The following is a 288,358-nucleotide window of genomic DNA, read 5'->3' as shown; positions in this document are numbered from 1 at the left end:
TTAGCAGTGATAAATTCATGAACTTCTTTGAGGAAAAGATTATGATTATTAGAAAGCAAATTACGGACTCCTCTTTAAATCTGCATATTCCTCCAAACCTCAGTTGTCCTGAGTCTGCACAACTCTGCCAGGACCTAGGATCAAGAGAGACGCTTAAGTGTTTTAGTACTATATCTCTTGACACAATGATGAAAATAATCATGGCCTCTAAACCTTCAAGCTACATACTGGACCCTATTCCAACTAAACTACTGAAAGAGCTGCTTCCTGTGTATTGGCCCTCCTATGTTGAACATAATAAACGTCTCTCTATCCACCGGATGTGTACCAAACTCACTAAAAGTGGCAGTAATAAAGCCTCTCTTGAAAAAGCCAAACCTTGACCCAGAAAATATAAAAAACTATCGGCCTATATCGAATCTTCCATTCCTCTCAAAAATTTTAGAGAAGGCTGTTGCGCAGCAACTCACGGCCTTCCTGAAGACAAACAATGTATACGAAATGCTTCAGTCTGGTTTTAGACCCCATCATAGCACTGAGACGGCACTTGTGAAGGTGGTAAATGACATTTTAATGGCATCGGACCAAGGCTCTGCATCTGTCCTCGTGCTCCTAGACCTTAGTGCTGCTTTTGATACCATCGATCACCACATTCTTTTGGAGAGATTGGAAACCCAAATTGGTCTACACGGACAAGTTCTGGCCTGGTTTAGACCTTATCTGTCGGAAAGATATCAGTTTGTCTCTGTGAATGGTTTGTCCTCTGACAAATTAACTGTACATTTCGGTGTTCCTCAAGGTTCCGTTTTAGGACCACTATTGTTTTCACTGTATATTTTACCTCTTGGGGATGTTATTCGAAAACATAATGTTAACTTTCACTGCTATGCGGATGACACACAGCTGTACATTTCAATGAAACATGGTGAAGCCCCAAAATTGCCCTCGCTAGAAGCATGTGTTTCAGACATAAGGAAGTGGATGGCTGCAAACTTTCTACTATTAAACTCGGACAAAACAGAGATGCTTGTTCTAGGTCCCAAGAAACAAAGAGATCTTCTATTGAATCTGACAATTAATCTTAATGGTTGTACAGTCGTCTCAAATAAAACTGTGAAGGACCTTGGCGTTACTCTGGACCCTGATCTCTCTTTTAAAGAACATATCAAGACCATTTCAAGGACAGCTTTTTTCCATCTACGTAACATTGCAAAAATCAGAAACTTTCTGTCCAAAAATGATGCAGAAAAATTAATCCATGCTTTTGTCACTTCTAGGTTAGACTACTGCAATGCTCTACTTTCCGGCTACCCGGATAAAGCACTAAATAAACTTCAGTTAGTGCTAAATACGGCTGCTAGAATCCTGACTAGAACCAAAAAATTTGATCATATTACTCCAGTGCTAGCCTCTCTACACTGGCTTCCTGTCAAAGCAAGGGCTGATTTCAAGGTTTTAATGCTAACCTACAAAGCATTACATGGGCTTGCTCCTACCTATCTCTCTGATTTGGTCCTGCCGTACATACCTACACGTACGCTACGGTCACAAGACGCAGGCCTCCTAATTCTCCCTAGAATTTCTAAGCAAACAGCTGGAGGCAGGGCTTTCTCCTATAGAGCTCCATTTTTATGGAACGGTCTGCCTACCCATGTCAGAGACGCAAACTCGGTCTCAACCTTTAAGTCTTTACTGAAGACTCATCTCTTCAGTGGGTCATATGATTGAGTGTAGTCTGGCCCAGGAGTGGGAAGGTGAACGGAAAGGCTCTGGAGCAACAAACCGCCCTTGCTGTCTCTGCCTGGCCGGTTCCCCTCTTTCCACTGGGATTCTCTGCCTCTAACCCTATTACAGGGGCTGAGTCACTGGCTACTGGGGCTCTCTCATGCCGTCCCTGGAAGGGGTGCGTCACCTGAGTGGGTTGATTCACTGTTGTGGTCATCCTGTCTGGGTTGGCGCCCCCCCACCCCTTGGGTTGTGCCGTGGCCGAGATCTTTGTGGGCTATACTCAGCCTTGTCTCAGGATGGTAAGTTGGTGGTTGAAGATATCCCTCTAGTGGTGTGGGGGCTGTGCTTTGGCAAAGTGGGTGGGGTTATATCCTTCCTGTTTGGCCCTGTCCGGGGCTGTCCTCGGATGGGGCCACAGTGTCTCCTGACCCCTCCTGTCTCAGCCTCCAGTATTTATGCTGCAGTAGTTTATGTGTCAGGGGGCTAGGGTCAGTTAGTTATATCTGGAGTACTTCTCCTGTCCTATTCGGTGTCCTGTGTGAATCTAAGTGTGCATTCTCTAATTCTCTCCTTCTCTCTTTCTTTCTCTCTCTCGGAGGACCTGACCCCTAGGACCATGCCCCAGGACTACCTGACATGATGACTCCTTGCTGTCCCCAGTCCCCCTGGCCATGCTGCTGCTCCAGTTTCAACTGACCTGAGCCCTAGGACCATGCCCCAGGACTACCTGACATGATGACTCCTTGCTGTCCCCAGTCCACCTGGCCATGCTGCTGCTCCAGTTTCAACTGTTCTGCCTTATTATTATTCGACCATGCTTGTCATTTATGAACATTTGAACATCTTGGCCATGTTCTGTTATAATCTCCACCCGGCACAGCCAGAAGAGGACTGGCCACCCCACATAGCCTGGTTCCTCTCTAGGTTTCTTCCTAGGTTTTGGCCTTTCTAGGGAGTTTTTCCTAGCCACCGTGCTTCTACACCTGCATTGCTTGCTGTTTGGGGTTTTAGGCTGGGTTTCTGTACAGCACTTTGAGATATCAGCTGATGTACGAAGGGCTATATAAATAATTTTGATTTGATTTGAAAATGCAAGTGTCTTACACCCTTCAAAAGATTAGAATCTTGGTAATGAAACTACGTTTTCCAATTTAAAATAGCTATTACAGAGAACAAATACCATGCTTTTGTTTGAGAAGAGAAATCAACAACAGAAACAGTTTCCGCCATGACAGTTTTTACACATTCACATCTGAAGGTAAAATTATGACTTTACATATGTCAGGTAGCACATACTGCACTTTTACTTTCTTCTCCAACGCTTTGTTTTTGCATCATTTAAACCAAATTGAACATGTTTCATTATTTACTTGAGGCTAAATTGATTTTATTGATGTATGAAATTAAGTTAAAATAAGTGTTCATTCAGTATTGTTGTAATTGTCATTATTACAAATACAATTCTTTTTTTTAAAACCGGCCAATTAATCGGTATCGGCTTTTTTGGTCCTCCAATAATCGGTACCGGCGTTGAAAAATCATAATCGGTCAACCTCTAATCGCATATATAACCGCATATTACTCAAAAAAGCTGTCTCCAGCAGAAAGGAAACTATTATGTTGGAGATCGGAAGCTCCTGGAGGTGAAGTTGGCATTAGAGGAGGAGAGACACTGTCTGTAGGGCGCCCAGGCCCCATTTCTCATCCTCAACGACCATCGGAACCTGGAGTACATACTGAACCCACGCCAAGCCAGGTGTGCCCTTTTCTTCACCAGATTCGATTTCACGCTGACATGTAGCCCAGGTTAAAAAAACATCAAAGCCGATGCCCTGTCTACGATACAGGGAGAGGTTCCTGTCTTGAGTGCATCCATAATCCTACCCTCTTGAATCGTAGCCCCCATGCTCTGGGACCTAGATGTGGACACTTGCCAGGCCCTGGAGAGGGAACCCACAACTGCCACCTGTCGTCCTGAGCGCACCTACGTTCCCACGGGGATAAGGGATTGGCTATTGACCTGGGCACACACAGCTGCCGTTGCTAGACATCCAGGTATCACCCACACCATTCAGTCCAGTGCTGGAAAGTCCTGGTGGCCCACCTTGGCGCAGGACGTCATTCGTTATGTCAACTCCTGCTCCATATGTGCCCAATCCAAATCCCCCCGGAACACTCCAGCAGGGAAACTCCTTCCTGTGCCTCAGATTCCCGGGTCTTATCTGTCCATTGACTTTGTCACTGATCTCCCCTCTTCTAATGGTTTTACCTCCATATTGGTGATAGTAGACAGATTCTCTAAATCATGTAGTTTCATCATGCCTTTCTCGTCTCCTACCGCTCTCCAGGTCGCTGAGGCACTGTTCCAGCAGGTCTTCCGGCACTGTGGCCTGACCGTGGCCCCAAATTCACATCAAGTGTATGGAAGGCTTTCATGGAGAAGCTAAGGGTCACAGTCAGCCTCACTTCCGGGTACCGGCTTCAGTCTAACAGGCAGGTGGAGAGGATGAACAAGGAGCTGGGGAGGTTCCTGAGGTGCCACTGCCAGGACCAGCAGGGGGCTGGGGCCTGATTCCTTCCTTAGGCTGAATATGCCCAGAATTCATTGCCACACTCCTCCACCGGGCTGACTCCCTTCCAGTGTGTTCTTAGAAACGTTTTTATAAAACTTAAAAACGAAATAAAAACTAGTAAAGTGGATCTGAAAACTAACTGCAACTAAACTGATTTTAAATAAAAACCTTGTGTGTGCGCGTGGGCGCGAGTGCATGTGTGCGTCTATGTGCGTGTGCATGCATTTTGCAGTGTGTGTAATGCCAACTTACCCAATACCAGTGTAGGCCAGTTCGCTATCCGGGCTTTGAGACCTTGGTGGAATATCTCATGTAGAAACATGATGGTCTCACTGGATATAAAATGAATAAAAAACAGAATATCAAACATGTTTCTGTGTGTGCGTGTGTGTGGGAGTGTGTGTGTGTGTGCATGCATGTGTTGTACCTGTTGAGGAACACACTGCTGACATCATCGTGACTGATTGGAGGTTTCTTGGAGCTGGCGGCCATGCGGAGAGGTCTCAGGAAACAGTTAACCAGGATAGACAGCTGGTGGACATACCTAGGGTTAGATCAACAAGGATCAGACTAACAATCTTAGAATAAAAAGGTGCTATCTAGAACCAAAAAGGGTTATTCGGCTGTACCCATAGGAGAAGCCATTTGAACAACCCCTTTCGGGTGCAGGTAGAACCCTTTACACAGAGGAGTTCTACCTGGAACCAAATAGGGTTCTACTTTGAACCAAAAAGGGAACTCCTATGGGGACAGCCGTAGAACACTTTTGGAACCCTTTTTTTCTAAGAGTGTAGGATGCAGACCTTGCTCCAGCCCAGCAATAAAACACCTGAATACGCGACTTGTGGTCTAATCACACTATGCGTGAAATCAGGTGTGCTGGTGCTGGATTCGAATAAATAACAACAGTCAATCATTCAATTCATCAATCATTCATTCAATTAATCAATGAACACATCAGACACTCAATCAATCAATCAGTCTCTGTGTGAGTGGTTTTAGGTACATACTCTGTCTCGGCCTCCACCATGTTAAAGACGATCTGGTTCCTCTTCCTCATGCTCTCAGCATGGGGAGAACAGATGTAGTCCTGAACTATCAGCTTCCACTTCCTACGGCACAGCCAGCCACGCATAAAGCTTTGCACCTGTACAGGGAGACAGACACACACAGGTTAGAATATTTTTTGGGGGGGGTAAAATTTTAAAAATGTTTCTAACAATATAAACGTATACAGACAAAAGATGGTTTTGAATCACACAAACATTAACGAAGCACACAAACATCAATGACATCACACCTGCCCAGACCCACATGTTCCCACCGCATCCATCTCCAGTGCTTGTAAGACTATGCCATATAACCTCAAATTGCGGTATTCTGTTTTTCTCTGTTGCCCACACCTTTTCAATATTTAAATAATAATGCATTTGATTCTTCCACTGTCTCAACGATGGAGGATAATTTGATTTACAGTTTTTAGGTAAACATTTTTTTTTTAAATGATTGACGAGAAAAGTACGGTTTCTCACCACACCCTCATATTTCATGTCTTCAAATATGCAGATAGACGGATTAAAAAGTACATTTACATTGAAATAATTGACAGCCAACTTTCTAACTCTGCCCATAACTTTTGGACTTTATAGCACACCCAGAAGGCATGAATTATAGATTCATAGTTCATTTTATACTTAAGACATGTAGAATTTGTGAATGTTGTCTCTTGTATAATAAATTCTATATTTTTGTTTATACTGGATTAAGCATACATTTTTGTTAACTGTAATTTCATTAGTTATGTTGCAACACTCCCTTTATCTTGTGCCAATATCAGTTATTTTTAAGTCTTGGTTCCAATAGTTTTTTTCTAAGAAATTGTCAGTTGGATAGGTTGAAAGATTTTCTATATATTACCTATCATATGAATATCCTGATATTAAACTTTTAAAGTTGCATTTATTTGAAAATGTCTACATTGGTCAGCCCAAAATGGCTTTTTAATTAAGTCATGGAAATAATTATATTTCCTATTACCATGTCATGTATGCCTTTAGTTTTCCATATGGGCCTATTTATCGGTGAATTCTGAAAAGCTATCCAGGAATTGTTGCATAGGGGTGTGTTTTTAGGGAGTGATATTGGTTCTTGCAGTCCGTTTCATTTTCTTCCATATTGTTATACTGTCCTAAACTATGAAGTTGTTAATGTTCTTCGCTTTAGTGTTTGGAAATAGACACGTGAAAAGATTTTGGGGATCTGTATGCGCATCTTTCATATGTACCCATTGTTCCTCTTTAGTGCATTTAACAATATGTCGCAAGTAAAAGCCTTTGGTGGCGAGTTTTTACAATTCCACGTCTGGAAGGTTAAAACCACCAATTTAGGGAGATGTAAAACTTTACTTTTTATTCTATGAGTTGTATTTGCCCATATAAAGCCTGTTATGACCGAGAATTATATTTAAAAGAAAGAATGTCTTTGGTGGAGTATTACGGAAAATAAATATAGAAACTTTGAGAGATTTGAAAATGGTTTTGAATAGCGTTGTTAATCGTTTTGTAAGGGCTGCAAGGTGTTTATTTGGTAAAATAGTATGCTTTATTTGAGTTGAACCTGTAGTTGTTGACTCTCTTCAAAAGATCAGATTCCTGCTTAAATTCAGAAATGTATTTTTATGGGCTTTCTAAAATAGTAAATAATTAATATTTTAATTTCTAACGCAGATTGAACTTTTTCAAAGTATGAGATTATCATTCCCCTAATGTACAAGCACCCAAATTATGTTGGAGTTCTGCTTTTCTCTGTCCTATATCATGTTGAATTACACCAACATAAAATACACTTAGTGACAGAACATGGACAAAGAACAGAGCACATTTTCAAGAACCGAAATGTATTAAATAGATAATCTAAAAAATAAAGACCTTTACCTTAACAAATGTCTACATTTATTTATTTTATTTTATTTTTATTTCACCTTTATTTAACCAGGTAGAGAAGTTCTCGTTTGCAACTGCGACCTGGCCAAGATAAACCAAATCAGTTCGACACATACAACAACAGAGTTACACATGGAATAAACAAACATACAATCAATAATACAGTAGGACAATCTATATACAGCATGTGCAAATGAGGTAGGATAAGAGAGGTAAGGCAATAAATAGGCCATGGTGGCGAAGGAATTACAATATAGCAATTAAACACTGGAAGGGTAAAATGTGCAGAAGATGAATGTGCAAGTAGAGATACTGGGGTGCAAAGGAGCAAGCTAAAAAAATAAATACTGTATGGGATGAGGTAGATTGGATGGGCTATTTACAGATGAGCTATGTACAGGTGCAGTGATCTGTGAGCTGCTCTGACAGCAGGTGTTTAAAGCTAGTGAGGGTGGTAAGAGTCTCCAGCTTCAGAGATTTTTGCAGTTCGCTCCAGTCATTGGCAGCAGAGAACTGGAAGGAGAGGAGGCAAATGGAAGAATTGGTTTTGGGGGTGACCAGTGAGATATACCTGCTGGAGCACGTGCTACGGGTGGGTGCTGTTATGGTGACCAGTGAGCTGAGATAAGGCGGGGAATTACCTAGCAGAGACTTGTAGATGACCTGGAGCCAGTGGGTTTGGCGACAAATATGAAGCGAGGGCCAGCCAACGAGAGCATACAGGTCGCAGTGGTAGGTGGTATATGGGGCTTTGGTGATAAAACAGATGGCACTGTGATAGACTGCATCCAATTTGCTGAGTAGAGTGTTGGAGGCTATTTTGTAAATGACATCGCCGAAGTCGAGGATCGGTAGGATGGTCAGTTTTACGAGGGTATGTTTGGCAGCATGAGTGAAGGATGCTTTGTTTGCGAAATAGAAAGCAGATTCTAGATTTAACTTTGGATTGGACATGTTTAATGTGAGTCTGGAAGGAGAGTTTACAGTCTAACCTGACACCTAGGTATTTGTAGTTGTCCACATATTCTAAGTCAGAATCGTCCAGAGTAGTGATGCTGGACGGGCGGGCAGGTGCGGGTAGTGATCGGTTGAAGAGCATGCATTTAGTTTTACTTGCAATTAAGAGCAGTTGGAGATCACGGAAGGAAAGATGGCATTGAAGCTCATCTGGAGGTTAGTTAACACAGTGTCCAAAGAAGGGGGAGAGGTATACAGAATGATGCCGTCTGCGAAGAGGTGGATCAAAGAATCACCAGCAGCGAAAGCGACATCATTGATGTATACAGAGAAGAGAATCGGCCCGAGAATTTAACCCTGTGGCACCCTCATAGAGACTGCCAGAGGTACCTACAACAGGGCCTCCGATTTGACATACTGAACTCTATCAGAGAAGTACTTGGTGAACCAGGCGAGGCAATCATTTGAGAAACCAAGGCTGTTGAGTCTGCCAATAAGAATGTGGTGATTGACAGAGTTGAAAGCCTTAGCCAGGTCGATGAATACAGCTGCACAGTGATGTCTCTTATCGATGGTGGTTATGATATCGTTAAGGACCTTGAGCGTGGCTGAGGTGCACTCATGACCAGCTCAGAACCAGATTGCATAGAGGAGAAGGTGCGGTGAGATTCAAAATGGTTGGTAATATGTTTGTTAACTTGGCTTTCAAAGACCATAGAAAGGCAGGGTAGAATAGATATAGGTCTGTAGCAGTTTGGGTCTAGAGTGTCTCCTTTGCAGAGGGGGATGACCGCGTCAGCTTTCCAATCTATGGGAATCTCAGACGATACAAAAGAGAGGTTGAACAGGCTAGTAATAGGGGGTTGCAACAATTTTGGCAGGTACTTTTAGAAAGAGAGGGTCCAGATTGTCTAGCCCGGCTGATTTGTCGCGGTCCAATTTTGCAGCTCTTTCAGAACATCAGCTATCTGGATTTGGGTGAAGGAGAAGTGGGGGAGGTTTGGGCGAGTTGCTGTGGGGAGTGCAGTGCTGTTGACCGGGTTAGGGGTAGCCAGGTAGAAAGCATGGCCAGCCGTAGAAAAATGCTTATTGAAATGATCAATTATTGTGAATTATCGGTGGTTACAGTGTTTCCTAGCCTCAGTGCAGTGGGCAGTTGGGAGGAGGTGCTGTTATTCTCCATGGACTTTACAGTGTCCCAGAACTTTTTTTCTGCTTGAAAAAAAAAAGCTTAGCTTTCCTAACTGCCTGTGTATATTTGTTCCTAACTTCCCTGAAAAGTTGCATATCTCGGGGGCTGTTTGATGCTAATGCAGAACGCCACAGAATGCAGTCAGGTCTGGAGAGAACCAAGGACTATATATTTTCCTGGTTCTAAATTCTTTGAACAGGGCATGCTTATTTAAGATGGTGAGGAAGGAACTTTTAAAGAATAACCAGGCATCCTCTACTGACGGAATGAGGTCAATATCATTCCAAGATACCCGGGCCAGGTTGATTAGAAAGGCCTGCTTGCTGAAGTGTTTTAGGGAGCATTTGACAGTGATGAGGGCTGGTTGTTTGACCACAGATGCATTATGGCTGCAGGCAATGAGGCAGTGATCGCTGAGATCTTGGTTGAAAACAACAGAGGTGTATTTGGAGGGCAAGTTGGTTTGGATGATATCTATGAGGGTGCCCGTGTTTACGGATTTGGTGTTGTACCTGGTGGGGTTATTGATCATGTGAGTGAGATTGAGGGCATCAATCTTAGATTGTAGGATGGCCGGGGTGTTAAGCATGTCACACTTTAGGTCACATAGCAGCACGAGCTCTGAAGATAGAATGGGGGGCAATAAATTCACATATGGTGTCAAGGGCAGAGGGTGGTTTATAGCAAGCGGCAACAGTAAGAGACTTGTATCTGGAAAGATGGATTTTTTAAAGTTGAAGTTCGAATTGTTTTGGGTACAGACCAGGATAGTAAGATAGAACTCTGTAGGCTCTCTCTGCCGTAGATTGCAACACCACCCCCTTTGGCAGTTCCCAAGATAAGAGCAAGTCTAAAAAATTGTAAAAATGGCGCCGGAGCAGAAGGCAGACGTTTTACGTGCCCCGAACCGATTTAGTTTTTTTGTTTGTTTATCTGCGTTGTTTGTTACTTATTTTTTACTAATTTTGTACATAATGTTGCCGCTACCATCTCTTATGACCAAAAATAACTTCTAGACATCAGGACTGTGATTACTCACCACGGACGAGCATAATATTTTTCTTCTTTCACAACTCTGACGAGCCCGAGGCGGAGGATATGTGGCTCCCTCGGGAACAGGCCCCGACCCCCGTGATCTGCGCAAAGAGGAGGCGGCGAAAGAGAGGCCGGAGAGCGGGCTGCCTTCTGAGGAGTAGGAGGCGATAGAACAAACCCCCACTCCCCTCAATTCTGCTCGCAAACATGTCATCTTTGGACAATAAAATGAACAAATTATTGGGATGATTAAACTACCAACGAGACATTAAAAACTGTACCATTATACTTCATGGAGTCATACGATCTACCGACAGGATAGAACAGCGGCGTCTGGTAACACAAGGGGCTGCGGTCTATGCATTTTTGTAAACAACAGCTGGTGCATGATATCTAAGGAAGTCTCGAGCTACTGCTCACCTGAGGTTGAGTTCCTCATGATAAACTGCAGACCACATTACCTACCAAAAGAGTTTTCAAATATATTCTTTGTCACTGTTTACATACCACCACAGTCAGAGGCTGGCACTAAGATAGAATTGAATGAGCTGTATTCCACCAAAAGCAAACAAGAAAATGCTCACCCAGAGGCGCAGCTCCTAGTAGCGGGGGACTTTAATGCAGGGAAACTTAAATCAGTTTTACCTAACTTCTATCAACATGTTAAATGTGCAACCAGAGGGAAAAGAACTCCGGACCACCTATACTCCACACACAGCGATGCATACAAAGCTCTCCCTCGCCCTCCATTTTCCAAATCTGACCATAATTCTATCCTCCTGATTCCGGCTTACAAGCAATAATGAAAGCAGGAAGCACCCGTGACTAGATCAATAAAAAAGTGGTCAAATGAAGCAGATGCTAAGCTACAGGACTGTTTTGCTAGCACAGACTGGAATACGTTCCGGGATTCCTCCAATGGCAATGAGGAGTACACCACATCTGTCATTGGCTTCATCAATAAGTGCATCGAATGACGTCGTCCCCACAGTGACCGTACATACATACCCCAACCAGAAACCATGGATTACAGGCAGCATCCGCACTGAGCTAAAGGCTAGAGCTGCCGCTTTCAAGCAAGCGGGACTCTAACCCGGAAGCTCATAAGAAATCCCACTATGCCCTCAGACGAACCATCAAACAAGCAACGTGTCAATACAGGATTAAGACTGGATCCTACTACACCGGCTCTGACATTCGATGGATGCGGCAGGGCCTGCAAACAATTACAGACTACAAAGGCAAGCACAGCCGAGAGCCTACCGGACGAACTAAACTACTGTGCTCGCTTCGAGGTAAATAACACTGAAACATGCATGAGAGCACAAGCTGTACCGGGTGACTGTGTGATCACGCTCTCCACAGCCGATGTGATTAAGGCCTTTAGACGGGTCAAAATTCACAAGGCCGCAGGGCCAGATGGATTACCAGGAGGTGTACTGCGAGCATGCGCTGACCAACTAGCAAGTGTCTTCACTGACATTTTCAACCTCTCCCTGTCCAAGTCTGAAATACCAACATGTTTCAAGCGGACCACCCTAGTGCCTGTTCCCAAGAACACGAAGGTAATCTGCCTGAATGACGACCGACCTATAGCACTCACGTCTGTAGCCATGAAGTGCTTCGAAAGGCTGGTCATGGCTCACATCAACACCATCCTTCCAGAAACCCTAGACCCACTCCAATTTGCATACTGCCCCAACAGATTCACAGATGATGCAGTCTCTATTGCACTCCACACTGCCCTTTCCCACCTGGACAAAATGAACACCTATGTGAGAATGCTCTTCATAGACTACAGCTCAGCGTTCAACACCATAGTGCCCTCAAAGCTCATCACTAAGCTAAGGATCCTGGGACTAAACACCTACCTCTGCAACTGGATCCTGGACTTCCTGACGGGCCACCCCCAGCTGGTAAGGGTAGGTAACAACGAATCCGCCACGCTGATCCTCAATACGGGGTCCCCTCAGGGGTGCGTGCTCAGCCCCCTCCTGTACTCCCTGTTCACTCATGACTGCACGGACAGGCACGACTCCAACACCATCATTAAATTTGCTGATGACACAACAGTGGTAGGCCTGATCACCGACAATAACAAGATAGCCTACAGGGAGGAGGTCAGAGACCTGGCCATGTGGTGCTAGGACAACAACCTATCCCTCAACGTGATCAAGACTAAGGTTTTGATTGTGGACTACAGGAAAAAGAGGCCTGAGCACGCCCCCATTCTCATCGATGGGTTGAGAGCTTCAAGTTCCTTGGTGTCCACATCACCAACAAACTAACATGGTCCAAGCACACCATGACAGTCGCGAAGCGGGCGCGACAAAACCTATTCCCTCTCAGGAGACTGAAAAGATTTGGCATGGGTCCTCAGATCCTCAAAGGGTTCTATGGCAGCACCATAGAGAGCATCCTGACAGGTTGCATCACTGCCTGTTATGGCAACTGCTCGGCCTCCGACTTCAAGGCACTACAAAGGGTAGTGCGAACGGCCCAGTACATCACTGGGGTGAAACTTCCTGCCATCCAGGACTTCTACACCAGGCAGTGTCAGATGAAGGCCCTAAAAATTGTCTCCCGCCACCCTAGTCTCCCGCCACCCTAGTCATAGACTGTTCTATCTGCTACCACACGGCAAGTGGTACTGGAGCGCCAAGTCTAGGTCCAAGAGGCAGTTTACTAACCCAACTTTACACAGGCTACTGTTTGGCCGTAGCCCACATCAAATAAATGAAAGATAACCCACAAGCCAACTGTGACCTTCTCTTGTGAAGGCCAGACATAAGAGAGAGAACAAAGGCTAAACCTGGTCCAATTCTCCATCCCCCTTCCCAACCCCCCTCTATGCCACTCCGCCAACCGCCAGGATGCCCGGCATCAGAACATTCCAAGTATTCCCGTGATTGGCAGATAGCAGGTTGATTGGCATGTCGGACCCCGCAAACACTGGTAAGTACAACACAACCCACTAACAGCCTGACACATTACACACAGCTGTCTGTGCGGGTCGCTACACAGCCCACCCACCACAAAGTCCCCCGTCCCCTAGGGAACAAACAAAGTCTCTGAAGCAACCCGGAGGTCTCCCTTGCCTGCGTGGCCGTGATGGTCGCAGAGTGTCCAGATGTGAAACAGGGGGCTCCATCCGTGGCAGGGGGCTGCCCCTCTGGGACCCAGGGGATGAAGGAAGAGATATGGGGGACAAGGAAGCGGGAATGGGGAATAAGGTCCGTGGCTCCGGGGAACCACGCGGTGACACAGGGAGGGAGACAGGGGGAGTGGACTGTCTGGAGCCTTGTCTGCGGCACCTGGAGGTGGGTGCCTGGAGAATGTCATTGCCAGATAAGGGAATTGTGGGGGTCCCTTGGGTTTGGGGAGAAGAGGCCCCTCTGTATGGGGATAACCTGTCCCGGTGCAGTGCCACCTTTCTCCCCCTGGGAGGAAGCTGCACCCGGTAAACAACCTCCCCTACCCTCTCCAGGATGCTGCGCAGGGTCCCATCCAGTGACTGTCCAACTTGGGGCATCTGCCTTTTTTCCTTAAGGGGCTGTAGACCCAGGCCAGCTAGCCAGCCACAAAAAGTGCACTTCGTAGTTCCTTTTCTGCCTCACACCTGCATTCACCAGTTGCTCTCTGGCGAAGGTGTGGGCTGTCTCCAGGCGGTCCTGGAGTCTCCGGGCATACTCCCGCTCCGGAGGTAACATGAGGGCTATCCAGGGGCTGACCAAATGCCATCTCCGCAGGGGTGCGAATCTCTCTCCCCAGCATGAGGAGGGCAGGCGTGCAGGAGGTGGAGTCTTGGACAACGGAGTGGCATGCCATGAGGACCATAGGGCCATCACAAGGCCTCCACAAGGCCATCACTTTGAGGATGGAGAGGAGTAGTGCGGGTCTTGTGCATACCCATTCTCTCACACATGGTGGCGAACACACGGGACTCAAAGTTTCTGCCTTGGTCGATGTGGATGGACTCTGCAGCTCCAAACCTGCTGAACAACCCCGCTGTCAGGGCGTCAACAATGATCTCTGCCTCCTGGCCAGGCAGAGCATAGGCCTCAGGCCATTTTGTGAAATAGTCCATGGCCGTGAGCACCCAGTGGTTTCCACTGTCTGTGGTGGAGAACGGCCAAACTACATCCACTCCCACCCTCTCCATGGGAGCCCCCACTGGGAACTGTTGGAGCTGAGTATAAGAGCGGCCTGGGGGGGCCTTTCTCGCTGTTCAGTGGTCACAGTGGCGGCAAAAGTCCTCCACATCCCTCTTGTGCTGCCCCCAGTAAAAGTCCTGACGGTGGCGACAGAGTGTTTTTGTGATCCCAAAGTGTCCAGTCCCCACCCCCCCATGAGTACTCTGGAGCACAGCCTCCCGCAGTGCTTTTGGGACCACCACCTGCCACCTCTCCTCTCCCGTAGCTGCCTCCTTCCATGCCCGCTGTAGCACACCATCAGCCAGTCGCAGTCTCTCAAACTTTGACCACAACCCCACTGTAGCACTGGCTGTAGGTCTGTGTCCCATCCCTGCTGCTGCCCCATTCAGCCACGTCGACAGTCTGCAGCTCACAGCAGACAGGCCCGCACGCCCGACACACTGTGGCACAGACCCCCTCCTCTGCACACAGCTCTCTCTAGCTGGAGCGTTGCACAGGCCGAAGCACAGGACCTTGAACTGCCAGTGTCCTCTGTTAGTGGAGAACGCAGTTTTGGCTCTGGCCTCTGGGGAGAGGGGCACCTGCCAGTAGCCACTGCGGAGGTCTAGTGAGGAGAACCAGGCGGACCCCCTAGCGACTCATCGATACGTGGTATGGGGTATGAGTCCTTCCTGGTTACCTCAATCAGCCTCCAGTAGTCTGCACAGAACCTCAGCTTGCCCCCCTTCTTAGGAACCATGACGACTGGCGCCGCCCAGGGGCTGTCTGAGGGCTCAATGAAGTTTGCCCGCTGCATCTCTAACACAGCCTTGTCTGCCGCCTCCTGGCGTGCCAGCGGGATACGGCGGGGACGCATCTTGATGGGTCGAGCATCACCTGTGTCGATCTCATGCTGCACCAGATGAGTCTGACCCACCTCTTCCTCACTCAGCGCAAAGCTGTCTTTAAATTCAAACAGCAACTGCCACAACCGTTCCTGCTGCTCAGGGTCAAGACCAACACAGTTCCTCCCCCATATCTCCCTCACTGCAGACAGTGTCCTCTCTTCTCCCATCTGGGGTAGCTGGGCTGGGGGAACACGGCCCGGACTCACGGAGAGATGTGTCGTGGAGGTAGCTGGGGGAATGTAACACACAGATGTGGGGGGGGCATGGTGACTGCCGGCCCTCCCTGGAAGCTCAGTGTGCCCCCATTTAGGTCTAACTGGCAGCCTGTGCACCTAAGAAAGTCCAACCCCAGGAAACAAGGGTCCTGCACATCCGCCACCCACACAGGATGATGCACAGTCCTGCCCCCTACTGTCAGAGTCATTATTCCCTTCCCTTTCATGGGTGCCAGCTCACCTGTGACTGTGCGGAGCTGCACAGTTGTGGGCTCACACTGAGTCCAACCTTGCACAATATCCGGCCTCACCAGAGTTACTGTGGACCCAGTGTCCACCAGGGCAGAGCAGGGCATACGAGGACAAGGGGGGCACCTCCTCCACAGTGACAGGGACATGACAAAAGTCCCCAACACAGGTCCGGCCCACCACAACAACAGGCTTCAGCCGCTTGTCCTCGTATGCTTCTGGGGGAGGTGGAGCCTTGCTTCCCCGTCTGTGCCGGTGGGTTCCTCCTGAAGATGATGGTGGTTGGGAAATAAAGCCAGGGGTCTGCACTACCCGGTCTATGCGGACCCCGAGCTGTTTCCCTGAGCTCTGGGGGACATGGGGCAATCCCGGCGTAGATGGCCTGGCTGGCTACAACCCCAGCAGACCCTGGAACCAAGGTGCATGTTTTGTGTCGCCTGTAGCGACACAGCACAAATGAGTTCTGTCATTTCAGCCACCCACTCAGGCTTTTCCGGCTATGGGCTTCCTCAGTGCTCCCACTAAAGCACCATAATCATGTCTGTCCTCGGGGCTAATCAATATCAAACTGCAGTGTCCTTTCTTCATCCGACCACCACCTAAAATGAGCTAACAGTTCAAACTGAGCATGAAAAGCTTCCCAATCTGCCTTACCGGAATACTTCGGGGTCTTAACTGATACGAACGCAGCTGGGAACTGGGCGCCGCCATGTTTGTTTACATCCTGAGCCCCAGATTCCTCGTCCCGCCGCGTCAACGTCACCCCTTCGGTCCGCCCACCAGAATCCGCGCGAAGCCCAGTCGACGAGGCACTCATGCCCGCTTCAGCCGCCATCACTCTAACGTCCTCCCTCAAGCGGCCTCTGGGCTCCGAAGCCCTGGCGATCTCTGGCCCTGGCGAAGCCAGATCCCCCGACGTCAATGCACACGCACCTCCTTGGCCATAATCGTTCCTTACCTCCACCTTTCGGATTCCCTCAAAGCATTTTCAACCCCGTTCTCACCTATGGTAGCTAGCCACACAAGTCAGCCTGCTAGCTGGTTAACTTTTATCAACATTTTTACTACTGACACCAATGTAAAGAAACAGCAGAGAGCAGGTCTCGAACCCTCGGCCTTTGAGCCCGAGGTCCGGTGCGCATTTCGACTGTGCCGCAAAAGCATGCTCGAACGGCAGGGTCGATTTCCGCGATAATAATAACCCAGGGTCGTTACACTACCACCTCAACTAACCGGTGCCCCCACACATTGACTCTGTACTGGCACCCTCCTGTATAAATTGTTCTTTTTTAATTACTTATTCTTATCTTATTCTTATGTGCAATTTTTGGAAACTGCACTGTCGGTTAGGGGCTGTATGTAAGCATTTCACTGTAAGGTTGTATTCGGCGCATGTGACTAATAACATTTGATTTGAAGTTTGACACCCGGTTAGATAAGACGTTCAATGGCCGAAAGGGTGGTCGATTTTGCCAAAGTCTTGAAGAAGTCAGTGGTAATGAGGAGGGTTATGGTGGATGGGATGTCTGATTGCTTGTATAAACAGTCCAGGAATCTAACAATGCGTGGAATACATATACACACACACACACACACACACTTAGGCACATCCCCACGTACGCAGATTACACACACACACGGGCATGCATGCACATACCTTCTTAATCTTTTTTATGTCTGGGTCTTCATCCTCTTGGTTTACATGGTAAGGCCACATTCTCTCATTGGTTTTGTTCAGGGCAACGATCTGAGAGAGAATGAAAACACAGTAAACACAACTGAAGACTGCAATTCCTGATTAGGCTCCTTTTTTTCATCAATGCTTATTAAGAAATGCTAGCGGCCATGACTGAAGGCAAATAATAGTTGTCTTGGGTGTGGTTTGATGTGGGTGTTCATTGGTTATGTCTTTTCCATTCAAGTAGTGAGTACAGTGATGTAAGCTAAGAGAGTTTTGCTATGGAGAGAACAACGTTTTTGAAATTGAGGACTTCTCCCGGTCTGACTGGCTCGCAATCCCCAGATGGTCAGCTAATTCAGTGTTGTGTAGCATAGCAGACAGCAGCTAGCTAGCAGAGCTTGGTGATAGGATAGCCAGCTGCAGCTATCTAGCTGATTTAAATCAGTTATTACAAGATAGCAAGAGCCAGTGTTTGGAATGTGTTTCATAAGACACTTGTTCTACATCACCTTGCTACAAAAGTAGCTTGCAACTTAGTTTCAACGTTTCATCACATTCCGGTCTTTAGTCAGCTCAGCTGTCCTACAACACAATATTCTGTAATTGGCTGGTTTTGCCTCGTTAAATCCGCCGTTAGATCTTTCTCGGGAGACAAATACTAGAACTAATATCCTTACAGGTGTAGGCTACATATGAACATTGCACGAACATCGGCCAGCTTGAGTGTACATCCATCAATAATTAAACATTTTTAAAAGATTTTCTGCTGTAAACATATTGATTTGCTTATAAAGACAGTATGCCTATACGTTACCTAACAATCAAAAATCAATTATGTGTAGAGTACAACGTCAGCTGTCTAACCAGAACTAGAATGGCATTTCTATGGTCTATTTGCAGAAATTGAAGGATTTGGCTGTCTTACACACTGATATGCACAGTTCTATGGTTAAGAATCTGTCTTCAAGTCTCCAGTGAGTCTCCAGTGAGTCCCTTTCCTCTATGTAATGCATTACAGGTTATGGACATGTGCAGTCAGGTGGCAGAAGGGGTGGAGAGGATATGACAGAGTTTGCCTCATGGGTCCAGCAGGCAGAGTTCAATAACTACAGGCAAATGTGAGATGCAGGAGGATGGCACTCTTCTCATACTGACTATACAGTTCCATGTATATACTGTATAATAAACCTCCTACACAATCCTGTTGAAGCAGTGTTCTGCTAATATAACAATGTGCAAATATTATACTTGCCTTTCATCTTTTGTCATTCACAACTGATACAGATACTGTACCTATCAACATTGTGTCTGGTGGCCCTGGACCTACCTTGCCAAACATGTCAGTCATCATACCTTCCTGTATGGTGTCCCATATCTCCCCCCATCGATAGTACCATTCAAATCAATAATAACAAAAAGACAATAAAAAGTAATAGATGTGTCTTGTATAATTTTAATGCGGAGTACAAGGTATTTCCCAATTCAGACATCAGTATAAAACTGTCTTTCAGTCAGAGGACTCCATGACCAAAGCTTATCACTTGTCCTCCATCTGTAGAAAAACAAAGTAGTTTATCTGTCTGTAAATGATGTTTATTGTGGCAGCACTATTTCACAGAGTCAAATTCCTGTACATGCGAATGTATTTGGCAAATAAAGGTGATTTAAATATTACTAAACACTTGTGATGTACTATCTTATTAGTAATCACCTTTTGTCCCTTTTGAGGTGTTTGCCAGTGTCAGTAGATCAGCTCCAGGCCCCTCTTGTCACAGATACCGGTCATGAAGGAGCCTGACGTACGGATACGACCCAGCTCCTATCACAGAGACAGAGAGGGAGGGAGAGAGAGAGAGAAAGACTCACCATACAGTCATGGAAAACAACAGTAAATACACAGTTGAACATAGCCAATCAGAGATGAGGATTCACAGCTAATTCAATGCCAGTGGAACAGTTGTTAAAGTACTGTGTGAATTTCACCAGGTTCATATATTAACATGTCATGTTGATTTGTTATTGTGCATGCCTGCATCCTGGGAGTTGGGGAGTGTGTACTTACGTTTTGCCCTGCGTGCTCGTGCTCAAATCATTTTGATGCACTATGAAGAGGTAGGCACGCTTTTACTGTCGTCTTCAGAAAAGTTTGATTATTTTAAGCACAAAGTCATACACACAGTGTTTTGTTCATGAATAATGTTATATATTTAGAGGTTATTTAGAGGTTACTCATAAGTGGATGGTATTGTTAAGATGTAATTGTACTTTTTAGGATGATATCAACATTCTGAATTCAACATGTGGTTAATAGCTAGCTAAGGTATTAGTAGGCTATTGTATGTGTGAACGGTGGCTAGCTCCTCGAATGATCCCAGTCCCTTCTATTGTGCATCTGTTGTAGAAAGAGGCGATGATTCTCAGAACATATGTGCTCTACAAAAGTTGTATTTTTTTTGGGATGCAGATGCAGGATGCAGAGAGTGAATTCTGCTTGATTAAAACGATCTGATCTCCAATGTCGATATATAGTCTCAATCAACCACACACAACGCAGAGTTACAGCGGTGCAGTACAGCACCGGTTACACCAGCATGTCACTGACTGGTTGGCATTACTCACCCTGGCCCAGGAGTTGTCCATTGTGGCACCATGGATGGGGGGCACCTCCTTACAACATACAAGACACAGGACTGATTACATTATCAATGGTGGTTATGTCCTCCATTACTCTGCAACGTGACTGGTGTCTGGCCACTGCTTCCTTATTTGTCATCATTATTTATGCCCTAGAAAATATGAAATATTGTTGTTGCTTATTGGCATCTTTTTGGGGGGTTAGCTGAAGCCCTCAAATGCTAGCTAGCTAGTATTGGTTATTATTTAGCAGGGATCTTACAGTAGCTAGCCAGTTTGAGTTGAAACATTATTGAAAGCAATCTGGCAACATGCATCAAACATTGCAGTCAGGTTTGCAAGTAACGTTAGCTAGCAGGGATGAAACCTTCAGGTGCAACGTTAGCTATGCAAATCTTCCTTTCACATTACAGGTTAGGGAGAGGCTATGTATTTAGCTAGTGATATCACAGTATCATAGTGGAACAGCCTGTCAAATAATGGCATGTAGCTAGCTATAAACAAAACTTAGCAACTTACCAACAACACACCAGTCTCAGGTTTTGACGGTTGACAGCCTAAATATAAGCTAGTCGGAGGTAATCCAAATCTTGGCAATCTACCCAAGATTGTTGAACAACTTTATGAAAGCCCATTTTCACTAGGGTAGCTATTTCCCGAGCAAGGGCAAGCACAAACCACACGCCTTGTCTGGGGAAGACGTTCCAGTGGGCGAGTTCATTTTTGAGTTTTAATTTTCTTTCTTGCTTGCCTTTTCCCCACAATGCAGTATTCAAAATCAGTAGTACTATAAAAATAAAAAAACGACAAAAAAGTCAAGCAGAACAAAACACACGATAAATAGAAAATAAGATGTACACAAGAAAGTATGTAAACTATATAAAGGGCCAGTTCCAGGGTCAATGCCAATACCATATTTACAATGTTCAGGGATACTGGAGTGGTAGGGTTAGCTATGTATGGGCATAATGTGACTAGGCATCAGGATATATAATAAACAGAGTAGCAGCAGCAGCAGCGTATATGATGATTGTATGTTAGTGTGAGTCAGTATGAATGTGTGTGTGTGTAATGTCTGTGTGAGCAAATTACGTGTGTGTTGGAGTGTCAATGTGAGTGTGTGTGTGTGTGTGTGCATAAAGTCAGTGCGATAATTCAAATGAAATAGAAGGGTCAATGCACATAGTCCATGAAGCCATTTTGTTAGCTATTTAGCAGTCTTATGGCTTGGGGATAGAAGCTGTTCATGAGCCTGTTGGTGTCAAACTTGTTGCTCCGGTACCGCTTGCTGTGCAGAAGCAGAGAGAATAGTCTTGGGTGGCTGGAGTCTAACAATTTTCCGGGCCTTTGTTTCACACCGCCTGATATAGAGGTCCTGGATGACAAGGAGCCTAGCCCCATTGATGTACTGGGTCATCCACACCACCCTATGTAGAGTCATGCGATCAAGGGCTGTGCAGTTGCCATACCAATCAGTGATGTAGCCTGTCAAGATGCTCTCAATGGTGCAGGTGTAGAACCTTTTGAGGATTTGAGGGCCTGTGCTAAATATTTCAACCTCCTGAGGGGGAATAGGCTTTGTCGTGTCCTCTTCACAACTGTCTTGGTGTGTTTGGACCATTCTAGTTTGTTGTTGATATGGATACCAAGGAACTTGAAGCTCTCAACCTGCTCCACTACAGCCCATCGATGAGAATGGGGGCGTGCTCTGTGCTCCTTTTCTTGTAGTCCACAATTATCTCCTTTGTTTTGGTTACGTTGAGGGATAGGTTGTTATTCTGGCACCACCCGGCCAGGTCTCTGACCTCCTCCCTATAGGCTGTCTCATCATTGTCGGTGATCAGGCCTAGCACTGTTGTGTCATCGGCAAACTTAATGATGGCGTTGGAGTCGTGCCTGTCCATGCAGCCGTGGGTGAACAGAGAGTACAGGAGGGGACTGAGCACGCACCCCTGGGGAGCTCCAGTGTTGAGGATCAGCGTGGCAGATGTGTTGCTACCTACCCTCAACACCTGGGCGCGGCCCGTCAGGAAGTCCAGGATCCAGTTGCAGAGAGAGGTGTTTAGTCGCAGGTTCCTTAGCTTAGTGATGAGCTTTGAGGGTACTATAGTGTTGAACGCTGAGCCGGTGTCAATGAATAGCATTCTCACATACATGTTCCTTTTGTCCAGGTGGGAAAGGGCAGTGTGGAGTGCAATAGAGATTGCATCATCTGTGGATCTGTTTGTGCGGTATGCAAATTGGAGTGGGTCTAGGGTTTCTGGGATAATGGTGTTGATGTGATCCATTACCAGCCTTTCAAAGCACTTCATGGCTACGAATATGAGTGCTACTGGTCTGTAGTCATTTAGGCAGGTTGCCTTTGTGTTCTTGGGCACAGGGACTATGGTGGTTTGCTTGAAACATGTTGGTATTACAGACTCAATCAGGGACATGTTGAAAATGTCTGTGAAGACACCTGCCAGTTGGTCAGAAGATTCCCGGAGTACACGTCCTGGTAATCCGTCTGGCCCCGCAGCCTTGTGAATGTTGACCTGTTTAAAGGTCTTACTCATGTTGGCTACGGAGAACGTAATCACACAGTCGTCCGGAAGAGCTGATGCTCTCATGCATGCTTCAGTGTTGCTTGCCTCGAAGTGAGCATAGAAGTGATTTAGCTCATCTGGTAGGCTCGTGTCACTGGGCAGCTCTCGGCTGTGCTTCCCTTTGTAGTCTGTAATAGTTTGCAAGTCCTGCCACATCCGACGAGCGTCGGAGCCGGTGTAGTATGATTCAATCTTAGCCCTGTATTGACGCTTTGCCTGTTTGATGGTTCGTCGCAGGACATAGCAGGATTTCTTGTAAGCTTCCGGGTTAGAGTCCCGCACCTTGAAAGCGGCAGCTCTACCCTTTAGCTCAGTGCAAATGTTGCCTGTAATCCATGGCTTCTGGTTGGGGTATGTACGTACAGTCACTGTGGGGAAGACGTCCTCAATGCACTTATTGATAAAGCCAGTGACTGATGTGGTGTATTTCTCAATTTCATTGGAAGAATCCCGGAGCAGGTTCCAGTCTGTGATAGCTAAACAGTCCTGTAGTTTAGCATCTGCTACATCTGACCACTTTTTTATAGACAGTCACTGGTGCTTCCTGCTTTAATTTTTGCTTGTAAGCTGGAATCAGGAGGATAGAGTTGTGGTCAGATTACCAAATGGAGGGCGAGGGAGAGCTTTCTACACGTCTCTGTGTGTGGATTACAGGTGATCTAGATTTTTCCCCCTCTGGTTGCACATTTAACATGTTGATAGAGATTTGGTAGAACTGATTTAAGTTTCCCTGCATTAAAGTCTCCGGCCACTCTGAGCTGACTGAGTGGGGTCTTAGTGCCAGCATCTGTCTGTGGTGGTAAATAAACAGCCACGAAAAGTATAGCTGAGAACTCTCCAGGCAAGTAGTGTGGCCTGCAATTTATCACATTATACTAGCTAGCTATCACGCTAGCTGAATATCCATGTCATCATTCAGCCACTATTCCGTGAAACATAGGATATTACAGTTTTGGATGTCCTGTTGGTTGGATATTCGTGATCGTACCTCGTCTAATTTATTGTCCAATGATTGCATGTTGGCGAGTAGTATTGACGTTAACGGCAGCATCCCTACTCGCCTTCTGCGGGTCTTGAAGAGGCATCCGGCTCTTTGTCCTCTGTACCTGCGTTGCTTCTTCTTGCGAATAACTGGGATGTCGGCCCTGCCGGGTGTTTGGAGAATATTGTGTGAGTCCTGCTTGTTGTTGAAAAAATCTTTTGTCTAATCCGAGGTGAGTGATCGCTGTCCTGATATCCAGAAGCTCTTTTCTGCCATAAGATATGGTTGCATTTGTACAAAATAATGTACAAATATCGCGAAAAAAACACATAATAACACAATTGGTTGGGCGCTCGTAAAACTGCTGCCATTCCTTCCGGCACCATTTTGGAGATCAGTGATGTTGAGGGCCACACAGTCGTGGGGGAACAGGGAGTACAGGAGGGGATTAAGGAGGGGATACACCGCTGTAGGGCCCTCCGTGTTGAGGGTCAACGAGGTGATCCTTACCAACTGAGGTTGGCCTGTCTCAAAGTCCAGCATGCAGTTGCAGAAGGAGGTGTTCAGTTCCAGAGTCCCAAGCTTGGAGGTGACCATGTTGTTGAATACTGAGCTGTGAACAGCATTCTCACGGGTATTCCTCTTATCTAGGTGGGTGAGGGCAGTGTGGAGTGCAATTAAGATTGCGTCATCTATGGACCTGTTGGGGCGGTATGCAAATCGAAGTGGATCTAGGGTGTCTGGGATGATGGTGTTGATATGTGCCATAACCAGCCGTTCAAAGCACTTCATGATTACAGATATGAGTGCTACATGGCTGTAGTCAATGGGGCAGATAGCCTTAGAGTTCTTGGGAAAAGGAATGATGGTGGAAAAGGAAAGGTTGGAAATGACCGTGAATATAGACTGTAGCCCTTGCCACATGTGGTGTGGGGCGGAGCCTGTGTAATAGGATTCCACCTTATTCCTATAATTGTCCTTTTGCGTGTTTGATGGATCTGCAGAGGTCGTAATGGGACTACTCGTACTAGTTTGTGTCCTCAACCGTAGCCTCAGGGTTAGCTGCGATAGCCCTGTGTGTGGTAGCCCTGTCCTTTAGCTTAGCACCAAGACATCGTCAAAGTATTTCCTAATGAAGCCGGTGACTGAGGTTGTTAGCTTGTCGATGATATCGGAGGAGTCCCGGAACATATTCCAGTCAGCGCCTGCAAAGCAGTCTTGTAGCATAGCCTCTGATTCGGAGGACCATTTCTCAACGGAGCGCCTCACGGGTACTTCCTGTTTGAGCTTCTGCTTGTAATACAGGAAGCAGGAGTATAGAGTCATGATCTAATTTGCCGAAGGGGGTATGCATGTGGAGAACTGCTCATCGAATATCTCATTCTAAAATCATGGGCACTAATATGGAGTTTGTCTCCATTTGCCGCTATAACAGCCTCCACACATCTGGGAAGGCTTTCCACTTGATGTTGGAAAATTGCTAAAAAAATAAAAGCATTAGTGAGGTCGATTTGTGCACAGGAGCATTGTCATGCTGAAACAGGAAAGGGCCTTCCCCAAACGTTTGCCACAAAGTTGGAAGCACAGAATCGTAAAAAATATCATTGTATGCTTTAGCATTAAGATTTCCCTTCACTGGAACTAAGGGGCCTAGCCCGAACCATGAAAAACAGCCCTAGACCATTATTCTTCCTCTACAAAACTTTACAGTTGGCACTATGCATTTTTTAGCAGGTAGCGTTTTCCTGGCATCAGCCAAACCCAGATTTGTCCATCGGACTGCCAGATAGTGAAGCTTGATTCACTGTGAATGGTGATCTTAGGCTTGTGTGCAGCTGCTTGGCCATGTAAATCAATTTCATGAAGCTCCCGATGAACAGTTCTTGTGCTGACGTTGCTTCCAGAAGCAGTTTGGAACTTTGTAGTGAGTGTTGCAACCGAGGACCTACAATTGCTACACGCTACGCCCTTCAGCATTCAGCAGTCCCGTTCTGTGAGCTTGTATGGCCTACCACTTTGCGGCTGAACCGTTGTTGCTCCTAGATGTTTCCACTTCACAATAAGAGCACTTACAGTTGGCAGCTCTAGCAGGGCAGAAATGTAACTAATTGGCTTGTAGGAAATCATCCTATAACAGTGCCACGTTGAAAGTCACTGAGCTCTTAAGTAAGAGCCCTAATCTCACCAGGGCTCCCCCTCTCCTCCCTGTTTTTGATAGGGTTAAAACATTAAGTTTAGGCATTCATTACAAATGGTTAAGGTAATTGTGTCTACTGCTGGGACTGAACACACACCCTTCGGATCTGGCATCATGGGATTACACCAATCCACCACCATTTAGCAAAACCCAAGCCCCTAGGTTTTGAAGACATTTCCCGACGTCCTCAGGACATGGACAGGCGTCCAATTTCGAAGTCAGTCTTGAGCAATCTGGCTGGCCTATAGTGCACTATATAGAACCTAGGGTGCCATTTGGGATTCAGTTAAAATAGTAATAGTAGGATAGAACCGCTACAGGAGAAGGGCTCATACACCAGTGATCATTAGCAGAGTCTTATACTGAGACTATTAATTGGCATATTGAAACATATCTGAATGTTTTCCCAATGTTTAAACAGCAAAGAAAACAACTGGAATCTGATCTTTTGAGTTTTGATTTATACCATATATGTACATGGTTCTCAATTCTGATACAATTCCGATTCTCCATTATGCAATCTTTTTTGTTGTTGCATTGTAACCTGCCGTTACCACAACAACCACCACAAAATTTAAAGGAACAGTGATAGGATGTCTGCATGCTATTTCAGAGGCTACATCAGTGTGAATGCACAAATATGATATGGGTTGCATGTAAAACTGAGCGTGGACAGTCAGACAAAAAGATTGGATATGAGCAAAAAATCTGAATTAGGCTCATAGGATGACTGTGTAAACACAGCATATAGTGTTTTGATTTGAAATGCTGGGGCTTGTGGTTGAGGAGAAGTCCAAATTTAAAGGCAGGAGATGGCAGAGGTGCGCTAATAATAGGAGGCCTGTACTATTCTACTCTAATCTACTGATGAGTGGTGAGCTTTCAGGCACTAGCGGCTGCAGGGGGATTAGCTAGTGGTCATTCTACCTACAAATTCAAGTGGCTATGCTACGGGATGGATGTGGATGGCTGTGAGGACGTCGTCGACGGCAAGGTGCGCACCTGAATTGCTACGGAACTGTCTTCTGACCAACTATTCCCCAACATCCCTGTGACCGTGATTCTGCCTCCCACCACTCGATGCAACCAAAAGCTGCTTCAGCTCCCATGCCGACTTCCTGACATTGCTTCAGTATCCTTAACCATTCTGGCTTCCTGATTTTGTTTAATTGTATGTTCTTTACTTTTGTGTGTATTGTATTCATATTTTGTATGTTCATGGATTTCAGTTTGTATTGCTTGCTTTAGTATATAAAAACTTGAGTGTAATAAATCTTGAACTTGAAATAGTGTAAATAGCTCTGATTATGGCTATAATAGTCACATTAAATGGCAATCCATCGATATACAATTCTCTGGAATGTGGCGCTATTTCAGGTGTGTGCAAAGTGTGTGTCAGGCTGTGGGCGTTTCCACGTTAGATAAGCATCAGATTTCCTCTTCACGGACAATCTCCTGCCACACACACACACACACACACACACACACACACACACACACACACACACACACACACACACACACACACACACACACACACACACACACACACGTAACTGTGGGTTATCTGCCTGTGACTGCCTAAGCAAATCATGGTTTAGCTCAGCGATACAGCAGCAGTATCCCACAGGACTCTCACAAAGCCTCTACACTACACACTCTACCTCACTCTACCTCACTGTGACTGGGGGAAATCATTTCATTAAATGTTTCATTTATTACATTTATTTGACAGGGACAATGCACATCAATTAGCATTTCTGTAAATGTGGCAGATTTTCCAGCTAGCTATTTTTCAATTGTTGTCCCTGGGCAGGTATATAAAAGCACTTATAATGGCATTATAAAAACGGTACATTTGTTTAAACATTGTGCATACATGTCTGATTGCCATTGGTTGAAAGTGTGGCTGAAGGACAAAGGGTTGATAGGTTGCACAGCTCCATAATATCAGTGGTCGATGTGTTCCAGACGTGAGGCTCTGCTTTTTCTTTACATGCTAACCTAACATGGTGTCACGGTCGTCAGAATAATTATCGGACCAAGCTGCAGCGTGATATGGTTTCCACATATTATTTATTAGAAACTCACAAAACAACAAAAGAAAGAAACAAACAACGAACCGTAACAAAGAGGTGTAACATACACTCAAAACAATATCCCATAAAACACAGGTGGAAAAAATGCTACTTAAATATGATCCCCAATTAGAGACAACGATAGCCAGCTGCCTCTAATTGGGAATCATACCAAACACCCACATAGAAAAACTAAACTAGAACCTTACATAGAAAATAATAACTAGAAAACCCCCCAGTCATGCCCTGAGCTACTATACCATAGAAAAACAAAGGCTCTCTATGGTCAGGGCGTGACACATGGCTGATAGAAATCAGTCAATCAGCATTAATATGCAACATAAAAACCATGCAGTCAGCCAAAGAAAGTTGGACCAGTCTCAAAAAGCATGGATTCGGCTTTGTAACTGTCTTTTAGCTGTTCACAAGCATGACATGAAGCATGTAAACATAGACATGCAATACCATGCTTAACAGAGGTCATGATTGGGTGTTCCTCTCGTGGACCTGTCCTGTGAGCTTTGTAACCAGCCAATGCTGTTTGAATGTTGCCTTCTATCAAAGTCAGTACATGTATTGTACATAGAGGCCGTGTTATAAGGAAAGCTATAAGCATTTGTAACAGCTGTGAATATTAAAACTAGAGGTCGACAGATTAACCGGAATGGCCGATTAATTAGGGCCGATTTCAAGTTTTCATAATCGGTAGTCGGCATTTTCCGACACCGATTACGGCCGATTACAATGCACTCCATGAGGAGACTGCGTGGCAAGCTGACTACCTGTTACGTGAGTGCAACAAGGAGCCAAGTTAAGTTGCTAGCTAGCGTTAACCTTATCTTATAAAAAACAATCAATCTTAACATAATCCCTAGTTAACTACACATGGTTGATGATATTACTAGTTTATCTAGCTTGTCCTGCGTTGCATATAATCGGTGCGGTGACTGTTAATTTATCATCGAATCACAGCCTACTTCGTCAAACAGGTGATGATTTAACAAGCGCATTCGCGAAAAAAGCACTGTCGTTGCACCAATGTCTACCAAACCATCAACATCAATGCCTTTCTTAAAATCAATACACAAGTATATATTTTAATCCTGCATATTTAGTTAATATTCCTGCTAACATGAATTTATTTTACCTCTGGAAAATGTGTCACTTCTCTTGCGTTCTGTGCAAGCAGAGTCAGGGTATATGCAGCAGTTTGTACTGCCTGACTCATTGCAAACTGTGTAAAGACCATTTCTGCCTAACAAAGACCGTAATTAATTTTCCAGAATTGTACATAATTATGACATAACATTGAAGGTTGTGCTATGTAACAGCAATATTAAGACTTAGGGATGCCACCCGTTAGATAGGTTACGGTTCCGTATTTCACTGAAAGAATAAACGTTTTGTTTTCGAAATGGTGGTTTCCGGATTTGACCATATTAATGACCCAAGGTTCGTATTTCTGTGTGTTATTATAAGTCTATGATTTGATATTTGATAGAGCAGTCTGACTGAGCGGTGGTAAGCAGCAGCAGGCTCGTAAGCATTCATTCTAAGAGCACTTTCCTGCATTTGCCAGCAGCTCGTCGCTGTGCTTCAAGCATTGCGCTGTTTATGACTTCAAGCCTATCAATTCCCGAGATTAGGCTGGCAATACTATAGTGCCTATAAGAACATCCAATAGTCAAAGGAAATACAAATGGTATAGAGAGAAATAGTCCTATAATTCCTATAATAACTACAACCTAAAACTTCTTACCTGGGAATATTGAAGACTCGTGTTAAAAGGAACCACCAGCTTTCATATGTTCTCATGTTCTGAGCAAGGAACTTAAAAATTATCTTTTTTACATGGCACATATTGCACTTTTACTTTCTTCTTCAACACTTTGATATTCCATTATTTTAACCAAATTATTTATTTGAGACTAAATTGATTTTATTGATGTATTATATTAAGTTAAAATAAAAGTGTTAATTCAGTATTGTTGTAATTGTCATTATTACAAATATCTATACAAAAATCATCCGATTAATCGGCGTCGGCTTTTTTTGGTCCTCCAATAATAGGTATCGGTATCGGCGTTGAAAAATCATAATCGGTCGACCTAATTTAAAACTTGCGTTAGGTTGGACCCTGTAGATTCATGATTACCAAACACTAAACTCAGTAAAACGCTCAGTGGGTACTCAACATCCAGTTTCTCAAATCAAATCACTGCACAATGTTGGACTCAGACACGCGCGCACACACACACGCACACTGTAGTTTTAATTTCCTTCTACCAACTGTCTGACATCGATCTCATCCATCCAGGTCTCACTGACTGTTTACTCCAGGAACAATTAAGACTGTTCATTTAATTATCACTAGCCAACACATTGTCACAGTGTGTGTGTGTGTGTGTGTGTGTGTGTGCTGCATTATTAACGCTGCATTTATCACCCCCAAATGAACCGCTAAGGACCTTTCCCTCAGCTTAGCGAGAAGTTAACTCTACACAAACGTGTATGTTCCTCTTTGCATCACTCATTGACTGGCGCTGGCTGGAGACTGATCACAGTGTGTATGTGTTTGCAACTTGTCAGAGCAGAAATGTCAATAAAGCGAATTCATATGCCGTCACCAAGGAGATGAGAGGCGGTGGTCTAAAATCAAGGCTGAGAGAGACAGCTCGACAATGACAGAGGGGGAGGAGAGAAAGATGAATAATGAAAGATGGAGAGAAAGAGAGATGGAGTTGGAGAAGAAAGAGGACAGAGCTAAAGATGAAGAGAGGGCAGAGAAGGAAAGATACATATACAAAACAATACAGAAAGAGAGAAGAGATAGAGACAGAGAAAGAGGAACAGACAGAGGTAGTGTGTTTTGAGTGCCAGTGTGCTTGCAAGCACCTCTCCTTTGAGCCTCTCTATCTCTGTATCCTGATCCTCCAATTGAGTACGTAGTTGGTTGGCTGCCACCTTCTCTGTCTCCACAATCTGGACCAGGTGGATGTACTTTTGCATCAAGACCTCACGCTCGATGATGATGTCAGAGTAGCTGAGGAGACAGACACACAGGGATGATGTCACCGAGGGACCCCAGAGGACAGAAATACTCAATCCCGAATAGACCCTGCCCCCAAACCACTATCTGACAGGACTGGAAAGGTATAATAAACAATATTTTTGTGGCTCTATACACAGTGGCAATGAGGGAGAGAGAAGAGAGAAGAGAGGGAGAGAAATGAGACAAACAGTGGAAGGAGGCCTGATAGAGAGAGGATGAGAGGGAGGAGTAAGAAAAAGGTTGAGTGGGAGAGAAGGCACCTGGGTTCGGAGAGATAAGCAGGGGGGTTAAGAATAAGAGATATAGAACAGGCAATTCCCATGGCTATGTACAGGTATACCCACTGGGCTCTGGCTTGGTTGTTATGCAGACACAGCAACACATAACCATCCCTTCCCCTTCTCTCAGGAGGGTCTCTGTCTCTCTCTCGAACACACACAGTACCTGGCCTGTTGGATGGCCTCCACCCATTCATCACATTCATTCTCCTCCTCAGTCCGTAGCTCCAGAGGCTTCTGTCCATCATGGCCAAACACGATCAGGAAGTAGTGCTGCAAGAAGAGAGAGAGTGAGTGAGAAAGAGTGGGAAAGAGAGAGGGGTACTGTAGGTGCCAACACACCTCAACATTCCTGAATAGGCTAAACATATAGAAGGAGAGGAAACAAGTCAATGACATACATATGCACGGACGCGCTGGCACAAGCACCCACACACACACACACACACACACACACACACACACACACACACACCAGACAGGCTTGGGCTCAGCAACAGTAGAGCCAGGGGTCAAAAGAGTAACCATCAGCTTTGGCCTCACACGTCAAATACACACACACTTGCGCACGCTCACGCATATGGTTTGTCTGTACACGAACACCCAGAAAGATTGTGTGTGTATGCAAGTGTGTCCTCCTGACACAAACAGGCTGTAACAGGAACAGGCATGAACAGAGCCAAAGGACATGGTGACATGGAGCCTGCATCCCAAACAGCACCCTATTCCCTTTATAGTGCACTATTTTTGACCAGTGCCCTATCCATGAAAAGAGTCTGCTGGCTGAGAAAACGAGATATTACACTTACGTAGCCTATGATCATCAATATCAGCCAGCCTGCTCTTTTCTTTCACACTTTCTCTCACTCCCACTTCCCTCTCCCTCCCATTATCCTTGCTGAATTTCCCTGCCTTCTTAGCCTGGACGCGAACCCTAAAATCAGTAAGAATTCCGGCTCTCAGAGACCTGTTCGTTTTTCTTTAAGCCCTCCTGTTCTCCACTCATTACCTGTATTAACTGCACCTGTTTGAACTTGTTACCTGTATAAAAGACACCTGTCCACACACTCAATCAAACAGACTCCAACCTCTCCACAATGGCCAAGACCAGAGAGCAGTGTAAGGCCATCAGGGATAAAATTGTAGACCTGCACAAGGCTGAGATGGGCTACAGGACAACAGGCAAGCAGCTTGGTGAGAAGGCAACAACTTTTGGAGCAATTATTAGAATGGAAGAAGTTCAAGACGGTCAATCACCCTCGGTCTGGGGCTCCATGCAAGATCTCACCTCGTGGGGCATCAATTATCATGTGGAAGGTGAGGGATCCACCCAGAACTACACGGCAGGACCTGGTCAATGACCTGAAGAGAGCTGGGACCACAGTCTCAAAGAAAACCATTAGTAACACACTACGCTGTCATGGATTAAAATCCTGCAGCGCACGCAAGGTCCCCCTGCTCAAAGCCAGCGCATGTCCAGGCCTGTTTGAAGTTTGCCAATGACCATCTGGATGATCCAGAGGAGGAATGGGAGAAGGTCATGTGGTCTGTTGAGACAAAAATAGAGCCTTTTGGTCTAAACTCCACTCGCCGTGTTTGGAGGAAGAAGAAGGATGAGTACAACCCCAAGAACACCATCCCAACCGTGAAGCATGGAGGTGGAAACATCATTCTTTGGGGATGCTTTTCTGCAAAGGGGACAGGACGACTGCACTGTATTGAGGGGAGGATGGATGGGGCCATGTATCGCGAGATCTTGGCCAACAACCTCCTTCCCTCAGTAAGAAGCATTGAAGATGGGTCGTGGCTGGGTCTTCCAGCATGACAACAACTCGAAACACACAGCCAGGGCAACTAAGGAGTGGCTCCGTAAGAAGCATCTCAAGGTCCTGGAGTGGCCTAGCCAGTCTCCAGACCTGAACCCAATAGAAAATCTTTGGAGGGAACTGAGTCCTACAGTCCGTATTGCCCAGCGACAGCCCCAAAACCTGAAGGATCTGGATAAGGTCTGTATGGAGGAGTGGGCCAAAATCCCTGCTGCAGCGTGTGCAAACCTGGTCATGAACTACAGGAAACGTAGGATCACTGTAATTGCAAACAAAGGTTACTGTACAGAACATTAAGTTCTGCTTTTCTGATGTATCAAATACTTATGTCATGCAATAAAATGCAAATTAATTACTTAAAAATTATACAATGTGATTTTCTGGATTTTTGTTTTAGATTCCATCCCTCAGAGCTGAAGTGTACCGATGATAAAAATGACAGACCTCTACATGCTTTGTAAGTAGGAAAACCTGCAAAATCGGCAGTGTATCAAATACTTGTTCTCCCCACTGTGTACATTGTCTACTGGTATCATTTTAAATTGAGAACATATAGCTCAACATGTAAACAATGTGTGAGTATAGCTATTCTCTGCTTCAGATGACAGATGCCCATAAGGCCAGTAATGCCATCATACTGTAGGCCTATACCATATGATAAGAGCTGATATACTGAGAGAGAGTGACATTAAAATTAAACAGATTGGAGATCTTACAACTAGACAAAAAGGAAATGTTCATTTGAGAATACAACACAGAGACATTAAAGACAGAACCCATTCCCCTCTTTATTGCAGGATTGTGATATGTGCTTAATCAACATTGACACTAGTTAATTTTGAATAATAGTTCAAACAATTTTTAAAACTTTAAAAACTTCACTTCAAAGAATCAACTTCATCACTTCAAAATGTAAAAAAATAAGCTAACTTGTATGTAAAGATTAGATATCTTAGTCTAAACCACAATACATGATTTAGTAGTACAAGTAAGCTATTATTACCAAAGCATCATTTCAGATGAACTGTATTTTATTTTTGTGTGCAACATTGGCTAACATAGGTAAGCCTACACATATAACTGTCACGATTGTCGTTAGAAGCATACTCGGACCAACGTGCAGCGTGATCTGGGTTCTACATCTTTATTTAGTGAAACGCACAAAAACAATAAAGCAAGAACGAAATGTGACAAAGTGGTGCACATGCACAAAACACAAAACAATATCCCACAAAACACAGGTGGAAAAAAGGCTACCTAAATATGATCGCCAATTAGAGACAACGATAACCAGCTGCCTCTAATTGGGAATCATACAAAATCACCAACATAGAAAAATAAAACTAGAACCCCACATAGAAATAATAAACTAGACTAACCCCCAGTCATGCCCTGACCTACTCTACCATAGAAAATAAGGGCTCTCTATGATCAGAACGTGTTAATAACCCATGGCATGGCATATAGAATATACCCTTAGTCTTTTGGGACATTCATTGGGAGACGGCTTTCTTCATCTGCAAACAGGCTTTCACAGCTTTTTATATCTGAGGAGAGAAAACATCACAAAGAAACAGGCTTCATTTTACTCAAATTAGACTGCACTGAATAAATATTTTGTGGCATTATATCTCTGTCCTCAAAGTTCCCCCTCTAGGGACTGGAACTGGAGAATCCTTTCATAATGTCCTCCCACAAAGTTACCTGCCCTATCCAGTAGCCTACACTTTCTCTTTACAGACAGCTGGAGCTGCAATTTTACCCTCTTCCATGGCTGTTATCTGAAAATGCATTTGGAGACTGTTTTTAATTTAGAAGGGTTACATTCAGATAGCTAGCTAATAGGAAGTTAGCTAGGTGATGACATTTAAACTGAATAAAAAGAAGAAACTATACTATGAAACAAAGATAAATGATATAAAGAATGATAGCAAAATGGATCCATAATAAATACAAATAGCAGATGATATTGCCACTCCTATTGCTTCAATCTAAGCCTACTAGAAAGTGCGTGCCATCAGGCTACCCAAGAATAGTAAAGCCCCCTTTATTAGCTAAAATTAATAAAATCAAATGTTATGTCACATGCGCGTAATACAACAGGTGTAGGCCATACAGTGAAATGCTTAACCAAGAACATTAATGTCAGTTTGTCTTCATTGTGTAAAATGTTATTAAATGTTATTAACTGCATTATTCCAAGCCCTAACCAACAATGCAGTTAAAAAAAAAAAAAAAAAAAAAAAAAATAAGAATAAGAAAAAAAGTAACAAATAATTGAAGAGCAGCAGTAAGATAACAATAGCGAGGCTTTACACAGGGGGTACAGGTACAGAGTCAATGTGCGTGGGCACCAGATAGTCAAGGTAATTGAGGTAACATGTACATGTAGGTAGAGTTATTAAAGTGACTATGCAATGATAATAACAGAGAGTAACAGCAATGTAAAATATGCACATAGTCTGGGTAGCAATTTGATTAGATGTTCAGGAGTCTTATGGCTTGGGGGTAGACAATCTAGATTTGGAGCTCCGGTACCACTTGTCATTCGGTAGCAGAAAGAACAGTCTATGACTAGGGTGGCTGGAATGTTTGACAATTTTTAGGGCATTCCTCTGACACTGCCTGGTACAGAGGTCCTGGATGGCAGGAAGCTTCGCCCCAGTGATGTACTGGGCCGTATGCACTACCCTCTGTAGTGCCTTGCGGTCGGAGGGAAGTGCGTACGGTCGGTGGCCGAGCAGTTGCCATACTAGGCAGTGATGCTCTCAATGGTGCATCTGTAGAACGTTTTGAGGATCTGAGGAACCATGACAAATCTTTTCAGTCTCCTGAGGGGGGATAGGTTTTGTCGTGCCCTCTTCACAACTGTCTTGGTGTACTTGTACCATGTTAGTTTGTTGGTGATTTGGACACCAAGGAACTTGAAGCTCTCAACCTGCACCACTGTAGCCCTGTCGAAGAAAATGGGGGCGTGCTCGGTCCTCCTTTTCCTGTAGTCCACAAGTCCACAATCATCTCCTTTGTCTTGATCACGTTGAGGGAGAGGTTGTTGTGCTGGCACCACACGGCCAGGTCTCTGACCTCCTCCCTATAAGCTGTCTTGTCGTTGTCGGTGATCAAGCCTACCACTGTTGTGTCATCGGCAAACTTAATGATGGTTTTGGAGTCATGCCTGGCTGTGCAGTCATGAGTGAACAGGGAATACAGGAGGGGACTGAGCACACACCCCTGAGGGGACACCGTGTTGAGGATCAGCATGGCGGATGTGTTGTTACCGACCCTTACCACCTGGTGGCGGCCCGTCAGGAAGTACAGGATCCAGTTGCAGAGGGAGGTGTTCAGTCCAAGGGTCCTTAGCTTAATGATGAGCTTTGAGGGCAGGGTGGTGTTGAACACTGAGCTGTAGTCAATGAATAGCATTCTCACATAGGTGTTCCTTTAGTCCAGGTGTGAAAGGGCAGTGTGGAATGCAATAGAGATTGCATCATCTGTGGATCTGTTAGGGCAGTATGCAAATTGGAGTGGGTCTGGGGTTTCTGGGATAAGGGTGTTGATGTTAGCCGTGACCAGCCTTTCAAAGCACTTCATGGCTACAGACGTGAGTGCTACGGGTCGGTAGTCATTTAGGCAGAGTGCCTTAGTGTTCTTGAGCACAGGGACTATGGTGGTCTATTTGAAACATGTTGGTATTACAGACTCAGACAGGGAGAGGTTGAAAATGTCAGTGAAGACACTTGCCAGTTGGTCAGAGCATGCTCGGAGTACACGTCCTGGTAATCCATCTGGCCCTGCGGCCTTGTGAATATTCACCTGTTTAAAGGTCTTACTCACATTGGCTGTGTAGAGCATGATCACACAGCTGTCCGGAACAGCTGATGCTCTCATGCATGTTTCAGTGTTACTTGCCTAGAAGCGAGCATAGAAGTAATTTAGCTCGTCTGGTAGTCGATTCAGCCTGTTACCAACCCATAGTGAACTTTTTGAGATTTTTTTTGTTGTTGTTGACCAGATACAATTCTATTTTACAGTAAACAAATTGACAACAGACTTTCAGCATGTTTATAGGGAAGCATATTCAACAAGCACAGCACTTACACAAATGACTGATGATTGGCTGAGAGAAATTGATGATAAACAGATTGTGGGGGGCTGTTTTGTTAGACTTCATTTAACAGTATCAATCATAGTCTGCTGCTGGAAAAACATATTGTATATGTAATGGCTTTACACCACCTACTATATTGTGGATACAAAGTTACCTGTCTAACAGAACACAGAGGGTGTACTTTAATGCAAGCCTCTCCAGGCAGAATCACAAATTCCCCGGGGCAGCTGTATAGGCCCCTTCATTTTTTCCATTTCTAACACCAAAATGCCACTGGCTTTATGTATGACTCAACACTATACAGATGACTCAACACTATACACATTAACTACTACAGCAACTGAAATGACTGAAACAATTAACGAAGAGCTGCAGTTAGTTTCAGAATGGGTGGCAAGGAATAAGTTCAAAAACTAAAAGCATTGTATTTGGGACAAATCATTCACTAAACCATAAACCTCAACTAAATCTTGTAATGGATAATGTGAAAATTGAGCAAGTTGTGATCACTAAACTGTTTGGAGTAACCCTGGATTGTAAACTGTCATCGTCAAAATATGTTAATACAACAGTAGCTAAGGTAGGGAGAACTCGGTCCATAATAAAGCACTGCTCTGTCTTCTTAACAACACTATCAACAAGGCAGGCCTGTTTTGCCGCACCTGGACTGCTGTTCAGTCGTGTGGTCAGGTGCCACAAAGAGGGACTTAGGAAAATGTCAATTCAATGTACACAGAGAGCTAACATTATGCACGTCAATCTCTCGTGGCTCAAAGTGGAGGTTAAACTGATTTCATAACTACTTGTTTTTGTAAGAAGTGTTGACAAGCTGAATGCACCCATGCACCTCAGACACCCATGCACCTAGGATACCCATGCACACCCCATAAGACATGCCGCCAGAGGTCTCTTTACAATCCCCAAGTTCAGAACAGACTACGGTACTACATAGAGCCATGACTACATGGAACTCTATTCCACATCAAGTAACTGACGCCAGCAGTAAAATTAGATTTTAAAAAACAGATCATCTGTGAATGTATTGTAATGTTTTTAAAATGGTATAAACTGCCTTAATTTAGCTGGACCCCAGTTAGAGTAGCTGCTGCCTTGGCAGGAACTAATCAGGATCCATAATAAATCCAAATCCAAATACACAAACACTAGCTAGCACACGTAATCTACACACACGTACATTGTAATATTGTTGTATGGTGGAATTATACATTTTGTATTGTAGATATGTTGTGGTGTAATAATGTTATATGATGTACTGTTTATCTTTAGTTTTTTGGGATGCAACGTGCCTTAATGTATTTGGACCCCAAGAAGAGTAGCTGCTACCTAATAAATACAAATACACAGTCACTTAGCTAAACAGTGTCTAAAGTTTAGCAGTTCAGTTGAGTTAGCCTCCTAGCTGTATTTAAAACATTTATTTATTTACATGAATAGGTTCTCCCACTGCCTCTGTTTTTTGGGTTGTTACAAATCAAAATAATGTCCAATCTTCATGATATGTTTGGTGGCAGTAAAGTACAGCCATGTGGACGAATGGAGACAAGGAAAAAAGTGTGTTTGTCACCAGAGCGGTTAAGAACATGTTGTGATGTTTGATTTTCCCAGCTTAAATCTACTTTCAATTTCAATAAATATAAAATTGCAGACTGTCGGCCACACTTGATAACTAGCATAGGCAACACATACCAGGACGGAAAACAGTGACACATAAATTATAACACAAAGCACCCCTTCTACGGGCGTGTGGGGGAGGGTTCTTGAAGTGTAACATCCAATAAAAATCTTGTCCCAGTGAACCATTCAAACTGTTTTTGCAATACAAGATTCTTCAGACCTCCAAGAGAGGTGTCACTGTTTTCCGCCAGACCACTGCCTTCCTACTATCCCACACACAGTGGACTTACATGCGCTGACACACACACACACACACACACACACACACACACACACACACACACACACACACACACACACACACACACACACACACACACACACACACACACACACACACACACACAAGGTATTGGGTGAAGCGTTAGAGACTTTTATTCAAATTGTCATGTCCTGGGGCTGTGGTTTAGCAGAGGAGCTGCTTTTCAAAGTCGGCGAAGAGAACAGAAGAGAAGACACAACTGACTCTCTCTTCTTCTCATCCTCCTCTTCCCTCTCTCAGCATAGAGAAGATTGGCTCCCACATTCTCCTTCTCTACTCCCACTTCATCTCACACACCTCCACCTTTCCCTCACTCTCCTCCTCCTCTCTTTGCACTCCACCTTTCCACCCACTCCAGCTGTCCTCTTTCTTCTCTTGTGCCGCTCTCCTCTCTCTCATCTTCTCCAATTTTCTTCTCTTCAAAATTCTTAACGCTCACCCTTCTCTCTGTCTCTCTCTCTATATATTCCCCTCCGTTAGTGGAACAGGGGGGATGAAACCGAACAGAATCAAGAGAACATCTTTCCATGCTCTGTTTTCATGTCACCTTCATATAAGCCTTTACATAAAGCCTGTATAGTGTTCTCCATCAACGATGATCTGTGCTATCATACTGCCTCGCTTATAGGGAGAGGACAGATAAAGAGAAAGAGGAAGAAAAAGAGGAAGAGAAAGAAGATAAATAATGAGAGCAAGAAAGGAAGAGACACAAGAGAGAAAGAAAAAGAAAGAAATACAGAGAAAGAAATGGAAAGAGTTATAGAGAAAGTGCAAGTGAGAGAGATACAGAGAGACAGATGGGTATCGAGTAAGACAGAGCTATCCTATCAAGTGTGTGTGTGTGTGTGTGCTATCATACAGCATATCATATTTTAACGGAGTGCTGTGCACATTTCCTAACTGTGTCACATCGCCTAACAAAACAATTTCCATGGCAACAAGATATTCAGCGCCTGCACGTGCTGTTTCACAGTGTTATATATTTCTGTTCGTTTACCTCTTGACTATCCATCCCTCTATTTATCTTTTACTTTGAGTACTTTTATATCAGAGAAGTGATGAGGAGGGGAGAGGACACCCACACAAAGCACAGCCCATAAAAAATATATATATTAAAGTTGGTGTCTCACGTGATATAAGTTGCACCATGGATACACTTCAAAAACATACTTACAGAAGTCACAGAAACAACTCATACAGATTACAATGTAAATTGTGCATACAATGTGTTTCAATATGCCTTCTTCCAGCAGAGTAACGGTATGTAACAGAAAGTAAGAATGTAGTATTCCAATGTGTTATGCTATGTTGCATAACATAAAGGGAGTTTGGGCATAAACACACATTAGCCATCTCTTCTCTGTCCTCAGTACAGAAACGCCATGGGCAGTTTTCCATCTTTAGGCTAGTGGGCTGGTCTAAATCAGTGTTTTTGCACAGGATGATAATTATTTGACTTATAAAAGCCTTTAAGATCCCAAACAGTCATTCTGATTCCCATGTAAAATAGCTTTTGGAGTGATATTTTCATAATATTTTTTCCCAAAAGAAATGCTCACAATTTGATGTCAAACTACCATCTCCTGTCAAACTACCAGGAGGCCTGGAAAGACAGACTGAGTGGGTGCCCCCACACATTGACTCTGTACCGGTACCCCCTGTATATAGTCTCGCTATTGTTATTTTACTGCTGCTCTTTAACTACTTGTTACTTTTATTTCTTATTCTTATTCATATTTTTTAAACTGCATTGTTGGTTAGGGGCTTGTAAAGTAAGCATTTCACTGTATTCACTTGTATTCTGCGCATGTGACTAATACAATTTGATTTGATTTGACATCAAAACTATGAAATAACACATATGGAATCATGTAGTAACCAAAATAGTGTCAAACAAATCAAAACATATTTCAAATAGCCACCCTTTGCCTTGATGACAGCTTTGCACACTCTTGGCATTCTCTCAACCAACTTCATGAGGTAGTCACCAGGAATGCATTTCAATTAACTAATTAAGGTGTGTCTTCTTAAAAGTTAATTTGTGGAATTTCTTTCCTTCTTAATGCATTTGAGCCAATCAGTTGTGTTGTGACAAGGTAGGGATGGTATACATAAAATAGCCCTATTTGTCAAAAGACCAAGTCCATATTATGGAAAGAACAGCTCAAATAAGCAAAGAGAAACAGCAGTCCAGGAAAAGAAAAACAGCAGTAAGGAAAACAGAGTAAAAGGGGGGTTTAATCGTTAATTGAGAGGTCTGTGTTGAGCCTCTCTACTCCCTTTCTTTATTACAGTCTAGAAGGGTCTGTTCATATTGTGTTCTGTGTCTCTCTAAAGACCATGTTCCTCAGCACTTGAAACAATTACACAGATCTGGGGAACAGAGATGCCACACAATGAGAGGTGGAGACAGACAAACAATGGAGAGCGTTACACCTTCACAGAATGAGACACACACAAATAAAGAAAATAGACAAGCGCACACAGATTTAGGCAGACACACAATGAAGAATGGAATGCCTCTTTGTTCTAAAACTAATTTCAAGCCAATCATTATAGTCACCCAGCGTGAGAAAGAGAGAAGAGAGACATACGGCAAGATAGGTTACGCGCACACAGGTTAGTCATTATCAAAGGTGATATGACAATGACGTCAGGGTGATAAAAGGTTATTTTCTTAGAGGGAACAAGTTGGAGCTCTAATCTGAGGTGTTCATAGATATATGGAATATGATTTAATTCCAGAAATACCCAAATAAGAGGGAAATTCAATCAGCTCAGCTGCCCACTGAAGATGTAAGAGTATTATCATCCCAAGGGCAGTTTGGGCAAATGGGCCGGTGAATCTTTAGTCCGGTGGGCACATCTAAAACATGGGCTTTTAGCACATAATCATCATAATTTGGTTAATAATAGGATCCTCAAGGACAAAAATGGGACAGTGTGTTAGAAATTCCTGGGCCATTTTCTGGTCCTAGTCCATCCCTGGGCCTGGCCTGGTGGTTCAGTAGAGTCTGGTTTAGACATTGGAGAAGATGAGACCTGGGGGGGACACAGTCCGTCCCATCTACACCTGGTAGGACACATAGGCCTACACACAAAAGGGTAGCCTCAGACGTGACTACAGCCACGTCACGGACACCGAAGTCTTGCTTCCAGACAAACTAAATACCTTCCTTGCCCGCTTTGAGGATAATACAGTGCTACCAAGGACTGTGGGCTCTCCTTCTCCGTGGCCGAACGTGAGTAAGACATTTAAACATGTTAACCTTCACAAGGCTGTCGGCCCAGACAGCATCCCTAGCCGCATCCTCAGAGCATCTGCAGACCAGCTGGCTGGTGTGTTCATGGACATATTCAATCTCTCCCTATCCCAGTGTGCTGTCCCCACATGCTTCAAAATGTCCACCATTGTTCCTGTACCGAAGAAGGAAAAGGTAACTGAACTAAATGACTATCGCCCCGTAGCACTCACCTCTGTCATCATGAAGTGCTTTGAGAGGCTAGTCAAGGATCATATCACCTTCACCTTACCTGTCACCCTTAACCCACTTCAATTTGCTTACCTCCCCAATAGGTCCACAGACGATGCAATCACCATAACACTGCACACTGCCCTATCCCATCTGGACAAGAGGAATACCTATGTAAGAATGCTCTTCATTGATTATAGTTCAGCATTTAACACCAATTGTACACTCCAAGCTCATCATATAGCTAGAGGCCCTGTGTATCAACCCCGCCCTGTGCAATTGGGTCCTGGACTTCCTGACGGGTTGCCCCCAGGTGGTGAAGGTAGGAAACAATATCTTCACTTCACTGATCCTCAAGACTGGGGCCCCACACGGGTGCGTGCTCAGCCCCCTCCTGTACTCCCTGTTCACCCATGACTACGTGGCCATGCACGCCTCCAACTCATCATCAAGTTTGCAGACGACACAACAGTAGTAGGCTTGATTACCAACAACGACAAGACAGCCTACAGGGAGGAGTTGAGGGCACTCGGAGTGTGGTGTCAGCAAAACAACCCCTCACTCAACGTCAACAAAACAAAGATGATTGTGGACTTCAGGAAACTGCTGTCCCGTCCACATCGATGGGAAAGCAGTGGGGAAGGTGAAAAGTTTTAAGATCCTCGGTGTACACATCACGGACAAACTGAAATTATCCGCCCACACAGACAGTGTGGTGAAGAAGGCGCAACAGTGCCTCTTCAACCTCAGGAGGCTGAAGAAATTTGACTTGTCACCTATAACCCTCACAAACTTTTACAGATGCACAATTGAAAGCATCCGGTCGGACTGCATCACCGCCTGCACCACCCACAACCGCAAGGCTCTCCAGAGGGTGGTGCAGTCTGCACAACGAATCACCGGGGACAAACTACTTGCCCTCCAGGACACCTACAGCACCCGATGTCACAGGAAGGCCAAAAAGATCATCAAGGACAACACCCACCCAAGCCACTGCCTGTTCACCCTGCTACCATCCATTCAGAAGGCGAGGTCAGTACAGATGCATCAAAGCTGGGACCGAGAGACTGAAAAACAGCTTCTATCTCAAGGCCATCAGACTGTTAAACAGCCATAACTAACACAGAGAGGCTGCTGCCTACATACAGACTTGAAATCATTGGCCACTTTAATACATGTATCACTAGTCACTTTAATAATGCCACTTTAATAATGTTTACATATCTTGCATTACTCATCTCATACTGTATGTATATACTATATTTTATGCCTATTGCAACTATTGCATCTTGCCTATGCCGCTGTCATTGCTCATCCATATATTTATATGTATATATTCTTACTCCATTCCTTTACTTAGATTTGTGTGTATTAGGTAGTTGTTGTGGAATAAAATTTGATTTCACACACACACACACACACACACACACACACACACACACACACACACACACACACACACACACACACACACACACACACACACTTGATTTCCCAGGTCTAAATCAGTTGCTAATTTGAAAGAAAGAACAAAGCGCAAGCGGACACTGCAGTTCCCACGGAATGAGGAGCCTTACAGTGAGGGGGAAAAAGTATTTGATCCCCTGCTGATTTTGTACATTTGCCCACTGACAAAGAAATGATCAGTCTATAATTTTAATGGTAGGTTTATTTGAACAGTGAGAGACAGAATAACAACAAATAAATCCAGAAAAATGCATGTCAAAAATGTTATAAATGTATTTGCATTTTAATGAGGGAAATAAGTATTTGACCCCTCTGCAAAACATGACTTAGTACTTGATGGCAAAACCCTTGTTGGCAGATGTTTCTTGTAGTTGGCCACCAGGTTTGAACACATCTCAGGAGGGATATTGTCCCACTCCTCTTTGCAGATCTTCTCCAAGTCATTAAGGTTTCGAGGCTGACGTTTGGCAACTCAAACCTTCAGCTCCCTCCACAGATTTTCTATGGGATTAAGGTCTGGAGACTGGCTAGGCCACTCCAGGACCTTAATATGCTTCTTCTTGAGCCACTCCTTTGTTGCCTTGGCCGTGTGTTTTGGGTCATTGTCATGCTGGAATGCCCATCCACGACCCATTTTCAATGCCCTGGCTGCGGGAAGGAGGTTCTCATCCAAGATTTGACGGTACATGGCCCCGTCCATCGTCCCTTTGATGCGGTGAAGTTGTCCTGTCCCCTTAGCAGAAAAATACCGCCAAAGCATAATGTTTCCACCTCCATGTTTGACGGTGGGGATGGTGTTCTTGGGGTCATCGGCAGCCTTCCTACTCCTCCAAACATGGCGAGTTGAGTTGAGGCCAAAGAGCTCCATTTTGGTCTCATCTGACCACAACCCTTTCACCCAGTTGTCCTCTGAATCATTCAGATGTTCATTGGCAAACTTCAGACGGGCATGTATATGTGCTTTCTTGAGCAGGGGGACCTTGCGGGTGCTGCAAGATTTCAGTCCTTCACGGCGTAGTGTGTTACCAATTGTTTTCTTGGTGACTATGGTCCCAGCTGCCTTGAGATCATTGACAAGATCCTCCCGTGTAGTTCTGGGCTGATTCCTCACCGTTCTCATGATCATTGCAACTCCACGAGGTGAGATCTTGCATGGAGCCCCAGGCCGAGGGAGATTGACAGTTCTTTTGTGTTTCTTCCATTTGCGAATAATTGCACCACCTGTTGTCACCTTCTCATCAAGCTGCTTGGCGATAGTCTTGTAGCCCATTCTAGCCTTGTGTAGGTCTACAATCTTGTTCCTGACATCCTTGGAGAGCTCTTTGGTCTTGGCCATGGTGGAGAATTTGGAATCTGATTGATTGATGTCTTCTGTGGACAGGTGTCTTTTATACAGTTAACTAGCTGAGATTAGGAGCACTCCTTTTAAGAGTGTGCTCCTAATCTCAGCTCGTTACCTGTATAAAAGACACCTGGGAGCTCAGAAATCTTTCTGATTGAGAGGGGGTCAAATACTTATTTCCCTCATTAAAATGCAAATCAATTAAAACATTTTTGACAAGCGTTTTTCTGGATTTTTTTGTTGTTATCTGTCTCTCACTGTTCAAATAAATCTACCATTAAAATTATAGACTGATCATTTCTTTGTCAGTGGGCAAACGTACAAAATCAACAGGGGATCAAATACTTTTTCCCCCTCACTGTATGTGGGCTCGACCAAGAAGTAAAATGAATACACACACAACACAAGCCCTTCCTCCCTCCCAATGATGGCTGAGTTATTGTTTTATGCCAGAGTACCTACAGGGAGAATTACCATTACAGAGAACCATAATAGAGAAGAGCACCATGTGTGTGTGTGTGTGTGTGTGTGTGTGTGTGTGTGTGTGTGTGTGTGTGTGTGTGTGTGTGTGTGTGTGCGTTGCCAGAAACGAACAAGAGTGACAAAAATCTTCAAACTCGGGTGAGATGTACTTAGCCAGCTAGATAAAACATAATGCTAATAACAACCAGCTGTGTCTGTGTGTACACGCATGCTTGCACGTGCATGCGAGCGTGTGTTATGTGAGTGTACATTTTCCACAGGCAAGAGCATCATCTAAAACATGGATCAAAAACAGTATGCAGTACATTTTCTATTTTTTATGAAATCAGCATGAGCTGTTAAAAATATTATTGGCCACTATCAGAGCCAGAGCAGAGTTAATAAAACAATAAAAGTCATTGGTGGGGAGAAATGTTCTGGAGATAACTAGGGTAAAGGGGTGTGTTCATTTTTTCCATTCAACACTCCTCTTTACCAGGCAAACAGGGCATTCTAGGAGCATTATATTTATACACTTATCATGCATGCCAGGGTGAAATTTCCCCTATATAAAGATATAGTATCGGCATCCCCTCCCCCAATCCTAACCTTAACCATTAGTGGGCAAAATGCAAAACTGACCCAAGATCAGCATTTAGGCGCAAGTTCATTCCACTCCCCATCTCATACAGTACGCTAAAATTACTCTAATCCAGCCCTCTCCAACCCTGTTCCTGGAGAGCTACCCTTCAGTAGGTTTTCGCTCCAACCCCAGTTATAAATAACCTTATTCAGCTTATCAACCAGCTAATTTATAGAATCAGGTGTGCTAAATTTGGGTTGAAGTGAAAACCTACAGGACGCTAGCTCTCCAGGAACAGGGTTAGAGAGCCCAGCCAATCTGTCAATTGTTTTTCTTCCCCAAATCTACTGTACCACCACTACTCAGTCAGTACATCAGTACTTGTAGCAGGTAAAAGGATAATATACACTACAGCTGGAGTGGTGTAAAGCTCACATCAATGGAGCAGTGGAAACGCATTCTCTGGAGTGATGAATCACGCTTCACCAGCTGGTATTAAGACGGACCAATCTGCATTTTGGTGGATGCCAGAAGAACGCTACCTGCCCCAATGCATAGTGCCAACTGTAAAGTTTGGTGGAAGAGTGGAATAATGGTATGGGGCTGTCTTTCATGGTTAGGGCTAGGCCCCTTAGTTCCAGTAAAGCGAAATATTAAAGCTACAGCATTCAATGAATACTCTAGACGATTCTGTGCTTCCAATTTTGTTGCAACAGTTTGGGGAAGGCCCGTTCCTGTTTCAGCATGACAATATTCCAGTGCAAAAAGGGAGGTCCATACAGAAATGGTTTGTTTTCAAAATCCCACATTACCTTCTCCACTATGCAATCTGGTTTCCGAGCTGGTCATGGGTGCACCTCAGCCACGCTCAAGGTCCTAAACAATATCATAACCGCCATCGATAAAAGAAAGTACTGTGCAGCCGTATTCATCTACCTGGCCAAGGCTTTTGACTCTGTCAATCACAACATTCTTATCGACAGACTCAACAGTCTTGGTTTCTCAAATGACTGCCTCGCCTGGTTCACCAACTACTTCTCAGACAGAATTCAGTGTGTCAAATCAGAGAGCCTGTTGTCCAGACCTCTGGCAGTCTCTATGGGGGTGCCACAGGGTCAAATTCTCGGGCCGACTCTTTAATCTATACATCAATGATGTCGCTCTTGCTGCTGGTGATTCTCTGATCCACCTCTATGCAGACGACACCATTCTGTATACAGCTGGCCCTTCTTTGGACATTGTGTAAACTAACCTCCAGATGAGCTTCAATGCCATACAACTCTCCTTCCGTGGCCTCCAACTGCTCTTAAATGTTAGTAAAACTAAATGCATGCTCTTCAAACGATCGCTGCCCGCACCTGCCAGCCCGTCCAGCATCACTACTCTGGACGGTTCTGACTTAGAATATGTGGACAATTACAAATACCTAGGTGTCTGGCTAGACTGTAAAACTCCTTCCAGACTCACATTAAGCATCTCCAATCCAAAATTAAATGTAGAATTAGCTTCCTATTTTGCAACAAAGCATCCTTCACTCATGCTGCCAAACATACCCTCGTAAAACTGACTATCCTACTGATCCTTGACTTCGGCGATGTCATTTATAAAATAGCCTTCAACACTCTACTCAGCAAATTGGATGCAGTCTATCACAGTGCCATCTGTTTTGTCACTAAAGCCCCATATACTACCCACCACTGCGACCTGCTCTCGTTGGCTGGCCCTCGCTTCATATTCGTCGTCAAACTCACTGGCTCCAGGTCATCTATAAGTCTTTGCTAAGTAGAGCCCCACATTATCTCAGCTGACTGGTCACCATAGCAGCACCTACCCGTAGCACCCGCTCCAGCAGGTATATTTTACTGGTCACCCCCAAAGCCTATTCCTCCTCATTATGGAGCATACCTGTCACCATCGTTACACGCACCTGCACGTCATCAGACTCACCTAGACTCCATCACTTCCCTGATTACCTTCCCTATATATATATATGTCACTCCCTTCGGTTCCTTCCCCAGGCGCTATTGTTTCAGACTCTGTTTCATCTTGGTGATTTGTTTGTGTTTCGTGTTTATTGTTTTATTTATTAAAACACTCACTACCAGTACTTGCTTCCAGACTCTCAGCACACTCGTTAGAGATTTAGTATTTAATATTTATTAGGATCCTTCTCTTCCTGGGGTCCAGCCTAAATCATAAATAAAACAATACATCATACTCAACATTATTGCTCTAATATAAAAAAGTTACAATAATAAATGTGTTTGTGTGTGCGTGCGTATGCTTGTGTGTGTGTGTTTGTGGCCATGTGTCCGTCTCTTCACAGTCTGCGTTGTGCCGTGAGGTGTGGTTTTATCTGTTTTTAAATCTGATTTTACTGCTCGCTTGAGAAACTTGATGTAGTCATGGCTCTATTAGTACTGTGAGTCTGTTCAGGACTTGGGGACTGTGAAGAGACCCCTCATGTCATGTGGGGTATGTATGGGTGTCTGAGCCGTGGGTTAGCTGTTTGACAGCTTTCAACACGTCAATACCTCTCACAAAGACAAATGATTTAGTCAATCTCTCCTCTACTTTGACCCAGGAGAGATTGACATTCATGTTATGATATTAGCCCCCAGTGTACATTTAAGGGACAGATGTGCTCCTCTGTTTTGCCTCAACTGTAATTTGTTTATGTTCTTTTTTTGTGCGGCACCATGTCAATTTACAATCTAGGGTTACAACAAGCAGTTTAGTCTACTAAACTTGTTCAATTGCCACATTATTGCCCAGATTCTGACCCGAGTTAAGCACGCGTAAAAGGAACGTAATTCCCCTTTTAGGCACTTTTCTCTCTGTGTATTCTGACCTTGGACGTAAGCTTAAAAATAACATTATTTTCACCCACTATTCATTTGAAGTTGTAGCTGGAATAAAGGAAGTGGCAGCGGTGTGATTACAGATACACCATATTCTGACCTTCACTTAACTCCCTAATAATTGCACCAACTTTACCGCAAGGAAACATAGCAATTGTTTAGGATTATTTTTCGTTATGATCCCTGGAGACAAATGTGAAACCAGCCGTATGGAAGCAAACTGAAAATCATATCAACATGACATGTATTGCGGCTTCATTTCCACAGTGAAATAGGACATAAGTAGCTGTGCCGTTTTACAGAATAATAATTGCGTGCCATCATAATTTGCATGGATGAAATTTGGAGACCCAAACTATAACCTTCTGTAGGGCTGAGCCTGCCGAGTAGATGTATGCCCTTTATAATCCAGGCTGTATCACAACCGGCTGTGATTGGGAGTCCCATAGGGCGGCGCACAATTGGCCCAGTGTCGTCCGGGTTTGGTTGGTTTTAGGCCTTCATTGTAAATAAGAATTTGTTCTTAATATTAGCTACTATTGGGAGCCACCATCAGTACATGCAAAAATAAATGTATCATTCCATTCCGTTTATCTTTCTTTCCTCTGTTACTTCCTTGTAAATTGTTCCTGAGGGTTTCTATCATTAGTGGATCATAATAGACTAATGTTGTGCATTAATTTAGGACGTGTAGCATATTTGAATAATTTTGGAACTCAGACCACACGTAGCAGGTTAAATCTGGAGCCTGGCACATGTTTGACGATGACTACAGTTCCATGATTAGTGAGAATTAGGGTAGATTTATAGGATTATTGTTCAACCTCTATTGTACACCTGTTTTCCACCTTCCAATAGTTCATGGATTGAACTTCAATATGACAACTTTCAGAATGAATCAAACCACTGTATTTTTTATTCATCAATATAAAGTATTTCATGCGTAAAAAGGCTCTCCAAACAGTTTTTTAAAAATGATTCATATGTACTTCTCCTAACTATAAAATGTGCCTAAATAATCTACAAGAGTATTTTTAAATCTACCAGTTGGTGCAGAAACAAGAGACGAGTATGCACAGATTGCTTTATTTGATGACTCTCTTGAAAAGTTCACATTTTTCAGGTGCACCGTATTTAAAGGGATCACTTAAGATAAATGTAGTGAAAACCCCATTGCATGAAAACTTAACGAGAAAATCTGTAGGCCAAGAAGTGGGAGGGTTTTCAGCAGTTGAATGAAATTTATTCAGAGCGCAATAAGTGACTGAATAAGACAAGTCTGCACAACAAATACTGAGAAGTACGTAGGAAAGGCATAAATTCCTATGTCCGGATCGGCCCCTATAAGATTTCGATGCGGTTTAGGGTTTGGCGAATTTCACCCGAATATAAGGCTTTTGGATTTTCATATATTCAGGACTAGTTTATTACTTGCCACCCATTATAAAATTGACTGCAGCTCTTTGTTAACACTCAGAGTGCCGGAATTCCATAACTATTAGAATGGCCATTCTGAACATTGATATTTCAAATTGTATAAATATTACATAATAAGTAATATATTGCTAAATGAATGCATTTATTGTGTTAAAATAGGTCGTAAGAGACCTCAGGACACCAAATCCAAATTGTAATCAGTCAAAAAATAATTATTTGATCCAGAAGCGCATAGACTGTAAATACAAAATAAAGATGATTGTATTTTCTCACTGTGTAACTACACCGACACTATATTGAAACTAATTTCACACATAACAATAGATGTGGCCTAAAGATGAGATTAAATTGACAATAGTCTGATTATTATCAATTGTCAAATTGAGAATGAAGAGACTGATGACCTGCACATGTAATGAATACTCAGGGTGAAAAAGGTGTAGATTCACGTGCAGAGCGCGGCAGGTGTTTATTTCGCCTTCGCGGAAGGCAGGAATCGTGGTCACAGGCAGGCAATGGTCATACACATGTAGGCAAACAGGCAGGTGAATCAAAACTAGGACTGAAGGCTAACTGGTTTTCACAAACGAGCTCAGGGAAGGCTTAATAGAGTCAACAAACAATACCTCACCTAGGCACAAACAGAACGAACTGAACTAAATAAGGAGCTGATGAGACCAGGTGAGTAACTAACACAGGTGAAATCAATAACCAAAAATGAAATACAGGGCTACGTTCAAGAACACCAAAAAACAGGGCTACGTTCACAACGAAACAGATCACAAGGTTGACTAATAAAATAAATACAGAACCTTACAGCGCAGTGTGCATTAACAGCATGCATTGACAAAGAAGCAAGGAGCTTACCAAATAGCACTTCTTCCATATCATCCAAGAGAGGCCCATGCAGTCCAGACATTTTGATTACTATACACTATCAGAAAGAGCCGATTGGACACTTCCGGCGCCGACAGAGATGGCCGCCTCGCTTCGCGTTCCTAGGAAACTATGCAGTTTTTTGTTTTTTTTACGTGTTATTTCTTACACTAGTACCCCAGGTCATCTTAGGTTTCTTTACATACAGCCGACAAGAACTACTGAATATAAGATCAGCGTCAACTCACCATCAGTACGACCAAGAATATGTTTTTCGCGACGCGGATCCTGTGTTCTGCCTTACAACCAGTGTAACCGAGTGGATCACATGCAGCGACCAAAAAAAAAAAACGACTCAGAAAAAGAGGGAAACGAAGCGGTCTTCTGGTCAGACTCCGGAGACGGGCACATCGTGCACCACTCCCTAGCATTCTTCTTGCCAATGTCCAGTCTCTTGACAACAAGGTTGATGAAATCCGAGCAAGGGTAGCATTCCAGAGGGACATCAGAGACTGTAACGTTCTCTGCTTCACGGAAACATGGCTAACTGGAGAGACGCAATCCGAAGCGGTGCAGCCAGCGGGTTTCTATACGCATCGCGCCGACAGAAACAAACATCTTTCTGGTAAGAAGAGGGGCGGGGGCGTATGTCTTATGGCCAACGTGACATGGTGTGATGAAAGAAACATACAGGAACTCAAATCCTTCTGTTCACCTGATTTAGAATTCCTCACAATCAAATGTAGACCGCATTATCTACCAAGAGAATTCTCTTCGATTATAATCACAGCCGTATATATCCCCCCCAAGCAGACACATCGATGGCTCTGAACGAACTTTATTTAACTCTCTGCAAACTGGAAACGATTTATCCGGAGGCTGCATTCATTGTAGCTGGGGATTTTAACAAGGCTAATCTGAAAACAAGACTCCCTAAATTTTATCAGCATATCGATTGCGCAACCAGGGGTGGAAAGACCCTGGATCATTGTTACTCTAACTTCCGCGACGCATATAAGGCCCTGCCCCGCCCCCTTTCGGAAAAGCTGACCACGACTCCATTTTGTTGATCCCTGCCTACAGACAGAAACTAAAACAAGAAGCTCCCACGCTGAGGTCTGTCCAACGCTGGTCCGACCAAGCTGACTCCACACTCCAAGACTGCTTCCATCACGTGGACTGGGAGATGTTTCGTATTGCGTCAGACAACAACCTTGACGAATACGCTGATACGGTGTGCGAGTTCATTAGAACGTGCGTTGAAGATGTCGTTCCCATAGCAACGATTAAAACATTCCCTAACCAGAAACCGTGGATTGATGGCAGCATTCGTGTGAAACTGAAGGCACGAACCACTGCTTTTAATCAGGGCAAGGTGTCTGGTAACATGGCTGAATACAAACAGTGCAGCTATTCCTCCGCAAGGCTATCAAACAAGCTAAGCGCCAGTACAGAGACAAAGTAGAATCTCAATTCAACGGCTCAGACACAAGAGGTATGTGGCAGGGTCTACAGTCAATCACGGACTACAGGAAGAAACCCAGCCCAGTCACGGACCAGGATGTCTTGCTCCCAGGCAGACTAAATAACTTTTTGCCCGCTTTGAGGACAATACAGTGCCACTGACACGGCCTGCAACGGAAACATGCGGTCTCTCCTTCACTGCAGCCGAAGTGAGTAAGACATTTAAACGTGTTAACCCTCGCAAGGCTGCAGGCCCAGACGGCATCCCCAGCCGCGCCCTCAGAGCATGCGCAGACCAGCTGGCCGGTGTGTTTACGGACATATTCAATCAATCCCTATACCAGTCTGCTGTTCCCACATGCTTCAAGAGGGCCACCATTGTTCCTGTTCCCAAGAAAGCTAAGGTAACTGAGCTAAACGACTACCGCCCCGTAGCACTCACATCCGTCATCATGAAGTGCTTTGAGAGACTAGTCAAGGACCATATCACCTCCACCCTACCTGACACCCTTGACCCACTCCAATTTGCTTACCGCCCAAATAGGTCCACAGACGATGCAATCTCAACCACACTGCACACTGCCCTAACCCATCTGGACAAGAGGAATACCTATGTGAGAATGCTGTTCATCGACTACAGCTCGGCATTCAACACCATAGTACCCTCCAAGCTCGTCATCAAGCTCGAGATCCTGGGTCTCGACCCCGCCCTGTGCAACTGGGTACTGGACTTCCTGACGGGCCGCCCCCAGGTGTCGAGGGTAGGCAACAACATCTCCTCCCCCGCTGATCCTCAACACTGGGGCCCCACAAGGGTGCGTTCTGAGCCCCTCTCCTGTACTCCCTGTTCACCCACGACTGCGTGGCCATGCACGCCTCCAACTCAATCATCAAGTTTGCGGACGACACAACAGTGGTAGGCTTGATTACCAACAATGACGAGACGGCCTACAGGGAGGAGGTGAGGGCCCTCGGAGTGTGGTGTCAGGAAAATAACCTCACACTCAACGTCAACAAAACTAAGGAGATGATTGTGGACTTCAGGAAACAGCAGAGGGAACACCCCCCATCCACATCGATGGAACAGTAGTGGAGAGGGTAGCAAGTTTTAAGTTCCTCGGCATACACATCACAGACAAACTGAATTGGTCCACTCACACAGACAGCATCGTGAGGAAGGCGCAGCAGCGCCTCTTCAACCTCAGGAGGCTGAAGAAATTCGGCTTGTCACCAAAAGCACTCACAAACTTCTACAGATGCACAATCGAGAGCATCCTGGCGGGCTGTATCACCGCCTGGTATGGCAACTGCACCGCCCTCAACCGTAAGGCTCTCCAGAGGGTAGTGAGGTCTGCACAACGCATCACCGGGGGCAAACTACCTGCCCTCCAGGACACCTACACCACCCGATGCTACAGGAAGGCCATAAAGATCATCAAGGACATCAACCACCCGAGCCACTGCCTGTTCACCCCGCTGCCATCCAGAAGGCGAGGTCAGTACAGGTGCATCAAAGCTGGGACCGAGAGACTGAAAAACAGCTTCTATCTCAAGGCCATCAGACTGTTAAACAGCCACCACTAACATTGAGTGGCTACTGCCAACACACTGTCAATGACACTGACTCTACTCCAGCCACTTTAATCATGGGAATCGATGGGAAATGATGTAAATATATCACTAGCCACTTTAAACAATGCTACCTTATATAATGTTACTTACCCTACATTGTTCATCTCATATGCATACGTTGATACTGTACTCTATATCATCGACTGCATCCTTATGTAATACATGTATCACTAGCCACTTTAACTATGCCACTTGGTTTACATACTTATCTCATATGTATATACTGTACTCGATATCATCTACTGTATCTTGCCTATGCTGCTCTGTACCATCACTCATTCATATATCCTTATGTACATATTCTTTATCCCCTTACACTGTGTATGACAGTAGTTTTTTTTGGAATTGTTAGTTAGATTACTTGCTCGTTATTACTGCATTGTCGGAACTAGAAGCACAAGCATTTCGCTACACTCGCATTAACATCTGCTAACCATGTGTATGTGACAAATAAAATTTGATTTGATTTGATTTGATTTGATTTGATTTGATTCCAAGATTTCGAATTAGCTATTTTTGCCAAACAACAATACAGATCGTGCAGATGGTCTTTGTTTCAAAATATACAGTAACTTTTTCCTAGAATAACCATGGCACCATGCATTCCTCATGTTAGTAGGCTACTGGTGAGAATCAGCAAAATCCACTTGGGATATTCCATTATATTCTTACAGGCAGGACCTGTGATGTCTGCTAAACAAACAAGTTGATTTCATTGGCATGGCACAGCCATAGCCTTTTTTTATTTAACCAGGTAGGCCAGTTGAGAACAGGTTCTCATTTACAGCAATACAGCAAAGCAGTGCGACAAAAACAGCAACACAGAGTTACACATGGGATAAACAAACATACAGTCAAGAACACAAAAGAAAAATCTGTATACAGTGCGTGCAAATAAAGTAAGGAGGTAAAGGCAATACTTAGGCCAATAGTTGCGAAGGAGTTACAATTTAGCAATTTACACTAGAGTGATATGTGCAGATGAGGATGTGCAAGTAGAAATACTGATGTGGAAAAGAGCAGAAAAACAAAAACAAATACGGGGATGAGGTAGGTAGTTGGTTGGATGGGTTATTTACAGATGGGCTGTGTACAGCTGCAGCGATCGGTAAGCTGCTCTGACAGCTGACGCTTAAAGTTAGTGAGGGAGATAAGTCTACAAATTCTGTGATTTTTGCAATTTGTTCCAGTCATTGGCAGCAGAGAACTGGAAGGAAAGGCGGCCAAAGAGGTGTTGGCTTTGGGGATGACCAGTGAAATACCTGCTGGAGCACGTGCTACGGTGGTTGTTGCTATGGTGCCCAGTGAACTGAGATAAGGTGGAGATATACCTAGCAAAGACTTATAGATGACCTGGAGCCAGTGGGGTTAGCGGCAAATATGTAGCAAGGACCAGCTAATGAGAGCATACAGGTCGCAGTGGTGGGTAGTATATGGGGCTTTGGTGACAAAACGGATGGCACTGTGATAGACTGCATCCAATTTGCTGAGTACAGTGTTGGAGGCTAATTTGTAAATGACATCGCCGAAGTCAAGGATCGGTAGGATAGTCAGTTTTACGAGGGAGAGTTTGGAGGCTTTGTTGCGAAATAGGAAGCCAATTCTAGATTTAACTTTGGATTGGAGATGCTTAATGTGAGTCTGGAAGGAGAGTTTACAGTCTAACCAGACACCTAGGTATTTGTAGTTGTCCACGTATTCTAAGTCAGAGCCGTCCAGAGTATTGATGCTAGTCGTGCGGACAGCGATCGGTTGAAGAGCATGCATTTCGTTTTACTAGCATTTAAGAGCAGTTGGAGGCCACGGAAGGAGTGTTGTATGGCGTTGAAGATTTGGAGGTTTGCTATCATAGTGTCCAAACAAGGGCCAGATGTATACAGAATGGTGTTGTCTGCGTAGAGCTGGATCAAAGAATCACCCGCAGCAAGAGCGACATCATTGATACAGTTGAAGCCAGAAGTTTACATACACATAGGTTGGAGTCATTAAAACTCGTTTTTCAACCACCCCACACATTTCTTGTTAACAAACTATAGTTTTGGCGAGTCGGTTAGGACATCTACTTTGTGCATGGCACAAGCAATTTTTCTGACAATTATTTCACTTATAATTCACTGTATCACAATTCCAGTGGGTCAGAAGTTTACATACACTAAGTTGACTGTGCCTTTAAAACAGCTTGGAAAATTCCAGAAAATTATGTCATGGCTTTAGAAGCTTCTGATAGGCTAATTGACATCCTTTGAGACAATTGGAGGTGTACCTGTGGATGTATATCAAGGCCTACCTTCAAACTCAGTGCCTCTTTGCTTGACATCATGGGAAAATCAAAAGAAATCAGCTAAGGCCTCAGAAAATAAATTGTAGCACTCCACAAGTCTTGATCGTCCTTGGGAGAAATTTCCAAACAGCTGCAGGTACCACGTTCATCTGTATAAACAATAATACGCAAGTATAAACACCATGGGACCATGCAGACGTCATACCGCTCAGGAAAGAGATGAGTTCTGTTTCCTAGAGATGAACGTACTTTGGTTCGAAAAGTACAAATCAATCCCAGAACAACAGCAAAGGACCTTGTGAAGATGCTGGAGAAAACAGGTACAAAAATATCTATAAACACAGTAAAACGAGTCCTGCATCGACATAAGCGGAAAGGCCGCTCAGCAAGGAAGAAGCCACTGCTCCAAAACCGCCTTAAAAAAGCAGACTACGGTTTCCTACTGCACATGGGGACAAGGATCGTACTTTTTGGAGAAATGTCCTCTGGTCTGATGAAACAAAAATAGAACTGTTATGTTTGGAGGAAAAAGGGGGAGGCTTGCAAGCCGAAGAACGCCATACCAACCCGTGAAGCACGGGGGTGGCAGCATCATGTTGTGGGGGTGCTTTGCTGCAGGAGGGACTGGTGCACTTCACAAAATAGATGGCATCATGAGGGAGAAAAATTACGTGGATATATTGAAGCAACATCTCAAGACATCAGTCTTGAGACATCAGACATCATCAAGTTGTTATTAAGGACAACAAAGTCAAGGTATTGGAGTGGCCGTCACAAAGTCCTGACCTCAATCCTATAGAACATTTGTGGGCAGAACTGAAAAAGCGTGTGCGAACAAGAAGGCCTATAAACCTGACTCAGTTACACCAGCTCTGTCAGGAGGAATGGGCCAAAAGTCACCCAACTTATTGTTGGAAGCTTGTGGAATGCTACCTAAAATGTTCGACCCAGGTTAAACAATTTAAAGGCAATGCTAACAAATACTAATTGAGTGTATGTAAACTTCTGACCCACTGGGAATGTGATGAAAGAAATCAAAGCTGAAATAAATAATTCTCTACTATTATTCTGACATTTCACAACTTTAAAATAATGTGGTGATCCTAACTGACCTAAGACATTTTTACTAGATTTAAAATGTCAGGAATTGAGAAAAACTGAGATTAAATGTAATTGGCTAAGGTTTATGTAAACTACAGATTTCAACTGTATATACAGAGAAAAGAGTTGGCTTGAGAATTGAACCCTCTGGCACCCCCATAGAGCCTGCCAGAGGTCCGGACAACAGCCCCTCTGATTTGACTCACTGAACTCTATCTGAGAAGTAGTTTGTGAACCAGACGAGGCAGTCATTTGAGAAACCAAGGCTGTTGAGTCTGCCGATAAGAATGCGGTGATTGACAGAGTCGAAAGCCTTGGCCAGGTCGATGAAGACGGCTGCACAGTACTTTCTTTTATCGATGGCGGTTATGATATCGTTTAGGACCTTGAGCGTGGCTGAGGTGCACCTGTGACCAGCTCGAAAACCAGATTGCATAGCGGAGAAGGAACGGTGGGATTTGAAATGGTCGGTGATCTGTTTGTTCACTTGGCTTTCGAAGACTTTAGAAAGGCAGGGCAGTATGGATATACTGTATAACAGTTTAACAGGGTCTAGAGTGTCTCCCCCTTTGAAGAGGGGGATGACCACTTAACAATCTCAGACTAGGTTGAACAGACTAGTCATAGGGGTTGCAACAATGGCTGAGGATAATTTTAGGAAGAAAGGGTCCAGATTGTCTAGCCCAGCTGATTTGTAGGAATCCAGATTTAATTGCCAGCCTTGGCTATTAAGCAGATAAATTCAACTTAAAACATGCTATTCTGTTCTTTTGAAATAAATTGCCTTCTATCATGTTTTTACGACCTTCCTAAACTAAATAAAGCAATTTATTTGTGATTGTCTATATTAACACTAGAAAGACAAAAAGCAACATAATTACTCAAAACAAATGTAACAGTTACAAGCATTTCGCTACACCTGCAATAACATTTTGTAAATACAGTGCCTTGCGAAAGTATTCGGCCCCCTTGAACTTTGCAACCTTTTGCCACATTTCAGGCTTCAAACATAAAGATATAAAACTGTATTTTTTTGTGAAGAATCAACAACAAGTGGGACACAATCATGAAGTGGAATGACATTTATTGGATATTTCAAACTTTTTTAACAAATCAAAAACTGAAAAATTGGGCGTGCAAAATTATTCAGCCCCTTTACTTTCAGTGCAGCAAACTCTCTCCAGAAGTTCAGTGAGGATCTCTGAATGATCCAATGTTGACCTAAATGACTAATGATGATAAATACAATCCACCTGTGTGTAATCAAGTCTCCATATAAATGCACCTGCACTGTGATAGTCTCAGAGGTCCGTTAAAAGCGCAGAGAGCATCATGAAGAACAAGGAACACACCAGGCAGGTCCGAGATACTGTTGTGAAGAAGTTTAAAGCCGGATTTGGATACAAAAAGATTTCCCAAGCTTTAAACATCCCAAGGAGCACTGTGCAAGCGATAATATTGAAATGGAAGGAGTATCAGACCACTGCAAATCTACCAAGACCTGGCCGTCCCTCTAAACTTTCAGCTCATACAAGGAGAAGACTGATCAGAGATGCAGCCAAGAGGCCCATGATCACTCTGGATGAACTGCAGAGATCTACAGCTGAGGTGGGAGACTCTGTCCATAGGACCACAATCAGTCGTATATTGCACAAATCTGGCCTTTATGGAAGAGTGGCAAGAAGAAAGCCATTTCTTAAAGATATCCATAAAAAGTGTTATTTAAAGTTTGCCACAAGCCACCTGGGAGACACACCAAACATGTGGAAGAAGGTGCTCTGGTCAGATGAAACCAAAATTGAACTTTTTGGCAACAATGCAAAACGTTATGTTTGGCGTAAAAGCATCACAGCTCATCACCCTGAACACCATCCCCACTGTCAAACATGGTGGTGGCAGCATCATGGTTTGGGCCTGCTTTTCTTCAGCAGGGACAGGGAAGATGGTTAAAATTGATGGGAAGATGGATGGAGCCAAATACAGGACCATTCTGGAAGAAAACCTGATGGAGTCTGCAAAAGACCTGAGACTGGGACGGAGATTTGTCTTCCAACAAGACAATGATCCAAAACATAAAGCAAAATCTACAATGGAATGGTTCAAAAATAAACATATCCAGGTGTTAGAATGGCCAAGTCAAAGTCCAGACCTGAATCCAATCGAGAATCTGTGGAAAGAACTGAAAACTGCTGTTCACAAATGCTCTCCATCCAACCTCACTGAGCTCGAGCTGTTTTGCAAGGAGGAATGGGAAAAAAATTCAGTCTCTCGATGTGCAAAACTGATAGAGACATACCCCAAGCGACTTACAGCTGTAATCGCAGCAAAAGGTGGCTCTACAAAGTATTAACTTAAGGGGGCTGAATAATTTTGCACGCCCAATTTTTCCGTTTTTGATTTGTTAAAAAAGTTTGAAATATCCAATAAATGTCGTTCCACTTCATGATTGTGTCCCACTTGTTGTTGATTATTCACAAAAAAAATACAGTTTTATATCTTTATGTTTGAAGCCTGAAATGTGGCAAAAGGTTGCAAAGTTCAAGGGGGCCGAATACTTTCGCAAGGCACTGTATATGTATGCGACCAATAAAATGTGATTTGACTTGATTTACTCTGCCATTTTTAAAGTCATGTCCCTTTCGTCCTCGACTTTTCCTAAATAAGTTTATATGACACACTGTCATTGTTAGAATCTTAATATCACATACAGAACGGGAGTTATAACCAATTTTAGGAGTGCATGTCATTTTTGTGTGGTTTTCCCCCTGCCTGCTCCACTCATTCTCTGATAGTTGAATGTGACATGCCCAGTTGATAATCACCTCAAAACTGAACCTAAACTATACCGAAATGAATGTTACACATATAACAGATTAAATAAATCAAGTATAGTATGATGGGGAAGAAAATGGGAGAATGGGTGAGTTGATGAGTGAGGGGAAGCAAACGATACATAATTATGTAATCACCAATTGTGAATGAAGAACAGGACGGGACATTATATTCGATTAATCTATTCTAATTATAATCTCAAAACGGTGTACCCTATATCAGGGGTTCCCAAACCTTTTCAGTCAGGCCTCTCTTCCACCATGTCTATTTAGCGCAACACGTATATTTCTATGGGTACAAGCACATTTCATGACACAAACTGTTCACAACCCTCTTGTTGGCGGAGAGAACATTTTACAGGTTGAAGCTTATTTTCATGCAATTCTATACATTTTGCCATGTTTAATGTGTATTCAAGTGAAATGTGAGTGACTTGAACAATACTACAAAATCTATGGGCTAAAAAACATTAGCTGACATGGGCTAGTTGAGCTGGACATTTCAAAATTTATAAATAGCTTGAGGTATGCAATGACTGACATGACAAGAGAAAAACTTATGATGCACTACCCAATTTTGAAATGGCACCTTGTGCATTCTACTATTACAACTTTCAAGAGTAAGTTGAATGCCGGACTGAGTTCCTTAAAATTAAAAAAAAAGGAGGAGGAGGAGGTGTCTTGGAGTCTTGCACACAGGCTACGTGACAGACATATGAGGGCCAAGGCAGCAGCAAAGATTCCACGGGAGCCATTGCGCAAGCAAAATTGCACACAGTTCCCGGGGAATAGAAGCTGCAAGGTGGGCAGATGCACTAGGAACAGAACCCACAACACTGGTTTCAGCTGCACGGTACTTGTTTGTGGGAAGTGTTGCCATCAAGTGAAAGTGATGAAGATTTGTGATGACTGTTAGGACAAGGGATAACAGCTAAATGAGATCCAACTGTTGTGTAAAGACACACACAAATCAAATCAAATTTGATTGGTCATATACACATGGTTAGCAGATGTCATTGCGAGTGTAGTCTAATTCCCGACAGTGCAGCAATATCTAACAAGTAATCTAACAATTCCACAACAACTACCTAATACACACAAATCTAAGTCAAGGGATGGAATAAGAATATATACATATATGGCTGAGCAATGACCGATGGGCATAGGCAATATAGATGGTATAAAATACAGCACACCATACCGTAAGCACGAGCAAGGCCACAAATCATTTGTCCAATAACTGACCAAATGATACTATTTTTGACTGCTATCATATCGACACTAATATTCATTTTAATGCCATTATTGCATTTGTGTTGATGTTCACTATTTACAAGCATGCTTTGGCACCGATATACTGAGGTTTAGGCTGCTGATATTTTCTTCATTGACTACGTGTTTTACTCTGTTTCAATGCACTTGCTTTTTGTTTCATAGTGGTAACAGAGGCACTCCATTAATAACATTTATTTTACTTGAAATTATGTCTTTAGTGTTTTTTTCCCTTCATTTTCACATATAGCCTATGTAACAGACTAATGACAATGTTAATTTCTCTCAAATACTTACATTTCGTACATTACGTAACACCTTCATAAACACAACCAAATGAAATTGGCATGAAGGGAGGGGCATGAATTGGGGGGTTCCAATGAGGCCATGCTTTTCTAGTTAAATTGATTTATTAGACTGGTGGCTATTGGTACCCCCCCGAGGCCTGGCTATTCTACTATTTTACTATTTATTTATGCATACGGTCACCGTCATGGCACTTTGAGGATGAAATGCTCAGAAAGTTTTTGTCTTATAGGATATTTCTTCAGAAAGTACTTATAGAGTGTAAAATAAACATATTTAGGAAAAGTCAGGGACAGGTGGGTTCAAGGATCTTCTTGAAATGAAGTTATTGAAATTACAACATTTAAAACGGCTGTCTTGGTAGTTTTAGTGTTAAGTGTAACAGTGATTTCACTAGCTGTGGTATATAATGTTGAGACACCAGCATACATAAACACACAGGCTTACTCAATGCTAGTGGTAGGTCAAGACAGTTAGCTACCTTGATGTATGTTAAACTCTACCTGGTTTACGTTGGAGAGGCTTCCAATAAAGAACACCCTCTGTGTTCTGTTAGACAGGTAACACTCGATCCACGATATGGCAGAGGATATAAAGCCAGAACACATTTTCAACAGCAGACTATGATTGATAATGTCAAACGCTGCACTGAAGTCTAAGAAAACAGCTCCCAAAATCTTCTTACGGTATTATCCATTTCTTTCAGCCAATCATCAGTCATTTGTGTTAGTGCTGTACATGATTTTCAAAGTAGTCAACCTACAGAATAAACCAACAGAACACTTCAACTACATTGGAACCAATGTAATGGTTACAGACATTTTCTTTCTTGCTATGACTGTAATAGGCTGTTGTTGATCTAACTTAGTTGAATGCACTGACTGTAAGTCGCTCTGGATAAGAGCATCTGCTGAACGACCAAAATGTAAATGTAAAAAACAAGCACTTGCAAAACATGCTCGGTATTAACCCTAATGAGCTTCGCCCCCAAACAAGTACAAATATGGTCGATGAGGAACTGATCCAAATCTGAACAAATCACAGACGTCTAGCCTATGTTTCACCAGTTTTAACATCACATTACGGCACAGTTTAGTATAGTAGAGTACAGTAGAGGACAGTATGGTACAGTACAGTACGTTACAGGACAGTCAAGTTGTATTCAGTAGAGTAGCGTATAATACAGTACAGAGCAGTCGAGTACAGTAGAGTTTAATTCAGTAGAGTACATTATAGTTTAGTTTACTAGATTAGTGTAAAGTAGGGTACAATACAGTACACTATAATTTACTTTACTATATGCTACCGTGCTCTACTGTATTGTACAATACTCTACTTTTATTTGCTGTACTCTATTGTACTGTACTGTGGTGTCCAAACTTGTGAAACACATATATATGTTTGGTTTAGATTTGATCCGGACTGCACCAAAGAAAGAGAACAAAAAAAGACGCCCTGTCCAGACAGGACCAAAAAAAGACGTCCTGTCCAGACAGGACCAAAAAAAGACGTCCCAAAAATGTCGGCGTCATTTGGCAGTTTATTTAGTTCCCTATTTAGTGCACTATATAGGGTGCCATTTGGGACAGCCACTTGTAGTCTGCTTCTTACGTTATTTCATGGTAACTAACTCCACCAATCTACAACCCCTACTGACACACTGGCCAAACAGGGTACCAAGACAGGGCAGAAATCTTGGCACCCCAAAAAGGCTAGAGTCAGTCCTGTGCCAAGAAAAAAAGAAGCAACAGTCAGTAGCCAAAATGTTGTCCCCCAAACTCAGAAGAGCAGTTTATGATGGTTGTTTAGGGTTACAGCTAGCAGGCAGTGTGCTGAGCAGAGCTGTTACAACTGCAGGGGATTAACATAGAGAATGAATTAAGCTGCAAATCATAGAGAACACACACATGCACGCACACACACAAATACATAGTCCAGCAAATTAGTTAACACTCCTACTGTAAAAATACTGTAGAATCCTGTCTCATTTTAACAGTAAAGACAGGGTGAGTAAATCACCCCTTTGCTCTGAGCCACAGAATACAGTACATACATACACACACATATACACCAAGTCATTTTCAAATGTTCTGCTGTGTCACCCAAATTAGAACCCACACTCTGTTGGGAGATAATGCAAAAATATGCTGTGGTGCATCCCAGATGGTACCATATTCCTTATATAAGGCTCTGGTCAAAAGTGGTGCACTAAATAGGGAATAAAGGAACCATTTGGAATGCAAAAAAAATCTAAATCTCTGATTATGAATTATGTGGATTACCCACAGAGACCAATGCGCCAAAAACAATTAATAGAAGAGCCTGTAGGGAGAAGACCCTGTACTATGTACGCATGTTATATTGTGGGAACATTCAATAATAATGTTTAGACATCTGGACTCTTTCTATCTCCTCAAAGGAATCATGTTAGAGACTGATAATAGTGTGTGTGTAGTTGCCTGGTCATCAATATTAAATGAATCTGCAGGCCTTGTGTATACAGACACACGGAGACACACAAACAGCATCAGACCAGCTGATTCATCTCTGTAGATACAGCACCATTGAGACCAGAGCGAGTGCTCTTTACACATCACATGTCTACATCTTTATGGAGTGTATGCGTGTGTGGTATGGCTCTGTGAGGGGGTGTGATTTAGAATACTGCAATTTGCTGCACAGACTTAATAGAGAGGAGGCGTCAAATCTCTCCCTCCCTCCTTCCCTCCCTTCCTCAATCCCTCCCTCCATCCAGACCTTTGCACAGATAATGAATCCATGTGTACTGTGTGTGTATGGTAACACATGGCAACATGGGTACATAGAGAAACAAAGGAGTATAAATAACCCCAATTAATGGACCACAGCTGCACAGAGAGAGAGAGAGACAGAGAGGGCAAGAGAGGGACTCTTTTTATTTGCAAAACACCTTTATTGGCCAAATAGTTACACCATTTAAAAGCACAAACTTTATTTCATTTTAGCAGAGCTAGAAAATTTGAAACAAGCCACCCTCACACGCCACACCCCAACAAAACTCACCCAGACAGATCACCAGCCCCCCCACGTTCAGAAAGTTTTCAGACCCCTTGACTTTTTAAAGAATTTGTTACCTTACAGCTTTATTCTAAAATGGATTAAATCGTTTTCCCCCTCCACAATCTACAGACAATACCCCATAATGACAAAGAAAAAATAGGTTTATAGAAATGTTTGCTAATTTATTAAAAAATAAAAAACAGAAATATCATATTTACATAAGTATTCACACCCTTTACTCAGTGCTTTGTTGAAGCACTTTTGGCAGCAATTCCAGCCTCGAGTCTCCGTGGGTATGGCACTACAAGCTTGGCACACCTGTATTTGGGGAGTTTCTCCCATTCTTCTCTGCAGATCCTCTCAAGCTCTGTCAGGTTGGATGGGGAGCGTCGCTGCACAGCTATTTTCAGGTCTCTCCAGAGATGTTTGATCGGGTTCAAGTCCAGGCTCTGGCTGGGACACTCAAGGACATTCAGAGACTTGTCCCGAAGCCACTCCTGCGTTGTCTTGGCTGTGTTCTTAGGGTCGTTTAACTGTTGGAAGGTGAACCTTTGCCCCAGTCCTGATCTCTTTATTTTGCTCAATTCATCTTTCCCTCATTCCTACAGAATGATGCTGCCACCATCATGCATCCCCGTAGTGATGGTGCCAGGTTTCCTCCAAAAGTGACACTTGGCATTCAGAACAAAGAGTTCAATCTTGGTTTCATCAGACCAGAGACCTGAGAGTCCTTTAGGTGCATTTTGGCAAACTCCAAGTGGGCTGTCATGTGCCTTTTACCGAGGAGTGGCTTCCATCTCGCTACTCTACCATAAAGGTCTTATTGGTGGAGTGCTGCAGAGATGGTTGTCCGTCGGGAAGTTTCTCCCATTTCCACAGAGGAACTCTGGAGCTCTATCAGAATGACCATCAACTCCCTGACCAATGCCCTTCTCCCCCGATTGCTCAGTTTGGCTGGGCGGCCAACTCTAGGAAGAGTCTTGGTGGTTTCAAACTTCTTCCATTTAAGAATGATGGAGGCCACTGTGTTCTTGGGGACCTGCAATGCTGCAGAAATGTTTTGGTACCTTCCCCAGATCTGTGCCTCGACACAATCCTGTCTTGGAGCTCTATGGACAATTTTGTCGACCTCATGGCTTGGTTTTTGCTCTGACATGCACTGTCAACTGTGGGTCGTTATATAGACAGGTGTGTGCCTTTTCAAATCATGTCTAATCACTTGAATTTACCACAGGTGGACTCCATTCATTATGCGTAGATTGATGAGAATTTTAGAATAAGAATGTAACGTAACAAAATGTAGAAATAGTCAAGGGGTCTGAATACTTTCCGAATGCACTGTACATGCTCCAATGTCAGGCGAGACCACACCCCGCTCCCTGTATCTTAGGTTTCCTAGTCTTCCACATTTTCATTTTTGTCTGCTCCAACAGGTAGTATACTAGGCAGTCCGTTCGCCTGTTGGCTACGCTACACCTAGTCCCTCCAATGTATAGGTCCAGAGTCATCCCCAACCCTAAGCCTGTACACAATCCACCCAGGACAGAAAACAACCCTACCAGCCTGTACACCATCCAACCAGGACAGACAACAACCCTACCAGCCTGTACACTACCCACCCAGGACAGAAAACAACCCTAAGTCTGTACACCACACACCCAGGACAGAAAACAACCCTAAGCCAGTACACCACCCACACAGGACAGAAAACAACCCTACCAGCCTGTACACCACCCACCCAGGACAGAAAACAACCCTAAGCCTGTACACCACCCACCCAGGACAAAAACAACCCTACCAGCCTGTACACCACCCACCCAGGACAGAAAATAATCCTAAGCCTGTACACCACCCACCCAGGACAGAAAACAACCCTACCAGCCTGTCCACCACCCACCCAGGACAGAAAACAACCCTAAGCCTGTACACCACCCACCCAGGACAGAAAACAACCCTACCAGCCTGTCCACCACCCACCCAGGACAGAAAACAACCCTAAGCCTGTACACCACACACCCAGGACAGAAAACAACCTACCAGCCTGTACACCACCCACCCAGGACAGAAAACAACCTACCAGCCTGTATACCACCCACACAGGACAGAAAACAACCCTACCAGCCTGTACACCACCCACCCAGGACAGAAAACAACCCTAAGCCTGTACACCACCCACCCAGGACAAAAACAACCCTACCAGCCTGTACACCACCCACCCAGGACAGAAAATAATCCTAAGCCTGTACACCACCCACCCAGGACAGAAAACAACCCTACCAGCCTGTCCACCACCCACCCAGGACAGAAAACAACCCTAAGCCTGTATACCACCCACCCAGGACAGAAAACAACCCTACCAGCCTGTCCACCACCCACCCAGGACAGAAAACAACCCTAAGCCTGTACACCATCCACCCAGGACAGATAACAACCCTACCAGCCTGTACACCACCCACCCAGGACAGAAAACAACCCTAAGCCTGTACACCACCCACCCAGGACAGATAACAACCCTACCAGCCTGTACACCACCCACCCAGGACAGAAAACAACCCTAAGCCTGTATACCACCCACCCAGGACAAAAAACAACCCTAAGCCTGTACACCACCCATCCAGGACAAAAAACAACCCTACCAGCCTGTACACCACACACCCAGGACAGAAAACAACCCTACCAGCCTGTACACCACACACCCAGGACAGAAAACAACTCTACCAGCCTTTACACCACCCACCCAGGACAGAACACAACCCTAAGCCTGTACACCACCCACCCAGGACAGATAACAACCCTACCAGCCTGTACACCACCCACCCAGGACAGAAAACAACCCTAAGCCTGTACACCACCCACCCAGGACAGAAAACAACCCTACCAGCCTGTACACCACCCACCCAGGACAGAAAACAACCCTAAGCCTGTTCACCACCCACCCAGGACAGAAAACAACCCTACCAGCCTGTACACCACCCACCCAGGAGAGAAAACAACCCTAAGCCTGTACACCACCCACCCAGGAGAGAAAACAACCCTACCAGCCTGTAAACCACACACCCAGGACAGAAAACAACCCTACCAGCCTGTACACCACCCACCCAGGACAGAAAACAACCCTACCAGCCTGTCCACCACCCACCCAGGACAGAAAACAACCCTACCAGCCTGCACACCACCCACCCAGGACAGAAAACAACCCTAAGCATGTACACCACCCACCCAGGACAGAAAACAACCCTACCAGCCTGGAACAAGAAAAAACACTGTCTCCTCCTCCCTCCTCCCTCCTCCCTACAGAACAGACACGCCCTCCCCACTGATGGATCAAGGTGCGACTTGTAATTTGTCTTAATATATTTCATGGTTTGTAGCCTAACATGTGTAGCCTACTAGTAGGATCCAAAGAAAGGGTGATTTAAATCATATCAGTGTTTTAATTCATTTAGATAGTAATATTTCTACAGGTGCTGATCCGTCTAATCCGTTGTCAACATTGTGAAATAATCATTTTAAGGTAAGATTTGAATAGAGAAAGCTGATCCGAGAGCATCATGTTGTGGGGGTGCTTTGCTGCAGGAGGGACTGGTGCACTTCACAAAATAGATGGCATCATGAGGTAGGAAAATTATGTGGATATATTGAAGCAACATCTCAAGACATCATTCAGGAAGTTAAAGCTTGGTTGCAAATGGGTCTTCCAAATGGAGCATACTTACAAAGTTGTGACAAAATGGCTTAAGGACAACAAAATCAAGGTTTTGGAGTGGCCATCACAAAGCCCTGACCTCAATCCTGTAGAAAATGTGTGGGCAGAACTGAAAAAGCATGTGCGAGCAAGGAGGCCTACAAACCTGACTCCGTTACACCAGCTCTGTCAGGAGGAATGGGCCAAAATTCACCCAACTTATTGTGGAAGGCTATCCGAAACATTTGACCCAAGTTAAGCATTTTAAAGGCAATGCTACCATATACTAATTGAGTGTATGTAACCTTCTGACCCTCTGGGAATGTGATGAAATAAAAAAGATCTGAAATAAATTATTCTCTCTACTATAATTCTGACATTTCACATTCTTAAAATAAAGTTATGATCCTAACTGACCTAATACAGGGAATTTTTAGTAAGATTAAATGTCAGGAATTGTGAACAACTGAGTTTAAATGTATTTGGCTAAGGTGTATGTTACCTTCTGACTTCAACTGTATGTATACAGAAACATTCATACATATACACATACAGTGGGGAGAACAAGTATTTGATACACTGCCGATTTTGCAGGTTTTCCTACTTACAAAGCATGTAGAGGTCTGTAATTTTTATCATAGGTACACTTCAACTGTGAGAGACGGAATCTAAAACAAAAATCCAGAAATTCACATTGTATGATTTTTAAGTAACTAATTTGCATTGCAAGATCTCACCTCGCAGGGCATCAATGATCATGAGGAAGGTGAGAGATCAGCCCAGAACTACACGGCAGGACCTGGTCAATGACCTGAAGAGAGCTGGGACCACAGTCTCAAAGAAAACCATTAATAACACACTACGCCGTCATGGATTAAAATCCTGCAGCGCACGCAAGGTCCCCCTGCTCAAAGCCAGCACATGTCCAGGCCCGTCTGAAGTTTGCCAATGACCATCTGGATGATCCAGAGGAGGAATGGGAGAAGGTCATGTGGTCTGATGAGACAAAAATAGAGCTTTTTGGTCTAAACTCCACTCGCCGTGTTTGGAGGAAGAAGAAGGATGAGTACAACCCCAAGAACACCATCCCAACCGTGAAGCATTGAGGTGGAAACATCATTCTTTGGGGATGCTTTTCTGCAAAGGGGACAAGACGACTGCGCCGTATTGAGGAGAGGATGGATGGGGCCATGTATCGCGAGATCTTGGCCAACAACCTCCTTCCCTCAGTAAGAGCATTGAAGATGGGTCGTGGCTGGGTCTTCCAGCATGACAACAACTCGAAACACACAGCCAGGGCAACTAAGGAGTGGCTCTGTAAGAAGCATCTCAAGGTCCTGGGGTGGCCTAGCCAGTCTCCAGACCTGAACCCAATAGAAAATCTTTGGAGGGAGCTGAAAGTCCGTATTGCCCAGCGACAGCCCTGAAACCTGAAGGATCTGGAGAAGGTCTGTATGGAGGGGTGGGCCAAAATCCCTGCTGCAGTGTGTGCAAACCTGTTCAAGAACTACAGGAAACGTATGATCTCTGTAATTGCAAACAAAGGTTTCTGTACCAAATATTAGGTTCTGCTTTTCTGATGTATCAAATAATTATGTCATGCAATAAAATGCAAATTAATTACTTAAAAATCATACAATGAGATTTTCTGGATTTTAGATTCCGTCTCTCACAGTTGAAGTGTACCTATGATAAAAACTACAGACCTCATGCTTTGTAAGTAAGTAGGAAAACCTGCAAAATCGGCAGTGTATCAAATACTTGTTCTCCCCACTGTATGTGGTATTGGTGGAGTAGGGGCCTGAGGGCACACAGTGTGTTGTGAAATCTGTGATTGTAATTGTAATATTTCTAAAACTGCATCAACTGCCTTAATTTTGCTGGACCCCAGGAAGAGTAGCTGCTGCTTTGACAGCTAATGGGGATCCATAATAAATAAAAATACAACCCCTTTCCCCCTCAACAATCATAGACTCAGATTCTCAACAGTTGCACCATCCAAGAGCCAACTTAAGAAAGGTCTTGATTTACGAATGCATATACAGTTGCAGCTGTATGAGAAGGCCTAATAAAACTGTGCCAAAAAAAGGGCAGAAATGGGGAGATTTGATAAACCATTGTCACGTCCTAGATGATGGAGGTCAGATATACCCCCTTCCCCTAAAACACCCACAACATGGTCCCCCGTACTGACCATATTCCCAAGCATCTCCGTGCAGTCAGACCTTTGATTTTGTGCCACCAGGGCCACAATAATATGCATACTCTCTGAATGTGCGAGTGTGACCCACTCCCCATGGGTTACTGCTTACCCAGGCTATTAACCATTATTTTATCTTTAAAGAAAGCAAATTTGGCAACGATTGGGCATTCATACCTCTGCCCTATCTGGGCGTTCATACCTCTGCCCTATCTGTCCGAAGCGGTGTACACGTTTGAGTTGGATTTTGTCGATAGTAAGGAGGAACTCTCTAACTACAGAATTCAGGAACTTCTCCTTCTTTCTCTTGGATACCTGTAAGTACTAGATTCTCTCTCATGGATCTAGTCTGTTTGTCAGGTAAGGCTTCTCTCAGAACGATGTTCTCCTTTTTAAATTCATTAACTTAGGTTTCAATCTTATTCAGTCTGACTGTCCCTTTTAGCTTGTTTGTGTCTTTCTCCAATGTCACAGCTTTTTCGTCACTCATCGAGGCTTGCCTTAAACCCCTTTATATCCTTACTGACTAGTTAAAAAATATATAATATAGTTTGTCATTTATTGATTTTAACAGATCGGTTTCGACCTTTACCATTCCCGGTGATGAAAATATTAAATCGTCTGTCTGTAGAAGAGTCATGTTTTCGTTTTGAAATAGGTTCCCCTGTCTTACTCTCCGTCATGTTTGGGTGTTGCTTGTTTTCGTAATATTTGTCGATACATTTCTCTAGTCTTATAATTTGTTTTGTTATCCAGATTGAAGATAATTACCCACCAGATTGTGTAGTGCTAATATTTAGTCTAATTTACCGATATTGAATATTACATTATTATCTTGAGGTGGTCTACATAGCTGTGTTCAGTCTGCCATCTTGCCACTTCCCTATTCTTAACTGGTTTTCTACTATTGATAATGTACATTACTTGCTAAATCAAATCAAATCAAATGTTATTTGTCACATACACATGGTTAGCAGATGTTAATGCGAGTGTAGCGAAATGCTTGTGCTTCTAGTTCCGACAATGCAGTAATAACCAACAAGTAATCTAGCTAACAATTCCAAAACTACTACCTTATAGACACAAGTGTAAGGGGATAAAGTATATGTACATAAAGATATATGAATGAGTGATGGTACAGAGCGGCATAGGCAAGATACTGTAGATGTTATTGAGTACAGTATATACATATGAGATGAGTATGTAAACAAAGTGGCATAGTTAAAGTGGCTAGTGATACATGTATTACATAAAGATGCAGTAGATGATAGAGTACAGTATATACGTATACATATGAGATGAATAATGTAGGGTATGTAAACATATTAGGTAGCATTGTTTAAAGTGGCTAGTGATATATTTTACATCATTTCCCATCAATTCCCATTATTAAAGTGGCTGGAGTTGAGTCAGTGTGTTGGCAGCAGCCACTCAATGTTAGTGGTGGCTGTTTAACAGTCTGATGGCCTTGAGATAGAAGCTGTTTTTCAGTCTCTCGGTCCCAGCTTTGATGCACCTGTACTGACCTCGCCTTCTGGATGATAGCGGGGTGAACAGGCAGTGGCTCGGGTGTTTGTTGTCCTTGATGATCTTTATGGCCTTCCTGTGACATCGGGTGGTGTAGGTGTCATGGAGGGCAGTTAGTTTGCCCCCGGTGATGCGTTGTGCAGACCTCACTACCCTCTGGAAAGCCTTACGGTTGTGGGCGGAGCAGGTGCCGTACCAGGCGGTGATACAGCCCGACAGGATGCTCTCGATTGTGCATCTGTAGAAGTTTGTGAGTGCTTTTGGTGACAAGCCGAATTTCTTCAGCCTCCTGAGGTTGAAGAGGCGCTGCTGCGCCTTCTTCACAATGCTGTCTGTGTGGGTGGACCAATTCAGTTTGTCTGTGATGTGTACGCCGAGGAACTTAAAACTTACTACCCTCTCCACTACTGTTCCATCGATGTGGATAGGGGGTGTTCCCTCTGCTGTTTCCTGAAGTCCACAATCATCTCCTTAGTTTTGTTGACGTTGAGTGTGAGGTTATTTTCCTGACACCACACTCCGAGGGCCCTCACCTCCTCCCTGTAGGCTGTCTCGTCGTTGTTGGTAATCAAGCCTACCACTGTTGTGTCGTCCGCAAACTTGATGATTGAGTTGGAGGCGTGCGTGGCCACGCAGTCGTGGGTGAACAGGGAGTACAGGAGAGGGCTCAGAACGCACCCTTGTGGGGCCCCAGTGTTGAGGATCAGCGGGGTGGAGATGTTGTTGCCTACCCTCACCACCTGGGGGCGGCCCGTCAGGAAGTCCAGTACCCAGTTGCACAGGGCGGGGTCGAGACCCAGGGTCTCGAGCTTGATGACGAGCTTGGAGGGTACTATGGTGTTGAATGCCGAGCTGTAGTCGATGAACAGCATTCTCACATAGGTATTCCTCCAGATGGGTTAGGGCAGTGTGCAGCGTGGTTGAGATTGCATCGTCTGTGGACCTATTTGGGCGGTAAGCAAATTGGAGTGGGTCTAGGGTGTCAGGTAGGGTGGAGGTGATATGGTCCTTGACTAGTCTCTCAAAGCACTTCATGATGACGGAAGTGAGTGCTACGGGGCGGTAGTCGTTTAGCTCAGTTACCTTAGCTTTCTTGGGAACAGGAACAATGGTGGCCCTCTTGAAGCATGTGGGAACAACAGACTGGGATAGGGATTGATTGAATATGTCCGTAAACACACCAGCCAGCTGGTCTGCGCATGCTCTGAGGGCGCGGCTGGGGATGCCGTCTGGGCCTGCAGCCTTGCGAGGGTTGACACGTTTAAATGTTTTCCTCACGTCGGCTGCAGTGAAGGAGAGTCCGCATGTTTTGGTTGCGGGCCGTGTCAGTGGCACTGTATTGTCCTCAAAGCGGGCTAAAAAGTTATTTAGTCTGCCTGGGAGCAAGACATCCTGGTCCGTGACGGGGCTGGTTTTCTTTTTGTAATCCGTGATTGACTGTAGACCCTGCCACATACCTCTTGTGTCTGAGCGGTTGAATTGAGATTCTACTTTGTCTCTATACTGACGCTTAGCTTGTTTGATTGCCTTGCGGAGGGAATAGCTACACTGTTTGTATTCGGTCATGTTTCCGGTCACCTTGCCCTGATTAAAAGCAGTGGTTCGCGCTTTCAGTTTCACGCGAATGCTGCCATCAATCCACGGTTTCTCGTTTGGGAATGTTTTAATCGTTGCTATGGGAACGACATCTTCAACACACGTTCTAATGAACTCGCTCACCGAATCAGCGTATTCGTCAATGTTGTTGTTTGATGCAATACGAAACATATCCCAGTCCACGTGATGGAAGCAGTCTTGGAGTGTGGAATCAGATTGGTCGGACCAGCGTTGAACAGACCTCAGCGCGGGAGCTTCTTGTTTTAGTTTCTGTCTGTAGGCAGGGATCAACAAAATGGAGTCGTGGTCAGCTTTTCCGAAAGGAGAGCGGGGCAGGGCCTTATATGCATCGCGGAAGTTAGAATAGCAATGATCCAAGGTTTTTCCAGCCCTGGTTGCGCAATCGATAAGCTGATACAATAGTACAATGCTAGTACAATGCCTTGCAAAAGTATTACTGCACCTGTACATAGCCCATCTATAATTTAGCCCAAACAACTACCTCTCCCCCTACTGTATTTATTTATTTATTTTGCTCCTTTGCACCCCATTATTTCTATCTCTACTTTGCACACTGCAAATCTACCATTCCAGTGTTTTACTTGCTATATTGTATTTACTTCGCCATCGTGGCCATACACCCGAGAAGAACTACTGAATATTTTTTGCCTTTACCTCCCTTATCTCACCTCATTTGCTCACATTGTTATTATACTTATTTTTCTACTGTATTATTGACTGTATGTTTGTTTTACTCCATGTGTAACTCTGTGTTGTTGTATGTGTCGAACTGCTTTGCTTTACCTTGGCCAGGTCGCAATTGTAAATGAGAACTTGTTCTCAACTTGCCTACCTGATTAAATAAAAGTGAAATAAAAAATAAATAAATAAAAAATTCATCCCCCTTGGCGTTTTTCCTATGTTGTTGCATTACAACCTTTAATTTAAATAGATTTGGGGGGGGATTTCATGTAATGGACATTCTCAAAATATTCAAAATTGGTGAAGGTAAAAAAAAGACTTGTTTCAAAAAATTAAATAAGAAAAATAAAAAACGCAAAGTGGTGTGTGCATATGTATTCTCCCCCTTTGCTATGAAGCCCCTACTTAAGAGCTGGTGTAACCAGTAAGCCCACCTGTGTGCAATCTAAGTGTCACATGATCTGTCACATGATCTCAGTATATATACACCTGTTCTGAAAGGCCCCAGAGGCTGCAACACCACTAAGCAAGCGGCATCATGAAGACCAAGGAGCTCTCCAAACAGGTCAGGGACAAAGTTGTGGAGAAGTACAGATCAGGGTTGGGTTATAAAAAAATATCAGATACTTTGAACATCCCACAGAGCACCATTAAATCCATTATTAAAAAATGGAAAGAATATGGCACTACAACAAACCTGTCAAGAGAGGGCCGCCCACCAAAACTCACGGACCAGGCAAGGAGGGCATTAATCAGAGAGGTAACAAAGAGACCAAAGACAACCCTGAAGGAGTTGCACTGCTCCACAGCAGAGATTGGAGTATCTGTCCATATGACCACTTTAATCCGTACACTCCACAGATCTGGGCTTTACGGAAGAGTGGCCAGGAAAAAGCCATTGCTTAATAAAGAAAAAAATAAGCAAACACGTTTGGTGTTCACCAAAAGGCATGTGGAAGACTCCCCAAACATATAGAAGAAGGTACTCAGATTAGTATAAAACTAAGCTTTTTGGCCATCAAGGAAAACTATGTCTGGCACCAACCCAACACCTCTTGTCACCCCGAGAACAACATCCCAACAGTGAAGCATGGTAGTGACAGCCTCATGCTGTGGGGATGTTTTTCATTGGCAGGGACTGGGAAACTGGTCACAATTGAAGGAATGATGTAGGGTGCTAAATACAGGGAAATCCTTGAGGGAAACCTGCTTCAGTCTTCCAGAGATTTGAAAGTGGGACTGAGGTTCACCTTCCAGCAGGACAATGACCCTAAGCATACTGCTAAAGGAACACTCGGGTGGTTTAAGGGGAAACATTTAAATGTCTTGGAATGGCCTAGTCAAAGCTATGACCTCAATCCAGTTGAGCATCTGTGGTATGACTTAAATATTGCTGTACACCAGCAGAACCCATCCAACTTGAAGGAGCTGGAGTAGTTTTGCCTTGAAGAATGGGCAAAAATCCCAGTGGCTAGATGTGCCAAGCTTATAAAGACTTACCCAAGAGACTTGCAGCTGTAATAGCTGCAAAAGATGGCTCTACAAAGTATTGAATTTGGGGGGGGTGAATAGTTATACACGCTCAAGTTCTGTTTGTCTTATTTCTTGTTTGTTTCACAATAAAACATATTTTGCATCTTCAAAGTGGTAGGCATGTTGTGTAAATCAAATGATACAACCCCCCCCCCCAAAAAAAAAAATCAATTTTAATTCCAGGTTATAAGGCAACAAAATAGGGAAAATGCCATGGGGGTGTCACGTCCTTAGATCCTTTTTTATGTCTCTATTTTAGTTTGGTCAGGGCGTGAATTGGGGTGGGCATTGTATGTTTTTGTTCTATGTTTTGTATTTCTGGTTTTGGCCTGGTATGGTTCCCAATCAGAGGCAGCTGTCAATCGTTGTCTCTGATTGAAAACCATACTTAGGCAGCCTGTTTTCCCACTATGATTTGTGGGTAGTTGTTTTCTGTTTTGTGTTGCTGCACCTTACAGGACTGTTTCGTTTTCGTTTCACTCTCTTTGTTATTTTGTTTAGTGTTTCTGTTCTAATAAATATAACATGAACACTTAACACGCTGCGCATTGGTCCGATCCATCTTATTCCTCATCAGAAGAGGAAGACAATCGTTACAGGGGGTGAATACTTTCGCAAGCCACTGTATATTACCTGCTAAAGTAGTCTATCGGATTTCCTACCAGAGAGATTGTAAACTGTAATCTGTTTTACTGAGACTTGGCTAACGGGGGAGGTACTTGATACGGCTATACAGCCTGCAGGGTTTTCTGTACATCGGCCAGACAGGAAAAAAAATACTTTGAGGGAAGAACAAAGGCGGGGGAGTACGTTTCATGATCAACAACTCATGGTGTGATTGTCTGAATGTAAAAACTTTTAAGACTTTCTGTCCCCCTAACCTGGAATACCTCACGATGAAATGCTGACCACATTATCTCCCCAGAAAATTCACAGGTGTTTGAATCACGGCTGTGTACATTTTCAAAGAATTACACAGGACTTTCAACAAATTTGAAACAGCATATCCTGAGGCAGCATTCGTTGTAGCCAGGGACTTTAACAAAATAAATCTAAGGAAAGATCTCCCGACATTCCATCAACACATCTCTTGGCTCACTCGGGGGAAAAATACGTTGGACCATTGTTATTCTGCATTCCGACTGCATGGCTAAACATGACTCCAACACCATCATGAAGTTTGCAGATGACACAACGATGGTGGGCCTGATCGGCAACAGCGACAAAACAGCCTACAAGGAGGAGGTCAAAGCCCTGTCGTAGTGGTGCCAGGGAAACAGCCTCTCCCTCAACGTCAGAAAAACCAAGGAGCTGATCGTGGACTACAGGAAACAGGGGGAGGAGCATGCCCCTATTGTCATTGACAGGGCTACAGTGGAGAGGGTAAAAAGCATAAAGTTCCTCAGCATGCACATCACAGAGTACCTGACATAGTCCAATCACACCACCAACAATCAATCCCAGGCGCCTGAAGAAATGTGTCATGTGTCATAAATCACTGGGGGGGAGCTCCCTGCCCTCCAGGACATCTACACCAGGCGGTGTTTGAGGAAGGCCCAAAAGATCAACCAGTACTCCCGTCACCCGAGCAACGGACTGTTCACTCTCTTACCATCTGGCAAGCGGTATCGGAGTATCAGGTCTCGAACCAACAGGCTCAGAGAAGAAGTACCATCAGGTCATCAGACTGCTGAAAACCTAAACCTAGATGTCCCCCTGCACAGACCTGCACCTTAGAGACCATTTGCACCGGAGAGAATATATGCACCTTAGAAAGTATTTCCACCGACTACCCACACATCCAAACCTACACACACACACACACACACACACACACACACACACACACACACACAGTCAACGCTGCTGTTCTAATATATACAGTTGAAGTCGGAAGTTTACGTACACCTTAGCCAAATACATTTAAACTCAGTTTTTTTAATCCTAGTAAAAATTCCTTGTCTTAGTTAGGATCAAAACTTTATTTTAAGAATGTGAAATGTCAGAATAATAGTTGAGATAATGATTTATTTCAGCTATTATTTCTTTCATCACATTCCCAGTGGGTCAGAACTTTACATACACTCAATTAGTATTTGGTAGCATTGCCTTTAAATTGTTTAAACGTTTCAGGTAGCCTTCCACAAGCTTCCCACAATAAGTTGGTTGAATTTTGGCCCATTCCTCCTGACAGAGCTGGTGTAACGGAGTTAGGTTTGTAGGCCTCCTTGCTCGCACACACTTTTCAGTTCTGCAAATAACATTTCTATAGGATTGAGGTCAGGGCTTTGTGATGGCCACTCCAATACCTTGACTTTGTTGTTGTCCATTTTGCCACAACTTTGGAAGTATGCTTGGGGTCATTGTCCATTTGGAAGACCCATTTGCGACCAAGCTTGAACTTCCTGATGTCTTTAGATGTTGCTTCAATATAATTACATAATTTTCCTCCTCATGATTAGAAGTGCACCAGTCCCTCCTGCAGCAAAGCACCCCCACAACATGATGCTGCCACCCCGTGCTTCACGGTTGGGATGGAGTTCTTTGGCTTGCAAGCCTCCCCCTTTTCCTTCCAAACATAACGATGGTCATTATGGCCCAACAGTTCTATTTTTGTTTCATCAGACCAGAGGACATTTCTCCAAAAAGTATGATCTCATGTGCATTTGCAAACCGTAGCCTGTTTTTTTTAAGGCAGTTTTGGTGCAGTGGCTTCTTCCTTGTTGAGCGGCCTTTCAGGTTATGTCGATATACGACTTGTTTAAATGTGGATATAGATACTTTTGTACCAGTTTCCTCCAGCATCTTCACAAGGTCCTTTGCTGTTGTTCTGAAATTGATTTGCACTTTTGGTACCTTCAGGCATTTGGAAATTGCTCCCAAGGATGAACCAGACTTATGGAGGTCTACAATTTTTTGGCTGATATCTTTTGATGTCCATATGATGTCAAGCAAAGAGGCACTGAGTTTGAAGGTAGGCCTTGAAATACATCCACAGGTACACCTCCAATTGACTCAAATTATGTCAATTAGCCTATCAGAAGCTTCTAAAAACATGATGTCATTTTCTGGAATATTCCAAGCTGTTTAAAGGCACAGTCAACTTAGTGTATGTAAACTTCTGGCCCACTGCAATTGTGAACTGGAATAAGTTAAATAATCTGTCTGTAAACAATCATTGGAAAAATGACTTGTCATACACAAAGTAGATGTCCTAACCGACTTTCCAAAACTATAGTTTGTTAGTTTTGAAAAACAAGTTTTAATGATTCCAACCTAAGGGTATGTAAACTTCCGACTTCAACTGTACTATTGATTCCACTACCCACTTCATACTTGTAAATACAGTCCATTATTACTATGCATACTACCTCTTCTATTACTTCTACTACTTGTTATTTTTTACTTGACTCTTTTCATTGTTATTATTGATTCAGGTATTGCATTGTTGAGGGAGCTAGCGCAAAAGAGTTTTGATGCAACATTTGTACTTGCTGTGTATGTGACTAATACATTTTATATCTCTCCTCTTTCCATTTCTTTTCTCCTCCTCCCCCCTCTGTCCTATCCTCTCCTCTTTCCATCTCTTCTCTCCTCCTCCCTTTCTCCTATCCTACTCTCTCCTCTTCAGTTTAGCCATAGTTGTCCAGCTCTTGCCTGGGGAGAACCAATTAGGACCAGTGCAGAGCCCAAAGGGAGGAGTTATCATGTCTGGTTATAGCCAGGGGCAAAGAGATAGACATTTATGACTCTGCCCTACATGCACATACACAAACAAACAGAGAGAGACTTTAACTGAGCCCAACACAAGGCTTTAAAAGCTTTCTGTAGGAGACACAGGCCTACACAAGGCTTTAAACACTAGCCTTTGTCATCTATCCATCTCTCTCTCCTTTTTTCAATTGTCTCTTTAATATGTGTGTGTCACCACAAAGGCTCATAGAACAGGAACAGAATCGATATAAAGGCAATAATAAGTGCCAAAATCTAATAACATACTGCACCCATGGCTTGTGACTGAAATATAGTTCCAACAGCAACTGTCTCTATTCCATAAGATTATTTGTTTATGTTTGATAGAGCCTGAAATGAATCAATGATATGATCGCATTCAACAGGTTTCCCTACATGCAGAAAATGTCATTCAAATGACTCACACACAGGAACATTTGAATGTGGACAGCAACTGTCATTTTCATATCAGTGAAAATAACATTTTGCTGCCAAACCACAGGGTGTAGGCCTACATGAGAGGGGTGGGAAGAGAACTGTTCACACTATAGGAATAGTGTAGGAAAGAGGTGTAGGAAATAGGAAAGAGGATTGACATTTTGAATACTGCATGAAGCCAATTAAGTGCCATCATCACTCTGATCCTTTCAACGTCCACTTCACCACCCTATCTTGTTCTGATCGTCTGCTTTACCTCTCCCTTTCTCGTTGACTGAATGCTCTGGGCAGCTGTTCTGAAAACATATTACCGGTATCAGAGTTTAGGCTGCAGCGGGAAAGTTTGGCAGCCACAGACAGATACACAGATTGCGTAAGTCTCTCTCTCACCTGTTTGTCGAGGGTCTCCTTTCCCGCAGTGGAGACCTTCGGAACAGGCACGCTCTCACAGGTGCAGCCCTCCAAGAGGTAAATCCCGGCGGGGCGTACACTCTGCTCGTTTTCAAAGTAAAAAAACACGTTTTGGTACAGCGCAAAGAACTTCTCGTGCCACCTGCTGTTCTCCGTGGTCTTCTTGCTCAAATAACCGCGCTTGGTACCCTCCTTACGCGCAACGACTGAGAGGAACAGAGCGTGTCCCTCATTAAACCTGACACTCTTCTGCATTTTAATTTACTCCTTTTTGTTTTTTATAAAACCGTGTGTAGGCTATTGAATGCGAGACCAAATCCGCCGATGTGTGTTTAAACTTCCCCTTTCAGTGAATGAAGAGGGAAAGTAGTCACCAGGCTAAGCATCACCAGGCTGAGCGCCGAGGTGCACGGGAAAGTTGCCCCGCCAAAGTGAGAGCTCTTGCGGGGAAACTCATATTCGAGAGAGACCCCGTCAACGACTTCTTAATAAACCCAGATACGATCCATGTCCACATCTGCCAAACGTTGAAAAGAAAGGTAGACCAAATCCCAGATGGAGGAAAGAGTAGGTTATGAGATGCAGAAAATGGAAAGGTTATTGTTCGCAAAGCAGAGGGGGAAAGCCTTGGAGAGGACAAACAGTGTGGTCGAATCACCGCCTAGATCAGCAACAATTGGCTTTGACACCGCCTCTCTCTCTCTCTCTCTCTCTCTCTCTCTCTCTCCACAGAAAAATGCTGGGTTAAAAAACATCTAATTTGTGTTATTTGGTAGCCCAGCGCTGGCTAAATATTGGACACTACCCATGCTGTGTTATTTTGACGCAGCCATGTTGGGTTTACCTAAAAATGGGCTCATTTGGTTTTTATTCATGTTCATCTATTTTTAGTACACATGTTCCAAACACTGTCAAGACTCAGCATATATAAGCATTTAGATCAATGACATGGCGGCACTATAACGGGCACATGTTTATATCTTTTGATATTTTTACTCAAAGGGATGGAATTGGGCACAAATGCTAAGGGATATGAGTCTAGCTAAACTGTAAAATATGATTCAGTTTGGCCGCATGGTGGCTCTGTTGGACAGGAAAGGTTATTAATGCAAGCTCATTGACTTATTGCGGCCATATTGTTTTTATTATTATTATGGATCTCCATTTGAGCAAGAGTCATGGAAAATATTGCGTTTAAAGATATGCATCCATAGATGCTATATAACAAATTTGGTGCCGATCGGTTTAACCATCCTGGAGAAGACAACATTTAGTAAGGAGAGCAGAAGTAGCTCCTCCTAGGGCGATGTGTCCAATTTGTTCTAATGGTAGCAAAGTGATCTACAGCTTGAACCCTGGCATTGCTGCTTGCAGCTATTTATTATTATTAAGGGTTCAGCAGCGAAGATGGTGAAACCTTATTGTGTTTTTTCTGGTTAGGGGTTCAGCAGTAAAGCTGGAGACACAGTGCACATGACCGCATAACCCGGTGCCTGACCAGTCACACGCTCCCCACAGTAATCAAGGGGAGTTGGCTCAGGTCTAAGCCCTGACTCTGCCAATCTCCCCGTGTGTTGCTTCGAGGTCGCTAACCCCGGTGTCGACGTTGTTCCTCCCTTGCTGCCTCCGTCTGCTCCCATGGAAGGTGATCCATTACGGCCTGGATCTCCTCCCACGTCCAGGATCCTTTACCGTCTAAGATGTGGTGGGATCTTCTGTAACGGCTCTCGTTTGGAGAATGAAGAGTGGACCATGGCGCAGCGTGGTAGGCATACATCGTCTTTTTATTGATGACATCAAAACAAAATAACAAGACAAAAAAAACGAAAGCGCACCATGGCGCAGTTCTGTAAGGCTAAGAAACTAAACAGAAAACAGGATCCCACAAACTCAGGTGGAAAACAGGCTGCCTAAGTATGATTGGGAACCACCTCGGCCAAAAACAAAGAAATAGAAAACAGAATTTCCCACCTGAGTCACACCCTGACCTAACCAAACATAGAGAATAATAAGGATCTCTAAGGTCAGGGCGTGACAGATGAGGCATTAAAAAACCTATTGTAGGGGCCTCCCGGGTGGCGCAGTGGTTAAGGGCGCTGTACTGCAGCGCCAGCTGTGCCATCGCGCTAACCAAGGTTGCCAGGTGCACGGTGTTTCCTCCGACACATTGGTGCGGCTGGCTTCCGGGTTGGATGCACGCTGTGTTAAGAAGGCTTGGTTGGGTTGTGTATCGGAGGACGCATGACTTTCAACCTTCGTCTCTCCCGAGCCCGTATGGGAGTTGTAGCGATGAGACAAGCTAGTAGGTACTAAAAACAATTGGATACCACAAAGTTGGGGAGAAAAAGTTGGGGGTAAAAAAAAAAAAGCCTATTGTATGACCTCTTATATACTGTATTAGGTCCAGTCTTTGGAACTTTGGTTTGCTAGATATGGCTACTATATTGTGATCACTACATCCATGGATTTGGATACTGCTTTAAAACACATTTCTGCAGCATTAGTAAAGATGTGATCAATACATGTTGATGATTTCATTCATGTGCTGTTTGTCACTACTCTGGTAGGTTGATTGATAACCTGAACTAGGTTGCAGGCCCTAGTTAGAGTTTGAAGCTTTCTCTTGAGTGGGCAGGCTGATGAAAGCCAGTGAATATTTAAATAACCCATAAAATATACCTCTCTATTGATATCTGTGGTGGTTAATTTCTGTATTACCAAATGAGGAGAGTCAAACTTCACACACGAGTCAGAGTTATACTTAAACTACATCTTTAATAATAAGAGCTTTGCAATAGCAATGACTTTCAATGATGCACCCTTTATAATGAACCATTTAAAGTGACTCAATGGCTACTGAGATCTTTTATAGCAAAGATACACACCCCTAGTTGACATAACAAACCACAGATATTAGGAACAATTCACAAAGGAATACTTTATAAATGGAAAGGAGTATCCTGTAGCCAAATAGTATTCGCTATAAATTATCGTTCAGTTTGGTCCCTAAAACGAGGTTCTAATCTCGTTCCTGGTACTTCATAGCACAGAACCATTACCTCATGTTCTCTGGAATGCTCTTTAGGTTTTATCACCCAAAGACATCGTAAATCTCCTCTGTCAGTGTTATCTCATAGAGGCCCATCCTCAGTAGAACACACACAATAGTTAACAGAACACTCTATTCTGTTGAATAAACAACATTATAATGCAATACAAGCATTATAACATCATCTTGCAATTTCCATGACATATTATTATCACATACATTATCGACATATATCATTATCACATACATTATCAAGCATTCCACATGTTATCCAGATACTGACTTTAAACACTTGGTGGTTTATACTGTAGCAGCTTCCTACAAAAATGGGCTTTAGGTGAGGCAGATTAACCTGTATCCATATTACTTCAACAGTATTTAACATGAGATAGTCTATAAGCTTTACAGGAATGTGGTTGTGAATATAAACAGCCACAACTCCACCTTTGGCATTTCTGTATTTTCTGTAAATCTTATAACCATGTATTGCTACCACTGTATCATCAAAGGTATTATTGAAGTGATTTTCAGAGATTGTCAGAATATGAATGTCATCTGTTACTAGCAAATTATTGATTTCATTAACCCTTTTCTTAAGCTGCATATGTTAACATGAGCTATTTTAACACTTTTCTGGGATGCTTGATTGTTTTTCTTGCTTTACTAAGAAGCTTAGCAAAGGTAGACATCCTCGGGTTATTTATGTTAGTGCAGGGTGAGCTGCCACATTGGACTTCCTGCTAGGGCACACCACCTCAGTGCTAACAGTATTACTCTGGTTCATAAGCATATGATCACTGCATACAATAGCTGTAGGATCAGCAGTGGCATTCAGGGCAGTAAAGAGGGACATAAATTAGGTTACTTAGATTGTGTCTTTCAATGCCCTTGGGATAATGTACATTTGCTGAAACATTATGACAACTCAGTGACACAATGGTAGTTATTAAATGAGCTTGGGCCAGGAGAAAGCTTTGGGCCAGTAGGTTACAGGCCAATGCTGATGGTGGACGGTAACACCCAGCAACAGTCAACAAAGAACTATTTGAAAGCTTAATGCTGAAAACCAGAAAGTCAAATTGTTTGGGGACAGACTTCGTGGAGACAACCGAGCACTGAAGGTGGTCCTTGGTAAAGATTGCCACTCCACCACCTGTGGAATCTGTCTCATCTAAAAAGGTTATAACAAGTAAGGTCAACATCAGTGTTCAGAACACTCTTTCTTAACCATGTCTCCCACCGGTTTGGCGGTGGGTCAGTCATGGTGTGGGGTGGCATTTCTCTGGGGGGCCGCACAGCCCTCCATGTGCTCGCCAGAGGTAGCCTGACTGCCATTAGGTACCGAGATGAGATCCTCAGACCCCTTGTGAGACCATATGCTGATGCGGTTGGCCCTGGGTTCCTCCTAATGCAAGACAATGCTAGACCTCATGTGGCTGGAGTGTGTCAGCAGTTCATGCAAGAGGAAGGCATTGATGCTATGGCCTGGCCCGCCCGTTCCCCAGACCTGAATCCAATTGAGCACATCTGGGTCATCATGTCTCGCTCCATCCACCAACGCCACGTTTCACCACAGACTGTCCAGGAGCCTCATCAGGAGCATGTCCAGGTGTTGTAGGGAGGCCATACAGGCACATGGAGGCCACACACACTACTGAGCCTCATTTTGACTTGTTTTAAGGACATTACATCAAAGTTGGATCAGCCTGTAGTGGGGTTTTCCACTTTAATTTTGAGTGTGACTCCAAATCCAGACCTCCATGGGTTGATGCATTTGATTTCCATTGATAATTTTTGTGTGATTTTGTTGTCAGCACATTCAACTATGTAAAGAAAAAACTATTTAATAAAAATATTTCATTCATTCAGATCTAGGATGTGTTATTTTAGTGTTCCCTTTATTTATTTTTTGAGCAGTGTATTATGACAGACCAGCTAGATCTACTGTCTTTATTATATTACAACAGACCAGCTGTATCTACTGTCTCCATTTCACTTTGGCCATTGTTGTGGGCCTGCCCTCCCCTCAACAGCCTCAAATAGGCTATTTCATTTCACAAATAACATTTTATATTATTAATTTCAAACAACGGCATTAGCATGAAAATAACTTACCAGTCCAAAACTATGTTCTCTCCGTTCAAAAAATATTCCTCCATTTGGGAAAGTCCTAGATCAATTTCTTCTAAAATTGTGTGTACATCTGTATATCTAGACTTAGATTTAGCTTTCCCTGACTTAGTTGCCATACTGATTGATATATAAACAGCTGAATATGCTTTTTTACCAAAAGAATGCTGTGTGCAACATGCGTGGCTCCTTCCGGTATGAATTGTCAATGGCGAATTAACCTCTTTACGCCGGAGTTTACTACATGGGTTGGACTTCCAACACATAAACATTACATATTGCAGGTTACCTCAGCTCATTGGCTATCTACCCAGCTAGATTTCAAGACGATCAGTGGTCATTGGGTTAAAATAGTCAATCAACGAAACAGGGGTCATATCATTGGTGCACAATGATGTCATTACTTGTCTTCAAATCGGTTTCTTTCAGTCAATACGTCCCGCGAAATGACCCATTGGTTTGGTTGTGTTACAAACAAACCAGTTGATTGCAATGAAACCAAACATGACTGGAAAAGTCACGTTTTGTGTGTGTATTTACCTCGAATGTGTCGTCGAAAATGGAATGAGATGGAATTCACGACACAAGCGGTTCACAAAATGTTTTGTGTTAGGCTATAAAAATGGATTTTATCAAACAAAAGACCATTCATTGTGTAACAGTGAGCATCGGGATTGCAAACAGAGGAAGATCGTCAAAGGTAAACTATTTATTTTATTGCAGTTTGTGATTTTGTTACGCCTGTGCTGGTTGAAATAGTTGTTTTTTATGGGGCTCTATCCTCAGATAATCGCATCGTATTCTTTCGCAATAAATCCTTTTTTAAATCTGACAACGCAGTTGGATTAGCAAGATTCTCGGCTTTCGAAACATGTGAGACACTTGTATTTTCATGAATGTTTAATGACTATTTATGTAGTGATCACCATATGTTGTCGAATTTCATATCTCTACCGTGTTCGGTGCGCAGAGAGGTTAACATGCAATGGTCACCCCATGTTAGCTAGCATCAAAAAGATTGGTACATAGGTCCCTCTCTTCAGACAAAACATATTTGTGGAGAAGGTGGAAAGTTTTAAGTTCCTCGGCGTACACAGCACACACAAACTGAAATGGTCCACTCACACAGACAATGTGGTGAAGAAAGCACAGCAGTGCTTCTTCAATCTCAGGAGGCTGAAGAAATTTGGTTTCTCACCCAAAACCCTGATAAACTTTTATAGATGCACAATCAAGAGCATCCTGTTGGGCTGTATCACAGCCTGGTACAGAAACAGCAAGGCTCTCCAGAGGGTGGTGTGGTCTGCACAACGCATCACCGAGGGCAAACTGCCTGCCCTCCATGACACCTTATAGCACCCGATGTCATAGGAAGGCCAAAAAGATCATCAAGGAATTCAATCACCCGAGCCACTACCTGTTCACACCACTACCATCCAGAAGGCAAGGTCAGTACAGTTGCATCAAAGCTGGGACCGAGAGACTGAAAAACAGCTTCTATCTCAAGGCCATCAGACTGCTACAGCAATCACTAACTCAGAGAGGCTGCTGCCTTACATTGAGACCCCAATCACTGGCCACTTTAATAAATGGATCACTAGTCACTTTATACTATGCACTCTAAATGATTCCACTTAATGTTTACATGTCTTACATTACTCATATCACATGTATATACTGTGTTTTATACCATTTATTGCACTTTTCCTATGCCGCTCGGTCATCGCTCATCCATATACTTACATATTCTCATTCATCCCTTTAGATTTGTGTGTATTAGGTAGTTGTTGGGGAATTGTTTGATTATTTGTTAGATATTACTGCACTGTTGGAACTAGACGCACAAGCCTTTCGTTACACTCGCATCAACATCTGCTATCCATGTGTATGTGACAAATAAAATTTGATTTGCCTCAAGAACCCATAGTGTCTTCCAATATAGATTTTCCACCATTCTGAATTTAGTAAGAAATAAAACTCAAAGAGCTACTCCTCTGGCATCGAATGACCGATCTACACGAAACTTGATATGTAGCATCTATGGACCAATGTTACTCAATGCAACATTTTCCAGACTAGTACCTAAACCAACAATAAACATTCAGATGGGCATGACCTGGCACATAAATGCATATAAATCAGACTCAGATATTAGTATTGGAAAAAAACGTGTGTTCCAAACGCTGTCAAGACAACATATGCAAGCACATGCAGATCGACCACAAGGTGGCGCTATAAAGGCACATCTTATATCACTTGATCGGTTTGAGTAATGGCACACACGCTCAGGGAGATGAGTGACAAATCTAACCTGTAGAGTTTGGCCACATGGTGGTGCTGTTGGAGAGGAAAAAACTTGAATGATGGCTCATTGGCTTATAGCGGTCATGTTGTTTTTGCTAGACTATTGGAAAATGTTGCGCTGAAAGACGTGCGTCCATAGATGCTACATACTGTACCAAATTGGTCCAGCGATTCTGGAGAAGAATACGTTTGAAATTAATCAACATTATAAAAATTGTCCAAAATACAGTAAAATCATATTGATCGATCTGTTTGATTTTGAATATTGATATTTGGCAAGCATGGTAAGGAGTACAGAAAGCATAAATAGGGAAATGTTTCCAATTTGTCCTAATGGTGGCAAAGTGAACCCACAGCTTGAACCCTGGCATTGCTGCTTGCAGCTACATTTTTAATCTTGTTCTTGATACCATGTTTTTTTTGTGTGTGTTTTGACTAATATCACGTCTATGCTAATATAAATTCGCTAACTAGCTAGCTAACAAACAACTGTAACTATGTATTTGAGAGACAAGTGCTCATTGTGAAAATGTGTTTATGTTTTTAATAAACATTTGAGGCTTAATATAGTTTACATGTTATCAACAATCTAAGCCAACCCCTTCTGTTTTGCCCCATAGTTGCACACTCGTCGGTTTTGTGGCTAAACAACCAACCCATCTACAGGCTATTTTCAGGAGGCTTGGTATATTAGGGGCGTGGCTTTCAGATAGTTATTTTGGCCAACCGTGAGAGTAAATGTAATTTCATGTTCATCATGGTTAAGTTTGTACACATACATTTTCCTTGAATAGTTTTTACACGTTACATATTGTACTATAAAATTATAATTTTTTACATATTGCAAAAAAAGTGGAAACTATCCCAACATTGGGATATGCATATGCTCTTAAGGGACACATACACTTGTGTAAAGCTACAAAAGTGTCAGTGTTTAACCTTAACGTGATAATACAACAGAACAGATGAACCGGCATGACATTTACTCTTACAGGTGTCCAAAAATTATTTTCTGAAAGCCACGCCCCTACTAAACCACTCCTCCAGTCTTCTGATCTGACCCACTGGGTCATATCTCAATAACCCAGCATCAACAACCCAACCTTCCTCCGTTTAAAGAAAACAACGCAAGTTACCCAATACCTGCAAACCAACAGTTGGGTCATCCAAACAACCCAGCATTTTTTGGAATGTAGTCGGCTAGAGTGTGTATGCAATGTTGATGCTCTCAGCTTGTTGGGCACTGGTGCACCGCAGTTCAGGCAGTCGAGTTGGAATGAAAGGCGGAGTGTGTGAGACAACCGCTTTTTGACTGATGACTCATCACCACTCTCTCTCCTAGGCCTAACGTTGCATGGCTTACATGAATTCTCTAGTTCAGTAAAAAATGGTCAACCGCATGATATCATAGTCCTACCACACATACAGTACATGCTGCATTTCATATTTGCTGTCAACTTTGGTAACACTTTACTTGATGCCAGGCATCATAACATATTTAGACCTGTTGTCACATATATTGCGTTATTTAATTACTTTTTATGGCTGGTTATGACTCATAACCAGCCATAAAATAACTCCCGTGGTAGGTTTTGTGGGTTTTTACACTCATGTAGTAGGTCATAACTTATGTTTAACTTATGTTTATGTTATATAAAAAACAATGAAATTACCCATATTAAATTATCATTGTAATTGTGCACACATTGATGTCAGACATGCACCTAACCCAATTCTCGGTTTCTGGTGACTGGGATGAACGCAGGAGCAGATTCACAAACGGGACAAGACAACCGCTTTTTGATGAGAGATGGCTGCAGTTTTATTGTCCCTTAACCAACCGTACTATTTTGTTTGTAACTTATTTTGTACATAATCTTGCTGCTACCGTCTCAGCGATTACTCATCTTGAACTGTACGAAGAATTTCTCTATAATGAGTCAGACGGGAAGGATATACTCCAAACACTCGAACAGGCCCTCATCCCCGTCATTCACAGGAGAAAGAAACTGAGATTTCGCGGAAGGAGATCAGGGAGCCTTGTGAGGATCAGGCGACGAGTGGCTAATCTGCCTTTGCCATCCGTACTGTTAGCCAACTTTCAATAGCTGGAAAATAATTGGGACGAACTAAGAGCATGTATATTCTACCAACGGGACAAAAAGTATGTTTCACTGAGTCGTGGCTGAACGACGACATTAACAACATAGAGCTGGAGGGTTATACACTCTAAAGGCAGGTTATAAGAACAGACTCTGGTAAGACGGGGTGACGGCCTATGTATATTTGTAAACAATATCTAAGGAAGCCTCGAGATTTTGCTCACCTTAGGTAGAGTATCTTATGAAAAGCTGTAGACCACACTATCTACCTAGACAGTTTATCTGTATTTTTCGTAGCTGTCTACATAACACCACAGACCAATGCTGGCACGGAGACCGCACTCAAAGAGCTGTACACCTCCATAAGCAAACAGGAAAATGTTCTTCCAGAGGCACCGCTCCTAGTGGCCGGGGGCGTTAATGCAGGGAAACTTAAATCTGTTTTACTGAATTTCTATCAGCATGTTAAATGTGCAACCAGAGAGGGAAAAAAAACTCTAGACCGCCTTTACTCCACACACACAGAGACGTGTACAAAGCTGTCCCTCGGCCTCCATTTGGCAAATCTGACCATAATTCTATCCTCCTGATTCCTGCTTACAAGCTAAAATTAAAGCAGGAAGGACCAGTGACTCGGTCAATAAAAAAGTGGTCAGATGAAGTAGATGCTAAACTACAGGACTGTTTTGCTAGCACAGACTTCCGATGGCATTGGAAGTCACAACATCAGTCACTGGCTTCATCAATAAGTGCATCGATGACATCATCCCCACAGTGACTGTACGTACATACCCCAACCAGAAACCATGGATTACAGGCAACATTCGCACTGAGCTAAAGGGTAGAGCTGCCGCTTTCAAGGAGCGGGACTCTAACCCAGAAGATTATAAGAAATCCCGCTATGCCCTCCGACAAACCATCAAACAGGCAAAGCATCAATACAGGACTAAGATTGAATCGTATTACACCGGCTCCGACGCTCGTCAGATGTGGCAGGGCTTGCAAACTATTACAGACTACAAAGGGAAGCACAGCCGAGAGCTGCTCAGTGACACAAGCCTAAAAGATGAGCTAAATTACTTCTATGCTCGCTTCGAGGCAAGTAACACTGAAATATGCATGAGAGCATCAGCTGTTCCGGACGACTGTGTGATCACGCTCTCCGCAGTCGATTTGAGTAAGACCTTTAAACAGGTCAACATTCACAAGGCTGCGGGGCCAGACAGATTACCAGGACGTGTACTCCGATCATGCGCCGATCATGCGATCAACTGCGCTGACCAACTGGCAAGTGTCTTCACTGACATTTTCAACCTCTCCCTGTCCGAGTCTGTAATACACACGTTTCAAGCAGACCACCATAGTCCCTGTGCCCAAGAACACTAAGGTAACCTGCCTAAATGACTACCAACCCATAGCCCTCACGTCTGTAGCCATGAGGTGCTTTGAAAGGCTGGTCATGGCTCACATCAACACCATTATCCCAGAAACCCACTCCAATGTGCATACCGCCCCAACAGATCCACAGATGATGCAATCTCTATTGCACTCCACATTGCCCTTTCACACCTGGACAAAAGGAACACCTACATGAGAATGCTATTCACTGACTACAGCTCAGCATTCAACACCATAGTGCCCTCAAAGCAAATCACTAGGACCCTGGGACTAAACACCTCCCTCTGCAACTGGATCCTGGACTTCCTGACGGGACGCCCCCAGATGGTAAGGGTAGGTAACAACACATCCCCCACATGGGGGCCCCTCAGGGGTGCGTTCACAGTCCCCTCCTGTACTCCCTGTTCACTCATGACTGCAAGGCCAGGCACGACTCCAACACCATCATTAAGTTTGCAGATGACACAACAGTGGTAGGCCTGATCTCCGGCAACGATGAGACGATAGGGAGGTCAGAGACCTGACCGTTTGGTGCAAGGACACCAACCCCTCGATCAATGTGATCAAGACAAAGGAGTTGATTGTGGACTACAGGAAAAGGAGGACCGAGCACGCCCCGATTCTCATCTACGGGGCTGTAGTGGAGCAGGTTGAGAGCTTCAAATTTACCAACAAACTAACATGGTCCAAGCATACCAAGACAGTCGTTTAGAGGGCACAACAAAACCTATTCCCCCTCAGGAGACTGAAAAGATTTGGCATGGGTCCTCAGAGCCCATGCCAAAGGTTTTACAGCTGCACCATCGAGAGCATCCTGACGGGTTGCATCACTGCCTGGTATGGCAACTGCTTGGCTTCAGACAGCAAGGTCCTACAGAGGGTAGTGCGTACGGCCCAGTACATCACCGGGGCCAAGCTTCCTGCCATCCAGGACCTCTATACCAGGCGGTGTCAGAGGAAGGCCCTAAAAATTGTCAAACACTACAGCCACTCTAGTCATAGACTGTTCTCTCTGCTACCGCACGGGAAGCAATACCTGAGCGCCAAGTCTAGGTCCAAGAGGCTTCTAAACAGCTTCTACCCCCAAGTCATAAGACTCCTGAACATCTAATTAAATGGTTACCCAGACTATTTGGATTGCCCCCCCCTGCCCTCCTCTATGCTGCTGCTACTCTCAGTTATTATCTATACATGGTCACTTTAATAACTCTATCTACATGTACATATTACCTTGACACCGGTGACCCACACAATGACTCTGTACCGGTACACCCTGTATATAGCCGCCTTTTGTTATTTTACTGCTGCACTTGAATTATTTGTTACTTTTATTTCTTAGTTTTTTTTAGGTATTTTCTTAACACTGCATTGTTGGTTAAGGGCTTGTAAGTAAGTATTTCACTGTAAGGTTCTATTCGGTGCATGTGACAAATAAAATTTGATTTGATAGGCCTTTCTGGTTTATATGGTTACGATGGTCATAACGCTTTTTGACAGTTTCATAAAGTTTCTTTTCTTAGTCTAAGTAAAGTAACACGATGGTCATAATGCTTCTTGTTATTTAAAATATAATGAAAAAACATGACTTTAAATAAAATGTGGGTTTTGAAACTAATTTAGGTGTCATAACCAGCCATAAAATAACACAATGTCACAACAGGCATAAATATGGGTCATAACAGTGTTATGACCCATATTATGTCTGCTGTTATGACACTGGGTGTCAAGTAAAGCGTTACCCAAATGGTATCACTGAAACTAAATCAGACATTAAAAATGGAAGATAAGTATTTCATTAGACAGTGAGTTTCACACTAGAGAAATGAACACAAAGATTCAACAGTCTGAATAAAGTTGTTTTTTTATTGAATTGTACAAGCCTGAATTCCTTCTACCCACACAGCCTGAATTAGGCTAGGTAACAGTCATTTTAGATAACATTCCACTCCTGTCACTTGCCAAATGACAGGAGTGGCAAGGAGTGGAATGATAGCTAAACAGACTGGTACCCAGACTAAATCTGAATTAGGGATTAACATGGGTAACCAGGAGCCTGGGACTGTCCCGGGAACGCTATTCACATTTCAACCAAAAAATGTAAATGACAAGACCTGGGAAATTACAAAAATATTACCCAATGTTGGCACTAATGCATTTCCACAAAATACACAACATACGCAGCATCAGATTAGCAGAAAATAAAATAGCACATTATCCAAACAGGTTGCTTTTAGCCTAGCGCATTTACTTCACACAAAGTCGCCATGAATTCAAAGCACACTGCTGAACTGCACACGGGACCTGAATGCAGTTAATAAACCCTACAGGAAACCCCTACAGTAACCTAGAAAATAACATGTGCCTCTTTGGGCTGTCATTGTGTCTCTTCAGACAGTCTCAAATTTGCTAGGCCTATGCAAAATTCACTACATAGGCCTCTCTGTCACAGACATGAAGTCTGAACAATTCAGAGAGGCATGAGGGAAAACTATCTTCTCCTGTCCTAGAGCCTAGGCTATTTTCCTATCCAGTCCCAATCACACTGAAACCAAAATACTAAATCCTCAAATGCAAATTCCTGACTTCATTCTGTAAACCATAGGTTGCATTATCAAAACACGTCTCTCGCCTATGCTTGTCAAAATAACGCTATCCCCTGCTTCTCTGCGCGGTCTCATACTGGATTCACAGCAAGCGTGCAGCCATGCCATTAACGCTATGAGTTTCCCTAACCATAGATAAACTTGCTGTTTCAGCTGGTATTGACCAACAATGGTAACTGGGTACCTTTAGGTATTTACTTACTTTAATACAATTAAACTACCTGGTACCAAAGAAAAACTACAGACACTCTGGTTCAAATCCAGGCTGTGTCATAACCGGCCGTGATTGGGAGTCCCATAGGGCGGCGCACAATTGGCTCAGTGTCACCCGGGTTTGGCCTGTGTAGGCCGTCATTGCAAATAAGAATGTGTTCTTAACTGACTTGCCTAGTTTATTAAAGGTTCAATTTAAAAAATGACTGGGTTTAGAGATAGGTCTCGCATCACTGGCCCCACTAATCCGCCACGCACTTGCATGTGCTTTGGCATTTAATGGTGTGTGTGTCCATTTTCTATAGATACAGAGATTAATGCTGTTCCTCCTGTTCCCTCAGGGCTTTAGTCCTTCCTGAGTCAGGGCTAGAGAGACTTTATGGAGAACACAAGAGGACAAACCAGGCTTAGAGTCACAATGGCCAGGGATTTCTGAGTGTGTGTGTGCACATTCGAGTGTGTGTGATCAGGAGTTTAGCTGCACCCAGTCCAAAAGAGCCTTTCTGTCGTCGATGCTCCACAGTTCAGCAAACAACCTCTTGCTCTTTCTAGAGAGACAGAGAGAGATCAGAGAGAGAGCGAGAGAGAGAGAGAACGAGAGAGATCAGAGAGGCAAAGAGAGAGAGAGAGAGAGATCAGAGAGGAAAAGAGAGAGATCAGAGAGGGAAAGAGAGAGAGAGAGATCAGAGAGGGAAAGAGAGAGAGAGAACGAGAGAGATCACAGGGAAAGAAAGAGAGAGAGAGAGAGAGAGAGAGAGAGAACGAGAGAGTGAAAGAAGTGGGTTAGAGGTAGGGGGAACACAATAGAAAAGTGGTTTTAATTCGATCCAATATAATTGGAGGCCAACAGAGAATTATATGGAATTATTCTAGTACAAATGTTTCCGTCTTGAAGTAAATCTATTCAGTGTGTTCTGAAATTTTGCCCAATATCAAGCCCCCCCGCCATTTATGTAGATCTGAAAGGACTGATAAGTGTCCGCAATATGGTAGAATCAGAGTGCAGCCGGACCAGATAGTCACATATAAAATGCTACGTTCTGAAAAGTATGTTTTACACTCATGGATATATATTCCTTTGCTACTACTGGTATGCAATTGACATTTGGCGAAAGTTGCAGGTGGAAATGTTACTAGATCCTTTAAAGGAATGGGCTGATGTCAGGATGGTGGAACATGCAAAAACCAATCTGATTCTTTGAGAAATAAGACACCGGTCCCCAGGGGTGAACTGAGCCTTGATGGTAGAGGAATGAGTGGCAAGCCAGTACTCTACTGCACCCCACGGGCTCTGACTGTCTGGCACGAGACACACATTTCATATGGAAGGGATTACATGGTGTGTGTGTGCCTCTGCTAACAAGTAATACCTCTGCTAACAGGTCATTCCTATGGGAGACTGACTAAACTAGCTCTGTACGCCCTGGCCTGCGGGTTGCCTGACACACGCACACCCTGCAAAATAACTTGATCTAATTAGGGGAATGATAATTTCATATTCCGCAATAGTTAAATCTGAGTTAGAAATTAAAATTAAAGAAAAATAAAAAATATTTTAGAAAAAGCACAAAATCTTTATATGGTAAAGAAGAAAATACAATTTTGAAGTGAGCCAACAAATACAGGTTCATCTCAAATAAAGCCTAGTACTTAATGGCAAATAAACCTGGTAAACATCTTGCAGCCCTCACCAAATCAGTTTAATTTAAAAAAGATAAAGATACAAATGCGTTAATTACAAAATGTATTTCAGAAGAACAGAATATGAGTTGGCCTACTGTATGTTATCTGGCAATGGGCAATGCCATAGTCTGTAGGTGTGTTCATATAGCTGACAAGATATGCGTAGAAGTCCCATTCCATTATTTTATATTATATGATTTTCTAGTAAGAAGAATATAATTGAACTTAGTTGAATAAAATAGAAATTATATTTTTCCCATTCCAGAGCAAGTGCGCATATGAAAAGGCTAAGTTGAGAATAAATGTGATCATTTCAAACATGCTATGCTACATTTAGAGTTATTTGGCAACTTTAGTTGTTGATACAAACTTTAGACTGTCTTAGAAATTAAAACATATATGGGCTGCATGATGCGACAATACGCTATTGATCATTTGAGAAAGTCAGAAAAAGCTTGCGCTCTCTTCCTTGCCTCAGGCTAGTTTCGATTTAGAATGGCCCATTATCAAACGGGCAGGAACAAGGCATTCGAATAGCGAATGGAGGCCGCTTTCCCACCTGCAGGCTACTCCGGTTATTTCACTTCATGCCTCAACCACTGTTTGAGGAGCATGCAGCCTCTTGCTGCTCGAAAGGTGATATTCCGCCCAAACTCTGTATGCCGTGCGCCCTCCAACCATGTTCCTGCAGCCAGCCAGTGGTTCATATGGGAAACCAAGTGAAATCTGTTCGGGAACATTGACAGTAACTTGTTTTCACAACAAACATATTTCATTAAACTGTTGACTGCCCCTATCTCTGCATGCTCCAGAAAGGAATTGAAGGTGAGAGAAGAGATGAAATGCATGATGGTGAGATATTCTGTTGCTTAAAGTAATGTGTCAGCCTATTAATTATGAAAAAATAAAAAATGTAATCAATAAACCAACAGCTTCGCCTAGGCCTAGAAGTTCTCTCCCAGACTCAAATATATACATTTTTGAGCGTAGCACAAGGTAACTGAATCTCAGTACCAAAGACAACTTAAATCAGTAAAAAAAACAAAATATATATATCCTGTTATATGTGGTACGCTATGTCACAATCATTATTTTAATTCTGTTTTTTTGGGGGGGGGGAGGGCGCTCAAATATAGGCCTATGCTTATGTATAATTTATGCATATTTGGATTTGTTTAACACTTTTTTGGTTACTACATAATTGCATATGTGTTATTTCATAGTTTTGATGTCTACAATGTAGAAAAGCCCTTGAATGAGTAGGTGTGTCCAAACATTCGAGTGGTACTGTACGTAAATAAGGTATATTTTTTAAATTATTAATACTTTTTTTATTTATTCTAAAAACCTGTTTTCGCTTTGTCATTATGGAGTATTGTGTGTAGATTGCTGAGTATTATTTTTTTATTTAATCAAGAGACAACATTCACAAATTCTACAGCACAACGGCATGTCTTAAGTGTAAAACTAACAATGACTCAATAAGAAGGTAGCATGGCGGTTCAGAATGCCTCGTGAAAAAGCATTTAAATTAATGTCCCTAAAACTGACTAAATAATAGTACTTCTACGCTGATCTGCTCACTCGTGTGCAACAACATCCACACTGGATAACTCAAAACAGCTTGTAAGGCTAGAGAATTGTATAGACAAAGACAACCAACACAGTCAACACCAAAACATAGCAGAGAGTAAACACAGAAAAAATAGAAAACCAAACTCTAAAGGAAAATGAAGAGACTCTTTGACTGACACGGATGACCTTTTTCACCACCCTGTACGGTAAGCGTGGAAACCGACTGCTAAAATCTATAAATGATAAATTAGGCGTGCTTGGGCATGTCCGTAAAAAGATGGAAGACGAGCCTTTCAAATGAGAAAAATAAACAAAAAGGCTGAAACTAAACTGTCAATGTTATTGAACTTAAAATAGAGAACAAGATAAGAGAATGCCTTATTTGATATACAGACAATATCAAAGCGCGAAAATTTGGTGCTCTGGAGTTAATTATTTTATATTTTTTATTTTATATTTTTCACAGAAATAATAAAATACAACAATTAATACTTTAACTATAAATACACTATACTATTCAAGTTAGGGAATGTTGTAAAATAATTGGTATTATATTTTTTATGTATAGTATTTATAAATAGATAAAAGATAGGATAATTCATGAAATAATAAATCCCCAAATACAAGGAACTGGTACACAAAGTACCCAAAGCCAAAAAGTAGGCAGTAATCAACAAGGTAGAAATAAAAACACTACAAACAAGAGGACATAAAAAAGGCACAGTATGCGGCACAGGATGTTGGTGGTACCTTCATTGGGGAGGATGGGCTCGTGGTGAAGGCGGGAGCGGAATTTGTGGAATGGTATCAAATACACCAAACACATGGTTTCCTACTGCAAGTAGGCTATGCAGCCATGACAGAAAGTTGAACGCAGTCAGAGACTCACTGATGCAGCACCACCCCATCAAGAGTCTGAGCCTGCCTGATAGAGTAGGCCCAAAAGTCTAAGCCCCCGAATGGGTGAGCATAATATACTAGGATTTTCTCAAAGCTGCTAATGAGAGTGGAGTACCCGCAGGTACTGGCTACATTGGCTGCAGTAACCCATGGGGAGGGAGTCACACTCGGACAATCAGAGAGAGGGCATTTTATTGTGGCCATGGTGGCACAGAATAATCAAAATGGTCTAACTGCAGAGAGGTTCTTGAGAAGATTGGTCATAACGGTGGACCAGCGTGTGTGGGTGTTGGGGGGGAAGAGCTCTATAAGCTAGGACTAGATTGGTTAATTAAATCTTCCCATTCCTGCTCAGTTTGTAAATAGCCAAACTGTTTTACACATTCACACATCAAGTCTTCCCTTGAGTTGGGGCCCGGGATGGAACAACTGTTGAAAATGTTAGCTTGTGTTTGTGTGTGCAAAAGGTCGATCTATGGGTGGAAGGGGAGAGGGGCAGAGGTGTTTGTTTGGATGGGGTGGGTTGAGTGTGTCTATGCATCCCACATCTGTTGACAAAATGTAGAATTCATACTGCCAGCCCTTGTTACAGGTGACAATCCTTCGTAGAAGTGCTGATATTATTATGCAAATGATTCGTCAATTGTGGGAATAAATTAAGATATGCAATGTTTTTTTATATATACATTTTTAAATAACTAGATGCAGTAAAACAGAGGTGAATGCGTTCAAAATGTTGTTGGCTGAGAATCTGGTTCTGTACTGTAAGTGGCAACATGTGCTATTTTTAAAGGATCAAATCAAATGTTATTGGTCACATACACATATTTAGCAGATGTTATTGCACGCGTAGCGAACTGCTTGTGTTCCTAGCTTCAACAGTAGTATCTAAACATTCACAACAATACACAAATCTAAAAGTAAAAGAATGTAATTAAGAAATATATAAATATTAGAATGAGCAATGTCAGAGTGGCATTGACTAAAATACAGTAGAATAGAATACAGTATATACATACGAGATTAGTAAAACAGTATGTAAACATTATTAAAGTGACTAGTGTTCCATTATTAAAGTGGTTAGTGATTCCATGTCTATGTATATAAGGCAGCAGCCTCTAAGGTGCAGGGTTGAGTATCCAGGTGGTAACCTGCTAGTGATGGCTATTTAACAGTCTGATGGCCTTGAGATTGAAAAATAGCTTCTGTTTCTCATTCCCAGCTTTGATGCACCTGTACTGACCTCGCCTTCTGGAAGATAGCGGGGTGAACAGGCCGTAGCTCGGGTGGATGTTGTCCTTGATAATCTTTTTGGCCTTCGTGTGACATCAGGTGTTGTAGATTTTCTGGAGGGCAAGCAGTGTGCCCCCTGTGATGCGTTGGGCAGACCACACCATCCTCTGGAGAGCCCTACGGTTGCAGGCGGTGCAGTTGCTGTAAAGGGCGGTGATACAGCCAGACAGGATGCTCTCAATTGTGCATCTGTAAAAGTTTCTGAGGGCCTTAGGGACCATGCCGAATTTCTTCAGCCTGCAGTGATTGAAGAGGTACTGTTGCGCCTTCTTCACCACTGTGTGGTTGGGCCATTTCAGATTGTCAGTGATGTGTATGCCGAGGAACTTAAAGCTTTCCACCTTCTTCACTGCGGTCCCGTCGATGTGGATAGGGGAGTACTTCCTCTGCTGTTTTCTGAAGTCCACGATCAGCTCCTTTGTTTTTGTTGACGTTGAGGGAGAGGTAATTTTCCTGGCACCACTCTGCCAGGGCACTCACCTCCTCCCTGTAGGCTGGGCCCGTATCTCTTAAAGGCCCTAGGATCCATGTGTACAGGGATGGCCAGCTAGTCACTGGGACGACAACCCAACCTGGAATGGGGGGAGGTTTTAGCTGGTGGAATATTGGAGAACAATTAGAGGTCACATGTGACGAATACAACATGTGTAGACCTTACAGTGACATGCTTACTACAAGCCCTTAACCACCAATGCAGTTTTAAGAAAATACCTAATAAAAATGAAAGAGAAAAAATTGAAAAACAAATAATTAACGAGCAGCAGTAAATAACAATAGCGGGGCTATATACAGGGGGTACTGGTACAGAGTCAATGTGTCAATGTGCGTGGGCACCGGTGTCGAGGTAATTATGTACATGCAGGTAGCGTTATTAAAGTGGCTAGGCATAGGTCTTAACAGAGAGTAGCATCAGCATGGAGGGGGGGTGCAAATAGTCTGGGTATCCATTTAATTAGCTGTTCAGGAGTGTTATGGCTTGGGGGTAGAAGTTGTGTTAGAAGCCTCTTGGACCTAGACCTGCCGTGCGGTAGCAGAAAGAACAGTCTATGACTAGGGTGGTTGGAGTCTTTGACAATTTTTAGGGCCTTCCTCTGACACCACCTGGTATAGAGGTCCTGGATGGCAGGGAGCTGAACCCCGGAGATGTGCTGGGCTGTACGCACTACCCTCTGTAGTGCCTTGCTGTCAGAGCAGTTGCAATACCAGGCAGTGATGCAACCCGTCAGGATGCTCTCGATGGTGCAGCTGCAAAAACCTTTGGTATGGGATCTGAGGACCCATGCCAAATATTTTCAGTCTCCCAAGGGGGAATAGGTGTTGTTGTGCCCTCTTCACGACTGTCTTGGTGTGCTTGGACCATGTTAGTTTGTTGGTGATGTGGACGCCAAGGAATTTGAAGCTCTTAACCTGCTCCACTACAGCCCCGTCGATAAGAATGGGGGCGTGCTCGGTCCTGCTTTTCCTGTAGTCTACAATCAACTCCTTTTTCTTGATCACGTTGAGGGAGAGGTTGTTGTCCTTGCACCACACGGTCACCTCCTCCCTATAGGCTGTCTCATCATTGTCTGTGATCAGGCCTACAACTGTTGAGTCATCAGCAAACATAATGACGGTGTTGGAGTTGTACCTGGGTATGCAGTCATGAGCGAACAGGGAGTACAGGAGGGGACTGGGCACACACCCCCTGAGGGGCCCCCGTGTTGAGGATCAGCGTGGCGGATGTGTTGTTACCTACCCTTACCACCTGGGGGCTGCCTGTCAGGAAGTATAGGATCCAGTTGCAGAGGGAGGTGTTTAGTCCCAGGGTCCTTAGCTTAGTGATGAGCACTATGGTGTTGAACACTGAGCTGTAGTCAATGAATAGCATTCTCACATAGGTGTTTCTTTTGTACAGACGTGAGTGCTACAGGGTCGGTAGTCATTTAGGCAGGTTACTTTAGTGTTCTTGGGCACAGGGACTACGGTTGTCTGCTATGCTATATGTTGGTATTACAGACTCAGACAGGAAGAGGTTGAAAATGTCAGTGCAGACACTTGCCAGTTGGTCAGCGCATGCTCGGAGCACACGTCCTGGTAATCCGTCTGGCCCAGCAGCCTTGTGAATGTTGACCTGTTTAAAGGTCTTAAATCAGCTGCGGGGAGGGTGATCACACAGTCATCCAGAACAGCTGATGCTCTCATGCATGTTTCAGTGTTACCTCGAAGTGAGCATATAAATTATTTAGCTAGTCTAGTAGGCTCGTGTCACTTGGCAGCTCTCGGCTGTGCTTCCCTTTGTAGTCTGTAATAGTTTGCAAGCCCTGCCACATCCGACAAGCATCAGAGCCGGTGTAGTACAAGTCAATCTTAGTCCTGTATTGACACTTTGCCTGTTTGATGGTTCGTCACAGGGCATAGCGGGATTTCTTATAATCTTCCGGGTTAGAGTCCCCCACCTTGAAAGCAGCAGCTCTACCCTTTAGCTCAGTGCATATGTTGCCTGTAATCCATGGCTTCTGTTTGGGGTATGTACGTACAGTCACTGTGGGGGGACGACGTCCTCTATGCACTTATTGATAAGCCAGTGACTGATGTGGTGTACTCCTCAATGACATTGGAAGAATCCCTGAACATATTCCAGTCTGTGCTAGCAAAACAGTCCTGTAGTTTAGCATCTGCTTCATCTGACCACTTTTTTATTGACCGAGTCACTGGTGCTTCCTGCATTAATTCTTGCTTGTAAGCAGGAATCAGGAGGATAGAGTTATGGTCAGATTTGCTAAATGGAGGACGAGGGAGAGCTTTGTATGCGTCTCTGTGTGTGGAGTAAAGGTGGTCTAGAGTTTTTTCCCCTCTAGTTGCACATTTAACATGCTGATAGAAATTCGGTAAAACCGATTTAAGTTTCCCTGCATTAAAGTCACTGGACACTTGGAGCGGCGCCTCTGGATGAGCATTTTCCTGTTTGCTTATGGCAGTAATACAGCTCATTTAGTGCGGTTTTAGTGCCAACCTCGCTCTCTGGTGGAATGTAGACAGCTACGAAAAAAAACGGATGAAAACTCTCTCGGTAGATAGTGTGGTCTACAGCTTATCATGAGATACTCTACATCCGGCGAACAAAACCATGAGACTTCCTTAGATATTGTGTACCAGCTGTTGTTTACATAAATGCATAGGCCCCCGTCCTGTGTCTTACCAGAGGCTGCTGTTCTGTCTTGCTGATAGAGTGTATAACCCGCCAGCTGTATGTTCTTAATGTCATCATTCAGCCACGACTCGGTGAAACATAAGATATTACAGTTTTTAATGTCCCGTTGGTAGGATGTAAGTGCTTTCAGTTCGTCCCATTTATTTTCCAGCGATATAACGTTAGCTAGCAGAACGGAAGGCAAGGGAAGATTAGCCACTCGTCGCCTGATCCTCGCAAGGAACCCTGATCTTTCGCCTCGAAATCTCAGTTTCCTTCTCCAGCGAATCACAGGGGTCGGGGCCTGGTCGGGTGTCTGCAGTATATCCCTCGCGTCCGACTCATTGAAGAAGAATTCCTCGTCCAATTTGAGGTGAATAATCCAAGTTCTGATGTTCAGAAGCTCTTTTCGGTCATACGAGACGGTAGCAGCAACATTATGTACATAACATTAGCCCTACCCTCCGGCACCCTCACTGTCCCACCCACATTATGCTTAACAGTGAAAATATCATGGTACAGCTATATGAACACTCAGTTATCATGGTATTTCTTAAAGGTAAGTTTACAAACATATTATGGTATGTATAATCTAAACTTGTATCTCATTATGGCAAGTGGTGAAATAAGTATAGCTGGTTATAATTGTAATGGTTTAGCAGATAATAATAAAAGATGATCAGTCTTTACCTGGCTTTCCTTCCCCTAGAAGGAATATAATATCTATTGTTTACAGGAAACTCATTCTACACCTTTAGAAGAAGTTGTATGGAAAAATGACTGGGGGCAAAATATATTTCTCCCATGGGCAAAGAAACTCAAAAGGGGTGATGATATTAATGAACAATAATTTTGATCCGAATATGCAAACTGTTCAAACAGATCAGCAAGGAAGGTGGATCCTTTTAAATATGCTACTGGACCCATACACAGATCTGGCTCATTGATCTACATGGTTCAAATAACGATGATCCACGCTTCTTCAATAATATATACACTACCGTTCAAAAGTTTGGGGTCACTTAGAAATGTCCTTGTTTTTGAAAGAATAGTCATTTACAACATTAACAATGTCTACACTGTATTTCAATTTGATGTTATTTTAATGGACAAAAAATGAGCTTTTCTTTAAAAAACAAGGACATTTCTAAGTGACCCCAAACTTTTGAACGGTAGCGCTTAAGGAAATTACGAATATTATGGATATATTGGAACTAGCGGGTATATGGAGGCTTAAATATCCTGACCTAGTGAGATATATACATGGAGGAGGCTCAATCAAGCAAGTCGTCTTGACTAATTCCTTATGTAATTTTCGTTGCCAGCAAATGTTTAAAGAGTGTTGATTGGTGACATCGGACCATCAAATAATTGGTATACACATTACTCTTACAGAATTTCTGCAAGGGCGAGGATACTGGAAATATAGTCAAAGCTTACTGCATGACAACTTGTTTTTAACCAAGACAGAATAATTTATACCTGCCTTTTCCCTACAGAACATAGGTACAGCAGATACCCTTATTGTTTGGGACACTTTTAAAAGTGCCTTTAGAGGCCATGCAATTAAATACTCATCTATAAAACAAAAGCAATTTAGGGTCAAAAGAGTCCATATTAACAAAGGAAATTGAAGGTCTAACAATGCAGATAGAGGGTAATAAAAACTGTGCCATAGAGGCACAGAATAAGTTAGAGGAAAAACAAAAAGAAATGGAGGAACTTATTGAAGAAAGATCAAGTGTAATATATTATAAAAATAAGCCGAACTGGAATACACGGAAAAATACACTATTTTTTTTATTTTTAAATCTTCAACATAGAAATGCGACCAAAAATAATTTACTGAAACTTGCTATAAATGACAGAGTCATCCATGATTCATGTTTTAATTTCAGTCTCCTCCATCTCCATGAACTAAAGTTAATTGTAAGGATTTTTTTTCTATTAATAGTGTAAAATTAACAGCTATACAGAAAGACTCATGTGAAGGCCTAATTACAGAGGAATAACTTGTAGATGCAATTAAAGCCTTCGAGGTCATGAAAACTTCAGGGCTGGGTGGCACACCAGTTGAGTTATATCAAATATTTTTTCAATGTACTCAAAGTTCTGTTTTAACCAATCCTATAAAAGCGGTAGACTATCTGATACTCAGCAAGAAGGTCTGAATTCACTATTACTGAAATAGGACCCAGGTGGTAAATACAGTATAAAGATCCAGTCCACCTAAAAACCTGGAGACCCCTTACACAGTGTTGTGATGCCAAAATCCTAGCAAAATGCATAGAGCATATAATTAAATGCCTGGACCATTAGAATTTTGAAGAATCTCTTATACAATGGGTTAAAGTTATATATAGTAACCCCAGGTGTAAAATAGTAAATCATGTCTACTTATCAGAAAGTATTCAATTGTAAAGAAGAGTAAAACAAGGATGTCCATGATAGACATTTCTATTTATTACGGCCATCGAAAAGTTAGCTATTAAAATCAGATCCAACAAAAATATCAAAGGGCTAGAAATCCAGGGCTTAAAAACAAAGGTGTCAATGTATGCTGATGATTCATGTTTTATTTTAAATCCACTATTTGGATCCCTGCACAGCCTCACAGAGGATCTATATAACATTTCTAACCTCTCTGGATTATAACCAAATTATGATAAATGCACCATATTTTATATTGGATTGCTAAAAATAAAAGTTTGCCATTATCGTGTTGTTTACCAATAAAATGGTCAGACGGTGAAGTGGACATACTTGGTATTCATATCCCGAAAGAAAGAAATGATCTCGCTACAATACATTTTAATAGAAAGTTAGCCAAATTAGATAACATCTTGTTACTATGGAAAGGACAACCTGTCTATTTGTGGAAAAATCACCCTGATTAATTATTTAGTCATATCCCAGTTGACCTATTTGCTTATGGCCCCGCCTACACCTAATGACTTGTTTTTTAAATTATATGAGCAAAGACTATTGACCTATTTTTGGAATGACAAGCCAGACAAAAGTTAAACGGGCGTATTTATATAATGAATATGAATTCGAGGGGAAGAAATGATCAATTACTAAAGCATTGGAACACTTAATAAAGGCTTAAATCATACAAAAACTATACTTAAATCCGAACTGGTTTTCTAGCAGATTGGTAACAATAATTCACCTCGTGTTCAAGAATGGACTTCTTCCCATCATTCAGATTACAACCTTTCACTTTCAATTATTTAAAAATGAAATAATCTCCAAAATATTGCTATTTTTAAAAGAAGCCATAGAAAAGGGCGGCAGGTAGCCTAGTGGTTAGAGCGTTGGACCAGTAACCGAAAGGTTGCAAGATTGAATCCCCAAGCTGACAAGGTAAAAATCTGTCGTTCTGCCCCTGAACAAGGCAGTTAACCCACTGTTCCTAGGACGTCATTGAAAATAAGAATTTGTTCTTAACTGACTTGCCTAGTTAAATAACTAAAAAATAAAAAAAATAGCTGGGTGCAATTTCACTTTAATAATCTTTGTAATTTATATCATAAATAAGACTGGTCGAGTTACGTCACACATGCAGTTAACAAATATATATGGAAATGCCTGCTCTATCCAAAATTACAACTGATTGCAGCATTACTACAAAAATGGACGAGGCAAATGGAAAGGGGAGAAGGTAAGGAACATGTCTGTCGGCCCTGCATTAAAGACAAAAATTGGCTATGAATAAATTATTTTAATAAATTATGAATAAAACAGTATACCAGTTTGATTTAAGGAACAAAACAATTGACAGCTGCGCCACACAGGTTGCAAAATAGTTGGGAGATTTTCGATACACCGATTCCATGGCACATGGTTTATGACCTGATACACAAAACGACGCCGGATATCAAAACTTTGAGTTTTTCCATTTAAATTATTATACAAATTCTTGCAACCAATAGAATGTCATATTCAGTATATGGGGAATACAACCATCCTAACTGCAGATTTAGCTGCGAAAAGACAATCATTAGATCACTGGTTTTGGTACTGCCCATATGTACACTACATGACCAAAAGTAAGCAGACACCTACTTGTTGAACAACACCTTGAGGATTGATTCTAAACAACGTTTGCCATGTTTCTGTCTATATTATATATATTATATTATGGAGCTAATTTGGAAAAAAGTTTGGCGTTGTAGTGACCGCATTTTCCGGTCGATTTCTCAGCCAAACATGAAGAACAAACGGGAGCTATTTTGCCTACAAAAATAATATTTTTGGAAAAAAGGAACATTTGCCATCCCATCTAACTGGGAGTCTCCTGAGTGAAAACATCCGAAGTTCTTCAAAGGTAAATGATTTAATTTGATTGCTTTTCTAATTTTCGTGAAAATGTTGCCTGCCGCTAGCATAGCCTAGCATAGCATTATGCCATGATAAACTTACACAAATGCTTGTCTAGCGTTGGATGAAAAGCATATTTTGAAAATCTGAGATGACAGTGTGATTAACAAAAGGATAAACTGTGTCTCCACATATTTAATTTGTGATTTTCATGAATAGGAAGATTTATGTCCTCTGCGTTATGCTAATTAGTTTGAGGCGATGATTACGCTCCCGGATCCGGGTTTGAGAGTCACAAGAAGTTTAAGAAGGTAGAGCAACTCTTTATTATGGACAGACTTCTCCCCATCTTAGCTACTGTTGTATCAATATGTTTTGACCATGACCGTTTACAATCCAGGGTTACTCCAAGCAGTTTAGTCACCTCAACTTGCTCAATTTTCACATGATTTATTACAAGATTTAGTTGAGGTTAAGGGTACAGTGAATGACTTGTCCCAAATACAATGCTTTTAGTTTTTCAAATATTTAGGACCTTATTCCTTGCCACGCATTCTGAAACTAACTGCAGCAATTTGTTAAGTGTTTCAGTCATTTCAGTCGCTGTAGTAGCTGATGTGTATAGTGTTGAGTTATCTACATACATAGACAAAGCCAGTGGCATGTCGTTAGTCAAGATTGATTTAAAAAGTTTTGCAGAAGTGTTCTCATACTCAGTCATTGGACTGCTCAGCCGAAAGAGTTTCCCACTGTTTGGGACAGTGGGTGTCTTTGTATGTGTACCTCCGGGCGTCGACTATGTTCTTTAGCTCCTGTGCTTTGCGTGCGGCGATGTGGAGTACAGCTTCTGGAATCTCAGCCAATCGGGCAACATTTAGCCCATAGCTCTGCCCAGCCGCCCCCTCAGTCAGCTGGTACAGGAAGGTGATGAACTCTGGCTGCACCTCAACGTCTACACACAAAGGTATAAACACAACTTCGCTATGGTTAGCCTTACTGGACTTAAGTCAACCGTCCTAACCAAACCTTCATAAACCCACAGCCTTGGTTAAACTCTACACAAGGTTATTTCTATAAATAATGGGGCCAATGTGTGACATTGTTTAATTGTTTTGAAACAAAAATAAAAAGGAGTTGTATGCAGTTCTATGTGTAGTTAGAGGAATAATAGTGAATATATGCAAATTGGCCCATAATTCCACCTATACTATAACATATGGCTAGGACTACACATCCTTCAAGCAGGGTTCATACAGACATTGGCAAGTCAAATTCAAAATTCAAGTACTTTTTCAAGTACTTATTTGAAATGTGTAAGGACCTCAATGTTATACAATTGTACAATTTACATAACTGTACATACGCTGAGTATTCCATGACAGACTGACCAGGTGAAAGCTTTGATCCCTTATTGATGTCACTTGTTAAATCCGCTTCAATCAGTGTAGATGAAGGGGAGGAGACAGGTTAAAGAAGGATTTTTAAGCCTTGAGACAATTGAGAAATGGATTGTGTTTGTGTGCCATTCAGAGGGTGAATGAGCAAGACAAAATATTCAAGTGCCTTTGAACAAGGTATGGCAGTAAGTGCCAGGTGCACCAATTTGTGTAAACAACTGCAACGCTGGTGTTTTTTTCACGCTCAACAGTTTCCATTGTGTATCAAGAATGGTCCACCACCCAAAGGACATCTAGCCAACTTGACACAACTGTAGGAAGCATTGGAGTCAACATGGGCCAGCATCCCTGTGGTGCTTTCGACACCTTGTAGAGTCCATGTCTGGATGAATTGAGGCTGTTCTAAGGGCAAAAAAGGGGAGGGGGTGACCAACGAACACAATTGCATTTTATCGATAGCAATTTGAATACACAGATATACTGTGATGAGATTCTGAGTCGTGCCCATTGTCGTGCCATTCATCCGCCACCATCACCTCATGTTTTAGCATTATAATGCACAACCCCATGTCACAAGGATCTGTACACAATTCCTGGAAGCTGAAAATGTCACAGTTCTTCTGGCCTGCATACTCAGACATGTCACCCATTAAGCATGTTTGGGATGCTCTGGATCGACGTGTACGACAGCATGTTCCAGTTCCCGCAAATATCCAGCAACTTCGCACAGCCATTGAAGAGGAGTGGGACAACATTCCACAGGCCACAATCAACAGCCTGATCAACTCTATGTGAAGGAGATGTGTCGTGCTGCACGAGGCAAATGGTGGTCACACCAGATACTGACTGGTTTTCTGATCCACGATGCAGACTGTCGAAGGAACAATGTTTATTGTAGCAACAGGGGCAGGCAAGACAGGTCAAGGCAGGCAGGGGTCAAAGATCCAGGGTAAGGCAAAGGTACAGGACGGCAGGCAGACTCCGGGTCAGGGACAGGCAGAGTTCAGTTATCCAGAGGTGGAGCAAAGGTACAGGATGGCAGGCAGGCTCAGGGTCAGACAGAGAGGTCAGACGGGCGGGTACAGGGTCAGGACATGCAAAGGTCAAGAACCAGGAGGATGATGAAAGAGAGGCTGGGAAACGATAGGAGCCGACAGGAAAACGCTGGTTAGTTTGAATGAACAGGCAACAAACAGACAGAGAAAACATGTATAAATACACAGGAGATGATAGGGAAGATGGGCGACCCCTGGAGAGGGGTGGAGACAAGCACAAGGACAGGTGAAACAGATCAGGGCGTGACACTATGTTCATGAATAGCGGTAACATTAAATGTCACAATTTATGTTTTTATAATGAGAAATAACTAAAAAAACGGGTTCCTTTTGTAATGGAAGGATTTGTATGGAAAGCCAAGTTAAGAAGCCAACATTAGATGTTGTCGTCCACATAATAACCGCACTGTAACAGAGTAGAGCAACACCCTTCAATTGAAGCAGAGGGAAAATGACGAAAGTGGACACATCTCCCACTGGCTGAATCCACGTTGTTTCCACATAATTTCAATGAAACTACATTGAACCAAGGTGGAATAGACATTGAATTGAAGTCTGTGCCCAGTTGGCTCTCACAAAAAGTAATTAAATAAATCACAGATAATTATAAGGGAGCAGGAAAACTTATAAATTGGCAACAATAATTACAAGGACTTTTCAAGCACCAAATTGAGGAAATGTCTGATTTTAAAGGTAGGCTCATTCCAGTACTTACATTTCTGAGCCCCATATTCAAGTAGGTTACAGTGCAAGAGGTATCTTGTATTGTTTAAAATTGCAGGTGTAACATGTAAACCAAAATGTATTTGTCATGTTATTTCAATACCAGATCATATTGTGAATAAGCCCTATGTAATTTGTTATACTTATACAGATCAGTTCATAGGAATCTCGTTGGGTGTTGCACAATAGTCTATCCTACACAATTGCGCACAGTAGACTGTGTTCAATCCAAGGCACAAAAACATATGAAAAGATGAAATCATTACCGTGATACTTTCTGTTACATCTAATGAGACACCTTACCCATAATGAGCCATTTTTATTTTATTTAACTAGGCAAGTCAGTTAAGAACAAATTCTTATTTACAATGACGGCCTACCCCGGGCAAACCCAGACGACTCTGGGCCAATCGAGCGCCACCCTATGGGACTCCCAATCAAGGCCGGATGTGATGTAGCCTGGATTTGAACCAGATACTGCAGTGATACCTCTTGCACTGAGATGCAGTGTCTTAGACCAGTGTGCCACCTGGGAGCCCAAATCAAGCAGACAACAAGATGATCAACATCAAATCGCTAGGGATATTAGAGCCAACGTGGATCCAGGCACAACTGTCTTCACGTTCTCACAAAATGTTACGTAGTTACACTGCATTTCTGAGATCTTTATACAAAAACAACTGTCCGACAGCTAGATCCAGGATTCTTACAGGGTTCAAGTTCAATGTCTAATTTATTAATGCTTAATATACAATATAATGACAACTTGCCATAAATGCAAGGACAGACAATGTATGTTTTATGTCACACGATTCTGGACAAATCCGTCAAGACACCAACCATGAGAAAGGACTAAACAAAAAAATTATTATCGATGACTTATAACAGCTGTAACAAGTTGTCAAGTGTAGGAAATCCTCACGGGTGCCCTTGTTTTATAGAAAGACCCACAAGCATGTACACACATAAACACACACACACCACCAGCATACCGTCTGTGGCGATGTCTGGTTCATTGAGGAGGAAGGCCATGTGGAAGTTGCCTACATGCAGAGGATACACCTTCTCCAGCTCACACAGAGGTGGGTAGTGGGTCACAAACAGAGTTAGAGACTTCACCTGAGAGGGGTAAGGGGGAGGAAAATGGATGGGGAGAGAGAGGATGGGGAGAGAAAGGGAGAGAGGGTGATAGAGACCAAGGGAGAGCAAGAGATGGAGGTCAAACATTCAACAGTAAATGAACAATCATATTTTCAATTTCATTGAGATCACCTGTATAAATAAAAAGAAAAGTGTATATGACCCTATTCAATCAACCCAGGTAATAATTTATCTTCATGCTATTGCTTTACACTTATTGTGAAACCTATTCTGAGACACATAGACACAGAGGTCTCAGACACAGAGAGAGGAGAGGCAGGGAGGCAAGAGGAAGGGAGGAAAGAGGAGGATAAATAGAGATGAGTAGTCACCTGGTGGCAACTTTTCCTGACCTGAAGATGAGAGGAGCATTGTACTGGGGAACTTACTACCTGTATCATAGCCAGCACTATAAATATGTGTATGTGTGTGCCAATTTGTGTACCTTGGTTAACCTGCTGTCTGGTGTTCAAGGTAAAAGGCCATTATAGCACTATGGGCTGGTTACCCAGACACAGGCTATGCCTAGTCTTGGACTAAAAAGCTATTTCAACTGAGAATCTCCATTGGTCAGGTTTTTCAGCACTAAACTAGGCTCAATCTGTGTCCGGGAAACCGGGCCTATTTTTATTCATTTTGTGCCTTTATTTAACTAGGCAAGTAAGTTAAGAACAAATTAATATTTACAATGACGCCATTTACATTTCACAGTCTGCACTGTTACACCCATCATGTGAGAACTGGTTTTGGAATTTGGCCCTGGAAATGGCTTGAAATGGTTAATTACAATTAACACCACAATACCAACCCCTGTTAGACTACAATGAGTTCTATTAGATGAGTGGCCGCACCCTGACCTCTAACCTCTGAGGGTCATCAGAAGGGCAAGTGGGGTTGTCCTGGCAATCTGTTGTTGACCTTAGGATACACGACTGGGGCGGCAGGTAGCCTAGTGGTTAGAGCGTTGGACTAGTAACGGAAAGGTTGCAAGATTGAATCGCAGAGCAGACAAGGTAAAAAACTCTCATTCTGCCCCTGAACAAGACTGTTCCTAGGCTGTCATTGAAAATAAGAATTTGTTCGTAACTGACTTGCCTAGTTAAATAAAGGTTTGTTTAAATAAATAAATAAATAAATGTGCTAGATATGTAACATTATTATGTTAAAAGGCTGCCAAAGGAGATTAGTGCTAGGCTGGAACTAAAGCCTGCACACCATGTATCTCACCAGACCAAGTGCTGGTTTTGTGACTGCCAACAGAACTCCTCTGAGCTCTCTCTTTCTCAGAGTCTCTGGGAGAGCTTTGCTATGGCAACCAGAGTCTCTCTCTCTTCTCCCTCCCTCTCCACATCCCCAGAGAGAGAGAATGTTGAACTTCAAGGCTGTCTGTTCACAATGCTCCAATCAGAGTGTTAGGTAACAAGACACATACATAACTACAATCTACCTCACAGGTGAGCATAGGAGACCGAGGCTGGTTACTATGACAACCAGGACTCCTGTTCTGATGCAGACTCATGTCGGATGGTGATGAGGGTGATGATGATGGTGTGGAAAAGAAGGAGGAGAAGGAATAGGGGTAGGTGGTGATGGTGATAGTGATAGTGTGTGTATGGACTGGAAATCACAGAAATGCATCAGGGGTATTTACTGTATCTACCTAGTATTGCTTACAAAATGAAGGAGAAGTAAAAGCCCTGAAACAGTGCCATGTTTGTCTTTTTATAAACTCCTTCCTTTGAAGTTGTTCAAACAAAGCAATGCTATTACACAACAGGTCGTTAGCCTGTGCTTTTCTAGCCAAACCACCACCAAAAACATCCCAGAAAGGCTTAGCTTCTACTTAAACATTTGCATTTCCCCAATTTACATAACAAGAACATTCATCTATTTATTTTGTAAAACATGAAACCTTCAGAGCTCTCTCAGAGAACAGTTTCTGTTTTACAAACGTGGATCGTTTAAAAGAGCAAATGCCCCTAAACTTCTCATTTAGAAAACAGCCTATGTGGCATCAAACATTTAATCTGTCAAAACTGACTACAAAGTGTAAATAGGATACTTTTGGTCATAAAGTCAGTCTCGTCCAAAACAACAGAAATTAATGTTGGGTTCTTTTCAATTATGCCCTCATGCCCACACTAGCAGCACACAAGTAATTTTCAATTCGAAGTGCAGCTGCACGTGACCCAATCGTAATACCTGTGGTAAATATGGTTTGACATAGGATATCCCTTTGGGGCTAATTAGGGACCATCAGTAAATTACACAATGTAAATGTGACAATATGTTAAAATTCCAATAACTTTCAATGACTTAAAAACCTCAGACCAGATAAATTGTCGAAATTCATATAGGAATATTGAAAGCATTTAATGAGAAAACTAAAAGGTGTGCAACACACACACACACACAGACACACACAGCCTCCAGGACATCTATAACACCCGGTGTCACAGGCAGGGCAAGAAGATCATCAAGGACCTCTGCCATCCAAGCACAGCCTGTTCACCCCTCTAGCATTTAGAAGGCTGAGACAATATAGGTGCATCAAAGCTGGGACCGAGAGACTGATAAACAGCTTCTATCTCCAGGCCATCAGACTGTTAAACAGTCATCATTATCCACCTTCAGCCCAGTACCCTGCCCTGAACCATAGAGACTGTCACTAGCCGGCTACCACCCAGTACTCTACCCTGCACCTTAGAGACTGCTGCCCACTGGTCTCTGACTTTAATAATGTTTACATGATGTTATACCCACTCTACATGTACACCGAGTGTACAAAACATTAGGAAACCTTGCACTTAAAAAAAAAAATATATTTTTTTTTATTTAACCTTTATTTAACCAGGTAGGCTAGTTGGGAACAAGTTCTCATTTACAACTGGCCAAGATAAAGCAAAGCAGTGCGACACAAAACAACAACACAGAGTTACACATGGAATAAACAAACATGCAGTCAATGATACAATAGAAAAGGTCTATATACAGTGTGTGCAAATGAGCTAGGATAAGGGAGGTAAGAAAATAAATAGGCCATAGTGGTGAAATAATTACAATTTAGCAATTAAACACGGGAGTGATAGATGTGCAGAAGATGAGTGTGCAAGTAGAGACACTGGGGTGCAAAGGAGCTGGGGTGACCAGGGGTGCCAAAGATACTGGGGTGACCAGTGAGATATACCTGCAGGAGCACGTGCTACGGGTGGGTGATGCTATGGTGACCAGTGAGCTGTGATAAGGTGGGGCTTTACCTAGCAAAGACTTACAGATGACCTGGAGCCAGTGGGTTTGGCGACGAATATGAAGCGAGAGCCAGCCAACGAGAGCATACAGGTCGCAGTGGTGGGTAGTATATGGGGCAGCGGTGGGTAGTATATGGGGCTTTGGTGACAAAACTGATGGCACTGTGATAGACTGCATCCAATTTGCTGAGTAGAGTTGTCACGACTTCCGCCGAAGTCGGTCCCTCTCCTTGTTCGGGCGGCGTTCGGCGTCACCGGCCTTCTAGCCACCGCCGATCCACTTTTCATTTTCCATTTGTTTTGTCTTTGTCTTACACACCTGGTTTCAATCACCCAATTACTTGTTTATTATTTAACCCTCTGTTCCCCATGTTTGTTTGTGAGTGATTGTTCGTTGTACATTGATCTGTTATTGTGGGCTCGCTATATTGCTTTGTATTTTGGATATTTTGAGTAAAGTCCGTTGATTACTCATATTTGCTGTCCTGCGCCTGTCTCTCTACACCAGCTACAGACAGGACCATCACAAGAGTGTTGGAGGCTATTTTGTAAAGGACATCGCCGAAGTCAAGGATCGGTAGGATAGTCAGTTTTACAAGGGTATGTTTGGCAGCATGAGTGAAGTATTCTTTGTGGCGAAATAAGAAGCCAATTCTAGATTTAATATTGAATTAGAGATGCTTAATGTGAGTCTGGAAGGAGAGTTTACAGTCTAACCAGACACCTAGGTATTTGTAGCTGTCCACATATTCATAAGTCAGAACCTTCCAGAGTAGTGATGCTGGACGTGCGGGCAGGTGTGGGCAGTGATCGGTTGAAGAGCATGCATTTAATTTTTACTTGGAGGCCACGGAAGGAGAGTTGTATGGCATTGAAACTCGTCTGGAGGTTAGTTAAGCATGCCCAGCTTAACAGCATGAGCTCTGAAGATAGATGAGGGGCAATCAATTCACATATGGTGTCCAGGGCACAGCTGGGGGCAGAAGGTGGTCTATAGCAAGCAGCAACGGTGAGAGACTTGTTTCTGGAAAGGTGGATTTTTAAAAGTAGAATCTCAAATTGTTTGGGCACAGATCTGGATAGTAAGACAGAACTCTGCATGCTATTTCTGCAACTCCGCCCCCTTTGGCAGTTCTATCTTGTCAGAAAATGTTATAGTTAGGGATGGAAATTTCAGGGTTTTTGATGGTCTTCCTAAGCCAGGATTCAGACACGGCTAGGACTTCCGGTTGGCAGAGTGTGCTAAAGCAGTGAATAAAACAAACTTAGGGAGGAGGCTGTCCATGACATAGACTGACCAGGTGACTCCAGGTGAAAGCTATGATCCCTTATTGATGTCACTTGTCAAATCCATTCAATCAAGTGTAGATGAAGTGGAGGAAACAGGTTAAAGAAGGATTTTTAAGCCTTGAGCAAATTGAGATTGTGTATGTGTGCCGTTCAGAGGGTGAATGGGCAAGACAAAAGAAGTGACTTTGAAGTAGGTGCCAGGCACACCGGTTTGAATATGTCAAGAACTGCAACACTGTTGTTTTTTCTCATGCTCAACAAAGTGAAAGGTGAATTCTCCCAGTGTCATAATTAATGGGCTCCTAATCAACTAATATTTTGTTAGTTTTTTTGCATTGTTTGTAACTCATTTTGTACGTAATGTTGCTGCTACCGTCTTTATGACCGAAAAGAGCTTCTGGACATCAGAACAGAGATTACTCACCTTGAACTGGGCGAAGATTTTTTCTTTAATGAGTCTGACGCAAAGGACTGAGGAAAGGACGCAAAGACTGAGGAAAAGGGGAGAAGGGCGGGGTTCCTTGTAAGAATTCACAGAAGAGTCGGTAAACCACCACTACCCTCCATATTATTGGCCAACGTGCAATCATTGGAAAATAAACAGGACAATCTATGATTAAGACTTTCCTACCAACGGCACATTAAAAAACGGTAATATCTTATGTTTCACCGAGACGTGGCTGAATGACGACACAAATAATATAGAGCTGGCTGGCTTCTCCGTGCATTGGCAGAACAGAGCAGCTACGTCTTGTAAGATGAGGTGCGCGGGGGGGGGGGTCTATTTGTCAATAATTGCTTGTGCAGAATGTCTCGAGGTAGAATACCTCATGATAAGCTGTAGACCACACTATCTACTAAGAGAGTTCTCATCTATATTATTCGTAGCCGTCTATTTACCACCACAAACCGATGCTGGCACTAAGTCCGCACTCAACGAGCTGTATAAGGCCATAAAGAAACAAGAAAATGCTCATCTACAAGCGGCGCTCCTAGTTGCCGGGGACTTTAATGCAGGCAAATTTAAATACGTTTTACCTCATTTCTACCAGCATTTCACATCTGCAACTAAAGGGAAAAAACCTATAGACCACCTTTAATCCACACACAGAAACGCATACAAAGCTCTCCCTCGTCGTTTGGCAAATCTGACCATAATTCTATCCTGATACCTGCTTACAAGCAAAAATTAAGCAGGAAGTACTAGTGATGTGAGCCAACCAGATGAGCTTAATGCCTTTCATGCTCGCTTCAAGGCAAGTAACACTGAAGCATGCATGAGAGCACCAGCTGATTACTCTCTCCGTAGCCGATGTGAGCAAGACCTTTAACCTCTCTTGGGTAGGGGGCAGTATTTTCACGTCCAGATGAAAAGCGTGCCCAAAGTAAACTGCCTGTTACTCAGGCCCAAAAGCAAGGGTATGCATATAATTGGTAGATTTGGATAGAAAACACTCTACGTTTCTAAAACTGTCAAAATAATGTCTGTGAGTGTAATAGAACTGATATGGCAGGCGAAACCCAGAGGACAAACCACCCAACCCCCCCAAAAGAAATTCAGCCTACCACTGTTTTCAATGGCTGTCACTTTTATTATAAGGCGAAATCCTCCCAGATTGCAGTTCCTAGGGCTTCCACTAGATGTCAACAGTCCTTAGAAAGAGTTTCATGCTGGTTTTTGGAAAAATGAGCCAGAAATTCTAGTTTTTCTAGGTGGCTCCCATTTTGGCTGTAGTGTTTCCAAGCACATGAAAGAGAGCACATTCTTTGGTATTTTTCTCCGGTAAAGACAGTATCGATTCTCCGGCTTAAATTTGATCGTTTATTTACGTATTAGGGGACCTACTAAGGTTTGATCATAAACGTTGTTTGACTTGTTTGGAAAAGTTTATCAGTAACGTTGATTCATTTTGTATGTATTTTGATGGAGGGAAACTGGGTGATTTATTGACTGAAGCGCGACAGCTAAACTGAGTTTTTATGGATATAAAAGAAAAACATTATCGAACAAAAGGACCTTTTGGAATGCCAACAAAAGAAGATCATCAAAGGTAAGGCATTTATAATATCGCTATTTCTGACTTTCGTGGCGCACCTGCCTGGTTGAAATCCGTTTTTCATGCTTTTGTATGCGGGGCGCTGTCCTCAGATAATCGCATGGTGTGCTTTCGCCGTAAAGCCTTTTTGAAATCTGACACAGCTGCTGGATTAACAAGAAGTTAAGCTTTATTTTGATGTATTACACTTGTAATTTTATGAAAGTTCAATATTTATAATTCTGTAGTTTGAATTTCACGCTCTGCAATTTCACCGGATGTTGGCCAGGTGGGACATAAGAAGTTAAACAGGTCAACATTCACAAAGCTGCGGGTCCAGATGGATTACCACCCAGGACTTGTACTCAAAGCATGCGCAGACCAACTGGCAAGTGTCTTCACTGACATTTTCAACCTCTCGCTGACTGAGTCTGTAATACCTACATGTTTCAAATAGACCACCATAGTCCCTGTTCCCAAGAAAGCAAAGGTAACCTGCCTAAATTATTAACTCCCTGTAACACTCACGTCAGTAGCCATGAAGTTCTTTCGAAAGGCTGGTCATGGCTCACAACACCATCCCTGAAACCCTAGACACACTCCAATTCGCATACCGCCCTAACAGATCCACAGATGATGCAATCTCAATCGCTCTCCACACTACCCTTTCCCACCTGGACAAAAGGAACACCTATGTGAGAATGCTGTTTATTGACTACAGCTCATAGTGCCCACAAAGCATCACTAAGCTAAGGACCTGGGACTAAACACCTCCCTCTGCAACTGGATCCTGGAGTTTTTGACCGACCACCCCCAGGTGGTAAGGGTAGGCAACAACACATCTTCCATGCTGATTCTCAGCAACGCGTGCTTAGTCCCATCCTGTACTCCCTGTTCACCCATGACTGCATGGCTATGGACGACACCAAAACCATCATTACGTTTGATGATAACACAAAAGCAGTAGGCCTGATCACCAACAATGATGAGATCCCCCCCTTTGTTTTTACACTGCTGCTACTCGCTGTTATTAACTATGCATAGTCGTTTTACAAATTACTTAACTTGTATCCCCACACATTGACTCGGTACTGGTACCCCCTGTATATAGCCTCGTTATTATTATGTAATTTTCTTTTGTTAATTTTTTATTATTATTATTAATATATTAATTTTTTGACTTTAGTTTATTTAGTAAATATTTATTTATTGAACTGCATTGTTGGTTAAAGGCTTGTATAAAGTAAGCAGTTCACCTGTTGTAATTCGGCGCATGTGACAAATTATTTGATTTGTAAGCAGACTGACCCAGGTTTTTTTTAAATAGGATTTAGCATGTTCTTAGATCTATTCCATTTCTCTTCATCCCCCCCAAAACTCCCAGGTCCTTGCCGATGACAAGCATACCTTAACATGCAGCCTGCTTGAAAATATGAAGAGTGGTACTCAGTGATGCTTTGTGTTGGATTTGCCACAAACATAAGGCTTTGTATTCAGGACATAAAGTTTATTGCTTTATTGATTTAATGCGACAAAATGAATGTTTGTAGCCAATCTGAGTCCATGCCTGCCTTGAATTTAATTGTGAATATGGCTGAGATAATTGAACAAAATAATTATGCTGAGGGTCCCGGGAGCCTGGCTAGCTAGCAACTAACTAAATAAATAGATACACTTTCAATAATGTAGGCTATCTAGCCTGAATTACATTTTAAATATGGCTTAGATATGGCTGAGAACAAAATATATTGAGCATCAATATTGTCGGGATATAACATTAGCTAGCTAGCTAAAAATGTGTGTAGCCATCTAGCAACTGCTGCTAAGGTACAAGAGAGTGGCTAGGTTTCAGGTTTGCGTAACAGCTTGGTACATATAACAGGTAGATTTCCAATGAGGACATGCAACATATTTCACTTTGAATGAGATAGTATAGCTGTGTTTGAATACTCATACTAACCGCACTATTTGTGACATACATTGAGTATGTAGTATGCTTATTGGTCATAGCATAGGTATGGCACACTCCGACGGGAATACTCTGAAACCAGAGAGAATAGCCAGAGTGAATTTACGAACGCAACCTATTGACTTCATTATTCAAGTGATTCTTAGCATAGCTACGTGGTATAGTCGTTGTGCGTTCTTAATAGACATTGTTAATGAAGTCGTAAGATGTCTAGCTAGTCATTTGTTATGCTAACAAGCTAGCAAGAAGTTGCGTAGCAACAGCATCAACTTCCGGTAGACAGGCGAAGCGCTAGTACTCTCAACTGAAAGTTTACCGTTCACTGACAGTATACTAAAAATGAACAAATAGTATATAGTATGTAGTATATACTCATTAAGTATATATTATACAGTATGTTAGTATGGGTATTTGAACACAGCTTATTATCTGTAATCCTAATTCTGTCCATCATTTTCTGTTTCTACTTCAACAAAAATTAAATATTAGCCTGTTACCCCTATGTAATGAATTAGCTTTCCTTCATGATTTTCTGTAAAATATAGCAGAGAAAAGATTGTTGTTCATTCTCTGATATTCAACCGGAAGGCACTTCTAATAAGTAATCTTTCGCTGTCATTGAAGTGTCACTGTTTTAAACTTACACGACATGTCCCTATAGAAGAATGCAACATTTCTATCCATCTTTCCTGCAAGAAAATTATTGTTTGTGTCTATAATATACTGTACCATGGGGTGTTATACTGTATATTTAAATAATGTATTCTCAACATAGCTCATTCTAATATTTCAACTACTGTTCATTGAATTTTAGTTACACTGTTTATACACACCACATATCTATTTATATACTGGTATCTTGACATATAGTGAGGGAAAAAAGTATTTAGTCAGCCACCAATTGTGCAAGTTCTCCTACTTAAAAAGATGAGAGAGGCCTTGTCATTTTCATCATAGGTACACTTCAACTATGACAGACAAAACGAGAAAAAAAATCCAGAAAATCACATTGTAGGATTTTTAATGAATTTATTTGCGAATTATGGTGGAAAATAAGTATTTGGTCACCTACAAACAAGCAAGATTTCTGGCTCTCACAGACCTGTAACTTCTTCTTTAAGAGGCTCCTCTGTCCTCCACTCGTTGCCTGTATTAATGTCACCCGTTTGAACTTGTTATCAGTATAAAAGACACCTGTCCACAACCTCAAACAGTCACACTCCAAACTCCACTATGGCCAAGACCAAAGAGATGTCAAAGGACACCAGAAACAAAATTGTAGACCTGCACCAGGCTGGGAAGACTGAATCTGCAATAGGTAAGCAGCTTGGTTTGAAGAAATCAACTGTGGGAGCAATTATTAGGAAATGGAAGACATACAAGACCACTGATAATCTCCCTCGATCTGGGGTTCCAAGCAAGATCTCACCCCGTGGGGTCAAAATGATCACAAGAACAGTGAGCAAAAATCCCAGAACCACACGGGGGGACCTAGTGAATGACCTGCAGAGAGCTGGGACCAAAGTAACAAAGCCTACCATCAGTAACACACTACGCCGCCAGGGACTCAAATCCTGCAGTGCCAGACGTGTCCCCCTGCTTAAGCCAGTACATGTCCAGGCCCGTCTGAAGTTTGCTAGAGAGCATTTGGATGATCCAGAAGAAGATTGGGAGAATGTCATACGGTCAGATGAAAACAAAATATAACTTTTTGGTAAAAACTCAACTTGTCATGTTTGGAGGACAAAGAATGCTGAGTTGCATCCAAAGAACACCATACCTACTGTGACGCATGGGGGTGGAAACATCATGCTTTGGGGCTGTTTTTCTGCAAAGGGACCAGGACGACTGATCCGTGTAAAGGAAAGAATGAATGGGGCCAAGTATCGTGAGATTTTGAGTGAAAACCTCCTTCCATCAGCAAGGGCATTGAAGATGAAACGTGGCTGGGTCTTTCAGCATGACAATGATCCCAAACACACCACCCGGGCAACGAAGGAGTGGCTTCGTAAGAAGCATTTCAAGGTCCTGGAGTGGCTAGCCAGTCTCCAGATCTCAACCCCATAGAAATTCTTTGGAGTGAGTTGAAAGTCCATGTTGCCCAGCAACAGCCCCAAAACATCACTGCTCTAGAGGAGATCTGCATGGAGGAATGGGCCAAAATACCAGCAACAGTGTGTGAAAACCTTGTGAAGACTTACAGAAAATGTTTGACCTCTGTCATTGCCAACAAAGGGTATATAACAAGGTATTGAGATAAACTTTTGTTATTGACCAAATACTTATTTTCCACCATAATTTGCAAATAAATTCATTAAAAATCCTACAATGTGATTTTCTGGATTATTTTTTTCTCATTTTGTCTGTCATAGTTGAAGTGTACCTATGATAAAAATGACATCTCTCATCTTTTTAAGTGGGAGAACTTGCACAATTGGTGGCTGACTAAATACTTTTTTGCCCCACTGTAGATAGCGCACTCTAATATATTTACTGCTGTACACACTGTATCATTCTTAGTACATCTTGCGAAAATCTATCCGGTGTATTTACGAATTGATTGCATTAACTGTTATAATGCTTTTTGGGTTGTCAATTGGATTTGTTCCAACATTTCTTGATTTCTTTTACATTTCGATTTTTTTGTGTACTTGTTTGACAATTTTGCTGCATTGTTAGGAGCTAGTAACATAAGCATCTTGCTGCACCTGGTATAACATCTGCTAAACTGTGCACGCAAGCAATAAACTTTTATGTGAACATAAAAATATTGTCTCAATTACATTGTGTAATTTATTGACAGTCCCTAACTACCCGCAGAGATAGGCTATCCAATGTCAAACCAACTTTGCCTTGGTCGCACACCAGTGGAGCTAATTGTCAGAATAACTTGTCTAACTGATTCCTACTTGCAAAAAACACACCTGAGACACCGACATCAAACCACACACAGAAACTAACCCACGTTTGAATTCAGTCATGGCCGCTAGTGTTAATTAATTAACCAAATCTAAAACGAGGCCAGCGTTTTCTGTGATATGAATGAGATGAAATAAACATAAAAGCTAATTGACAAACTAAGCTTGATTGCATTTAGATGACTATATTTGAGACATTTAGCAGACGCTCCAATCCAGAGGGACAAGAAGCACATTCAAATGAGGAAGGTGAAACAACAACCACATAGTAAAACCTTGATTGGATGAGTGCGCAGAGGTCGACAACAACACAGTTTTTACAGCCAGCCTTATCATGGAGCTGCACACAGGGGCCCATTTCTCTCCAGCTCCATCAGCTTTCCAGCTAGTAAACATATGGTGGATGATTCCTCACCACTGTAGATTCTGCTAAACAAGATCCCCCATGTGCACCAATAAGCTCATTCCCCCAAGACCTGAATGTGCGCTGATAAATATATATCCCCCCTGGAGCGGTGGAGTCCAGATGGAACTAAATGAGACCTGAAAGGCAGCGAGACCAGTAGCATACAGTCGCACGCACCCACATACGAGCGCACACACAGATCAGGTAACAAGCCACTGTTCTGTCACTTAAAGAGTCAAACCAGGAACAATTTGCAATATCCAGAGGAGTCCTGAGGGACATCAGGTAACTTCTCTACTCTCCACACCTCTATCTCTGCCTCGTAATGTCTCCTCTCCTGCTCTTTATGCATCTGCCTTCCTCTTCTCTCTACCTCCTATTTGGATCAATTCTCCCCTCCTCCTTTTAAAACAAATAAAAAATTGCAGTTCCTGAAGCAGAGGTGATGTAAGATCCTCTCCCACACACACACACCCACACACACACAAAAACTAACAAGCAACTCCATTATATTAGCATTATAGATCAATTCTACCTCCCCCAATTATACTCCCTCTTCTAGCTCTGTTCGGCTCCCAGTCTCTCTCTAGGGCCTACTCTACGTATGGAAAACAACCTATCACAGCGCTCTCACACTCACACACACAAAACACCCACACACATCACCAATAAGCTTTATTGGAGGCCATAACTTAGTGATTTGGATGGCGTCTGACATCAAACCCCACTGGAGGTGTTGACTCAGCTCTATGGGGTACAGAGGGAGGGAGGTGTGTGTGTATTGAAAAGTGTATAGCACTATGTTACCAGTGAAGCCAGGGAGACATATGTCAGGAAGGCCAGAACACACTGTGCCGACGAAAGTCTAAAAGCAGTGGGTCGCTGCAGAGTGTTCACAATCACCATGTGTGTGGTGATATAACATCTAGATTCGTCAAGATTGAACAGAAAATGACCGCCGACGTTCTATCTAAGAAGATAGGATGGCCACCCGCTGCTTCTTCCCGTTCATCAGCACGGTGTGTTTTGGCCTTTACACTTACAGTCAAGTGAAGTAACTATAGTGAAGAAAATAACACCCTCCTTTACAATCAAACATTGGGGAGGTTTGATAATGCTGTGGGGTTACTTTGCTGCCTCTGGTACTGGGGGCCTTGAACATGTGCAAGACATGAAACCAACAGATTATCAAGGTGTTTTGGATTGCAATGTTCAACCCATTGTCCAAAAACTGGGTCTCCTTTGAACTTCGTGGGTCTTTCAGCAGGACAACAACTCCAAAGACAAATAAAAATCACCCAGTGTTGGTTCAAGAAGATATGGCGGACTGTTCTGGAATGGCGAGTGATGAGTCCAGATCTGAATCCCATCAAAAACCTATGGAGATATCTGAAAACAGCAGTTGGTCGAAGGCAACCCAAAAACATTGAAGAATTGGAACAGTTTGAAGTTGAAGAGCGGGCCAAATTGCCAACAGAAAGGAGCTGCAAGCTCATTGATGGCTACAAAAAGCATGTGTTGGCAGTTCTTGGCCAAGGGCTATGTAACCGAGTACTAGCTCAGGGGTGCCAATAATTATGCCAATGCCATTTGTTTTTACTTAAAAAATTTAAATAGTAAATTCTGTAAAAAAAACAATTGGTTCTGCAATGTTGAAAATCCAATTACAGGTAGCGAGGTGGTTAGAGAGTTAGGCCAGTTACCGAAAGGTTGCTGGATCGAATCCCCGAGCAGACAAGGTAAAAATCTGTCGTTCTGCCCCTGAACAAGGCAGTTAACCCACTCACCCCACTCTATTTCTACTTATTTAAGAAGAAAAAATGTGCAAGGGTGCCACAATATTACGTCGTAATTGCATCTAAAGTGAAGGGACCCCCCCCCCCCAAAAAAAGGAGTCTTGTTGTGGAATTATGCTTGTTCAACAACTAGGATAGGATAATAGGATGACATACAGATGCATGCATGCACACACACTCACATCTCTGATGAAGTACTCCAGAGTAGCATAGGCGATAGCTATCCCGTCGTGGGTGCTGGTGCCCCGCCCCAACTCGTCCAGGATGACCAATGACCTCTCGGTTGCCCGGGTGACAATTTCCGAGGCTTCCGTCAGCTCCTCCATGAATGTGCTTCGGCCCTTATAGATGCTGTCAGACGCTCCCATTCTACCAAAACACACACACATTAATTATGTTTTCAGACCAGAAGAATTTCTGAAGAATTTTAGAATGAAATGTGTCTACTTCATTCTACTCATTTTATTTCTACATTTTACATGCAGAGAGGAGGAACACAGCTTTAGGGTGTTTGTGTGTGTGTGTGTTCCACAAAGCAGTGAAAAGACAGAACAGTTTGTATTTGTACTAATACCTACACGTGTTGGACCTGTGTGACACCCATAGCCTACCGTCCATTAATAACAACACACAATCTCCTTGCACAACCTTGAACCCCCTCCTACAGACTGCGACTCAACTCAACTCACAGCACAAAAAAAGAGAGGGATTGAGAGGGACACACACACACACAGGTACATTACGTGACCAAAAGTACGTGGACACCTGCTCGTCGAACATCTGATTCCAAAATTATGGGCATTAATATGGAGTCGGTCTCCCCTTTGCTGCTATAACAGCTCCCCACTCTTCTTGGGAAGGAATTCCACTAGATGTTGGAACATTGCTGTAGGGACTTTTGTCCATTCAGCCAAATAAGCATGAGTGAGGTCGGGCACGGATGTTGGGCGATTAGGCCTGGTTCGTAGTCGGCTTTCCAATTCATCCCAAAGGTGTTAGATGGGGTTGAGGTAAGTACTCTGTGCAGGCCAATCAAGTTCTTCGATGCCAATCTCGATAAACCATTTCTGTATGGACCTCGCTTTTGTGCAGGAAAGGGCCTTTCCCAAACTGTTGGCAGAAAGTTGGAAGCACAGAATCGTCTAAAATGTCATTGTATGCTGTAGCGTTAAGATTTTGCTTCACTGGAACTAAGGGGCCTAGAGTGATCCATGAAAAATAGCCCCAGACCATTGTTCCTCCTGCACCAAACTTTACAGTTTGCACCATGCATTGGGGCAGGTAGCGTTCTCTTGGCATCCTCCAAACAAATCCACAAATTTGAACGAGTGTCCACATACTATTTCAAGTCATTTTAGAGGCTGTGTGTGTGTGTGTGTATGTGTGTGTGTGTGTGTTTGGCCGTGTTTAACTATTCTTGTGGGGACTTCCAGTCCCCACAAGAATAGTAAACAAACAAAAAATATACCAACTGGGAACATTTTGTTAGTCCCAACGAGGTCAAATGCTATTTCTAGGGGGTTTAGGGTTAAGGTAAGAATTAGTGATAGAATTAAGTCAAGGGCTAGGGTCAGGGTTAGGAGCTAGGGTTCATTTTAGGGTTAGGAGCTAGTGTTTGGTTTAGGGTTAGGTTTTTGGGTTAAGGTTAGGGTAAGAGTATAGGTTAGGTAGGAGTTAGGGAAAATAGGATTTTGAAATGGACTGAATTGTGTCCCCACAAGGTTAGGTGTACATTACTGTGTGTGTGTGTGTGTGTGTGTGTGTGTGTGTGTGTGTGTGTGTGTGTGTGTGTGTGTGTGTGTGTGTGTCAGGGTTTCTGTTAGGAACATGTGTTTACTGGACAATTGACTGGAAAGATTTTAATTTACCCGACACCATTTCCAAATGCATCAGGAGGGCAACCTGATTAGGACATCCATCCACAGTGCTCAGAATGACATAAATCACATTTATACATATTAACTTCTTGGTGACAGGGGTCAGTATTTTCAAGTCCGGATGAAATGCATGCCCAAATTCAACTGCCTGCTACTCATCCCCAGAAGATAAGATATGCATATTATTTGTGGATTTGGATAGAAAACACTCTGAAGTTTCTAAAACTGTTTGAATCATGTCTGTGAGTATAACAGAACTTATTTAGCAGGCGAAACCCCGAGGACAAACCATTCAGATTTTGTTTTGTTTTGAGGTCACTCTCTTTTCAATGTATTTTCAATGGGAATCCAGATTTCTAAGGGACCTTCTTTCAGTTCCTATCGCTTCCACTGGATGTCAACAGTCTTTAGAAATTGGAAGGGGTAGGGTAGGGGCGTGGATCAGAACCAATCAGAACCAGTCAGTATCTGGTGTGACAACCATTTGCCTCGTGGAACGAGACACTCCTTCGCATAGAGTTGATCAGGTTGTTGATTGTGGAATGTTGTCTCACTCCTCTTCAATGGCTGTGCGAAATTGCGGGAACTAGAACACGCTGTAGTACACGTCGATCCAAAGCATCCCAAACATGCTCAATGGGTGACATGTCTGGTGAGTATGCAGGCCATGGTAGAACTGGGACGTTTTCAGCATTCAGGAATTGTGTACAGACGCTTGCGACATGGGACCATGCATTATCATTCTGAAAAAGGAGGTGATGACGGAGGATGAATGGCACAACAATGGGCCTCAGGATCTTGTCATGGTATCTCTGTGCATTGACATTGATTAAATGCAATTGTGTCCATAGCTTATGCCTGCCCATACCATAACCCCACAATGGGGCACTCTGTTCACAATGTTGACATCAGCAAACCGCTCTTCCACAATATGCCATACACGCTGTCTGCCATCTCCCCGGTACAGTTGAAACCGGGATTAATCCGTGAAGAGCACACTTCTCCAGCGTGCCAGTGGCCATCGAAGGCGAGTATTTGCCCACTGAAGTTGGTTACGACGCCTAACTACAGTCAGGTCAAGACCCTGGTGAGGACAACGAGCATGCGATGAGCGTCCCTGAGACGTTTCTGACAGTTTGTGCAGAAATTCTTCAGTTGTGCAAACCCACAGTTTCATCTGCTGTCCGGGTGGCTGGTCTCAGACGATTCCGAAGGAGGTCCGGGGCTGGCGTAGTTACACGCTGTCTGCGGTTGTTTTACCAGGAGGCGGCTTATAGTAGAGAAATGAACATGACATTCTCTGGCAACAGTTCTGGTGGACTTTCCTGCAGTCAGCATGCCAATTGCACGCTCCTTCAAAACTCGAGACACCTGTGCCCTTTTGTTATATAACAAAACTGTACATTTTAGAGTTGCCTTTTAATTTCCCCAGCACAATGTGCACCTGTTATGATCACGCTGTTTAATCAGCTTCTTGATATGCCACACTTGCCAGATGGATGGATTATCGTCGCAAAGGAGAAATGGTCACCAACAGGTATGTAAACAAATTTGTGCACAACATTTGAGAGAAATAAGCTTTTTGTGTGTATGGTACATTTATGGGATCTTTTATTTCAGCTCATGAAACATGGGACCAACACTTTACATGTTCCGTTTATATTTTTGTTCAGCGTATATTAAAATATTCAGGTTTCAAACAATTAAGTATGTTTTGAAAATGCATACTACCTCCAGCTCATTGCAAAGTGGTGTGTGACGCACTGATGAAGCCTGCCTTCCGTTGCCGTTTAATGCCGCATTCAAAACAACTGGGAACTCGGAAATCTCCGACTTAAGTGCGTTCAAGACAACAGGGGGAAAAAATATCTCTGACTGGGAAAAATCATTTTGAACAGTCATCCAACTTGGAATTCCAACTCGGGAACTTGGGCCGCTTTCTAGAGTTCCGACTTTCCGACCTGAAGATCACTGACGTCATGATTTGACCTCGTATATTTCAGAGTTTCCAGTTGTCTTGAAAGCACTAATCTCTTGCCCTGTCTGACAGATGTTCCACTCAAAGGCTCTGTATCTGTATGCTGTACGCATGTAATAAGATAGGCAATGAAAATACTATACACACGCGCCAATTTAATTTGTACACGCACTAATTTAATTCCCCAAAATTATGCAAATTAACCTATAAGCATGACCAGTCAAAAATATTTCCATCGACTGGTATTTCCATCATTAAATAGGCTAAAAAGCATTATTTCATATTGGGATTTTTTTTCCTAATTCTCCCGGCAAATTGGCAATTTAATTTATTGACTTTTAGAAAATAAAATGTAAAAATAAATCAGACAAAAGCAGGCTATTAGCGGCTAACGGAAATCCTGTTGTGTGTCCATGCGTGTGTGTGAGCAGAGCCTAAGATTAGGATCCAGATGAGAATTCTATTGAATGCTGTCAGATCACAGAATAAGAGATGAATGAAACCAGACAGATAGACAGACAGGGAGAGAGAAAAATCACAACTCACATGAACTAGATTAGTCTCTCCCTAGCCAGCTCTGGACTCTCACTGATAACCATTGACTAATAATGGATTGTTCACCTCTAAACATTTCAATATACATTTCAATATTCAATATACAAATCAAACAATCCAAATATACAGTCAACAATACAGCCCAATTGTCGCAGTAGTATGACTACAGCCAGTTAGTGCATTGCAGGAACACTCGACTCTTACCAATACAAGCAACATTAATTTCATTATCAATATGGTTTCCGCACCTCTCAACATGCTTATTGTCATTTGACCAATCAGATAAACTGCTAACGTCTGTAACAACAGATGTAACTTGGGGCTCCCAGGTGGCACAGCGGTCTAAGGCACTGTATCTCAGTGCTAGAGGTGTCACTGAATCCGAATCCAGGCAATATGCCCGGGTTGGGCCGGTGTAGGCCGTCATTGTAAATAAGAATGTGTTCTTAAATAACTTGCCTAGATAAATAAAGGTTAAATTAAAAAAAATAATAATAATTTTAAAACCATGGTTATGGCACATGCCAGAGAGAGGGGAGGGGTGTGGCCAGCATACCTCTGCATCTCCTCAAACAATTAGGGTGCGCACGTTGCGTGCATGTGTGTCATACTCCAGGAAAGTTTTATCAGTCGAATATATAACGTAGCCTTGCAGTGGATAGACGAGTATAAGACCATGAGGCTATTCAGCTGGCTCAGTGATGCCATGTAGATAACATGCCAGAGCAAACTGTGTGGTCTTTTATTTCTAAATAAAACTATTATTTTGGATACTTCAATATTCTGTGGCTGTAAGGACTGGCACTCACTCACAAAATAAGGAGCTGTTATCTGCGTTTCACAAGACCATAAGCATCTGTGGACATCATGGCTGTCTTGGAGTTTCCCCTCGTTTAGGGAGTGATTTTCTGCTGATTCGCTGTACGCATTCATTCCTTTATTTATTCTGTTTCACTTCCTCCATTATTTATTCTCTTCATTAGGCCTCCAGACTAGAGGCAGTTTGCCAGCGAAAACTCAGTCTAAGCGAAGCCAGATGGGTTGTAAGGACCCTCCGTGCCATGCTCTGCCACCCACCCACCCACCCACCCGAAAGCCATTCCATGCCACCTCTGTCCACACTTCCAACAGAACAGATGCCAGTGGAACATTGGAAGACTGGCCCTTTACACAACAACCATGCCCTTCAATCCAGCTATGAAACATTCAGGGATGGGTCTGGGTGAATGGACCATGATGAGCCTACTTGTGGACTAAAAAACACTTTCAAATCACTTTCAAATCTGCATAAAATGCGGGAAATTGTTGATTTATTTAATTGATCACAAAATCCTGGATAGACTCGCCTATCGTGTTTCTGCTGCTAAGGGATTGACTACGTGTGGATCTTCTGAAGCGCAAAGTCCATGCAGGCTGCATCTAAAGCACTGCGTCAGAGAGATGCTACAATACTGACTGCAGAATCAAGACATGAAAACCATTTTGACATAATATTTGACATAAAAACAGAGAAGAGGAGAGGAGAGGAGACATCAGAGAACAAAGAGTAATGGCTGGTTTGAATGTACGGTCGATGTAAGGTCCTTTTCAAACAGCTTTCTACATTTCATTTCCTCTGCGGTTTCCATAACAACAGTGAGGAAAAGAGAAAATGTGCTCCATAACCTTCAGATTCAATATGGCCATCAGAGGTAAAATACCATCAGAAACACACAGACAACACACATGCACTCGTCCATCAGCACTCAAATACCATCAGCCATGAACGCACAAACGAGACACATACACACTTTCCAACCAAGGGAACACTCTGGTGAACTCTGTTGAGGAGGAAACAGATTATGTCATCTCATCTCCCGAACTAAAATAGCATTCTCTCTGTCCTTTATAACACACACAAAGTGTGCGATAAAGAGAGGGATGAGACTGGCAGAGGAGGATGGAGGAATCTACCTTCTCTCTTTGTCATCTCAGAGGAGTGTATATTCATAATGAGTTTATTATCCCGATAAAGCATAATCTTTCTCCCTTTCTCCAAAACACTTCATTATAAATGGCCATACAGCATATCTTATTTATAGTAGAGGTCGACCGATTATGATTTTTCAACGCCGATACCGATTATTGGAGGACCAAAAAAGTAGATACCGAATAATCGGCCGAGTTTTTAAATTTATTTGTAAAAATGACAATTACAACAATACTGAATTAACACTTATTTTAACATAATATAATACATCAATAAAATCAATTTAGCCTCAAATAAATAATGAAACATGTTCAATTTGGTTTAAATAATGCAAAAACAAAGTGTTGGAGAAGAAAGTAAAAGTGCAATATGTGCAATGTAAGAAAGCTAACGTTTAAATTCCTTGCTCAGAACATGAGAACATATGAAAGCTGGTGGTTCCTTTTAACATGAGTCTTCAATATTCCCAGGTAGGAAGTTTTAGGTTACAGTTATTATAGGAATTATAGGACTATTTCCCTCTATACCATTTGTATTTCATTAACCTTTGACTATTGGATGTTCTTATAGGCACTTTAGTATTGCCAGTGTAACAGTATAGCTTCCGTCCCTCTCCTCACTCCTCCCTGGGCTCGAACCAGGAACACAACGACAACAGCCAGCCTCGAAGCAGCGTTACCCATGCAGAGCAAGGGGAACAACTACTCCAAGTCTCAGAGTGAGTGACGTTTGAAATGCTATTAGCGCGCACCCCGCTAACTAGCTAGCCATTTCACATCGGTTACACTAGCCTAATCTCGGGAGTTGATAGGCTTGAAGTCGAAGAGCTGCTGGCAAAACGCACGAAAGTGCTGTTTGAATGAATGCTTACGAGCCTGCTGCTGCCTACCACCGCTCAGTCAGATACTTGTATGCTCAGTCAGATTATATGCAACGCAGGACACGCTAGATAAACTAGTAATATCATCAACCATGTGTAGTTATAACTAGTGATTATGATTGATTGATTGATTGGTTGATTGTTTTTTATAAGTTTAATGCTAGCTAGCAACTTACCTTGGCTTACTGCATTCGCGTAACAGGCAGTCCCCTTGTGGAGTGCAACGAGAGGCAGGTGGTTAGAGCGTTGGACTAGTTAACTGTAATGTTGCAAGATTGGATCCCGAGCTGACAAGGTGAAAATCTGTTGTTCTGCCCCTGAACGAGGCAGTTAACCTTCCTAGGCCGTCATTGAAAATAAGAATGCGTTCTTAACTGACTTGCCTAGTTAAATAAAGATTAAATAAAGTTGTAAAAAATAAATAAAAAAAAAACGGCCAAATCGGTGTCCAAAAATTCCGATTGTTATGAAAACCTGAAATCGGCCCTAATTAATCGGCCATTCCGATTAATCGGTCGGCCTCTAATTTATAGTCTAGGAGAGAGAAGAGAGAATGAGAAAGGGGTGTAGGAGAGAGAACAAGAAGAAGAAAAGTGGAAACATGTGAGTGTTGGTACTAGAGGGAACATCAGCTACTTCTACAGGGCAGTACTTTCGAACAGAGGGGGAGAGAAATGGGGAGAAAAAGAGCGTGAAGAGAAAAAGCATCAGAGAGACCCTCATACTTCAAGCATTGCTGTGCTTAAAAGACTGTCAGAGCTCTGATCTACAGCTGTAGTACTTAGATAGCCTTTTATACCCTACGAAAAATGTATTGTTCTTTACACCCACAACAACTGAAGTTTGCTGACCTGGTTTGACAGAGATCGAAGAGAGAGAGAGGGACAGAGGTTTCTCACACACACACACACACACACACACACACACACACACACACACACACACACACACACACACACACACACACACACACACAGCCTGTAAATTAGCCAAAGTTGGCGCTCAGAGGAGCGTTCCACATGCCAAAGCAGCAGCTACTATTCCTGGGGTCCAGCAAAATTAAGGTAGTTTATACAATTTTAAAAACATTACAATACATTCACAGATTTCACAACACACTGTGTGCCCTCAGGCCCCTACTCCACCACTACCACATATCTACAGTACTAAATGTGTATGTAATAGTGCGTATGTTATGGTGTGTGTGTGTGTGTGTGTGTGTATGCATGCGTCTGTGCCAATGTTTGTGTTGCTTCACAGTCCCTGGAGTAAGCTTATCCTTATCCTTTGTTTTTTTAATCTGTTTTTTAAAATCAGATTTTACTGCTTGCGTCAGTTACTTGATGTGGAATAGAGTTCCATGTAGTCATGGCTCTATGTAGTACTGTGTGCCTCCCATAGTCTGTTCTGGACTTGGGTACTGTGAAGAGACCTCTTGTGGCATGTCTTGTGGGGTATGCATGCGTGTCCGTGTGCCAGTAGTTTAGCTTTGTGCCAGTAGTTTAGACAGAAAGCTCGGTGCATTCTACCTCTCATAAATAAAAGTTGTGATGAAGTCAATCTCTCCACTTTCAGCCAGGAGAGATTGACATGCATATTATTAATATTAGCTCTCTGTGTACATTCAAGGGCCAGCCGTGCAGCCCTGTTCTGAGCCAATTGCAATTTTCCCTTTTGTGGCACCTGACCACATGACTGAACAGTAGTCCAGGTGCGACAAAACTAGGGCCTGTAGGACCTGCCTTGTTGATAGTGTTGTCAAGAAGGCAGAGCATTGCTATATTATAGACAAGACTTCTCCCCATCTTAGCTACTAATGCATCAATATGTTTTGACCATGACAGTTCACAATCTAGGGTTACTCCAAGCAGTTTAGTCATCTCAACTTGCTCAATTTCCACATTATTTATTACAAGATTTAGTTTAAGTTTAGAGTTTAGTGAGTGTTCTGTTCCAAATACAATGCTTTAAGTTCCAAATACAATGCTTTAAGTTTTAGAAATATTTAGGGATAATTTGTTCCTTGCCACCCACGCTGAAACTAACTGCAGCTCTTTGTTGAGAGTTGCAGTCATTCCAGTCGCTGTAGAAGCTGACGTGTATAGTGTTGAGTCATCCAAATACATAGACATTCTGGCTTTACTCAATGGCATGTTGTTAATAAACATTTTAAAAAGCAAGGGGCTTAAAACAGCTACCCTGGGGAATTCCTGATACTAACTGGATTATATTTGAGAGGCTTCCATCAAATAACACCCTCTGTGTTCTGTTAGACAAGTAACTCTTTATCTACATTATAGCAGGGGGTGTAAAGCCATAACACATACTTTTTCCAGCAGCAGACTATGATCGATAATGTCAAAAGCTGCAATGAAGTCTAACGAGACAGCCCCCACAATCATTTTATCATCAATTTCTCTTAGTCAATCATCAGTCATTTGTGTAAGTGCTGTGCTTGTTGAGTGTCCTTCACTATAAGCATGCTGAAATTCTGTTCTGTCGATTTGTTTACTGTGAAACAGCATGTATCTGCTATTTGAGTCAGTAAAGGGGGCTTTATTATTCCTTAGCTTCCCTCCAGGCCTGAGGACACACGCTCTCTAGTAGGCTTAAATTGAAGATGTGGCAAATAGGAGTGGCGATATTGTCTGCTATTATCCTCAGTCATTTTCCATCTAGATTATCAGACCCCGGTGGCTTGTCATTGTTGATAGGCAATAATAATTTTTTCACCTCTTCCATACTGACTTTACGGAATTCAAAAGTACAATTCCTGTCTTTCATAATTTGGTCCGATATACTTGGATGTGTTGTGCCAGCGTTTGGTGCTGGCATGTCATCCCTAAATTTGCTTAATTGTGCAATGAAAAAGTAATTAAAGGAGTTTGCAATATCAGTGGGCATTGTGATGAATGAGCCATCTGATTCAATAAATAAAGGAGCCGAGTTGGCTTTTCCCCAAAAAATGTCATTTAAGGTGCCCCAAAGCTTTTTATTATCATTCTTTATAGAATTTATTTTTGCTTCATAGTGTGGTTTATTTTTTATTTAGTTTTAGTCACATGATTTCTTAATTTGCAGTACGTTTGCCAATTAGTTGGGCTGCCAGACTTAGTTGCCATACATTTTGCCTCATCCCTCTCAACCATACAATTTTTCAATGTCTCATCAATCCAAGGGGATATAACAGTTTTTACAGTAATTTTCTTAATGGGTGCATGCTTATTAGTAACTGGAATAAGTAGTTTCATAAATGCATCGAGTGCAGTGTCTGGTTGCTCCTCATTACACACCACAGACCACAAAATAGTATTTATATCACCAATATATGAATCACAACTAAACTTATTGTACACTATATTAGGCCCAGCCTTTGGAACTTTGGTTTTAATTTATATGCTATTATATTGTGTTCACTATATCCTATGGATTTGGATACTGCTTTAAAGCAAATATCTGCAGCGTTAGTAAAGATGTGATCAATGCATGTTGAGGATTTATTTCCTGTGCTGTTTGTAACTACCCTGGTAGATTGACTGAATAATTTGCTATCTAACTGAGAGTCTCCTCATTGAAAACATCCGAAGTTCTTCAAAGGTAAATGATTTTATTTGAATGCTTTTCTTGTTTTTGTGAAAATGTTGCCTGCTGAATGCTAGGCTTAATGCTATGCTAGCTATCAATACTCTTACACAAATGCTTGTTTTGCTATGGTTGGAAAGCATATTTTGAAAATCTGAGATGACAGTGTTGTTAATAAAAGGCTATGCTTGAGAGCCAATATATTTATTTCATTTCACTTGCGATTTTCATGAATAGTTAACGTTGCGTTATGGTAATGAGCTTGAGGCTATAATTACGATCCCGGATACGGGATTTCTCGTCGCAACAGGTTAAAGGAATGTGGTTCTGAATAGACCACAACACCATTGGCATTTCTGTCTTTTCAGAAGTTGTTATAACCATGTATACCTATGTATCATCAAAGGTATTATCTAAGTGAGTTTCAGAGATTGTCAGAATATGAATGTCATCTGTTACTAGATTATTACAAGTATATCTGATCAAATTATAAAAGACAAGGATTGTAATTTTGAATTATGTAAAGTAAAAGGTGAAAAAATATTATTGTCTATCAGCAATGACAAGCCACCGGGGTCTGACAACTTGGATGGAAAATTTCTGAGGATAATAGTGGATGATATTTCCACTCCTATTTGCCATATCTTCAATTTAAGCTCACTAGAAAGCGTGTGCCCTCAGGCCTGGAGGGAAGCAACATGTATTGTCATGCCCTGATCCGTTTCACCTGTCTTTGCGATTGTCTCCACCCCCCTCCAGGTGTCACCCAACTTCCCCATTATCCCCTGTGTATTTATACTTGTGTTCTCTGTTTGTCTGTTGCCAGTTTGTTTTGTTCTTCATACCTACCAGCGTTTTTCTCTTTGCTCCTGTCTTGTCTATAGTTCCTGTTTTTAGTTTTCCCAGTGTTGACCTTTCTGACTGCCCTGACCCTGCCTGCCGTCCTGTACCTTTGCCCCACTACTCTGGATTACCAACCTCTGCCTGACTTGACCCTGAGCGCGCCTGCTATTCCGGTGAATTACACCTAATCTGGATTGTTGACCCCTGCCTGCCTTGACCTGTCATTTGCCTGCCCCTGTTTAAAGAATAAACTTTTGTTTATTCAACACTGCACCTGGGTCATACCTTAAAACTTGAACTTACGAACTGGCAATGACTGACCCAGCAGACTTGGACCATCTCCGCAACGCCATCTCCTCCCAAGGAGCCACCATTGGTAGGCACGAGGAGTTGCTTTGCGGTCTGATGGAAGGGTTCCAGGCCGTGGCTGAACGTCACGACCTAGCATTGGACACATTGTGGGAGCAATTCCGTGGGTTGTCTACTAGGCAGCCATATCACGACGATAACCTCCAAGCCCCTCAGTAACCCGGCTGGTAGCAGCGCCGTCACCCCGGTTTCCCGGGAACCCTGCTTACCTCCCCCAGAGCGCTTCAATGGAGAGTCGGGCACCTGTCAGGCGTTTCTCGCTCAGTGTTCCCTCGTCATGGAGCTGCAGCCTTCCTCCTTCCCCTTGGACCACTCTATGATAGCGTACCTCACCACGCTGATGTCCGGGAGGGCCCTCGCCTGGGCTAAGGCCGTTTGGGAACAACAGTCAGCCGTATGCCTCAGTCTGGAGGGATTTGTGGCGGAGGTGAAAAAAGTTTGAGGCTTGGGTGTCCGGGAGAGAGGCTGCCCGGAAGCTACACCAACCTCGGCAGGATTTCCGCACACTAGCAGCGGGGCATGCCTGGAACCCGGAAGCGCTGGTCAATACATTCCTGCACGGATTATCGGAGGAAGTAAAGGCCGAGCTTGCAGCCCAGAAACTACCGACGGATCTCGACTCACTCATCGCTTTAACCATTCAGATCGATGGTCGGCTACAGGGACGTAGGAGGGAGAAGAGGTCTGCTTGTGGTCCCAATCGCTCACTCAAGGATCCGACCTTGCATCTGATAAGCTCCGGATGTCCCCGGCGTTTACATCCCTGAGAGGATCCGGGCTTACCCGAATTCCTCCAAGAGCCACCGAAGACTGCCGATTTACCTCTTCCCGAGCCGATGCAGCTTGCCAGGGCTAGGCTGTCTCCAGCCGAACGTGTACACAGACTTAACACCCAGAGTTGTCTGTATTCTCTTTCCTTTCCCCCCGCTCCAAGATCATAAACCCCTCTGCTGTTCGTCCTCTGTTGCCCCGTACCCTCTGTATACTTCCTACCTTTCCTGTGTCTAGAATTAAAACCATGTCTCACAGCCCTTTGTCTCCTGTTTACAGTTTACATACCTATCAGCGTTTTCCCCCTTACTTTCTTCCTGCCCTGAGCCTGCCTGCCATCCTGTACCTTTGCCCCACTATTCTGGATTACCAACATCTGCCTGATCTGACCCTGAGCCCGCCTGCTGTTCCAGTGCCTACACCTTCTCTGGATTATTGACTCCTGCCTGCCTTGACCTGTCATTTGCCTGCCCCTGTTTAATGAATAACCTTCAGTTTCTTCAACACTGTTTGCACCTGGGTCATACCTTAAAACATGATAGTTTTGTTAGACTTCAGTGCAGCTTTTGACATTATCGATCATAGAAAGCCAGTGTGTCCATGTATGCGGATGACTGAACACTATACACATCAGCTATCACAGCGATTGAAATGACAGCAACACTTAACAAAGAGCTGCAGTTAGTTTAAGAATGGATGGCAAGGTATACGTCAGTCCTAAATATTTCACAAACTAAAAGCATTGCATTTGGGACAAATCATTCACTAAACCCTAAACCTCAACTAAATCTTGTAATGAATAATGTGGAAATTGAGGAGACTAAACTGTCATGGTCAAAACATATTGATACAATAGTAGCTAGGATGGGGAGAAGTTTGTCTATAATAAAGCGCTGCTCAGCCTTCTTAACGGCACTATTAACAGGGCAGGTCCTACAGGCCCTAGTTTTATCGCACCTGAAAATTGCAATTGACTCAGATCAGGGCAGCACGGCTGGCCCTGGAACGTACACAGAGAGCTAATATTAATAATAAGCATGTCAATCTCCCCTGGCTCAAAGTGGAGGAGAGATCGACTTCATCACTACTTGTATTTATGAGAGGTATTGACATGTTGAATCCATCGAGCTGTCTGTCACACAACTCGGACACCCATCCATACCCCACAAGACATGCCACCAGAGGTCTCTTCACAGTACCCAAGTCCAGAACAGACTATGGGAGGCGCACAGTACTACATAGAACCATGACTACATGGAACTCTATTCCACGTCAAGTAACTCATGCCAGCAGTAGAAATTGATATAAAAAAACAGATAAAAATACACCTTATGGAACAGCAGGGACTGTGAAGCAACACAAACATAGACACAAATACAAAGAAACAATAACATGGATTTTTTAACATGGATTTTGTGTTATAGATAAATACAAATATCACTGTCTTTGCGAATGGAGGAACTGATAGATAAAGTGTGAGATAAAGAGAGGTATGAGACTGGCAGAGGTGGATATAGGAATCAACCTCAGGAATCAACCTTCAGCTCTCATCTCTCAGACATACACACACGTAGGAATCGACACACGCCCAGGCACACCTACAAACACACATGCCCAAACCAACAAACACACACACCCACAAACACACACACACACACACACACACACACACACACACACACACACACACACCCTGTCGTTTACCGTGGTATGCTGACGGTCATTGTCCCCTCTGTGTGTTAACACACAGAAACATGCTTAAACATGCAAAACACACAAACATCTGCAGGTGATTAGGGGTATTTCCCTATACCATAGCGTTCACACTGTTCAAATCGGGAAACACACACACATTACCTGTGGTAGACACCAACACACACTCGGCTTGCAGAGGAACACAAAAGGATTACAGAAGATTGTGGCTGTCACAATAAAAACAACATCACATCTTTACGACCACACACACGCGCCTGTACGCCATGCACAAACACACAAAAAACAGTGGGCAGTCATCAGGGCTATCTATATACACGGCTAAAAATGACAATGTTGTGCACTCAAATTACATGCAAACAGAGACACCGCATAAAGCCTAATTTATACTCTACGCATAACAAAAATATGTAGATGTGTGCACCCCGCAATTTATAACTTGATGCAAGTACGCAAGATTGTCATTTTGCATTGATTCTTCATTAGTACGGTACGAATTAGTGAAAGTCTTCTTCTAACGCTGATGTGTGTTTGTTTGGCTGCCACGCACTCAAGTTAACAATACCAAAACAAAAGTAATAATTTATGTGGACAATACTATCCGTAGAGGTGTGTTATTGTGCAATGTGTATATATATATATCCAACACGATTTTAATGTACCTTTCCGATAGGGGCAATGTTGGCCATGCAGTACTCAATATTGTCGTAAGTCTAATTTCACTAGAGAAAGGGACAGAAAGACAAAGAAAAAGCAAAGAAAAACAAAGCGATGGAGAAAAATAAAGTCTGCTGCATTTATTATGGATCCCAACGCTGTGCCTCTAATGTTGTCATGGCCACTATTCTTTCTGCTTTTGCAAAACAGCAGAGACAAAAGGAGAGAGAGTCCTCCTTTAGTCTCTCTCTGCTCACATGGTAGCAGAAACGAGCTCAAATCAAATCAAATCAAATTTTATTTGTCACATACACATGGTTAGCAGATGTTAATGCGAGTGTAGCGAAATGCTTGTGCTTCTAGTTCCGACAATGCAGTAATAACGAGCAAGTAATCTAACTAACAATTCCAAAAAAAACTACTGTCATACACAGTGTAAGGGGATAAAGAATATGTACATAAGGATATATGAATGAGTGATGGTACAGAGCAGCATAGGCAAGATACAGTAGATGATATCGAGTACAGTATATACATATGAGATAAGTATGTAAACCAAGTGGCATAGTTAAAGTGGCTAGTGATACATGTATTACATAAGGATGCAGTCGATGATATAGAGTACAGTATCAACGTATGCATATGAGATGAACAATGTAGGGTAAGTAACATTATATAAGGTAGCATTGTTTAAAGTGGCTAGTGATATATTTACATAATTTCCCATCGATTCCCATGATTAAAGTGGCTGGAGTAGAGTCAGTGTCATTGACAGTGTGTTGGCAGTAGCCACTCAATGTTAGTGGTGGCTGTTTAACAGTCTGATGGCCTTGAGATAGAAGCTGTTTTTCAGTCTCTCGGTCCCAGCTTTGATGCACCTGTACTGACCTCGCCTTCTGGATGGCAGCGGGGTGAACAGGCAGTGGCTCGGGTGGTTGATGTCCTTGATGATCTTTATGGCCTTCCTGTAGCATCGGGTGGTGTAGGTGTCCTGGAGGGCAGGTAGTTTGCCCCCGGTGATGCGTTGTGCAGACCTCACTACCCTCTGGAGAGCCTTACGGTTGAGGGCGGTGCAGTTGCCATACCAGGCGGTGATACAGCCCGCCAGGATGCTCTCGATTGTGCATCTGTAGAAGTTTGTGAGTGCTTTTGGTGACAAGCCGAATTTCTTCAGCCTCCTGAGGTTGAAGAGGCGCTGCTGCGCCTTCCTCACAATGCTGTCTGTGTGAGTGGACCAATTCAGTTTGTCTGTGATGTGTATGCCGAGGAACTTAAAACTTGCTACCCTCTCCACTACTGTTCCATCGATGTGGATGGGGGTGTTCCCTCTGCTGTTTCCTGAAGTCCACAATCATCTCCTTAGTTTTGTTGACGTTGAGTGTGAGGTTATTTTCCTGACACCACACTCCGAGGGCCCTCACCTCCTCCCTGTAGGCCGCCTCGTCGTTGTTGGTAATCAAGCCTACCACTGTTGTGTCGTCCGCAAACTTGATGATTGAGTTGAGGCGTGCGTGGCCACGCAGTCGTGGGTGAACAGGGAGTACAGGAGAGGGCTCAGAACGCACCCTTGTGGGGCCCCAGTGTTGAGGATCAGCGGGGAGGAGATGTTGTTGCCTACCCTCACCACCTGGGGGCGGCCCGTCAGGAAGTCCAGTACCCAGTTGCACAGGGCGGGGTCGAGACCCAGGGTCTCGAGCTTGATGACGAGCTTGGAGGGTACTATGGTGTTGAATGCCGAGCTGTAGTCGATGAACAGCATTCTCACATAGGTATTCCTCTTGTCCAGATGGGTTAGGGCAGTGTGCAGTGTGGTTGAGATTGCATCGTCTGTGGACCTGTTTGGGCGGTAAGCAAATTGGAGTGGGTCAAGGGTGTCAGGTAGGGTGGAGGTGATATGGTCCTTGACTAGTCTCTCAAAGCACTTCATGATGACGGATGTGAGTGCTACGGGGCGGTAGTCGTTTAGCTCAGTTACCTTAGCTTTCTTGGGAACAGGAACAATGGTGGCCCTCTTGAAGCATGTGGGAACAGCAGACTGGTATAGGGATTGATTGAATATGTCCGTAAACACACCGGCCAGCTGGTCTGCGCATGCTCTGAGGGCGCGGCTGGGGATGCCGTCTGGGCCTGCAGCCTTGCGAGGGTTAACACGTTTAAATGTCTTACTCACTTCGGCTGCAGTGAAGGAGAGACCGCATGTTTCCGTTGCAGGCCGTGTCAGTGGCACTTTATTGTCCTCAAAGCGGGCAAAAAAGTTATTTAGTCTGCCTGGGAGCAAGACATCCTGGTCCGTGACTGGCCTGGGTTTATTCCTGTAGTCCGTGATTGACTGTAGACCCTGCCACATACCTCTTGTGTCTGAGCCGTTGAATTGAGATTCTACTTTGTCTCTGTACTGGCGCTTAGCTTGTTTGATAGCCTTGCGGAGGGAATAGCTGCACTGTTTGTATTCAGCCATGTTACCAGACACCTTGCCCTGATTAAAAGCAGTGGTTCGTGCCTTCAGTTTCACACGAATGCTGCCATCAATCCACGGTTTCTGGTTAGGGAATGTTTTAATCGTTGCTATGGGAACGACATCTTCAACGCACGTTCTAATGAACTCGCACACCGTATCAGCGTATTTGTCAATGTTGTTGTCTGACGCAATTGAAACATCTCCCAGTCCACGTGATGGAAGCAGTCTTGGAGTGTGGAGTCAGCTTGGTCGGACCAGCGTTGGACAGACCTCAGCGTGGGAGCTTCTTGTTTTAGTTTCTGTCTGTAGGCAGGGATCAACAAAATGGAGTCGTGGTCAGCTTTTCCGAAAGGGGGCGGGGCAGGGCCTTATATGCGTCGCGGAAGTTAGAGTAACAATGATCCAGGGTCTTTCCACCCCTGGTTGCGCAATCGATATGCTGATAAAATTTAGGGAGTCTTGTTTTCAGATTAGCCTTGTTAAAATCCCCAGCTACAATGAATGCAGCCTCCGGATAAATCGTTTCCAGTTTGCAGAGAGTTAAATAAAGTTCGTTCAGAGCCATCGATGTGTCTGCTTGGGGGATATATACAGCTGTGATTATAATCGAAGAGAATTCTCTTGGTAGATAATGCGGTCTACATTTGATTGTGAGGAATTCTAAATCAGGTGAACAGAAGGATTTGAGTTCCTGTATGTTTCTTTCATCACACCATGTCACGTTGGCCATAAGACATACGCCCCGCCCCTCTTCTTACCAGAAAGATGTTTGTTTCTGTCGGCGCGATGCGTGGAGAAACCCGCTGGCTGCACCGCTTCGGATTGCGTCTCTCCAGTTAGCCATGTTTCCGTGAAGCAGAGAACGTTACAGTCTCTGATGTCCCTCTGGAATGCTACCCTTGCTCGGATTTCATCAACCTTGTTGTCAAGAGACTGGACATTGGCAAGAAGAATGCTAGGGAGTGGTGCACGATGTGCCCGTCTCCGGAGTCTGACCAGAAGACCGCTTCGTTTCCCTCTTTTTCTGAGTCGTTTTTTTTTTTTTTTTTTGGTCGCTGCATGTGATCCACTCGGTTACACTGGTTGTAAGGCAGAACACAGGATCCGCGTCGCGAAAAACATATTCTTGGTCGTACTGATGGTGAGTTGACGCTGATCTTATATTCAGTAGTTCTTGTCGGCTGTATGTAAAGAAACCTAAGATGACCTGGGGTACTAGTGTAAGAAATAACACGTAAAAAAACAAAAAACTGCATAGTTTCCTAGGAACGCGAAGCGAGGCGGCCATCTCTGTCGGCGCCGGAAGAGTACACGCTCGTGTATGTGTGCACGCGCGCGTGTGTGAGAGGGAGAATAGTCTCTGTTCTCTCTCATATTACCTGGCAACCATTGAGGAGCTAAAAATGCCACCAGAACCACTCACAGTTGATTGCAGAACTAAGTTGCTAATGTGTTGATAATGGGCAACAAGGGGCTGACAATGTGTCAATCAGTAATCACATTTACTGATATAATATATATATATATATGTATGTATGTATGTATGTATGTGTGTGTGTGTGTGTGTGTGTGTGTGTACCTGGTGTATATGCCATCCAGGATGCCCAGTCTTGCCTCTGTAGCTGGTACATATGATCCCACCTGGGCCATGATGCTGACTAGCGCCACCTGGCGGATGTAGGAGCTCTTACCCCCCATGTTAGGGCCTGTTATTATCAGAGTCCTCCTCCCGTCACCCTGAACAAACAGAGAAGGGGGGACAAAGTGTAAATAGCTAAGTAACTAAGTGGTGTTATTTTTTATTATTGACCCCTAAGCTAAAAGCCACCACCTCCGACACATAGCAGCTGAGAAAATAACTCTAATACTTCATTTTCATTTTCTTTCTCTTTAAAATCATGTGTCAATCATGATACTTCTTCTTCCAAAACTGAATAGATTGCAAATGCTTGTGAATCGTGATATGTATTTAAATGCACTTAACTAAATTACATACAGTCTATGGAAGGGCAATTTAAATAATTTAATAATTTATTATTATTTTTGGGGGATATCCGGACAGAGATTAAAGTAGACGGCACGCGTCAAAGTGATTGATTGATTTCCTTGCGTCATGATGACGTGTGCATGTCTGTGGTCACGTGTTAGAGGGTGTGTGTTATTTTATTTCTATATGGCATCCTTTGAAGTAGTCATGGTGATTAATGTCTAGGGGCCTGGTTGAACTGGGGGGGTTGAGTGTTTGAACTTTTGGAACGTGTATGTCCCCCACCCCCAGTTTTATCGCCCTTATGTTTGTTATCTGATGAAGCAGGAATGTCCTGGGGTATTGGGCTGTGGCATATGCATTATAAATGTCAAGAACAAGTGATTTTTAAAATAAAGACCTGAATATTAAACATCTAAAATATGTCTCCAAGGCCAATTCTAGGGGTGCTTTGCAGCTCATGTCATGAATCCAATGACAAAAGCCTGGAGGATGTTTTGCGTGAGGCTCCAGAATGTTTTAAAGGATTTTTGTATACAAGTGAGGGACATATGTCTTACATATTCCACCCTGAGGAATCTACAGTTAAGATATTCACAGACAGCGTGTCCCAACCCTTTTATCGGGCAGAACCCGAGAGTTTTTCTCCGCCGCTAAGGATGAGAGAATGGCTTAAAATAAGACTCGCGCTGTGTCAAATGGAACACGCCCTGAGTGCTTCAAGGCTGCCCGGATATGCGTTGGAAGAACAGGTCTGTGGACGAAATGATCTAATGGCCCTAAGAGTCGCTTCAATGGCGTATACCCCAGACTCCCGAGTGACAATTTTAGCATGTGAACAATTTGATAGTGCAAATGCTTCGAAAACGGTCAGTTCATATGTATCTTCCAAAGCATGCAAGGATGTACATTTTTTTGAAATAATGTTCAGTTTTAAATGGCGCGATTACCATATTTTCCGAACACTGATGAATAAGCTAGACAGTCTTTTCGAAAATCGTGAACAATTACGGCGACGGCCGAGGTTATCGTTGAGACAGACCCAGGACCCCCAAGGCCGAAGGCGGATCTTTCCATGGAGTGAAAACGGCCAGAGCTTCAATGGAGCGGGCAAAAGACTTTGCGATGGGGAATTGGAAACGGATAATGGTCAGGGCTAACAGGACCCTATATCTGTAAGAAATAGTAAAATTTTTTGAATTATAACGTGTGTTAAAATGTAGGTGTTAAATATTTAGAATTAAATCATTGGTTTTGAAAATGTATCTCACCCATTTAACTAAAGGGGAAGCGGTCTTTTCTCTCACGCTAGGGTCTGGCGCAGACAACTGTAATATCTGAAAAAACATGTATTATTTTATAGTCTTTTCCTACAATGGTATGTTATGAACATTACGGGTTATTAAAGTTTGTAATAATGTACAACTGCAGGCCTCCAATGTTTTTACATAAAACACGCGTGATGCATGTTTAAATATTATTCAAATTTGTTACTTAATTCAAACATGTCTTAAAGGTTGTACGAAATATTTTGGAATTCAATAAAAGGAATTTAAAAAACTGTATCTCACCATTAACTATGGGAAAAGGTATTTCACATCATCACCCAGCTCTGTCGCGAAGGAAAAAAGACCCGGAGAATTAGGGGGGCGTGCGTGAGTGGGCGTGTGACGGAGCAGCAGGAGTGTGTGTGTGTGTGCGTTACAGAAAACCAAAGGGTGTGAGTTCAACAAGGGGTCCCAGCGCTCTATCAGTAGAGAATCGTTTGAAACCAAGGTTTGCACTATCAGGCATACGGCATGTCCAGATATCGGCCGACCGCCCGGGGTTAAACACTGATATCTAATCAATGCACCGGGACCCCACCAAACCGTTTGTAGACAGAATGTCTCTTTGAATTCACAACCTTTTGGTCTCTAAACCAAACATACAGGGGGGGTTGCATACAGGATATCTCCCGAAACTCATTCCGTACTTTAACAAGTTAGGGCCAGAACGGGGAGCATCTATTTTAACCCTGTTAGCACCGCTTTAGCGCAAACCCACAGGCCAGAATATTTAGCTGCCCGGACAGATTAAAAAAATATATTCTGAATAAGTGAATCTCTCCTAATGGATATTTCTGGAGGTGAGTAAATGAAAAATATATATATATTTATATATATTTTAAGATTTGTTTGAATATTATTGTAATATTAAACCCGAGTTATTTGTGTATTTCAGGCCAAAGGCCAATATACGTTAAAAAAGTGTATATATATCGTATAACTGGTAATATTGTCTAACGTTGGTTAGGATCCCAAACATTTACGCAGCTTTTACGCGGTTTACCGGATCTGGAACAACATGAGGGGGGTTCACAGTCTCAAAAACCCGGCAGTCAGTCGCCATCAGCATTTTTTCGTTGTAAGTCCTTATAATTAAACACATACCCAAGAATATTTATATATAAAAAAAATAGTGTGTACTATTTTAAAAACTATTTTATGTATTTACAGCCGACATACAGCCAAGAATGATAAAGGATTCGTTATGGACATCGGACACATCGGGTGACTTGGATGCAATTCTCCCGTTCTGTACGAGCGTTTTTTCAAACTCACCGCGAATACCGGGAACCTCCACCCCCTCACGACATATTCCAGACCCCAACAACAAACGCACAACGGAGGCCCAAGTACATTGGTCCGAATCCAACCCGCCCAAAAAGTACTGCTGGGCCGGGAACTTGCGGCTTCACGAGCAGGCGCTCCAAGGACACGGTATGAGACCATTATACGTTTATGTTATTAGTTATAAGTCTTTTTATTAGTTATACCTCTTATGATAGAATATGTTAAAACAAGGACAAATAATGTTTTTTCAGACTGCCAGGAGACAGGCCCTGCAGAATCGGGAATGCTAGATGAAAAAAGCCCAGAGCCCTCCGTATCCGCAATTCGTCAGAACAGCCAGCGCCAAAAAAGCCGAGGTATTTTAACTATGTATAGTTAATATATATTATTATACCTGAAATGTATTTGACATTTTATGTATCTAACATATTTTATATTTAATAACGTAATTTTGTATGTATTATTTTCATTCAGACTCCGCCCCGGCGAAAAACGGCACAGACGGACACATACATCTAGAGCTGGGGGATTCCGGCGCACCGAACATTCCCGATGAAGCAACCGATAGACCTGTTTTTAATGACATTTCAGATGTTGACGACCAGCTATTCTGTGATGCGGCCAACCTTTTCGACCCCGTCAATTCTACGGCATCAGTACCTGCAGTAGAACAAGAAAGGTTTTTCACATTATTTTCCAGGGCTTTGAAATCGAGGAATGTTTTGCTATACAAACGACTGGGGGTTTTAATTGAGAGACAGTACAGAGACGATATGTTATTCTGGCATAGAACAATTCCACGCATGTTAAACAGCAAACCCATTAAAAAACGCAAATACAGACGCTAAAATCATACATGTAACACCAATCATTCCAGAAAGACCCAAAAACGCACATCCTTAATTATCCAAATGGCAGAACTACAGCAACAAGGGGAGACAGTTGAAAGCCTCTTAGCACAGATACCGCCAGAACTCCTAGAAGTTATTAAACGTATGAACGAGTCAGGGACGTCCGATGAAAGCATATTAGCACAGATACCGCCAGAACTCCTAGAAATGATTAGTCGCATGAACGAGTCAGGGACGCCCGATGAAAACATGTTATCCCAGATTCCCGAAGCCCTCATAACCTTAATTAATCGGATGAATGTCAGACATTTTTCGGCCCCTGCCACCCCAACAGCGATAGACCAACCAGTAACGCCCAGGTCCGTAGAGTCTGAAACGCCACAAGATGTTTTGGGGGAATTGGAAAATTGTCTAATAAGTCTGGCGGGAGATGGTCTTGATAGACGTGTCCGGGTTGTGTACCGGAATAAATTCAACAATACAGAGATTCGACAGTTTTTCAATTTCCTATGGGTGAATCAGAATCTTGACTATGAGGTATTTTACATGATGATAATGGACACTCTTAAACGATCTGTTAGAGACGGCAAGAGATTATGGCGAACCACGTGATGTCTTACAGTTGGAAATTTGTGGAGATAGCCTGCATAACACAGTATCTCTTATTTTACCCAATGGCAAAGCAGATCTTGAACAATTTACCGCGCTGCTAGACCGCCTTGTTCAGTCAAATTTAGCCATCATAGCAGATAGGACCCTCGAGCTTGTAGTGCAAATAATACGTCAACCCCAGGGTGGTGGTGGGCAGAGAAGGAAGCTTGATAGCCTAATGCAGTCAGAAATCATAAGCAATAAAAGGGCCTACCTCATAAACGTTCACAATCCCGATAATAAGCTATGTTTTGCAATAGGCCTAGCGCATTTACTTAACCCTGGATGTACTGATCTGACGGCATTGCAAAAGGCTAGAGAGATCCAAACGGGGGTGGGTCTCGGTATACAGGATGGGGTGGCTTTCTCGGACATAGTCAAATTTGAAAACTTTGAGGTCAAGATTGTGGTTTTGTGGTTTTATCAAGATTGTGGTTTTGTACCACAGTAGAGCTAATGCAGCTCTCTTGAAGTTCCAAAACACCCCCCAACCGCACCCTCAGATTCTGTACTTTTATGTGCAAAACGAACATTACTACGCCGTTACCAACATCACGGCATTTTTAGGCGCACCATATGTGTGTCCATCCTGCCATACTGGCTACACCCGAAAGGGGGGACACTCGTGCCGTTATAACTGTTCGGTATGTCAGGATGCAGAGTGCCCAATGCAACCCTTAAACTTGACACCCTGTGTGGATTGCCACCGCACATGTCGTTCGACCTACTGTTACGATAAACACAAAATTGAAACATGTAAATCTGTAAGCATTTGTGCCATTAACAAGAAATGCCCAAAATGTCATTGCAATTACAACCTTAAAATAGATAGCCCTAAACCGCATGTGTGTGGAATCATACATTGTCCAATCTGTAAAGGGCCTTTGAAAAGCAGAGACGCTGAAGTGGTTCAAGAAGTGCCACACGAGTGTTATATTCAGCCCTTGGCTGAAGATGAACATTCAGAGAAATATGTGTTCTATGATTTTGAGACAAATCAGCAATCGGGGGCTCATTTGCCTATTTTTGTATCTACCACGACATTCAAGGGGGAAAAGTGGTCTGCAGAAGGATCCAATTGTGCACTACTCTTTCTAAAACATTTTAGAAAGCCACAGTACTGAAACTTCACGTTTATAGCCCACAATGCTAGAGCCTACGATTCTTACCTGCTTCTGAATCCATTGATACAGCAAGGCGTGGCACCCAGGGTCATAGCTCAAGGTAGTAAAATCTTGTGTTTTGTAGACCCAGCCTTCAACCAGAGATACATTGACAGTTTAAGCTTCTTACCCATGCGCTTGGCTCAAATGCCAGAGGCCTTGGGTTTTGAAAACTCTGTGAAAGGCTGGTTCCCCCACTTCTTCACATCTGATGAGAATCTACATTATGTCGGATCATATCCCAGCCCTGAAATGTACGGGTGTGATCAAATGTCTCCCAAAGAGCGTGAGAGATTCATGACGTGGTACGAGACAGTAAGACATGGTACCTTTGATTTCCATAAAGAGATGGAATCATACTGTGACAATGATGTGGTTATACTTCGTGAAGGATGCCTCAGATTCAGAGAAGAGGTAATCAAAGATGCAGGCATAGACCCCTGGAGTTGTACAACTATTGCATCGGCATGCATGAAAACCTACCGTACACACTATCTGCCTACAGCCTCTATAGCTATCCCCTCGCCTGACAACTACCGACGCCATTTCAAGTCATACTCTAGTGGGTCCATTCAATGGTTAGAGTATATGGCCCAGGATAAAGACATTTTTATTCAACATGCTTTGAATCGAGGGGAGAAGGCATTTGGCTCTTACCATGTAGATGGCTACACCCAGATTGACGGGGTTGAGACCGTGTATGAGTACAACGGTTGTTTCTTCCATGGTTGCAAATCTTGCTTTGTGCCCCAGACCATGTGTGTCCTAACCCAAAAGACTTTTGGGGAAATGTACCAAGATTTTCAAGACAAAAGGGATTCTTTACAGGCTACTTACAGTCTAAAAGTGGTTGTTTTGTGGGAGCACGAATGGACCGCCCTCAAAAAGTCTGATCCTCATGTTCAAGCCTTCCTTTCCAGTTATGACACCCCAGAACCCCTGGAACCCCGACAGGCCTTGTATGGCGGCCGTACCAATGCTTTGACATTGCGGTATGCTATCCTATAGGGCATCCGGAAATTATTCATCGTGATTTTGACTTACCTCAAAACTATTTTGGTCTGATCAAAGCAACAGTCTACCCTCCTAGGGGTTTGTTTATACCAGTGTTGCCTTACAGGGGCCCTCAAGGAAAACTTTTCTTTCCCCTTTGTCGCACCTGCAGTGAAAACAAACAACAAAACCCATGTGATCACTCCGATCAAGAAAGGGCCCTGACCGGGGTGTGGGTCACAGTTGAATTCTCTAAGGCTTTAGAGATGGGGTATCGTGTGGCCAAAATCTTTGAAGTATGGAACTTTTCCAAGAAATCAGACACTCTTTTTAAAGAGTACATCAAGACCTTCTTGAGATGTAAGCAAATGGCTTCAGGCTATCCTGCATCGGTCACAGATCAAGAGAGCAAAGACAGGTACATTCAAGACTATCACGACAGAGAAGGCATCCTTCTTGACCCTGACAGAATAGAGGTCAACAAAACCAAACAAAATGTGTCGAAATTGTACTTAAATTCGCTTTGGGGCAAATTAGCGCAGAGGTGTAATATGCTAACAACGTCGATTATTAAAGACCCGGAAGAATTTTTGGAATTTGTTTTTTCGGACCAATACGAAATTTCCCATTTTTCATTCTTGAGTCAAGACATTGCCTTGGTGCAATGGTGACGTAACAAGAAGTGGGTTCAACCACCGGTAATGTAAATGTGTTTCTTGCAGCATATTGCCCGAGCGTTTACCCAATATACTCATCATAGAAACCTGTCCGTGCTTTACTTGGTGCAGAATGTGTTTCACCAAGGTAAAAATAGCCGCACCATCAGTTTGAACGCCAATTACATGGTTTTGTTCAAAAATCCTAGAGACAAACTACAAATTAACACTCTAGCTCAGCAGATGTACCCGGGAAGGAAATCCTACTTTATGGAGAGCTACGAGGACGCTACCAAAGCGCCATTTTCTTATTTAATCGTGGATTTAAAAGCAAATACTCCAGAAAACCTGAGGCTACGAACAGGTCTGTTCCCGTGGGAGTGGCCGGCTGCGTACATTCCTAAAAAGTAACCGCTCTGTCTCTGCGTTTAAAAAGAAACTTGCCCCTCTTGAGAAGCCTAGTTGGGGCTACATCTAATGAACGGAAGGCCATCTTGGGTCGCTGTTCTTCAGATCTCATATTATCCCTATGTGAGATTGCTTTGAATCTTCTCAAAGGACGCATTCCACTCACCCTGACACAATTGAAAAAATTAAAGAGACAAAAGGCCGCGATCAAGCTCTTTGCCAATAAAAGGGTCAGTCTTCAAAAGAAACGACATAGCATACAACAGTCTGGCGGTTTTATTCTACCTTTACTAAGTATAGCCGTGCCCTTCATCACCAGCCTTATTGCAGCCCGACGTGGTGGTTGAACACATAGGGTGATGGCCAATAAAATGTATCTGGTGCCACAACAAGAGTTGGATAGACTTAAAAAACAACTGCAGGGTCCCGAAAATATCAGACAAACAGCGGAAAATGATTTGGATACGGCCATGTTTTGAATCAAAAAGGATTGAACCCCTATGATAAGGTCCAAAAATACACAAACCTCTTGCAAAGGTATTTGTCCTTGGTGAAACAAGGGGAGAGAGAGACAGGCCATTTAACTATTTAAAAGATGACGAGCCTAGCGAGAGCCACGCCCCTGTAATGCCTGTACCTGCGAGCTTACCGTCTGAAGATCAAATGCCTGTTGAAGATAAAGTTATGCATGACTTGTTAACCCATGTAACATGAAAAATGTTAGCTACATTATGAACAAGATAAAAGACTCAAATGGGGCAGCTACTTGGAACGACAAAGGAGAGTTTATCCTTCAGGGTTCGGTTGTCAAGGGTTCACATATGCTTGACTTGCTTAAAAGTACCACATCTGCCCACAAGGTTGCTGATGACAGAAGACCTCCAGGGTGGCTTCAGTTTCTTAAGGCCCTGGCCATCCTCAACATTCCCCTCTAGGGTGTACCCAACTATAAGATTCGTCAACAGATTCACTCTTTAAAACACAAACCTTCAACGAGATACAGCACCCCTAAAGATGCCCCAAAACCCTCGCATCCTTATGAAATGAATGACGATAACCCATTTACCCCCCTGAACGCCTCCGGACCTTTCCCTAATCCCGATCTCTCTGGGTGGTTAGACTTTTGAATGACTATGATTAAATTCAATAAATTTTATTTGAAAAAATAAGCAATTTAACATTTGTGGCATTCTTGAAACATTTGGAGTGAGCATACGCCTTGATTACACGTTCTTAAAGGATACACATTTGAACACTTTTGATATTTTCTAAAAAAACAAGCTACAACGTTATCATTACTTCTTAAATCATCCTTATAAAGAGACATAACATCTTCAAAAGAAACTCCCGGGCTCTTTGGCATAGGTAGAATACACAGTGTTGACCGCATGTAGTGGAAAGGTTATCTTGCACCTGTTTGATGTTGTAGTATATCTTTGAGCAGTTTTTGGTAAGAAATTCTTTAATAGATTTGGGGAAATGTGAAAAACCGGGGGGAAAGCCATAGGAATCAAAAAAAGTTGAGATTTTTCTTCCTCCTTCCTCTTCTAATGTCACAGCTAGCCAATGTTCACCCGGCATGTGTTTAGGACGGGTATTGACAATAAACATGGCAGGCCGCACCATCCATTTCTCCATAGGTAATTCATCACAAGCCAACACTCCGCAAAATTGTTTTCCAATCAGTCGGCTCATGAGCCCTTCCAACTCTTGGGTATTCATATGTCTTTGCTCAACGATCCTTAATAATAATCTACTAAAACCTGTCTTCCGCTATTAACCTCCAAGTTTGAATCAGAGCAGGCATAAACAATCGTGCTAACGGTACAGGCTAAAGGTGTACGGAAATGCATTTCCAGCCTGAGGTTACCTTGGGACACCACCGAAAGATTTCCTGAGGTGTCATCATCAGGGGATAAATTGAAAGCATACATTGTGTAACCCTCTGCAAAATCATTTCTGTCAACAGGTAAAGAGAGATCTTTTAGATGCCTCCCAGTAGCCAGGAATAGATTGTAAAATTCTCGCACAGATATGTTGTTATTAAATTGCGGTTGGAAAGCCTTAGCTGGGACCTGACGTCCGTCCTGACACAGAGCTACATACTCTGCATTGAAGTGTTGAAAATTAAATGGGTTTTTATTTAAGCTGCCCGTATTGGAGGAGTGATCAACCCAACCTATAACCACGTATCGCGGTAAAGGGCCTAGAAATAGGTTTTCTTGACTGCAGATTCTGCTGCCCACAGGTATGCTAAAGGTTTTCATGGTAATTCTTTGGAGAGGGTAAAGGGCATTTCCTTTCATCAAAGCCTGTGAGTGACCCAGACGAACTGCCGGAGATAGACACTTTTTTAATAAAAAGCGTGGCCCCCAACACTTTTAAGCTAAAGTCCCCGTCCGTTGCAGACATTAGGCAAAACTCATCCTTGGCCCTGGTTAATTTTAGTCTTAAATCAACTGCATTTAAGAGTAAACGTTCTTGAAAGAAAATGTCAGAGTGTATAGGGCCTAGCAGATGAAACTCTCGAGATTCTGCACAGTAGCGAGCCCGTGCCTCCAGTCCTTTATTTGCACCGGTGGATGGGTCTGTCAATTCCATAGAGCCTCCTGCAGTATCCTTGCTAAACAGCCCTGCGCTGAATTAGGTCTTGAGAGTGTCTTCAGAGTAGTTGAGTAAGCATTCCATGATGGCCCGGTATGGGTATGTGGCACTGCTTTGACTGATTAGACATTCCCCCAAAGTCACATCCACTTGGGAGAAGATGGTGGCCACTGGGTAATTAATGAGACTCACTTTGGCATCGTTTGCAATATCAGTACCATCTCTTTTGGTCACTTTTAGACGCAAATGCACCAAGGTGTTGTTGAGGTCCAGATAGTTGTCACCGTGGCCTGGTATGAAAAACTCTATGGGGCCGTTGTCTGTAATGGCAGAGAGTGGGGCTATCTCCACATAACTGGACCTCTCTACTGAATGTTGGGTTAAGGGGGCCGTGAAAAGATCGAGCTCTGTCTTTATAGCTTCAGAGGACATGCGGTGTAAAAGAGCCATGGTACTTGTTCTTTTAGAAAATACTTCAGAGTAATCTTTTTACCGTTTTTGGTCCAGACCTCCTCACTTTACCCGGTCTTTGACTAACTGATTTTCTTTTAACCGTTATCCTCTGTTTTTTAGGCGCAAGCCTGCGCCTTATACCCGGAGGTCTCTTTTTTGGTCTTCGAGACAACATCATCAACCCTGAGCCTTCTTGACTCTCGACATCTGGTGACACCCTTCTGGTCATAGCATTGGCTACAACCTCACTTACTATATTTTTTTGCTGCTGATTTTAAATGCGGTTTGGCTATGCTGAGGCCTCTCTTCATAAAGGGTAAAACCATCCTAAAGAGGTTACAAAATATACCTCCTATCCCCGAACCATACATGGTGGGGGAACCATAATAGCCGGGTAACCCATTACCCACTTGATCAACATAGTATGAGACATACCGGTTAGGGTCGAGATGTCGGTGTTCCATAATTTTAATTTAGATGTATTATGTATATAAAATATATAATACTAATATTATATATGTAGAGAGGTTTTGGTGGGTCTAAAGTGGATTTTTACAATCGTTTTACCATAAGTAAATTCAATGTTTTCGTTCTGATCCGTTTTAAGATCAACAAGAATGTTTTCAATATATTTCTTGCTTACAGGTACGTAGTGTGGCTTGTCGTAGGTGACAGTGACCATGTCCCCATCCTTTCCGTCTATATGAACCGTTCTCAGGAGTGGCACACAGCTGTCTCCGACCCTTTGATAGGATATGATGTCGGTATACACAAATATGTTGTAAAATCCTGCATGTATATCCACGGGGAATGGGAATAATTTATCTTTCACATACGTTCATTTATTGGGACACATCCCCAACATGTATGCTAAATTACCGCCGGTCTTTATCCCCCCGGAAGCATCTCCTGAGATTTGTACACGTTTATGTATAGGGTTGTACATCAGGAATATTTCCATACTGTTCTGCGATAGGCGTTCAATCAACTCGGAGACGATCCTGTCGACAGTTCTATAGAACCCTTTTTTAACCTTAATAAGTTTCGCAGGTTCCGATAACTTTTTGAAATAAAAATCACGGTCCTTATCTTTGATATTATACCAGCTATGGGGGTATGTAATCTCGCTGAGACCTACTTCCCAGGCCTCTGATAACTCTATAGGCTTTGGAAAATTGGTTGTATAATTTGAACTCTGATTATTATGATATATATGTGCGGACGCATTACTGGGGAGAGTCAGGTAGAAGCCGCTGTGTTCCATTATGCACTCCGGTGTACACACGAATGAGGATGTATTTTATCATGCCTGGGGGTTTAAATTAACCCCCGATGCCTCCACCACATCCTGCTCTAATACCCAACTGTTGAACTTTTGGGGCCAGTTTTTCCAGCACCCATTTTTGACCCTTTTCTCTCTTTTGATCTAGAATCTCCTCTACGTGAAACACTTTGTCTTTACCCACCTGTACCTTCTGTAATTCCTTCTCATAAAAAGATCCCTCTATAAATTCCCCGTCATAATCTTTTAATATGTAGACCGGGGGTATGCGCGGCAGACATTCTGTAACCGTGAATAGCTCATCACTGTATCCTTGCACAGTTTTTTTATCGAAAACACCCCTCAACTTGGATATACAAACCAAGTCCCCCACAATGAATTTAAAATGTATTTTTTTTCTTACGGCGAAGGGGGAGAAAACCATACAGATTTTAAAGACTTGAAAAGAGTTTTCCGAAGAGACCTCGGAGGGTTTCATCCGTATACTCTTATGATAACTATTGTTATACCCAATTACTAAATCTTGAACTATATCGATATATCTATGCGTGTTGTGAGCTGTAAAATAGCGCCACATCCGCTCCTTCAGAGTTCTGTTAAAGCGTTCAACAACTGAAGCTTTCAAATCTGAGCCAGTAGCAAAATGTACTATCTTGTGCTTCTTCATGAGTTTCTGAAAAGTCTTATTAAAAAATTATTTTCCGCCATCAGTCTGCACTTTCTTGGGGGCGCCGCCTTCCTTCAAGATAGAGTCAAAGGCCCGGGTCACCTCTGCACCACTCTTATTTTTTAAGACCTGGACAAAAAGCTATTTTAGAGAAAATATCTATAACCGTTAGCATGTAGCGATTTCCATCATTTTTATCTGCAAGGGCCTGCATGTCACATAGATCGGCCTGAAATTGCGACAATGGTTGGGTAGATAAAAACTCTATTTCTGGGAAAATGTTTTCTTACGGGCTTATGCAGAGTGTGCGCATCCTGCTCTGATAGCCACTCATTCACTTTAGCATCGCTTAACCGGCTACCTGTTTCTTCGGCTATAGCTCTCTGTAAACGTTCCTTACCCCCATAAGACCCTGGGTTAGAGGGATTATAATAAATGTTTTTCAACATCTGCTCTGCCATCCTTCTTGCCTCTCTGAGGTACAATAACGTTAATGAGCCACTTTCAAATAACGACAACATTTCATTTTCATTTTTGGGATTTTTATTTTCAAGAAAACATTATGTATTAGGTATACAGACAATTCAGAATTCGTTGCAGGATACATGTCCCCGCTTTCTCAATGATCGAATCATGCAAAACCTTGTATATTTGGTTTAGATTAACAGGTTTGTTTCGCTGAATTTTCACAACACACACATCCGCTATAAAAGTATATAAACAACAAATATGATACATGTTACAATTAAATGGTGTTTCAAACAAATAAAGTAAAATCTTAGACAAGGTTGTTTCTAGTTCTTCAGAATCACCACCAAGCCGGGTTACCATTTGTGTCCATTGTAGACACTCGCCCGCATGTCGTACATGATTCATGATTTGTTCCATTTTCAACACACGCTCTACATTAGTCCCGGAATTGTGGGTTGTGTAGAACGATACATTGGTCACTTTATTTTCAATAATTTGATGCATAACACTTGTAAGTTCTCTCAAAAGAAAAAATGTATTTATTCTCTCTAACATCGTATACACATAGTTACCCATTGCTCTACATCTAAATAACAAAAATGTCACTCGGTCTCTTGGGGTTTATTGAGCCAGAAAGTCATCACATCAGCCACCACAGCCTCCCTGTATTTGTTATCGTCCACCAGGGTGTGTCGGATTTCTTTGAGTTTCTCGTGAATGTGGATCGCCTCCTTCAGTTCATGTAGGAATGCCTCTGTTACCCCGTAAACTCTGGGGATAGACGGCACAAGGCCCATAGCCTCCAGGGCTCTGACCAGCGATGATATAAACCTGCAGGACCAAAGTCTTTTCACCAGCGCCTCAAATTAGTATCTTGGCGGGTCGTATAGGCATGGATGTCTGCGCTGGCTGGGGTGATTAATCTCACAACCGATGCATTTTTCTCGTATATATTCTCCAATCACCACGTCTAAAAGCGTGGCTACAGAGGCCTTGATGGTGTCCACAAAAATAGTACTGACCACCCCATCAAACACATCCTCAGGCTGTGTACATGTAGGGGGTGTCGAGGGTCTTGCCAGGGGGGAGTAGAATGTAGGGCTGCGCGGCATACAGTCCTTAGTGTCGGGCCCCCATGACGTTTCGGAGTTCTGGTATGCGTTAGGAATATCCATGGTTAATGCGTAGGTTAAGAACTGTAGGTTTTAAGGACCCTCCTTTTATTGTTGAACAGCCCTCGGGGTATCTGGGCGTGGTTAACGCCGCAGCTTACCTAGTTTTCTTCGGGGGCTTCCCCTTCTGACAATGTACCTTCTTGGGGCTGCGCCGCAGCTTACCTAGTTTTCTTCGGGGGCTTCCCCTTCTGACGATGTACCTTCTTGGGGCTGCTTTGAGTCGTAATCCTCCGGATTCGTATATATTATGCACTTCTTTAGCCGAACAATGCACTGGCGCCGTTGGCTCTGTACAAACAGAGCGTCCAACAACTCCAACATATTCAATTCCATTAAAGGCCAACTTTTAAAGGGGATAAGCATGCGAAGCCTAAAATCACCGACCAAACCGCCATCCCGGATGTTTTGGTCAACCCCCCCAGTTCAACCAGGCCCCTAGACATTAATCACCATGACTACTTCAAAGGCTGCCATATAGATATAAAATAACACACACCCTTTAACACGTGACCACAGGAACAGGGGGGACGGGCCGGACGCCCATATTTAGACATGCACACGTCATCATGACGCAGGGTCATCAATCAATCACTTTGACGCGTGCCGTCTACTTTAATCTCTCTCTGGACAGTTTAAATACATGTTTTTTGTTTTAAATGGAGACTTGCTCACATGACTAGCGAGAGAGCCGGTGCGCTGCTCTTTGACAGTGTGTGGCACGAGGGAGAGAGAGAGAGAGAGAGTAGCCAAACTGACTCGCAAACTTGTTGCTGCCATAGGTTATCTAACATACCATCTTGTTTGAGAAGATATTTTAAGCAAACTGGGCATTTGAACAACAGCATAAATACAGCTACAGTGAGCTCCAAAAGAATTGGGACGGTAACATTTTTTGTTTTTGTTTTGCCTCTGTACTTCAGCACGTTGGATTTGAAATTATGCACTTCAACCTCTTGCAACTAGGGGGCACTATTTTTATTTTTGGAAATAAAATGTTTTATGAGATTGGGGAACACATTGGGAGGGATCTTAGACCATTCCTCCAAACAGAAACCTTCCAAATCCTTGATATCCTTCATCTGCACTTATGGACAGCCCTCTTCAATTCAAACCACAGGTCTTCAATAGGGTTCAAGTCCGGAGACAGATAGCCATTGCAAAATGTTGATCTTGTGGTTAATTAACCATTTCTTTGTGGATGTGTACGTGTGCTTGGGGTTATTGTCTTGCTGGAAGAGACACTTGTGGCCAAGTTTGAGCCTCCTCAAACTTGTATTAGTATAAAATAATATAATTTACCAAATATAGCTCAGTATTTCTGATTAATATTACTGTATACAGTCTTTTTTTGCTCATCTTTATCAAAAGGTACCAATATTTTTTGACCTGACTCTATATCAATTGATATTCTGACTTTGAGCAGTTCTAAGCAGATTAATCAGGCAAAATTGTTTCTGCCTGGAAAGATTTAAAACCTTAGCAGCATAGTGGTTCAATCCTCAGTTCCACCCTATTGCAGAATCAAATGTCAATACATATTCAATCTTAATGCATAACGAATCGCAATATGTATCGAATAGTGTATGTATCATGCAACGTATCGTGAGGTCCCTGTCCTACTATCTTTCTATCCACCCTCTCATTGAATGTTATGACTTATGGACATGATATGAACATGATAATATTATGAACATGAATAAACAGTCCATAGAGAGTAATGACCATATGAGCACAAAGAGATCGATGCATTTCTTCTTTCGCTCTATCTGGAGGGAGAGAATGAAAGAGAATAAGAGGGAAACTGAAATCCGTTTTACCTCATTTTTAAACAGCATGTCACCTGTACAACTTGAGATGACAGAACTCAAAATCACCTTTATTCTACACACTGAAATGGACACAAGGCCCTTCCTCTGGCAAATCAGACCATAACTATATCCTCCTGCTTCCTGCTTATGAGCAAAAACTCAAGCAGGAAGTACCAGTGATGCGCTCAATATGGAAGTGGTCCGATGGAGCAGATGCTAAACTAAAGGACTGTTTCGCTGACACAGACCGGAATATGTTCTGGAATTCACCCACATCAGTCAACGGCTTCATTAATAAGTGCATTGATTACGTCTTCCCCACAGTGACTGTACATACTGTACATTCACCAACCAGAAGCAATGGATTACAGGTAACATCCGCCAAGATAACCTGCCTAAATGACTATCGCTGCGTAGCACTCAAATCTACAGTATAGCAATGAAATGCTTTGAAAGGCTGGTCATAACTGACATCAACACCATCATCCCAGATACCCTGAACCCATCTTGACTGACTGCATCACTGCTTGGTACGGCAACTGCAATGCACCTGATTGCAAGGCGATATGGAAGGTGATGAGTACGGCCCAGTACATCACTTGGGCCGACTCCCTGCCATCCAGGACCTCTATACCAGGCGGTGTCAGAGTAAGGCCCAATCATTTTAAAAAACTCCAGCCACCCAAGCCAATGATTGTTCTCTCTGCTAACGCACGGCAAGCGGTCCCACTGTCCGAAGTCTGGAACCAACAGGAACCCTGAACAGCTTCTACCCACAAGCCATGAGACTGCTAAACAAGGCTGCTAAATACAGTAGTTAATCAAATGGCTACCTGCATTGACCCTTTTTTGAACTCTCTCTCTTGCACTGACTACGCACACACACTGGACTCTACCCACACACTCACACATACTTACACCCCAACACACACACTACATACACCCACACACACAAAACATACGCACACATGCATACCGACGCCACACACATAGGCTGTTGCTCCACATACGTTGCCGCTACAGTCTATTACCTATCCTATTGCCTAGTCATTTTACTCCTACTTATATGTATATAACTACCTCAATTACCTCGCACCCGCGCACATCGACTTGGTACTGGTACCATGTTATTTTTTACTTGTTATTGTTATTCATTCCTCGTGTCACTATTTATATTTTTTATCTTCAACTATACATTGTTGGAAAAGGACCCATAAGTAAACATTTCACTTTCAATGTAAGCATTTAACCTGTTGTTTAAGAAGCATGTGACCAATAAAATTTGAGAGAAAGAGAGAGAACGTTTTATGGAGAGAGAGTGAAAGGTCGATATTACATTGCTGATCTGTACAGTGATTGGGTGGGCAGTATGAGAGCTTGGCTCGATTCCTATTGGCGCCTTTTGCATTTCACAGAGAGAAGGATTAATCTACACCAGCTTGTGTGTGTGTTTGTCTGTATACCTGTAATTCTGTGTTGTTGGGGACGTATTGTGTGTGCTCTCCCATCAGTAGGTCTATCACAGGATGTCTGCCGTCCCTGATCACGATCTGACGGTGTCCCTCACACAACACCGGCCTGGGAGAGAACACAGTTATATACTCTGAGGTGAGAAGTAGGGGGTGTAGTTGGCGAGAGAGGGACACAGAGATGGATAGAGAGATGTTTAGGGTGCAGTTGGCAGTAGCCTTCTGGACCCAGTCCACTCCTCCTCACAGGCTGTTTAAAACTGTAACTAAAAACACACACACACACACACACACACACACACACACACACACACACACACACACACACACACACACACACACACACACACACACACACACACACACACACACACACACACACACACACACACACACACACACACACACACACACACACACACACACACACACACACACACACACACACACACACACCTCTAAGGTAAAGGTCATCAGAGTGATTACCTGCAGTAGTTCCTCTGCTTAGCGACCTCAGCCAATGAGAACAGGCAGTCCACTGTTGCTAAGTTACCAACGGCCTTCTTCATAGTGTGGTAGTACTCCCCAAATTGACTGAGAGCAGGAGAGAGAGAGAGAGAGAGAGAGAGAGCAAGAGAGTTTGAGTATAGAAGGGGAACAGACAAAACTACCAAAAGTTATCACCAAAAGTCATATGCAGTTGTCTTAATGTAATCGGTGTGAAATAGCTAGCTAGTTAGTGGTGCCCGCTAGTATCGTTTCAATTGGTGACTTCACTCGCACCAAGACCTTGAAGTAGTTGTTTCCCTTGCTCTGCAAGGGTCGAGGCTTTTATGGAGCGAGGAGAGGGACATAAGCAATACTGTTAGATTGATGCTGTTGACCCGGATCACTGGTTGCTGTGGAGAAGGTTAAAAGGGGGTGAGTGTGACCAGTGTGAAATGGCTAGCTAGTTAGCAGTGTGCACCTATTTGGAACACCTATATACACTTTAAAAAGTCTAATAAAAAATTCTATTTAATATACACAATCACAATAAATCCATTATTTATTTTGGTCAGGTCTAAAAAAAAACAAGATAAAGAGAAAATGTATTTCAGAAGAACAGAATATGAGTTGGCCTACTGTATGTTTTCTGGCTCTGCTCCATGTCATAGGCTATAGGCTTGTTCATTTAGCGGACAAGATATGCTTAGAAGTCCCATGCCATTATTTTATATGATATGATTTTATAGTAAGAAGAATATAATTGAACTTAGTTGAATAAAATAGAAAGGATATTTTTCCCATTCCGGAGCGAGTGCTCATATGAAGTTGTAAAAGTGATCATTTGAAACAGGTCATATATGCTAGATTTAGAGATATTTGGAAACTTAAGTTGTGAGAGACACTATAGACAGATAACTATAGACAGATATTTGGCGCCATGTAAATCTTGACGTATGTTGCATGAGAGCAAAATGTACCTTTGTATAAATTCTCTCATCTGTGATTTGTCAAGAATATCCAGGAGGAGGTACTTTGTTATAAAATGTTGTGGCTTAGTTCTGCTGTTTGGGCTCTCAACAAATCACTTACTGTACAGGTGGGTCAATGACAAGCTCCGTTACTACAGTAATTAAATAATAAAGTTTGATTGTTTTGAAGAAATCTAAAAGTCTCATTTTGATTAGAATAATTCCACGACAGCTGCATGATGCGACTATTAATGATTTGAAAGTCACAAAGCTTGCCCTCTGTTCCTTGCATCAAGCTGCACATCTGTTCACTCATCAAGTGATCATATTTTTACCCATCAGACTATGCTCAATTTAATATTGTCTTTACTAATATGTCAAATGTATTTCGATATACTGAACAAAAAGATAAACACAACATGTAAAGTGTGGGTCCCCATGTTTCATGAGCTGAAATAAAAGATCCCAGAAATGTTCCATACACCAAAATATTATTTAATTCAAATTTTGTGCACAAATTTGTTTACATCCCCGTCAGTGAGCGTTTCTCCTTTGCCAAAATAATCCGTCCACCTGACAGGTGTGACACCACATGTAACCAAGCCAGCCCAGGACCTCCACATCCAGCTTCTTCACCTGCGGGATCGTCTGAGGGATCGTCAATGATGCCGAGTAGGCTACTTCAGTTTTAGAGCGAAACATGTGCTTCATATGAGCTGCTCCAACCCTGTTCCTGCTGAATTTGGGAAACCAAGGGAAATCTGTTCGGGAATATCGATAGTAACATGTTTTCGTACGAAAACATATTTCAATAAACTTTTGACAGCCCCTCTGAGCGCTCTAGAAAGGAATAAAGGAGAGAGAGGAGGAGATGGAAATGCACGGTGGTGAGATATTCTGTATGGCTAAAATTAAATTAATTTTGAAAATGTAAAAACTGCCCTATTACTAGGCTATTCAAAATCAAATACAAATGTACTATAATTGTAGGCTAACTCTGTACGCTGCCCTGCACAATCAATGAACCAACAGCATTGCCCAGGGCTATGCGTTCTCTCCCAGACTGCTGGATAGAAATGATGGAGTCTAGCATTAAGTCCATCCAGTATGAATAAAAATACAGCCCACACTTTATTATTATTATTCAAATTTGTTTAATTTTGGAGAATAGGCTAGACTAGAGGCGATTTTAGCATGTAAATCTTGGTGGGGCAAAAAAAATATAGAAAAGTGGGATGCATGCCAGCAAAGCCACTAGACAACACAACACTAAACAATACATTAAGTGCACTATAACAGTGACAAACGGTGCCCGCAAACTGTTAGGGCCTACATAATGCTGTCCCAACAGCAGTCCCAATACCTTACCACTGTTACATCTGGCTATCAGTGGAGCCTTGTCTGGCAGCGAAACAGTTCATTCAGCCTCATTTACTGCCTTTAAAAAAACAAAGCTGATATGGCTGACTTGCTTAAGGACATATAATGTGATTTGAAGACATTTTATCTGTGGCCAATGACCTTGAGCCTTCTTGGATGGGCACTGCTAATGTAACTCTATGGCAGCATCCAAGGGGCTACAAGTTTCTAGCTCTACCCTTAGACTTGGCGGTGATGTAGTGTCCCCATGAGTGACAGAACAGAGCCAATCACAGCTCAACGCTCTGTATTTTCTGCTGGCTTGCCACGCCACCACAGAAAGAACTGGGCTAGGCTGAAACACCTGCATTTTGGAGCTGCCTTACTCAAGAAAACAAAGAGACCATGTTTGTATGCGGCTTCATTGGCAAACTGATATGTGACACGTATTAATGTCAAAATAAATGCAGACAAGCAAGCCCCCCCAATGGGCTAGACCTATTATGTACCGTTTTAAATCAGTTTTGTTTGTCTGGCATGGGTACTATGTGGTAGGCTATGTATTGTATAACGGCACAATCATTAATTAAAGTTTTTTTTTTGGGGGGGGGGGCTTAGGCTCATAAGCCTATGCATAAACTCTAATATTGCGTATGGGTGTTTTAAATTAATCATCACCTTAGAAAGCGCTGTCCATTTCGTTCTGTTAGGAAACATCCACAACAACCATTTTTTACACTCAGATTGATCAGCACAGTGAGGTGAGTTTTAAAAGCATGATACTGTTTTGATGATAAGTGTTTAATGTGATTTTCGATTGCATTTGCATTGATACCAATGGTTAGAGGGACAATAGAGCCCCGTGTACCAGGCCATTAGGACCTGATGGTCATTACCAAGTTGGGTACTACCAAAGCTTGTCCAGAGTGGAGATTGTGGAGTGGAGACTCCTCCATAAGGGGAGATTACCGTGACATGGAATTTTACTGCGGTCATGACTCATGACTGCCGGTGTGGCGGTAATACAGACCTTGAAGTAGTTGTTGTGGAGCGATAGGTAACAGTGCTTTGAGGGTGAATGTTGTTGATGTGTGCAGGGAGTCCCTGGTTCAATCCCACATTGTGGCGAGGAGAGCGACGGAAGAAATACTGTTACATTAAGGTAGGTAAGACATATGCATATCACAGTCGCTGCAAGTAAAACTTTCCTCCAAGTACAGCTATTAGCACAATCAGTGATAGTAAGAAAATAAAGTGCAAGTGTTAGTGCAAGGGGGTGCTTGGGGGTTAAACTAAGAGGCTTTTGAAGAGACATTTTTGGAAGATGGGCAGGGACTCTGCTGTCTGGATTTTAGGAAGGAGCTTGTTCCTCCATTGTGGTGCCAGGACAGAGAAGAGCTTTGACTGGTATTTGGGGAGCTGTCCCTCATAGGAGTGGAGGTGCCAGGAGACCTGACATGGCGGGTTGGCGGGAAGGATGTCTTTAGATTTTTTTCATGAGTTTTTTTTTTAAGGTCACTTTAAAACACCTAAAATGGCTTATTACTGCTTCTTACCTTATCAGCTGGACTGGCTTGTAGTCCCAGTAAAAATGCTAATTAGAAGTGAAATGCTAATTTGCTGCATTGTGCGGTGTTCTAAAAAGTATGTTTTACTCTTGTGGATTTCTAGAACTTTGCTACTACTGATATGTAATTGACAGTTGGTGTTAGTTGCCGGTGGAAATGTTACATGTAGCCCCTTTAAACTAGGTCTTATACCTCCCATTGGAATTTCTGCTGTTTTACACATCAACCCTCTCCCCACTTTGGATGGATGTCAACAACATGAAATTGATGTGCTGTAGGTGATGAATAAAGGATACATACTGTAGGAAGTTGGTCCATTCTTTCTGGCTGTCGATGAGCAGCTGTTCTCTGAGCTGGGACAGACTCCTACATCTTCCTATCAGGTACGGAGACTGGTACCTACTCACTGCCTTAGTACTTGAAGGGAGTAGGGAGGGGGAGAGAGAGCGATTCATCCTCAGTCATAGATCATGGCCTTTAATTTCATTTCCCAGCTAAAAAAATATCACAATTTCCTGTCAGGACCTCTATCTTACAAGACGGTGGTCAGAGAAATGAGACCGAGGGGAAAGGTAGACATAACAGGAAGAGACAACACTGATTAGAACAGATAAATAAAATGTGACAAAATGTGTAAAACTCCCGTCTCTGTCCTCTCTGTGTTCTCACCTGCTGATCTTAACCCAGTCGGACGGAACCACAGACACCATAGAGTTCTTCACCTCTATCAAGAACTGGGATGGGGGAGGCAAAGAGGGAAGCAGGAAGAGAGGGACGTAGGGGGAGAGAGAAGGATGGAGAGAGTTTAGGAGGTAGAACAGGAGGGGAGATAAATAACTTGCCTGCAGACAGAGACAACGTCAATTTGATTAAAACACACAAACAAGCCTTAAAGATGTAAAGTCCCCTGTTTTGGGGACCTGCGTGGTTCTGGTACCGGTTAGGACAGAAATTTGCGATTATAAATCGATATGTGGACACCACAGATTGAAATGGCTTGCATTGAGAGGTAGCCCTGATTCTTACGGAAAGGATTTTCTCTTCTGCCTGTGTGACGCAGGATGTGAAATCTGACACCATTTGAAGCTAGGATGTCCCTCCTACCATTTCATTCACTCTTCTGACTGTCCATCAACTCCTGGCTGAACCCTATTTTCATATTTGTACTGTGTACTTGTGTCTTCAAAAGTGACTACACCTCAGCAATGTATAACTATTTTTTACCAGTAAAGTAAGATTTGAACCTTTCCTGCAGCATTACTAATTTTTGTTTGTGGCAGGTTTTCCCAAACTCGGTCCTGGAGCCTACTCTGGGTGCACATTTTGGTTTTTGCTGTAGCACTACATAGCTGATTCAAACAAACAACTCATCATCAAGCTTTGATTATTTGAATCAGCTGTGTAGTGTTAAGGGTTAAGTTTGGGAAACCCTGGTTTATGGCCCTCTTATGATAAATAATTACTTTGGGGAATTACATTAGGTTACATTTAAGCAGTTAAAAAGTCAGACACACATACACAACTAAAATCAGATCCCAACTGTGACCTAGCCACCTACAGAAAATGAGGCCATCAGTGCCCGCCTAACACAAACACATACACTCACCTATTCACCCGCAGCTTTTCTCGCAAACATACACGCACGTCTAAATTAGATCACCACTGTGACTCAGCCACCTACACAAAAGGCCTCTTCACACTTAGTAAACTTTTTGTAAAAATACCATTAGGCTACACATATTACTCAAATGCAAACTTGCGTACTTGCTACGTCTCGACCACTATCTCTGGAAGTAGCGCATGACACTCGCCCAACCACTTGAAGCAGGGCAGTGTAAACAGAATTGTCTCATTGAGTTAACACTCCTACAATATAAATGGTAATAGCAGTGCAATGTTTTTTTAAACAGTTGAAATGTATAGACATTTTCCTAATATTTGAGATTTGTTTTATAGATTTTTTACTTAAGTGCCTGTTACATTCTGAAATTGTCGCAGTAGCCGCCGGCTGCACTGAGCCTCGTAAAACTATGGAAGTCCATCCCCACCACCAAAAACATGGAAAATATAGAGCATACAAATAGGATATGTTGTTTCATTTGTAATATTGTGTTATTTCAGAGGTGGAACCACAGGTCCCAGAGTGGTGGTGGGGAAATTGTTTTCCTGGGGCCCAGAGTTTTTCCTGATCTGGTAGTATGCTAACCTAACCAACTCCGGATCCTAGTTTTAGCGCAGGACATAGTAATAAATCAGCTGTAAAAACATTTTTATGTGGGATAAAATTAATAATTAGGTCATATGGTAAAAAAATAAATACTAGAAAAAAGTAAAACCCTTAAAACAGACAACAACTGCGATTGAACAAAAACAGGGTTGAGCTCGCTGTATGTAGGGTTGCATTGTGTAGGCCTTTGCAGCTGTAATTAAAAAGATACTCATCCAGTATGCCATCACTATTGTGATGATTGATTAATTAATTCCAGTCAATAATGTTGGATTCAAAAGGCCTAGGTAGCCTAGCCATCCAAAGTGTGAATTTAACGCTACTTAATGAATACATGCTGTTAAAGCAACTGTGCTTTTGTCTACAATAGACCAACATAGCTACTGTAGTAAGTCAAAGTTGTGTGCTGGAGAACCTTGGCTGAGCATGGGTGGAGTAGGCATTGTGGTACTCAAGTGAATTTCCTATCTTTATTGGCTTCAGACCAATGCCAGTTTCTCAATTAAAACACCATTTTTAGTTTTTAATTGTAAAATTGTCATTTTGAGCTGCGGACCAAGTATGTCACATTGCCAGCCACAACGAAAGGCAAGGCTGTAATGTAGAATTATCTTTCGCCACCCCGCTCCTCAGACTCTCCTTCACATCTTGTAGTGGGAATAGGGCTAAAATTATATTAGTCTCCGCCTAACACAAACAGACACACACTCCCCTGTCCACCCGCAGCTTCTGTCACACACAACACACAGTCTCTCTCTCTCTGTTACCTCTTGTCCACTGACTCTGACGTAGTCCAGTGTGGGGGTCCTGAGTGTGTATCGGACCTCTCTCCGGTGGTCTTGTATCTCAGTCAGAACCGATTGGATCTCGACTCTCCTCTCCTGGAGCACTGGGAAGCCCGATAGGTCACAGAACAGCTCCCTCTTATCCCCTGACCTACACACACACACACATTTTTTACTTTCACCTGTATGCAGATGACACTGTGGTGTATGCCATTGCCCCACAGCTGACCAAGCTCGGTCAGAGCTTCAATCTGCCTTTATTTCACTGAACTTCTGGAGAGAGTTTGCTGCACTGAAAGTAAAGGGGCTGAATAATTTTGCACGCCCAATTTTTCAGTTTTTGATTTGTTAAAAAAGTTTGAAATATCCAATAAATGTCGTTCCACTTCATGATTGTGTCCCACTTGTTGTTGATTCTTCACAAAAAAATACAGTTTTATATCTTTATGTTTGAAGCCTGAAATGTGGCAAAAGGTCGCAAAGTTCAAGGGGGCCGAATACTTTCGCAAGGCACTGTATTTACTAAAAAAGTAGCTACAAATATTAAGATGTATTGAAAAACTTCAAAGAAATAGTTTCAACGGTATTGAAAAACCATCCCGTGGCTATTTCCAAATACCCCAGTATACGGTATACCACTCAAGCCTAACACACACACGCACACTGTGGTGACTCACTTGGCTGCCTTCTCGTTGAGGACTTTGAGAAAGTTGTGAGCGGGAGCCAGCAGTTCAGGTGTGTCCAATAGGAGCCCTCGGAGCAGAGAGGAGCTGAGCTGTGATTGGATGGATGGGAGTAGAACCTGTAGTTCCACCCCCAGCCGAGAAAGACTGCTGCTGATGAGGTAGAACTCCTGGGTGGAACACTGGAACACACACATGCAAACACATGGGTCATTAGAATGTAATGTGTGCATTTGATATTCAAACTCAATTCATCTTTCATATATTTCCCTGTGGTGAGGTAATATCATTGACATAACTAAGAATGTATAAATTAGATCATGGAATAAAACAAGAGTATGTGTGTGTGGGGAGAGAGATGAGATGTAAATTCCTCACTCTCATTTAATAATGATATGACAGCTGTTAAGCCTAATTTACATCTTATGCTTCCGTGCTATTAGGTCGGCTCGAATGAAATTATGCAATGTCCGCTACCCTCCACACATGTCCGCACGGGCGTCCGAAATCTCTGTGTCCGCAGGACACTTTTCCTAGGTGGTGTGCAGACGTGGAACCCTGTGCGGACATGAGCAGATGTTCAATTGAAGTGGAAAGTAGGTCTTAGGACACACACACTAACCTGTAAAGTAAGGAAGTAACCCTCCCTTTGAAAACAGCCTATGTGGCATCAATATAAGTCAGAATAATTTATTCTAGTGTCAGAATCCACTACAAAAGTGTAATAGGATCATTTTGGTAATGAAGTTAACCTCGTCTAAAACAGAGTTTGGAACGCCAGTGCATCACAACGAGTAAATTAAGGTTGGGTTTGGATTACAATATGTGATAGAAAAATTACATATTTACCTGATTTGTTGGATATTTGACAATTATATACTTAACTAAACAGTAAGACATTTCTGTTCTATTAAATGTCTGTGTGAACTGAGAAGAGCCTAAAAACCTACAGCTGGCATTCCATAGATGAGATGTGGTGGGTGTCAATGAGATCGAGATAGCCTGGAGGAACAGAAAAAAGGCCACAGTATTCCTAATTGTCCTGGCATCTGGGAGACCACACCAGAGGCAGATGACCAGAGGATGATCCAAAGTGGCTTATGGTGCTCCCCAATCTATATGGGAGGGGTTGAACCAGCCATGACTGAGCATTCTTGGTATCAGCTATATAAGGAACAGCATGGTCTGTAAAGGGGAGGCTTCTCTGCAGCCCAACAGTCCTGTTGGGCTGACAAGTGTAAGAATATTTCAAGATAAATACAGAGGACTAAAGGTCAAGAAGCCTAAAGGTCAAGAGGACTAAACGTCAATAGAGTACTAACGATCAATGGAAATAGTGTTTTTTCTGTAATAGGGAAATAATGAGCAATGGGTCAGAGACATAGAAGGAATTTGTCTTCACATTGAACCTGAAATAGGATACTTGTTATTTGGCCATTGGTCCAGTTTTATTGCAAGGTAAATTGGTCAACCACAGGCTAGGGCTGGGTTATAAAGTACAATATGTCCCTTTGTTCTGTGGAGAGAATCACCTCGGACAGATGTGTCCGTACTTGTTGCACTTCATGTCGTCACACGTCATCAGAGTGCGCAGCTGAACAGTGTATGCTGGAAAACACTCGGTTTGTTATTTTTGATTGAAACAAAACCGATATTCATTAAATACGAATACAGAACAAGGACCGCTATTTCTTGTCCCGGAATCCTGCTTAACAGACCGGTTTAAGCCTGCTTGACAGAGACGCTAAGCTGCTAGCCATCAAGCTAACGAAGTTGGTACCAGATGAGTTTTGTCTGGAGAAATAACATTTCCAGCGCTGTAGGAGCTGTATCTATTACGCACTGTTTCAGGACAAACCAGATCATTCGGAGTTCCATTGCGGAAATTGTTTACCTGCCGAGGATTGCCTCGTCCTTCTCGCCAAAAGTGATTCCGGGCAGCTCCATGGTAAGAAATGTGACCGTTCCTGGTGCAAAAACAATGTTTTATGACAAAGCTCGAGTAAATAACATTACTAAGCTGCTCTCGAATGCACTATGCCAGGAAATCGATTATATCGTAGTCCATGTGGGTTTTAATGACATTATGAAGGTCAGTTCTGAAAAGTTGAAACTGGATTTTAAAGAGTTGATTGATTCTCTAAACACTAACAAAAGACCCATCATATCCGTACCATATCCGCTATCTCTGAATCGCAGCATTGTACGCTTTAGCAGGATTCTTTCTCTTCACAACTGGCTACGTGATTGTTGCAGCTCAATGGGTGTAACTTTTGTTGACAATTTCGATACCTTTGGAAACAAAACACGTTTTATAAGGAGGATGGGATCCACCCAAATCATTTGGGATCCTGGATCCTTTCACAGCACTATAAGGCTGCTTTGAGACAATGATTTATCAATGACTCAAGCCCAGCTCAGCTAATCCCTACCATTGTGACGCAGAGTTGTCATAATGCTTCAGCAATTGTACATTACACCAGGGGCATCAGTAGACACAATATAAGTAACCTATTGTATGTCCCTTTATCTGCCCTGAATGCCTCTACTGATCCAACAGTTATTATATGCAGTAATCATGTGCCTATGAACCAGATGTATACTGTTAGCACTAAGCTGGTGTGCCCTAGGAGTAAGTCCACTATGAGCAGCTCACCCTGCACTAACATAAATAACATGAGCACATCTACTGCTGCTAAGCTTCCCAGTAAAACAATTAAAGCAAGTAAGGATCCTTGAAGAAAAATTATAAAAATATCACAAGCATATAGCATATGTAGCTTAGCCTTTCGTGACTAGGGGGCAGTATTTTCATTTTTGGAGAAAAAAAAAACGTTCCCGTAGTAAATGGGATAGTTTGTCAGGACAAGATGATAGAATATGCATATAATTGACAGTTTAGGATAGAAAACACTCTAAAGTTTCCAAAACTGTAAAAATATTGTCTGTGAGTATAACAGAACTGATGTTGCAGGCGAAAGCCTGAGAAAAATCCAATCCGGAAGTGCCTCATGTTTTGAAAGAGCTGCGTTCCAATGCGTCCCTATAGAGCAGTGAATGAGCTATCAACCAGATTACTCTTTCTCCGTATTCCCAAAGGTGTCTACAGCATTGTGACGTAGTTTTACACATTTATGTTGAAGAATACCCGTAGGCGGCTACATTGCGCAAGTGGTCACCCGATGGCTCCCAGGGTGACTCTCTCGTAAAATACAGAGGTAGCCATTACTCCAATCGGTCCTACTGAAAAACTAATTGGATATATTATCGAATAGACATTTGAAAAACACCTTGAGGCTTGATTATAAACAACGTTTGCCATGTTTCTGTCGATATTATGGAGCTAATTAGGAATATTTTTTCGCCGTTTTCGTGACTGCAATTTCCGCGCAAATTCTCAGCCAAACGTGAAGAACAAACGGAGCTATTTGGCCTACAAAAATAATATTTTTGGAAAAAAGGAACATTTGCTATCGGGCGGGCAGGTGTGCAGGTGTGGGTAGCGATCGGTTGAAGAGCATGCATTTAGTTGTCCATGGAAGGAGGCCATGGAAGGAGAGTTGTATGGCATTGAAGCTTGTGTATAAGAGGTCATACAATAAGTTTTGTTGTGATTCCTATGTTATTGACACAAATATTATCTGTTGGTCCGTCGTGTGTAATGAGGAGCAAACAGACAAAGCACTTGACATTTATGAAATATGCTTAATCCAGTTGCTAATAAGCATGCACTCATTAAGAAAATGACTGTAAAAACGGTTAAATCCCCGTGGATTGATGAGGAATTGAAAAATTGTATGGTTGAGAGGTATGAGGCAAAAGGAATGGCAAATAAGTCTGGGTGCACAACCGATTGGCAGCCTTATTGCAAATTGAAAAATGATGTGATTAAACTGAATAAAAAGAAGAAAAGGGTTTAAACATGGCTATGTAAAGAGTTTGTTCTGAGGCCACTCCACTATGGGCTGATACTTCTATGTTTTAACCTTTTATCGATCAAAACAATAACTAATTTTGCACACCTACTGACTCTAACAACATACGGGTGACATTATTGGATATGTCCGGAACTGGGAAAACGGTAAACAAGAAGACACGACAAAGACTAGCAACAAGATAGTGGATGCTAACGCTATTGAGATGCTAGTCACCATCCGTGCAGAAATGGCTATACCACGCTCTGATTTCATGACCGAACTTCGCTCCTCTGTGTCAAGTATATGAGCTGAAATTATGACAGAAGTCCAGTCAACTATGGCAACACTACAAACAACTTTCGCGACACAAACCCAAAAAATAAAGGATATGGAAACGCCATTGACCGACATAGATAATTGGCTTACCGAATTGGAAACCAAAAACGACGAGCTTACCTCCGAGAACGTGAAGTTGAAGGTTAGTCTAGATGAACAGTAAACACGTTCCCGGAGACAGAACATACGTGTGGTCGGAATCACAGAAGGGACGGAAGGGCGCAATCCTACCGAGTTCATGGCCACTTTCCTGCTTGACGTCCTCGGCGGAAAGACGTTTGAGCGGCCCCCAGTCATCGACAGGGCACATCGCACTCTAGCGGTAAAACCACAGCCCGGTCACCCTCCCAGAGCAATGCTGGTCCACCTACATTACTTCCAAACCAAAAAGAACATTCTTCGCACCTCCCGCGAAAGAGGACAACTGAACTACAATGGCAAGCGGATCCATATCTTCCCAGATTACTCTGCAGATCTGGCAAAACGCAGAGCTGCAAACAATGATGTGAAATCCCACCTTCACAAGGCAGGGGACAGATTTGGCCTGATAACTGAGGATTACTTTACAGGGGGCTAGCCACACATTTGAAGATCCCCAGTCTGCGCTCACCTTCTACCGGGACAATATCCACTCTACAGCGGCACAGAACCCAGATCCGTGAAGGTTGCTAGTTGTGTTATTAGGGTGCACACATGGTCAGTGTATAGACATGAATGTCAGTAACTTTTATTTGACCTAGCAAAATAATGCACCACATGCAGATGGCTGAATACCTCAGGTCGGAACCATCTACCATGCAATGGTATTCAAAGTAATCGTTAATAAGCGTTGTGGTGTAATGTAACTAAGCTTTTCATTTATAGAACTAATGAGGTTCTTTTTCTTTTTTTTCCCGGAATGAATAAGCCAAATCCCAATGACGTTCCTGTTAATTTGCTCCTTTAGTCTCAAGGGTCTCAAGGTAGGCAAAGGGGTGTATTTACTTTAGGCCCGCAATTTTTTTATTTTTTATTATATAGGCTAGGCTACATGTGATTGTACGGTGTATCTGTTTGGGTACGTGCATGAGTGCAATAGCGATAACGCTTAGGACAATTTAAAAGATTTAGTTTATTCCTTTTTCATCCACATGTCCATAGATTTATGTTAATTCCCCTTTATTCAACATAGGACACAGTGAAACCTTTTAACTTCTTTAAAACCATTAGTGGGCTTCCTGTTAGTAAAGTGACAGAAAACAGGGTAGGTACCGTTTTGGGGGTCTGTCATTTCATTTGGGGACTCAGCAGTGGGGTTTTTCTAAACTTTATTTGTATTTTTTGTTTTAGTTTAGGCTTACACAAACGTCTTATTAATCGTCCCAAAATTAGATATTGGAGACTTAATACATCTCTGCTTAACAATGAAGGATTCTACTCTGTGAAAATATAAATTATCACATTACTGGCTCGACAACCAACTCTCTCCTGTCTCAGCTGCAACTATCTGGGATGCTGCTAAAGCAACCAAAAGGGGTCATATAATTTCCCAAGCCTCCCTAATCAAGAAGCTTAGAATTGAAAATAGGGAAAAATTGAAGTTTGAAGTAAAGCATTTAGAACTTTTTCATGAACAACCAACCCAGGCGAACAGGAATTCACTAGCTTGTGCTAAGGCCAAACTCAATCATTATCCAAAAAAACTAGTTTTTTTACCAAGCAAAAATATGATGAGTTTGGTAACCGTCTGAGCCATCTACTTGCACACCAACTAAAAAAATAACAAAATGAAAGATTTATTAAGTCTATAAGAACGGCAGATGGCTTCACTTCTCATGATCCATTGCTTATCAATAAGTTTTGCGACTTCTATAAATCTCTTTATACTTCACAATGTACAAGATTGAACAACGAAATTACAAAATATCTGAATAAGGTAACCTTGCCCACTATATCAGATGAGCACAGAAATAGACTAAATGCTCCCTTTACTCCTGAAAAGGTTTGGGAAACTATTAAGGCAATCCTTCTGGCAAGGCACCTGGCCTAGATGGCTTCCCGGCAGGGTTCTACAAGAAATTCTGTTCGAAAGAGATATCATACCAGAGTCTTGGAAAACTGCATCCATTAGCCTGATACTAAAAGGGACAAAAATCCATTAAAATGCGCTTAGTTTAGACCTATCAGTTTGCTCTGAGATGATGTTAAAATAGTTGCCAAGAGACTTGCTCGTAGGTCGGAGGTCCTACTTCCAGACCTCATTAAACCTGATCAGACTGGCTTTGTCAAAGCCAGATTTGGAACGGACAATGTGAGACGTGCTCTGAATATCATAAATCACATTGGCAGAATTAAAGACCCTGCACTCATTGTCTCTCTCGATGCCGAAAAGGCCTTTGATAGAGTTGAGTGTAAATTATTGTATGCTGTATTAGACAAAGTTAATTGGGGCGACCATTTTATTAATTTAACAAAATGTATTTTTTTCTGAACCATCAGCGGCAGTTAACACAAATGGTAAATTATCGGAAAGATTTAATATCGGTAGGGGCTGTCGTCAAGGCTGCCCTTTATCTCCTGCTCTGTTCTCGTTAGTCATAGAACCACTGGCTGAGGCAATGAGGTCTAGTCATAACATGAGCATTACCTTTGAATATCCCCTCTAAAATCAACTTAGAAACAATATCTCCATTCCAATTGACTGAAACAGGCTTAAAATACTTGGGTGATGAAGAGCATAAAATTGTATTATTTGCTGATGAGGTGCTTCTATACATGTCTAAACCAGAGATCTCTGTCACTGCAGTAATGGACATCATATATGAATATAGTAACCTGTCAGGGTACAAAATTAATGTGGATAAATCCATGGCATTACCTTTGAATATCCCCTCTACAATCAACTTAGAAACACTCAACAAAGAGTTGCAGTTAGTTTCAGAGTGGGTGGCAAGGAATAAGTTAGTCCTAAATATTTCTAAAACTAAAAGCATTGTATTTGGGACAAATCACTCAAGAAACCCTGAACCTCGACTAAATCTTGTAATAACGTGGAAATTGAGCACGTTGAGGTGACTAAATTGCTTGGTGTATCCCTGGTTTGTCATGGTCAAAACATATTGATACAATAGTAGCTAAAATGGGGAGAAGTATGTCCATGATAAAGCGCTGCTCTGCCTTCTTATCACTATCAACAAGGCAGGTCCTATAGGCCCTAGTTTTGTCACACCTGGATGACTGTTCAGTCATGTGTCAGGTGCCACAAAAAAAGACACGGACACCCATGCATACCTCACAAGACATGCCACAAGAGGTCTCTTCACAGTCCCCAAGTCCAGAACAGACTATGGAAGGCACACAGTACTAAATAGAGCCATGACTACATGGAACTCTATTCCACATCAAGTAACTCAAGCAAGCAGTAACATTTTTTTTTTTTTAAATAGATTAACAAAACACCTTATGGAACAGCGGGGACTGTGAAGCAACACAAACATAGGCACAGACACATGCATACACAATAGCATACACACTATACACTACTGCCTTAGCAGCGGCTAATGGAGATCCATAATAAATACAAGTAAACATCTACCTCTCAGCATAACATCTATGATTTTTTCTCTTTGAATTAACCTTTTTTTCTCGCCCTGATTTACTTTGGGGTCTGTGTTATTGAAGAGTAACATCAACTGCTAACACTTGGTGCTGTGACATAGATTAATTGGTTGTGACCAACAACAAGGAAAAACTCAACTGTGTGTTGATGCAGGGAAAAGAAAGAGAGAGGGCTGAGCTCTTAATCTCCTGATTGCTGGGTGAGTCTAGACCGATGTCATTTAAAAGAACCAAATCAGGTTAAAATTAGTCCATGCATTGAGTGATACGTATCTGTGATGTATAAGGTTTGAGTCCTTTGTTCTGTTACAGGGTTTAGTCGTTTGTTTGCTCTGTTACACATTTGTTAAATATCTATTATAGGGGTTCAAGTCCTCTTATTAAAAGGTTTGAGTCCTTTTTGTGTAACCTTCTTGTTGCATAGAAGTGAGTTGCTAGTTGAGTAGCAATTTGTACCTGTGTGGGTAATGTAAGCCTTCAACAAGCTTTTGAAGTTAACCTTTTGCGACTAGCAAACCCGTATGCGGGAGCATAATCATAGCCTCAAATGCATTAGCATAACGCAGCGGACATAAATACCACTAGAAACTTTTCCTATTCATGAAAATCGCAAATTAAATGAATAAAATATATTCAAACACAAGCTTAGCCTTTTGTTAACAACACTGTCATCTCAGATTTTCAAAATATGCGTTACAGCCAACGCTAGACAAGCATTTGTGTAAGTTTATCATGGCATAATGCTATGCTAGGCTCTGCTGACAGCAGGCAACATTTTCACGAAAATAAGAAAAGCAACCAAATTAAATCATTTACCTTTGAAGAACTTCGGATGATTTCACTCAGGAGACTCCCAGTTAGATAGCAAATGTTCCTTTTTTCCAAAAAGATTATTTTTGTAGGTGAAAAAACTCCCGTTTCTTCATCATGCTTGGCTGAGAAATCGACCGAAAAATGATACTACTACAACGCCAAACTTTTTTCAAAATTAGCTACATAATATCGACAGAAACACGGCAAACGTTGTTTAGGATCCATCCTCAAGGTGTTTTTAACAAATATATTCGATAATATATCCGTCGAGGCAGTTGGTTTCTCATAAGAAGCGATTGGAAAAATGGCTACCTCAGTATTTTACGCAAGATTTTCTCCGGGAGACACCATGTGACCACATGCTATATATGGTCCCTTACAGCCATTCTTCAATGGGAATGCCTAAAAAGACGTCACAATGCTGTAGACACCTTGGGGAATGCGTGGAAAACATAAGCTCATTCGTAGCTCATTCACAGCCATATAAGGAGTCATTGGCATATGAGGCGGTTTCAAAAAATGTGGCACTTCCTGATTGGATTTTTATCTGGGTTTCGCCTGTAACATCAGTTCTGTTGCACTCACAGACAATATCTTTGCAGTTTAGGAAACGTCAGAGTGTTGTCTTTCCAAAGCTGTCAATTATATGCATAGTCGAGCATCTTTTTGTGACAAAATATCTTGTTTAAAACGGGAACGTTTTTCATCCAAAAATTTTAATAGCGCCACCTAGTCGCAAGAAGTTAACACAAGTGTTATGGTAACCAGGCCCTACAGAAACAATGTATGTTCTAGAAGATAAGAGGTTTGAGTCCTCAAAAGGGGTTGTATAAATATAAATATCAACATATATTTTACAACTTTTGAAGTTAATGTAATGTCATTGTTAAGTGAGAAAAACCCTCTGGAGAAGGGCAGAACAGCTCCTTCGGATGTGAGCATGATTTTTTTTTAAATATTCACTGTCTAGTGATATAAAGAACCATTTCAAAGTAGACAAGTGTTGGCAAGAAATAAAGCCATTATGTCATTGTTGACAAAGATGGAATCTGTCTGATATACAAAAAGCTTGGGGGAAATTACAGAGAATGTCTAAGTTGATGACAAAAACAAGACGGTATTTAAAACTCTTAGAGATAGGGGGCAGTATTCTGAATTTTGGATGACTGAGGTGTCCAAAGTAAACTGCCTGTTACACAGGCCCAGAAGTTAGAATATGCATATGCATGGTAGTATTGGATATAAAACACTCTAAAGTTTCTAAAACAGTTAAAATTATGTCTGTGAGTATAACAGAACTGATTTGGCAGGCGAAAACCAATTTTTTTTCTGTTGACCTTCCAGCCAATTCCAAGCTTAAGCTTTTGAAACCAAAGACTTCTGCCTCCCAAATTACAGTTCCTATGGTTTCCACTAGATGTCTAGTCTTTATACATGGTTTCAGGCTGGTATTCTGAAAAACCAACAAGGAACAGTTGTTAATCCTCAGGAAGTCCCATGGCAAAACTAGTCTCATTGCGCGCAAGACCGAGGGAGCGCGTTGCGTTCTTTTCCTTTCCTATCGAAAATAGTTAGCTCCGTATGAAATATGATCGTTTATTTAGATATTAGAGAACCTAATACTGAATTAGAAACATTGTTTGATTGGTTTGGATAAACTTTACTGGTAACTTTTGGCACCCCTATGTCTGCATTCTGAACGGGTGGATTACTGAACTCAATGATGCCTACTAAACGGACTATTTGGGATATAAAGAAGGAATTTATCGAACAAAACGACCATTCATTGTGTTGCTGGAACTCTTGTGATTGCAATCAGAGGTAGATCTTCAAAGGCAAGTTACTTATTTTTTTGCTATTTGGGATTTTGTGCTTGTTTGGATAATATGCTGTTGTGGTGCGCTGACTTCAGATAATCGAATGCTGTGCTTTCGCCGTAAAGCCTTTTTGAAATCCGACGATGCGGTTAGATTGCCAAGATTCTAAGCTAAAGAATCATGTATGACACTCGTGAAGGTTTAATATTACGTTTTCTGTATTCTGAATTTGGCGCTCTGCAATTTCACCAGATGTTGTCGAGGTGGGTCGCTAGCGGGACCCCTGCGCCAGAAAGTTTAACTGTATTAGCCAAAGTAAGGAAGAGGGATGAGAAATTATTTCTTGATAACAGTGATAGGACATTGCAGAGAGATAAAGAGAGTTTGAGAACTCTTGGTGAAGAGATGAAAACCTTAAAATAAGAAATTCAACAATTACAGGCAAGGGTCGTAAAAACATGTGGACCCTTTGTTCCCTCAATCTACCCTCACACTGAATTGTGGAAGGATGATCGGGTTGCAAGCATCTGGTCAGCATTGCCTGGCTTTGAGTCAATAGATACTGACAGCGGTGACGAACAATGTCTTAGGCCAACCAGAACACAGGCTGTAAAAGGTAATAAAGACAAACCTCCATTGACAGTAATTACACATAAATCAGCATCTCCAAAACAGTTGGATGAATGGTCAAAAACTTTGAAACATCCACAAGACGTGGGTATGAAGACACGGAACAATTTGAAGCGTAATAAGAAACTCTACAATCTACATACTTATGATAGGTTACAGTTATTATCCTTTGTTTTGAACAACCGTGAACATGGTGTACTTGAAGAAAATGTTTATAGAGCTGTGGGTGGTGAAGAGCAAGATGTGGTCGATGGATGGAGAGCCATACATGTCTTCCTTTAGGGTCTGACCAATGCAACCACCAATTGGGGAGAGATAACCAAATGTGTTCAAAAGAACCGTTTGTTGAATTTGAAGAAAGGTTTAGAACAGAGGTGGTTAGACAGTGGGTTACCAGACATGGAAGATGAAGATGCACTCAATTCCTCCAAAAATGGGGCAATCACCCATCAGCTGATGCAATCCATACATGACGATTTGCGAAAAACTTTTGTTTCCACAACTACTTATTCGGAGAGACAAAACCACGGCAACATCATCGACAGGTTGTCACAACTGGACAGAGACATCAATCAACATAATAAACCAGCTGTTATCAGAGTTGTTCAGGTTCTGATTGAAACCAACAACATCATTCGTTTAGCAGAAGAGAAACCTGATATATGTCATTGTTGCAGGATTTCTGGTCACTGGCAACGAGACTGTCAGAAAAGAAAATGTGTTCTTATGAGGAATGGCCAGGAGAAGCAGGGGAAAATGGAAACAGGACAACAGCCCCAACGACACAATGCTGATGCAGAAATGTTATAAGCTCTATCCGGCTCAGCAGCAGAGTTTGCTGGATGCTGTGGAGGGAAACTAATAGACCCCCTCTTAACCTGTCTAGGAAAGGCATTCCGCTAGCGGAACCCCACGACAACATTCCGCTGAAAAGGCAGCGTGTTCAGCCCAGTAATCCATCTTCATGAGGAGCGAGCACTTCCTCCAGAAAAAAACTCAAAAAGTTCCATTTACAGGTCATAGAAACAAGTCAAATGATTGTATGCAATCAATCTTTAGGATGTTTTTAACTTAAATCATAAATAAGGTTCCAACCGGAGAATTTCATTGTCTGAAGAAAAGCATTGGAACGAGAGCATACTCTCTGCCAGACCACTCACTAAAAGAGTTCTTATGAGCCCCTCCTTTATAGTAGAATCCTAAAACCAGTATCTAAAGACAGTGACATCTAGTGGAAGCCCTAGGAAGTGCAAGCACATCCATAACTAACAGGGATTTGAATAGGCACTGTTTTGAAAATCGATTTCTCACTTTCTGTTTGGATTTCTTCTCAGGTTTTTGTCTGCCATATGAGTTCTGTTATACTCACAGACATCATTCAAACTGTTTTAGAAACTTCAGAGTGGTTTCTATCCAATAGTAATAATAATATGCATATATTAGCATCTGGGACTGAGTAGGAGGCAGTTCAGTTTGGGCACGCTATTCAACCAAAAGTGAAAATGCTGACCCCTATCACAAATAAAGTAAATAAGAAGTAGCTAGAAGTGTCTTATATGGTGAGCTACTGAGTGGCTAGGACAGGCAAGCCCCATACTATTGTGCAGGACTTAATTCTTCCTGCTACCGCGGATTTGGCTGGGAAAATTATGCAATGATATGGGCAGTGACCATGTAACACTTTTACAACATACAGAAGTGCGCTGGTTATCAAGGCGCAAAGTATTGATACACTTTTTAAAATTGAGAGACAAGGTTAAAGTTTTCTTTACTGAGCATAATTTTTGGTTGTCTGACCGCTTGCTCAATTACGGGTGCTCAATTACACAGGTACTTTCCCAAAACGGGCAACACAAACAATTGGATTCGTTATCCCTTTCATGCCCTGCCTTCAGTCCACTTACCGATATCTGAACAAGAGAGCCTCTGTGAAAATGTAATCAGAGTTTCTTGCCTTGGCAAATGACGCTGTTAAGACACTGATGCCTTTTGCAACCACGTACCTATGTGAGAGTGGATTCTCGGGCCTCACTAGCATGACAACTAAATACAGACAGACTGTGTGTGTGTGGAAAATGATTTAAGACAGACTGTCTCCAATACAACCCAACATTGCAGAGTTTTGTGCATCCTTTCAAGCATACCCTTCTTATTAACCTGTGGTGAGTTATTCACAATTGTTGGTGAAAAAACAAGGTTTTATATGTAAGATGGCTAACTAAAGAGCAAAATTATTGATTATTATATTATTATTTGTGCTCTGGTTGTATAAGAGCTCTTTGTCACTTCCCACGAGCCGGGATGTGACAAAAACTCACACTCATTCTTATGTTTAATAAATGTATCGAATAGTGTGTGTGTGGCAGGCTTAAAATGATGGCAAAAAACAATATTTGAGAGTGCGCTGACCCTGGTACGCAGCTGGAGGTTGAATGTTTGAAGGGGTACGGGACTATAAAAAGTTTGGGAACCACTGCCGTAGGCAATGCATCCGGCCATGCTATCCCTTCTTGATGCATCTTTGAATGTCTCTCAAAACTCAATTTGTGCGTTCTACCTGTCCACTCGATTGAGGATGATAAGGGCAGTTCAGAAGACGAGCTACCTCCTGACACTTTTCCTGTGAAATGGGTGCCTTGGTCAGAATCTTATTGTTCGGTAAATCCCCATCGGGGAATGATTTCTCTAATCAGAATTTTAGCTGTATGTTGTGCAGTTCCTTTCTTAATAGGGAGAGAAACAATCAACAACGACTAGCACATCTTTGTGTCCTTTAGATTTGGCCAGCGTTATGTAATCAAGCTGTAGATGTCTGAAGGGAAGGCACTCATCGTGTCTGTACTTTCACTTGTCCCTTGGTGTTGTTTTCCCTACAAATGTTGCAATTCACCCCAACAGCCTCAGCCTCTTTCCGCACACCAGGATTCCACCATTTGCCCACAAAATGATAAATTATCTTGTCCACACCAATGTGTCCCAAAGAGTGGATCTGTGTCACCAAGTAGGGTAAGTGTGCATTTGGCACTACACATCTCAGGTTGTATTTCCACACACCTTCTTGATTGAGTTTGCATCCTGCAGCCATCCATTCCCACACTTCATCTTTTGGTGCACTTCTTTGCATCTCTCTAATGTGTTGCAATGTATCCAAGGTGTATCTCCTAATCAGTTTAGGTGATAGAGGTATGTGTTCTCTAGGCAGCTGCCTTGGCAGCTCGGTCAGACAGATCATTACCTTTACTCTCACACCCAGTGATGTCCTGAATCCTCTGTTTTTCCATATTTGTAGAAAAACATAGGTAACACCAAAAGCATACCTGATGTCTGTGTAGCTGTTTATATACAGTGGGGAGAACAAGTATTTGATACACTGCCGATTTTGCAGGTTTTCAAACTTACAAAGCATGTAGAGGTCTGTAATTTTTTATCATAGGTACACTTCAACTGTGAGAGACGGAATCTAAAACTAAAATCCAGAAAATCACATTGTATGATTTTTAAGTAATTAATTTGCATTTTATTGCATAGTATACTCATCTTCTTGCCCGTGTACTGGGGACATATATGTTTGGATAAGATATGGTCAATACTGTGACTTTAGCACCTGTATCTACTAAGACATCTACTGCACAGTTGTTAACCATCATGTTCACATATATTCCATCCGATTTCATGTGTACACCACCTGGGATGGCACTTAATGGTATCTGTTGCTTTTATACATGTCTTACTTCTCAAAAGTTGTCTATATTCTCGCTCAAAAAACTCCCGTGGTTTATTTTTCAAATGGTCATGTTTTGTTTCTACATGTCAGCGGTTAATGTGATCGGATGTTCATTATTTGACTAGGCTACCTGTATTTGACATTGTGTTGTTATTTCGCTGAACACTAGAAGGTTTAATTTTATTTTTGGCAGTGAAACGAGGCTACTCAGGTGAGAAAAAAAACTTTTAAAAAGTATAGCCCCGTTGGGAAATATAAATGTACTGTTTGAAAATGTGAAGAATTGTTCGTTTTCTTTAACATTTTTTTTTTTAAATTTGTGAATCACATTTCTATTTGGCGTACCCACGACGGCATTGCGTGTGCCCCAGTGTGGAAATACCTGGCCTACGGTTTTATGTAGTATATGGGCAACACATAACAAAACCACAGAGTCCGTTTGAGGTCGTCACATGTCACAACCAGGCACGTTGGATTTGAGAAAAGCAGACGTCCACTTTATGAGTGACACAATGCTTAACTCTCTAATGCAGTAGGGGAAGCAGACAGACAAGTAAAAGAGGCGTGGGGAATAACTCCAGAGGGGGGACATGATGTAACAGCCACATTAGGGCCAAAATGGTAAGGTCTTTATCAAGTTCTGCTCATAATGAGGTCAGCAGTAAAAGTCCAGGGAAAATCACGATGGATACATGTGATATACATACATTGCAAGGTTGTCCATGTTGATGACAAAGCGGAGCCTGGAGAATAAAGAACGGATTCATTAGCAATTGGGGGCTAATCTCGGGTGAAGAAGCAACGTAAAATAATCAGAACCTGACAAGCTTATAGTTTCTTCTGAAACTCGTTAGTCTATTCTTGTTCTGAGAAATGAAGTCTATTGCATGCGAGAAATTGCCAAGAAACTGAAGATCTCATACAACCCTAGTATTGTGTGTAGTAGGCTAGTCACACAGAAAATATAAATGTAATACATTTTAAAATGTGGAAAAAGTCAAGGGGCGGAAATACTTTCTGAAGGCAGGCACAATGTTATAAAAATATACTATTGTTAATCATTATAGATTCTACAGTTTTATTGATTCAGTGACCTGTATGTCAGTGGTCTATTACTGTTATTGGAGAGATGTGGCGTTACAGATAATATTGAATTCATATTGGCATTAAAACAGGTCAGAGGGTTAATGAGTGTCACAGCTTTAATGGTTCTCTGGCTTTGGGAGGTGACGTGGTTTTTATGGTTGAGAGCACACGAAGGCTTGCTACCATAGCCATTCTATTTCCTCTCTCCATTAAATAGAGAAGCAGACCATCACACAACTCATCCAAATATGACAATTAATATGTATGTGTGTGTGTAGGGAGGGTGGGTGGAATAGATTAGGAAAAACGTCTAACCAATCACTGTGAGGATGAAACTTTCAGCAGATTTTGAGGCAAGAGTGCAAGCTGAGAAAACGATACTGTGGACAAGAGCAAGGTTCAGCATCAAATAAGCACATGCACACACTGATGAAAGCTCTTTGTCCTGACATTTGAGTGAAGCTTGTGGAAGAAAGGAGACAATGTCATACTGGGAGGGTGGGAGATATGACAGTGAGGCAGAAAGAAAGAGGTGAAGCGAGAGGATTTGCTTCGCTCACAATCTGTCCGGATGTGATAAGCCCTTTTTTGTATGGAGGTCTATGAGAGAATATCGAATTACGTCAGACTTGTTTGATCGAATATAAGTTTCGTAATGTTTAGGCTTTTACAAAGGTACTGATATAAGTGGATGCACGTGGCATTCCGACAACATTGAAATAAACAACTTACTTGTGCCTGTTGTTCCCCCGTGTATCTTCCCTATCATTGGCTAGAATGGTTCTACCTGATCTCGCCAGCCTTCAATCATCGATGACATGCATTTCCATTGCTAGGGTGGTCACTCGTTTAATCTTTGAGTGAGGCCACTGCTTCTAGACCGTGTGTGCGTGTGTGTGCATGCACGAGCGTACCTTCTTGTGGTAGATGCTGCACACTCCTCTCTCCAGGTCTGGCAGTCGGAAGAGCAGGGCTCTAACGGAGGGTAGGGTGACGGAATCAGACTCCAGGATCTCACATACAGCACCTTGTCTCTCACATATAGACCTGTGGGGTGAACAAGTGCCTCCAGGGTTGACATTTTGTATACAGAAGCACAAGTGCTATTTTCAGTTTCCTCCCCAGCAACACAATGTGCATTAGGCATTCGAGTGTGACTGCAGAGTGCAGAGAGACATGTGCATGTGTGTGTAATCTGGGTTTTATTCATGTAAGCGTGAAGCAGGGTTCTCTCATAACCCATCTGATGGTAGAATAGAAGATTTATAATCCTAACAGCAGATCTGAGCGAGTAAGAGAGATTACAGTCTCAGCCCAACCCCAAATCCATCTCTATCCCTCAGACACTCAGTGCAGATCTGAAAGGATTGCATAGGTCCGTGTGTGTACTTGCTCCAGGGTAAAGTTTCCCCTAGGTACATATTCCTAGGTTCAGCTTCCCCTCCCCTCCCCGCCCCTAAATCCTTAACCATTAACGGGGGAAATGCAAAACTGACACAAGATCAGGTTCTCGTGGCAACTTCACCGTAATCTATTGCTGAAGCCCAAACCAGTCCCTTTCCTTTCCCCTCGCCCCCCCATTTGCAAATTCACTCACGCCTCCACCATATGCACAAGTGATGTAAATCTGAGGGATTTAAAATGATCATGGGTTTAGGGGCCACTTCAACTGAGCCAGCAATGCTGCCAGCTCAAGAGCAAAGTGCTATCCCAACATGCACCGCAATATGTTTGGTGTTAACAATTTCATAAAAAATAATGGAGAGGTGAGCCTAATTATATGCAAAATACATTTGTTTGTGTCTGATTTCTAGGCTTGACACATGTAAAAAATGAAATACTTCACAAATTAAATGTTTAACTGTTACGGAGGTTTATATCTTGTAAAATGACAGGGGAAATTTGTTCATTTTAATTCAATTCTCGTTTTATTATTTAACGTGGAACATAAATTGCATCATTCAAGTCCTAAGTGTGTCCTGAAATTGATGGGTTAATTTGATCCCACAGGAGGTTGGTGGCACCTTAAATGGGGAGGACAGGCTCATGGTATGTATGGCTGGTTTCTATTCTAGAAACACATGGTTTCTATGTTTGATGCCACTCCGTTCCAGCCATTATTATGAGCTGTTGTTTGATCCACTCATCACTCTTGAAGTCACCCTCAGAGTTTCGTCAGCAACAGATGACCACGGAGGGCCCTCCAAGCGAGTTAGTAGGGGCAAAGGACTGGTTTGGGATTCAGTGTGTACTTACTGTGCATCTTTGAGGGGCTGGCTTACCCACTTCCTCATCAGTCTTCTACCAAATGAGGTGTGGGTGTGGTCTAACACCCACAACAAACTGCCCTTCGTACCTCCATCTGTCTGTAACACACGCACACAAACCTTTCTGTGAAAAAGAGTACTGCACTTGGCCTAGTAATATCGTACCGTTCCAATGCTCCACAATAACAATTGCCCAAACTTAATTTAGGCCACAAAATAGCACCAAACAGGACATTATATAAGATAAAGTTGTGAGTTGTATACAAGTAAACTGCAGGAAAAGTACAGTGGTTCATCATGTAAAAGTTGCAGCGTACTGCAGCACAGCACACCATACTTGCATGGTGCCGCAGAATTCTATGGCACGTTATTTAAGTGTTAGCCATTGTAACCATTAAAGCTAGTTAGTGCTAGTTTGACCACCAGAGGGCATATTTGAGAAGCATTTGATGGCCTTCAATAGTGGCTGTACAAGAGCATTTAAAACCTTTTTTGTAAGAACATAGTGTATGGGACTAATTTTAAGAAATTTTGCTTAATTAATTTGCTTAATATTATGGTGTTTCTATTCCAAGAAAAATGAAAACCCCCTGGGTTTCCGTTAGGATGGAACGGAAAATATGGAGCTGTACAACGTGACGGTCGGGAGTAGGCTACAGTACTAAGAGCATAACATGTCCACACCCTAATTGTATAATTCTAGCCTAACCAATACACAAACAGAGATTCAGTCAAAATAAAACTCTCATTGATTTACCAAGACCAGACCCCATGCTTGTCTCAGAGCAGCGCGAAACTGTGCTAAAATAGTGACCACAGCGGGTAGGCTTATTGCATCAAATGCTATTGTTTCTAACTTCAATATGCTTTTTAAATAATACATACACCACTTTTAACAGCACATTACTCAACACTAGTGAGACTCATGTCGCCTACAGTAGGCCTACAGTATATTGAAAATATTTTGATATTCAGATTACAAATCGCTCACTTTTATTATTTTAACGAAATAACCTACAAATTATTGTTATATATTGCCCGGCACCTACATAAAGCTGAGTGACTCACTCATTCAGGCTTTGGATCAAAATAAACAAGTAGCAACATTCTTTCTGATAGTCTTTAAAAAATAAATGTTTTGGTTATCCTGACCTGGACCCCATGTACAAGATTATAATAGCCTTCCCGGTTGGCGCAGCGGTCTAAGACATTGCATCACAGTGTAAAATGCATTGCTACAGATGCAGGTTCGTGACAAACAGTAATTACATATGGGTCTCCCAGTGGCGGCCAGCACGGGTATAGAACCTACATCTGAAGCAATGCATTTTGCACTGCGATACAGTGTCTTCAACTGCTGCGCCAATCGGAAGGGCTATTATAATACTGTACATTGTGTCCAGGTCAGGATAACTAAAACATTTCTTTATTAAAGACAGGAAATTCTGAGACACAGTAATTTAAGTATGAACACCCGGAAGTTCACGGGTAAGCCACATTTTCCTCGGGATCCATTCCTGTTGGTATTTTGTTTGAGCCCACTCGTGGTATCTCTTTGGTTACACATCCTTGGAATAGCAGAACAGCATAACGGACCGGACGGCCCTTGCTGTGCCTGGTGAGCAGTTGGTCAAGTTCTGTTGTCAGAAGAGGAATAGAAATGTCAGGGTGAACTGACGACCTGACGAACCCAGGAACGAGTAGCACCATAGAAAGAAGCTGGCTTGATGAAAACAATGTCTATTTTGTCTGTTCTCTTTGGTCGCAATGTCATTTTTTTGTAGATAAATAGCTTGTTTTTGAATGGTAACTGTGTTAAGGGTGGAGTTGGGACGGGGTGAGGAGTACTGGAAAGGTGTGACTTTCATCTTACAATAGACCATAAGTAAACAGCAGATCGCCGATTATCCTCACTTTGATTATGCTGTAACGACATACTGTAGCACCATGACCAGGATCTCTATTCGTTTAAGTGAGCAGATTAGGGCTTTCAGGTGGAACGTCTTCTGGAGACATTTAAAAAATACTGGTAGACTTGGGGATTTTGGTCACGGACAGTGCTATTCACAAATGTAACACTTTAGAGTACTTAAGCATCAAATACATTGTAAGTAGGGGGGTGTTCACACCTACAGTAGCAGGGCTATAAAGAGTCTATTGTCCTGCTAATCGGGCCACAAATATAGTGGGGCAAAAAAGTATTTAGTCAGCCACCAAAATGTGCAAGTTCTCCCACTTAAAAAGATGAGAGAGGCCTGTAATTTTCATAATTGGTACACTTCAACTATGACAAAAAAAAAAAAAAAAAAAAAAATCCAGAAAATCACATTGTAGGATTTTTAATGAATTTATTTCCAAATTATGGTGGAAAATAAGTATTTGGTCACCTACAAACAAGCAAGATTTCTGGCTCTCACAGACCTGTAACTTCTTCTTTAAGAGGCTCCTCTGTCCTCCACTCGTTACCTGTATTAATGGCACCTGTTTGAACTTGTTATCAGGTACTTCCGGCGCCGACAGAGATGGCCGCCTCGCTTCGCGTTCCTAGGAAACTATGCAGTTTTTAGGTTTTTTTTACGTGTTATTTCTTACATTAGTACCCCAGGTCATCTTAGGTTTCATTACATACAGTCGAGAAGAACTACTGAACATAAGAGCAGCGTCAACTCACCATCAGTACGACCAAGAATATGACTCTCGCGAAGCGGATCCTGTGTACTGCCTTTCACCCAGGACAACGGAATGGATCCCAGCCGGCGACCCAAAAAAAACGACTTCGTAAAAGGGGGAAACGGAGCGGTCTTCTGGTCAGACTCCGGAGACGGGCACATCGTGCACCACTCCCTAGCATTCTTCTCGCCAATGTCCAGTCTATTGACAACAAGGTTGATGAAATCCGAGCAAGGGTAGCATTCCAGAGGGACATCAGAGACTGTAACGTTCTTAGCTTCACGGAAACATGGCTCACTGGAGAGACGCCATCAGAATCGGTGCAGCCAGCGGGTTTCTCCACGCATCGCGCCGACAGAAACAAACATCTTTCTGGTAAGAAGAGGGGCGGGGGCGTATGCTTCACGGTTAACGTGACGTGGTGTGATCATAACAACATACAGGTACTCAAGTCCTTCTGTTCACCTGATTTAGAATTCCTCACAATCAAATGTCGACCGCATTATCTTCCAAGGGAATTCTCTTCGATTATAATCACAGCCGTATATATTCCCCCCCCAAGCAGACACATCGATGGCTCTGAACGAACTTTATTTGACTCTTTGCAAACTGGAATCCATTTATCCGGAGGCTGCATTCATTGTAGCTGGGGATTTTAACAAGGCTAATCTGAAAACAAGACTCCCTAAATTTTATCAGCATATCGATTGCGCAACCAGGGCTGGAAAAACCTTGGATCGCTGCTATTCTAACTTCCGCGACGCATATAAGGCCCTGCCCCGCCCTCCTTTCGGAAAAGCTGATCACGACTCCATTTTGTTGATCCCTGCCTACAGACAGAAACTAAATCAAGAAGCTCCCGCGCTGAGGTCTGTTCAACGCTGGTCCGACCAATCTGATTCCACACTCCAAGACTGCTTCCATCACATGGACTGGGATATGTTTCGTATTGCGTCAGACAACAACATTGACGAATACGCTGATTCGGTGAGCGAGTTCATTAGAACGTGCGTTGAAGATGACGTTCCCATAGCAACGATTAAAACATTCCCAAACCAGAAACCGTGGATTGATGGCAGCATTCGCGTGAAACTGAAAGCTCGAACCACTGCTTTTAATCAGGGCAAGGTGACCGGAAACATGACCTAATACAAACAGTGTAACTATTCCCTCCGCAAGGCAATCAAACAAGCTAAGCGTCAGTATAGAGACAAAGTAGAATCTCAATTCAACGGCTCAGACACAAGAGGTATGTGGCAGGGTCTACAGTCAATCACGGATTACAAAAAGAAAACCAGCCCAGTCACGGACCAGGATGTCTTGCTCCCAGGCAGACTAAATAACTTTTTTGCCTGCTTTGAGGACAAAAGACACGTGCCACTGACACGGCCTGCAACTAAAACATGCGGACTCTCCTTCACTGCAGCCGACGTGAGGAAAACATTTAAACGTGTCAACCCTCGCAAGGCTGCAGGCCCAGACGGCATCCCCAGCCGCGCCCTCAGAGCATGCAAGGACCATATCACCTCCACCCTACCTGACTCAATTTGCTTACCGCCCAAATAGGTCCACAGACGATAGAATCTCAACCACACTGCACACTACCCTAACCCATCTGGACAAGAGGAATACCTATGTGAGAATGCTGTTCATCGACTACAGCTCGGCATTTAACACCATAGTGCCCTCCAAGCTCGTCATCAAGCTCGAGACCCTGGGTCTCGACCCCGCCCTGTGCAACTGGGTACTGGACTTCCTGACGGGCCGCCCCCAGGTGGTGCGGGTAGGCAACAACATTTCCACCCCGCTGATCCTCAACACTGGGGCCCCACAAGGGTGCGTTCTGAGCCCTCTCCTGTACTCCCTGTTCACCCACGACTGCTTGGCCACGCACGCCTCCAACTCAATCATCAAGTTTGCGGACGACACAACAGTAGTAGGCTTGATTACCAACAACGACGAGACGGCCTACAGGGAGGAGGTGAGGGCCCTCGGTGTGTGGTGTCAGGAAAATAACCTCACACTCAACGTCAACAAAACTAAGGAGATGATTGTGGATTTCAGGAAACAGCAGAGGGAACACCCCCCTATCCACATTGATGGGACAGTAGTGGAGAGGGTAGTAAGTTTTAAGTTCCTCGGCGTACACATCACAGACAAACTGAATTGGTCCACCCACACAGACAGCATCGTGAAGAAGGCGCAGCAGCGCCTCTTCAACCTCAGGAGGCTGAAGAAATTCGGCTTGTCACCAAAAGCACTCACAAACTTCTACAGATGCACAATCGAGAGCATCCTGTCGGGCTGTATCACCGCCTGGTACGGCAACTGCACCGCCCACAACCGTAAGGCTCTCCAGAGGGTAATGAGGTCTGCACAACGCATCACCGGGGGCAAACTCATCTAGCTTTATGTACATATTCTTATCCCCATACACTTGTGTCTATAAGGTAGTAGTTTTGGAATTGTTAGCTAGATTACTTGTTGGTTATTACTGCATTGTCGGAACTAGAAGCACAAGCATTTCGCTACACTCGCATTAACATCTGCTAACCATGTGTATGTGTGACAAATAAAATTTGATTTGATTTGATTTAAAAGACACCTGTCCACAACCTCAAACAGTCACACTCCAAACTCCACTATGGCCAAGACCAAAGAGATGTCAAAGGACACCAGAAACAAAATTGTAGACCTGCACCAGGCTGGGAAGACTGAATCTGCAATAGGTAAGCAGCTTGGTTTGAAGAAATTAACTGTGGGAGCAATTATTAGGAAATGGAAGACATACAAGACCACTGATAATCTCCCTCGATCTGGGGCTCCAGGCAAGATCTCACCCCGTGGGGTCAATATGATCACAAGAACCACACGGGGGGACCTATGACCTGCAGAGAGCTGGGACCAAAGTAACAAAGCCTACCATTAGTAACACACTACGCCTCCAGGCCCGTCTGAAGTTTGCTAGAGAGCATTTGGATGATCCAGAAGAAGATTGGGAGAATGTCATATGGTCAGATGAAACCAAAATAGAACTTTTTGGTAAAAACTCAACTCGTCGTGTTTGGAGGACAAAGAATGCTGAGTTGCATCCAAAGAACACCATACCTACTGTGAAGCATGGGGGTGGAAACATCATGCTTTGCGGCTGTTTTTCTGCAAAGGGACAAGGACGACTGATCCGTGTAAAGGAAAGAATGAATGGGGTCATGTATCGTGAGATTATGAGTGAAAACCTCCTTCCATCAGCAAGGGCATTGAAGATGAAACGTGGCTGGGTCTTTCAGCATGACAATGATCCCAAACACACCGCCTGGGCAACGAAGGAGTGACTTCGTAAGAAGCATTTCAAGGTCCTGGAGTGGCCTAGCCAGTCTCCAGATCTCAACCCCATAGAAAGTCTTTGGAGGGAGTTGAAAGTCCGTGTTGCCCAGCAACAGCCCCAAAACATCACTGCTCTAGAGGAGATCTGCATGGAGGAATGGGCCAAAATACCAGCAACAGTGTGTGAAGACTTACATAAAACGTTTGACCTCTGTCATTGCCAACAAAGGGCATATAACAAAGTATTGAGATAAACTTTTGTTATTGACCAAATACATATTTCCCACCATAATTTGCAAATAAATTCATTAAAAATCCTACAATGTGATTTTCTGGATTTTAGTTGAAGTGTACCTATGATGAAAATTACAGGCCTCTCTCATCTTTTTAAGTGGGAGAATGTGCACAATTGGTGGCTGACTAAATACTTTTTGGCCCCACTGTATTTGAAAACCTGTTTTGAAAATGCCACCAGCTGTCCATCACTACTGTAAATAAAAGCACAGCATCTTGTTTACATCTTGTTTACCTTCTTTATTGTAACCGCAATGTCACAAATAATTTGTATCTACCGTTCCAATTACTTTTAGATTTACAAATGTGTGCTTTTCGTGTCATTTTTCGCTAAATCCAGTTCTGATTTAAGTGGAACTTTTGACTGATGCCTTTAGCGAGAAGTCTAATGCTTTAATATTTAATAATATCTGCCCTCCGATTTCATATCTAAGGGGAATTTTGCACGCCATTATATGTTACATTGTTTTAGATTTAACGTGCAGACTGGCACGAATGACAACAGTCAGCGCCATTATTAGTGCAATGCCCCTTAAAGTGTTGTTCTGTGCTAACCAGTGGGGCGGGTTAGAGTCCCCCCCCTCATGGGCTAGGTCCATCTTCTGTGTACGGCTTTGCGGCCCCTCCCGTGCCCCTTGCACTCGTGTCTTGAACCTCTTGCGCCCACCGCTACTTCAGTGGATACAGCTAGAGAACTGCAAGGCAATCCCATTGTGCTCCACTCGGGTGCCATGACCAATATATATTGTCCTGCTAATAACAGGGTTAATAATATATGTGTGTGAATATCCAAGGGCCTTTTATATTATTCTAAATTAATAACAATGATCGTTTTGTTTCAAAAAATAACAATATTTTGGAGATGATTTCGTTTTCAAATAACGTAAAATCCTACAGTCATCTCATGGGTCTCCCAGTCAAGACCGGCACTAGTATTGAACCAGCATCTGTAGCAACACTTGCACTGCGATGCAGTGTCTTAGACCTTTGCGCCACTCAGGCGCTGTACAACGTGACCGGTCGGGAGTTGACTACAGTACTACAGTAAGAGCAAAATAATCCTAAACATTTCCACACCCTAACTGTAGTCTAAATTACTCTTAGAATAAAAACCTTAGTGTAACAACAGTTTTATTAAGTAATAATTAAGTTCTGCACAAGTCGTGCAGCATAATCACAAAACCTTTAGTGGAGCAACCACTCATTCACTAACACGTACCTGGTTGGTGAGTATCTCCAGGTTTCTGAGAGTGGGAGCACTGAGGACCATACCGTCTGACTCACAGGAGAGGTGCCTGAACGAACTTGAAGTCATACACACACAGAGATTTACCACATACAATATTACAAGAGTCACAGGGAGTCAGTCTGTGGCAACCACAAGGGCGGTGTGTGTGTATGTGTGTGAGTACCTGTGGTGCAGTAGTACTCTCTGCAGGTTAAACTCTGTGAGGTAGTGGATGAGAGGACCCAGACAGCAGATCACAGGACTTTCCAAAGAGGCTATACTGGAGAGAGGTCTAGAACCTGGGGATGGTCACACGAATACAGCAATGAGTCACAAACTCATGCCTCATTTTGTTAGAGAATACTTGTTTCGTTGATCATCCGCCAGCGTCCCCAAAATACACACACACACACACACGCTGTCCCAACAGAAAATATTTTTCACTTAAAGGACAGATGGAAGCACAGACCTGTAATTCATGACATGAAGCCTCTCTCTCTCTATCTCTATCTCTCTACCCTGTCTCTCTCTCTGACTAACCCCTCTCTCTCTACCTACTCTCTCTCTCTCTCTCAGACACACCTGAGTCCTGCGTGTGACAGTAGAACTCAGTGACAGTGTTCATTGCAGAGGCAAAGTCAAACTGGGCACTTTCCCTCTTCTCTATACGTACACCATCACCAGCCTGCACACTGCAGAAAGAGAGAGGCAAATAGAGAGGGAGTGGAGAGAGGGAGAAGGCAGGGAGAGAAGAGTGACAGAAGGAGGAAATAGGAGGTAGAGGGAGGTTATTACACCAGCTCCTATAAGAATCAACCTGTTAGTCTGAACAACTCAGGCACAAAAATCTAAGCTCAAGTAAAATGTTTTAGAAAAATATCTAAAAAATATACAGTACCAGTCAAAAGTTCAGACACACCTACTCATGCCAGAGTTTTTATTTATTTGTACTATTTTCTACATTGTAGAATAATAGCGAAGACATCAAAACTATGAAATAACACATATGGAATCATGTAGTAACCAAAAAAGTGTTAAACAAATCAAAATATATTTTATATTTGAGATTCTTCAAATAGCCACCCTTTGCCTTGATGACAGCTTTGCACACTGTTAATGCATTCCAGGTGACTACCTCATGAAGCTGATTTAGAGAATGCTAATAGGTGTGCCTTGTTAAAAGTACATTTGAGGAATTTCTTTCCTTCTTAATGCAATTGAGCCAATCAGTTATGTTGTGACAAGGTAGGGGTGGTATACAGAAGATAGCCCTATTTGGTAAAACACCAAGTCCATATAATGGCTAGAACAGCTCAAATAAGCAATGAGAAACGATAGTACATCATTACTTTAAGACATGAAAGTCAGTCAATGTGGAAATGTTTCTTCAAGTGCAGTCACAAAAACCATCAAGCGCTATGATTTAACTAGCTCTCATGAGAACCGCCACAGGAAAGGAAGACCCAGAGTTACCTCTGCTGCAGAGGAGACCACTACAAAAGGAAACCAATAAGAAGAGGAGACTTGCTTGGGCCATGAAACATGAGCAATAGACATTAGACCGGTGGAAATCTGTCCTTTGGTCTGATGAAGCCAAATTAGATTTTTTCTTCCAACCGTCGTGTCTTTGTGAGACACAGAGTAGGTGAGCGGATGATCTCTGCATGTGTAGTTCCCACCGTGAAGCATGGAGGTGGTGGTGTGATGGTGTGGGGATGCTATGCTGGTGACACTGTCAGTGATTTATTTAGAATTCAAGGCACACTTAACCAGCATGGATACCACAGCATTCTGCAGCGATACGCCATCCCATCTGGTTTGTGCTTAGTGGGACTATCATTTGTTTTTCAACAGGACAATGATCCAACACACCTTCAGGCTGTGTATGGGATATTTGACCAAGAAGGAGAGTGATTGACGTGCTGCATCAGATGACCTGGCCTCCACAATTGCCTGACCTCAACCCAATTTAGATGGTTTGGGATGAGTTGGACCGCAGAGTGAAGGAAAAGCAGCCAACAAGTGCTCAGCATACACTACCAATCAAAAGTTTGGGGTCTCTTAGAAATGTCTTCTTTTTTTTTTTTAAATCACATTTTTTGTCCATTAAAATAACATACATTAGTTCAGAAATTAAGTGTAGACATTGTTCATGTTGTAAATGACTATTGTAGCTGAAAACGGCAGATTCTTTCTGGAATATCTACATAACATAGGCGTACAGAGGCCCATTATCAGCAACCATCACTCCTGTGTTCCAATGGCACGTTGTGTTAGCTAATCCAAGTTTATCATTTTAAAAAGGCCAATTGATCATTGGAAAACCCTTTTGCAATTATGTTAGCACAGCTGAAAACTTGTTCTGATTAAAGAAGCAATAAAACTGGCCTTCTTTAGACTAGTTGAGTATCTGGAGCATCAGCATTTGTGGGTTCAATTACAGGCTCTAAATGTCCAGAAACAAAGACCTCTTTTCTGAAACTCGTCAGTCTATCCTTGTTCTCAGAAATGAAGGCTATTCCATGCGAGAAAATGACAAGAAAAAACAATGACATTTCTAAGTGACCCCAAACTTTTGAACGGTAGTCTACTCCTTCAAGACTATTGGAAATGAATTCCAGGTGAAGCTGTGTGAGAGAATGCCAAGAGTGTGCAAAGCTGTCATCAAGGCAAAGGGTGGCTACTATGAATAATATAAAATATAAAATATATTTGGACTTGTTTAACACTTTTTTGGTTACTACATGATTCCATATGTGTTATGTCATAGTTTTGATGTCTTCACTGTTATTCTACAATGTAGAAAATAGTCCAAATAAATTAAAACCCTTGAATGAGTAGGTGTGTCCAAACTTTTGACTGGTACCATAATTACGAAAAAAGTGAATACAAATATTTGAGAAAAATATCTAAGAAATATATTTAATAAAAAAGCAATTTAACTAGTAACATTGCTTGAAGATTGTCACATATGACAATTTGTTTACATTACGCTTGCATTATAGGTAATTCCACAGTAACGGAAATGCGCCAAAAAGAACAGATTTCAAAGTTTAACAAACCATACAACTCTATGCACAAGGACTATATTTAACAACATACACTGAACATGTACAAAAATCACATTTACTGAAAGAACTGTGCAGATGCAAAGTTTGGTAGCAGAATGTCTATAAAATCTCGCTGTTTTTTTTAGTGAACATGTTCTCCCAAAATACTGTTAAATAAGATTAAAATATGTCTGCAGAAAGAATGGGGTGTCAGCTATGACATAACACCTTGAGTTTTAAAAAAATAACAATAATCGGACCAACCGAAAAATGTATGTAAACGACTTCAACATCCATGGACGTCTGGTGTCAGTCAGTGGGTGAGGATGCTAGTTACAGTAAATGGAAAGAGATGGGGCTCATGAGTAGGTGTCAATAAGAGCTGGGAGCGGTGACATTAATTGGAGAGAGAGAAGAAAGAAGAGAGCAAGGGGTTGACCACCAGACAACAGAAAGAAAAGTTATTAACTGAACATAACAGTATTCCAGCGGAAGGGAGAACATTAGCAGGTGACCTAACTGTGGTTTGTGACTATTATGATTCCGCACTGTAGCCAACTAAATTGCTGAATTGACGTTAATGACTTTTCTGAAATTCTGTTACAGATTTGGTAACAGAATTTTGTTATAAATCAATTAATAAAGTAAATTGATATCTGTACAAACACTATAACTAATTGATTGGTCTACCTTTACATGTTACTTCTTTGAACTTTCAAATCCTCCCTCCAAATGCTGTATTATAGAAATGTTAAAATATCTTAAAGATATGTTGATTTTTGGTAAGAGAAGGCCATGTTACCGAAAAAAATTACCGAAACTAAATATACAGTGCCTTCAGAAAGAATTTATACTCCTTGACTTATTCCACATTTTGTTGTGTTACAGCGTGAATTCCAAATAAATTCAGCAAAAAAAGAAACGGTTGACAGTGAGAGGACGTTTCTTTTCTTGCTGAGTTTATTTGGAATTCAGGCTGTAATGTTTATTTTCAGCAAACTTAACATGTGTAAATATTTGGATGAACATAAGATTAAAAAACTGAGACATAAACTGTACAAGTTCCACAGACATGTGACTAAGAAAAATGGAATAATGTGTCCCTGAACAAAGGGGGGGGTCAAAATCAAAAGTCAGTATCTGGTGTGGCAACCAGCTGCATTAAGTACTGCAGTGCAACTCCTCCTTATACTGCTGCTGTGAGATGTTACCCCACTCTTCCACCAAGGCACCTGCAAGTTCCCAGACATTTCTGGGGGGAATGGCCCTAGCCCTCACCCTCCCATCGAACAGGTCCCAGACGTGCTCAATGAGATCGAGATCCGGGCTCTTCACTGGCCATGGCAGAACACTAACATTCCTGTCGTGAAGGAAATCACACACAGAATGAACAGTATGGCTGGTGGCATTGTCATGTCAGGAAGATCCTGCAGGAAGGGTACCACATGAGGGAGGAGGATGTCTTCCCTGTAATGCACAGTGTTGAGATTGCCTGCAATGACAACAAGCTCAGTCCGATGATGCTGTGACACACCGCCCCAGACTATGACGGACCCTCCACCTCGATCCCGCTCCAGAGTACAGGCCTCGGTGTAATGCTCATTCTTTTGACGATAAACGCGAATCCGACCATCACCCCTGGTGAGACAAAACCGCGACTCGTCAGTGAAGAGCACTTTTTGCCAGTCCTGTCTGGTCCAGCGACGGTGACTTTGTTGCCGATGATGTCTGGTGAGGGCCTGCTTTACAACAGGCCTACAAGCCCATCAGCCTATTTCGGACAGTCTGAGCACTGATGGAGAGATTGTGTGGTCCTGGTGTAACTCGGGCAGTTGTTGTTGCCATCTTGTACCTGTCCCGCAAGTGTGATGTTCGGATGTACCGATCCTGTGCAGGTTACACGTGGTCTGCCACTGCGAGGACGATCAGCTGTCCGTCCTGTCTCCCTGTAGCGCTGTCTTAGGCGTCTCACAGTACGGACATGGCAATTTATTGCCCTGGCCACATCTGCAGTCCTCATACCTCCTTGCAGCATGCCTAAGGCACATTCACGCAGATGAGCAAGGACTCTGGGCATCTTTCTATTGGTAGCGCTGTCTTAGGCGTCTCACAGTACGGACATGGCAATTTATTGCCCTGGCCACATCTGCAGTCCTCATACCTCCTTGCAGCATGCCTAAGGCACATTCACGCAGATGAGCAGGGACTCTGGGCATCTTTCTATTGGTGTTTTTCAGAGTCAGTAGAAAGGCCTCTTTAATATCCTAAGTTTTAATTGCCTACCGTCTGTAGCATGTTAGTGTCTTAACGACCGTTCCACAGGTGCATGTTCATTAATTGTTTATGGGTCATTGAACGAACATGGGAAACAGTGTTTAAAACCTTTACAATGAAGATCTGTGAAGTTATTTGGATGTTTACGAATTATCTTTGAAAGACAGGGTCCTGAAAAAGGGACGTTTCTTTTTTTGCTGAGTTTAGATTAAATATATATTTGTCTCACCCATCTACACACAATACCCCAAAATGAAGTGAAAACACGTTTTTAGAAATGTTTACACATTTATTGAAAATGAAATACAGAAATATCTAATTTACATAACTTATTCACACCTGAGTCAATACTCTGCAGAAGCACGTTTGGCAGCGCTTACAGCTGTGAGTCTTTCTGGGTAAGACTAAGAGCTTTCCACACCTGGATTGTGCAACATTTGACGATTATTATTCTCTAAATTCTTACAGCTCTGTCAAAGTGGTTGTGGTTCAGTTCTAGACAACCATTTTTAGGTCTTGCCATAGATTTTCAAGTAGAATTAAGTCAAAACTGTAACTCGGCCACTCAGGAACCATCACGGTCTTCTTGATAAGAAAATCCAGTGTAGATTTGGCTTTGTGTCTTAGGTTATTGTCCTGCTGAAAGGTGAATGTTTTGGAATATCTTTATTATGTACAGGCTTCCTTCTTTTCCCTCTGTCAATTAGGTTAGTATTGTGGAATAACTACAATGTTATTGATCCATCCTCAGTTTTCTCCTATCACAGCCATTAATTAAACTCTGTTTTAAAGTCACCATTGGCCTGAACGTGAAATCCCTGAATTGTTTCCTTCCTCTCCGGCAACTGAGTTAAGAAGGACGGCTGTATCTTTGTAGTGACTGGGTGTATTGATACACCATCCAAAGTGTAATTACTAACTTCACCATGCTCGAAGGGATATTCATTGTCTGTTTTTTGTTTTTTTACCCATCGAACAGTAGGTGCCCTTCTTTGCAAGGCATTGGAAAACCTCCCTGGTCTGTGTGGTTGAATCTGTGTTTGAAAATCACTGCTCAACCTTACAGATAAGTGTGTGTAGAGTACAAAAATTGGGTAGTCATTCAAAAATCATGTCAAACACTATTATTGCACACAGTGAGTGAGTCCATGTAATTTATTACGTGACTTGTTAAGCACATTTTTTACTCCTGACCTAATTTAGACTTGTCATAAAAAGGGGTTGAATATGTATTGAATCAAGACATTTAAGCTTTTCATTTTTTATTAATTTGCAAAAACTTCAAAAAAACAATTCCTCTTTGACATTATGGGGTGTATAGGCCAGTGACAACAAAATGCACATTTTATAACTTTTTTTTTATTCTGGCTGTAAGAAAACAAAATGTGGAGGGGGAAAAAAAAACAAGGGATGTGAATACTGTCTGAATTCACTGTAAGTGTTGATATTAGTTATAAGTGTTGTACATCAAAACATTTTAATACTTTTTCTGGTAGATGTTTTCTAAGAGCCCCTTTTCCACCTGTTTGACAAGAAATCAAAGCCTGCTTATTCCACATTTTTGGGATGGACACTTTGAGAAATTAATACATGCCTAGGGCTGTGGCGGTCATGAAATTGTGTCAGCCGGTGATTGTCAAGCAAATAACTGCCCGTCTCACGGTAATTGCATAAAACGGTAATGACATAAAACGTTAATTAGCATAAACACATTTAGCATCTCCTGATTTCCACACACCTACAAGCCACTGATGCAGACCTTTGGAACATCTACATTTTAAAATGTCTAATAAATCAATTTAATATAGCCTACACCATCACAATAAATCCCTTATTTACTTTGGACAGGTCTAAAGAAACATATGAAGAATGTAGTCTATTTCAGAAGAACAAAAAAGCATACTGAGTTGTACTTATGTTAATATAGACTCTTAAGGGGCCTAACACGGTCTACGCAAACAGAGCCAATGGAAGATTCAGTATTTTTGGAATGGAGGAGACTGGTACTTCCGAGAACACAAACACCTGCATCTTTCATAGCGAGCTAGCGAGGGACTGGGAAAGAGGGGAGGAGAACAGTATAGGCAGGTCGGCCACCAGACAGACAGAGTTAGAATTGTGCACTAGGCCTAAATATCGATAATCAAAAGCTGCATTTTGCAATAGAATGCTGTATCTGGCAATTTCTTGGCTTACAATGTCTCGCAATTTCAGTACAGCAGGGCCCATCAATGAATAGGGTAGGATATTCTACACACAACAGGCCGAAGACTGAACACCCACTCGCATCAGTAGCGAAGGGCAGGCGAGCCAGCGCGAGGGAGGGGGCAGGCAGAAAGAATGTCTTAGAAATCTGTATTTCGCAATGTCTTGTTTTGCATGCCTCGCAAATTCACCAAGGTAGCCTACAGCTCGCCTTTTCCTTTCTGGTTTTACTTAAATGACACAATTTTCCCCAGGCCTTTATAGGCTACCGTTAAGTTAGCCTATAACATGAAAATAATATTTTTGTGATAACTGCACTGTGATTTTAATTTTGTGGGGGGAATTATTTTTTAAATAATAAAATGTTCTTCACTAAGGAATTTTGTTAAGGATCCGAACATCACTTAAAAGTTAGTTCAAACCCCTAGTGTAAAGCCCTTCATCTTTCATTTGACATGCTCCTATGAACTTGACATGTTGGTGCTCATGGAAATGACCTTATTGCTTCATTATAATGTGTCATAATGCTCTATAACTGAATCTATAAGTTGAGCAATATAACATAACCCTTCAAATAAAATGTTATTTGTTTTACTGAAACTTCAATGTCTGTCAACATCATACAGTACCCATATTTTGCTTGTGCCTGACAAGTATTTATTCCTATGAAAATCTCTCTCTCTCTCTCTCTCTCTCTCTCTCTCTCCTGTGATTTCAAGGACTCGGTGGCTTTGTCATCTCTTGCTGTTTCCAAGACAACCAAAGCAAACATGTGGCAGAGAGAGAGAGCGAGAGATGGAGGATTCTCTTTAACAGCAACACACTCCACAAACACAGACAACCAATTGAACCATTGCAACGAAGAACCATATATTAGTCTGTAGGATTCAATTGTTGAAAACACAGACAAAGCAACATGCCTCCAGCTGACTTCCATTCTAGCTAGAGATGGTTATAAAATACCAGCTATAGACAGGCCCTTCAACACCATCACACCCCTGGGTAGACCTGATCACTATAATCAATAGCCAATACACTCAGCCATTCCAAATAATCAATTTCACACACCAATGGTTCTGATCAACCTGTATGTAGAACATAGACCTTAATGTGAAATGGTTACAAGCCCTTAACCAACAATGCAGTTCAAGAAAGAGTTAAGAAATGTGTAATAAATAAACTAAAGTAAAACATTTAATAAAAAGTAACAATAACAAGGCTACAGTTGAAGTCAGAAGTTTACATACACCTTAGCCAAATACATTTAAACTCAATTTCACAATTCCTGACATTTAATCCTAGTAACAATTCCCATCTTAGGTCAGTTAGGATCACCACTTTATTATTCTGACATTTTACATTCTTAAAATAGAGAATTATTTATTTCAGCTTTTATTTCTTTCATCACATTCCCAGTGGGTCAGAAGTTCACATACACTCAATTAGTATTTGGTAGCATTTCCTTTAAATTGTTTAACTTGGGTCAAACATTTCGAGTAGCTTTCCACAAGCTTCCCACACATAGTTGGGTGAATTTTGGCCAGACTGACGAGTTTCAGAAGAAAGTCTTTGTTTCTGGCCATTCAAACCCACACATACTGATGCTCCAGATACTCGACTAGTCTAAAGAAGGCCAGTTTGATTGCTTCTTTAATCAGGACAACAGTTTCCAGCTGTGCTAACATAATTACAAAAGGGTTTTCTAATGATCAGTTAGCCTTTTAAAATGATAAACTTGGATTAGCTAACAACATGCCACCATCACAAGAGTGATGATTGCTGATAATGGGCCTCTACGCCTTCTTTTTTTATTAAAAAGCTGGAAATAGTCATTTACAACATTAACAATGTCTACACTATTTCTGATGAATTTGGTGTTATTTTAATGTACAAAAAAATGCACTTTTCATTAAAAAACAAGGACGTTTCTAAGTGACCCCAAACTTTTGAACGGTAGTGTAAAAAACACATGTCAAGTTTGTTGTTGACTATTGCTGACTATCGTTGACAGCCATTTTCAAGTCTTGCAATAGATTTTCAAGACGATTTAAGTCAAAACTGAAACTAGGCCACTCAGGAACATTCAATATCGTCTTGGTAAACAACTCCAGTGTATACTTGACCTTATGTTTCAGGTTATTGTCCTGCTGAAAGGTGAATTTGTCTCCCAGTGTCTGTTGGAAAGCAGACAACCATGTCTTCCTCTAGGATTTTGCCTGTGCTTAGCTCTATTCCTTTTCTTTTCTATCCTAAAAAACATCCTAGTCCTTAGCAATGACAAGCATTACCCAAAACATGATGCAGCCATCACTATGCTTTATAAAGAGTTTTTTTTGCACCAAACAGAACACTGTATTCAGGTCAAGAGGTTTTTGCAATAAGACACTAAAGTACTACTTCAAACAGGATGCAAGGTTTGGGTTTGTTGTATTCTGTACAGGCTTCCTTCTTCTCACTGGTTAGTATTGTGGAGTAACTACAATGTTGTTGATCCATCCTCCGTTTTCTCCTATTGCAGTCATTCAACTCTAACTGCTATAAAGTCACCGTTGGCCTCATGGTGAAATCCCAGATCGGTTTCCTTCCTCTCCATCAACTGAGTTAGGAAGGATGCCTGTATCTTTGTAGTGACTGGGTGTATTGATACACCATCCAAAGTGTAATAAATAACATTACCATGCTCAAAGGGATATTCATGGTCTACTTTTCTTATTTTTACCCATCTACCAATAAGTGCACATCTTTGCGAGGCATTGGAAAACCTCCCTGGTCTGTGGTTGAATCTGTGTTTGAAATTCACTGCTCGACTGAGGGACCTCACAGATAATTGTATGTGTGGGGTACGGAGATGAGGTAGTCATTCAAAAATTATGCTAAACACTATTACTGCTCACAGTGAATCCATGCAACTTAATATGTAGTCGAAGACAGAGTGAACAAATGTGAACGATGAAGGCCAGTGACGAAGACACGTCTAGCGACTTGTTGACACACCAGCCTGGAGTGTTTATTCAATATGTCTTTATCCAGACGGATGGCTGTATATTTACATCTCATAGGAGAGAGTCACACTTAATGTTAGTGTGAATTAAATTGTCATGTTTGGATTGTTTCAAGAGTTCATGAAGAGCTATTAATTTTGATATGTTTCATTGTACTGTAAATTCTATGGATTTTATTTCCGACTGTTCGTTGGAAAGTTCAAAGACAAGCGACACAGGAATGCGCCAATATAATTTAGATAAGGTTTTTGATGAGTAGATCCAAGAATGCGTGTGCTGTCATGCCTTTTGTTTGAATGTTTTGGGACATGCAAAGTGATGTTAATTAGACTATGGGAGATACTGGGATTTTAGTGCTCTTGGAAGAATAAAAACTGGGTTTAAATCCAAATCTAATTTTATTTGTCACATGCGTCGAATACAGCAGGTGTATACCTTACAGTGAAATGCTTACTTACAAGCCCTTTACCAACAATGCAGTTAAGAAACAAATAACTAAAAAAAAAGTAAAAGTAAAAAGTACAAGTAATTAAAGAGCAGATGTTGGTCATGTTTTAAACACTGATCGTGGAGTCATTGGTAAACTGATCTACATTTGTATATCATAGTGGTGAATTTTCTATGCTGTTAAGACTTGGACTATTTTGTATTATTTTTATCGTGAAGATTTCTGTTTATGTACCATTTGCTAATTGTATTCTTATTGCGGAACTGTAATAAATCGGATTACTTTTAAATGTAGCTCTCACATTTGAGTAATATTTCTTGAATTATTATTTGGTGAAATGTCTAATGGTAAATGTTATTCACAACATACATAGCATATATACTTGGTCTCCAAATGTGCATCTCTGAGCTAAGGTTAACTCAATAACTTAATGCTCGGCCATTGATTGCAAGATATTAGCTCCTTGTTAGAAATCTATATTATTAAATTATTGCGCGCTCCAACAAGCGTCTGCGTTGCCAAGGGCTAAAATAGAAGTCACCCACGTGACATCTCCTCATTGGTTATACCCACGTGGGGTCAGACGAATGAGGTCAGTGGCGATAATGCACCTAACTTATGAAAGTTGCCAGTCGCAATAAAGTCAAGAGAAGAAAAAGCCTAGAAAAAGGAGAGATGACTAGAAACGATTCGGATGACCGTTTTATGTGTGGATTAATTGGTGGAGTAGAGGACCTTGCGCATTTCAGGTAAAATAACAACAATGTTTATATCCCAGGACAAATTAGCTAGCAACAGCAAGCTGCCTAAATAGGACAAATTAGCTAGCTAGCTAAATGTCCATAAATGTTTAATGCTTTTGTTCCCAAATTAATATAATTGGTTCAGAGTTTGTTTTGATATTTTAACCTGCGTGTCGTGATCGCGTTTGGTGTGAGGGGGACAAAATACATACACCGTGCATCTTCAGCTGCATTGCTTGTTGTTTGGGGTTTTAGGCTGGGTTTCCGTACAGCACTTTGATATATCAGCTGATGTAAGAAGGGATATATAAATACATTTGATTTGATTCCGAGTGGTGACGCAAGGCTCGCAACCTTGGCATACCCACTGGATAGGATTACGGGCCTTATAGCGTTCACATGATAATGGAGTTAGATGGTATATCAAGAGTAGGATCATAGACCCCTACACTCATTCTCTGTCATCCGTAGACAAAGTGAATTCTCACTATTCTACAATTGTAACATGTTAAGCAAAAAATGTTCTTCTGTACTTATTTAGGCTTGCCATAACAAAAGGGTTTGAATACTTATTTTCACCGTAACATTCACATGGGTAGGGTTGCAAAATTCCCCAAATTCCACCCGTGATTTCTGGAAAACCTCACAAGTCCAACACTGACATCAGTGTGTGCATTTGTATGGTTGCAAAATTCCTTTAACCTGGGAATTGGGGAAAGTTTTCCAGAAATCACAGGTGGAATTTTGCAACCCTATGCATGTGAATATTACAGTGAAAATGTTAAGGGTCTTACATTTTAGCAGAGTGAAAGACTTCACACAGCACCTACATTGGAACCCTCCCAGGATCTCATTAACTGGGCACTCGACAGCCATGTGACAACCACACAGAGACCGTTACTAAGGGGCCTCTCTGGCTAGCCCACCCCAGAGACAAGTTAACATTAGTAGCACCCAGAGATGCTAAAACACATGTCATCATGCAGAAGATGATATCCACACAATATAGGGCTCCCGAGTGGCGCAGCGGTCTAAGGCACTGCATTTCAGTGCTAGAGGCGTCACTACAGACCATGGCTCGATTCCAGGCAAACAGCCGTGATTGGGAGTCGCATACGGCGGCGCACAATTGGCCCAGGATCGTCCGGGTTAGGCGGTCATTGTAAATAAGAATTTGTTCTTAACTGACTTGCCTAGTTAAATAAAGATTAAATAAAATAAAACACACCAGGCTAACCATATAAAACAACTTTCAGACAATGCACATGAAATTCACAAGGTCAGGAGAAAGTGACATCTGCTTTTTGACACACACCACACCCTCTTCAACAGAAGAGAGGGCAGAGGAGATCAGGTTAAGAGATTCACAAACATGGCAGAATGGAATAAGAGAAAGAAGAGAAAGCTGTGAAAGAAAGAGAGAAGTCAGAAAATGAGAACAAAGAGAATGGAAGAGGGAAAAAAAATGAGTATTAATGAAAAATGATTGAAAGATGAGGGAGAAAGGGACAGAATGAGAGAAAGAATAGAGATGACAGCAGGTGGGAAGTTGGTCAGAAGAGTGTGAATAGAAAGGGAAAGGGATGGGAGAGAAGGAAAGTTAAGAGTGCAGAAGACATTCCTGCATCCTGCAGCCACTCACTCATAAATGACATCACCCAGAGACCATCAGCAGTGAGGAGTAAATCTTTACATCAGGGCTGCCCAATCTTGTCCCTGGAGTGCTACCCCCCAGTACGTTTTCACTCCAACCAGTTGTAAGTAAACCGATTTGCTTATGAACCAGCTATCAGAATCAGGTGTGCTAGATTGGGGTTGGAGCGAAACCCAGGAACAGGGTTGGGGAGCCATGTTTTAAGACGAATGGAGTTGAGAGCCTTAGAGAACGTACAACGTTTGCTTGTTCACATCCCCTCATGAATTTAAAAAGGAATTGACTGGTGTAAAAAATGTAGTGGAAACTCATGCTTACCAGAACAATGACTTTAAATTAACTCTGGGTTAAAGGGTAGATCATAGGCGAGCACCGTATCTCTCACACTCGCTCTCTCTCTGACAGACGTTTACTTCCCCCTAGTGTTCAGCACCTAGCACTGCCACCCAGTCAGAGACGGCACAACTGCAGAGGTTGTGCCCTAGGCTGGTCTAGCGGGAAACACCACCACCTGTAGTACACATGCACAACCCCAACGTGGGTTTGAATCCCAGCCCCATCACTATTCTGAATCTCCCTCCCGCTCATTGCATGCTATAAAATGAAAATACTTTAATATATGCAGAGGTCAGAGCAGAATCAGGCTGTGTAAGAGGTCAAATGTATTCATGTCTATTTTCCAAACCAACCAGAAACTAGGCTGTTGTTGATGTCCCAGTCTATTTGGGAGATGCATCACCTTTGCTTTTGTAGAAAACAAACGCTTTTAGTGCTCTTCAGCAGCCTGAGGAGAATGAGACGTCAGGGTTAGAGGTTACCTGGCGGTGACGATGCTCTGCAGCAGTCGGTGGGAGGAGACTGAGAGGTCAGAGGGCACCAGGATCTCTACAGGGTTGACCTTTAAGACTCGCCCCTCCAGCTCACAACGCGTTGAGCCGTCCACAAAACAATCCAACAGCACGTCACCTGTACTGGGCTGCACCGCCTAACACACATACAAACACACAGCAATTTTTGCCAGTCACTATTGGCCCGATTCAGACTTAGGAAAGATATACATTTCCTATGCACACCTTTCCTACGCACTTCTTAGTAGTTGGTATTCAGACTTACAGTATCTTATGCAGGTGCGTAATGCGCTCTGCAAGTGTGGCTCTCTGGCGCACAATGAATACATTTAATTAAACCGCTGAAAATCTGCCCACTTGCTGGCGAACATATTTTTGTGGTGTTTTCAGGACACTTATCCTAAGCCATCCCTTTAAATACTGTTCCTCTTTATTTTGAATTTTGGCGGCAGACTAACTAGAATACATTGAGAGAACGGGTTAAGAGAGATATATATATATATATATATCTCCATTTCAGCACCAATTGGTAGACTAAATAATATACAAGATCAGAATATTTTTTTTAGGGTTAGGAAAGTATGTATGGATAATGAAAAATAGTTTACAAAGCCTTTACATACAAAATATATAGATTTTTTTTTTTTAAAGTGGTTCAATCCATAAAATATTGGAAAGTGAGAAAAGTGCACAATAGGGGTTGAATAATAGTCCTATAAATCTACCCTATTCCTCAATAATCATGGAACTGTAATGACAACGGTCCAGTCCTTGTGAACCGTGCACCAAGCTCCAGGTATAAACTGCTAAGTGTGGTCTGAGTTATATAATGATTCAAATAGGCTGCAGGTACCAAATTATTGCACTACTTTTGCCTAATATTATCCACTATTGATAGCGACCCTCAGGAACAACTACACAGACAGAGGAAAGAAAGGTAAACGGAATGGAATAGAAAAACAGAGCCTTTACGCAGAAATGATTAATTCTGAAAGCTTCCATATTCAGTTCATCAAATTGTAAAATTGGAAGTAATATAATTATAATATGGAGAATAGTATGATCAAATATACCCTAATTTCCCACAGTGATCATGAAACTGTGCGATGACAAGTGCCAAGTCTTGCGCCGTGCGTCAAGTTCAAAGTAATGGTTTAATAAGCTTACTGTACATGTCGCGATTTATTTTTACTATATTTGTAATTGGCCTTCATAAAATAGTATCCACTGTTACTTGACCCTCAATAACAGGACAGCGTTTACTGAAGAAACAAATAAAGTTAGGCTAAGTCAAACAAAGGAATGGAATTCTATGAATGTAAGGAAACAAACACTAAATTATTAAATATTTATTAATTACTTATGGTCGCTACCGATAGTGGCTAATAATATTTAACTTATAGCCTACAAATTGAAGAAAACTAGGGCTGGGAATTAACAGGGACCTCACGATACGTATTGCGATTCGAAACTGTGATTTGAGGTTCCAAACATATCGCTCACCATATGTCTGAGCAGAGGGACAAGAGTGAGCCATGAGAAAATAAGTTGTGACCAGTCATGGAAATAAGTGCTGTAAACAAATTGGCTCCCTATTTCTCATCCCTGCAAGTTATAAAGGCCATACCATTAAAATTCAGCATAATGGCACAGCATTTTATACTTCACTGAGGAAAGGGGCATACCCATCATTTCAAATAAAAAATGTATTTGTCACATCAGCCAACAGGTGTAGACAGGTGTAGACAGGTGTAGACATTAAAAGGAAAACGCTTACTTAGCAAGCCAACAATACAGTTAAGAAAAAAAAATTTTAAATCAATGAAAATAAGAAATAATTCAAACCTCTACAGGATCGGTGGGTCCCCCACGGGACGGTTGAGCTAACGTAGGCTAATGAGATTAGCATATGTTGACTGGAGTCTTTGACCATTTTTATGGCCTAACTGACACCGCCTGGTATAGAGGTCCTGGATAGCAGGAAGCTTGGCCCCAGTGATGTACTGGGCCGTACGTACTACCCTCTGTAGTGCCTTGCAGTCGGAGGCCGAGCACTTGCCATACCAGGCAGTGATGCAACCAGTCAGGATGCTCTCAATGGTGCAGCTGTAGAACCTTTTGAGGATCTGAGGACACATGCCAAATATTTTCCAGTCTCCTGAGGGAGAAAATTATTTGTCGTGCCCTCTTCACAACTGTCATGGTGTGCTTGGACCATGTTAATTTGTTGGTGATGTGGACACAAAGGAACTTGAAGCTCTCAACCTGATCCACTGCAGCCCCATAGATGAGAATGGGGGCATACTCAGTTCTCCTTCTCCTGTAGTCCACAATCATCACCTTTGTCTTGATCACATTGAGGGAGTGGTTGTTGCCCTGGCACCACAAGGCCAGGTCTCTGACCTCCTTCCAAAATGCTGTCTCGTCGTTGTCGGTGATCAGGCCTACCACTGTTGTCTTAGGCAAACTTAATGATGGTGTTGGAGTCGTGCCTGGCCATGCAATTATGAGTGAACAGAGAGTACAGGAGGGGACCCCATGTTAAGGATCAGCGTGGCGGATGTGTTGTTACCTACCCTCACCACCTGGGGGCGGCCCGTCAGAAAGTTTAGGATTCAGTTGCAGAGGGAGGTGTTTAGTCCAAGGGTCCTTAGCTCATTGATGAGCTTTGAGGGCACTATGTTGTTGAACGCTTAGCTGTAGTCAATGAATAGCACAGTTGTCCAGAACAGCTGGTGTTCTCATGCATGTTTCAGTGTTACTTGCCTCGAAGCGAGCATAGAAGTAATTTAGCTTGTCCCACTGGGCAGATCTCGGCTCTGCCACATCCAACAAGCGTTGGAGCCAGTGTTGTATGATTCGATCTTAATCCTATATTGACGCTTTGCCTGTTTGATGGTTCGTCGGAGGGCATAGAGAGATTTCTTATAAAACTTCCAGGTTAGAGTCACGCTCCTTGAAAGTGGCAGCTCTACCCTTTAGCTCAGTGCAGAGGTTGCCTGTAATCCATGGTATCTGGTTGGGGTATGTACGTACAGTCACTGTGGGGATGATTTCCTCGATGTACTTACTGATGAAGCCATTGACTGATGGTGTACTCAACGCCATCGGAGGAATCCCGGAACATATTCCAGTCTGTGCTAGCAAAACAGACCTGTAGCTTGTACTTATGTGACCACTTCCTTACTGAGAGAGAGTCACTGGTACTTCCTGGTTGAGTTTTTTCTTGTAGGTAATCAGGAGGATAGAATTATGGTCAGCTTTGCCAAATGGATGCAGAGGGATAGCTTTGTACATGTCTCTGTGTGTGGCATAAAGGTGGTCGAGAGTTTTTTTCCCCCATCTGGTTGCACATTTAACTTGCTGACAAAAATGAGGTAAAACAGATTTAAGTTTCCCTGCATTAGAGTCCCCGGCCACTAGGAGTGCCGCCTCATGGAGCATTTTCCTGTTTGCTTTTGGTGGTGTACAGCTCATTGAGTGTGGTCTTAGTGCCAGCATCAGTGGTGCTGGTGGTAGGTAGACAGCTATGAAAAATACAGATGAAAAACTCTTGGTAGATCATGTGGTCTACAGCTTATCATTAGAAACTCTACCTCAGGCAAACAAACTCGAAACATCCTTAGATATCGTGCACCAAAAATGCACCGAAAATGGCTGTCAATGATAGCAATAGTCAAAAACGAACTTGACAGGGCTTTAAAAAAAATAGACAAATAAATGTACACTACCGTTCAAAAGTTTAGGGTCACTTAAGATGTCCTTGTTTTTGAAAGAAAAGCTAATTTTTTTGACCCATAAAATAACACCAAATTGATCAGAAATACATTGTAGACATTGTTCATGTTGTAAATGACTACTGTAGCTCGAAACATCTGATTTTTAATGGGATATCTACATATAGAAGCCATATCTCAGACTGACCAATAAAAATTAAGATGGGCAAAAGAACTGTTCTATCTTGCCGATGCAGTGTGTAACCTGCCAGCTGTATGTTAATCATGTCGTCGTTCAGCCATGACTTGGTGAAATATAAGATATGACAGTTATTGATGTTCAGTTGGTAGGATATACATGCTTTGAGCTTGTCCCAATTTATTTTCGAGCGATTGTACGTTGGCCAGTAGTACGGATGGCAAGGGCAGATTACCCACTTTTCGGCAGATCCTCACAAGGCACTCCAATCTCTTTCCCTGTTATCTTTTCTGTTTCTTTCTCCTGCAAATGACGGGATGAGGGCCTGTTCGGGTGTCTGGAGTAAATCCCTCTCGTCCGACTCATTAAAGAGAAATACTTCGTCCAGTTCAAGGTGAGTAATCGCTGTTCTGATTTCCAGAAGCTATTTTCGGTCATAAGAGACGGTAGTAGCAACATTATGCACCAAAAAAAAACGAACAAAATAGCACGGTTGGTTAAGAGCCCATGAAACGGCAGAAATCGTCTCCAGCGCCATCTTCGAGCATAAAGAATACATGTTGATATGCTTTTCCATTTCCTACCGTGACTGGTTTGACATTAATATCCAGTGATAAGGTAACATAGATCTAAAACAATTGTTATTTGGCCTATACACAATCACCTTATCCAAACTGATTACGCATGCATGGAGTATGCTGTTATTTCTATCGTTAAAAAAAAATGAAGTAAATGCTTTTTCCACTTGGAACCGGCAGGTTCGCGCAATTTTATTCATGGTTTCCACATGTGTAAAGAATACGCTTAGAGAGAAAAGTGCGTAAAATGGGGAATGAAGTTCCATTTACGTGCATATAACTCAGGTCTGAATTACCCCACATTGAGCCCATGTGCGTACAATTGAGTGTGTACTCACCACCAGCCCAATGGTTAGTTGTTTTCTGGGTTTATCCCAGGTCTCACTGAGACAGAGCAGGTAGCTCTCTGGAGGATCTGTCACCACATCATCACACTCCCCCTCCTCCACATCAACCAGACTATGCACTGGGTTGACGTCTGATACCCAGGGTCAAGGGTCAATAAGCACACTATAGTGGGCTGAAGTCATCACACACAGGAGGAAACTACTGCAGCTGTGAGCAGTTGACTACTCTTATGCCCGGTCCATACATCACCTGTATGGATATGGTGAATAACACAACACACACACCAGCATATGTAAGGATACCCTCCCCCACCAGTGTAGACTTTGTGTAGAGAGCGCTGAGTTGGCGGGTGAACAAAGTGTTCTTATTGGCTCCGGAGGCCTTAATGGCCGACGTCTCTGTCTGCTTCACCACGCCCACCTGAGGTGAGAGAACCAATCACAGTCAATCAAACGTAAATCAGACACACTAACATCTGTCATCACTGACAAATAATTATTTTTCTTCCTAAATTAATAATTAATCTGTGGCAGACAATAACATCACACATAAACAAAGGCTATGGTGACATTTAACTGTATGCCTAAAACATTTCACATTGCATTACTTAAAATACTCTGTCTGCCCTTTGACTTCGATAATGAGTTGCAACAGTAATGGGCCTGAATGGAGAACCTTGAATCTGCCCTGTTCCACACCTTGTGGCCCTGGGAGACAAGGCGTCGTACGTGAACGAACAAGCGGTGTGTGGGAATGCTACACGTCATGAAGTTATGGTCCAGGTGACAGAAGATGTTCAGCTGCTTCGCTGCTTTCTACACACACACACAAACCAGTGACAGCAAGGGAGCTAAACATCTGCGATCTACATACACACATTGATTAACACACATCAGGAATTTATAGTCCAGGTAACAGAAGATGTTCAGCTTCTTCACCGCTCTACACACACGCCTCTCACCTCTGCGTCCTCGCCAAAGAACCTGTACTTGTATCCACACTCCACAGCCAATAGAGCGTCTTTATGTTGCTCTTTAATCTGCAGGTACTGCTGCTCCAGAGGAGTGTACCCACTCTTAGAGATCCCACAGGGGGCACTGGTCACAGAGACTTCACCCCCTACTCCTGGAGGAGTCTTCATTACACCCCCCCTTCTTCTTCTTCTTCTTCCTTCTCCTGGCTTGGCAAACTGAATGAGGCCGAGAGCCTAGGAAGGATCACAACAATAAAGTTTCCATTTAAAGCTGCAATATGTTACTTTTTGGGTGACATGACCAAATTCACATAGAAATGTGTTATAGATGTGTCATTCAAATTGAAAGCAAGTAAGAAGCGTTAGATCTGTTATATATGTGTACTATTGCTATGCTTCCTGTTCTTAAGTTTAATTTTTGCATCTTTTACTTTTGGTTTTGTACAGCAGCTTCAAACAGCTGAAAATACAATATTTTTGGTTATGGAGAACATACTTCACAGCAGTGTAGACGGTACAATGACTCTTTACACTATACTTGCTTCTTTTGTCACAAACTGAAATTAAGCAAACTATTCGAATTTTAGCAACTAGTTAATGCCGGAGCGATTTTTACATAGTGCAACTTTAACATACAGTTTCAAACTTACAGAATACAATTAATTAGGAGAAAATCAAAGAGAAAGGTAATGATTATCTCCTACCTGTTTTTTGGATGATGGCTCTGGACTCCGCCACTCCTCTTCTTCGCTTTTCTGTCTCTCTTTATCGCCAGTCATTTCTCTGTGGGCCACAGCCTCCCTACCTTCTACATCCCCAGGCCCATTACCTCCATGAGCACACCCATCGCCTACATCACCAGGCCTACCACCTGCATCCTCAAGCCCACCATCTGCATCCTCAGACCCGCCACCCGCATTCCCGGGCCCAGGAGGGCCTCTGCCTTGGGGCTCACTAGGGCAGACGAAGCCCTTCAGTCTCTCCAGAGTGGAAGAGGAGAGGCTGCCTGCCCCTCGAGAGGAGGGGGCCCTGATTTCTGATAGAAAAAAGGGATAAGAGGATAAGGATAAAATGAAAACTGGTAGTAGTGGCTGTGTAAATAAACCCAAAGTGTGGATTGCAGGCAAATTGAATTATTTCAAAGTAAGTACATATTTATACACTCTCCCTCAAGGTAAATCATTTTCTGATTTGGATTAACATTTTCAGAGGGGTGCCTACTCTAACTCTGAGTGTGGACTGGACAAGCCTCCACTCTCTAATTTGAATCTTCTAAAATAGTGAACAGCTCCTTTACATGTCAGAAAGTTGAATAAACTTCATTTGAATTTAGTCTACCTAGTGTCCACTGATTTCATCCTTATATTGTTGGAAATCTGAAATAAAATATCCATAGGAAAGTATTATTAATCGCACTTCAAAATTTGTGTTTCTGTGCGTGGCTCTCACAACTTGTTCGTTAATCATGTACACACGCCAAGTACATGCACGGATACACGTGCACAATGTAAGTACATGCACATGATGCACGCATACCTACCAAGCTCTTGTAGGTGTTTATATGGTTTTGCCCATGTGCCAGGAGATTGAAATCTTAACGGCAGTATCAGTGTTTTGAAATGTCGGTTTAATAATACTTTCCTGTGGATAGTTTGTATAAGGACTAGAGGTCGACCGATTATGATTTTTCAACGCCGATACCGATTATTGGAGGACCAAAAAAGCCGATGCCGATTAATCGGCCGATTTAAAAAATTAAATAGAAATGTAAATAAAAAAATAAAGATTTTACCTTTATTTAACTTAGGCAAGTCAGTTAAGAACACATTCTTATTTTCAATGACTAGGAACAGTGGGTTAACTGCCTGTTCAGGGGCAGAAGGACAGATTTGTACCTTGTCAGCTCGGGGGTTTGAACTTGCAACCTTCCGTGGTGCGACGCACAAATTGGCCTAGCGTCGTCCGGGTTAGGGAGGGTTTGGCCGGTAAGGGAAATCCTTGTCTCATCGCGCACCAGCGACTCCTGTGGCGCGCCGGGCGCAGTGCACGCTAACCAAGGTTGCCAGGTGCACGGTGTTTCCTCCAACACATTGGTGCGGCTGGATTTCGGGTTGGATGGCACTGTGTTAAGAAGCAGTATGCCCGTAAGGGAGTTGTAGCGATGAGACAAGATAGTAGCTACTAAACAATTGGATACCACAAAATTGGGGAGAATAAGGCGTAAAAAAAAATTACATTTAAAAAAATATGAATCTCTCCAGAAATAAGTCTCTCACTGTTGCCGCCTGTTATAGACCCCCCTCAGCTCCCAGCAGTGCCCTGGACACCATATGTGAATTGATTGCCCCCTATCTATCTTCAGAGTTCGTTCTGTTAGGTGACCTAAACTGGGACATGCTAAACACCCCGGCCGTCCTACAATCTAAGATAGATGCCCTCAATCTCACATAAATCATCAAGGTACCCACCAGGTACAACCCTAAATCCATAAACATGGGCACCCTCATATATATTATCCTGACCAACCTGCCCTCCAAATACACCTCTGCTGTTTTCAATCAGGATCTCAGCGATCACTGCCTTATTGGCTGCATCCGCTATGGGTCTGTGGTCAAAGACCACCACTCATCACTGTCAAACGCTCCCTAAAACAGTTCTGTGATCAGGCCTTTCTAATCGACCTGGCCCAGGTATCCTAGAAGGATATTGACCTCATCCCGTCAGTAGAGGACGCCTGGTCATTCTTTAAAAGTAATTTCCTCACCACCTTAAAAAAGCATGCCCCTTTCAAGAAATGTAGAACTAAGAACAGATATTTCCCTTGGTTCACTCCAGACCCAACTGCCCTCGACCAGCACAAAAACATCCTGTGGCAGACTGCACTAGCATCGAATAGTCCCCGCGATATGCAACTTTTCAGGGAAGTCAGGAACCAATACACAGTCGGTCAGGAAAGCAAAGACTAGCTTTTTCAAACAGAAATTTGCATCCTGTAGCTCTAAAGGTTTTGGGACACTAAAGTCCATGGAGAATAAGAGCACCTCCTCCCAGCTGCCCACAGCACTTTAGAAAGAGAGGGTCCAGATTGTCTAGCCCAGCTGATTTGTACGGGTCCAGGTTCTGCAGCTCTTTCAGAACATCTGCTATCTGGTTTTGGGTGAAGGAGAAGCTGGGGGGGCTTGGGCAAATAGCTGCGGGGTGCGGCGCTAAATATACTTTTTTTCTATTGTGTTATTGAATGCATGTTTGTTTATTCCATGTGTAATGCTGTGTTTTTGTCACACTGCTTTGCTTTATCTTGGCCAGGTCGCAGTTGTAAATGAGAACTTGTTCTCAACTGGACTACCTAGTTAAAGTAAAGGTGAAATAAAATTGTAAAAAATAAAAACATTCCAAGTAATTATATTGCTTTGTTTCAGACTGAGACCTTGCTATCAAGTCTGATGTATTATGGTGCTTTCAAGACAACTCTGAAATCGGAACCTCTGATAAACGTATGCAAAGAAAAAAAAGCGTGAAGCTTCCTATTGGTTGATTTTGATACTTTCCAAGTGGGGAAACTCAGTGCTCATCTTTCTCAACGAGTTTCCAAGTCAGAAATGTCAGCGTCTCCGGGTTCCGAGTTGTCTTGAACGCGGCATTTGGCTAGGGGTGCTCACCATCGACACGCCAGGATATGACCTCACAGTTCATGTCCTCCTTTTCCTGTCCATTATGGGCCAATTTGGCTCGTTTCAATAATGACCCACCATTATTATTATTCGGAGAATGCTTATGCTGCACAATACAGAGAACACAGAAGAGGGAAATAAAATACAACTGAATTCATAGTGTGCAACACAAGACCATTGATATAGATGTGTGTGAGAGCGAACAAGTAACGTTAGCTAACAACAATTGTTACATGCAAAGTATAAAGCCATTGCTTTCTCACAACTCTGTCATGCACTTTGGTTGAGCTATGTCGGAGTTAAATGCTTTATTTGTATACAGTTACACAATAACATTCGCACTGTCTGTGTTCTTACCTTTCCTTTAGGTCCTGGTTTCAGCCCAGCGCATAGCTCAACAGAGTTACCGATAATACCGGATTGAACGTTTCTGTCAGGGGCACTGCTGCTCAACCCGCCGAAGTAGCTACTTATAGATGTCTGGGTAGTGCAGGACTTCTTGATTGATTTAGGCATTTTCACAGATAATTTGCGAATATAAAGTCTCATGCATAATGAAAAATTAATTGCATGCTTTGTTTCAGCTTTGATATTTGCGAATACGCGGGTCTCTTCCTCGCTTCTTCTTCTTTAAATTTGTAATTGCGGATGGCAACCAACTGAAAAGTGTATACAGCGCCACCTATCGCCCATGGTTAAGAAGTGCGAATTCAGTACACTTTGTGAGACGAAAAAGGGAAGAAAAAATGCCCCAAGAGGCTGCTGGGTGCACCTGATAAGCCACCAATCACCCCTTTAAAAGGTGGACAAATCTTACCAATCACTTATGGTATCCCACACGCCTCGTGTGTGGTACGCGTTACCTCTGAAAAGTGATTCAAACCACACATCGTACTGTGCAATACGCGACCCTTTCAATGGTGATGTTAACTGAGACTATGTGCGCATTTTCACTATAGAAGCCACACCCAAAGTTCAGAGACAAATTCCTTGGTTTCGCGTGAAATTGTATTTGAGATGAACCATGTAATATTTACTATACAGATAAGGAAAGTTCTTCTACAACTGAATTATGTCATTGGCAAGTGTGGTTCTCATAAAAGCAACATTTAATTATAACTTGGAGAGTTGTTTAGACGCTGATTTTCATAATTGCATACTGCTGATTTTCATAATTGCATACTATCTGAGCTAGCTAATATAGCTAGTATCACCTAAAGCATGTTAGTTACAGTAGCTAGCTATAAAAAGATTAGCTAGCTATCCTCCTCACGTTGTAGCTAAATATAATTTATTTGTTCCCATTCTAGTCTGTTCCCACTCAATGATGACATCTCCCATCACTCAAGGTATGTTCAACAATTCCCTTCGATGTTTGTCTCAAAAGAATAAGTAAAACACTAGATTAGCTAGCAACTTGTCATTTGTTTTTTTTTAAAGGGGAACTCAGCCGTTTCTAGATCAATTTTTGAGACTTTTAAATTAATGATATGTACCCATTGAGTCTTGAATATATAACTTATACATGCATTGTGAGCTTATTTCAACTGTCATACCCCACCAGAACCCCAAATAAAAGCTTGTTTTACTCCAATGTTTGTTGTAGCATTGATTGTCAGTCCTTGCATCCATAGCCCTTGCTGTGAATTTGAGTGGTAACATTTTTCCTGCCCTGTCCCATAGCTTTTAATCAAACAGGAACATGGTAGATGCTTTATTGTTTCTACTGCTGATTGCAGCTTTAAGTGCTTTTCATTTGCTTCATTTTGTAACCTGCAATAGGCTCTATGTGAGTGCAGTATAATGAAAAGACTGGCTCCTACTATTATTTTTATTTTTATTTATTTTTTCACCTTTATTTAACCAGGTAGGCAAGTTGAGAACAAGTTCTCATTTACAATTGCGACCTGGCCAAGATAAAGCAAAGCAGTTCGACAGATACAACGACACAGAGTTACACATGGAGTAAAACAAACATACAGTCAATAATACAGTATAAACAAGTCTATATACAATGTGAGCAAATGAGGTGAGAAGGGAGGTAAAGGCAAAAAAGGCCATGGTGGCAAAGTAAATACAATATAGCAAGTAAAACACTGGAATGGTATTTTGCAATGGAAGAATGTGCAAAGTAGAAATAAAAATAATGGGGTGCAAAGGAGCAAAGTAAATTAATGAATTAAATACAGTTGGGAAAGAGGTAGTTGTTTGGGCTAAATTATAGGTGGGCTATGTACAGGTGCAGTAATCTGTGAGCTGCTCTGACAGTTGGTGCTTAAAGCTAGTGAGGGAGATAAGTGTTTCCAGTTTCAGAGATTTTTGTAGTTCGTTCCAGTCATTGGCAGCAGAGAACTGGAAGGAGAGGCGGCCAAAGAAAGAATTGGTTTTGGGGGTGACTAGAGAGATATACCTGCTGGAGTGTGTGCTACAGGTGGGAGATGCTATGGTGACCAGCGAGCTGAGATAAGGGGGGACTTTACCTAGCAGGGTCTTATAGATGACATGGAGCCAGTGGGTTTGGCGACGAGTATGAAGCGAGGGCCAGCCAACGAGAGCGTACAGGTTGCAATGGTGGGTAGTATATGGGGCTTTGGTGACAAAACGGATTGCACTGTGATAGACCGCATCCAATTTGTTGAGTAGGGTATTGGAGGCTATTTTGTAAATGACATCGCCAAAGTCGAGGATTGGTAGGATGGTCCGTTTTACAAGGGTATGTTTACAAGGGTATGTTTGGCAGCATGAGTGAAGGATGCTTTGTTGCGAAATAGGAAGCCAATTCTAGATTTAACTTTGGATTGGAGATGTTTGATATGGGTCTGGAAGGAGAGTTTACAGTCTAACCAGACACCTAAGTATTTGTAGTTGTCCACGTATTCTAAGTCAGAGCCGTCCAGAGTAGTGATGTTGGACAGGCGGGTAGGTGCAGGTAGCGATCGGTTGAAGAGCATGCATTTAGTTTTACTTGTATTTAAGAGCAATTGGAGGCCACGGAAGGAGAGTTGTATGGCATTGAAGCTTGCCTGGAGGGTTGTTAACACAGTGTCCAAAGAAGGGCCAGAAGTATACAGAATAATGACCAAGGGCTTTTGGTCTTGCTGGCAAAGGCTAACTACCTTTCAGTTAGACCAAAAGGCCTGAAGGCTCTTGTTCAAAGACAAGGAAACACTTAAATGTTGCAATTTAATATTTCATATATCTTTGTTGTTGTAGGAAGAAATCTCATAACGGCTAACATCAGGGGTACCCTTGTGTCTTATCATGAACGGGGAATGAAAAGGAGGTCCTCAGCCCTGGTGACGGAGGCTGCTGCGGCTACAGGACTACCTGTGTCTGTAGTTAAGGTATGAAATGGAGGGAAGGGGCGAGAGGGAGATGGAATTAGGGGCATGTGACTATAGGGTTGTTGGATTTTGAGGGGTTAGTGGAAAGGGGGATTGGGGGAACAAATTGGTTTTGGGGAAATAAATAGCCGGTGTTCTGATACCCTGCATCCATAAGTATTCACACTTTCATTTCAACTCATGCATTTTAAAAGCATTGGATTGGTGCAAGCATAATGGGGGGACATTCCACCACAGCACAAGACAACTGAACGACCCCAGGCCAAGTTTTTTTCTTTCCTAACCCCCTGTATTATTAGAATATTGTGAAATAAAGAATAAACAATCCACCACCTAAAACACTGCTTATTAGGCAGGATCAGGCAACAGTGTAAAATCATGTTTAATTACAGTACTATAAACTGCATTTTATCAACACAGTTATACAATGTTATACTTGAATGTTTTTAGTTGAGTTACATCTAACGATAATGCTTTCCTTTCAAATTACAGAACTGTGGGTAACTATGGGTGTTCACTTAATACCTCCTGCAACACCAGGCGACGCAAAGCTGCTGGTTATAAGCGCAGCGTGTCTGCCTTATAACTTGTTTTGCGCAGAGATGCTGGAGGGGAAAGACATGTATTCTCAGATTAATGTTTATTCCAACATAAAAAATGTAGTCCTACATTCGGATGTGAAATGTTGATAATTGCTGTATCATTTTCACCTCTCGATTCAATAATGCGTCTTTCCACAGGAATCATTAGATAGTCAGAAGAATCTAATATATTCCTAATTTCAAATAAGACTGTTTCCCACTGGATTATTTTTAAAGTAAGAGTATTATTTAAATAATGATATTAACTGATAATACCAACATGTTTTAAGCAGAACACCATAGTGCCTGTGCCCAAGAACACTAAGGTAACCTGCCTAAATGACTACCAACCCTTAACACTCACGTCTGTAGCCATGAAGTGCTTTGAAAGGCTGGTCATAGCTCACATCAACACCATCATCCCAGAAACCCTAGACCCACTCCAATTTGCATACCGCCCCAACAGATCCACAGATGATGCAGTTTCTATTGCACTCCATACTTCCCTTTCCCACCTGGACAAAAGGAACACCTATGTGTGAATGCTATTCATTGACTACAGCTCAGCGTTCAACACCATAGTGCCCTCAAAGTTAAGGACCCTGGGACTAAACACCTCCCTCTGAAACTGGTTCCTGGACTTCCTGACGGGCCGCCCCCAGGTGGTAAGGGTAGACAACAGCAAATCCGCCACTCTGATCATCAACACAGGGGCCCCTCAGGGATGCGTGCTCAGCCCCCTCCTGTACTCCCTGTTCACTCATAACTGCACGGCCAGGCACAACTCCAACACCATCATTCAATTTGCCGAATACACAACAGTGATGGGCCTGATCACCGACAACAACGAGACAGCCTATAGGGAGACAGCCTATACAGTCGTGAAGCGGGCACGACAACACCTATTCCCCCCTCAGGAGACTGAAAAGATTTGGCATCGGTCCTCAGATCCTCAAAAGGTTCTACAGCTGCACCATCGAGAGCATCCTAACTGGTTGCATCACTGCCTAGTATAGCAACTGCTCGGCCTCCGACCGCAAGGCACTTATAGAGGGTAGTGCAAACGGCCCAGTACATCACTGGAGCCAAGCTTCCTGCCATTCAGGACCTCTATACCAAGCGGTGTCAGAGGAAGGCCCTAAAAATTGTCATAGACTCCAGAAACCCTAGTCATAAACTGTTCTCCCTGCTACCACACGGCAAGCGATACCGGAGCGCCAAGTCTAGGTCCAAGAGGCTTCTAAACAGCTTCTACCCCCATGCCGTAAGACTCCTGAACATCTAGTCAAATGGCTACCCAGACTATTCGCATTGCCCACCCCCCCTCCCCTCTCCACACTACTGCCTTTCTCTGTTGTCATCTATGCATAGTAACTTTAATTAACTCTACCTACATGTATATACTACCACAACTAACCGGTGCCCCAGCATATTGACTCTGTACTGGCCCTGTATATATTGTTATTTTTTTTACTGCTGCTCTTTAATTACTTGTTACTTTTATCTCTTATTCTTATCCACATTGTTTGAAACTGCACTGTCGGTTAGGAGCTCATAAGTAAGCATTTCACTGTAATACCTGTTGTATTCGGCGCATGTGACTAATAACATTTTATTTGATAACTGGCCATTTACGTCTTTTTTGTGGTGTTTTTATCCAGATTCACTACTACTAAAAATAATAATTCATTTTAATTTGGCAGATGACTTTTAGGACACTCAAGGACATCTTATATTAAAAGTAGGCCTACATAAAATGATACATGAATATACAGTGGGGCAAAAAAGTATTTAGTCAGCCACCAATTGTGCAAGTTCTCCCACTTAAAAAGATGAGAGAGGCCTGTAATTTTCATCATAGGTACACTTCAACTATGACGGACAAAATGAGAGAGAAAAAAATCCAGAAAATCACATTGTAGGATTTTTAATGAATTTATTTGCAAATTATGGTGGAAAATAAGTATTTGGTCAATAACAAAAGTTTATCTCAATACTTTGTTATATACCCTTTGTTGGCAATGACAGAGGTCAAACATTTTCTGTAAGTCTTCACAAGGTTTTCACACACTGTTGCTGGTATTTTGGCCCATTCCTCCATGCAGATATCCTATAGAGCAGTGATGTTTTGGGGCTGTTGCTGGGCAACACGGACTTTCAACTCCCTCCAAAGATTTTCTATGGGGTTGAGATCTGGAGACTGGCTAGGCCACTCCAGGACCTTGAAATGCTTCTTACGAAGCCACTCCTTTGTTGCCCGGGCGGTGTGTTTGGGATCATTGTCATGCTGAAAGACCCAGCCACGTTTCATCTTCAATGCCCTTGCTGATGGAAGGAGTTTTTCACTCAAAATCTTACGATACATGGCCCCATTCATTCTTTCCTTTACACGGATCAGTCGTCCTGGTCCCTTTGCAGAAAAACAGCCCCAAAGCATGATGTTTCCACCCCCATGCTTCACAGTAGGTATGGTGTTCTTTGGATGCAACTCAGCATTCTTTGTCCTCCAAACACGACGAGTTGAGTTTTTACCAAAAAGTTCTATTTTGGTTTCATCTGACCATATGACATTCTCCCAATCTTCTTCTGGATCATCTAAATGCTCTCTAGCAAACTTCAGACGGGCCTGGACATGTACTGGCTTAAGCAGGGGGACACGTCTGTCACTGCAGGATTTGAGTCCCTGGCGGCGTAGTGTGTTACTGATGGTAGGCTTTGATACTTTGGTAGGTCATTCACTAGGTGGTGGTTCTGGGATTTTTGCTCACCGTTCTTGTGATCATTTTGACCCCACGGGGTGAGATCGTGCGTGGAGCCTTAGATCGAGGGAGAATATCAGTGGTCTTGTATGTCTTCCATTTCCTAATAATTGCTCCCACAGTTGATTTCTTCAAACCAAGCTGCTTACCTGTTGCAGATTCAGTCTTCCCAGCCTGGTGCAGGTCTACAATTTTGTTTCTGGTGTCCTTTGACAGCTCTTTGGTCTTGGCCATAGTGGAGTTTGGAGTGTGACTGTTTGAGGTTGTGGACAGGTGTCTTTTATACTGATAACAAGTTCAAACAGGTGCCATTAATACAGGTAACGAGTGGAGGACAGAGGAGCCTCTTAAAGAAGAAGTTACAGGTCTGTGAGATCCAGAAATCTTGCTTGTTTGTTATTGACCAAATACTTATTTTCCACCATAATTTGCAAATAAATGTATTAAAAATCTGGGAAGAGGATACAAACCCGGGTAAGGGTTTGGTTTAAGGTGGTAGGGTTGGGAATAAGAGCTGAGGACCCCGGCACACATTGTGGAATGGAGGGAGACAAGGAGACCAGCAGAGGAGGATCGGGAGAAGATCAGAGAGGTCGGTGGGTGCCAGGTTGTGGAGGGCTTTGTAGGTGAGAAGGAGTATTTTAAAGTTAATACAGTGTTGCACATGGAGCCAGGATTGGTTTGATTTGTTCAGTTGATCTGGTGCTGGTGTGGATTCTGGCTGCGGAACCAGTTGGAAGTCTGTTGATGAGGTTGGTGGGGATCTGGTGAGGAGAGTGTTACACTAGTCTAGTCAGGAAGTAACCAAGGCATGGATGAGGGTTTCGGTGCTGGAGTGTGACAGTGAGGGGTGGAGCCTGGAGATTTCTGAAGCACCAATATCTTTCAGCATCAGAGTCACATCTCTATAATCACCATTGGAGCACTCTGCAATAATATCACAATCTTCAGCGCTAAAGCCCATACAATGATCCTATCACCAATATATAGTTACTAGCTTTTACTTTAAATTAGAAACAGCAATACACACAAAGGAAGGCATGCCCAGGGAGAAGTAGAGCTGATCCCGGCTGGAGGTCATACTTTTGCCATACTTACGATTCAACTACCATTACTGGAAGTTTGGTGTAAGTCACCTTCACTTCTCTCGTCCTCTCAAGGCAGGCCAACCTTTACAAATAATGGGAAACTTCTGACCACCGGGAAACACTGGAAATGTATAGGGAAAACCCCACCCACCAATAATGAGATGCACCTTGGCGCAATCACAGTTAGCTGACGCATGTCACACCAATAAAATGTGGGTTATTCCATAATATTTATTTGGAGAATAATTATAAAGTGATTTGTTTCATTACAAAAAGCAATTTGTTTTCCAACATATTTAGAAAGAGGTTAAGCTACACATGACTAAGTCGTGTGACTAAGTCGCTTAAAAGTGTCAGCTTAATGGTGTGTATTATATATTATTAAATAATATTATATGTGGACTATAATATCTTTAGAATATTGATACAGTCATGGGTCACTTGCATTATTGTGTGTTTATAACCTACTGTGTCTGGCCTGTTAATCAGTTGAATATCTGCTTAAATAGTGAAACAACATGGTATGCTCGCCTTAGCTCTGTCACGGTAGAACTGTATCCCGTGGCGCGGGAGCAAGAGCACCCATTGTCTTGTACAGTGGTTTCCTCCTTTAAAAGTTGCGACCTTACACCGCGGGACTTAGAGGTATCCAGCGTCACGGCTTCATTGCTCCAGACCACCACAAGGGGGAGTTAGAGCACTCATTATGCATTTGAGTCCCAAGGTTTTCATACAACCGAGTGGTTCCAATGACGAATTTGACACGAGCCATCCGTCGCTGGTGACTTTCTTCAGCAAAAGGAGGCTGACAAAACATTTCGGGTGAAGCAAATGTAAGTAATTATAATGTCATAATCAGTCAAGCAAAAAATGTACAATTGAGAGGAATATGTTAGTTAATGTAGACAAACGATTGTGCATATTCTTTGGTCATAAAGTTAATTTACGAAAATCGCTATTTAGCAAGTTAGCTGACTAGCTAGCATTAGCCAACTAGCTAGCTAGTGTTATGAGTATGAAATTGTCATTTGTGTTGTTTAATGTTTTAGAGACTCCTGAGAACCAGAACCGGGCTGTCGTCTTGTGAAACAGTGGATGTAAAGAATGTAGCTAGCTAAAGCATTTACTGCAAATTGAATGTACAATTGTGTTAGCTTGCCTTGATGACTTGATCATTTGAATACACCAGCAACAGCTGGTGAGGTGTCAGGTTCGCCTCTGTACTTAAAGGGAGATTATTCGAACACTCCAAACATCTCCCCATAAGCGTTCCACTCTTAATAACAGAGAAATAAAAGGTTTTGTGGGGGGAGGAACCTAATCTCTGGTCCTGTGGTCTTCCTTCATGAATAGTGAACACTGAGGTGGGTCTGAGGTTATAGAAATGCAAGTTGTGTGTGCCTCTGTGAGTGGTTACTGACTGACGCAGACACCTATCAGAGTGTGCCTGAAACATCTAAATATAGAGGGCTATGTGTCTCACCACTTGGTTATTGCAAGTGGCTTGATAGTCCAGTGAAAATGGCTGAGTGTTTATGTGGTATAAATCTGAAAATTAGCAGCTGACATCTTAAGGGTTTTTTAATTAATGCCTGTGAGACAGGTTCCATATACAACAAGACAGGCAGAGATGGAGAAAAAGAACACAGAACAGTTTAATTACCTCTGGTTATGGACACTTTTGCCAGCAATAAAGCTTCCACGGCCTGTTCCTCGGACAGTGAACATCTGGCAATATCTACATTTTCGACCCCTTGATCAGCTCGCACTGTGCAGTAAAGAAAATAGCTTATTTAGATATGAAAACAATAACTGAGATATGTCCATTCAATCTAAAGCGGCAGATGTCGTGGATACGTCAATAAAGAAAGCTTAACACCAGGCTGGTATTGTGGTTGTTCATTATTTGATGGGAAATATGCAATATGTATACAAAATAATATACTTACCTTCCTTGAGAATCTATCTATACCGCCAAAGATGACAATGTTGTATCTTGAAAAAAAAGCATTGGAATTAAAAGTTAAATGTTTAACCTATTAACCAGGGGAGCAGGAACAGAGTATTTTTGCAGAGCGATGCACCGAAACTAGATCATTCTGGCAATGATATCTGCACCATCTACACGCCGCAAAGACTCCCTAACTCTTTGCCATTGTACACGATGGCTCATTTCTTGAAGACTTCCTTTGACCATTCTAAAGCCCGCGTGGGGCATCCTTGCCTTAATGGCCCTGACTTTCTGGTCTAACTCTTCATCTAACGTATCAGAATAGCATTCCCTGACAGACAAATAGTATTCTTTCATCCTTCTGTAAAAAAAAAGCTAACCGTTACACTGTCATGAAATATGATTATATATCGACTTTGAAACAAATAGGACATGGCCTGCTTAAGAGTTGCCATGAAAGAAAGTTAGATTAATTCAACTGAAAATGGCAAGAACAGGCGTTTGTAGCTAAATGTTTTTGGTTATCTTGAGAATAATAATTGCATGATTTATCATTCAGCGGTATGTACAATATGTATCTATGTAATATAGTAGAATTAATGAACCGACACTGAATCGTAGGATCTAACTACTAGCTATGTAAAAGTTGGACGGCAGAACGCCCAGTGCTGCTTACCTGAGATGCCATCACCACACAGTCCTTCGTAGGTGTCCGCTATGACTTCCTTTGTGTCGAAAAGAAAGGTTGAACAGTATTGGTTGTAGCCAAACACTCAAAAAATGGCCAAAGTGGAGGGTTGATAGCGAAATTAAATTGTAGTTTTGTTTTCAAATACATTTTTTGTTCTCAAAATATTTTTGGGGAATGAAATGCATAAAGTTTTGGACTCTATTACAAAATATTTGATTGCAAAAAAATGTTTTACTTTGAAGCCTCGTTTTTGCTTTCAGAACTATTATTTTTAATTGAAAATGTTTAAAAAGTTTTGCTCTCGAGAAAAATACACAAATGTACCATTGCATGTAACAATTTGCCTGTGAATAAACAGACCTTCATACAAACTTGCTATGCAGAATTCTTGATGCACAGCCGAAATGCTGCCATATCCTGCCAGCACGCCACAAGCGAGCCACTCAGGCGGAGAATGACGCATGGAATGAGATGGTAACAACAATTTGTTGCAAGTTGGGGAGGGGGGCTAATAGCTGAACATTAGACTATAAAACCTTTACTAAAGAATAGTCCAATAGCCAGGCTAGGTGTGAAGAAAAACAATTCCTATCACAGACCAGATTTGCCTGAGTACTGATTATGCTTTTGGGTCCCAATGCACTACTGTGTCTCTAACTGAATCGGCAATAAAAACCAAATAATAAACTGATAATTGTGCATGACTTCAAATTAAACAAGCAGGTTTCGAACCCTCAACCTTCTTGCCAGAAGTCCAGCGCACTATCGACTGTGCGCCAAACGCATGCTCAAAGCGCAGAGTCGATAGAGCGTGCCCTCGCGGTAGCTTGCTAAATCAATGTAATAAAGTAATGACTTTTGAAATAAGTTACCTTACACCTCACATGTTGGCTGACAAATTGTTAGCGACGCTGTCCTTATGAACCACATAGCATATAATTACAGCAGTATGTACCAGTATGTTAGCTATCTACCTAACGTTAGTAGTTATACATCAACCTTTTACTGCAATGGGCTAAATCAAAGTGTTTCTTGGTAGTCTTAACTTAAACAAATCTACTTTGAAACTAAAGTATACACTTCACACATGGTTATGGGCTTAAAAAAATAAGACACCTGCACCATGTCCGATATAGAGATTAAATGTATTACATTTTGAGTTTGCATCCCAATATAACATTTTATATGTATCACAGAGGACAGAAATATAACAAAACCGCTTGACATGGAAACACCAGACTTTCGACATAAAAAAAAGAAAAGTTGAGTAATTATGAAAAATATAATTAACATTTCACCCCTGAAGCCACTAAAGAGTGATTTGGTCATTTGCAGAAAAGGGTTACCACCATTGCATCATGTACGGCAGGTAGCCTGGTGGTTAGAGTGTTGGGCCATTAACCAAAAAGTTTCTGGATCAAATCCCAGAGCTGACAAGGTAAAAATCGGTTGTTCTGCCCCTGAGCAAGGCAGTTAACCCATTGTTTGCTTATGGCAGCCCCCCGCACCTCTCTGATTCAGAGGGGTTGGGTTAAATGTGGAAGACACATTTCAGTTGAATGCATTTAGTTAAACAAGTGACTAGGTATCTCCCCCTTCCCTTTGGATGTGGTAACAGAGTTTGTATATGTGATCACTGCAGGATTTGAACAAGAAGATTTCCAAATATAGCTGTGAGCAGCAATGAATGGGTTCACAGGATGACAGAAAAGATGCAAGATCAGTTGGATAACTAAGCTAGCACTCTATTATGTACAGTGGTGGGAAAAGTACCCAATTGCCATACTTGAGTAAAAGTAAAAATACCTTAATAGAAAATGATGCAAGTAAAAGTGAAAGTCACTCAGTAAAATACTACTTGAGTAAATGTCTAAAAGTAAACACAGCAAAAAAAGAAATGTCCTCTCACTGTCAACTGTGTTTATTTTCAGCAAACTTAACGTGTAAATATTTGTATGAACACAACAAGATTCAACAACTGAGACATAAACTGAACAAGTTCCACAGACATGTGACTAACATAAATGGAATAATGTGTCCCTGAACAAAGGGGGGGTCAAAATCCAAATTAACAGTCAGTATCTGGTGTGGCCACCAGCTGCATTAAGTACAGTAGTTAACCTGCTGTTCCTAGGCCATCATTGTAAAGAAGTATTTGTTCTCTGAGTTTTCGTTTATGTGTTATCGTGTTTCAAACTTTGAATGCTTTCTTATACATCTCAGTGTTCCACAAAAGCACAAGCCATGTAGCCTGTCTTGATCACAAACATGTCCATATGTTGTATTTTATGACACACCTCTCGTTGCATCATTTGTTTTAATTAGGCACTCAACTCAACTGACTTGCCTAATTAAAACAAATGATGCAACGAGAGGTGTGTCATAAAATACAACATATGGAAATGTTTGTGATCAAGACAGGCTACATGGCTTGTGCTTTTGTGGAACACTGAGATGTATAAGAAAGCATTCAAAGTTTGAAACACGATAACACATAAACGAAAACTCAGAGTTAAGCTAGCTATATTTCCACCTCTCAAGATAAAACATTTACAGTTTAACATCACAGCTTTTATAAGTGTTATTTTAAACAGTTAAATGTTATTTTACAAACTGTTCTGTATGGCCATGGTATTACTGTGGATTGAACTATACTGTTACTAAATTTAAACTTCCTGTACATCAAACCTTAATGACACATGTTAATTAACAATAAATAAAATGTGAGGATATACATACATTTATTGGTATATAAATCAATATTGCGAACAACATCCTTTTCAAATGAACTAAAATATTATGCCTCGTCAGCTCAGTGAGGAAATATTTGTGTGTATTAATTTTTATATCTTTTAACACTAAATATCATTATGTTCAAGGTGTACCAAATATTTCAATACACACAAAGTGTAACACCATGACAGTGTTGACAATTCAAATCAAGAATTATGTTCAAATTAACAATAGACAAAAACAACATCAAATGTGATTTTAGTCGTATGAAGGAGACCAAGGCGCAGCGTGCATTCTCTTTATTAAAAGAATGCACACCGAACAAACAAACAAAATAACAAGCGAAAGGTGACGCTATACAATAGTGCTGACAGGCAACTACACATAGTCAAGATCCCACAACTAACAATGGGGAAATGGCTACCTAAATATGATCCCCAATCAGAGACAACGATAAACAGCTGTCTCTTATTGGGTAGCATATCAGGCCAAAATAGACATACAAAACCTAGATGACCCACCCTAGTCACTATCACGCCCCAACCAACACTGAGAAAAACAGCTTACTTTGGTCAGAGCGTGACAGTTCCGCTGAAAACATTTGTAATTGGGTAAAAATTAAACCATAAAAAATGTCAAAGAGAAATGTCACTCAAATGTGCAGTAAAATAAAAATACAACTTTGATTAATGCATTATTCCCTTAATAAAATAGGACATATTTTACACTTTTGAAACACACAAATGATCATATTTGTGTCATATTACACATTTAAGAACATATTACACATTTAATGTAATAGCATTTATATCAGAGATGGGTAACTTTGATGAGGGTGGGGGCCACAAAAAATCTGAACTAATAAGGTGCCGCAGTTGCTCATGGGTCTGCGTACCCATTTGTGCATACGTAATTCAGTTAATTTAGAGCAATTCTACACATTTTGCCATGGGTGTAGAGAAAATATTGCAGTTTTAAAACAAGTTTGCTGCAATTCTACAGATTTTGCAATTCGACAGATAAAAGATTGAGCATTTTTAAAACTAATTTCCTGCAATTATACACATTTTTCCATAGGGTGGAGAGAAATGTTTGCAGGTTTTAATATTATATCTGAGTGAGACTGACTAACAAAATCAGATGTCTCTTAATGACAATAAGTGTAACTAAATTCATACGTAAAAAATATATGTATTTATTTATAGAGTTGTTGAGTTATACTTGAGGGGACACCGTTTGGAATTATGGTATGCTGAGATACACCCTGTAGTATTTTGAGAGAATAAATGCTATCTTAGAAGATCATGTTTAAATTGTGATTACAAAAAAATTGTATAGAATCATTTGTGCGGTTAGAAACTGCAACAGAAACAGTTAAAAACTGTTCGACCTAAAAATACTATACATTTATCAGAAAACCAAAGCCTCCCAGCCTACTGAAACACATTGCGTTACCCGCCACTAAGGTCAAAATGACAGCTGCAATTTGAAAAAGTAGTAAACAGATTTGTACTTAAAATGCTAAATGTTACGTACAATATAAAAAGGTATTAAATATGCAGCATATTGACTCGGAAAATTACATAAAATTACATAAAAACAGGAAGCATTTTTTCAGTTTTTTTCTTCTTCTGACAAATAGATAAAAGGAAATGATCTGGTCCCATGTGAAATCTTTCCTCTATAGCTGTATATTTAAAGAGGAGAACAAAAACACCTGTCTTCACAGCCTAAGGTCTGCTGTGAACAGGTGTTGGCCCTGTGCTTTTTCTCTTACGTAGATGTCTCTTTTCCACAAGGCTTTCTTCCTGCTCTTGATCTGATGAAAGCAGGACCACCTCAGGATCGAACTTCTCAGGTGTTACTATTTTGCTGTGTCTTGTGGATTTACGCTGGGGCGTGGCCTTGGAGTTGGGTGTGGTTGTGGGTGTGGCAGTTAACCTCACTCTCAGAACTCTCGTTAAAACCACTGGAGCCTCCTCTTCCGCAGAGCTCTTCAGCTCTTCCTTCTGAGTTGGAGCTACCTCCATCTTCTCCCCCTCCTCTTTCTCCTCCTCCTCATCGTCTTCTGCCAACTGTAAATTAAGGTTGTCCACCTTGACCCCGACTCCATCCTCTGCCTCTGTCTCACCGCTCTCTACATTTTCCATACCATTCTCCTCAATAGTTTCTTCTTCCTTCTTCTCCTTCTCTGTTCCATTTTCCTCAGGCTTGACACCACACTCAGCCACTGAGGCCACTTCCACCTCTTCTACTACGCTTGCCTCTTCTGCCATTACCTTATCAACCTCTTCTTCCACCTCATTTACCGCTTCAGCTGTTTCTACTTCAGCTGCCTCTTTTGATGTTTCTGTAGTTTTCTCCTCTGTGTTCTCCTCTTCTTCCTTCTCCTTGGTTTGCTCTGCCATAACCTCCTCTGGCTGATGTGTGATTGCTTCTTCTTTTGCCTCAGGAGCACCACTGTCTGCTTGTACTTCAGTGTTTCCTTCGTCCTCTACCATCGCAACATCTGCCTCCATCTTATTCTGTTCCACCATTTCCTCCTCCACTGCTTTTCCTTCCTCCACAGCTTCTGGCACAGGTTCAGCTGCCTCCTCCATCTTTTCAACCCCCTTTACTTCCTCTTCCTCAGGTTCTTTGCAAGCTTGTTTGGAGTTGCATCTGGGTGTGGCAGGAGCAGATTTTCTTCCTCTCCTCAGAATGTTGGCTCCTACTACCAGTGCCTCTTTTTCCTCCACAGCTTCCTGCACAAATTCATCCATCTCCTCAACCTTTCCTGTCTTCTCCTTCTCCTCTTCCTCTGCTTCTTTGCCTCTTCGCATGGACTTGCGTTTTGGAGGAGTAACAGAAACGCTTTTTCTTCCTCTCCTCGGGAATCTTGTTTCTACAACTTTACCCTCTTCTTCCTTGGGTGGTAAGGCTTTCTCCTCATCCTCAACTGGCTTTTCCACTACTTCCTCTGCTACACTTTCCACCTCTGTTGCCTCCTCCAATTTTTCTGCCTCTTCTACCACAGTCACCTCAGTTGTTGCTTCTTCCACTGTTTCTTCTTCCTCAACTGTTGCTTCAACCTTTTCTTCCTCTACAGATTTAATTTCCTCCTCAATCTTTTCTTTTGCCACTGTCTCGTCTTCCACTGGTGAAGTTTCAGGTGCAGCTTCTGCTTCCTTCTCCTCCTCTACCTTTTCCTCTTCCTCAGTTGTTGCTTCCTCCACATGTTCATCCTCTATCGCTTCTGCCTCCTCAACCTTTTCTTCCACAGTAGCAGTTTCAGCTGCAGCTTCATTTACCTTTTCCTCCTCCACCTTTTCCTCTACAGCTTCAGGCACAGGTTCAGCTGTCTCTTCTACCTTTTCTTCCTCCCCAGGTTCTTTGCGGGCTCGTTTGGATTTGTGTCTGGGTGTCGGGGCAGATTTTCTTTCTCTACTCTGAACTCTGGCTTCCACTACTGGTGGCTCTTTTTTATATCCATTTTCCTCTTCTGGCTCATCCTCCTTTTCTACTTCATCGGGTTGTTTGCCTCTTCGTGTGGACTTGCGTTTTGGAGTCGGAGTAGCATGAACACTTTTTCTTCCTCTCCTCAGGACTCTTGTTTCTACAACTGGAGGCTCCGCTTCCTCCTTCTCCTCTGGTGGTAATGTCTTCTTCTCTTCCTCAAATGGCTTTTCTACCACTTCATCTGCAACACATTCCACTACTCGTGCCTCTTCTTTCTCTGCTTTTTCTGCCTCTCCTATTATAGCAACTTCCTCTGCTAGTTTTTCTATAGCTATTTCAAAAACTGTTTCCTCTTTCTTCTCTTCATCCACTTTTTCCTCTTCAGTTGTTGCTTCATCCACCTTTTCTTCCTCTATGTTTTTTGCTTCCTCTTCCACCTTTTCTTCCACAGTAATAGTTTCAGCTGCAGCTTCAGTTTCCTCAATTTTTTCCTCTTCCACTATCTCCGTTTCTTTCTCTTCCTTCATCTTTTCCTCTTCCTCGGTTGTTGCTACCTCCTCCCCCCTTTCTTCTGCAACACTATCCTCTTTCACTGATTCAGGTTCAGCTGCAAATTCAGTTTCCTCTTCCTCTTCATCCACCATTTCGTCTTCCATTATTTCAGTTGCTTCCTCTGCCATTTCCTTCTCCACTGGTTTTTCTTGCTCCATTTTTTTCTTCCTCCTCTATTGTTGCTGTTTCCTCCACAGCTTTTTCTCTCTCCTCCCTTTTCTTTACATAATCCAGCATAGGTTCAGCAACCTCCTCTACCTTTTCCTCCTCCACCTCTTCCTCGGGTTGTTTGCTGCCTTGTTTGGATATGCATCTGGGATTGGCAGGGGCCGATTTTCTTCCTTTCCTCAAAACTCTGGCTTCCACTACTGTTGCCTCTTCTTCCTCAGCTGCCTCTTCCTCATCTGGTGCCTCCACTTTCTCATTTTCCTCGGGTTGTTTGCCTTTTCGTGTGGACTGGCGTTTTGGTGGAGTAACTGGAACACTTTTTCTTCCTCTTCTCAGGACTCTTGTTTCTACAACTGGGGTCTCCTCTTCCTCCTGAGGTGCTGTGGTTCTCTCTTCTTCCTCAACTAGCTTTTCTACTGCTTCACCTGCTACATTCTCCACTGCTGTTGCCTCCCTCTCCATTTTTTCTGCCTCTTCAATTACCTCTGCTAGTTTTTCTCCCATTTCTTTTTCTGCCTCTTTCTTCCCTTCCTCCACTTTTTCCTCTTCCTCAGTTATTGCTTCTTCCACATTTTCTTTCTCTGCGTGTTTTGCTTCCTCCTCCACTCTTTCTTCGACAGCTGTAGCTTCCTCAATATTTTCTTCATCTGCTGACTCCTTTTCTTCCTCCACAATATCTTCTTCCTCTATTATACCTGCTTCATACTCCACCCTTTCCTCTGCAACACTCTCTTCTTCCACAGTTATAGCTTCAGCAGCAGCTTCCTCTTTCTCCTTTTCCTCCACTATTTGTGCTTTCTTCTCTTCCTCCACATTTTCCTCTTCCTGATCTGTTCCTTCCTCTTCCTCTGCTTTTTCTGCTTCCACCTTTTCTTCTGCAGCACTCTCCTCTTCCACTGGCGCAGTTTCAGCTTCCTCTTCTTTTTCTTCCTCTCCTTTTTCCTCCTCCACAGCTTTTTCTTCTTGCACCGCTTCTGCCACAGGATCAGCCGCCTCCACCACCTCTTCCTCAGGTTCTTTGCTGGCTCGTGTGGATTTGCGTCTGGGTGTGGCAGTAGCAGGGGCTGATTTTCCTCCTACCCTCAGGATTCTGGCTTCCTCTAATGGGGTCTTCTCTTCCTCAGCTTCCTCTTCCTCTTCTGGCTCCTCCACCTTTTCTTCCTCAGGCTGTTTATCTTTTCTTGTGGACCTACATTTCAGAGTCAGAACAGCAGGAACCCTTTTTATTCCTCTCCCAAGGACTCTTGTTTCTACAACTGGAGCATCTTCTTCAGGTGGTGAGGTCTCCTCTTCCTCAGATGGTGAGGTGTTCTTTTCTTCAACTGGATTTTCTACCACTTCATTTGCAACAAATTCCACTTCTCTAGCCTCTTCTTTCTCCTTCACGTTTTCTGCCTCTTCTACCATAGCAACTTCCTTTGCTAGTTTTTCCATAACTGTTTCCTCTTTCTTCTCTTCGTCCACTTTTACCTCTTCCTCAGTTGTTGCTTCCTCCACCTTTTCCTCCTCTATGGTTTTTGCTTCCTCCTCCACCTTTTCTTCCACAGTAAGAGTTTCAGCTGAAACTGCAGCTTCAGCTTCCTCTATTTGTTCTTCCTCCACTATCCCCGCTTCCCTCTCTTCCTCCATATTTTCCTCTTCCTCAGTTGTTGCTACCTCCTTCACCTTTTCTTCTGCAGCACTCTCCTCTTCCGTTGATTCAGGTTCAGCTTCGGTTTTCTCCTTCTCTTCCTCCACATTTTCCTCTTCCCCAGTTGTTGCTTCCTTCTCCACCTTTTCTTCTGCAACACTCTCCTCTCCCACTGGTGCAATTTCAGTTTCCTCTTCTTCCTCCACCATTTCTTCTTCCACTATTACAGCTACCTCCTCCTCTGCCATTTCCTTCTCCACTGGTTTATCTTGCTCCACTTTTTCTCCCTTCTCTATTGCTGCTGTTTCCTCCACTTCTTTTTCTCTCTCTACCATTTTATCCACAGAATCCAACACAGGTTCAGCCACCTCCTCTACCTCTTCCTCGGGTTGTTTGTGGCGTTGTTTGGATTTGCATCTGGGTTTGGCAGGGGTAGATTTTCTTCCTTTCTTCAAAACTCTGGCTTCTACTACTGGTGCCTCTTCTTCCTCAGCTGACTCTTCATCTGGCGCCTCCACTTTCGCAGGTCGTTTGCCTTTTCGTGTGGCCTTGCATTTTGGTGTAGTAACTAGAACACTTTTTCTTCCTCTTCTCAGGACTCTTGTTTCTACAACTGGAGCCTCATCTTCCTCCTCAGGTGGTGTGGTCTTCTCTTCTTCCTCAACTGGTTTTTCTACTGGTTCATCTGCTACATTATCCACCGCTGTTGCCTCCCCCTCCACTTTTTCTGCCTCTTCAACTACCTCTGCTAGTTTTTCTACCGTTTCTTCTTCTTCTTCTGCTTCCACCTCTTTCTTCTCTTCCTCCAATCTTTCCTCTTCCTCAGTTATTGCTTCCACTACCGGTGCCTCTTCTTCCTCAGCTGCCTCTTTCTCCTCTGGCTCTTCCGCCTTCTCTTCCTCAGGCAGTTTGCCTCTTCTTGTGGACTTGCATTTTGGTGTTAGGGTAGGTGGAACGCTTTTTCTTCCTCTCCTCAAGACTCTTGTTTCTACCACTGGAGCTGCCTCTTCCTCCTCAGCTGGTGAGATATTCTCCTCTTCCTCAGCAGGTTCCTCAACTACTGGCTGCTCCTCTTCCACTCTCTCCTCCACAGCCTCAACAGGTTTCGTGAGACAAGTGGATCTTGGTCTGCCTCTTCTTTTTTTCCCCTCCTTCGAGGATTCTTCGGCTGTTTCTTCTTTGTTCTCTTCTTTGTCTTCATTGGTTCCTGCCACCTCCTTTGGAACCTCCTCCGTCTCCTCCTCCTCCTCCTCAATCTCCGAGGACACATTATCAAGCTCAATTGCTGTGTCCTCTGTGGCTATGTCAACGACATCCTGTAAAATGTAAACTTTTTAAAGAGCCTGTGTCACTTAAGCCTCCTTACTCCTGGACACTTGAAAAACAGATGAATTGTTTACGAATCATATTACATTTATATATACCTCAGCTAACTCCTCTTCGTCGCATTCAGCTACAGCAACAACTTTTTCATTCTCTTGCTGATGCTCTAAAACTGGATTCTCTTTTGGGGTATCCACCTCTGCTTCATTATCCTCAATCCTACACACCACACATATATTCCAAAGTGAATTACCTTCATTTAGGCAATAGTTATTTAACTGTTTGTGTGTTTTACTGGACATGAACATTTGAAACAAAGCAGTATTCACATTCTGTTACCTGATGACTTTCTCTGATTTGCTTTCCTCTGATTTGCTTTCCTCCGAGATATTCTTGAATTTCTGGCCACTGCTCCTGCCTCTGATTGTAACCGGCGTTTCTTCCTTCTCTGGAAACATCATAAAAAATGATGTTAGGAGGTGAAACTCTGTCGTTTTAGAGAACATATGTTAGAACTTATTACAAAGATCCAGTACATGAAACAACCAATACTTGCCTTTTGTCACTTTGACCAGTGTAACGTCCTCCTATAAACAAAGTAAATGTATGGTATTATGTAAGCAAAACAATAAACATTCCATTGCAAATGCTATAAGTCCTTTGACTTATAACACAAAACTAAAATAAATATTGAACAATAGAGATTATTTGTCACATAACATGTTTTATATTCTTACATTAAATCTATTGTTATATTTAAACGTACCACAATTTCAACAGTGTACTCCATGGCTTCCTGTATGCGTGATGTCACTTTCTCCATTACCCCCTCATTTTCAGCCCCCACACGGTTCGCCACAGAGTGCTCCGTAAAGGGGAGGTACTTGGATAAGGCTGAGGGAAGAAGTTACAATTCCATAACTTTAGTGAGAAATGTCTCTGTTCAAGACATACAGTGACGTGTCATTCTAGCATCCTAAGTACAGCAATATAGACACTTAGGCTATATTGTGCACATCTGGGATGTGCACGTCTGCCATTTTAAACCTGTGATAAACATACAGCTCAGACCCATAGCCTGGATCTTGTTGGCTATGTTAGTCCTCTGGCTGGGTCTTCCAACACTCTCCACCTCCCACAGCAGGTCTCTGTCGGCCGGGTACAGGCTCAGGTACTTCCCACACACTGGAAAACAATAAGAAGTTGTTAAGGAAGTGGACTGGTAGGCTGATGGCTGCAGGTTAGGAGAGGATAGGGAATGTTTTGAAATCTTTCAACCATCCTTGTATTTCTCTGTGTGAACATTGTAAGTATTTCAACAACTAATCAAATGTTATTTGTCACATGCGCCGAATACAACAAGAACTTAACCAACAATGCTTTAAGAAGTTAAGAATAAAAATGAATAATAATAAGGTAGGGGGAGCAGGGGAATCTATCAAATAGCGCACCTCTAACTTTGTACAGTACTAATGCAATTAGTAATGCCATTAGTTGTGCAATTTAGTTTGTGTGTTTATTGTTTGAAGTGCAATAGTGTAATAATTCAATTCTCTTTTTTTATTTGTATTTATATACTACAATATGTTTCTATTTGTCTTTGTTACTTCTTTCTGAGATTTATGAGTCTTGTTTTTGTATATATTTATATAGTCTTAAATGTTATGATTATTTATTTGTGTTGTTCCAAATGTCTGAATAAAAATGACAGTTAGTGCAGAATGGTGCTTTTTGTTGTTGAAGGGGGGGGGTTCATCCAGGGAGCCATACAAGCTAGAACTGCCACTGTGCACCGGTACCGCTTGCCGTGCGGTAGCAGAGAGAACAGTCTATGACTAGGGTGGCTGGAGTCTGACAATTTTTATGGCCTTCCTCTGACACTTCCTGGTATGGAGGTCCTGGATGGCGGGAAGCTTGGCCCCAGTGATGTACTGGGCCGAACGCACTACCCTCTGTAGTGCCTTGCAGTTGGAGGCCGTACAGTTGCCATACCAGGCAGTGATGCAACCAGTCAGGATGCTCTCGATGGTGCAGCTGTAGAAACTTTTGAGAACTGAGGACCCAGGCCAAATCTTTTCAGTCTCCTGAGGGGGAATAGGCTTTGACGTGCCCTCTTCACGGCTGTCTTAGTGTGTTTGGATCATGATAGTTTGTTGGTGATGTGGAAACCAAGGAACTTGAAGTTCTAAACCTGCTCCACTGCAGCCCCGTTGATGAGAATGGGGGCGTGCTCGGTCCTTTTCCTGTATTCCACAACTAGTAAAAAAGGTTGATGATTACCTTTGTACATAACTTTTGAAAGGGGGAATCTCAACCCAAGGCAGTCCTCTTTGAAACATTCAACAAAGTTCTCCAGCATTTGAAGGCCCAGGCCGTTGTCACGGTGACACTTCCTGACGAATATGGAGTCCATGATAGGAAGCTGATAGCACTGGGTTAAGAAGGTACTGCACAAGCTGCCTATAGGGAAAACAGGAAAACATATGGAGACTCATGACTACAGTAGATAGTCAGAAACATATATAGAATGTACACTGAACAAATATATAATCGCAACATGTAAAGTGTTGGTCCCATGTTTCATGAGCTGAAATAAAATACCCCAGAGATGTTCCATACGCACAAAAATCTTATTTCTCTCAAATTCTGTGCACAAATTTGTTTACATCCCTGTTACTGAGCATTTCTCCTTTGCCAAGATAATCCATCCACCTGACAGTGTGGCATATCAATAAGATGATTAAACAACATGATTAGGGTAGGAGGGTAGCCTAGTAGTTAGAGCGTTGGACTAGTAACCGGAAGGTTGCAAGTTCAAACCCCCGAGCTGACAAGGTACAAATCTGTCGTTCTGCCCCTGCACAGGCAGTTAACCCACTGTTCCTAGGTCATTGAAAATAAGAATTTGTTCTTAACTGACTTGCCTAGTTAAATAAAGGTTTTAAAAAATGTACACAGGGGTACTTTGTGCTGGGGACAATAAAAGGCCACTCTAAACTGTGTGGTTTTGTTACACAACACAATGCCACAGATATTTAAAGTTTTGAGGGAGTGTGCAATTGGCATGCTGACTGTAGGAATGTCCACCAGAGCTGATTCCAGATAATTTAATGTTTATTTCTCTACCATAAGCCACCTCCAATGTCATTTTAGAGAATTTGGCAGTACATCCAACTGGCCTCACAACCACAGACTGGGTGTATGGCGTTGTGTGGGCAAGTGGTTTGCTGATGTCAATGTTTTGAACAGAGCGCCCCACGGTGGCCGTGTGGTTATGGTATGGTCAGGCATAAGCTACAGACAACGAACACAATTGAATTTTATTGATGGCTTTTTGAATGCACAGAAATACAGTGATGAAATCCTGAGACCCATTGTTTTAAAGGTATCTGTGACCAACAGATGCATATCTGTATTCCCAGTCACGTGAAATCCATAAATAAGGGCCTAATAACATTTATTTCAATTGACTGATTTCCTCATATGAACTATAACTCAGTAAATTCTTTGAAATTGTAGCATTTTGCATTTAAATTTTCATTCAGTATACAGTGCCTTGCAAAAGTATTCACCCCCTTGGCATTTTTCTATTTTGTTGCATTACAACCTGTAATTTAAATGGATTTTTATTTGGATTTCATGTTATGGACATACAAGAAATAGTCCAAATTGGTGAAGTGAAATGAAAAAAACAAGTTGTTTCAAAAAATTCTAAAATATTAAAAACCGAAAAGTGGTGCCTGCATATGTATTTACCCCCTTTGCAATGAAGCCTCTAAATAAGATCTGGTGCAACCAATCACCTTCATAAGTCACATAATTAGTTAAATGAAGTCCACCTTTGTGCAATCTAAGTGTCACATGATCTGTCACATGATCTCAGTATACACACACCTGTTCTGAAAGACCTGAGAGTCTGCAACACCACTAAGCAAGAGGCACCATCAAGCAAGTAGCACTATGAAGACCAAGGAGCTCTCCAAACAGGTCAGGGACAAAGTTTTGGAGAAGTACAGATCACGGTTGGGTAATTTAAAAAATCAGAAACATCCCACGGAGTACCATTAAATCCATTATTATAAATTGGAAAGAATATGGCACCACAACAAACGTGCCAAGAGAGGGCCGCCCACCAAAATTCACGGACCAGGCAAGGAGGGCATTAATCCGAGCGGTAACAAAGAGACCAAAGACAACCCTGAAGGAGCTGCAAAGCTCCACAGGGGAGATTGGAGTATCTGTCCATAGGACTACTTTAAGCCATACACTCCACAGAGCTGGGCTTTACGGAAGAGTGGCCAGATAAAAAGCCATTGCTTAAAGTAAAAAATAAGCAAACACATTTGGTGTTCGCCAAAAGGGGTGTGGGAGACTCCCCAAACATATGAAAAAAGGTGCTCTGCTCAGATGACACTAAAATTGAGCTTTTTGGCCATCAAGGAAAATGCTATGTCTGGCGCAAACCCACCACCTCTCATCACCCGGAGAACTCCATCCCTACAGTGAAGCATGGTGGGTATAGCATGATGCTGTGGGGATGTTTTTCATCGGCAGGGACTGGGAGTCTAGTCAGAATTGAAGGAATGTTGTATGGTGCTAATTAGAGAGAAATTCTTGAGGGAAACCTGTTTCAGTCTTCCAGAGATTTGAGACTGGGACGGAGGTTCACCTTCCAGCACAACAATGACCCTAAGCATTCTGCTAAAGCAACAGTCAAGTGGTTTAAGAGGAAACATTTGTAATGTCTTGGAATGGCCTAGTCAAAGCCCTGACCTCAATCCAATTGAGAATATGTGGTATGACTTAAAGATTGCTGTACACCAGCAGAACCCATCCAACTTGAAAGAGCTGGAGTTTTTTCTTGAAGAATGGGCAAAAATCCCAGTGGCTAGATGTGCAAAGCTTATAGAGACATACCCAAGAAACTTGCAGCTGTAATTGATGCTAAAGGTGGCTCTACAATGTATTGACTTTTGGGGGGGGTTGAATAGTTATGCACGCTCAAGTTCAGTTTTTTTGTCTTATTTCTGGTTTATTTCACAATAAAACATATTTTGCATCTTCAAAGTCGTAGGCATGTTGTGTACATCAAATTATACAAACACCCCTAAAATCTATTTTATTTCCAGGTTGTAAGGCAACGAAATAGAAAACATGTTAAGGGGGTGAATACTTTCTCAAGCCACTGTATATACACACATTGGAAAGAATACAATACGTATAAACGTCTATGCGAAAATGCGCATTGGCTTTGTGAGTTAGGAACTATCTTTGTTTTGCACACATATGCTGTTCTGTATTTAAAAATTTCAGTATTAAAGGTCACCCATAGTTTACTAAACAGCACATAGACACTTGAACTCAGCTCTAATCCATAATACCTGATGTGTGACAAGAATTGAGCATCAATGCTTTTATCTTCAATGTCAATGCCAGGTTCCTTACCTGAAGGTTTGACTGAGTAGAAGCCGACTGCCTGTCCGTCTTTCCAGAGGATCTTAGCGTTGTCGCTCTCCCCGTGGCAGAGGAAAGGTAGTTCGTCTGAACTCATTTCCATGGCTCTGTACACCACACGATTCAAAATGTACAGGACTATCCTCTCCCCTAGAGTCTCCACCTATAGAGGAACACATAGCAAAACACACAACCACATCAGTCAGCACCCCTGTGTGTCTCATTCAATTCACTGACCCAATACTATCTAATTCTTGTTAAAAAAAAACATTTAAAAAATAAACCTACAAATATATACCTATTGTCTCTTGGATGCGTCTTATTTTACATTTACTTTTGCAGCTGTATAATAATTTCTGCAACAATAGTGAGAACTCTTACACATGCTATTTCTCAACAACCAGGTGGTGTATTAGTACACATACAGCTAAAATAGTTTTCAAAGATAGTACCTCCACACATCCATCTCTGGCAGGGTCTGCTGTTTTTAGGATGTCCTCCAGTGACCACCATCGATCCAACAAGTACAGCCCCACCGCTGATAGAGATAACGCACACAACAATTACATACAATACATTTGAAAAGTATTCAGACCCCTTCACAAAATGAAAATATCACATTTACATAAGTATTCAGACCCTTTACTCAGTACTTTGTTGAAACACCTTTGGCAGTGATTACAGCCTTGATTCTTCTTGGGTATTTGGGGAGGTCCTAAGCACTCTGGAGCAGGTTTTCATCGAGGATTTCTCTGTACTTTGCTCCGTTCATCTTTTCCTTGATCCTGACTAGGCAAACTGCAAGTGGGCTGTCGTGCCTTTTACGGACGAGTGGCTTCCATCTGGCCACTCTACCATAAAGGCCTGATTGGTGAAGTGCTGCAGAGATGGTTGTCTTCTGGAAGGTTCTCCCATCTCCACAGAGGAACTCTGGAGCTCTGTCAGAGTGACCATCAGGTTCTTGGTCACCTTCCTGACCAAGGCCCTTCTCCCTCGATTGCTCGGTTTGGCCGGGCAGCCAGCTATAGGAAGGGTCTTGGTGGTTCCAAACTTCTTCCATTTAATAATGATGGCGACCACTGTGTTCTTGTGGACCTTCAATGCTGCAGACATGTTTTGGTACCCTTCCCAAGATCTGTGTCTTGACACAATCCTGTCTCGGAGCTCTATGGACAATTCGTTCAACCTCATGGCTTGGTTTTTTGCTCTGACATGAACTGTCAGCTGCAGGACCTTATATAGACAGATGTGTGTCTTTCCAAATCATGTCCAATAAATTGAATTTATCACAGGTGGACTCCAATCAAGTTGTAGAAACATCTCAAGGTTGATCAATGGAAACAGGATCCACCCGAGCTCAATTTCGTGTCTCATAGCAAATGATCTGAATACTTAAAGTATTTCTGTTTTCTATCTTCAATAGAAGAAAAAAAATCAGCTTTGACGTTGTGGGGTATTGTGTGTAGATTGATAAGATATTTTTTTCATTTAATACATTTTTGAATAAGGCTGTAATGTAACAAAATGTGGAAAAAGTGAAGGGGTCTGAATAATTTCTGAATGCACAATATATAGACTAAGAATACAATAAACTTTTAGAAATACTATATGTACCGCTTTTAAATACATATTATTACATTGTTAACTGTTACAATTGGTATACATTTTCATGATTCATTTTACAGTTCCTGAAGGCACAAAAGACACAGTGGCATTACATTAGCCTTAGGTGGGGGGAGGTCCAGTTTATCCATTAGCAGTCTCCATTTTGTGGCAACATCATGAACAATTTCCTCATAAGACCTAATTTACCTGTAAACTGGTCCTGTGGGGAGAACAGGGCGAGGACTTTCTGTCTCTGGTCGGCTCCATACAGAGGGACAAAACCCACATTGGAAAGCCCAATGGGCACCTGGGTGAGGACAGGAGCACAAGATCAAAATTCAACCATTTAATCTATTGGGGTATAATTTAGCATATAGTAGAACAATGCTAGGGAAGCTGTACATTTGAATTCCATCAAATAGGCTACTTCCTATGAAAAGGGGCAGATTTCATAATATAACTGTTTTGTCGTTTTAAAGTGGCGAAGCAGACCTGGAATAACTGTAGCACTGGAAGTATGTAAATCTAGCCAAGGCAGATTCAATGACAGGTTGGCAGTCAAATCTGACTAATTTCAGCAAAGTAGGAGTATGTCACGCGTCACTACTTCACAGGAGAGCCATTTGAACGTAAACATTTTTTTGGTAGAAATGCCTTCTGGAACTTGCCAACTTCCATGTGCCTTAATAACAAACTTGTATGCCATCTGTAAATACAAATACAATTGTTAGCCAATCATGGCTAAAGGAAAGATCTTTTCTTTTTCTGTGGCTAAACCTGAGCTGATGTGTTTGTAATCCTTTCTAACGCAGCTTTTAAAAAAAAATGTTTTTAAAGATATCACGTAGTAGAACTGCAAAGGGGTCGCTCTCCACTTTCCGGAGGATCAAGTTTTTTGAAATCGGTATCAACACTGTGGAATTGGAGTATGATAGCTAAGGAGATGAAGAAAATTCTGGCGTTTGATTGCAAATATGTAGACGGAGTCGAAAAGAGAACACACAGAAGGCTGTTGTATAAAACAGCTGTCTCTGGATTACATCTTCAAACTAGGGCAACCATGATATCCGTGACAGAGAGGGAGAAGCGTCCATCCATTTATACGGGTGAGATTGTCTAGCTAGCTGCATTTTCAGATATTACACGTTTCTAATTTTGTCAAAAAGTTGGGTTAATTTCAAGTTAAAGCGTACTGTTAGCTAGCTAGTTAATGTTAGCTGGCTGGCTTGCTAGCTAATGTTACATGCATGATCTGTGTAATAATATTATTCGTATCTCAGAGCCATTTGCATTGCTAGTTATAGCCTAATGTTAGCTAGCTAGCTATCATTGAACCTGGTTGGTTAGCTCCCTGCAGATTCATGCAGGGTAGTAACATTATGAGTTGGGATTATGGTTAATTGTTTAGCTAGCTAGTTAAATGTCTAATCAAAAGACTCCACTGTGACAACTCTCAATAGACGTAGCTGGTAAATTCGTCAGAATAACTGACACATTTACAAACGCGCAACACCTGTTGAATATGGCTGGTGTAAGTAAACGTTTGCAAAAAAAATTCATTATCAAAACGCAGCACAGTTGCAGACACCAACATAACATAAAAACAGCCTAACCAGCTCTGCTAGGGTGAGTAAAATGGTCAGAGTGAGCTGTTCTGTCTGGAAGTATTTAGCAAGCTAGCCAACCTTAGCCAATAAGCTTGGGTGCTTGACTGCTGTTGTTAGGTCAGAACGCTTGGATCAACCTGACTCCTCGGCCAAATCGTCTAAGGTGCGCTTTGAACGCTCCGAGAGTGAAACGCTCTGAATTTACCAACGGACAATCTGACAACACTCTGCGTTTACGGTACACCCAGAGCGCACTCTAAACACACTCTGGTACACCAGATTGAATTTATGAACACACCAGTTAGTCTTGAAATCTTTGGTTATTTAGTACATGGCCTCACATGAATTCTTAAAGAGCTGGGTGGGGCTAAAGCTTAAGAGGGTGTGAACGATGCTGAATAGGTGTAGACAAAGAAGAGCTCTCCAGTAGGTGTACCAAAACATTCAAGGCACATTTTCTCATAAGTGAGGTTATAAATTCATCAATTTTCCAATGTTCCTCAACTGTATGGTATGATATACAATTCTCTAGCTCTGAGTCTGTACTTTGATCCAATGTAAAAAACACAATTTCAAAATTTGCTACATAAGACTGAATCGAGCTAGTCGGTCACAAATGCAGTCAAAGCTCCTTTACCTGTGTGGATTGCTGAGGGTGAGGTGTTTACCTGTGTGTTGTTGGCGAGGGTGAGATGTGCAGGTGAGTCTGGATTGCTGTGGAGGATGCTGTTCATGTAGTCCTGGGCTGATCTCTCCAGGACCTCTTGGGTCACGCTGGCCAGGACGTCCACAGGGAACTCCATTCCTACAGGAACACAGAGCAGTCAGTCACCAGAGATCACAGATAAGCTCTGTGAAGACACATTGTATTTATTTATTTAAATAAATCGTTATTTCACTAGGGGAGTCTCATTTAAATATATTAATCTTGCAATGGAGCAGTGTTAGAAGGGAATCACTCGGATCACTCAGTCAGAAAAGAAGTGGTTATATTTCTACATTTATTTTATTATTTATTTAACTAGGCATGTCTCATTGTCATTTCTGGAGCCTTTGAAAAAGTCAGTTGCATGACATAGACATGACGTTTATTTTGGGAGAACACTAGTTCAACTGTTGGTTGGAACTGAGCCCTAAGACCTTTGCATATTGCATATTGACATGTGGCTGTAATGGTACCAGACAGTACAGGGAAAGCATTGACGTGACTTGCCTCCATCCCTACTGCCATAAACTGCATGGGAGGACTACAGATAAGTGGTTATTAACACTACAACTCCCACAATACAGGTCACTGGTGGATGAGCAGATTTAGCCAAACAAACTGAGAGTGTAATTCTTAGTACTTGTTGGAAAGCCAGCAGCAGACCAGATTGTGCACTTTGCAGATCTACAGAACCTATGTGAGAGAGTGATCTGTGTGTCTTCTAACATTAGTATTGTAACATTATCTTTTGTAATTAAATGATGTCTTGTTATCTATTTATTTGATTACTATAGTCTGTTGTAGTTTATCGTAATTCATTATATTATTCTAATGCATTTGTCATATATTCTAACAAAGAAAACATCTCTCAGCCCTATCATTCAGAGTGCATAACATGATCAACAAAACAAACAATAGTCTAGACTACCATGGCTCGTCTGTGCAGGGAAGAAGAGGAGATTACACATCTGCTGAGATGACATTGTCATCTAATCTAATCCACGTGTCACAACAAATAACAATAATCCTGCTTCGATCTTTCATGCTCACTTGTGTGTCTAACTAACTTGTTTTATCTTCACTCGGACAACAGAAGAGAAAGGAAATAGATGGTGGATGCTATTTTCTATTTAATAGTCAACATTCAATGAGATGTAATTGGAAACAGATGCATGTGAAAGATGTCACTTTTTATAGAATCGAATTCTATAAAATCCCTGTGGTCTTTAAAATGTTTGTACTTAATTAAGCAATAATGCCTGAGAACCCTGGAATTATCCTGTGGTAACTCCCAACAAGGGCTGTTCTGACATGCTGACCATACTGCGCACTTTGCCTGCCTGAATGTTGCAAAATAAATTTACACCTACATGTTATTCAATCATTTCATCCAAACTGCTTGCAAGCGTCTGCGTAGCCAGGTGCTAAAATAGAACTTAGTTCTAAACTCAGCAAAAAAAGAAAAGTCCCGTATTCAGGACCCTGTCTTTCAAAGATAATTAGTGAAAATCCAAATAACTTCACAGATCTTCATTGTAAAGGGTTTAAACACAGTTTCCCATGCTTGTTCAATGACCCATAAACAATTAATGAAAATGCACCTGCAGAACGGTCGTTAACACACTAACAAGCTTACAGACTGTAGGCAATTAAAGTCACAGTTATGAAAACTTAGGACACTAAAGAGGCCTTTCTACTGACTCTGAAAAACACCAAAAGAAAGATGCCCAGGGTCCCTGCTCATCTGCGTGAATATGGCTGGTGGCATGCTGCAAGGTGGCATGAGGAAAGCAGATGTGGCAGGGCAATAAATTGCAATGTCCGTACTGTGAGATGCCTAAGACAGCACTACAGAGAGATGCAGTGACGCAGTGGCAGACCATGTGTAACAACACCTGCACAGGATCGGTACATCCAAACATCACACCTGCGGGACAGGTAAAGGATGGCAACAACAGCTGCCAGAGTTACACCAGGAACGCACAATCCCTCCATCAGTGCTCAGACTGTCCGAAATAGGCTGAAAGAGGCTGGACTGAGGGCTTGTAGGCCTGTTGTAAGGCAGGTCCCCACCAGACATCACCGGCAACAACATTGCCTATGGGCACAGTCGCTGGACCCGACAGGACTGGCAAAAAGTGCTCTTCGCTGATTCACTGGTTTTGTCTCACCAAGGGTGATGGTCAGGGTGACATGACCCTCCAGCATGACAATGCCACCAGCCATACTGCTCGTTCTGTGCGTGATTTCCTGCAAGACAGGAATGTCATAGTTCTGCCATGGCCAGCGAAGAGCCCAGATCTCAATCCCATTGAGCACGTCTGGGATATGTTGGGTCGGAGGGTGAGGGCTAGGGCCATTCCCCCCAGAAATGTCTGGGAACTTGCAGGTGCCTTGGTGGAAGAGTCGGGTAACATCTCACAGCAAGAACTGGCAAATCTGGTGCAGTCCACGAGGAGGAGATGCACTGCAGTACTTAATGCAGCTGGTGGACACACCAGATACTGATTGTTACTTTTGATTTTGACCCCCCACCCCCCATTGTTCAGAGACACATTATTCCATTTATGTTAGTCACATGTCTGTGGAACTTGTTCAGTTTATGTCTCAGTTGTTGAATCTTGTTAACTTCTTATGGGCAGGTGGGATGGTAGCGTCCCACCTGGCCAACATCCGGTGTAATTGCAGGGTGCGAAATTCAAACTACAGAATTAATACATTTAACTTTCATAAAATCACAAGTGTAATACATCAAAATAAGGCTTAACTTCTTGTTAATCCAGCCGCTGTGTCAGATTTCAAAAAGGCTTTACGCCAAAAGCACACCATGCGATTATCTGAGGACAGCGCCCGCATACAAAGCATGAAAAAGATATTTCAACCAGGCATGTGCGCCACGAAAGTCAGAAATAGCGATATAATTAATGCCTTACCTTTGATGATCTTCTGCTTTGGCAGCAGTTAATGGGGATCCATAATTAATACAAATACAAATGTGAGGCATGTAGTTTCAGGCATTTCTTTTACACCTGCTACGTTAGGTTAGTTGGTAAATGACGTTTGATCAGCCTAAAGCTACCTGTAAGCTGTTTTAGACAGTCAACTAAAATATGACACAAAATGTAGCACTGACTTGAAGTAACAATAGATATTACCTGTTAGGTAGGATCTCTGTTTGTGACCTTCAGTACAATCAACTAAACAACTTACTGAGTTTGTCAACAAATCAGGCATTTAGCTAGCATGCCCTGTTGCCATTGGGGGGTTGGTTCCATCCATAAGGCTGTACCCATAGTGCTGGAAGTGTAACTATAAGTACACAGTGCCTACCATGGGGAACCATTTTGTGGCTAAACTTGGTGTGGGGGGGAGGGATGTAAGTCAGATAACCAAAATATCTGAACACAATATCTGAACCTAACTTCACTTCAGTCCTTACTCTCTGAACAACCACCATCTCAGTGCAGCTTGAGAAGTAGTGGTCTATGTGCCAGAGTCCTACCCACCTACCCAGACACCTCCCACCCCCTTCACATCCCAAGAAGACGAGGGAACAATAGACAGTGGATAGATCAGGGTATTGTACTTGAAATGAGAGCACGTGTAGCTATATGCACCATTAAACATACTTAAATAAACATATGCACACACACCCATATAAAAACCCTCACTGCATGCACGCGCACACATACTATGAATGGAAACATAAACAACCCACACACACACACACACACATGTATGGACACATTAATAAATATCAACACATACAGTATGTATAGACCACAGTCTATGTGGTATGGATATATGAAAGCACACACATTCTGTATACACAAACACTTTCCATGTGGTCTGTTCCAGTGCATACTCCACATAGTATACCCCTCCCTCTTCCCTTCCTAACCCTTCAGAAAATAAGATCAGCGGGCAGACCATAAAGTTCCCTGTACTTGCAGGACGGGTTACCTCAATCTCCACCATATTTTATAATAATACTAATACTTGATTGCATTTATATATTGCTTTTCCAGATGCTCAAAGAGCTTAAATAGTAAGTGGAAAACTGACCTCATTCACCACCAATGTCTAGCACCCACTTTACTAGTACTTGTCTCATTACAATGCAACTTGTGAATGGGTTATCAATATCAAGTTCAAGCTATATGTCTGTGACACTTTCACATCCAAAGCAATAGAGTACATAATGTACTCTATAGATACAGTGGTTCCTCCTTTAAAAGTTATGTCATACTGTGACACACCTTGTGGGCTGCTGCAGCATTCTGTGGCACGTTATCTAATTGTCAGCCATTTATTCTGTTAATGCAAGTTATTGGTAGTTTGACCACCAGAGGGTATCTTTGAGAAGCATTTGATAGTCTTCCATATTGCAGGCAAGTGGGAGACTGGGGTTCAATTCCCCAACGGGGAGGAAGGAGTAGGCTGTCCTTGTCGGGGAGGAAGGAGTAGGCTGTCCTTATAAGTAAGAATTTGTTAACTGATTCCATACCTGTTATTTCATAGTTGTGATGTCTTCACTATTATTCTACAATGTACAAAATAGTAAAAATATAGAAAAATCCTGGAATGAGTAGGTGTGTGCAAAATTTTGACTGGTACTTGCTTAATTCATTTGATTAATATTATAGTGTTTCTATTCCGTTTCGCTATCGGAGCGCACACTGGACGTTTGGGCTGAGGAGTAGGGTTGATTTGAGCATTCTGGCCTTACAACTGCAGTCAAGCACCCAAGCTAACGTTGGCTAGCTTGCTAGCTACTTCCAGACACAAGTGAGACCTCTCGGACCATTTTACTTGCCCTAGCAGAGCTGGTTAGGCAGTTTTCGTGTTAACCAGAGCGTTAGTGACTGTAACTGTGCTGCTGGAAACAAATTAAGTCAGTTTTTTTGCCGATGTTTACTGACACCGGCAAATTCAACAGGTTTTTAGCGCTCGTCAATTCATTATTCTGCGGTCTGGTACACTCAGATGAGAGTGCTCTGAAATCGGAGTAGATAAGAGCGGATTTACGAAAGCACACCGAATGTCCATTGAGAACGCACAACGACTATAACATTTAGGGAACCTGAGGATGACAGGAATAATCAAGTCAATAAATGTTGGGTAGTTAAATCGCCTATAGTTAATATACTGTCAAGTTTGATGTATAGGTACTAACGTTGGGTAGACAGCTAACATACCGGTACATACTGCTGTAATGATATGCTATGTGGTTCGTAAGGAGTAAAACGAGTCCTATATCGACATAACCTGAAAGGCCGCTCAGCAAGAAAGAAGCCACTGCTACAAAACCGCCAAAAAAGCCAGACTACGGTTTGAAACAAAAATAGAACTGTTTGGCCATAATGACCATCGTTATGTTTGGAAAATTATGTTGATATATTGAAGCAACATCTCAAGATGACCTCAGTCCTATAGAACATTTGTGTGCAGAAATGAAAAGGCGTTTGTGAGCAAGGAGGCCTACAAACCTTTACACTAGCTTTGTCAGGAGGAATGGGCCAAAATTCACCTAACTTATTGTGGGAAGCTTGTGGATGGCTACATGAAACGTTTGACCCAAGATTAACAATTTAAAGGCAATGCTACCAAATACTAATTGAGGGTATGTAAACTTCTGACCCACTGGAAATGTGATGAAAGAAATAAAAGCTGAAATAAATCATTCTCTCTACTATTATTCTGACATTTCACATTCTTAAAATAAAGTGGTGATCCTAACTGACCTAAAACAGGGAATTTGTATTAGGATTAAATGTCAGGAATTGTGAAAAACTGAGTTTAAATGTATTTGGTTAAGGTGTATGTAAACTTCAACTGTATGTATTAATTTGTGATGCTATCCTTGATATGATCCTGCAATTGTCACATGCTACACATGCACATGGATCTATCTATCCAGTGTTTTTCTGATTTGTTGTAAGGGAAAGTATGCTTATATTATACAGGAAGTATTATTAAAGAGATGCTTTACATTGAAATACAGATAGAGATGTAGTAGTAGAGTTAATGATTCATGGTCAGCTTTCCATTTCACCTCCTGATATGATGACTGACCGTGTTAGAATGAAAAAAAACAAAGCTTAATCATGCTCTCTCTCTATCCATCTGTCTCTCGTCTGCAGGTATGTTTTGATGTGAGAGAAGAAGCCAGTCCCGTCATCGCCACCTCACCCGCTCTTAAGATAACCTCCTGGCCGACTGGGATCCCAAAACTGGTTAGGAGATACCGCTAGAGACACTATGTAATTGTGATGAACTGAGAGAATATTAGGGTAGCACTGTACATCTTTATCATATGCTGTCTTCCCTCCTCCTATGTTTTATCTATTTCCTTTTCTGTCTTCTACACCTCTCTCCCCACCTCCTCTTATGTGCATTGAAGTACATATTGAACTTGTATTTATAATATATTACAATTATAATATTTATAATAATGTATTTTGTATTTATAACACCTGGATAATAACATTTTTAAAAAGTGTTTCACATTCTCCACTGGTTGAAATGAAGTATCTCATTGGAATACTACACCTATCCTGTGTCCTCAGTTCGGGTAAGATAATTTAGTCCTTGTTGAACTTGCTATAAAAAAAGTTGGCTTATGACTGAGTCAGAAACCCTTGCCTGTCCCACAGTTAATGTTAGTTGGATAGCTGGCTTGCTAGCTAAATGACCACTACCAACTGTAGCTTGATTGCTTCCTGTTATGAATTCCATGTGTAGCTAGGTAGCTTTGTTTGGACTTTGTTTGTTTTGTATGCCACACTATGTTATGAAGCACGCTGGCTCTCTGTTTTGTTACTTTGTATGTTTTCTAGCTAACTAGTTGGCCATGAAGAGTGGTGGATGCTAGCCAGATAACAAACTGACTCATCCAACGTGTTGATTGTTTTCTTTGGGTGAAAACAATGTCTGCTCTACAATTTGAGATGGTGAATTCACAAAGCTAAAGCCTGAATATTTGCAGATGATCCTGCACTACTACCCTGTACTGAGAAATCAGTACACTAATTATAAGCAGGTAAATATACATAAAATGTAGCAATCCAATCTAACTTGAAGATCACATCCTGCTGTTTTGATATGAGAGGGGATATGTAGGCCTAGCTACATTCAATGCTTCTTTTCTGTTTCTTAGGATGGGCCCAAAGACAGACACAGCCTACAAAGGACCCCCTCACCCACAGATGAGGCCCAGGTCCAGCGACTACAAGCACAATTACTTTCACAACAACACACAACTATGGAATTGGGGTGGCTCCTCTGACAAGCACCCTCAGGCACAATGGAAAGAAATGGTGCAGATGAGACAGGAGAGGGGGCAGATGAGACAGGCAAGACCCTGGAGAAACTCTTCGAATCTGACAATGCCTTTTCCTAGTGGACGAGGAGCTTGGGACCCATGGGCCGACCCTAAGAGTGTGAACGCACCAACACAATGCTTACACTGAACAAAAATATAAAGACAACATTGAAAGATTTAAAAGATTTTACTGAGTTACAGTTCATATAACGAAATCAGTCAATTTAAATACATTAATTGGGGCCTAATCTATGGATTTCACATGACTGAATATAGATACCTTATAAAAAGGTAGGGGCCTGGATCAGAAAACCAGTCAGTTTCTGGTGTGACCACCATTTGCCTCATGCAGCAAGACATTGATCAGGCTGTTGATAGTGGCCGGTGGAATGTTGTCCCACTCCTCTTCAATGGCTGTGCGAAGTTGCTGGATATTGGTGGAACATGCTGTCATACACGTCGATGTAGAGCATCCCAAACATACTCAAAGGGTGACATGGCTGGTGAGTATGCAGGCCATGGAAGAACTGGGACATTGTCAGCTTCCAGGAATTGTGTGCAGATCCTTGCAACTTGGGGCCATGCATTATCATGGTGAAACATGAGGTTATGTCGGCGGATGAATGGCATGACAATGGGCCTCAGGATCTCGTCACGGTATCTGTGTGCATTCAAATTGCTATCGATAAAATGCAAGTGTGTTTGGTGTCCGTAGCTTATGCCTGCCCATACCATAACCTCCCCGCTACCATTGGGGACTCACAACATTGACATCAGCAAACTGCTTGCCCACACAACACCATACATACTCTCTGCCATCTGCTCGGTAAACCAGGATTCATCCGTGAAGAGAATACTTCTCCAGTGGCCGTCGAAGGTGAGCATTTGCCCACTGAAGTCGGTTACGACATCGAACTGCAGGCAGGTCAAAACCCTGGTGAGGATGACGAGCAATGCAGAGGAGCTTCCCTGAGACGGTACATAAAGCGCTCAGCATTTAAACAACATTTTGTTGTATCAAATCATTATAGTCTATCAATTGTTCATATATGTAGGCTGTGGCTTACTAAGAATTAAATAAAATTCAACAAAAAATTGGTGCCTTTTGAATTCATTTTTAGAATTCATTTTTAGAAACACGACTTTGGCCAGTCTGTGGCATCAGGTTCATTCGATGGTGACTGGAGAGCCAGCCAGCAGCGGATAATATCCTCTCCACACTTGCAGAGCCACTGGGGCTGGGGAGAGATGCAGAGTTGTTTTTTAAAATGTTTGTATAGGTAGGCCTAAAGGTTATTAAGCAAAAAATAACTTAACGAAAGCTCCTTCAATGTGGGAATATGGCAGGCCTATTGGGCCAAAATCAATTATGGCCTATTGTATAGGTAAATAGAATAAAATGAATGAAAAGTTTAAGAGATAATATTTTTTGTTTATAAATACTTTACTTTGTTTATAAATACTTTAAATTCTCTTGACTAATATATAGGCTATAGTAAAGACTTATATAATCTATGCACCATCAAGCTTTTATTATTTTATTATTAGTATTATTTGTAATTATGCCCAATTCAATAGGCCCTTATGATGTGAGGCAATTGCCTATTCTGCCTAATGGTAAATCCGCCTCAGGTGACATACAAATAACATTGAAGTCCCTGTCTTTCCCTAAATAACAAAGTCTCCCCCCCCCTCCCAAAAATAGGCTACACGTTTGAAATACTATCGAACTAAATCAGGAAAGTAACCATGATCCATCATGCAAAAGTAAACAGAAGAAAGAGTACAATCAATGTAACAGAATGTATCCAAAGCAAAAACTCAGAACTGCAGAAAATACCGAGTGAGCAGTTATAATGCACAAGCGCCGCAAAAATATTTTATTTCAAAACAGGAAGGCATAACAAGGCGGTGATTATTCACAATGTTCTCAAAAGCTAAGAATTGCTAGGCTATCCCCCACGTTTGGAAGGAAGAGTTCGACAACACAGTATAGGGAAACCGAGAGTGAGTAAAAAGAAAGAGGCAGGTGTATCGTCGCGCACACGAGGAATGGGAGTGTAGCCTACTCTACACTGTCTAGTAGCCACGCTGCAAGACTGGATATGGATATCTTTCGAAAATAAGTTATGAAATAATTATCAAAACAATGTCAAGTAAAGATCATTGTGAAGCTAGTGGCCACTTAGTCCGCACATTTCCCCATGAGATCTGGATACACAGAAATCATAACTCATTTGTATACATTGAGAGAACTGTAGGCATTTTTATTGTATTTCGCACGACAATCTATTCAATAATTCACATGGAAACGTATTGCTCCATTATTAAACAAATATATTAGAAGAACACACTGCTATGTACAACCTAAAGGGGTTATTTGGCTGTCCCCATAGGAGAACCCCAAAGGAGAACCATTTTTTGTTCCATTAAGGTTCTACATGGAACCCAAAAGTGTTCTATCTGGAAACAAAAACGGTTCTACCTGGAACCAAAATGGATTATCCTATGGGGCCAGCCGAATAACTATTTGAAACCATTTTTCTAAGACTGTAGAGGCATACATTTAAACATAAGAATCTGCAACTTGCATTTAGCCTATGGAACCCCATTGGAGGAGAGAGTAATTATCATTTTCCTTATCCATAGAAAATCCACTCTAGAAAATACCTTATATTCATCATCTCTTACATAACGCATTGTGCATGGCGCTGGTTTGAGTTGGGGAAGTAATCACGGTCTGTTGGACATTTAACAAAGTCTATGTCCTGTTTTTGGAACATTTTGTTCTCGACATATTGCGGGCATCACTACGCTGGGAAAGTGAAAAGATTTTATGAGATACATGCAGCTTGTTATACAACGTAGTGTGCTGTTTGTTCTATAAAGCTTTCAGGAGTCACTGGGTTCAAACTATACCTAATCCAACCAGTGCGTCCGAGATGCTCAGGCCGCTCATTGTGCCCTAATTCTCTGCTCCAACTCGCTCAGTACTTGCAATAAAAATACCAAATTCTTCACCCATAGGTACAGAACGAACGCGGCGCATAATAAAGCCCAAGATTACAATATAACTCACCTTCGTTCTATTGAATAATATTTTCTCCACGAATAAGTAGTATCTTTATTTACTTAAATTCCGTGCGCATGTGCTGTGCTTGCTTGAGGGCATGCTCGCCACATGCCCCGTGCCCAAGCGGCCAACTGAAGATAAGCGAATACAATCTCGTTACATAATCGACTTACCCTGCAGCCAAAATACATGTTTGAACATTTAAATTACCTCAAAAGACTGTATCTCTTCTGTCTTTTCTAAATTATCACATAGCCAAATATAATTATTATTGAATAAGAAAATATTTGAGATCACAGTAGATGTATCGATGATAAACTATTATTCCATTAAATGTTTTGTATTATAAACTGGGTGGTTCGATCCCTGAACGCTGATTAGTTGACAGCCGTATGGTATATCAGACGGTATAAAATGGGTATGACAAAACATGTATTTTTACTGCTCTAATTACTTTGATAATCAGTTTATATTAGCAATAAGGCAAATCGGGGGTTTGTGGGAGAATGTCTGAAGGGAGAATGTCTGAGGTGGGGGTGATGTGTCAAAATAATGATTTATGATTATGTAATTACAACGCAATTAAAAAGTTGAGTGAAAACAATAATCTCTTCAATAAAGATATTTAGAAAAGGATGAGATGACAGAGCAAAAAATAATGGGAAGAAAATAGAAAGAAAATAACACTTCTTTTTTTTCATGTTATTATACATTCTTTTTAAATAATGGAATTTACATTTTTGAAAAAAACATGTAAGCTTTAATGTTGCAGATTTAATGTTGCAGATAGATTGTCGCTTCCATCAATGGAAGTTGTCAACATCATTTCTAATCCCCTATATTTTGGGGGGTAAATATATATATATATTTATTTATTTATATATACAGTTGAAGTCAGAAGTGTGCATACACTTAGGTGAGAGTCATTAAAACTCGTTTTTCAACCACTCCACAAATGTCGTTTTAGCAAACTACAGTTTTGGCAAGTCGGTTAGGACATTTACTTTGTGTATGACACAAGTAATTTTTCCAACAATTGTTTTACAGACAGATTATTTCACTTATAATTACTGTTTTGGAAAATTCCAGAAAATTATGTCATGGCTTTAGAAGCTTCTGATAGGTTAATTGACATAATTAGAGTCAATTGGAGATGTACCTGTGGATGTATTTCAAGGCCTACCTTCAAACTAAGTGCCTCTTTGCTTGACATCATTGGGAAATCAAAAGAAATCAGCCAATACCTCAGAAAAAAAATTGTAGACCTCCGCAAGACTGGTTCATTCTTGGGAGCAATTTCCAAATGCCTGAAGATACCACGTTTATCTGTACAAACAATAGTATGCAAGTATAAACACCATGGGTTCACATTTTCATTATTTTGGTAGTTTTTTCATGTATAGGTTTTCCTTTATTAAAATAACATGAATCATCACAACGCTGCATTTTGGTCCGACTCTCCTTCACCACAAGAGAACCCTTACAGAATCACCCACCACAACAGGACCAAGCAGTGTGTCAACAGGCAGGAGCCGCAGGAGAAGAGCAGGAGCAGAGGAAAGAGGAATGGACATGGGAGTACGGTTTGGACTACAAGAGTATGGACTATACTTTTTGGGAGGAGATAGACAGGTGGACAGTCGACCCAGGGAGAGTGCCGGAGCCCGCCTGGGATTCGATGGAGCAGTGCGCTGAAGGTTATCGGAGAATGGAGTTGGCGAAGCAAGCATGGCGGCGCGGACGGAAGCCCGAGAGTCAGCCCCAAAAATTTCTTGGGGGGGGGCTCACAGGGAGTATGGCTATGCCAGGTAGGAGACCTGCGCAAACTCCCTGTGCTTACCGGGGGGCTAGAGAGACCGGGCAGGCACAGTGTTATGCAGTGGTGCGCACGGTGTCCCCAGTGCGGGTGCATAGCCTTGGGCCGGCTTACATGGCACCAGCCTTGCGCACGGTGTCCCCGGTTCGCCTGCATAGCCCAGTGCGGGCTATTCCACCTCGCCGCACTGGCAGGGCGACCGGGACCATTCAACCGGGTAAGGTTGGGCAGGCTCGGTGCTCAAGAGCTCCAGTGCGCCTGCACGGTCCGGTCTATCCAGTACCACCTCCACACCCCAGCCCTCCGGTAGCAGCTCCCCGCACCAGGCTTCCTGTGCGTGTTCTCGGCCCAGTACCACCAGTGCCAGCACCACGCATCAGGCCTACAGTGCGCCTCGCCTCTCCAGCGCTGCCAGAGCCTTCCTCCTCTCCTGCGCTGCCGGAGTCTCCCGCCTGTTCAGCGCTACCAGAGCCTTCCTCCTCTCCTGCGCTGCTGGAGTCTCCCGCCTGTTTAGCGCTGCCAGAGCCTTCCGCCTCTACAGCGTTGCCGGAGTCTTCTGCCTGTTTGGAGCAGCCAGAGCTGCCAGTCTGCATGGAGCAGCCAGAGCTGTCAGTCTGCATGGAGCAGCCAGAGATGTCAGTCTGCATGGAGCAGCCAGAGCTGTACTGACAGCAGTAGAGCCTTCCGCCTCTACAGCGTTGCCGGAGTCTTCTGCCTGTTTGGAGCAGCCAGAGCTGCCAGTCTGCATGGAGCAGCCAGAGCTGTCAGTCTGCATGGAACAGCCAGAGCTGCCAGTCTGCATGGAGCAGCCGGAGCTGCCAGTCTGCATGGAGCAGCCAGAGATGTCAGTCTGCAAGGAGCTGCCAGTCTGCAAGGAGCTGCCAGTCTGCAAGGAGCTGCCAGTCTGCAAGGAGCTGCCAGTCTGCAAGGAGCAGCCAGAGCTGCCAGTCTGCAAGAAGCCGCCAGAGCTGCCAGTCAGCATGGAGCAGCCAGAGCCGCCAGTCAGCATGGAGCAGCCAGAGCCGCCAGTCAGCATGGAGCAGCCAGAGCCGCCAGTCAGCATGGAGCAGCCAGAGCCGCCAGTCAGCATGGAGCAGCCAGAGCCGTCAGTCTGCCAGGATCCGCCAGTCAGCCAGACTCTTCCAGATCCGCCAGTCAGCCAGACTCTTCCAGATCCGCCAGTCAGCCAGAGTCTTCCAGATCCGCCAGTCAGCCAGACTCTTCCAGATCAGTCTGCCAGACTCTTCCAGCCAGCCAGACTCTTCAGATGCCAGTCAGCCAGGATCTTCCTCCTCTCCTGTGCTGCCGGAGTCTGAAGAGAGCTGCCCCTCTGTCCCGAGCTGCCCCTCTGTCCCGAGCTGCCCCTCTGACCCGTGTTATTAAGTAGGGTTGCCGTGGCTAGGAGGTCACGGAAGCGGACAAGGTGGGGGACTAAGACTACGGTGAAGTGGGGGCAACGTCTAGCACCAGAGCCGCCACCGCGGACAGATGCCCACCCAGACCCTCCCCTATAGGTTCAGGTTTTGCGGCCGGAGTCCGCACCTTGGGGAGGGGGGTACTGTCACACCCTGACCATAGTTTGCTTTGTATGTTTCTATGTTTTGGTTGGTCAGGGTGTGAGCTGAGTGGGCATTCTATGTTTCATGTCTAGTTTGTCTACTGCTATGTCTGGCCTGATATGGTTCTCAATCAGAGGCAGGTGTTAGTCATTGTCTCTGATTGGGAACCATATTTAGGTAGCCTGGGTTTCACTGTGTGTTTGTGGGTGATTGTTCCTGTCTCTGTGTTTGCACCAGATAGGACTGTTTCGGTTTTCACATTTTCATTACTTTGGTAGTTTTTTCATGTATAGGTTTTCCTTTATTAAAATAACATGAATCATCACAACGCTGCATTTTGGTCCGACTCTCCTTCACCACAAGAGAACCGTTACAATGGGACCACGCAGCAGTCATACCAGTCAGGAAGGAGACGCATTCTGTCTCCTAGAGATCAACGTACTTTGGTGCGAAAAGTGCAAATCAATCCCAGAACAACAGCAAAGGACCTTGTGAAGATGCTATGGGAAACAGGTACAAAAGTATCTATATCCACAGTAAAACGAGCCATATATCAACATAACCTGAAAGGTGCTCAGCAAGGAAGAAGCCACTGCTCAAAAAACGCCATAAAAAAGACAGACTACTGTTTGCAACTGCACATGGGAACAAAGATCGTACTTTTTGGAGAAATGTCCTCTGGTCTGATGAAACAAAAATAGAACTGTTTGGCCATAATGACCATTGTTGTGTTTGGAGGAAAAAGGTGGAGGCTTGCAAGCCGAAGAACACCATCCTAACCGTGAAGCACGGGGGTGGCAGCATCATGTTGTGGGGGTGCTTTGTGCAGGAGGGACTGGTGCACTTCACAAAATAGATAGCATCACGAGGAAGGAAAATTATGTCGATATATTGAAGCAACATCTCAAGACATCTGTCAGAAAGTTAAAGCTTGGTCGCAAATGGGTCTTCTAAATGGACAATTACCGCAAGCATGCTTCCAAATTTGTGGCAAAATGGCTCAAGGACAACAAAGTCAAGGTATTGGAGTGGCTATCACAAAGCCCTGACCTCAATCCTATAGAACATTTGTCGGCAGAACTGAAAAAGCATGAGCGAGCTATGAGGCCTACAAACCTTACTCAGTTACACCAGCCCTGTCAGGAGGAATGGGCCAAAATTCACCCAACTTATTGTGGGAAGCTTGTGGAAGGCTACCCGAAACGTTTGACCCAAGTTAAACAATTTAAAGGCAATGATACCAAATACTAATTGAATGTATATAAACCTCTGATCCAATGGGAATGTGGTGAAATAAATAAAAGCTGAAGTAATTTATTCTCTCTGCTATTATTCTGACATTTCACATTCTTAAAATATCGTGGTGATCCTAACTGACCTAAGACACAGAATTTTTTACTTGGATTAAATGTCAGGAATTGTGAAAAACTGAGTTTAAATGTATTTGGCTAGGGTGTATGTAAACTTCTGACTTCAACTGTACATACACATACCCACATATTTAAATATAAATATGCATACATATACACATACAAATAGATACGTACAAATACACATCCCCTACCGTTCAAAACTTTGGGGTCACTTGGAAATGTCCTTGTTTTTTAAAGAAAATCTATTTTTTTGTCCATTAAAATAGCATCAAATTGATCAGAAATACAGTGTAGACATTGTTAATGTTGTAAATGACTATTGTAGCTGGAAACGGCAGATTTATTAATGGAATATCTACATAGGCGTTCAGAGACCCATTATCAGCAACCATCACTCCTGTGTTCCAATGGCACGTTGTGCAAACTAATCCAAGTTTATCATTTTAAAAGGCTAATTGATCATTAGAAAACCCTTTTGCAATTATGTTAGCGCAGCTGAAAATGGTTGTCCTGATTAAAGAGGCAATAAAACTGGCCTTCTTTAGACCAGTTGAGTATCTGGAGCATCAGCATTTGTGGGTTCGATTACAGGCTCAAAATGGCCAGAAACATAGAACTTTATTTTGAAACTCGTCAGTCTATTCTTGTTCTGAGAAATGAAGGCTATTCCATGCGAGAAATTGTCAAGAAACTGAAGATCTCGTACAACGCTGTGTACTACTCCCTTCACAGAACAGAGCAAACTGGCTCTAACCAGAATAGAAAGAGGAGTGGGAGGCCCCAGAGAACACCTGAGCAAGAGGACAAATACATTAGAGTGTCTAGTTTAAAAACAGACGCCTCACAAGTCCTCAACTGGCAGCTTCATGAAATAGCACCCGCAAAACACCAGTCTCAACATCAACAGTGAAGAGGCGACACCAGGATGCTGATGTTTAGAGGTTTAAACCTCACTCTTTTGTTTGGGTTACATCACAGTGTATTTTATATATGTGTTTGTTTTGGGCTTTGTCTCCCTGCCTTTTTTCATGACATGTTGTATTTTGGGTGGAGTAATAAAACCATATATTACGTATTCCTGCGCCTGTCTGTAACGATCTGGGTGTAGTGGGTGCGAAGTCAGGTGCAGGAAGCAGAGAGTTCAGGGGAGTGCTATTTAATGCACTAATGGCGAACATAAGCCACCCCACGAAACACAGGGCAGGACGCACACAAACCAAATGCCCCAAACACGGGGACTTAAGTTAAACAGTCCAGCAAAACCCCACGAAATGGGAAACACGTAAACCTCATTCGTGCACACAAGTCACACAAAACAATCGGGCAGGCGGGACTCCTGGTAAATATAGCCCGACTAATCAGCCTAAACACAACACAGGTGAAACCAATCAACAGGAAGGGGGAAAAGGATCAGTGGCAGCTAGTAGGCCAGTGACGACGACCGCTGTGCGCCACCCGAACAGGAAGGGGAGCCACCTTCGGTAGGAGCCGTGACAGTACCCCCCCCCCGCCGACACCGGCCTCGAGGGTGACCCGGAGGGCGAGACGCAGGACGATCCGGGTGGAGGCGATGGAAATCCCTCAACAGTGACGGGTCCAAGATGTCCCCCACCTGGACCCAGCACCTCTCCTCCAGGCCGTACCCCTCCCAGTCCACGAGGTACTACAGGCCCCTCACCCGGCATATCGAGTCCAGAATGGCACGTATCGTGTATGCCGGGGACCCCTCGATGTCCAGAGGAGGCGGAGGGACCTCCGGCACCTCACCTTCCTGCAGGGGACCAGCTACCACCAGCCTGAGGAGAGACACATGAAACGAGGGGTTAATACGATAATAGGAAGGGAGTTGTAATCGATAACACACCTCGTTTATCCTCCTCAGGACTTTGAAGGGCCCCACACACTGCGGCTCCAGCTTCCAGCAGGGCAAGCGGAGGGGTAGTTTTCGGGTCGAGAGCTAGACCCTGTCCTCCGGTACAAACACGGGGGCCTCACTGCGGTGGCGGTCAGCACTCCTCTTCTGCCGTCCACTGGCTTGTTTGAGGGAATCCTGGATGGCTCTCCAGGTCTCCTTGGAGCGCTGCACCCACTCCTCCACCGCAGGAGCCATGGCCGTTGTGGAACAGGGAGGGGCTGTAACTTCCCTCTAGGAAGGTTTTCTATTTCACCTTTATTTAACCAGGTAGGCTAGTTGAGAACAAGTTCTCATTTGCAACTGCGACCTGACCAAGATAAAGCGTAGCAATTCGATACATACAACAACACAGAGTTACACATGGAATAAACAAAACATACAGTCAATAATACAGTAGAACAAAAGAAAACAAAAAGTCTATATACAGTGAGTGCAAATGAGGTAAGTTAAGGAAATAAATAGTCAATGGTGGCGAAGTAATTACAATATAGCAATTAAACACTGGAATGGTCGATCGGCAGAAGATGAATGTGCAGGTAGAGATACTGGGGTGCAAAGGAGCAAAATAAATAAATAAATAAATACCAGTATGGGGATGAGGTAGGTAGATAGATGGGCTGTTTACAGATGGGCTATGTACAGGTGCAGTGATCTGAAAGCTGCTCTGACAGCTGGTGCTTAAAGCTAGTGAGGGAGATGTGAGTCTCCAGCTTCAGAGATTTTTGCAATTCGTTCCAGTCATGGGCAGCAGAGAACTGGAAGGAAAGACGACCAAAGGAGGAATTGGGGGTGACCAGTGAGATATACCTGCTGGAGCGCGTGCTACGAGTGGGTGCTGCTATGGTGACCAGTGAGCTGAGATAAGGCGGGGCTTTACCTAGCAGAGACTTGTAGATAACCTGTAGCCAGTGGATTTGGCGACGAGTATGAAGCGAGGGCCAACCAACGAGAGCGTACAGGTCGCAATGGTGGGTAGTGTATGGGGCTTTGGTGACAAAACGGATGGCACTGTGATAGACTGCATCCAGTTTGTTGAGTAGAGTGTTGGAGGCTTTTTTATAGATGACATCACCGAAGTCGAGGATCGGTAGGATGGTCAGTTTTACGAGAGTATGTTTGGCAGCATGAGTGAAGGATGCTTTGTTGCGAAATAGAAAGCCAATTCTAGATTTAATTTTGATTTGGAGTGATGTGAGTCTGGAAGTCTCTACACCCATAGAGACTGTCAGAGGTCCGGACATTAGTCCCTCCGATTTGACACACTGAACTCTATCAGAGAAGTAGTTGGTAAACCAGGCGAGGCAATCATTTGAGAAACCAAGGCTGTCGAGTCTGCCAATAAGAATGTTGTGATTGACAGAGTCGAAAGCCTTGGCCAGGTCGATGAATACGGCTGCACAGTATTGTCTCTTATCGATGGCGGTTATGATGTCGTTTAGAACCAGCTTTCCAATCTTTGGGAATCTCAGACGATACGAAAAAGAGGTTGAATAGGGGTTGCAACAATTTTGGCAGATCATTTTAGAAAGAGAGGGTCCAGATTGTCTAGCCCGGCTGATTTGTAGGGATCCAGATTTTGCAGCTCTTTCAGAACATCAGCTATCTGAATTTGGGTAAAGAAGAAATGGTGGGGGCTTTGGAGGGTTGCTGTGGAGGGTGCCAGGCAGTTGACCGAGGTAGGGGTAGCCAAGTGGAAAGCATGGCCAGCCGTAGAGAAATGCTTATTGAAATTCTCAATTATAGTGGATTTATCGGTGGTGACAGTGTTTCCTAGCCTCAGAGCAGTGGGCAGCTGGGAGGAGGTGCTCTTATTCTCCATGGACTTTACAATGTCCCAGAACTTTTTTGAGTTAGTACTACAGGATGCAAATTTCTGTTTGAAAAAGCTTGCCTTAGCTTTTCTAACTGCCTGTGTATATTTGTTCCTAACTTCCCTGAAAAGTTGCATATCACGGGGGCTATTCGATGCTAATGCAGAACGCCACAGGATGTTTTTGTGCTGGTCAAGGGCAGACAGGTCTGGCGTGAACCAAGGACTATATCTATCCCTAGTTCTACATTTCTTGAGAGGTGCATGCTTATTTAAGATGGTGAGGAAGGCACTTTTAAAGAATAGCCAGGCATCATCTACTGACGGGATGAGGTCAATGTCATTCCACGATACCCCGGCCAGGTCGTTTAGAAAGGCCTGTTCGCAGAAGTTTTTCAGGGAGCGTTTGACCGTGATGAGGGGTGGTCGTTTGATCACAGACCCATTACGGATGCAGGCAATGATGCAGTGATCGCTGAGATCTTGATTGAAAACAGCAGAGGGGTATTTGGAGGGCGAATTAGTTAGGATGACATCTATGAGGGTGCCCGTGTTTACTGATTTGGGGTTGTGCCATTGATCATTTGTGTGAGATTGAGGGCATCAAGCTTAGTTTGTAGGATGGCCAGGGTGTTAAGCATCTCCCAGTTTAGGTCATCTAGTAGCACGAACTCAGAAGATAGATGGGGGGCAATCAATTCACATATGGTATCGAGGGCACAGCTGGGGGCAGAGGGAGGTCTATAGCTAGGGGCAACAGTGAGAGACTTGTTTCTGGAAAGGTGAATTTTTAGAAGTAGAAGCTCAAATTGTTTGGGTACAGACTTAGATAGTAATACAGAACTCTGCAGGCTATCTTTGCAGTAGATTGCAACACCACCCCCTTTGGCAGTTCTATCTTGGCGGAAAACGTTATGGTTAGTGATGGAGATTTCAGGGTTTTCGGTGGTTTCCTAAGCCAGGATTCAGACACGGCTAAGACATCTGGGTTGGCAGAGTGTGCTAAAGCAGTGAGTAAAACAAACTTAGTGAGTAGGCTTTGAATGTTAACATGCATGAAACCAAGCCTTTTACATTTACAGAAGTCAACAAATGAGAGCAACTGGGGTTTGGGAGTGGAGCTAGGCACCGCAGGACCTGGATTAGCCTCCACATCACCAGAGGAACAGAGGAGAAGTAGGAAAAGGGTATGGCTAAAGGCTATACGAACTTGCCGTCTAGCACGTTCGGAACAGAGAGTAAAAGGAGCAGGTTTCTGGGCATGATAGCATAGATTCAAAGCATAGTGTACAGACAAAGGTACGGTAGGATGTGAGTACATTGGAGGTAAACCTAGTGTAATGATGAGAGAGAAATAGTCTCTAGAGATGTTTAAACCAGGTGACACATGTAGGAGGTGGAACAACATGGTTGGTTAAGGCATATTGAGCAGGGCTAGAGGCTCTACAGTGAAATAAGACAGTAATCACTAACCAGGACAGTAATGGCATATTGATATTGCGTAGCCAAGTGAACATATGGGTCCAGTGAGTGGTTGGGCTGGGGACACGACGATTCAGACAGTTAGCAGGCCGATGCTAACAAGCTAACACCTAGTAGACCGGGGCAAGCTAGCAGTTAGCAGGCCGGGTTAGCAAGCAAGCCGTTAGCAGGGGCTACCATATTTTTTTTTTAACTAGGCAAGTCAGTTAAGAACAAATTCTTATTTTCAATGACGGCCTAGGAACAGTGGGTTAACAGCCTGTTCAGGGGCAGAACAACAGATTTGTACCTTGTCAGCTCGGGGGTTTGAACTTGCAACCTTCCGGTTACTAGTCCAACGCTCTAACCACTAGGCCACCCTGCCGCCCCGGGGCTAGCAGTTAGCCGACCGGGTTAGCAAGCAAGCAGTTAGCAGGGGCTGGCAGTTAGCAGACCGGGCAGGCAAGCTAGCAGTTAGCAGACCGGGCCCGGCAAGCTAGCAGTTAGTAGACTGGGGTAAGCTGGCCGTTAGCAGGCCGGCTTAGCAAGCAAGCAGTTAGCAGGGGCTGGCAGTTAGCAGACCGGGCAGGCAAGCTAGCAGTTAGCAGACCGGGCCCGGCAAGCTAGCAGTTAGTAGACCGGGGTAAGCTAGCCGTTAGCAGGCTGGGTTAACTAGCAGTTAGCAGACCGGGTTAGCAAGCAAGCAGATAGCAGGTAAGTCTGTTTATGCCTCTTAGTGCGGTGACGTCGATAGACCAGTCGTGGAATTAGTAGGGTTCCAAGTAGCTCTAGGTAGCTAGCTGGTTAGCATAATGGGCCTTCAGCGGGCGTCGCGCCTGAGGTTTCTGTTGGAGTCCTCGGGCAGATTATGTCGGTATTCCAGTCGTAGGGGATCTGCGGGGTTCCATGCCCTGTACCGGCTGTGGAAGGGGTCCGGATATTGTAGCCCAGGAGTATGCTTCGGTGGTAGCACAGGAGCCCTGGCCGGGCTAGCTTCAAGCTAATTGGTGCTTGCTCTGGGATGGAAACGCTAGCCAGGAGTAGTCATCCGGGATTGCGGTTAGCTAGTTGTGAAGATCCAGATGAAAATGTTCAGTTTGCGGTAGGAATCCGGGGATAATAATAATAGGTCCGTTATGCTCTGGTTAGAGTCACGTTGTTCTGGCGAGAGCTTTCCGAGCTGAAGGTTAGCTGATGACCGCTGGCATTGGTTTGCTGACTGATAGCTGGTAGTTAGCTGGCTAGCTTCAGTTGAGGGATTCCAGAGCCGAAGTAAATATAAATACTTTCGGGAAAAAAGCAGATCCACGCTACATTGGGTGAGGCGGGTTGCAGGAGAGTATTTAGATGTTGAGGTTTAGCAAAATATTTTAAAAGATATGCGAAGAAAAAGATGTAAAATTATATATACAAGGGACACGACAGGACAAAGACGTCTGACTGCTACGCCATCTTGGATAACAACAATGGTGCCTAGGAGGTGCCTAGGAACCTTACTCTGGGCGCACACCGAACAGGAAGAGACATAGAACCTAACGTCCCTAGCCAAGGTGGGCCACCAATACTTCCCCCTGAGACCCCGCACTGTCCTCGCCACACCAGGATGACCCGAAGAGGGTAGGGTGTGAGCCCACCGAATCAGTTGATCACGAACACCAAGCGGCACGTACTTGCGACCAGTCGGACACTGAGGAGGCGCAGGTTCCACCCATAACGCCCACTCGATGTCTGAGTCCACCTCCCATACCACTGGTGCCATCAGCCTAGAGGCTGGAAGGATGGGATTAGGATCTGTGGGCCGATCCTCCGTGTCATGGAGACGAGACAGTGCGTCGGCCTTTGTGTTCAGGGAGCCTGGTCTATAAGACAGGGTGAACCTGAATCGGGTGAAGAACATGGCCCACCTTGCCTGACGCGGATTCAGTCTCCTAGCTGCCCGGATATACTCCAGATTCTGGTGGTCGGTCCAGATGAGAAAAGGGTGCCTAGCCCCCTCATGCCAGTGTCTCCACACCCTCAGGGCCTTTACCACCGCTAACAACACCTCCCCCACATCATAGTTACGCTCCACCGGACTGAGTTTCCTCGAAAAGAAAGCGGCGTTTCGATGGCGTACCCGAGCGCTGTGATAGCACGGCACCCACCCCAGCCTCGGACAGGTCCACCTCCACTATGAATGCTAAAGAGGGGTCCGGGTGCGCCAACACGGGGCGTCTGTGAACAGCACCTTCAACCTATTGAAGGCTCTGTCAGCCTCGGCAACCCCCCTTCAGCAGTGAGGTAATGGGTGCCGCTACCCGCTACATTTTATGGACACAGTTTATTTGAATAGTTATGAAATGCATATTGTTATATCTGGTAGCACATATTTGTTTTTCCTTCACGTGGAACGGATGTGGGTGTGGCTAGGTCTACATAAGCGTGCTAATTTAAAAACCTCACAAAAGCTCTGACGAAGGCTGTGAGGCCAATAAGTAAAGCTTATTTAAGATCAGTGATACGATCAAGAGCAGTGTGCGGGTTCCTTCCTATTTTTTCCTCATCTTATCCTCCTGTTGCCATGCACCTGCAAAAAAGATAGCTCTAATGTGTGAGTGCCTTTTGAATTTGACTTTACAAACAACAAGAGGGCTTAATTGGAGTCTATTTCCAAGATGGCGTAGCAGTGCAGACATGTTTTGTTCGTCCTCTCGTGTACTTTTTGTATGTTTTTGATCACCCGGACTCCACCCAAACATGGCTAGAACACACTACTCCACCGGATCCTTGCCGTAAGCTCTGGACCTTGGCACCAGATCACCGCTGCTACCGAGTGGCTATAGTGGCTAACACCCCTGCCCCGAAGCTAGCACCAGTTAGCCGTGAGCCAGGCGCATCTCCCGACTAGCAAACTAAATTACTTCAACTACAATACCTCTTTCGCCATCTGGCTTGGATCCTTTGTCGACACGGCGCCCCGCCGCACCACCACGACAGGTCTGCCGACGAATACTCCATCAGCTGTGCCTTCAACCGGCCTCCGTCAGACGTCGGAGCAGACGCTTCTACTAGCTACTAACTTTAAACGCTGTGTCGCCCGCGTGCTACGCTGCGGCTTCCCTGTTCCATCTATTGCTGCCCCCTGGACCCTATGATCACTTGGCTACATAGCTGATGCCTGCTGGACTGTCCATTAATCACGGTACTCCATTCTGTTTATTTTTTGCCCCAGCCACGAACCCCCCTCTGCCCATTCATCGCCGTTTTACCTGTTGTTGTTTTAGCTGATTAGCTGTTGTTGTCTTACCCGTTGTTGTCTTAGCTAGCTCTCCCAATCAACACCTGTGATTACTTTATGCCTCGCTGTATGTCTCTCTCAAATGTCAATATGCCTTGTATACTGTTGTTTAGGTTAGTTATCATTGGTTTAGTTTACAATGGAGCCCCTAGTTCCACTCATCATACCTCTGATACCTCCTTTGTCCCACCTCCCACACATGCGGTGATCTCACCCATTATAAACAGCATGTCCAGAGATACAACCTCTCTTACTCAGTGCCTGGGCTTACCTCCACTGTACCCGCACCCCACCATACCCCTGTCTGCACATTAAGCCCTCAACCTAATCTACCACGGCCAGAAATCTGGTCCTTTTATTCTTTGTCCCCAACGCTCTAGGCGACAAGTTTTGATAGCCTTTAGCCGTACCCTCATCCTACTCCTCCTCTGTTCCTCGGGTGATGTGGAGGTAAACACAGGCCCTGCGTGTCCCCAGGCACCCTCATTTGTTGACTTCTGTGATCAAAAAAGCCTTTGTTTCATGCATGTTAACATCAGAAGCCTCCTCCCTAAGTTTGTTTACTCACTGCTTTAGCACACTCCGCAAACCCTGATGTCCTTGCCGTGTCTGAATCCTGGCTTTGGAAGGCCACCAAAAAGTCGGAGATTTCCATACCCAACTACAACATTTTCCGTCAAGATAGAACTGCCAAAGGGGGAGGAGTTGCAATCTACAGCAGAGATAGCCTGCAAAGTTCTGTCATACTTTCCAGGTCTGTACACAAACAGTTCAAACTTCTAATAAAAAAATAATAATCTCTCCAGAAACAAGTCTCTCACTGTTGCCACCTGCTATCGACCCCCCTCCGCTCTCAGCTGTGCCCTGGACACCATTTGTGAATTGATCGCCCCCCCCCCATCTAGCTTCAGAGTTCGTTCTGTTAGGTGACCTATACTGGGATATGCTTAACACCCCGGCAGTCCTACAATCTAAGCTAGATGCCCTCAATCTCACACAAATCAAGGAACAACCCTAAATGGGCACCCTCATAGACATCATCCTGACCACCCCTCACGCTCCCTAAAACACTTCTGCGAGCAGGCCTTTCTAATCGACCTGGACGGGTATCCTGGAAAGATATTGACCTCATCCCGTCAGTTGAGGATGCCCGGTCATTCTTTAAAAGTTCTTTCCTCACCATCCTAGATAAGTGACTCCCCATCCCGCATGAGGGAGCGTAATCATCGACTGACACCAATTAGCATAACGCAATGGACATAAATATTCCTAGAAAATATTCCTATTCATGAAAATCACAAGTGAAATATATTGAGACACAGCTTAGCCTTTTGTTAATCACCCTGTCATCTCAGATTATCAAAATATGCTTTACAGCCAAAGCTAGACAAGCATTTGTGTAAGTTTATCAATAGCCTAGCATAGATTTCTCACTTCCTGTTTTGATTTCTCCTCAAGATTTTGCCTGCCATATGAGTTCTGTTATACTCTCAGACATCATTCAAACAGTTTTAGAAACTTTATAGTGTTTTCTATCCAATACTAATAATACTATGCATTATACAGTGGGGCAAACAAGTATTTAGTCAGCCACCAATTGTGCAAGTTCTCCCACTTAAAAAGATGAGAGAGGCCTGTAATTTTCATCATAGGTACACTTCAACTATGACAGACAAGGTGGGGACAAAATGGCGCCGTAGAGAGAACACAGTGTTTCAGCGAGCTCTCGTGTGGCATTCGTAAATGTATATTCTTACATTAATCTCCTAGCTTGAAAAAGTGGTAGAATTGGCTAAATAAGTTACCATATAATGAGCCTTGACGACTATTTCGCAAAAATCTCCGACAACATGCCCAATAGAACTACTAAGAAGTCGACCAAAACCACCACCCCTGTGGATGTGCATGAGGAGCTAGCTAACGTTAGCGAAGCTAACACCATTGCGGATCCAGGCACAATGGACCTGATGATTCAAAAGATGACTGATAACATTACTAAAGTGATCGATGCTAAGATAAGAACGGTCTTGGAAGCAATAGCAGGCCATTCAGCTGAAATACAGAGCGTTGTGAAACGTGTTGTTGAGGCGGAAGGAAGAATTGCTGCAGTGGAAACTTCAACTACATCTATGGAGGCTAAGATAAAAGCACTTGAGAAACAGGTGCACGAAATGGTGGAGCACATTGACGACTTGGATAATCGAGGACGCAGATGCGATATTCGTGTTGTGGGACTCCCGGAAAATTCTGAAGGGACACGTTCAGTAAAATTCTTTGAGGAATGGATCCCTGGCTACCTACAAATGGACACTAAGGCTGGTCGTGTGAAGCTGGACAGAGCCCATCGCTCTCAAGCACCGATACCCGGTCCCAATCAGCGCCCACGGCCGGTGGTTATAAAGTTCCACAACTTCACCGACAAGCAGCGCGTCATGGATGCGGCTAGAAACATCGGCTCTGATGGTAGTCAACATAAAGGTCCAAAGGTCTCATTCTTCAATGATTATTCCACAGCGGTTGTACGAAGAAGCAAAGAGTTTGATGAGGCGAAGGCTCGACTCAGGAGAATGAAGATGGACTACGCACTGTTGTACCCGGCCACATTGAAGATTATGGTCAACGGATCACCTAAAAAGCTCTACACACCTGAAGAGGCTGCTGCGTTTATTGACTCTCTCGGGTAAATAACTTTAAGCTGCACCTCCACAGCATTGAATAACTTTGTTTATTTTTGGTTGAATCTGATCATGAAACAGTGGTGTGAGTCCTCACGTACTCCGGCTTTCGTATCTTATATTCGTATCTTTATTATTTTTCTTGCTAAAGTAATAGCCGCTATAGCTCAGGCTGAGATATGTGTGAATCCATATTGGTGCCCAGGCTTGGTTTTAGGTGGAAGAGCCTCAATCTTCTTCTATTGATTTTCTTTTCCATATATATATAAAGGATGAGGCTATTGAGCGGCAATGCAGACTTAAGAGTCTACATTGGAGAGTTGAAATCCCCTGCATGTTAGCTAGTGAGAAAACCCCCTTTTGGATCTTTACATGTTTAATTTTGGGGTTTAGTATAGTTCGAGTTCAGGGTTCATATTTTTTGTTTATGCTCAGTGAGATAGAGGAGAGTTCAACACATGGAAAAAGGTACCACCCCACTTTTACAGTAGGATCCAGTCTGGATATTGAATGGTCAAGATACAATGGCAGATAACAGACTGCGTGTATGTACGTGGAACATTAGAGGGAGCCATAACCCCATTAAAAGGAAGAAAGTACTGTTTTTTGAAAAAGAAAATATTGATATTGCCCTGTTGCAAGAAACTCATTTGGATGATAAGGAGCACCTGAAATTACAACAAGGAGGGTTTGGTCAAGTGTTTTTCTCATCAGTTACATCCAGAAGTAGAGGTGTAGCAATTCTGGTGAAAAAGAACTTACCACTTAAGGTCTTGAATTGTGTGAAAGATACATTTGGTCGCTTTGTTATAATTAATGGTACTTTACAAGGGCAGAACATTTCCATAATGAATATTTACTTCCCCCCTGCTCACCCCCCTGATTTCCTCACTAAGGCATTTCTAGACTTTTCAGAATTAAACTCAGACACTGCAGTGGTTGGAGGAGATTTTAACTGCTTGTTGAACCCCCTTATTGATAGGTTTCCCAGTGGTATAGCTTCACTCTCTCCTCAAGCTAAGTCACTTAAAGTTATTTGTGATGATCTGGGGTATGCGGATGTCTGGAGAGCTTTTCATCCCTCCAACAGAGAGTTCACTTTTTTTCTCTGCACCTCATGGATGTCAGACTAGAATAGATTATTTTTTATGCCCAAGACGTCGTTGCAGTCTGTTTTATCCGCTAGGATAGGAAGCATAGTCATATCTGATCATGCTGAGGTGATCCTGGACATAAAACTCAACGGGGCATTCAATCGGTCAAGACATTGGAGGTTGAACACAACCATTCTTAAAGACCATACATTCACATCATATTTTATAACAGAGTTTAAAGCATTTTTCTCTATTAACTCTCAATCAACAGATAACCCCTCGCTCCTTTGGGAGACCTGTAAAGCGTATGCCAGGGGTCTGATTATGTCATACACAGCTACTAAGAGACGGAAAAAGCAGGAAAAGCAAAAAATGTTAGAGGGTGAATTAGGAACTAAAGAGAAGAACTACATTAAAACGCCCACTCCTGCCCTATTAAAGGAAATATCAGTCATTAGATCAACGTTAGACTCTCTCCTAACACAGGACGCTGAAAAGAAAATGAGATTTGTCAGGCAAAAGCTATATGAACATGTCGATAAGCCAGGAAAGTACTTGGCATACCTAGCTAAAAAGAGGGCTGACTCTCAGTCAATTGCTACTATTACTGATTCTGATGGTAATCATTTATATGAAAATAAATTGATAAGTGACTCATTTAAGAAATTTTATACAAACCTTTATGCCTCAGAACTGCCAAAGGATGCACCCAAATTAATGGAGAACTTATTTTGTAAGATTGAGCTCCCTACTATCTCCGAAGAGCAGAGGTCCCTTCTTAATGCCCCTATTACCAAGGAAGAGATAATGTTCGCAATTAAGAATCTGCAAAATGGTAAGGCCCCAGGACCAGACGGGTTTTGTAGTGAGTTCTATAAAGAGTTCCATGGCCTGATCCTTGAGCCATTGCGTGATATGTTTAACCACTCATTTTCAAATGACCAACTCCCTCAAACGCTGAGAGAAGCCAACATTTCACTTATTCTCAAAAAGGGAAAATGTCCAAAGTCTTGTTCCTCGTACAGACCAATTTCCCATCTGAATGAGGATAGACAATTGCTTTCTAAAATTCTAGCCACAAGATTAGAGGACTCACTGCCACTAATTGTGAAAGGAGACCAAACTGGCTTCATTAGGGGCCGTAAGTCATGCAACAACGTCAGGCGGCTTCTTAATGTAATTCAAGCCTACTAACAAAGTGCTGTGGATGGTCTTGTGCTCTCCCTAGATGCTGAGAAAGCATTTGATCGTGTGGAGTGGTCTTACCTATTATTTGCTCTAAATAAATTTGGTCTGGGGGACAACTTTATAAAATGGGTGAAAGTTTTATATGATGATCCTCAGGCTTCTGTCCTTACTAATGGGCTACGGTCAAATAGCTTCTCTATACACAGAGGTACCAGACAGGGCTGTCCTTTATCCCCCCTCCTCTTTGCACTCATTATTGAACCATTGGCCGAGGCCATCAGGGTAACGCCTGCTATACAGGGGCTGCTCATTGGTGATGTTCACCATAAAATAAGCTTGTATGCTGATGATGTCCTGATATTCCTCTCTAGTCCCGAGACTTCAATTACATCTCTTATTAATATTATTGAATCATTCAGCAAATTCTCAGGCTACAAGATTAACCTTACTAAGTCAGAGGCTATGCCACTTGGTAGCCTACACTCTGTACCTAATACTTCTCCCCCCTTCCCTTTTAAATGGTCTCCCTCAGGTTTCATGTATCTGGGTATATTTGTAACTCCTAAATTCCAGCTAATGTACAAAGCCAATTTTGTTCCCTTGTTTGATACAATAAGACAGGATCTGGAGCGCTGGAACTCTCTCCCAATTTCTTGGTTGGGTAGAATATCCCTCTTGAAAATGAACATTTTACCTAGACTACTTTACCCAATCCAAATGATCCCAGTATTACTCTCCAATAAGGTAATAAAGGATGTAAATGGATGGCTAAGTTCCTTTATATGGAGGAAACGCAAGCCAAGACTTAAGACGGCAATATTGCAGCTGCCAAGTTCTATGGGCGGCTTGGACCTGCCCAATATCAGGTTCTATCAATGGTGTGCCCACCTTTGTTATATTTTTGACTGGATCACAAATGATGACTCCTCTATTTGGTTAGACATTGAGACTTCTCTTTCACCATACCCCTTACATGATCTTTTATTTTTCAGAAGTTTCAAGTCTGTAGAAGATCACTGCAATAATCCCGTTACACTTAACACACTCAAAGTATGGAGGTCAGTTCAACGCTTCCTGGGAAGGTCCAAACTAAACTCTGCTCTTACCCCAATTCTTAACAACCCAGATTTCAGTCCAGGATTGCTGGATGCTGGCTTTAACTTATGGCTTAATAAGGGCATACGCAGGCTAAATGACTTATTTGCTGATAAGATTTTGTTGTCATTTGAGCAGATGGTCGAGAAATATCGACTCCCAAAGCAGGACTTTTTCCGCTTCCTACAAGTAAGACATTATATTCTGAAGAGCACCACCTTAATTGGTAACCCTGATGTGTCTGTCATTGAAATAATGGAAAAAGGAAAATGTCTGTAAATCTGTTTTATGATACTTTAAGGTCCTTTTCTCCTGTCAACACACAGAGGGTGAAACAAGTGTGGGAGAAAGAATTGTCTGTTACTATTGACGAAGAGATGTGGGAGGACATTTGGAGATATGCAAAAACAATATCTATATGAAACCGTACTAGAGCAATCCAATTAAGAATAATACACAGATTGCATATATCCCCAAATCGCAGACATGCTTTTAGCCCCACATCCTCTTCCCCTCAGTGTCTTAAATGCAAAACTGATACAGGCACCCTAACACATTGTTTATGGTCATGTACCAAAATACAAAGATACTGGTCTGGTGTTCTGCAAGAAATTGAAAAGATCCTAGGGGTTGATCTAGAATTGGACCCAGTTTCTTTACTGTTAGGTCTCCCTAGTAGGCATGTTACTTCTGTGGGTAAAAGGAGGCTTTACAACATCCTTACCTTCGCAGTGAGGAAAAACATCCTTTTACAGTGGATTAGTGATAAGGTTCCTTCTAATTAAAGATTGGCATAAGATACTATTTGAAAGGGTGCCTCTGGAATATCTGACATGTACATTGCATTCTAAAACAGACCAGTTCTACAAAGTATGGGAACCTTATCTAAATTACCTAGAACCTGAGGTATCAGCTATTATGCTGCAAGGATTCTCTTAGAATGGCGGGGATCTATGTATTTCAGAACTACACTGTACGTTCCATGTGTGGAACCTAACCTCTTGGTTTAAACTGAGCTTTTTTGTTTAATTTCTGTTTGTAAGTTTGTTTAAAATGTATGTATTGAGAGACGCAATGATGGTGATGGGGTGAGAGAAGCACCGAGCGGGAAGAGGAAAATGGTGTACGTATGTATGGGTGTGTATACGTGTGTACGTGCGTGTATGTATGTGTGTGTGTATATGCATGGGTATATGTATGTGTGTGTATGTATGTGTATGTATGTATGTGTATATATATGCACGTAGATATGTGTAAGTGGGTGCTGTTTTTCTTGTTTTTGTTCTGTGTGCTTTGTCTCTGTTGTTGTATCTCTTAATATGGGTGAAAATTGTGAAATTCCAATAAAAATACTGTTACAAAAAAACTATGACAGACAAAATGAAAAAAAAAATCCAGAAAATCACATTGTAGGATTTTTTATGAATTTATTTGCAAATGATGGTGGAAAATAAGTATTTGGTCAATAACAAAAGTTTATCTCAATACTTTGTTATATAGCCTTTGTTGGCAATGACAGAGGTCAAATGTTTTCTGTAAGTTATCACAAGGTTTTCACACACTGTTGCTGGTATTTTGGCCCATTCCTCCATGCAGATATCCTATAGAGCAGTGATGTTTTGGGGCTGTTGCTGGGCAACACGGACTTTCAACTCCCTAAAAAGATTTTCTATGGGTTGAGATCTGGAGACTGGCTAGGCCACTCCGGGACCTTGAAATGCTTCTTACGAAGCCACTCCTTCGTTGCCCGGGTGGTGTGTTTGGGATCATTGTCATGCTGAAAGACCCAGCCACGTTTCATCTTCAATGCCCTTGCTGATGGAAGGAGGTTTTCACTCAAAATCTCACGATACTTGGCCCCATTCATTCTTTCCTTTACACGGATCAGTCGTCCTGGTACCTTTGCAGAAAAACAGCCCCAAAGCATGATGTTTCCACCCCCATGCTTCACAGTAGGTATGGTGTTCTTTGGATGCAACTCAGCATTCTTTGTCCTCCAAACACGACGAGTTGAGTTTTTACCAAAAAGTTCTATTTTGGTTTCATCTGACCATATGACATTCTCCCGATCTTCTTCTGGATCATCCAAATGCTCTCTAGCAAACTTCAGACGGGCCTGGACATGTACTGGCTTCAGCAGGGGGACACTTCTGGCACTGCAGGATTTGAGTCCCTGGCGGCGTAGTGTGTTACTGATGGTAGGCTTTGTTACTTTGGTCCCAGCTCTCTGCAGGTCATTCACTAGGTCCCCACGTGTGGTTCTGGGATTTTTGCTCACCATTCCTGTGATCATTTTGACCCCACGAGGTGAGATCTTGCATGGAGCCCCAGATTGAGGGAGATTATCAGTGGTCTTGTATGTCTTCCATTTCCTAATAATTGCTCCCACAGTTGATTTCTTCAAACCAAGCTGCTTACCTATTGCAGATTCAGTCTTCCCAGCCTGGTGCAGGTCTACAATTTTGTTTTTGGTGTCCTTTGACAGCTCTTTGGTCTTGGCCATAGTGGAGTTTGGAGTGTGACTGTTTGAGGTTGTGGACAGGTGTCTTTTATACTGATAACAAGTTCTAACATTAATACAGGTGCCATTAATACAGGTAACGAGTGGAGGACAGAGGAGCCTCTTAAAGAGGCTACCAGTCTGCTGTTCCCACATGCTTCAAGAGGGCCACCATTGTTCCTGTTCCCAAGAAAGCTAAGGTAACTGAGCTAAACGACTACCGCCCCGTAGCACTCACATCCGTCATCATGAAGTGCTTTGAGAGACTAGTCAAGGACCATATCACCTCCACCCTACCTGACACCCTAGACCCACTCCAATTTGCTTACCGCCCAAATAGGTCCACAGACGATGCAATCTCAACCACACTGCACACTGCCCTAACCCATCTGGACAAGAGGAATACCTATGTGAGAATGCTGTTCATCGACTACAGCTCGGCATTCAACACCATAGTACCCTCCAAGCTCGTCATCAAGCTCGAGACCCTGGGTCTCGACCCCGCCCTGTGCAACTGGGTACTGGACTTCCTGACGGGCCGCCCCCAGGTGGTGAGGGTAGGCAACAACATCTCCTCCCCGCTGATCCTCAACACTGGGGCCCCACAAGGGTGCGTTCTGAGCCCTCTCCTGTACTCCCTGTTCACCCACGACTGCGTGGCCACGCACGCCTCCAACTCAATCATCAAGTTTGCGGACGACACAACAGTGGTAGGCTTGATTACCAACAACGACGAGACGGCCTACAGATCAAATCAAATCAAATTTATTTATATAGCCCTTCGTACATCAGCTGATATCTCAAAGTGCTGTACAGAAACCCAGCCTAAAACCCCAAACAGCAAGCAATGCAGGTGTAGAAGCACGGTGGCTAGGAAAAACTCCCTAGAAAGGCCAAAACCTAGGAAGAAACCTAGAGAGGAACCAGGCTATGTGGGGTGGCCAGTCCTCTTCTGGCTGTGCCGGGTGGAGATTATAACAGAACATGGCCAAGATGTTCAAATGTTCATAAATGACCAGCATGGTCGAATAATAATAAGGCAGAACAGTTGAAACTGGAGCAGCAGCACAGTCAGGTGGAAGTTGAAACTGGAGCAGCAGCATGGCCAGGTGGACTGGGGACAGCAAGGAGTCATCATGTCAGGTAGTCCTGGGGCATGGTCCTAGGGCTCAGGTCCTCCGAGAGAGAGAAAGAAAGAGAGAAGGAGAGAATTAGAGAACGCACACTTAGATTCACACAGGACACCGAATAGGACAGGAGAAGTACTCCAGATATAACAAACTGACCCCAGCCCCCCGACACATAAACTACTGCAGCATAAATACTGGAGGCTGAGACAGGAGGGGTCAGGAGACACTGTGGCCCCATCCGAGGACACCCCCGGACAGTGCCAAACAGGAAGGATATTAACCCCACCCACTTTGCCAAAGCACAGCCCCCACACCACTAGAGGGATATCTTCAACCACCAACTTACCATCCTGAGACAAGGCTGAGTATAGCCCACAAAGATCTCCGCCACGGCACAACCCAAGGGGGGGCGGGGGGCGCCAACCCAGACAGGATGACCACAACAGTGAATCAACCCACTCAGGTGACGCACCCCCTCCAGGGACGGCATGAGAGAGCCCCAGTAAGCCAGTGACTCAGCCCCTGTAATAGGGTTAGAGGCAGAGAATCCCAGTGGAAAGAGGGGAACCGGCCAGGCAGAGACAGCAAGGGCGGTTCGTTGCTCCAGAGCCTTTCCGTTCACCTTCCCACTCCTGGGCCAGACTACACTCAATCATATGACCCACTGAAGAGATGAGTCTTCAGTAAAGACTTAAAGGTTGAGACCGAGTTTGCGTCTCTGACATGGGTAGGCAGACCGTTTATATTGTTACAGGGAGGAGGTGAGGGCCCTCGGAGTGTGGTGTCAGGAAAATAACCTCACACTCAACGTCAACAAAACTAAGGAGATGATTGTGGACTTCAGGAAACAGCAGAGGGAACACCCCCCTATCCACATCGATGGAACAGTAGTGGAGAGGGTAGCAAGTTTTAAGTTCCTCGGCATACACATCACAGACAAACTGAATTGGTCCACTCACACAGACAGCATCGTGAAGAAGGCGCAGCAGCGCCTCTTCAACCTCAGGAGGCTGAAGAAATTCGGCTTGTCACCAAAAGCACTCACAAACTTCTACAGATGCACAATCGAGAGCATCCTGGCGGGCTGTATCACCGCCTGGTACGGCAACTGCTCCGCCCTCAACCGTAAGGCTCTCCAGAGGGTAGTGAGGTCTGCACAACGCATCACCGGGGGCAAACTACCTGCCCTCCAGGACACCTACACCACCCGATGTTACAGGAAGGCCATAAAGATCATCAAGGACATCAACCACCCGAGCCACTGCCTGTTCACCCCACTATCATCCAGAAGGCGAGGTCAGTACAGGTGCATCAAAGCTGGGACCGAGAGACTGAAAAACAGCTTCTATCTCAAGGCCATCAGACTGTTAAACAGCCACCACTAACATTGAGTGGCTGCTGCCAACACACTGACACTGACACTGACTCAACTCCAGCCACTTTAATAATGGGAATTGATGGGAAATGATGTAAATATATCACTAGCCACTTTAAACAATGCTACCTTATATAATGTTACTTACCCTACATTATTCATATCATATGCATACGTATATACTGTACTCTATATCATCGACTGCATCCTTATGTAATACATGTATCACTAGCCACTTTAACTATGCCACTTTGTTTACATACTCATCTCATATGTATATACTGTACTCGATATCAGCTACTGTATCTTGCCTATGCTGCTCTGTACCATCACTCATTCATATATCCTTATGTACATATTCTTTATCCCCTTACACTGTGTATAAGACAGTAGTTTTGGAATTGTTAGTTAGATTACTTGTTGGTTATTACTGCATTGTCGGAACTAGAAGCACAAGCATTTCGCTACACTCGCATTAACATCTGCTAACCATGTGTATGTGACAAATAAAATTTGATTTGATTTGAAGAACAAGTTACAGGTCTTTGAGAGCCAGAAATCTTGCTTGTTTGTAGGTGACCAAATAATTATTTTCCACCATAATAAATTCATTAAAAGTCCTACAATGTGATTTTCTGGAATTTTTTTTCTCATTTTGTCTGTCATAGTTGAAGTGTACCTATGATGAAAATTACAGGCCTCTCTCATATTTTTAAGTGGGAGAACTTGCACAGTTGGTGGCTGACTAAACACTTTTTTGCCCCACTGTAAGTCATCAACACTCTGGATAACATGAAAACGGCTTAACCAGCTCTGCCAGGGAGAGTAAAATGGTCAGAGTCGGGTGTTCTCTCATTATGTGTCTGGAAGTAGCTAGCCAATGTTAGCTTCGGTGCTTGACTGTCATTGTGAGGTCAGAGCTTTTGGAACAACCCTACTTATTGGCCAGAGGGTCCAGTGTGCGTTCTGAACGCAGAACGCTCTGAATTTACAGACAATCTGACAGCACAGTTGCAGTCACCAACGCTCTGGATAACATAACAGCCTACCCAGCTCTGCTAGGGCGAGTAATGTTCAGTGAGCTGTTCTCTCTCTCTTAGATGTCTGGATATAGCTGGCTAGTATAGAACACAAGAATCAACCCTTAAAGCGATAGGTGCCCACGACCGCTAGGCTCTCCAGAGGGTGGTGCGGTCTGCCCAACGCATTACCAGGGCAAACTACCCGCCCTCCAGGACACCTACAGTACCCAATGTCACAGGAAGGCCAAAAAGATCATCAAGGACATCAACCACCTGAGCCACTGCCTGTTCACCCCGTTATCATCCAGAAGGCGAAGTCATGTGTTTATATTGTTTTCTATAATATTCTATGGTATCTCATTCACCTATAATGCTTACATATCTTGCATTACTCATCTCATATGCATATACTGTTTTATATACTATTCTACTGTATCTTAGTCCATTCCGCTCTGACATCGCTCATCCATATGTGTATATAGTCTTAATTCACCTCACCTTCTGGGGTGGCAGGTAGCCTAGTGGTTTATGCGTTGGGCGAGTAATCGAAAGGTTGCTAGATTGAATCCCAGAGCTGACAAGGTAAAAATCTGTCGTTCTGCCCATGAACAAGTCAGTTAACCCACTGTTCCCCGGTAGGCCATCCTTGTAAATAAGAATTTGTTCTTAACTGACTTGCCTAGTTTTATAAATAAATACAATTTCCTATTTAGATTTGTGTGTATTGGGTATACGTTGTAATTTGTTAGATATTACTGCACTGTCGGAACTAGAAGCACAGGCATTTCCCTACACCCACAATAATATCTGCTAATCAGGTGTATGTGACCAATAAAATTTGATTTGATTAATACACAGTGGACGGAGCTAGCTAGCATAGCTGAGGCGAATTGCCAAAATGTCCGTACAGTTACATTTACTGGACAGAAGTCCAAATAAACCCTCACAATACATGTTAACATGGTTTTACAGCTTAGAACAAGTTATTTTCCCAAAATATATCAAAATACAAGGGACAGCCTGGCGCACAATACATACCTCAAGAAATTGTCAATTAAACTAAAGGATGTAACCACATAACTGCAGTACCACATTACGCCAGTAGATGTCCCTTAACACACGAATAGCATGAAAAACAAATAATTATGGAGAAAGTCAGTCAACAGGGACATTTCTAACCCTGTTACACCCATCCACACTGAATTTCAGCAACAGTTTACAACCATAGGGTAAAGGGTACATCACTTGTTAACTTGTAGGTCTCCATAGACTGAATTGACAACATCTGACGTATCCATGATGAAGGATGAAGTGGAAAGATAGCTGGCCTAACTCTCCAACCAACTACTGGTTGAAGGATGCCTTTCTACACCCCACACAACCTATTCATACTGTGTACTACTGACCCTGATCAATAAAATAAAGTGCAAAAGTAAAAAGAAAACTGGGATCTTTACTGAAAGATTGTAACTACAAACTGTTGCTTTGCCTAATCTTTGAACTCTGACTTGCAAACTGCTTGAACGTTAAGCTTAGTGTCACTGAGAATGTCTTGTCTAGACATACTGTGTATCAATCTGTTAACAGGTCTGACAATGCAACCAACATATGGGTTCTGACTTGTGTAAGTGCACTACAATGCTCAGTGTGAGTGTCAGAGATCCAGTGAACAGACAAGCCCTTGTAACTGTTCACTGGATCTCTTCGGAGTATCTTTTGAGTCTTGAGAGACCAGAGGTGCTGAAGCCCCACTGAGTTCTTCTCAATCATCTCTTCCACTTGGTAGCTGTGTTATCCATTCTCGAGTTCTTCCATCAGGCTCCGGATCAGGTAAGGAATTATCTCTCCCTCTTTCAGGAATGGAATTCACTCTCTCCTCCACAGGTAACTGGTCACAGCTGGGTCGTTCAGGATTTTTCTGAAGAGCACATCTACTGGCAGATAAGGGGTACTTCCATAACTGTACAGGTTCTTCCTGTAAAAGTTGCATCATACTGCAGCACACCTTGCGTGTGTTGGTCTATGTAGCCTAATGTAGGCTACTCTACTTTCTGTAACGTCAACATTTGTTCATAACAATTTACTTGATAGCAAGATAAAATGTCACTCTCAAAAAGTATCAAGAAGAAAGGTGGATAATGAAAATTGAAATTTCAGAGAAGAATGTACAGAGATATGCTTTCATCTCTCCATCTTTTCCCAATGCCAAGCCAGAGTGTCTTATTTGCAATGAAAATATTGCTGTTAGCAAATAATTCAATCTCAGACTAATTATGAATCTAGCATAGAACTTTTAGTGGTCTTCCTGCCCCATATACAGGCCTGACGCAGAAACATTACATCGTTAACTGCAAGCTGCACACA

At 42.7% G+C, this 288,358-nt stretch overlaps 3 protein-coding genes and 1 long non-coding RNA gene across 9 annotated transcripts in view; 1 reads left to right on the top strand and 3 right to left on the bottom strand.

Annotated features, from left to right (window-relative positions):
* rasgrf2b (Ras protein-specific guanine nucleotide-releasing factor 2b) overlaps positions 1 to 82,278 on the bottom strand; it is a 173,587-nt gene extending 91,309 nt beyond the window's left edge. The window contains 7 exon segments of the mRNA XM_042320823.1: positions 4,554 to 4,633; positions 4,729 to 4,845; positions 5,312 to 5,448; positions 17,590 to 17,679; positions 30,985 to 31,132; positions 31,586 to 31,692; positions 81,541 to 82,278. Coding sequence (XP_042176757.1) covers positions 4,554 to 4,633; positions 4,729 to 4,845; positions 5,312 to 5,448; positions 17,590 to 17,679; positions 30,985 to 31,132; positions 31,586 to 31,692; positions 81,541 to 81,816 — 955 coding nt within the window. The 5' untranslated portion in view covers positions 81,817 to 82,278.
* Positions 82,279 to 94,387: 12,109 nt separating this feature from the next.
* msh3 (mutS homolog 3 (E. coli)) lies at positions 94,388 to 221,342 on the bottom strand. 6 transcript variants are annotated; one of them, XM_042320817.1, is made up of 26 exons: positions 221,035 to 221,341; positions 220,666 to 220,783; positions 217,711 to 218,042; positions 216,995 to 217,240; positions 216,732 to 216,848; positions 216,336 to 216,453; positions 216,024 to 216,163; positions 211,163 to 211,329; positions 197,551 to 197,660; positions 197,153 to 197,267; positions 196,960 to 197,044; positions 189,442 to 189,551; positions 188,100 to 188,232; positions 186,807 to 186,842; positions 171,260 to 171,447; positions 170,565 to 170,733; positions 168,240 to 168,304; positions 167,867 to 167,987; positions 167,033 to 167,151; positions 163,673 to 163,780; positions 163,181 to 163,295; positions 145,513 to 145,670; positions 126,464 to 126,650; positions 112,471 to 112,597; positions 109,087 to 109,255; positions 94,388 to 95,908 (listed from the first exon to the last, which is right to left on the bottom strand). In XM_042320817.1, exons 1-26 carry the CDS (start codon positions 221,224 to 221,226, stop codon positions 95,827 to 95,829), a joined length of 3,627 nt encoding a protein of 1,208 aa, XP_042176751.1. In that variant the 5' UTR covers positions 221,227 to 221,341; the 3' UTR covers positions 94,388 to 95,826. The 6 variants fall into 6 exon arrangements, with proteins under 6 accessions (XP_042176751.1, XP_042176755.1, XP_042176752.1 ...); XM_042320821.1 differs by lacking the exon at positions 109,087 to 109,255; XM_042320818.1 differs by lacking the exon at positions 186,807 to 186,842 and having other exon boundaries at positions 221,035 to 221,339.
* A 7,900-nt stretch (positions 221,343 to 229,242) lies between these two features.
* On the top strand, positions 229,243 to 230,330 carry LOC121846366. The gene is made up of 2 exons (XR_006083244.1): positions 229,243 to 229,282; positions 229,499 to 230,330. It is a non-coding gene; the product is annotated as an uncharacterized LOC121846366 (long non-coding RNA).
* A 7,592-nt stretch (positions 230,331 to 237,922) lies between these two features.
* LOC112248891 (golgin subfamily A member 6-like protein 22) lies at positions 237,923 to 260,866 on the bottom strand. Its single transcript, XM_042320816.1, has 12 exons — positions 260,711 to 260,866; positions 250,270 to 250,406; positions 248,202 to 248,301; positions 246,842 to 246,927; positions 246,381 to 246,552; positions 243,216 to 243,395; positions 241,998 to 242,120; positions 241,702 to 241,829; positions 241,492 to 241,522; positions 241,275 to 241,383; positions 241,037 to 241,154; positions 237,923 to 240,928 (listed from the first exon to the last, which is right to left on the bottom strand). The coding sequence occupies exons 2-12, from the start codon at positions 250,402 to 250,404 to the stop codon at positions 237,923 to 237,925; spliced, it is 4,188 nt and encodes a 1,395-aa protein (XP_042176750.1). The 5' UTR covers positions 250,405 to 250,406; positions 260,711 to 260,866.
* Between the last annotated feature and the right edge of the window lie 27,492 nt (positions 260,867 to 288,358).

Source organism: Oncorhynchus tshawytscha, linkage group LG04, assembly GCF_018296145.1.
Source record: "Oncorhynchus tshawytscha isolate Ot180627B linkage group LG04, Otsh_v2.0, whole genome shotgun sequence".
Classification (NCBI taxonomy): Eukaryota; Metazoa; Chordata; class Actinopteri; order Salmoniformes; family Salmonidae; genus Oncorhynchus; species Oncorhynchus tshawytscha.
The sequence above is the reverse complement of the archived record's forward strand: the minus strand, read 5'-3'. Positions and strand labels throughout refer to the sequence as shown.

What these genes read in the sequence shown, in the direction of transcription:
- msh3 (XM_042320817.1), bottom strand. Translation starts at nt 221,226, where the DNA reads ATGAGACTTTATATTCGCAAATTATCTGTGAAAATGCCTAAATCAATC. An exon ending in AGCCATCATCCAAAAAACAG is followed by an intron (nt 217,241 to 217,710) that starts GTAGGAGATAAT and finishes GATCCTTCCTAG; the next exon opens with GCTCTCGGCCTCATTCAGTT. An exon ending in GCAGCATCTACCACAAGAAG is followed by an intron (nt 186,843 to 188,099) that starts GTACGCTCGTGC and finishes TTTATTCTCCAG; the next exon opens with GCTCCGCTTTGTCATCAACA.
- LOC112248891 (XM_042320816.1), bottom strand. Translation starts at nt 250,404, where the DNA reads ATGGAGTTCCCTGTGGACGTCCTGGCCAGCGTGACCCAAGAGGTCCTG. An exon ending in AGTACACTGTTGAAATTGTG is followed by an intron (nt 241,523 to 241,701) that starts GTACGTTTAAAT and finishes CTTTGTTTATAG; the next exon opens with GAGGACGTTACACTGGTCAA. An exon ending in ACGAAGAGGAGTTAGCTGAG is followed by an intron (nt 240,929 to 241,036) that starts GTATATATAAAT and finishes TACATTTTACAG; the next exon opens with GATGTCGTTGACATAGCCAC.